We start from the raw sequence: 251,843 nt of genomic DNA on the forward strand, positions 1-251,843 counted from the left end.
TGTCTAGGAGGTGTGAGCAGAGGGCCTCTGACAGGTCGCCTTGCTCTAAGGCCAGCAGCATGGAGCCTCACTGTTCTGTCACTGATGCGGGCATTGTGTCTGCTCCAAAATGTATGCAATATTATATTTATGTCTTCTATTTCAAGTAATTTTAACTTGTTATAAATAATCCAGGTACATTGTTTTACCTGAGCTGAAATATAAATATTACATGAGGTCACTGCACAAATAAAGCTAATCATTTTTAAAATTTAGGGAACTAATGAGATCAAGTGACATTTCCTCTCTTAATTGCTCCATATAATCCCTTTCCTTAAAACTTTTATCTGATTAACTTTTTTAAAAAGGCGCTCTCACTGGATAAAGGTTAAATTAGATTATTTCCTAAAGAGTTTCAATGACAGAAGGAAAGGCCCTTATGAGGCCTTAATCCCAATCTTTTTTCTTTAAGAAGATCATAATTTGATTAATTGGTTTATGACTTTATAGTGGTATACCTTTAACAGGTCCTTTCATTCTGACAGGACAGGTGCGTGGTGAAAATGGCAGGCACAGAAGAATTTTACCTCTTTGAGAACATCTCTTCTGTGGGGCCCTGGGATGGACCCCAGTACCACATTGCCCCAAAATGGGCCTTCTACTTTCAGACTATATTCATGGGGCTTGTATTTTTTTGGGGCACCCCTTTAAATACCATTGTTCTAATAGTAACAATCAAATACAAGAAGCTGCGGCAGCCACTTAATTATATATTGGTAAATATATCCGCTGCAGGGTTGTTAGCTGTGTTTTTTTCAGTATTTCCAGTTTTCATAGCAAGTTCAAAAGGTTATTTCTTTCTTGGGAAGACAGTATGTGCTTTAGAGGGATATTCCGGAGCAATTGCAGGTAAGAATGGGAAATTTTACCTTTTGTCTTACAGATAGGTGTAGTTTGATTTCAAGGAGATTCTCTTCAGGTTTTCCTATCTTTTTCTTATCTCTGATTTTGTGGATATATGTCTAGATTAGAGGAATAAGGTGTTAAGGCATTTACTAACAGGCTTAGTTTAAAAAATAAAGTAAGATTCCATGGGAGGCAGTACCTCTTAAATTCTTACTGTTTGTAATGAGGCAAAATCATTCGAGTTTTATTTTTTTCTTTACTGACGACTTCAAAGAGATACATCTTTATTATATAGACTTTTTATGTCCATACAGAATCTTGTGTTGCTGTTAAACAGTGTTCATCTCACCTTAAATTGTAAAAGACTCAACTATAAAAAAGCAAATGTAATGTGCTGCAAGATATCAGACTTGGGGGAAACAGCAACATAGTGTTCATTATTTTAAAAAATACCATAAAGAAGGAAATTGGCGTGAATTGAAAAAAAAAACTTGCTTTGTATTCCTTTGGAATATGGAATCACCAGTGGATGTTCACTATGATTTCTCTTTACTTTCTCAAATCAAGAGACACAGTTTTAATTTCCATTGGATTCTTGGAAATCACACAAAGGCCTTTCATCTCTGAAGTCATGAAAAAGGGCAAAAACCATAACCACAAACAATATATAACAATGAACTGTTCAGAAAATTATGTCTTCTATTTAAATTTTAATGGATGACAAATTTAAAAAATATTAATGTTTCATGTCATTGATTAAATGTTCATTATACCACTGCTGTTTATTTGCATCTAAATACTTTCATCCATCACTTCTATTTTTATAAAGCATCCAACCAAAATATTAAATTTAACGATAAATTAAAGATTAAGGTTGGTTGTTTCAAAACTGCATATCATTTTATAAACATAAAAACTTTGATACCCACATAGTTCTGGAAAATGAATCAATATTGTATAAAACAAAAAACATGACCTATTATATAAAGATTAAAGCTGTATAAAATAATTAATTTCAGTCAATTTTAAATGCATAATCTCCAACAAGATTATAGTAACAATTAATGTCCATTAATTGATAACAATTATTGTGCTCGTATTAAAAACATACAGTACAGCACCAAGAAAACATTAACCTCAAACATAAATATGGACATTACATAATTTAACTATGATAGCCAACTTGAATGAAAACAAGTCTTTATGTAAATATCCAATTTGGTTTATAGTAATCAATTCCATGTTTCCTGAAATAATGTGATGTATGAATTAAACAAACAATGAGTAATCAAAGATACATGGGATGCGAAAAATAAGTTAGTTTCATTACCTCCATTTAAGAAATAATCAGAATCTTAGAGTATAGATCTTGAGGGCTAAGTTTGGCAGACCCCAAGCTATCAGACGATCAGAAACATTGTGAGTTTGGTCTTCACCTCACAGGTGTGTGGAAACAAGTCATGCCATGAGCTAAGGAAATCTCTGAGGACCTCAGAAAAAGAGTTATTGATGCTCATCAGTCCAGAAAGAGTTACAAAAACATTTCTAAGGATTTGAGGCTCCATCAATCCACCAGACAGACAGCTTAGAAATGGAGAAAATTCAAGCCCTCTACCTACAAGCAATTGTCCTACCAAAATCTCTCCAAAACAAAACCAGAAATTCAAGTTACAAAGAACCCCAGAGAGATATCCAAGGAACTGCACGCCACTTTCGCCTCATTTTATGTGATTGTTTATGATTCAACAATCAGAAAACAACTGTACAAGAATGGTGCTCATGGAAGGAAGGAGAAAAACACTGCTCTCCAAAAAGAACATTACTGCCTATCTGTTTGTTCTGGAACAATGTTTTCCGGACAGATGAGACAAAGGTATAGCTTTTTGGCCTGGCAAAAGTAAAACATTGCTTTTGAACGCAAGAACCACATCCCAGCTGTCAAGCATGGTAGTCTGAGTGTGATGTTTGGGACTGGTTTGCTGCCTCAGGACCTGGATGGCTTGCCATCATTGACACAACCATGAATTCTGGATTATATCAGAAGGATCTTGATGACTTATGTGGAGAATTTCATGTCATCTGTCTATGACTTGAAACTGAACCAAAAATGGGTCTTATAGAAAGACAATGATCCTAAACATACCTTACGAACACATCTGCAAAAGAAAGGCTGAAAAAGAAAAAATCCAATGGTATAGTCAAAGTCTGATCATAAACTCCATTGTTGTGACATTATTGCATTTTGTAAACGTGGTTAGAACAGCTTTTCTTCATAAATTCTCCTACAAATTCCTCTTGTGTCTCTTGTCCTTGTGTCATTGATAATTATTTTTTTGTTTCAAGTTCCCTGGATGAACTTGGTTCAGACTTGCTACAATTTTGAACAGAGATGAGTCTAAACATGATATTCCATACTAGAAAAACTCAGTTCCTATTAATATGTCTTAAAATAACATTACCTTCAGACCAGAAACAAAAGAAGTTTATTGTATAATTTTAACATGAATTCTTTTCAGTTAAATCCATGCTGTTAATGAAGTCCAAGTTAATCACAACACTCCGTTGGCCTGTTCTTGTTGCTTTTGTATGGCATCACCATAAGGATAATATTTAGTCAAAGATCTTTTTCATGAATTGGTCCTTATATTTAATATCACTCATTGAAAGCTAAACTGACAACCCAGCTAACAGTTTTCCTTCTTTATTATTTTAAGTGTGGATTTAACCTTTACTAGTTCCTTTGCAGTTCACATGATAACTCAGCTCCCCAAACAAATCCCATATATAACGGCTGTATAAATAAAAAGTGTACCTGTTCGGAATTATATGTGATCTTAGAAATGTTCTCAGATACTCATACTGAATACACAGTCTTTACTAAAGTGATGGAGTTGTAAGTCAAAGTGTGCTTTGTTATTGTAATCTGAAAAGATGATTATCACTTAAAGACAATGTTATTGTAACGGACATTTTTCCGAGTTAAATTAATTTAAAAATCTGTCTAACTACACTCTTAAAGATGTGAAGTAATTAAACCTTTCACCAACCCTTTCAAACTGGAGTTCAGTCGAGAACAGAGTTATGGCATCTTCAGTGTCATTTGTCTTTTGTTTCACAGGGCTTGTGACTGGGTGGTCTCTTGCCTTCCTCGCCTTTGAAAGGTATATAGTCATCTGCAAGCCCTTTGTAAACTTTCGCTTTGGTTCCAAGCAAGCTTTGATTGCTGTAGCTTCTACCTGGGCAATTGGAATTGGTGTTGCATCACCTCCATGGTTTGGCTGGAGCAGGTAAATTATTTTTTAATAAATCTTGGTTGAAATTAATATTTCCAACAATATAGTGGAACATACTTACTAGCATTTGTTCTATTCTATATATACTCTAAATATTCTATATATACTCTATAATATATATTTTAAATATTCTATATATACTCTATATTATATATGTGTAGATTGTAGAATCTAAACCAGTATGGCCTATTATAAAGGTGGATGTGTTGTCTACAAAACTAAAGTTTCTGATATTACCTCAGACCAGCATTTATGCATTTTGATGTTCTGCATCAATGAAAAGCTAAGGGTTTCAACACAAATGCTCCATTTCAGTTCGCACTGAACAGAGTTCACTTTGTGGGACTTCACAGCATGCTGGAATCATTGGTGTCATTTTGTTAGGCTCCATTCAAAAAGATATTAATGGATGTTGACTGGACAAATCAAAAGCATGTGATTGGATTTTGGCCAGAACTACTTGTTTGCAATTCATAAATGGCATCTTTAAATTGTTAAGTTTCAGTAACATTTGTCTATGAAGGAGTGTATAAAATTAACCAAGTTAATATTTAAATCAGCTATTCATAGACATAAATAACATTTTCATTTTACGTCTAAATAATAATATCTTTTCATTTTTCTCATAAATGCCATAAGGAGTGCCACCTACAGCATTCACTTTTCAGTATTTTGCTCTACGGCTCAACTTGTAGCTGCAGATTTGGATTTTGAACAATATATAGTAGATATGCTTGTTCGACCCATATTACATTTTCATGTGCACAAAAAAGCCCTTTTCCTGGGTTTTTAGCTGTGTTTAAAATTTTCAGTGTTTTAATTGTGCTGTTGGTAGATTTCATTTTTCTGTTTCAAACACCTACAATAGTCCTCAAGGATCTTTTTATTTGGCTGTAGAGAACAGGAGGACAGGTGAAGTTTTGGTTCTCAAGCACTCTATGTCCATTTATCAAATGCTTAGAGACAATTGCCTGTATTTACAGGTGACTAAATCAATTAATATATTTATTATAGCTCCCTTCACAAAACAATGCCACATAAATAAATAAATACATAAATAAATACATAAATAAATACTGTATGTAGGTACAGTAAACATTTGAAAATGGCATATTTTTGTATAATATAGATTCATCCCAGAAGGACTGCAGTGCTCTTGTGGACCCGACTGGTATACAACAGGCACAAAGTACAAGAGCGAATATTATTCCTACTTCCTCTTCATCTGCTGTTTCTGCTGTCCCTTGAGTCTTATCATCTATTCTTACTCACAGATCATCAGAGCTCTCAAAGAAGTAAGTTAATATACTGAATTAATCTTCACTCTTTCTCTTTTATAGTACGTTGTTGCTCTTAAATCGATGTCATCCATTCATTTCTGAAAGGTGCAAACATTTTTATGTCATATGAAGAAACCATTCATTCTTAAATCCACTATAAAAATAAACAAATAAATTGAAGAATTTTGATTTATTTTCTATATACAATCTTGGCTTTTTGACATCCGTGACAGTTGCATTGTTTATTCTCTGGCTCATTGCCAGGTCGCAGCCCAGCAGGCAGAGTCAGCCACTACCCAGAAGGCTGAGCGGGACGTCTCCAGGATGGTGGTGGTCATGGTGGGCTCTTTCCTCCTCTGTTATGGTCCTTATGCTATTCTTGCCATGTACATGGTCAACGTCAGAGGTGGAGTGCAAGACCTCCGATTGGTAACCATCCCTGCTATGTTCACAAAAAGCTCCTGCATTTACAACCCCTTAATCTACTCATTCATGAATAAACAGGTACAGTATGTGGTCTAAAATATACAGTACATAATGAAAAATACAGGTGTTTGAGATTTATGTTGTCGACTACTTTTTACAAATATTCAGATTTATTTCAGTAAGTTACCCGATGAAGACTGCTGTAATTTAAAGGAAGAATTTGCTATAAATAGCCTCTTGTTTCAAATTGACCTAGGTGATGCTGTTAGTACAGTGGCACATCTAGTCTAAACAGGTATTTATATACCAATACACAAACTTGTGAAGTGTGTGCTGTAGACATTTCCTTATTCACATTTTTTATAAATACCTCACTGTGCATAAAAAGTTTTCAAATGGTTTTAACTAAACGCTTAAAAGTTTAAATGAAACATTTATTTTTTTATTTAGAATGTTAAGCATTTTTTATACATCTTTCTCTTGTATAAAATTTTGCTTTTCTTTGCTCAGTTCCACGCCTGTATCATGGAGACGGTGAGTGGGAAACCCATCACAGATGAGTCCGAAGTATCCAGCGCCAGTAAAACCGAGGTGTCGTCAGTCTCCTCAAGTCAGGTCAGCCCCAGCTGAACGACAAGCGATCAGCTCTGAGTTCAGACGTCTGCAGGGATACCTCCTCACTCATAAACCAAAGGGATAATCTTTAGAAAATAGCCTTAGAGAATTCTGGGCATCATCTGTATATTCATTGTTCTCATAAACAGTAGAATAGCGGATTTCATTTATTCATTTGAAAATAAAATCATATGAGCAGCTGAGAAAAACTGACTGAGACTTTTTTTGACACAGAGGCACATTTCTAGTTTAGTTACCATGCATGAAAATACCACTTATGAGACAACTGGTCTTTTAAAAGACAAAAAAGTTAATTATATCCCCATACATACATACAGTACATTGGGGATATATGCCTCAGTGTTTTGAATAATATTTTTAAGAATATGTGAAAATAGGATTACATTTAATTCATTAAATAGATCAAAAACGTTTAATCCAAAGGAATATTTATGAAAATGATCAGCTTCATCACATATCATTTATCTAAATACCATTTCATATATATGTCTTTTGGCTTGTCTTCAGACGATATTCTTATGAAAATCAGCAAAAAATGTTATTTTGTTATTCCAAAGCTTTACTGTTATTCACAATTAGCACCATTATTATCACTTCAACATATATTTGTAAACGACATGTATGTGAACAAGTAAAGGTTTATTCCACGCTGAAAATAGAAGAAAAGAAACACAACGTTTCTGCTGTGGAGCCTTCTTTGGGTGTATGTGAACATCCTGCTGTCTGTGGTGAGATTTTCATATAATGGCAACATCTGTTTCCTTTTTGTTCAGAAAATTGTGAACCACTGACATGATTATAAGTCAGTTTACACTATGGATATTCCAGAAGAATAAATTACAGCTCTGCTGGAGTTATTAATATTAAGAATACCTTCAAGGATCAAACCAATAGTGGAGGACCACCTTAGCAAAAATTGTGGCTGCCATTGGCTGAGAACAGATGAAGAAAACTGAGACAATGACCATATAATATTATTGGTTGGAACAGACAAGCCAATCTCTTTTTGAAACCACTATCATTACCAGCTTTCGCTATATATGTCACGCCCCACACTCTCCCTCGCAAACGACATTTCATTCCCGGAACCTCTGCTTCCCAATCTCATCCCTGATTGAACCCAGCACATTCTCACATGCATCAGATTCCTCAAATTCTCACTCCCTAACCAATCATCCAATCACACCCCTTTCCTTTCAGTATTTAAACCCCCCTTCGCACACCTTCCCACGCTCACTATTGAGAAGCCTTTATAGTATTCTCCAGTGCGCGTTTCCAAACCTTTTGACTGATCTCCTGTTACGAATCTTCTGCTTCCGCCTCTTGACCTCGCCCTTTGGATTTTGTCTTTTGGATTGTCCCTTTGCTACTCTGCGTCCTGTGGGATTCCGGTCACGCATAAGGATCCTCCTATTCCACGTATAGGCTCTGCATCTGGTTTCCGCACCGTGCGAGTCCGGGACCTGGAAGCACCTGGTCCCGTTAAGGTTTTAATCTCTGTTCCCGTTCCTGTTCCCTGTCCGCCGGTTCCGACCCGGTTCATGGTTTTAATTCCCTGTTTGGATGGATCTCCTGAAACCCTACCACAGATTCCCCCTCTCCCGGGCTCGGCCACCTCCACCCCCACCACGACTCATTGACGGTCTACCTTCCTACACGGTCAATAAGATCTTGGATGCCCGCTGGCTCCGAGGCCGCCGACAATTTCTAGTCGACTTGGAAGGCTATGGTCCTGAGGAACATTCCTGGGTCTCTGAGAGAGATATTTTGGATCGCAGCCTCATCAATGATTTCGTTCGTATTCGCTCTCTGGGGTCGTCAGGAGCCGACCCTAAAGGGGGGGGTACTGTCACGCCCCACACTCTCCCTCGCAAACAACGCTACATTCCCGGAACCTCTGCTTCCCAATCTCATCCCTGATTGAACCCAGCACATTCTCACATGCATCAGATTCCTCAAATTCTCACTCCCTAACCAATCATCCAATCACACCCCTTTCCTTTCAGTATTTAAACCCCCTTCGCACACCTTCCCACGCTCACTATTGAGAAGCCTTTCTAGTATTCTCCAGTGCGCGTTTCCAAACCTTTTGACTGATCTCCCGTTACGAATCTTCTGCTTCCGCCTCTTGACCTCGCCCTTTGGATTTTGTCTTTTGGATTGTCCCTTTGCTACTCTGCGTCCTGTGGGATTCCGGTCACGCATAAGGATCCTCCTATTCCACGTATAGGCTCTGTGACAATATATATATTGCACACACCTCTCATTTTGTCACATTCTTCTCTTTTCAGCATGGAAGAAACCTTTACTTGTTCCTTTGCAGCCTACGCGTGCTGATGCAGCTCCCCACTTGTATTTCCATATTCCTTCGGTCTTATTCCGCATGGTTGGTTCTGGGGTTCACTTGTTTCTTTTGGGATTTGATTCCACATTCCACAGAATTAATTTTGGATATATGAGTAGCCAGGTGGGCATAAGCTAAAGGCTGTGTCTGAGCTTCTGAAGTTCTGGGAGAGTGTTAGGAAAAGAATGAATTAAAGGGAGTTTAGTTGATAATTGACTCTTGTGCTTTAACATACAGGATCCAGCCAGGCTGTACTGTAGTTCCAATTCGAGATTCTTGAAAGATTTAAGAGTGTTACAGAAGAAACTTGCAAGTATTTGTCTTGGAGTGGGTTTAATTAGTGAATGATACAACAAGAGTGAATTTAGTATATTTGTATCTTTGTAGTCCTGGATATAATTTGAATCCTCCATCATGTGTGAAGAGTTAGAATTTGGATGCCAATAGGGTAAAGATAAGCGTAGTGCACCAAAAGGTCTCTGAGAAGACAAGAGATATCTTCCTATTAAAGGGGAAGCCTGGCCATTTATTAAGCGAATGTGCCAAGTTTAGTGCTGGGGTGTCCCTGGGTTTGTTGGAAATAGTTACTGAAAAGAAGAGAAAGGAGTGTTTCATGAATTCAGCTGTTCCAGCTTCTCCGGTGGCTTTCGGAAGACTTGAAGAGTTGGTCCGCAGGAGATGAAGAGGAATGCAATTTCATCTAATAGCTCTGTGCTTTTTGGGACTGAGCTGGCTGCTCTCCAAGGAGACCAGCGGTACATCCTAGAAGCCTGGAGGGGTTCTGAAACCCAATAATAGTGTCAGACTGTTAAAACGCCTGTCCTAAATGAGTGATGTGCTGTCTCCGGGTTAAAAGTCGTGGCCTGGGTGTTGGCATTCAGCAAATCTTTTGATTACAATTTGGAAGTTAGAAATTGGAAGGGTATAAACAATTCACATTTCCAGATCTAAGTAATTATCATTTAAGTTAGGTGTCTGAGTGTTTAATCTGTGGTGGAGATCTTCCACTAGCCCATAGAATGTATGCTATATAATGTATACAGTAGCCAATGGGCATTTACAATGATATTATTTCATCTTAAATATAATCAATCAGTTGTATTCAGAACGTCCTAAAACTGAATAATTCAGTTCAGAAACCTCATGTATTCTTCACTATGCGCTGGAAGAATACCCCAGGTACTGTATCTAACCCATATAGTTGTCTTGTCCTATATTGTCTGAATATCTATATTAAAGAAGTTACTTTTTTTAATATTAGCAATTAATAATGCTAGGTATTATACATTTAATCTAATGTAGCTTTTAATATTCTAGTCAATGCTGAATTCTTGTGTATTTATCATTACACAGGAAAATAACTGTTCTTGTATTTTTTCTGTAACTTGCCTTTTTAAAGGGCTAGCTCTCATGTGGGGGACTAAGCACAGATGATCTTGAAGAAAAATAAAAAAACACAAAAATAGAACATAAGTAGAATGTGGAATAAAATGACATCAAATGGTTTTGTTATTTTCAAAAACCAGAAAGTAACATATGCTCCAGGATAGACAAACAGTATTATCTAGCAACAGGCTGGCCTTGCTTTATATTATTCTTATAAAGCAAGTTATAAGAATAGGAAATACAATGAATCTGGGAATGTCTTAAACAATTCTTGTCCTTTGCACGTCCTATGCTGGACATGTATTACTGTTGCACTGTCAAAGGCACAATGCAAAATGCTTTTCGCCATAAATGTATTTTTGATTTGCATATCACTCACCACACCTCTAGTTTTATAAATCCAAATTTACCCTGAGCCATAAATAAGATTGCAGACAAAAATCCAGTATGATTTGTAGAGAATGTTAAACACGTCTTAATATTACTCTGCTTTTGCGCTGTCATCTTTTCAAGACACTTGTGCATTTCAGATTTTAATCTGTCTATAAATATTGATAGAGGTCTAATCTGGTTCCCTGAAAAGTTGAACAGTAGACCTCACCTCCTGTTTTCTCCAAAAGACACTCTCATCTAGAGCAGAGAACTGGACTCCTCCTCTTGTTAGAACATATACATTGGGAAATGATTTTCCAATTGGACAGCGTGATTTAGGGTTGAAATGTCATCATAGACACATGTTTTACTACTACATACCACTTATAACTGTCCATGGTGAATTCAAGAAATGTTATGGATCTCTGAGTAGAAGAATGTCGTGGCAATGTATGGACAAATTATATAAATATTATGTTGAAAAGATGTTCTTTTAAAATACCTTTTAGTCATATTTTCACATATTTTCATATGGTGAACTATGATTTTTGTGGTGCGGCATTTTGCCATTTTACTAGACTTTCACAACATGCATTTTTATAAATGCCTCTAGTTAAATTTGAATTTGTTTCCATGTAATCACTAGAGAATTCTGTTTCTTTGACAACTTTAAAAATAGTTAACATCATGTATATCTCATTATTGTGAATGTAAGGTGATATAGTATGTGTTTTCCAAAAATTGGAATTTTTTAACGTTGCTGTGGAAACAAAAAATAATTTAATCTATATTAATTTATCCTATGTAATGTATGTTTCATAACCAAAATAAAAGCATTGAATGAAAATCAAATCAATTACGGATAGTTCTTTTTATATTGTAGAAGATTAGAAGCCAATCTATAAACATTATTAGTGTATTTTCATGTCTCAACTCACAATCATAGTATGATCCCTGCAACCTCACATGGGTAGAATAAGGAAGTGTCATTATAGATGTGCTCAACCAATATTAATTGATTTTTCAGATTGTAGTTGAAAAATATGATGGTGCACAGTATTTGGATTAATTATTAATCAATTGCTTAAAATGGCTATCAGGACAACTTCTGTGCCAGTTTGCACATCCTCATAGTTTCCACTTATGACCTCTGGTTCATGTTTCACTTTTGACACCAAAAACATCGACTGGAACAACGTTTCCATTGCCTTTGAGGGCTTTGAACACTGTGACGCAGCAAACGAGGCTGGAGGGATGAAAGTAGAACAAAAACTCTGTGAGCAGCATGTCATCACTCCAGCAAATGAAGGAGCACTGTCAGCATTCTCACAAGGAATTGAGGAAATCGGGGGAGAACTGATTTCCTAATACATTATATAAACAGTGTAAAGGCAGACCTACTTTGTTGATAACATTAGGTTGAAGACCAGTAAAGTCGTAGGTGCGAAACAAGACTTAGGAAGATAGGCTTACACATTTTCGTAGAGAAAACGTAGTAACTAAAATGTGTTTATCATGACAGATTTTCAGCAAAAAAAAATCTTCCACTTTTTCTTCCTAACCTCTGGACAAACAGTATCCACTGGATTAGCCACTATCTTAAAAATCTCAGGTTCTAACAATGTATCTCTTAAGATGGCTACCAAGTACAGGTTAAGATCTCGAGGGAGGGAAAGGGAAAACAGGACAGCTCAAATCTCAGCTGGTACTAAGCCCAGAAGTCTGGGATATCATTAACAGGTCCTAAAGTAACATGCTACACCTGAAAGAGATTTGTTACAATACGTAAGAACTTAAGAATGGTTACAAATGAGGGGCCCGTTTGGTGGTAAAGAAGTCAAAAGCGACTGCATTGCGTGGAAAGCTCAACAGCATGGAAGGTAGTTATACTAACCACTACACCACCAGTGCAGCAGTAAACTGGGATCAAGTCCCAGTTTTAGTCTATAGACCAGAGACAAGCTGAAAATGACCATTTCTGATACCACTTTTTTTCCATGGTCACCATGTAAATGGAATTAAAATCTATTGAGTAGATTTAAGTTTAAAACACATACTGTATCTGTCTGCAAAGGTCTATGGTTGCTTAATTATTAACAGGCAGGCATCTCTGTAGAGGAAAAGTATTTCAGTAATGGTTCAGCAAAGGCTGAGGCAGGGGCAATGTTTTGGAGTGGCTCCTCAGTTTTCAGAATCTTTTATTGGGAATTTAAAAGATAAAGTCTGAGGAGCACAAACAACATGTACTGTAGGTGTATAGGGAGTTAGTTCACTGGTGCAGTTAAGACTCAAAACATTCGAACCGTCATGTTTTTTTAGTTTTGGCTAAAACACAAATAGCTGAGTTCTGAACATGCTGCAACTGGTTGAGATGATGTTTGCAAAATCCAGCTAGTATTGTATTACAATAATAAGTCTGGAATAGACAAAAGTTTGTGTTGGCTTTTCTGCATCAGAAAGATGTAGAGATGATAAAGGAAAGATGTGTAGGGATACGTGCAATGTTACAAGGAGGAAAAAAACACATTTGTAAAACTATGAATGTGAGCATCACATATATGTCTCGGGCCAGAATTACACCAAGTTACTTCATTTGAGTACTTGGACTGATTCCAATAGCCAAATTAAGGATGACATGTTTGCAGAGTTGATGGGGGGGCCAATCAACGTAAATTTGGTTTAATTTGAGTTAAGATGGATTAGTATATCCATTTTTAATGTTTTAATTTTTAAGTGACTGATTGATGTCAGTTTTCATGTGCATGTAAATATGAGTGTCATCAACACAGAAATGAAAGTTAATGTCATACCTCCAAACGATCTAACCCAATTGTAACATATAGCTCAACTGTCTGGGGACTCTGGGGATAACATTTCCATGAGAACTCACATTCCAAACCAGCCTGTGAGGACCAAGTCAAGCCACAAGTCCCTCTCCCATTCGGTCAGGGATCCCATCATCCAATTAATCAATGTATTTAATCCCAAAACCCCCTTGATTCAGTGCTCTGACATTGAGATACTGGTGTATTACAATTCCCTGCCTGCTTCAGGGACCTGTTGTTGCTAATTGTCACTCCATTGCAGCATCCTGATACTCCTTGCTAGCAGTACTGAATTTAGTGGTCCAGTCCTGTGGCTTCCAGTCCTGTCAGCCATATCACAGCAGGCTCTCCTCTCTGTTTTCTATCCTTAGGCTTCTAGTAGCCTCCCTGCACCAGCTCCAGTCTGTCCAGTCATCTTTTTTCCAGGCTGTCTTGCCACTACACCATAGCAATTTTCTGTCACCAGTATGGAAAAGAAAGCATTCAAAGCCAGAAATCCTAACAGCTTGAACTCCAAAGATTGTTTGATCCAGTATCAAAGTCAATCTCTGATACTCTCTCAGCAACAAAACTCCTCTCAGCTCACTCTCAGCTCTCACTGCCAAAATTTCTCACTCACATAACATGGAGCTATAGAAGCAACAGGGTGTATAGAATACAACTTGTTTCTATTATCAGCAGTGAACATGAAGCTTCTTGTCACAGAACCAAAAGGCCCAAATGGAACATAAGAAAAAACATTTAAAAGTGAGAACAGAAGGCACTACTTTAATAATAATAATACTCCAATCCACTCAAAGTGCTTTACAGGTAATGGGGACTCCCCTCCACCACCACCAATCTGCAGCACCAAATCTGGATGATGCGACGGCAGCCGTAGTGGGCCAGTATGCTCACCACACATCAGCTCTCAGTGAGGAAAAGAACAGAGTGATGAAGCCAATTCACAGATGGGGATTATTAGGAGGCCATGATGAAGGTAAAGGCCAGTGGGAAATTTGGCCAAGATGCCAAATAATGCCCTTATTCTTTTTGAGAAACACCCTGGGATTTTTAATGACCATAGAGAGTCAGGAACTTGGTTTTACGTCAAATCTTAAGGATGGCACCTTTTTACAGTATAGTGTCCCCATCACTATACCAGGGCATTAAGACCCATACAGACTGTAGGGTGAGCGTCCCCTCCAGCAGGAATCTTAGCTTTCCCAGGAGGTCTCTCATCCAGGTTCTGGCCAGGATCACACCTGCTTAGCTTCAGTGGGTTGCCAGTTGTGGGTTGCAGGGTGATATAGCTGCTGGCTTCCTTAAGTAAAGCTTTATGGGAGTTTTGACCAAGCTGCCCAGCCAAAACGTTAAATCTGACATTCTGGTTTCTCTCAAGGAACTAATGGATGAAATCTTCAGATTAATTAACAAATGAAAAACTAAACAAGTAGGTTGGACCAAATGATTTCCGCTCATTTTTAAACTTACAATCCTAAAGGAGTAGCACTGGTCTTATTGTCTCACTGTTGACCTTCTGTCACATGTGTACCCTTTGTCCTGTAAGACAAGCAGCAAGATACAGACCTCAAATGATGAAGTGAAAAACTTTGCCTCTATATAACCTGTGTAAAACTTCAGAGCATCATCTATATCTTCTGTTTAAATGTAACTATGGAGATGCTCACCAGTATAGATACTTATCCTAATAAGTAGTTATTTTTAAAATTTGATAAAACAGTTAAAGAATCTAAGCTGCAAGCTTTCAGCTGACCTCAGTAATACCCGTTTTCACTGCTGTTAAATCCTTCTTTACTTGATACTTAAGTTTCCTGTGATGGAATCAGCTAGAACTCTGCTCTTAATGGAAGTATTGTTAGAACAATACAAGCATAATGACAATAATAATAATAATAATAATAATAATAATAATAATAATAATAATAAATAGCTTTTAAACATTTAAAGCAGGTAAATTAAAATGAAAACAAAATCATATGTATTGATATGTGAGTGTGCTTGTGCAACCTTTTCATATAAATTATGCATTTAGTGAATATTTTGATATATGTAGTTTAGAAAAATTAATTGTTTGACATTACTGTCAACAGGAATGTACACACAGTGAAAACTGGGTTAAACCACACCCACATATGGTCCACAGTGACATGACATGACTTCCACTGAACCTTTTAGTCGGTTTAAGGGTTGAAATGAAACTGATTTACTTAAAAAATAAATTTAATTACGTAACAAGGTCACAACAAGAAAATCCTGACCTAACTTACAAAACACACAAGATCAAAAGTAATTTCCTTCCTGCCTTCACATAAGCATGCCACCCAAAACGTCTGTCTGCTCAGCCACTAACAGATTTCAAATTGTTATCAAATGAGATTACTCTCTTTAAAGACTTTAAATGACAGAAGGCAGGGTTCTTACAAAACCTTAATCCCAAAGTTTGCTCTTAAGAAGATCAGGTTTTGATCCTGATCTTCCAACAGCTCTGAAGAGGCCCGGGACTTTAAAAATGGGATGCCTCAGGGCTTCCACCTACTCACACTAGACAGGTGCGTGGTGAAAATGGCAGGCACAGAAGAATTTTACCTCTTTGAGAACATCTCTTCTGTGGGGCCCTGGGATGGACCCCAGTACCACATTGCCCCAAAATGGGCCTTCCACTTTCAGACTATATTCATGGGGCTTGTATTTTTTTTGGGCACCCCTTTAAATGCCATTGTGCTCATAGTAACAATCAAATACAAGAAGCTGCGGCAGCCACTTAATTATATATTGGTAAATATATCCGCTGCAGGGTTTATATTTGTTACCTTTGCAGTTTTTACTGTCTTTGCAGCAAGTACACAAGGCTACTTCTTTTTTGGAAAGGTAATATGTGCTTTAGAAGCTTATGTGGGAGCAATTGCAGGTAAGATGTCTTTTTCATTCCTTTCTCCAGAATTTTTGACTTAAGTCGTTATGTCCACCTGGTTTACGGCACCAAAATTAAATCTAGTTTGTAGTGGTTGATGCTGAAATGTTTCTTTATTTGAACATTAATTATTGGGTGAACATAAATAACATATGGATCCCTTTAATACTGCTTTTAACCAGCAGAACAGCATCATTATTACAGTTTTTGATATACTGTATGGATGAAATGAATGGTGAGTAGTGATCTATTGTAGATGTGAAGAGAAAGCAAGTACAGGAATAGAACGTGATATTCCAGTACTTTTTCAAATGTGTGTTTTCATGCATGGCGTTCTTGACAGAACGAAATGACTTTCAGTTGGCTTGTTCAAATAAAAATGATGCAGGCAGTTTACAAATCAAAGCTAATACTATAACATTCACATAGAGCTTTGAGATGCAGATTTTTTTTAAAACTTGAATTTAACAGCGCCACCCATATATTTATAATCTTAAAACTTTAACAGAAATGGGAAATTTGACATTAAATGAGGTAGACATTTTATTGTTATTTAATAGTTCATCTTCAGATTTAACCTCAAGAAGTATTGTATTGTGGACATCAGGCCACACGTTTGTGTAGGCTGAATCATATTTAGGAACAGGTTATAGGTTTATTCCATGCTGAAAAGAGAAGAAAGAAAACACAATGTTTCGGCCGTGGGGCTGAAGAAGGCTCCGAAATGTTGTGTTTTCTTTCTTCTCTTTTCAGCTTGGAATAAATCTATAACTTGTTCCTTTGCAGCCTACGCATGGTGACGCAGCTACCCACCTGAACTGAATCATATTTATATTCTTGTTTTCGGTAAATCCACTCTGAGGCTGTCTGAAATCTTCACAAACTATTCAATTGCACAGCTTTTATTCAGTAATTTTGCTTGCTGTTTCACAGGGCTGGTGACTGGATGGTCTCTTGCCTTCCTCGCCTTTGAAAGGTATATAGTCATCTGCAAGCCCTTTGGAAACTTTCGCTTTGGTTCCAAGCATGCATTGATGGCTGTAGCCTCTACCTGGGCAATAGGAATTGCTATTGCATCACCTCCATGGTTTGGCTGGAGCAGGTAATTTGTAAGATTTCAGAAAATCCTTTTTTATTAGTTCCTTGCAGAAAACCTGTGAAATCACGCTTTTACTGTATGCAATAAGGTTTGGCAGGATGCTATTTTATTTATTTTAATTTCTTAACCCGTGAAATTTCTGAAGATGTAACCAGCCATCTTGATATGCTGATAAGGCTGGGCTAAGGTCGCATGTAGCTGTCACCAGCTTTCATTTGTAACAACTGTTTCAATTGCAAACCAGTAATCATTTACAGTAATTGATTGCTAAGAAATTATAGGAATTTATGTATTTAGAAAATGAGACTGGTATATTGACAGATCTACTGTCTACCTCAAATATGAATGTCCCTTATATAGATGATGCTTGAGTATTACTTGACAAAATCTAAAAAGAAAAATGGAAAAGCTCTGTAAAGAATACAGATTTTCTAACTACAGTTATTACACCATTCTCTATAGTTACAGTAACTACACTCATATCAATTAACCCATACCAGACATAAGTAACAGGGAATTATCATTCAAAACGTATAATACATAGCCATAAAATATAAATTATTAATATTTTAATTTATAAACCATTCATTGAGAAAACCAGTAATATCCTGAATTTTTGTGGTATGGAAAGCTGTTTACAGGTTTCTTTCTGATATCTGTCACAGCTGCACATTTGTCACAATCCTGCTGTATACTTATAATACCTATAATTTATTAACCTAAATTTTCACAGGGGAACAAGTGGAACTTGAATTTTACTGCTTCTGTTTATCTAAGATAAACCTTCCTGGTACTGAATATTTATGAAACATTGCCTAGCTTTAAAAAGGGCACAGTAATTTATTTAATTAATAAGCAGAACATTGAGGATGAAGACCCTTTTTTACATGAACACAAGATCCCTTCAGATGTGTTTATTAGAAGGCCAATAACCTAGTCTAACCACTGTGCAAAGATTAATTTGGACAGTTTTTGTTGGTCTCCTTTCAGATGTGTTTATAAAAAGGCAATAACCTAGTCTAACCACTGGGCAAACATTAATTTGGACAGCTTTTGTTGGTCTCCAGGTAATGAAATTCTCTCCCAAGCCATCACCTGAGATAGAATATATATTGAATAAAAGTAGTTACATATTTTTCCTTATACAAGTACAGTATATACTTAGAGACCAACTGGCCCTAAACTAAACTAACAGCATTAAAGGAGTTTCTAACAGACATTCTGGAGGACGGTTAGACTCTAATCTCACAAACTTCTGCCCGTCTGTATATATAAATCTTGCACCCAGGACTTCCTTTCGTGTATCTCTCTCTTGTATCCTTCACCTCTAACTCTCTATCTACATCATGGCAGCAACTTTTCTAGTTCAATATTGACAATAGCGGAGGGAGGGTTGGGCATTCCCTTATCTGTACGAGTCACGCCAGATACTTCGTACATATTTGTCTATCACATTCATCATGATCTAACTGGATTCCTGAACATCAGTGTAGGTTATGGGAGCTTTATTTGCTTACCACCTATTTTGTTCCTTGACTCAGTCTCACCTAAATGTGTTTTGCACTACAGATTCATCCCAGAAGGCATACAGTGCTCCTGTGGTCCAGACTGGTATACAACAGGCACTAAGTACAAGAGCGAATACTACACCTACTTTCTCTTTTTCTTCTGCTTCATCTGTCCCCTGAGCCTTATCATCTTCTCCTACTCACAGCTCCTTGGAGCCCTCAGAGCTGTAAGTTAAAAGAAGAAGCTAATGTCTAGGGCTTTGTACTCACAGTCCAGTCCCCAAATCAAGCAGTACCTGGGATGCCCCACACATCATTAAAAGTTTGTATATGTAGACCACGATCATTCTCAAACATTGTCTTGAGCCCTACCAAATTCCACCTTAGATTAGGGGATTCCATTATCTTAGCCTTATTAATGTGACATAGATTATTCATCCTTTCAGTTTTTTAAAGTTTTCATTCTATTTGGCTGTAATTAATTAGAAAACTTGGTGAAATTATATTACTTTTGCAAATTTTAATATTTAGCACTCTCATGTTTCTGGCTCCATAAAATAAGCATGCTACAGTTTCCAAATTCTCCATTAAATTAAAAACAATTATAATTCAAATAAATTAAGTATGCTGTTGGGGAAAAACACAAACTCTAGTATGCCTACTGATTTTATAAAGCTAGGGAAAAAAATATGACATTGTGTTTTCAATATTTAGACATTCTATATACTGTACATGTATTGTATTTGTATTTTTTCAGTTTGGCCTTATATTGGCATTTTGAAAACGCTCTTACTCTGGAACTATATAAAAACCTTAGCTGTAATACCTTGGCGAACATTTTGGAATTAGGAACCTGCCTTTTATTTTTTGTTGGAACACTGTGATCTTTTGGTACAGTGGGGTAAGTATGTGCCTATCACCCAGAAGGTCCCATGTTCAACCTTTATATTTGACTTGTTTATAAATGATAAATATTTAAAAAAAGATTTAAGGTCTTATGAATATGGAGACTACTTTCCCATCTCCTCTACAGTTAAACAGAGACTTATAATAATAATTGCTTACACTCATATGGCGCTTTTCTGGACACTCCACTCAAAGAGCTTTACAGGTAATGGAGACTCTCCTCCACCACCAATGTGCAGCATCCACCTGGATGATGCGACGGCAGCCATAGTGCTCCAGAACGCTCACCACACATCAGCGATCAGTGGGGAGGAGAGCAGAATAATGAAGCCAATTCATAGATGGGGATTATTAGGAGGCCATGATTGGTAAGGGCAATTGGGAAATTTGGCCAGGACACTGCTACTCTTTTCAAGAAGAACCCTGGGATTTTTAATGACAGAGAGTCAGGAGCTTGGTTTTACGTCTCATCCGATGGACAGCACCTGTTTAAGAACATAGTGTCCCTGTCACCATACTGGGGCATTAGGACCCACATGGACCACAGGGTGAGCGCCCCCTGCTGGTCCCACTAACACCCCTTCCAGCAGCAACCTTAGTTTTTCCAGGATTTCTCCCATCCAGGTGCTGACCAGGCTCACACCTGCTTAGCTTCAGTGGGTTGCCAGTTGTGAGTTGCAGAGTGATATGGCTGCTGGTCGTATCACATGCAGACAAATCCATAATGACAAATATTAGTTGTCTGCTACATCATCATCATAACAATATTCCTTACACTTATATAATGTTGTTCTGGACTTTACAGGTAATGGGGAATCCCCTCCCAATGTGTAGCCCCCACCTGGATGATATGATGGCAGCCATAGTGCACCACACACCAGCTATCAGTGGGGAGGAGAACAGAGTGATGAAGCCAATTCATATATGGGGATTATTAGGAGGCCATGAATGGTAAAGGCCGAGTGGGATATTTGAACAGGACAGGCATGGATGAGGCTTTACGTCTTTACGGTACCTTTGTACAGTAGTGTGTCCACACTACTATACTGGGGCATTATTGCAGGGCAGCACCCCCTACTAGTCTAAAACCTCTTCCAGGAGTAACTTAGCTTTCCCCAAAGGTCTCCCATCCAGGTACTTGCCAGGCTTATACCTGCTGAGCTTCAGGCTGCCAGTTGTGAGTTGCAGGGCGATATAGCTGCTAGCCGAAGGAACAAAACTTATTTTACAAGACCTGTGACTAGCATCTTACGCAGTGTGTAGACCTACCTTGTGCCCTGTGCTACCGGTACAGTTTTCTGATGAGAGATGGATTAGACTAGTGATTATACAGTACTTCAAAGCAACACTTTTTGTTGTGACAGTAGGGTCCTTCACATAATGAACACCCCCACAGCAAATTCAAAAGACAGCTATCTGTATGGTTGTTGAAAACAAAAGAATTTTTGCCAATGGCTCATTGTGAGTACCCTTTTGTCTACCGCTAGGTCGCAGCCCAGCAGGCAGAGTCAGCCACTACCCAGAAGGCTGAGCGGGACGTCTCCAGGATGGTGGTGGTCATGGTGGGCTCTTTCCTCCTCTGTTATGGTCCTTATGCTATTCTTGCCATGTACATGGTCAACGTCAGAGGTGGAGTGAAAGACCTCCGATTGGTCACCATCCCTGCTATGTTCTCCAAGAGCTCCTGTGTCTACAATCCGCTAATTTATGTTTTCATGAACAAACAGGTAAGATTCACAAAACATAAAGTCTTCTCCAAATTTAGTGTTTTTATGTAGATGAACCCCTTGAGCTGTATCTCGGCTGGTATAGTTCATGGTTTTGTGATGTTTTGAAAACATGTACCTTTCACTGAAATCTCACTTAACATTGTATAACCCTTAAAAACTAACCACCACGTAACACATTATTGAAATTAGGGAGGACAGCACTGGACTTTAATCTTTTTCCATTTTCTTCGATTTGAGTTTTTTCATCTGGGAACAGAAAGCAATCTAGCACATCAAATTTAAGTGGAAGACTTTCTTTCAAATGTAGCATCCTTTGTGAGCTTCTTTAAATACCTCCGCTGTTGCGCCTGGAAAAAAAAAAGGCTGAAAAGTGAAAACCTGCTCCCTTCTCCACTCAGTTCCGCGCCTGCATCATGGAGACGGTGTGTGGGAAACCCATCACGGATGAGTCCGAAGTATCCACCACCAGTAAAACTGAGGTGTCGTCGGTCTCCTCAAGTCAGGTCAGCCCCAGCTGAACGAGAAGCGACCCGCCATGACCTACGACTTCTGCACCGATGCCTCATGGCTTGTAAACAAGTGGAAGAGTTATTAGAACAAGGGCCCTCACAAATTTTGGATAACTGCTATTCCAGGACAAAGATTATTTAATAATAGTTTATTGAAAACACCATGTAAACCTTATTACAAAGTCACAGGAGTAAAACTGGTCCAGTGTAGATTGTATATTACATGTGGATTAGCATAATTTAGGTCTTTCATCAGTAGTTCTGATAAGAATGTATATATTCAGTAGCAATATTAAAAAGATGCTGTCAGAATATTAACAATGCATCAATTTTCAATTCTCTTGTTCCAGTGAGGGTCATGGGTAAGAATATCAGAAATCATGAAATAGGAATTAGTATAATAATGGTGAAGAATGCAGATCGTATCAAATAATTCAGATTTGAAAGAAATTCCATTTTTGGTTCTTTAACTCCTCTCCAACAGTCCTGGATTCTTTAAGAAGATGGAGAAGGGTAGTTTATTTCAAACTGACAGCATTAATATTTATTGCTAGGATCTGTCAAATAATTTATCTAGTATTTTAGCACTTGACAGCACTAGCTTAGATTTGATGTTTCAGCTTGTAGCCGTTTAACATGCAGGTTCTTCACTGAACATAATTATATGCATGCTAGAAAAATGAGAACCTACACAAAAACGTGTAGAAACCTCCTAAATTTCTATTCAAAACCTGGAAGAAGCCCATCCCCAAACTGTGGTTTCATCTATGCCCTACATGAAAAATGATTTGGAAAGTTATACTTTGTATTCAGTCCAATTCATGTATAGTGTAAAGTCACATTTGTTACACTTCAAACGTGCTACATTTGAGTTGTGGTACAGGGAAGCATAGCCCCAGTAATGACAATTCTGTAAGACTAAGTAAAACATTAAAAGGAGTAAGACACCACAGCTGAAGAAGCATGTGAATATGAGGAGCTTAGATATGCACATTTTGTTTATTAATATGTGGACATGACTTTTAGCGTGATGTGGTATGGCTATCGCCTATGAACTACCAAATCTCACATCTAGTATCAAAGAAAATTAACTGACCGAAGCCTTCCAGTACTTTTCTAAAATGAGTTCTGTGTGGTGTGACTTGTTTGTTTATTATAAAGTCTTCATGTCCGTATCCCATTTTAAGTTTGAGAAAGAAAAAAAGGGCTTGGTTCACGCCATTAGAGAACATTTTTTCTATTGACAATAAAAATTACTTATAAGCAAAGAAATTATTCTGCTGTGTACAAGGATATATTGTAGTACGTTTAGTCTAAATAAAGATGTCTTGTGCACTTTAAAGTGGTATAATTTGACAGAATATACATTTTTTTTTAAGAGGGGACCTGTAACAAACAGCCATATGCCATATGTGCAAAGAGACTACTGAAAAAGTTTCTGGCTATCTGCAGACTAAGAATAAAACTTTAACCAACATCAGTCAAGTAAGAACAGACTCATTTACAATAGGAGAGATGTACCTTCTAAAACCACAGTGTCCTTAAAAGAGGTTTGAAACCACAACCACCCTTTTTTGCACGCACAATCCAACTTTTCTTACCAGTTTCAACAACGCAGATCTTCATGTTCACAAAGTGATGGTCAGTTGCAGCAATTAAGCCAAAATCAAACCCCTTACAGGATTAAAACAGCAACACTAATGGGAGTGAACAAGACCAGATGATAAAGTAATTATAACCTGAACAGACATTTCTCAAGTAACACATTAAAAAAAAAATGCAATACAAAAGTACTCTTAAGAGGGAGTCTCCTGCTTGACTGTAGTTTCCCAGGAATGGGACCCTCTGCCCAAAAGCAACAGAACTTCAAAGAACAATTTACTGGTTTTATTGAGAAAGACTGTCCATTGGCATGATTAAAAACTGTTTAACATTCTGCTTTCATAGCATGTGGTATAACATTAACAGAGGCTTTTAACTTACAGTACAATAACAAGGAAATGACTGCACCATTCCACTGAAATGTACTGCATGAAATACATACACAACAATTTTTTGATCATTAACAGTGGGGAGGGGGAAACAGTAACATTTCAATGGTAGCATTGTCCTATCCTGTATATAAATGTAATTCAATACAAAATATGGACTTTGTAGTGTGAAAAATCACATTGATCTTCTATAATACAAGCATGGTTTCAAGAAATAAAATTATATTCCTGGAATTGTCTACATTAACATCTCATACACCCAAGCTAAACCACTGGGTGTCAGTATGAATATACAATACAAGTTGGTGTTTAAAAAAAAAAACATTTAAGGCAACAATACACAAACTTTAGATTTCTCTAATGTTCGACTAAATCCCAATAGTGTTGTTTCTATACCCAAATGGGAAAAAAATAAAAAAGGTAAAGAAGTTATGCTTGTTTCAAAGGCATTAAGTATTTTTGGAATGGTGGAAGTCCTTAATTCTCAGATGAGTTGGATTTCATCTGAGCAGCTTTACAAAAATGTCCAAATGTGGAAGCTTAAGTTTTATAAACTTAATCCTCAAACATGCCTCAGAAAAGACCCTAACATACATGAAGGGCTCAAAGAAAAGAAAATGGGTACTGATGTTAAAAAAAAAAGCAAAAATCCATAGTTTTCAAAATACATCCTCAGAACATCTAAAATGTGCATGTTTCCAAGCTGTCTGTTGCAAGACAAGTTCAAAAAGCTTATTCATCTGAAGCAGCTGTCATGTAATAATTAGAGTTGCTTACACTTATATAGCGCTTTTCTGGACACTCCACTCAAAGCGCTTTACAGGTAATGGGGACTCCCCTCCACCACCACAAACGTGCAGCATCCACCTGGAGATACCACCTCCTGCAAAACCTGAGGGTCCCTTGAAACTGAATTCATGCGAAACTCTAGCTGATAAAGAAGCTACTTCCCTTGACATATTGAGATCTCAAGTAAGTTTGTCAATGGTGCTCAAAGGCAATTGAGAATAAACATATATTTGAAAAGACTGGTTCATTTACGTCTTCGCAATTATCATGATTTTAAAAATCCATGTGAATGACATGTATAGTTTTTAAAGCAAAATTTTGTCCTACAATACGTCTTGTTTTAAGATGACGTAAAACATTTAGTATCCGTGCATGACTTGCACTGAATTTAATGCTTTAATAAGGAGCAAGGAGAGAGAACTGGGGATAAAAAAAGCACGTGGGCACACATTTAGTTTCAGATTATGTCCTGCTCTTGCACTTAATAGAGGACTAGGTCAACATTTTTTGCCTATACAAGTTGAGCACAGCACCGGATTATCAATCTAAAAAGGAGGTAAAATTTTCTGAGCTGAGGAACCCAGGGGTCCTGCTGTTTTAGAAGCTATTTTATCATTTCACTTTTTATACATTTAGAACATTTTCAGGTGGTCTTTTCATTAAATTATTCAGGGTAATTATGATGACTGAAAATTGGTTTCAGTTGTCTGAAGAGTTGTTTTTAAAAAAAAAGGATCCATAATCAGTGCTAATCTTTTCCACAAAAGACTCACTGCACGAAACAGACTTTTAAACGTATGTTAAGTGGATTCATTATAGTTGTACTAAATTCTGCAGTATCCAACTTATTTTTCCAATACAAATGACAATCTAATTGCTATACTGCAAATCCTGTACTTCCCCATATTTTGCAAATTAAGTAATCAAACAGCAAAACAAGCAATAATGAGTTATTTGGTATGTACTCACAGAGCAGTATCTTTAATATCCTACGAACATCAAACTTACAATTGGAGGTAGAGCTACAACTGTACCAATAAATGTTTACCTCATTTAAATTCAGAATATTTTTTAAATTGTATGGTATTTGTTTTATACAATTGTTAAAAGTACACTGGAAAAATAATTTGCACTCTTACTGTATTAAACTAGCTCCTTTTGATTATTAACCTAGGCATAAAATGGAAATGCATTCCCATTTTGAAATACAAATTTTGATAAGTGTTTATGTACTCCAACACCCAGATCACAAAGCCAAAAAGGCTTGAAAAACATGCACCTGCCCAAACTGGCTGCCAACTTGAAATACAGAAGACGCAAACTCAAGTTCAGTAGTTAATGGAAATGGCGCTCAACTACTTAGTTTAGGAAAAGCAAAACTTTGCTTAAAAAAGTCCAGTGCATTAAACAATGGGTTATATGCATAGACAGAATACTACATGCCAAAGCGGACGTGACGTCAACTTAATTTTAAAATGTGAAAGTTAACCAACAATTCACTGCAAGAGGCTCTTCAGTTCACAAAATCCGCAGGCTTGTATACACACAAAAAATAGGTAAAAGTGATATACCCAAATTTGATATAACAGTCTTGGTAGAGACTAGATGTTGGAACCGGAAGCCATATAAAATAAATTATCTAGTAAAGATTATCTACACAGGACTAAAACTCATCATGTCGTAATAAGGCTTCTCCAAAATCAGTCGCCTGGCTTCCAACAAACAAGTCATACTTATTGATTATTTCTTCTCTGGTGAGTTTGCCATCCTGAAATAAAAAAAAAAGCTGTGATTACTATATTATGAATTTCAAAGATGGGTTTTCCCTAAATGAAAGATTTTATATTTAAACACGCATTGAACAGCTGAAGCCCTGCTGCCTGACCTTGTCTGCGTCTGACTCATAGACAAGGTGTTTGGCCTCTGCTTCAGCGTGGTCATAGTCTGAAGGCAAGATCCAATCTCTGGTCTCCTCTTTGTCCATTTTTCCATCTTTGTTTTTGTCTCTGAACTCTACAAACTGCTCTCGCTCGGTCTTGACCCATTCTGGCTCCTGCGAGTCTCCGTCATGACTATACATGTCCCCTGTGAGGTAAAAAAGGAAAGCTTGAGCAATAGTAAGATCTTGGATTCCTCATAAAGATGGTGCTTAAATCGTCCACAGAAAAAGTTGAAGTTGCCCCAAACACACTTACCAATGTATTCTTCTAAATCAATAAAGCCATCACCATTTTTATCAATATCTTCCATAGATTCCTAAGACAAAAAAAGAAAAGGCACCAATATGATCTTCATCTGCTAAAAACTTAAACTAATTCAAACACCCCTTGAGTTTCTGAAAAGTTGTTCAGATTATTCTCCTGTGAACTTACCAAAACTACTATATCCTTCATGTGGTCATATTCCTCTGGGTGCAGGAAAGCAGTAAATTCCTCCTTGTTTGCTATCATGTCTCCATCTTGATCTGCTGCTTTGAACCGCCTTTCATCCCTCATCATCATCTGCTTGTAGTTGAAGCCATCTTCTGGATCAGGATCATCTGAGGCCGAAGATTTTTATAAAAATTACAACTGTTCTTGGAGTCAATTTTCCTTCACAAAAATCAAATGGAATGCACGCTCTTTCACCTCTACATATGCTTTGGATTAGCAGTGATCATTTTTATCTGCATTTTCATCACATTTTCTGTTGAAGGTCTCATGAGTCAAAGTTTATTTTTTTACAATGCAAACAGTTTAAAATTTTGGCCGATATCATATGCTACAGGGAGCCCCCTATAATTTGATTTGACAGCATTCTGAATTTCACTCCTATCCATGGACGCACCTCCATGGCTACTACATCCTGTAGAGAGTTATATTCTGCAAAACAATTCTAAAGATCCTCAGCATTTCACTCATAAAATGCAAAAAAAAATATTCCCTCATGAAGATTCCTTCTGCCTATTTCTACAATTAAAAATTAGAAGGTCGAGCAGCTAAGGCAGCAACCTAGGAAGGAACAGGTAAAGGTTTATTGCCAAAACGGTGCATTTCTTTTCTTTACCTTTTAGCGTGGAATGAATGGTCTTTTAAATTAGTTTTCAGAACTGAACATTTCAATGACATTTAATATTTTTTTCAGCCCCTCCCTCTCTCAAAGAGATCTAAGCAATTACATACTGGATTCCGTTCCTTAGTATTGTTCATATCACTGCCTGTAACCTGACAAAAAGTGGGAGCTGAATGCTTTTCTTCAGCTGAATCTCTCAACTTTCACCCTGCTGCTCTTACCAAGGAAAGTGCCATATGTAACATTTCTGTACTCTTCCCAGGAGATAACACCATCATTGTTTGCGTCAAAATCTTTCCACTGACGATCCACATTGTCATAGATGTATTTCTTTTGGGCCTTTTTAATCCATGCTTTCAGCTCATCCTCAGTAACATACCCGTCTTTATTGGCGTCGATCTGATCTACAATCATTCTATAAGAGAAAGAGAGCCGCACAGGTTGTTTCTGTGGAGTATCAAGAGAAACCTACCTAGAATGTAGCCATAAGTTGCATTTTTATACTCCTCCCAAGAAATGAGGCCATCCTCATTGAGGTCATGCCCCTTCCACTGACGGTCTACATCTTCGTAAATCCAGCGCTTTTGCGCAAATTTTATCCATTTTCTCATCTCCTCTGTTGTTACAAAACCATCTTTGTCTTCATCTATTTTATCTACAACTTTGCTGAAAGATGAAAGGCAGACAACCCCAGTTATAGTATTAGATGGGAGATGCATTCATCTGCATTTAGGGTTGGGTTAAATTCTGTATCAAGAGACCACAACAGGAAAAGTGTAAAAATCTTGACAACCCTGTGCCGAGAGAGACTTTTTATTTGCTTCTGACTTTTTTCTATAATATGTTTTAAAAGGATTTCAGAAGATTAAAAAAAACAACATTAAATAATCCTTAATATGACATTTTCTGTTATTCCACAGTCACGGTCATAAAAAGAAACCAATGACCAAAAGTAAAGTTCACCCATTTAACTAAAAAAAAAGCTTGGTTTATGATACTGCAGAAACAAAAAGCATACAGGATGTTCATGTTCATATAAATGAAAAGCAAGAGGTTAAGCTACAGTAAGCACCTCTAGGCAGTAGCATTATGAACCCAGAGTGAAAGATTCACAATTGTAGACAAAGATTAAATGGACATCACAACTGAAAGTCAAAGAAACAAGTCAAATATTTACCCACTAGCCTTCATATAAAAAACACAATAACAACTCTGGCACAAAACTTGGGAAAAGACAGCTTCCTACCCAAGCCTCTCTTTGCTTTCCTCTGGGGTGAGCTGCTCAAAGCTCTTGGCTTCGTTTGCTCCCAGGAAGGCGTCGTGATCATAATCGAAGTTCTCCGTGTCATCGTGCTCCTTGTCGCTGAGCTTCGGGTCATGGTGCACGCGCTCTTTCTTATCGGTGGGTTTGCTCACGGCACACACCACACAGAATGCCAAGTACAACACGAGCGTCCTGAGCTCCATCCTCAAACAGCTCACTGAAATGGAAAGTAAGAGCAAGTTATACTTCCCCATCTACCCCCCTCAGGCCCTCCACTCACGTTGAAACGAAAAAGCAAATGTTCTACCACCGCAGCTCGCTTCATCCACAATGCTGGAATCTCAGGCCTAGGAATTCACAAGCAAGAAATCGTGAGCTGCATTTTTATTTGTTTGAAAGAACTGCGCGGTAAAACAAAACGAACGCTTTTCCTGAAAAGAGTTTGCAAGAAAGCAAAACTATGAGCCTATGCGTTTTAAAGTGCTTCTCACTGGCGGACTTATGAATGATGTTAAAATCAGTTACATTATCTTTGCATATCTTCATAGAAGCAAAGTCTCAGTTAATGTTTTGATCTTTTGCCACCTAAACTATGCAAAAATGAAATTCAATCACATTAACTACTGGGAAAATATGTAAAGTCTCTATGCTACATGCAAATAAAAAAACACCATTAGGGTTAAACTAAACTATGACAATCAATCCCTGCTCTTTCCTAATACTCTGAAAGGTGGGGAATGACGTTCCTGATATTTTCAGAAGGTGAAGAGATGGCTAGGATTAGTTTTGTAATCATGCTTATACATGAACACAAAGTACAACTATAAACCCTGCACCTGTTCTCATCAGGATGTCACATAACTCCAACATGCTGAAAAAGCCTGACCTCAGGGTATACCAGCATGTTGTTGAACAAAGGAAGTAGATACACTACACTTAACACTCAGGCTACAACTGATCAAACAGTCTTCACCAGTGTGTGAAAAATGACAGCTTCCTCTGCTGGAAGCCGAACGTGTTACATCTTCAAAAAAAAAAACTTTCATGTTTTTACAGTTAAAAGACTTCAACATTTCAGCCCCACGTTGATTAAATCAAGCAACAGATACATGAAAGCTAGGTTTGTATTGAGACTAGATAGCACTGCAAAAAGGCGTATTCCATCTTGCTACAACTGTTCTAATTGTCGTCTAAGATTTACACTGCATTTTATTTAAAAGAAAACGCACTAAAACCTGAGCGGATGAAGTGAAAGAATGGCCGTGTACATATGTATTAATTGTAAAATCTAATAACAGCCACTTGGTATGCGGTTGATATTGTGTAATTTATACAAAGGACAGACGTGTGAGAAAATGAACACTAGTATGGTGAGGGAAAAGCTTATTGCTTGCTAATTTCACCGAACTATTGATTTTACGGATTAGGCTACAGTAGTCCACTACCATGTACCATTGTACATTATTGAAAAGGGTCAAAAACAACGAAGTATCACCCCTTTAAAAACAAAAATTGAAGTAGCGCTGTTTAACACGAATTGAAAGTATTCGAAACACACAATCTGACTATTATTTCTTGCCATTCTGACCAAGCCTGGAACCAAACTAGATTAAATACGAAGCGGGTGTTGGGCTTTTTCTTCTGAACATTCAAAAGACAGCTCTGGCAGCAAAATGCGTGTTTGTTCATAAACAAAAATACAATGGGCGCAGTCAAAAATTACTTAATATTAGAAAGGATAAAAAGAAAAGGGCACACGCAACACATCATTAAGACCGTTACCCGATAACCATTAGTACAGTCAATGCATTTATTCAACCTTAGTAACACACCATCAAATTCGCCTAATCTCCGAAAATTACAGGCTACATGACCATATAAAGTGATCACGTTAAGATGAAAATGCTTTATTTTTCAATACGACATGTAGCTAAACCGAACAATACTGACATCTCCCTAAATGTACGTAATTTAGCCTTTTGCTGATGCCTAAAGCTGCCGATCGCAAAGCTTCCCAACAAGTGTATAAAAGCCAAAAGAGGGGAAAAAACTCCAATAATACAAAAACATTTAAAAAAATTAAATATACAAACTGACTTACCACCTTCTTCTTCTCTACTAACTTACTCTAGTCTGCAGAAACACCCAGGACCGCCGGATATACACCCTCCGGCTCCTCAGTTTCCTGTGCACAAAAAAAAAATCACGAACCAATCACAGTCAAGAACCGGCTTCGAAAACCTTTGAAATGCGGACACTTCGGCGGCTTCCGATTGGTCCACTTCATTGGAAGACGGGCGATCCGATTGGTTGGGAACCGCCACGTCTCCAGGCTAGAGATAGGATTATGTGCTGAACCTTTTATAGTTCGGAATAATAGGGCGCGTACTTCAGGGGTTCGCATTGTGTCTTTTGATAAATGAGAATACAATACCTCCCTAGTAAAAGTAGTTTTGTGATTAAGGGATTTCGCTAAAACGCAGTAAAAATAATCATATTAAGAATGCATACAGTATATTTTGTTCTCTTTATTTAACTTTAAATGTTATCCCTAAAAAACGTGCCTAGCTAATGCCATTTATTATTTACTTGAACTGTTTGCATGGATTACGCCTTTACTGCGGTGAAATAATGGGTTAAGGGGTTAAATTAGCTTCTGACTATATATTTTAACAATTTGTTTGGCCTTTCATTGCTTCCCCATATTGTTTAGAAGATGTAAAGGATGTGACAACATTAACACCTGATATGAAGGTCTTAAATAAGGGTAAAATAAAAAGAAAATAACAGTTAAATAAGAATGCTCTTAGAAGAGGCAGCATTGTCACTGACTAACACTTCAAACAAAATCCAAAGCGCAAACACCAGATCCCGAACAATTCTTTCCCATCTCCTTTCTGCAGGAAATGTTGTTTGTACTTTACCTCCTCTTCATTGTCCCAGTGAAAAAGTAAAGAGAACCATTTGATATAAACTAGAAGCTATTCCTTTTATGAACAATTTGGGAGAGTTTTGGGAAAACAAAAAACGATCTTGAAAGGTGGATTATTTCATAGACTAGTTTTAAATATAACTCATTTAATACTCATATTTAAACCTGCTATGATTATATTCAATTTTCTTTATAGATTTTATCCGAATAGATAATTTAAAGAATTATACAGAGCCACGTCAAGTAGGCCCATACTAAGATTTCTTTTACATTTTTTTTTTATTTTTGATTATATATGATATATGATCTTTAAAGATTTTAAAGATATTTTGAAGATTTATTGCAGCGCAGGAGAATTGATTTACTGATTTTTAATCCGTTCTGATTGTTTGTCCCTAAAAATGGCAAGGTAGCTCCTTGTTGCTTAATATAATAAGAGTCACTAAAACCCTGGACGAGTCAGTTCAACACTCACAGAAAACTTTAAAACACACTGATTAAAGCAGCCAGCATGTCTCCAACGAGTGCACTGTGGAAAATCCCACAGGAAAACAGGGGAGCACATCAAGCTTCACACAGGTGGCACTGACCGGAGTCAAAGCCAAGTACACTGTAACGTTTTCAACTTAAAATGTAGATTTGTTTTGTCACTTAACGAAGGGCATTTATTGAGATAACGCAGAAATAACTGCACAACTGACAAACCTAACGACTTACACTACGTGCTCATATATACACACCAATAGACTGAAGTTAAACTAAGTGAGGTTGAAGAAAAGGAACTTAAATCTAACTACAATCAATGCCATCCTAATATAAGTACTCTTTTTTAACATCACTTTATGAACCCTTTACAATTTCTTGCATTAGGAATTTGTCTTTTTGCATACCCCAGCTTGCTCTCCATGAGACACACAGACAGGGAGAGAAGCTTGGGGTCAGAGCACAGGGTTGGCCATTTGTATGGCATCCCTGGAGCAGTTGGGATTTAAGGGCTTTGCTCAGGGGCCCCAACAGCATAGGATTCCTCTACCAGCTGCAGGATTTGAACCCACAACCTTCTAGCCACAGCCACAGATCCTTAGCCACAGGTTTAATATTTCTGGCTGAGAAGTACAAAGTCGTTTCCAATAAAATAAAACAGCTGCCATGTACTTAAATTTCTGTGCAAAAAAGGGCACCTCTAGGTACTAGTGTCAGATAAGAACACAGTGTTAGATTTTGGGTTTATGATATTCACCAGGGCAAATTTAACTTCCTGTGCTTCATCATTTCCACTTTTTATAAAACAAAAGTTTTTCCTAGATGCAAGAATGGTCCCAAGATTAGAATGTTAGCATTTATTAATAGTAATAAAAACTACTATTTAAAGACAAGATACTGTTTTTTACTCAGGAGCTGAAGATATTGGGCTTTCAGCAACAATTATTCACTATCAGATTTTTAACCTTATGAAATTTGCATTATAAAACTGCAGAAAAATGTGGGGACTTGCAATTACCATGATACCTTACCTAGTCGTATGTTGAAGTGAGCCCTCTTTCAAATATGATATTTTTTGTCATAGCTATAAACAGTTAAAAAGTTTTTTTTAAGTCATGTTTATGTTCTCCAAAGCCTCTGTGTATCTTGTATTTTTGTAATGAATGACTAATAGATTAGTTAACCGATATCATGATGTTCACCTCAAAGTAGCACAAATATGATCTTCACATATAGGATGACGTACTTCCTTCACCTCTGAATTGCGGCAGTGAGTTGGGTGAAACAGCATTTATTATGTGTTAGCAGCCCCACTACACAGCAGATCCAGTGGAGAAGTGAGAAATTGCTTAATCTGTTGAATTAAGGGGGGAATTTAGATAGGTCAGATTGTGCAAACCTAGAGTGAACTTTAGCCAGAGCACTGGGGTTACACTGGGTTACATGGTAAATGCCATATTTAACTGAAACAGCACAGAACACATGACAAATCACTCAATTCCCAATCCTCTGAATGCAAACTGCATAGGTGCTTTTGAACCTTCAGGTAACGAAATGCTATATACATTACATTTAAGGTGAATTTTGCTTTAAAGACATTTAAAATGAAGAGTGGGTTCAAAATGCTAGAAGACATAAAATTAGAACTTTAAACACATATAATTTCACATATAAACAAAAAAAACATAGTCAAAATCTAAACAAATATAAATATAAACACATATAAACATTTTTTTCTCTTTTAGAAACAGAGAAAGAAGAACTACAGAAATGGTTCATGTTAAATTTAGAGGAGGTGCTGGGTAGACACATTTCTGTATCTAGCCCTCACCTTAACTTACCAGAAAATGACACCAAGTCATATAACCCTTATCCATCCCAAAACATCCGTACCCTATGCCTAATTCAGCAGCCATATCACCCTGCAACTCACAACTGGCAACCCACTGAAGCTAAGCAGGTGTGAGCCTGGTCAGTACCTGGATGAGAGACCTCCTGGGAAAAAACTAAGGTTGCTACTGGAAGAGGTGTTAGTGGGGCCAGCGGGGGGCGCTCACCCTGCGGTCCATGTGGGTCCTAATGCCCCAGTATAGTGACGGGGACACTATACTGTAAACAGGCGCCGTCCTTCGGATGAGACGTAAAACCGAGGTCCTGACTCTCTGTGGTCATTAAAAATCCCAGGGCGCTTCTCGAAAAGAGTAGGGGTGTAACCCCGGTGTCCTGGCCAAATTTCCAATTGGCCCTTACTAATCATGGCCTCCTAATAATCCCCCTCTATGAATTGGCTACATTACTCTGCTCTCCTCCCCACTAATAGCTGATGTGTGGTGAGCGTTCTGGCGCACTATGGCTGCCGTCGCATCATCCAGGTGGATGCTGCACATTGGTGGTGGTGGAGGGGAGTCCCCATTACCTGTAAAGCGCTTTGAGTGGAGTGTCCAGAAAAGCGCTATATAAGTGTAAGCAATTATTATTAATTATTATTATTATTAATTCCTGTCTTTTCACCCTCTCACATTAGCCAGGCCCTAATACAAAATCACAGTCTAATGACCTGCAATTCAAATAGTTCAAATAACTATTTGAACCCTAAACATTGAGCAGTCTCATTCAAGCTCAAAACCTCAGTGAACTCCAAACCCCAAACCTTATCCAACAATTGCCCAATCCTAGCCTTAATATAACAGTACAGTAGTACCTGGGTTTTGGTCATTTTCAGTTAGGCACAGAATAAAACAGGCAGGAACGTTTGTACAGTTTTTTATTAAGACCATAAGAAAAGTTACAAATGAGAATCGGTCATTTGGTCCATCGAGCCCATTTGGTAGGGAGTCTCTAATTCGTTTGGATCTGTGACAGCTGTTTCTGGAAAGAAACCAGGGTATTAGCTTTGGCAACGTGGCTGGGTATCTTGTTCCATACTTCCATAATCCTTTATGTAAAGAAGTGCCTCCTGTTCTCCATTTAAAATGTACTTTCCACTGGTGTCCTCTGGTTTGGTTTGTGTTTCACTATTGATTCTGAAGACGTCCACCAGGTTGACTTTGTCAATGCCTTTCAGGATTTTGAATGCTTGGATCAACTGTATTGTTGGCAGTGGAAGAATACTTTTGTTTTGTTTATTCCTTGAAGGCTTATTCAAGGAATTACTTATAGTTTCTGATATCCCCTATTCTTGTAAAAAATAAAAATTCAGAAAAAATGTATAGCCTTAATTTCTATATTTACTAGCATATACAAGAACTAATAGAAGTGCTTTGACTTTCATTTGAAATGTAAGAGTTAATACACACCTCAACAATCACCAACCCATCAGGATAACAGAAAAAAAGATCACCAAGCAATAAAAGTTACAGGAAATTACAAAATTGTAATTAATCAAAAAGTGGCATTGCATTCAGGTTTAATTGTTAGAAATATCTCATGGGTAGGTGACAATTGTAAGAGAAAATATGGATGTATCTGCAAGTCCCATGCCAAAATTGAACAGTTTTGCAAATTATTTTTATAAAATTCATTCCTGATCACATATCTTATAAAAAGGTAAAACAAGAAAAATAAACTTTATTACATTCTGTCCTCTAATTTGAACTGGCCATTGAGAAGTTCACAAGATAGAGTAGCCATTTTTCTTCTTTACAGATATCACACATATCAAAATTAATTCCCCATACTTACACTATATTGTTCTTCATTCTACATGACATTTTGTCTTGAATATTCTGTTTTTTGTCAGTGCCACAATATAAAAAAAAACATTTGTGCATAGCTATCACTCACACTCTTGTTTAATGATTCTCCTTTTTACTCAGAATTGATTAAAGCAATACTGCTTCATCATGCTGATATTCCCCATTTCACTAGATGGAGTGGTTCCCAGTACAGTATGTTCGATTTTGTCATGTCGGCAGAGAGAGGGAAGCGTTCCTGTTCACGATTGAAATGGAATGCAACCTGATTTCAACTTTAAAAACACTCAGTTAAAAACTAAAACAGACAAGTATGTTCCAAAGTTTAACATTATATGGTTAGAATTTAACAAAATACGCAACGTTCTAGTTAATATAATTCCTAGCCTTAGCATGGAAATACTGTATGACAGTTTTAAAGTATTAAATGTCATTCATTACAAACCAATGGCTTTCGTTATTCTTCTTAATATTTCTCGGTGAAAAATCCTTTCTTTGCAGTGGTAGCGAGAGTTGTCCGTGAAGTTGTCCTGAAGATCTGATTTCAGAAGACAGATCAAACCGCCCAATAAATCCACTAATCCAATAACTAGAGCTGCCAAGGACACACATATTCCGTACATATATATTTTCACTAATGCTTTCATGTTTGAAATGCGATGTTAGACGTATTTCTTATCGCAGTACCCAGAATGAAATCGGATTGTGGTAACACCTGTAATAAAAAAATCGGTTAGCCCCACCAGACTTCTCACATGAGCTGTCTTAATATTCTTACGTACGTATGACGGCACTAAGAAGATACCCTAAACTTATTGAAAACAAAGCAGTTACCAAGATGAAAACACTTAAGGTGACTATTATGCTATGATTTCCGTCATGTCAAGCAGAGGGAATACAGTTTATGTTTGTCAACAGCAATTGAGATCCTTTCTTTGGGGTTTTTATAAAAATGATTATACATCTTTGAAACTTGCGTATCTTCAATGTAACTACTGTACCTCATGGTATAAGTGTATAATAACAACATAAAGATCCTTCATGCAATAGTGTTCTATCTTACCAGAAAAACTTACCAGAAGAACGTTTATGAATAAAATGAGTTTTAGACTTTATCAGGATTTTGCTGAATAGATCTCACTGTCGGTCTTCGGGGAGGTGTTCCTTCTCTCTATGGGATTTTTCAGTTTGTGGTTTTTTAAAGAAGTGGACTACGTGCAGCACTTAAGCACCTCCTCCAGTTAAACGTCTCTGTTCTTTTTGCAGTGTATAAGAGTCCGTAACTGTATTGCGAAGAAAATGCATTGCATTGCAACTGGAATTGAAATGTATACAATCTGAGATGATTGCTTTCCTTGTACTTTACAGTACTTGTGTTGCTAACCGAGACAGGAATAGGTTACCAGTGTCACAGATACAACAGAGTAGAGCTCAGGAGGCAATAAAGACCTAATAAAATAATTATATACTGGTCTAAGTATGGCTATACCACACTGATGAGCTTATTTGTACTTAATACACATATGGTAGAACTATCTTCCTAAACCTTCAGACGTCTAACGATGTGACACGGTCAAACCTAATTGCTATTCACATGTCCCAGGACAGACACAATTCTCGTTTTAAAGTTTGTAGTTTCTTTCCTACATTTAAGAAAAAGGAGATTCCAAGAAAAAATATATTCAGACATTAACTATAACACCAACCAAATTCATAATCTATTAAATAATCACCCACAATACCGTAACATAACAACAACAACAACAACAACAACAACAACAACAACAACAATAATAATAATAATAATAATAATAATAATAATAATAATAATAATAATAATAATTACTTTGAGATCATAAGTGGAATAACATGTAAGATTTCCAAGATGGGGAGACAAATCTGTTTGTCATGTGAATTTACAGTATGTTAAATATGACAGCAGTAGCTGTTGACTTATCTATCCCTGTTACGCACACACAGAGTATACTAAAGTGTACCTGAACCTTCAAGGCTCATCAGTTTGATGCTCATCTTGGTTTCCATGGCGTCAATTGAAAGTATGTGAACCCTCCTGCTGGTACCATTTGTAAAAGCTGGCACACCAGAGAAGTTGGGCTATCCTTGCCCATGGTCCACTTGACCAGCAGTGTTCATAGCTGAGACCTATTCCCAAACTCTGTAAACATTCTACAATATGAAAATATTTCCCAAATGACTGTAAACACTGTGGTAAACCAAGAATTAGAGGAAAATCTCATTAGACCCATAAAACAGACAATGATGGCCTTATATATAAAAAAATGTTTTTTCCTTCTCTGTCGTTCCAAAGCAAACAAGTGCAGTTGCTACCCACTAATTTACGAACTTGAGGTTTTTAACTCTTGCGCATTGCATTAATGAGACAATTCCTTTGCAATCTGTGCTTGTATAAAGGAGAACTGCTTACCCAAAGCTTACTCACTTCAGCAAGTCGGAACAGCTCAGCTTTGACTGGAAAACTTAACATTCTGTTCCAAAAGACAAAAATATTCCCACTAGACCATACAGTTTATCCTAGTCAATAAAGTCTCAATCCAGGAATTAGTTCCGTGTTCCTAAAATGTAATTTGTAAAAACAAATCTCATAATTTAGTAAATTATATTTTTAGTGTTTTTGAGTTGCAATGATTAATAATAAGATTCTTTCAGATGTGCAAATTACTTTCCAATGAACTTCAACTTCTATAGCTCTGAAAATCGTAGAGCATTTACTAAGCCTATGAGTCAGTGGTTGTGGAACTTGTTACTTCACGTCTCATCATTTTTTTCCTGCCATGTGGCATGCCAACACATAATATTTTAAAGGCATCTAATATCCTTAAAAGTTAGAGGTGGAACTAAAGTCATCAGTGTCTGATCTGCAAATGAAGAGATAGAGGTTCATCCCACTCTTAAAATTAGAGTGTAAAACACACAATAGAGCCAAAACATACTTATTACAGTTAAAAAGTAACAGTATATCTAATTCAGAACAGAAAACAAGTACTCCTGTACATACATTCATGATCAAGAAATATGCTTATTTCCTGAAAGGGTCTTGGCAAACCAGTACCTACCCTGATGGGAGACACTGTGGCCATGTCCCTGCCAGTCCACTGCAGAACAGTAATTCAAACTGGTTGAAAGCTCTGACTGTCAAAATGTATTTTTAATTTCATCCATCTTCTTACTACTTTATCCAGTACAGGGTTGCGGAGAAGCCAGAGCCTGTCCTGGCAGGCAACAGGCACAAGGCAGGATACACTGAGGACGGAACGCCAGTTCATTGCAGGGCACAAACTGTACAGACACAAACACCAACACACACACACTCTTACTAGGGCCAGTTTTCCCAGAAGCCATTTCACCTTCCAGTATGTTTTTGGACTGTGGAAGGAAATACGGGGAGAACATACAAACTTCACACAGATAGTGTAGCTGAGCTAGTTTGGACACGGTGACGTCATCGCCCTCCCTGCGCGTAGCAGGGACCTCAGCTGCCTGGGCTGGGGGAGGTCTCCTTTAGCTCATTGTTGCTGTATGCTGCAGATCCGGGTTCGCGCCCCATGTGTTGAGGGACGAAACGGACGGCGGAGAGCACGAGCCCGCGCGAACCGCGACGGTCACAATAGCACCCCATGTGCATAACTAAACCCAGGGTTCCAGCTGCTAAATTATTTTAGCATACATAATTTAGGGTAGTAACCGTTGTTAGTAACATCTTTACAACAAACCTTCAGATTTTTGACTGCAATGATCCAGTAAATTCTATTTCCAATTTGGACATTTATGTTTGATGAAATATCTTCATAATTGTACATGAATAGACCTCTCTTAGTTTTAACTGTAGAAATGTGCTATTACAGATGTAAATGAACCTTTTCTTTGTATTAAACAAGGCATAATTGTTAAAATTTTACACATTTTTAACAAGTTCAGAATGGGAATTCCCCATAAAAGAGGCTAGACAAAACTGTGAAAAAGCCTTTTGTGAATACCCAATATTATATCACAGTATGCAAAAACAAAATACAAGGCAAAATATAAAGTTTAATATAGCCAACAAATATCGCCAGCAGCCATATCACCCTGCAACTCACAACTGGCACCCCCCTGAAGCTAAGCAGGTGTGAGCCTGGGTGGTACCTGGCAAGGAGACCTCTTGGGAAAACCTAAGGTTGCTGCAGAAAGAGGAGCCAGTAGGGGAGACTCACCCTGTGGTCTGTGTGGGTCCTAATGCCCCAGTATAGTAATGGGGACACTATTCTGTAAAAGGGCACTGTCCTTTGGATTAGATGTAAAACCGAGGTCCTGACTCTCTGTGGCCATAAAAAATCACAGGGTATCTCTTGAAAAGAGTAGGGGTGTTATCCTGGCTAAATTTCCCATTGGCCTTTATCAACGATGGCCTCCTAATAATCCCCATTTTTAAATTGGACTCATCACTTTGTTCTCCTCCCCACTGAGAGCTGGTGTGTGGTGAGCGTTCTGGCGCACTATAACTGCCTTTACATTTTCTAGGTGGGGCTGCAAACTGGTGGTGGTGGAGGGGAGTCTCCATTACCTGTGAAGCACTTTGAGTGGAGTGTCCAGAAGAGTGCTATATGAGTGTAAGGAATTATTATTATTAAAGTTTGATCAACAGAGATAGACGGTTAATGGTAAATATGTTGGAAGTTTTAATACTTGGACTTCATACCCTAAGTTAAACATTCCCATTAGTTTAATTATTGTTCTAAATATGTGGGGTAGTGGTACATTCCTGTTGGACATCACCATGAAAACCAAAATAGTTCGAATAATTAGGGTGTTTCACAAGAGTTCAGGTTAAATACACCTGTCTCTGGGAGGTCCCACAGCTGATTAGTAGAGTTTCATGAAGACAAAAACACATTCAAAGCAAATCCAGGTTAGGGTTTTTTTAAAAACATCAATCAGGGGAAGGGTATAGGCAATCGCCATCTGCGGTCAAGTAGCTGACAGTATTGATGTAGAGAGCTATAAGATCAACAAGTTTTGGAGGTAACCACAAATTTAACAGAAGCAGCTAGATGACAGCCACTGCTGTCAACAGAGCCAAATGCCACTTTCAGTTTGACATATGTAATCCTAATGCAAGAAATTAAATTCCCTTCTGGTTTGCAACAAATTCAATGTTCTGATGCAATCAGCTGTTGACATACGTGGCACATAATCAGTCTGCTCTGAGAGGCATGTTTGAAGCAGCTCTGGTTTCATCCTTGTGAGCATTGTGATGCTATAATAAAAAAAAGGTGCCAGCCGTCAGATGAGATGTAAAACTGAGGTCCTGACTCTCTGTGGTCATTACAAATCCCAGGGTGTTTCTCAAAACGAGTAGGGGTGTAACCGCGGTGTCCTCGTCAGATTTCCCTCTGGCTTTTACCAATCATGGCTTCCTAATAATCCCCAAATATGAATTAGCTTCATCACTCTGTTCTCCTCCCGACTGCTAGCTGGTCGTGGAGAGCGTACTCGTGCACTCTGGCTGCCGTCGCTCTTCATCCAGGTTCGGTGAAGCACATTGGTGGTGGTGGAGGAGAGTATTCATTGCCTGTAAAGCTCTTTGAATGGAGTGTCTAGAAAAGCCCTATATAAGTGTCAGGACTTAGTGTCAGGGAATGATTTTTATTATTGCAAAATACCATTTTCTGAAAAGCAGGTGTCTGTGTCTGCCCAAGAGATGGCACCACTTACCTAGTGGAAGGCTCTCCCAAATTCTATAACAGTCATTGTAGCTGCCTAGACAGATTCCTGTTGCTCACACTGTTCACACAGATATGCTGCACAAATCTGGCACAACACATCATCATAGAAGTCTGTTCTCAACTGACATATCTGGTTAAAGAAAGGATTATCAGCATCATTACCGACACAGAATTGACATCAACTGAATATGATTTCCATATTGTACAGTATTAGATAATCACTAGTCTCTGATGAATTCTAACAGTCTGTGAAGATGTAGAACAGGCCATTAAAAAACAAATATGTACTGTAAATGAAGACTGATACTGTATAATCATGGTACTGTTAAAGTCGCATGGATAATCATTTTTGAAATGGTTTGTAACACTGCTAAGGTGTATGTTGAAAGTGATGTGCAAATTGAGGAATTTGGATTGGTAATATCCAAAAATTGTAGCTACCTGCAGATGTTAGCCACATATCTGGCCTGCTGATCTGCAGATTGAGAAAAGATGTTAATACCCCTTCAAATTCAGTTTTACTATGCGAGGTAAACTTAAAAATGTTTTTTGCCCTACATTAATGTCTTGTCTGGATTTTCCTAAAAATTCATAATGATGATACACGACAATGTGTGAAATTATGCATTATGTGAATTATCTGTTTGTGTTGACATAGTAACAAAAGACTTTGTGTGTGTGGCAGGAGATATACTGTAAATGTTATTCCACCAGAATCTCTAAAATAAAAAAGAAACATTCCTAAGATTGTTGAAAAGTTATCTTTACACATTTGCCTGTTAAATAAATTGAGTTATGAATAACTAAAAAACAATTGCAAAGTGTACTTTCTAATGGACTTAATACATGAAAATGAAAAATATACAAATACCTGCCTCCCTAAAAACATAAAATGGACATAAGACTGTATTTGTTTTCTCCTTTCATTGCAAAATTAAGAAACATCTTATAAGAAAACACTTACAAAACATGGGGCTACAGAAAGCAGAAACACAACAATATGCTGCATTGCAAAACATCTGCACATTTTTGCAGTTTCAGAGAATACTGTCATGCTGGTTCCACAATTGTAATTTTTTAAACGTTTTTATCATGATTTAGCTGGACTTAGCTCTAATCTGCCTTTTATCACTTCATATCAGTAATTAAACTCTTAGAGGTGTACAGTGATAAATATCAAAACAGATACAATACTATGCAAATTTGTTTCAGGAAAGAACACAATGTAATTAGTCATCCCAGTCATAGGTGGTATGAACACAAAAATAGCCATTAACTTTACTTATATACTGAGAAGCATTCAAAATGCAACAAATGAGCATAGGAACCAATGGCATATGCCACGTTTTTAACGCTTCTCAATATATATCCATATTTCAATTATGTATTTATATATAAGATGCAAAACCTTTTTAACAACCCTTACTTTTCAGGGTACATAATAATAAAGTGTATATGTGTACATACGTTTTCAGCTTCCTTTCTTTTTCGTTGCTCCGTAGTCATGGATATTTAAATTAAATCTCTGAACCATAAAGCTAGTTTTCGAACAAAGCTTGGCTCCACTCTTAGCCTAAAGCTCCTGTGTGTCGGACGCGTCTGCATCATCTTGAGTCTGCTTAAAAGCTGAACAGTCTGCAGTTGAGAAGTCAGTACTACCCAGTTCCTGGCTGTGTTCAAAGGCTTCTGTATTTTCTGAATCGGTGACCTCTGAATCCGAGCTGGGTATTCCCATGCGCTCAGCACCACCAGTTTCACTTTTTTCTTCCATCTGATCCTTGGCTGTTGACGTGAAACTACAGATTAGGTTGGACGACCGTCCCGAGAAATCCCCATCGTTCAACTTCAGCACCTCTATGCCTGTAGATAAAGACCACAGTTTGCAACTATAAAGTACTGCACAAAAATAAATACAAAACAAAAACCAAATGTTGCAAAAACGTATGCAACAAACCTGAGCTCTCCTGTCCTTCTTTCTTCTCAGACAAGAAAGTTCTTTGCATCATCAGCTTCTTCGCTGTGTGACACTTGTATTTTAGTTGGGGTTTCTCTTCCGATTCTGTGTCTATAAAATCAGAATGTGAGTGATAGCTTTGCTTTGAAAAGTGGTCACCAAGCATTTTCCTGGTTCCAGTGTTTACTGAAACATATACAGATTCAGTATCTGCCGCAAGCCTTAGAGAATGCTTTTCTGCAGACATCTAGTAAAATTCCAACACTATACAAAACACAAAATAAAAAGGTTTTAAGAACTGATGATCTTGCTTTATAATATTGTATGCATTTCATTACAACTTTTACTTGAAGTCTGTGGGAGTATGGAACAAGCTACCCAGCCGTGGGTTGACACCTAATACTTTCCTCTCCTTTCTTATGTTCATACATATGGACATACGCACACTAAGATTTTTAGATAAATTTAAAATGTAAAGTGCTAAGTTCGTACTGTCTGGCTTCCATACATATCCATTAACTTACAATAAGCAATTCAAAAACAGAAACTGCATCAGAGTACTTCTATAAATCCCCAGGAAAGTTAGGCTGCTAACAAATATTTTCCTTTGTTATTGACATACTTAGAAATAAAACGTACCTTGGCCATTTTTTTCTTCAAATATAACACAGGACCCCAAAGCATCTATTACAAATAAATGTATAGGTTAATACATGCAATATGTCACGTCCTTTAGTGTCCATAAATAGAAAACATTGTAAATTAAGAATACAATAACTTTGGCAATTATTCCTCTCTCAAAACAGTTAAAATAACATCCTGCTAAAGAAAAAACTACATTCAGTGTGACAAACACAATCATACTAAATGACAAAATGGTAATTAGATTACAATGTTGTTTTTGTCAACCTTATTTGCACCTGGTGAAGAGCTACAAAATTAAATGGCTAAGGAATAAATACAATGATTACAAGCATGCAGCACAGAGATACTCCAATACATACCAAATAAAAAAAAAAACTTACCTTCATACTTTCCAGCAAACACATATCTTCCCACTTGAATTATAGGCTGCTCACTATCGATTCCCTTAAATTTATAGAAGAAAAAATATTCTATCCATATATAAAAAAAGGCACAACTAGACTGACAAACAACACCAACAGTACATTACTGTACAGTATCTCATATAATATTCAGCCCCCATCCAATGGTTTTGTCGAATTACAAGCTATGTTACACTTGAAATATAAGCTACGTAATTGCAAGAGATTTTATTTCTAAGTATGTCAATGTATACATTTATTTTTGGGGAAAAGAAACACAGACAGGTTCACAGGCTCAGGAGATGGTGAATAGGCTCATGGGAATGTTGCCAATGAAGTATTCAATGTTAAATCCCCATGTAACTTCACAGAGAGATCTCAAACTCAATACCTCAAGGGCATAGTGTCTTCTGGTTTTTGTTCCCAGTTACACGGCTCTGAGGTGATTTCTAGGTAACTGTGCCTTTAATGAAGTGAATGTCTTGACCAAAGCAGTTAAAATAAACATGGTATTATCCTGCCTCATTCCTTTCAACATAAGGTTATCTTATTACATTCATTTATATGTCTAAAAACCCTCAGGTATTGAATAAGTCCTTGAAGAATCAATAATACACTTACCACTATTTTGCAGTTACCCTTGCATTTTGTTAAGAAGTCTGAATTAATAACTCCTGAGAGTTCAACCACAACAAGCTGGTCCTAAATACAAGAGTAGAAAACATTTTGAAAGAGTGTTAAATAATGGGCTGAAAATTAAAATTTGATCTGTAAAAATCTAAACATCAATACACTTTACAAAAAGCAAATTAACATTACCTACCAATAAAAAATACTAGATAAATGGCAGACCACTTTAGTGTAATTTAAATTTCCTCACAACTGTCTTTTACTATACACCACGATCGTAACGACTTCTTTAAAAAAATCTAATTGAACTAGATTCAACATTTAGTAAATGTGTCCTAATGAAATAATAAATAAATTCCCACAAACCTCTTCCTCCCAGTCTCCATCCATGACAGCAATATTACTACTTTTCTTTAATCTAAGAGTACCGTGGAAAAAAATTAAACGGGAGACGCCATCTTCGCTCAGTACCAATAGACATAGAAATCAACTTCAGAACAATCGTCAGCGATCGATTTAGACTGTGAAAATAAAAGGAAATTGAAAGACTCAAGCAAATGAAAACGGATTCATTGATTTCATTGGGTTAAATGAGAATGCTTAATCCCTGAAATAATTCACTTTAAAAGGGTCCGAAAAAATTAACAGCATCTGCAAAAAAGATTAAATATAAATAACTCCCATCTTAAAGTGTCTTTTTTTTACATTTTACCATGTTGTCTGGTGATTTGTTATACTTCTACTGAACCCACTAAAAATGTTTTTTTTTCTGATTTTTGAGATAATATTCTACCAGATGTTTTCGTCCTTTGCTTATAATGCAATATTTTTGTTGTTTCTGAAATGATTCCTCAAAAAAAGATAAAACAAGGTAAATAATAAAAATTCTTTGCCAACATTAAAACATTTTATTTCTTAATGATTTTATTGTTTTTACTCAAAATACAAATTCCATTCTTGATTTGTTGAGACTACATCATTTTTCTCTTAATAATAAAATAATAATTGCTTACACACTTTTCTGGACACTCCACTGAAAGCACTTTACAGATAATGGGGACTCCCCTCCACCACCACTGATGTCCAGCCCCACCTGGATGATGCGATGGCACAGTGCATCAGTACACTTAACGACACACCAGCTATCAATGGGGAGGAGAACAGAATTTGTAATGAAGATAATTCATTAATGGGGATTATTAGTCCAAGATTAGAAAAGGCCAATGGGAATTGTGGTCATGATGCTAAGGTAACACCCCTGCCCTTTTCTAGAAACACCCCGGTATTTTTAATGACCACAGAGAGTCAGGACCTTGGTTTTATGTTTCATCCTTTTAAAATATAGTGTCCCCATCACTATACTGGGGCATTAGGAACCACACAGACTGCAGGGTGAGGACTTCTCTACTGGCCCCACAAACACCTCTTCCAGCAGCAAACTTAGCTTTCCCTGGAGGTCTCCCATTAAGGTACTGGTCAGGCTCAAGCATGCTTAGCTCCAGTGGGTTGCCAGTTGTGAGATACAGGGTGATATACAGGAATGCTAATTATACCCTCCTCCTAGGAAAGCAGTGGCTAGCGACACCAATTTTATTTTTGTACCTGACCTCTTAGGCTGTTCCACAGTTCTACCTTAGCAGCTATTACTAAGCAGTTCAGAGAACACACTAAACAACATCCTAGAAAGACCTACTGTTGTGTGTGCGGTCTAGCTCCTGAAACACAGTGGAGCCACTAACCAGCTGTGAGCACTGTCCAACTGGTACTAAATGTTAAATTGATACTCCATAATTCATATAACATATTAATTCAATTCAATTAAGTTCAAAATACTTTATTCATCCCCATGGGGCAATTTAAGCAGCAAGCTTTACAATATACAACCCAAGACAGAAACAAATACAAAAAACATTGCTAAGAAAAAATATACATACATATAACAGCAAACAGACCATAGAAGTGTTTGAAAATAACAGTGTGTAGTATTTGGGAAGGTATTAGTACATGCACATTTGTATGTGGGGGAGGGGGGCTCTGTCCAATAGACATAATCTTGATAAGACTTCTTTACAGTCATTCACATCAGTTATCATGAAGTGCTTCGAGCGGTTGGTCAAAGCATACATCACCTCCTCACTGCCTGACACCCTAGACTCACTGCAATTTGCATACCGCCAGAACAGGTCGACAGAAGATGCTATTGCCACTGCCCTCCATACTGCCCTCTTACACCTGGATAAGAAAGGAACATATGTGAGAATGCTGTTTGTTGATTACAGCTCAGCATTCAATACCATAGTGCCCTCAAAGCTCCTCATCAAGCTCCAGGACCTGGGACTGAACACCTCCCTCTGTAATTGGATCCTGGACTTCTTGACGGAATGCCCGCAGGTGGTGAAGGTGGGCACCAACATATCCTCTACCCTGACTCTAAACACTGGAGCCCCCCAAGGCTGCGTGCTTAGTCCTGTCCTCTACTCCTTATTCACCCATGACTGTGTCACCAGGCATAACTCAAACTCCATCATCAAGTTTGCGGACAATACAACAGTCATTTGCCTGATCACAGATGGTGAGGAGTCTGCATACAGGGAGGAGGTTGAAACGCTGGCAGTATGGTGCCAGGAGAACAACCTCTCTCTGAACATCAGTAAGACTAAGGAGATGATTGTGGACTATAGGAAACATCAGGGTGGAGACCACACACCTATTCACATCAATGGGACTGCAGTAGAGAGGGTCAGCAGCTTTAAGTTCCTGGGAGTTAACATCTCAGAGGATTTAACCTGGACCCACCACACCAACACCGTGGTCAAGACAGCACGGCAGCGCCTGTTCTTTCTCTGCAGGCTAAAGAAGTTCGGCATGCCATCACATATCCAGGCCAACTTCTACAGGTGCACTATTGAGAGCATCCTGACTGGTTGCATCACTGCCTGGTATGGGAGCTGCTCCACACGGGATCGCAAAGTATTGCAGAGGGTGGTGAAGTCAGCGCAGCTTATCACCAGCTGTGAGCTACCAAGCATCCAGGAGATCTACTCAGCTAGATGTCTGAAGAAGGCCAGGTCCATTCTCAAGAACCCCAGTCATCCCAGTCACAAACTGTTTTCCCTCCTACCGTCCGGTAAATGGTACCAAAGCATTCGGTCCAAGTCCAACAGACTATGGAACAGCTTCTACTTCCAGGCAATAAGACTCCTAAATAGCCAACCTGTAGCTTCCTTAGCAAATCACCTGTAATGGCTACATGGACACACAATTCTCACTATATTCAGAATAACTGCACTAAATGTATATATTGCATACACCATGGACACATAACAGCTCTACTCACATTGAGTTTTATTCCATTTAAAAAATGTAACCTAAATTTTGTGATTTTTGTGTTTTTGTGAATTTTTGTGATTTTTGTGATTCTTGTAATTTTTGTGAGGTCCGAGAAAAAGACATTTCATTTCCAGCAACTACTGCTGCACGCCGTATTGTTGTGCATTTAATAAATAAACTTTGATTTGATTTGATTTGATTTTGTTCAAGCCTGATGGCCTCTGGTATGAAGCTAAATTAGAATAACTAGCCTGAGAAGTTGTAACGTTTTACAGCATTGCAGTGTGTCCCATTGAGACTTTTCACAACAACAGTGCTAGTGCTAAAAGAGTGAAAAATGCTCAGAACCTACCAAGGAGATTGTATGCAAAACACATTTGCGTATTAGACATTGCCAGCAGTCAGCAGCTACAGTATATCAACCTGCAGCTCTCAACTGGCTACCCACTGAAGCTAAGCGGGTTGGGTCCAGTCAGTACCTGGAAGGGAGACCTCCTGGGAAGATATGGTTTCTGCTGGAAGAGGTGTTAGTGGGACCAGCAGGGGGCACCCACCCCATGGTCTGTATGGGTCCAAATGCCCCAGTATAGTGGTGGGCACCCACTATCTTTCAGATGAGACATTAAACCGAGGTCCTGAGTCTCACTGGTCATTAAAGATCCCTGGGCATTAATCGATAAGAGTAGGGAGTTATCCCGGTGTCTAGGCCAAATTTCCCCCCTCGGCCTTTGCCGTGGCCTCCAAATTGTCCCCATCACGGGGCAAGTGCGATGGACTTGCGTCCGGTCCAGGGTGTACCCTGTCTTGCGCTCGTTGCTTGCTGGGTAGGCTCCAGCTTCCCATAACACCGTATGGTATAAAGTGGTTTGATTATTGACATGACATTACATTCAGGTGGGTAGCTGCGTCAGCATACATAGGCTGCAAAGGAACAAGTAATAGGTTTATTCCATGCTGAAAAAAAGACCTGAAGAAGGCTCCACGGCCTAAACGTTGTGTTTTCTTTCTTTTTTTTTTCAGCATGGAATAAATCTATTACTTGTTCCATGACATTACATTGCCAGTATCATGCTATCAACGGGCTTGATTCTCTAGTTAGGCTTCTGCCTAATAACTTTATACTTTCATTGATATTATTGGTGGCTGCTTGGTTGTTTTGAAAGCAAGCTGATTTCTCAGTAACAAATTTCGAAGCACGCTGTGCTTTGTCATATTAAGCTGTTTGTCAATATTCTGTTGAAGGCTGGTGCTGCCTTACGAGGAAAAAAGTGTCATACAATTTTTGAAAAGAAGACAATGAAGAGCTGTGGATGATCTGCTTTACATGAACATTTAACACCTACTGTACTGTATGTGTCATCCATTAAACTTTCATGCTACTTATCCGATTTCCTACTTCTGGAATTAGATGGTTGGAGTGGAAAAAGATGAGGACATTGCAGAAAACTTTGCTGAATTTGTTCTACAATTCTTTTTTCTCTGTCAGTAACTAAATGAAGGGCATGTATTTTGTCATCATTTAAGTATCGTAAAATCTCCCTCTCAAAGTCTCTGTGATACCTCTTGAATTTTCCTTCATGCAGAATGCAGCATATGAAACACTGGATCCCCAATCAATATTACATTGCGAATCATAAAAAGTAGAAATTAAGAATAAATCTGGTATCATATGACATCAGCTGTGGACGAAACAGATTATTTATACTCATGTCAATGAAGGAACAAGAATGAAAAAAGATATTTGTGAAATATAATGTTATGCACATAGTCTTTCAAATACACTGCTAATTCACACAAACTGAAGATTGTATTATTGGAGAAGTCCTGTTTTTTGTTTCTTTGTAGACATTTTGTCACTTTCCAGAGGTGATCTACAGCAATATGGTTATCAGAGCCAGTTTTAGGCTCTGTACTGAGTACTTTTATTTCCTAATATATGATATTTACAAGCAAAGGTACCTATGGTTTTAATATTACGCTGGGCAAACGTCCCGAGATCGAATTCTTCCGCGACGGGGGTACCTTTAAAGCGGAGACGACGGCACCGAAAATTTTTGGCGCGCCCTCTCTTTAAAGCCCTGGCCAAATACGAAGACAGTACGTACAGTTATAATTCAAACGGAATTAAAAACTACACATCCCAGTTACCATGGTGGTGCTTGTGATCATTGCGTTTAACCAACGAAACAGGGCGAAAAATCAGTCACATGACTTTGGGGCAGAGTTTCGAAAGCTTAACCTATCAGCAACAAAGCGAAATTTACACGATAGGCTACCTCAAACTGTCAGTTACACGACTGTGTATGTCGCTTAAGCCACTCCTATTTGGCATTTTAGTTATGGAGGCGAGAAAACGCCCCCCCCCCCCCCCCTTCTGGGTGCCTGATTTGCCGCCATGTTTAACCGTCCGTGTCCGAATCGCAGTAGCTACGCGTATGAAATAAAGTTCATCCCAGCTACAAAACATATATATTTTTGTGGTAAGAGGGCGCAAAACATCAGTATTTACTGCTATTAATTACTGTACGATTTATAGTTGAAATCTGAGCCTAGATATAAAGTTAAAATCTCGACAAAGCAATGTAGGAAATACAGAGAAAAGAAATCCTTTCTGACATCTAAAATCAGTTTCGATCAAGGTCTCTAAAACGAACAAGAAAAAGAGGATTTTCGGAGGGCAATTACGCTGTGTTTATATAGGATAAGTGATCTATGAGCAATCTAATTTCTTGTTCGTTTAAAACAGTGAAATGTCAGCAGCAAAAGATCGCACCAGAAACAGCACTCTCTCTGCCTGTCATAGACGTTCAGGAAAGGCTGAATGAAGTCATGTTAAGAACAATAATTCGGTGATCAATAATAACAGTTGTAGGACAAGAAACAAAAGATAATGAAAACTTCTTTAGGCTAAAACTCAAGTTCATTCTACAAATTAAGGCAAATGAAAATTCAGGATGTTAAAGTGCTAGAGGTGTAAAAAATACAAAAATGCACATGAGTAAAAAGTTTTAGAAATGGAGCAGGTGTTGCTTTGAAATAAGCAAACAGAAAAAAAGCCATGACTAAAGTGCAGAAGAGGGATGCAGGAACACTTGCTTAGATATACAAAAAAAATCACAAAAAGGTGTATGTTACAAAAGAACATGCAAACATGTTCATCATGTACATCAATTTCCCTTCACGATCAATAAAGTCTTATCTATAAACATGAAACAGAGTGAGGAATCAGAAAATTAGCATGCATAAAAAACAGCAATTCTGTCAATAAGCCCTAAATGAATTAATAGCAACCATGGTTTCATGGAGGGCTTCTCAGATAGTTGGGCATTCAGGTAGATTGCCAGGTGAAAGGATTTGTAAACATACTTTGTTAAAGCAAGTCAGTTTTTTCTGCAACACATAAAAGACATTTTTCCAAGAAAGTTTAGCCTTTGTCACTAATGAAACCACTAAATAAAGACATAAATATAGAAATCTTAAGATTTTGTTATTCAATGTTGGTAGCAGGATGAACTGTGCTAAGTGTATATTTTGTCGCAGCTTTGCTGCAAGATGTTAACAGTGAAAAAAGGTATTTAGAAATGAGTTATTTCAAGAAGAAAATGTTCAGAATAATTGCAAATCTAGCAGGATAGAGAAAGCACAGAAAACAGGCAGTTAGATTGATCAGATTAGTATGAAAAGTTATTTAGCAAAGGGAATGAGAAGAGTGACAAACTAGTATGCTTTAGATCTTTTTATCTGGACCAGGGAAAACTGATCATGTTTCTCTATAACAATAATAAAAAACTTTATTTGATATATCAACATTAAAGGTGGCATCTCAAAGCAATACAGTAGATGTAAAAACAGATAAAAGGACCACAGATTACAAAGTAAATACATATAAGAAAGACAAGCAGTTAGAGGTGCTACCAAAATTAGAAAATGAAGCAGATACAGACACTAAGTCTTCTGAAAAGAAAGGTTCTGAGGTTAGATTTAAATGCACTCAGGGTACGTGACTGATATCACTGGGAATACAAATTGAGAGCTCTGGGGTGCAGCTAGAGAAGACCCTGTCACCCACAGAATGTAGATGTTCTTGAGGACAGCTAGAAGACCAGAGTCAGACGGACAAAGGTGGGGAGTAGACAGATAATAAGCCATATACTGTAGGTACTGAATGAGGATGAGGATTTTGAAGTTGACTCGAAACCTGATAGGTAACCAATGCAAGGACTTGAAAACAGGTGTAATGCATCCCTGATAGGATTCTCGCTGTCATATTCTGAACATATTGAAGATTGCTCAGTGTGGATTTAATTTCCCCAGTGAACAGGATGTGCATTTATTAATTCTAGAAAAAAAAGCCTTTCTTGATTTCTCTAGTTCTTAGTTTCACTAGTTCCCTTTAAAATAAACTATTATGCCACAATGCAGAGTATTATATGGACAGTATTTACACATGATATTGTGATTTAAAGAAATGAACACAAGCAGCTTTTCGAGATTTAAGTGTTGGCTGAGTTATTGCAGGATAAAAAACTAGAGATGTTGGTAAGAAGATAATTTTGGGATAGCTGAGGAATACACTGATAACAAGAACACTTCCTAATGGGGTTAGGCATACTTTTGATGAAGATGATGAAGTTAACAGACTGTATGTTTACATAGATACTGAAATGAGGATTGTATTTTAGATTTTGTGTAGTTGCTAGCATTGAACTGTGTGTTGGATGCACATGAATTGAAGGAATGGGCAAACATCGCTGATGCGGATCCACAGAGCCAGCATATTAAGATGTTTATAATTAGAGGCAATTTGTTTAAATAACTAGGTATGGATACTGATGTGCAAGAGAGGTGGAAAGGCTGTTTACTTAAGCCAGCAATATAAAATATTTTATTCTCAGTGAGATGCTGCCATTTCATAGTGGGTTTCTAACACTGAGTATAGTTCAATCCACACAGTGCCTTTACTTCCATCCATTTCTAATCTCTTTATCCAGTACAGAGGATTAGGAGCCTATCCCAGTAAGCAACGGACACAAGGCAGAATACACCCTGGACATAGCGCCAGTCCATCACAGGACAGACAGACACAAACACACACACACCAGGGCCAGTTTTCCCATAAACCAATTAACTTACCAGTATGTTTTGGAGTGCGAGAGGGAGTCATATCACACATATGGAGAAAAACCATGTAACCCAGAGAGAACATGCAAACCCCACACACACAGGATGGCAGGAATTGAATCTAGGACCCCAGTGCTCCAAGATAGCAATGCTAACCACTTTGCCACCATTATAAATGGATGGATATCTTAGTTATCTTTCTAGTTCACAGGTTTGCATGCATAATTTAATTTTGAAAGGCGCTGAGACATCAGGTACTACTGTTGTATTTATGAAAAAGAAACAAAACAAAAAGCATACTAACAACTGTGCCATCCTACTCTTTAGTTAATACATTTTATTATTTATAAACAGTTAACATTGTTAGCAAAATATTTTGAATTATATTTAATTAGTCAGATTTAATGTATATTTGAACAATGAAAATATATTTTTACAAGATGCGGGGGAAAGTGCAACAACTTATTACAGTGCTAAATTTAATATTGATTGCTAATAGTTTATGCTAACACCTAACTTTCTTAATTAGGTGTAATTAAAACAGTGAACTAAGTGTAACATACCATTCAGAAATACAATCGAGAATAGTTTTGTGGTGTTTGTATGGATGAAACGTTTCTAAAATGTATAACGTAACAAATTTAAAGACGATTAAATTCTGTAATCTTTCCACTTGTAATGTCATTAGACAGAACAAGAAGTTTCTGCTTTGTCTAAGGATGGTATCAAAAAGTAGTCTAGGTGGTGAGAAAGCTGTGCTTAATGATAATTAAGTGACTTAAAAGTAAAAAGAGATGCTTCATATTGCTTGATTAATTTTAAAAACTAAGTTATAAATGCAGACGCGATCGCTGCCATAAGCGCTCCAGGCAGTAGAACGTTCGTTCTGTGCTGCTGCGCTCCGCGCCTCCTCCATCTCTCGGTGCCGCGCCCCTCTCTGACGGAGCGCAGTGGGCGGTACGCTATTTTCAGAGCCTCTGATTGGGAAAAAAAGACCTGCTGATGAGTTTCACACACCAGGAAGAGAAAAGAATGGGATTTTTTCTCTTCGAAACGTGTGTTGTCTTTATGAAATTCGTGTATTTTAAACGTTTAATTAAGAAGTAAAAACCTTACAGCGTACACAGAGATTCTGAGCTGATCACGAGGAAGAAAAATCACCCATTTTTCGCGCATAAAAAGTGGTTTTTAACTCTCGTAACCCATTTTTATAGGTTTTAAAGTCGTGCAATGTCTAAGTTAAGCAGGAACACATCATTATATCTCATTTTTTATTTCTTTTTAAAAAAATTTAAAAATCGTTTGCCCAGCCTATTAATATTAAGTACTGTATATATTATTGTCATAAGATAAACTGAAAGTAGTCTCATATACTGAAGTTAAAGAACAGGAAGTTTTTCTTTCTATTTGAACATCTCCCAAAAAGGTTTTGTGAAGTGTTCAATGCTTAAGCATAATCTGTAGAACAAAGGTTACTAATATTTTGATCATACAGAGCTACTAATATTATACAGCAAATCTGATTATACAGCAATTTTTTTCCCTCAGAATGTCAGTTTATATTTTTGTGAGCAGATGACTTCCTGATGTTGACACACTGAATGACTTGTAGAAATCTCCCCTCTTCTGTAAAACTCTGCTAAACCTGGCCTTGTGGCGCTGTGTGGCTCTGGCCCTGCTAGTGATCATGATCAAATCCTGGCACAGGCATATAGTAGCCGCTCTCATCACATTGGTTTTTCCCAGTTTTTCATATGTTCTCATTTCAAAGTAAATCATAAAGATGTCTATTTTGAAGACTTTGGGTGAAAATAATTTTGATGAACTAATTAAGATGGCAAATCCTTGACAAAAATAAATAAGAATGAACCAATACACAAGTGAAACAAGCTTACTTGTATGGCTTTACAGAAGCACGTATGATAATATTTTACATATGAACAGAAAGATCACAAAAACATGCAAAAAATGGATAGTTAACAGCTAACAAAAACTGTTCCTTCATAAAATGATAAAATGTCTGATTACCCGGTGTCAAGGTGCAGGCAGGCTAAGCTTTTATATCCCACCATCAGCTAGGCTACTTTTTTTAAGACAATATTGCAATTACACATTCACAAAGTTATCAAAAAATGACAATACAACAGCAAAAAAGAATAGTTCAAGACCTTCACAAGCACACATTTAAAAAAAATACATTTTGAGATTGTAAATTACTAAACAAGCATAGCTTTATACATTATACAGTAGCTATAATTGCTCTAGTTATAATTAAACTAATTCAACTCATACATACTCATACAATTCAAAGTTAATGATTATTTTTAAAACATTAGATGACTTTTATTCGATTATTTGTTTATGACTGTACTGTACAAAACTTCATCATTTTTTCTTATATGTGTCTTCTTAGTACTAATTTGTACTGTTGAATATGAAACAAAATCTTCTTCCTAGAAAAAACATTTTATTAGCATGGCAGGCATTTTTTATGTAACTACTGACATGAACATTACAGTAACTCCTGGACACAGAAGCCTGTATACATGTACTTTAATCTTAATTATTATTATAATTGTATTTTTTTTTTACCAATTTCAGCTTTTATTCACATTTTATTCTTGCTATCAAAACTAAAGTCTAGCATATTTTTCATTTTCCTTCAAGTGAGTGGCACGAGAATTTAAATATAGCTAAAATGTAAAATACCTTTTTTTAACTGGTCAGCATTTGATGTGTTTCTTAAAGACAAAACAAAGCAAAATAAAATAAATGAAAGGAAAATAAATGTATACATACCTCATTTCCATTGGTTTCTGTTGTGTTCATTTTGCCTTCAAAGTAAATAAATTATTGTAAACAAAAATGAAAAAACTGATCTTGACTGTAAATTAGAGCAGAAATGAAGTGGCGATAATAGTATAATCAGTTGATTCATTAAATTAGAATATAATTATTTTCTCCCTAGGACCAATTCTGAACATCTCAATGCCTTTTTTTATAATACTTACATCTGATCAATTGTGCAGTACTTTATACAATAATAATTCCTTACACTTATATAACGTTTGTCTGGACACTCCACTCAAAGCGCTTTACTGGTAATGGTGACTCCCTTCCACCACCACCAATGTGCAGCCCCCACCTGGATGATGTGCCAGTACTCTCACCACACACCAGTAATCAGTGGGGAGGAGAACAGAGTGATGAAGACAAGTCATAGATGGGGATTATTAGGAGGCCATGATTAGTAAAGGCCAGGGACAAATTTGGCCAGGACACCAGGGTAACACCTAGTCTTTTTGTGAAACGCCCTAGGATTTTTAAGAAAATAGAGAGTCAGGACCATGGTTTTACATCTCATCCAAAGAATAGCACCTTCTTACAGCGTAGTGGCCGCATCATTATAATGGGGCATTAGGACGCACACAGACCACAGGGTGAGCGCCCCCTGCTGGCCCCACTAACACCTCTTTCAGCAGCAACCTTGGTTTTCCCAAGAGGTCTCCCATCTAGGTATTGGCCAGGTTTACACCTGCTGAGCTTCAGTGGGTTGCCAGTTATGAGTTGCAGGGCGATATAGCTGCTGGGAAATTGGAACCATTATTTACCAAACACCTTCATTTAGCCTGCCAAGTGGCTCACTCAATAATGGTGTTTTCATGAGCTGAGATCAATGAATACATGTTCAATCCTGGCTCATGTTACTAGTGGATTATGACTGGGATTTCCCAATTGGTGTCACATACTATAGGTGACTTGGGTGGAAGTTGGATGGAAATAGTTGAGCAGAGCTCTTGGTTCCCAGTGGCCTAGCAGCCCCTGTTATCTCTCAGGCACTCACAGGCCTGTCCTGCTGTTGATCAGATAAGTAGCTGTGTTGCCTGTGATGTGTTAAAAGACTGGAGGCTTGAAGGCAGGCATATTGGAGTTGTCAGCCTGCACCTCCTCAATCACTACAGTGTGCAGTTGCAGGGTTCCCAACTGCAAGCCAAGACATGAAAAACACACATATGGCTATTTCACACTGGCTGGGCATAACAAAAAATTCTGTTTTATGTTGACATTCACACACCGAATTTGAGTAGAAATATGCTTTTTACTTTATGGAGTAATTTTATGAAATTAGCTTTGTGATTCCTTATGTTTGTTTTTAATGGAAATGCTTCAGATAAGAAAAAAAACATTCAAATGATGTGTAATTTATTTTTTTCATAAGACAAACTGGTTTAAAAATACAAAAAATATTTAAAGTATTTCACACATGTGCAGTAAATTCAGACTTTAAAAAGTATGTCAGATACTATTTTCCTTAAGAATATTTTTTCTAAAAAAACTGCTTTAGGGATTTTGTCTTGAAACATTCTATCACATGTTGGTACTGCATGCTCATTGCCTGCCTATTGCCTCCTTGACGCATACTAAGGTAATTATGTATCTGTTGTGGTGTTTATTGCTATAATAAATGTATCAATTTCCAGCTGATATTAGGAAGCTGGGGGGGGGGAGGGTAGTAAATTAAAATAAGTGGCTCATATTTTTTTTCTAAAGTATGAAAAAACAAACCAGAAAAAACCTTTGACAGAATTTTTTGTCTCCCTTTAAATTGCAGAAAACGTGTAAATAAATACTTAGACGTTATTGTGTATTTCAAACCATGATGTTCAGTTTTTCTTACCATGCCATGATAAACCATCCTTTTGCAGAGCATTCTGACTGAAATGAAATGTAAGGAAAAGCATAAAGTTAATGCTATATGTTCTGAAATACTGTCAAAAACAGAAAGAAGATTATGATGAAGGGCAACAAACAAACTGATATAATCAAACAGGAAATTGCTGCTGCATATGCATTTACTTTTGCACAGATGCACAGATGAGCCTGGGTCACGTCACTAGCCTGATGTAAATAGAATTCCCCAAGCAAGAGTGCAGAATTGCCAATGTGGCACCAAGGGTGATGATGGTTTAGTTAACTAGAGCTCTCTCTGCTCCAGGACAAACAGAAACTGTGATGTCCCCTGCCCGTTTATGTTAATGTCAGTGAGAGACATGCCACATAACAACATAATGCCCTTGAGGATTCTCAATACTCATTCTCCGTTGGATTCTATATTGTATCAGGTCCCTTCATAGACTTCTCTGTTAGAAAATAAAACTGTTCTTTCAGTCTGGCAGTGTAGGACATGCCCCTTTATCGATACTCTCTGTTTTCTATTTATTAATCAAATCTCAATCAAAACACAAACATTTTCCTGAATGCCTATCATTTATGTTCAATTTGTTTATTGTTTTTTCAGGGAAAAGAAAGCATATTACATGGTACTATATACAATAATGAATAAATGTGAACAATCATCATGAAAGAGTTGGATGAGGAGCTTTATATTAGCCTTCTGAAATATAGTATGCTCAGTGTTGTGATCCTTTACTGTTGTTGCTCTAAGAGACCTCTAAGAGATTGGTTAAGCTATCTTTTCTAAATCTGTACTGGCTATTCCCTAGGATGTTATTTCCATGTAGGTGAGCCTCTAGTTTAATTCTTACTATTGTTTCCTTTACCTTACATGTGATAGAAGTAAGAATTTTTGGTCATTAATTACTTGATTCAGTATTCTCACCTTATAATAAATGGACACTACATTAGCAATTCTCCAGTCCATTGATACTACCCCTGTCTTGAGTTGTGTCAATGGCTTTTTAGCCATCTGGATTGTATTCACTCTCCCAGTGACAGCGGCAGGAGCAGGGAGGTGTTTTTCAGAGTTCAAGCTGATTAAAACACACCTGAGGTCTCAGTGGACTCATGATGAGCATCAAACATACAGTGGGTTGACCGTTATCGCATGAAGATGTAATTAATGATTTTGCCTCCTGGAAATCTAGCCAAATCGATTTATAGAATGTTTTTTATAAAACATTCCCATATGCTCATCCTTACTGATCTCATCTCTCTTGTTATTGAGTAAACTAATTTCTTACTTAATTACATATTCATTTCTAGAATTCCTTTGGACAAAGGTTTCAATGCAGTTAGTTTAACTTATGATTTGCTATAATTTGTAAATAACAGAGATCCCATCTATCGTTATATATTGTTATTAATGCTCCTATTTATTACTTTCAGTGTTAAAATAGATGTTATCCTTGTAAAATTTGTGCTTTTTGTTCTTGATTCTTGTAACCTATTAATTCTGTGTTCTTCAAAGCTGGTTGATAGGTTTTCTAGTTATATAATTCATTTATTTAATTGTTCTAAATAGTAAAATAGTTTGGAGTGGGAGCTGATGATAGTAGTGTATGTGCTAATTACTTGCCCAGCTCAACCATACAATTTGTGTCATGTTTCTTGACTTAAATCTTTCTCTAAAAGCAAACAGGATCTGTGATGTGGTTTCACACCTTATTTTCTTGACCCTTGACCTGATTCACTGCTCATATACTTCAGGTCACTGGGTTTTGAATGACAGCTTGTAGAAGCTAGTGGCATTTTATCTCAGCATCAGCCCTGCAAGCAGTCTAGGATTTTTTTTTTTTTTGGGGGGGGGGTATTGGGCCATAGAGACACCAAATTGTGAATGTGTAATGAAAAAAATAAAACATCTACATTTAATTACATTTTTTAATTAGGAGATCTAACACTGCATAAAAATATTGTAAAAATATACTTGAAGCTTTAAAAAACAGAACAGGGCAGAGTCTCTCACATTTTGCTCTGCTGCTGATGCTATTTCTGCCAGTGTGACATCAGAAGTGTTTGTATTTCTAGCTAAATGTATCTAAATTTATAGTTCATTTTGTCTGCTACCTGCAAGTAATGCTCAGTGCTTGTCTACATTAAGTGACATCTGTCAGGTTTTTACCCAATGTTCAATACTGACTTTAATATTGTCTACACTGTTTTCCGATTCTCCTGTTTAACAATCATCTGTAGAATCATATTACTACGCCAAAACCTAGATCACTGATTTAAATTAACTGTAGTGGTACTAATTCAATTCACTCACCCTTTATTGTCACTCCATTAAACATCTCTGAACTGGAATGTACCTTTCTGATTGTACAATTAGTTTCCTTATGTTTCAAACATAATAACATAACCTCCCATCTTTCCTCTGCTTCATGTTACCCCTTTACAAGTCTTCCCTTATAAATGCCTAAAATAACATGAGATGGGTGCAGGACAAAACCTACAACATAAGGTCTTGACTGCAGCAGAGGCAGAACTGTCACAATCCCTTCACTGACTTTGTGAATACAAGCAGTAGAGAGTGCCAATAAAAATAAGATGAAGAGAGGCCAAGATCAAATAAGGTCAGGAGGGGGACTACAGTGGCTCTGATTCTAGAGTGAAAATCATATATTTCAACACCCAGATATCTGAAGTGTTTTGTCCAATGGTATGAAACACCACTCTTACAGAATAAGTAAAAAGTAAGGAACTAGTCACTAGTCATGTGCACCATTTCAATTCCTATTGATTTGAAATTTGAAATCTCTCTTGAAAAGCACTTCTTTGTTTGTAATTTTATTATACAATCTGTCATTGCAAGTAATTGTAATTGTAATTAAAAGCTGAAATGGTGGTCTGCATACTATGCCCTTTGAATGTTTCCAGAATTCTGAACCATACACAGTATATTCTGAAAAATTTAATTTTAATTCATCTAGTTTAAATGTTCCTGTGCCTGAATATTTTTTTTACCTCAGACTCTTCCATCTCTCCTGTCACTGTCGTACAGTGTTCATTCGTCAACTTTGGTCTTTGTTAGCCATATTTCTGTGATCTCATTTGCATCATAGTTGCCTACTGATGCATTCTATCTCACACATTTTTGCTTCTTATACTCTTATAATTTTGGCATAAGCGCTTATTGGTATAGTCAAATATACTTGACTGGTTTTAGACACAATTATGGCGTACAATCAAAAATCTGTGTGCTTCTTTTGGAACTGGACGGGACAGATCATTTTAATACAAGGCTGGTACAGTACCATCCGGACTGAGTCCTATGACAATAGGTTGGTGGCACTTTGCATTCATTCATGGTGCTGTCATCTAGTGTACCTCTTGGTATAGACAGCCTTGCACAATATGCTTCCTTTAACAACTGTTACCACATACCATGAATATCAAGTAACCACAACTTGCAAGAAACAGTTATTTATAAATTCTCGTAAATGCATGTGGTTATGTGTTAGCTCTGCAGATGCAGAATGTTTCGGAATTATAGTGGTCAAGGTGTCTTGTTCAATAAAATGTTTTTCCATCACTGAGGACAGTACGTAACGTATACAGTGTGGGTTTAAAAAAATAGTAAAATAGAGTACTGTAGTTAAAACAGTTCTGAACTATAAATTGTATATAAATATATACAAACAGAATATTAAATATTATAAAATAAGATTAAATCAATTGCTGAGTTTTGTTCGGGGGTCAAATAAAACTTAGCTGCTTAATCACCAACTTACGAAATCCCATTATTCAATGAGCCAATTGGAACTTTAATTCAATTACTTCTTTAGTGTTATAAGGTTCTTCAATGAATAATTTTTTTAATGCATTATTATGTTTTGTGGTGAAGGTCTTGTTATGTATCATGTCTATTATTATGCACCGTGTTTTTTTTTTTTATACCAGAGCTACTGGTAGAATAATTGTAAAATATTTTAAAATAGTCTTTAAATTGTAAAGTGTAAGTTTGGAAAATAATCATGAGATTAATTAAAACATAGTTCTGAAATATTATCTTTGGCTTATTTGAAGTTGGAATAAGCAAAATGTTTTGAATCCTAGCCACACCTGACAAGATGTCCACAACCACATAAAAAATGGAACTAGAAAAAAACAACTAATTTTAAACCAGTTTGGATTTAGAATTTAGGTAGGATTTGGTTTCAGTAGACCTTACTAAAATAACTTTTTTGAGTTTTTTATTAAGTATCCACTGTACTGAACACACATAAAATACACAATATGGTATATCTAGATATCCAGAAATCTTTTGATGAAGTTCTTCATTAAACATGAATTCACAAATTGGAGACCATAAACATTCAAGGTACTGAGCAATAGTAAATGGGTTGAAAACAGGAAGGATAAATGTAACTACTTAGTAGAGTACCATAGGGATTTATACTAGGACCACTAATCTTTCTGATTTATATTAATGAGTTAGCCCCATGTATCTAGAGCCAACACTCTAGAAGCTGCAAAGATAATCAAATGTTTAAAAGACAAAAATACCATTAAACAGAATATAGATATTTATGAAAACCATTAATGAAACTCTACAATTAGAATTAGACATATGAATAAGCCACTTTATACAAATATGTCATTATGTGATTTAAAACATCAACAGAACTTGAATCTTTAAGAGACCTAGACTTCCAAAGATCTTGGGCCAACACACTTTCACTCCATGCAGTTTTGTCCTTCAAACAATAAGGCTTTCTTTGGCAGAGTGGAAGATAAACTGTTGCACATTGTTGCACATGTTGCAACAGGATCTTGTTGCAAAATTGAGTATTTAATTGGTAACTACAGAAGTCATACTAAGATTTTTCAACCTTTAACTTGTTAAAACCCATGTCACACTATTTTGAATAGTTTGCAGCACCTGCAATGGCTTGGTTGAAACCCCAGCCAAAGATGCTTTGTAATCGTCATGTTTTGAAGAAAAGAAAGCATTAATCAGTTCTATGTGTCTGTTCTCTTGTGTCTAGGCTGAAGTAATCCGAAACACGTAATATTTCACAAAACCAGAAAAATACACTGTATTCTGCCCTGTTGATTTCTTCTACACACTAATAAGACAATACAGAAATGATAAGATGTCATGAGCGTCAATAACCAATCTAAAAGCTCGATCTATCCTGACCTGGTTTGGAAGATCCACTAAAATTATCTAAATTTTGCCATCAGAGTCAAAACTAGCAGCAATAAATATTTATTAATTTAAACGGTATACTATATACAAAAGCTATGAATGTCATATGTTTGAAAGGCTCATAAGTCCCGAAAGCTAGCCCTGTTATGTGAAGTACCATGCAACACCAGGTCAACAAGAAAAACGTGAAAGAGGCCTGCCTACTAAATAAAATAATCCTACCCAAGACTAAATCTCCCTTCCTACAACATTGATGCCCCAAATTGAATATTATTATTATAAATATCTCCCAGTTGTAAAAATGCATCACCAACCAGGAAAAAGAACATATTTTGCCTGAGGATTCCACATTAAAATGAAATTGGAATTTCCTAAAATAAATAGAACAGCAGATCCTTTATAACAAGGTTCAAATTGCTTATTCAGAATCTGGTCTCTAAGCCTGATCAGAACAAGGTACTCTCACATGGCACAAGCCTAGAGGAAGAGAAGAATGATAGTGTCTTTCTTCTCTTTGTCTCCTCTCTTTTGGTCCCTATCTATCTCCACTCTTCTCCTTTTCCTATTCTGTCCCCTTCCTGCATTCCTATCCTATGTTTCTCTGTTTGAGATGTCTAATGGTTTTAAGGCATAATGATCAAGCAGTTAATTATTTAGAGTAAACCAGAAAATTCTCTTTGATCACCTGTGTTTGCCTGTTTCTCAATCCACCTGCAGCAAGACAAACTCTTCAAATAAAACCTGTTGTTTTTAGCTTTTATGACCCTCCCAGTTGTGACAATTCTGTTAACTGGTCAATAACAAAGAATTAAGAACTATTTCTGGTGCACTGATTTTGCTGTACAACATAGCCCTGTAAAAATATCTCCAGTGTCCTAAATGGAATTTCAACTAGACATCAGACAACAAAGACTCTAATTTGTTTAAAGCCAATTATATTAAGATTCAGTTCTCATCATATGGAAAGCTGATGAATAATAAACTATAACATCAAAAGTGGAAGTAGTTCTAATAACATTTGCTTGAGTGCAACAAGACTATAATTTGATATTGACTGTAACAATAATTTCCTGTCAATGGCAGCAGTTAATAGAACAAGGAAAACACAAACATTGAAAAGAACTGAAAAAGGATGGGGGCACAGATGGCTTAACAAAGGGTTTTAAGTGCATTAAGTAAAAATGTACAGATCTAAATATGTTTTGTTTCAACTGAAATTATTAAGTGTATTTTTTATATTGGGTTTTTATATTTTTACAATATTACCTTGTAAATGACAATGTTTTTAATTCCACACATACTGTCATTTAAGGTTAGGACATTAGTGCCTTGAATACATCAAAATTATTCATCATCATCATCATCACATCACTTTTAATTACCACATATCCAATTCAGGGTCATGGTATACTCACAGTACAGGATGCCAGTCCATTGCAGGGCACACACAGACACACACCAGGGTCAACTTGTTCATATAAGCCAATTAACCTGCTAGAATATATCTTGACTACACAAAGAAATCAGAGCACCTGAGTAGTTATAGCACCCTAAGAATTGAACTCAGGGCCCCAGACCGGTGAGGCAGCAATACAAGCCTCTGTGCTACCATGCCCCACACAATAAAGTGTGATATATTTAAAATAATGACATTTTGTTACCTTTTATGTTCACAGCAGAGACATCCTGGAAAAAAAAGTTGTTAATCATATTTGCCTTAAGAAAATGTTCTTAAATTGTATTTTTCCACATTACATAATTTACAAAACATTACAGTTAAATAATTTAGAAATTTGACGGATTAAGTCTATACAAGTAAGAACAATGGTTTTGTTTCAGCACTACAGATACCTACAATACATAAGCACTAACAGTGAATCAAAACATATCCTAATACTCACTTTAAATAGAGCTGAAGCAGTATATTTCTATATTTGATAACATTAGAAATGCCAGGTCTTCTTGTATTGGCATTGACTAAGAGTAAAGGAAAGAAATGCGGTAAAGTAGAAGGAAAACAAAATGAATTACCTCTTCAAACAATTTCCTTAATTACCATGACAAATAAGTACTCAATATATGGCCCTTTCAAATCAATATCTGTTATCTTTTCCTGTCCTCTTCAATCCTGATTCAATACAACTAAGAAATTTGGCAGCAGCGCTTTCACTAAAATTTGTTGTTCATTAACAAATAGAAAACAAAACCAGTAAGATGCCATCACACCACATCTGTCAGGTTTCTTGCATACTTCATAGAGTTTTCTGTATTCCTACTATATAGTTGTTAAAAAATTATGTGAAAAACATAAAAACGAGTTATGAAAAATGGTCAAAAAAACTGCAGAGGTCCTCAGCATTTTGTGTTAGTTTTTTTCTAAGCAATGAATACTGCATCTTCACCTAGTATTCTCTTATCTACTACTGATAGCCATAGTACCGATATTGTAATTTAAGTCTCTGGTGTTTTTCTATGTAAGCTAATAATTTATTCTCCTCTAAATATCTACATTTGGTAATATATTTGTATAGTATTTCAAATTTGCTAGATAAATTAATATTTCCTGTCTGTTCCAAGGTTCTGTCTACTGCTAAGTCTAACAAATTTTGTCAAACTGCATTACATGATTAAAACAACTGATAATAGACCAATTCAGATTTTAAAATTCACATACTGTATATTAAATATCTTACCTTTTATAAAAATTGTAACAACTGCAATTATGCCAACACCAGCAGTTATCCCAGATGCCAGTAGCATAGTACTGCTGTGATAGTAACCTGCCAAAGACATAAAACCTTGTCACATATTGCATTTAGTTTTCATTAATAGTAAATGTTCAAAACGTCAACATAATTTTGGAATTTTACCTTTTTCTCTTTTAGCGGATATCCACAGAGATTTATTTAGTGTCACCCGAGATGGTGCATGATGCACTACACAGCTTATTTCTGTTCCATTGTGGCAGGCTTCAAAAGATATCACAAACTTCTCTGTGGCATTAAATGTCATATCATAGTTTTGGTCAAGTGATTCGTTTAAGGTTTGATATGTGCCACATGTACTTTGGAAATGCATCTCGATATTTTTGGGGTAGAAGCTATGTGTGCCACATGATATCACAGAATGTGAAAGAGCTCTGAATTCCATAGTCTTTGGTGGAGCTGCATTGAAAAATAAGGAATAAAGAAGGAATGAAATATATACATACATAAGACTTCACATTTTTCCTTTTAAGTTTCTACCTTTTAATTTTGAATTATTTCTTCCAAAAGATGTAGCATGTAAGATGTCCTTCAGTAAAATGATTGCGAGAGTGATAAACATAACACCAAATCAAACTTTTGCCATGAAACCTACAGTATAGGGATATCTAGAAATCAACAACAAGTAAAAATGAACTAAAGAGAGTATTGAGGAGTTACAATAATTTCAAATGAAAATACTGCATATCCATGATATACAGTATGTGCATATAAATATAATGTATTTGCAATAAGCTCCATCGCTTAGGAATTACCTTGTACACATAACTTGGTTCCATTTCCTATGCCTGATATTGCTGGTGGTGGGGTAATTTTAGTTATCTTACAAGTATAAATTCCTTTGTTTTGAACCTGGACATTTTTAACTGTTAACACGTATCTTTTATTTAACTGGTCATGTTGTGTGTGAAACTGATTTCCATAAGTAGTATCTGAAGTTATGACAATTTTGTCTTCTGTTGTATTCTCTGTCTTAAACCACCATTCTGTCTTTGCACGGGTAATCACATCTTTCCCATAGTAACAGCTGATATTAATAGTTCTCCCCAGGTCTTCACAGATATTTGGAAACTGTTCAACATGAAAAATGTTGAAAGATAAACCTGTAAATAAAATAAAACATAAGACAGTTGTTCAGAAAGCATAGCTCTTTGTTTAAAATGTCAATAAAAATAGCATTTTAATTTTTATTGTTTAGTACATTAGAGTTTTCCAATTACTGTATATTCTTATTGTCCCTAGAAACAACTTCAGTTGTATTTTAATATGTAGGTAAATATGCAACACATATATAAAGCTAAAAACATATGTCAGTTTATCATTGATATTAACATAACATATGGTTTTCATACCACATGTTCATTAACAAATTGTACAATTTGTAAAATTTCAAATACAACACTTGTATCTTTTCTGTGATTTGTCCTTTGCACTGTTTAATTCAATTCATCCCGCATCTCATCAATGAAGAAAACTTCAAGTTAGATTTAAAGCTAAGCTAAAGGAATTTAAAGCTAAGTTATAATTTTGCATACCTGTAAAACATAGTAACACAAAGAGATGTTTAAGCAGATCCATTCTGGTTACAAGCTCTAAAAAAGTTCAGAACACATTACTTTCCTATACAGGCATGGCCCTAGATATTGCACTAACCACAGACTTTAAACCCCGCCTTACTGCTAGATATGCCCAGTAAAGGTCACTATATTAAAATAACTAACATACAGAAGGACACAAATATTCAAGAGCATTATAATTTAACACATTATAACCATGTAACAGGAACATGGATGTTACATTTAATTTGTAAACTTCTTACACTGACCAGTGAGAGTCAAATGTCAGTCCAATGTTTTGGTTTATTGTTAGTTTTGTACATTTGTTTCAGGTGTTGCTCAGTGGGGCAGTAGTTAACAATGCTGCCTCAATTATTGGGGTGCTGCCTGCATTGAATTTGTATGTTCTCTCTGTGTCTGGTGCCTGGTGCTCCAGTTTGTCACTCACAGTCCTGGTAGATTAATTGGCTTCTGAGAAAACAGGCCCTGGTGTGAGGGTGCGAGTGTTTGTGTTTGTGTCTGCCCTGCAAAGGACTGGCATCCCGTCAAGAATGAACTCTGCTTTGTGTCTTTTGCTTACCAGATAGGCTCTGGCTTCCCTGAGATCCTGTCATGGATAAAGTAGTTAGAAAATGGATGGATGGAATGATATGTACTTCAGCTATAACTTTGGGACAGCAATTTCCAATGTACTCAAAACATATTTTAACAGCAAGGTGGAAACTAACATTTTAGAACACTGAGTAGTTTGAGAGTTGTTTGAGTAGTTGAAGAACCACTGCAGTCCTGATTTAACACAAATTAAAGCCACCAGAGACTACATTAAGTCAGAAAAATAATAAGACTCTGAAAACCATACAGCTTTCTGAGGTTACACTGGGGAACAATGTAGGTTTTTAAGTTTCAAAGGAATAAGGAGTGGCTTCATTTTTGCATTTCCATGTTGAAAAATAAAAAGAATAAAATAATTAATTGTTCGGTTATCAGGAAGCTGATTATTCAAGGTAACGGTAACACCAATCCAAAGCCCATCCCAGAAGCACTAGCGCAGAAAGTAACATCAAATAATAATGATGATTTGCATACTAGAAATACAGTATAGTGCTTTTCATCTCAAAATGTCACCAAACATCATGCTTTTTCCTTTATTTATCCTCAGGTTTAACAGTGGGGTTAAGCTGAGTAAATTATTGGGACTCCTTTGGATCAGTTGTGTCCTCTTCCATATTAACTTGCATCCTGGCTCAAGGACAGCTATGTAAATACAGCCAAACAAGACCCATTTTTCCAAACCTTCTGCATAAGGCCTTCAAGCTGGGATGTGCAAAAGCTGGTAAGCCCACCTGAAAATCTGTCACAATTTTATCAATGGGAATTCCCCCCAAAATTGTCTCAACACTTATACCTGCAGTCATTACCTCTTTATTAAAGAAGCGGAATTTAGACTCCAGCCTACTCAGTATTTGTCAGTATTTAATATCCCAATTATGGCAAAGGTTCTAGAGTAAGCTATTGCTTTTTAGTTAGCAGATCACTTATCTATAAATAAACCATATGAGCCTTTTATTAGTCTGCCTTAAGAACCATACAGTATGTATAGCACCAAAACAGGTCTTAATAGGGTTATTAATTGATTATATATTGATTATTAATGACTGATGATGATTTTTTAACTGTTTTTTGCCCTACTGGAAATTAGTGATGACTTTGAGACTATTAATCACACTATCTTTTTTATTGCTTCATAATGATTCAAATCTTATCTTGACAGAAAAAAATTAAATCAGTTCTTGTTTTTTCTCAACAAGGTTCATCACCTTTGGTGTCCCACAAGGCTCTGTTCATGGTCCTTTATATGTTTGCATGAAACATATGCCTTGTCACACTTCTTAGGTGTTTTTAAAATAGCCTATGAAGCAAAGGTGATTTCTGAAGTTATACTTATTGCAAGCTTTTAAAAATATATATTTTAAGTATAGGAAGTGGTTTTAAATTGAGCAGGAATGGATTTTAATTAGCGGGTATTTGGAAGATAGGATTTTTTATATTAATTTTTTATCTTTTCCATCAGGAACAGGATTCTGGCCTAGTTACTGTATATGGATGTGTGTAAGCAAGTCTGTTTGTGTCTGGGAAACAGGGCAAAAGTGCTTTCAGGTTAATAAAATAATTTAAAAGGTCTTGAATATGCTTCAGTAGTGAGTCCATGGGGATACTTACAGATTTATCACACAACAGCATAACTTAATGAATGGCTCTAAACATTTTGAGTAGTTGGAACAGATTGGAAAATAGTATGAAATGCTAAATAAAGTAATATTATTAGGAAATGGGGTGATGATGTTAAATTTAGAAACTACTGTATTTCATGGTTAACACTTTTTGTGTTATCCGTTATTGCCCATGTTGAGTAAGTGGTAATTTTATCCATTTCAGATGACCTCCCTGTGATCTTTTACTAGCATACAAAAATGTGAAATATCCTGTTTTTGCAGAGACATCACTGCTTTAAATAACAGGAAATCCTGCTGGTTAACAGATCAGAAAGTTTTGTTTTAGGACAGGAGTGTTTAACACAGCTTTAATTCAAGTAATGAGACATTGTTTAGACATAGGTTGCGTTGACTCTTTGAAACTAAATCTAAAATAAATAAAGCAGACTAAACTGCTACTCAGAATAATGACAATGATAAAATATTGTCATTATTGTCCAGAATTATGCAACACTGGTTTAAAGATGTTGTGGTCACATAGAAAAAAGGTGAATTAAACGCTATTGCTTATGAGGATTCTTTGTTGGTTTATTGTACATCTACTTTTTATAAAAATCAATAGGCCCTTTGGAGTCTTTTAAATTATTTGCTATTAACTTCTAGACTCCAGCTTTGCACTGATGATCTCCACCAATTAACATTTCTAATCTTATTATTTGCATAGCAGATAACAATGTTCATGTTGACTTACATAGGAAAAGTTCCTCTTAGTGTAAACACGAGGCAAAATAAGGTGAAAATAAATCATAACATTTCTATATGTGAGGACCAACTCAAGTTCATGTTTTACATTAAACAGTAAGACCTAAAATAGCTTACAGTGTGGATACAGAGCAGTTTATGTAAACGTCCCGTAGATATTAGTTCCATGGTTACAGTGAATAAGTACAATTAGTTTGGATACCAAGAGTGTTTGTGTGAAAAAAACAACAGCTTTAATAAAGGATGTATTTCAGAGATGAGAGATCACAGGTGATATCTAAACAGATGAGTCTTGAGCAGGTGCTGAACACTGGTCAGGAACTGAGTCATTCTGATTCCTGTGGGTAGTTCATTCCACCTAAAGAAACTGAATTGATGAACTGCAACCACAAGTGAAAAATACATTACAAAAGCCAAAAGACATTTGGTCGCTGTTTTTTTGGTGTAGCCAATACTTTAATACTCTTTTCTGTATGTTTATCAATAGTGGGTACTGGCCTTATTCAGCCCTGCACCCGTTGTTAGGTGTTTTTCTCTGCACACGGAGGATGTTTCTACAGATATCCATGTGCAGGGTTTCAGGATGCAGCCCTGTCTCACCCCATGGCCTTTGGTGAAGAATTTGGTCCTTTTGTTTCAAATTTTCACTGCAGATTGGCTCTCCGAGTACATTGATTTAATTATGTCGTACACTTTGCCCCCTATGCCACTTTAGAGAAGTTTATAAAACAATCTTTCATGCCAAATCGAGTCAAATGCCTTTATGACTTTTTGCTTTTTCTCTCTCATTCTCTCTCTCTGCAGGAGCGCGGGCGCGGAGGGTGTGCTGGCTGTGCCGAAAAATAAAACCGCCGTTTTTCAGTCAACGAGAGTCTGAGTCACTGTGTCAGTCTTCGCCGAACCCGAAAATAGTACAATACTCTTTAGCCTATTTGTTCATATTTGAAATACCCCTTCAACTCAATATATTCGGACGACAGATTCAGCAATATCAAAAACACGACCAAAGCACCGAAACTTAAAATGCCAGCTACTCCCCCAGTTCCTGTTAGGCGCTTCGTGTGCAAAGCGAACCAATACCGAAACTGAAAGTACTGTTAAAAACAAACAACTCGTCTTCACCTAACTGTGTGAACTCTGGAGCTCGGCAGCACTTCGTTGAAAAGTGCAAAATCAAGAATCTTTGCATTCCGACAGGTATCTTCACAGTTCTTTACTTAAGAGTTACTTTGGCTTATTAATCTAACATTTCAACGCGCAGTTTTAGTAAGACATTTATCTGAAAATTAACCGAAAGTACCGCGAAAATCCTTTCGCTTTCGACCCTTTTTCTCGATTTAAAATGATCTCTTCACACATACAGCTGTGTCTTTTCGAAAACATGTTGCATATGTTTACACCAAAATCCATAAAGAGAATAGGGAGTTACTTTTTTGATTTTATTTTTTCATATATAGTCCATCGTTGTGCAACCTACACACTCCAAGACCTATTCAAGATCGTTTGGAGACACTTAAGTTTCGTTCTATAAGATTTCTATTTTACAAATGCTAGAATTGTTTTTAAAATAGTTTACTTTTAAAAAATATGTAATGATTCTCATAGCATTAATGTTATATCTTTGTAATTCTATTACTAAAAATTAAGCCGCTTTCCTTAAGACTTCCTTATCGTCGTAAATACTGTAGTTCATAAAAACTAGTAAAAACATGAAGCAAGGTAGCAATAATCCATGAATGTACAGGCATATTTGAAATTTGAAATAATGATGATAAGATAAACCTATATTTTTTCAAATATTTTATATCTTAAATCAATAAATATAATCTGTTATTTTCTATGTTTTCCTGTAAAAATATTAGGTGTATTAAGATACCAGCCCATGAACAAAAAACATTTTATCTTGTCACCCTACATGTTTTACTGTGCTTCATCACACTGAAGTCTTTCCTAGCTTTCACATTCTTGTTCTTAATGGAGGCAAAAGGTTCAGGAATTGTTTGCCTTCCCATACTACTCTTTTCTATTTATTCTTTGGATTTGGCTTTCTAAAGGATCATCTTTGCTGTTTCCTTTGATACAGACAGATCTATGAAGCTAAATCTGAAAGCGGGCTGTACAGCCTAGGAAAGGGTTAATATTGTACTATCCAACTGTTTTTGATTTTTGTTGTTTTCCTTTATCAACTTTTGTTTGTATGGCTACCAGCTTTTTGGTTTTATTTTTTATTATGGTTTAATTATGCTGAACATTTTACTTTTATTTCAGTACCTCTTCTTACTATAATTTGTAATGCATGTTCAATTACAGAGTCACAATGTCATATAATGTTTCATTAAAGTATATTAATTTACTTAAAACAGCTGTTATCCTATTGCACGGCTTATGGTTGGATTTTCCCAGATGCTAAAATCCATGTCGTCGGAAGCACTCCAAAGCCTTCTGTCTGAAAACATGCTTTTAACTGAAAGAATATTCATTTCAAGGAGTAACTAAGGTAAAGCACAATTAAATCATTTGTATTTCTTTATGACTGAATTTTAAATTTGTGCATGGGGTAGCGGTTTCATTAAAATTGTCCACACTTAGTAGAATTTGAGTAAGGTTGCCAAGTATTTCTATAGCTTTGACTGCCAATCTATATTGTCATTTTACCTGAACCAATGCTGTAAACTGCAAGCAGAAGTGCATTAATTAACTTAAACATAAGAGCTGAATTAACCTAAAAGAAGATGAGAACATTAATCTTAAACTGTACATCATTCTAATTTACTATACATGTTGCCTCATTTCTTTGACAACAGATTATAAGCAAGCCATGTTCCAAGGAATAATTGAACGTTTAACTCTTCTTCTTACTCTTTCTGCAACAACAGGTAGGTAGAAATACTACTACATTTAATAGTAGTATTTTTAAACTACTAAATGTTTAATAAACATAATACTAACTTAGCTGCAAATTTAAAGATTGATTTATTAATTGACTGATTGTTTTCTTTTTTATTTTCGCAGGTGCACTTATCCTGAATGTTGTGGGAAATCAGAGTCAAAATGTTTTGCTTCCATGTACATTCAGGCCACCGATTAATTTTAGTGTTGAACATTTGGTTATTAACTGGCAAAAAGCAGAGCACAATACAATTCTACACAGTTTTTATGACATGTCAGACCATCCAGAGTTCCAGCATGACCAGTTTAAAGGAAGAACAAAATTGTTTCAGCAAGAATTTTCAAAAGGAAATGCCTCTCTTTTTCTTATGGCAATAACACCACTGGATTCCGGAACATATATTTGCTTAACAGCCGTAAATGAAAAAAATGATTTTACAATTAATGAAGTGACACTCAAAGTTCAAGGTTTGATATGGCACTTAATTCTTTGTGTGTGTATGTGTGTGTGTGTACAGAATGTTGCCACTTCTTTCTGAAGTTGGTCAGTCTGTAAGTTTATAGACATACCAGATACTTTCTACATACCAGATACATACCAGATGTGTCAATCAACTAGACAATAGCCAAGTCAATTAAGTAACCTGAACCTGAACCTGTACAGCTGTACAACAGCTATTGTACAATTCAATATTAGTTGAATTGAAATTGGAACATAATTTGGGGTTTAAATTGATAGGGACGGTCTATATGTATCCATGTGTTATTTTCTGTGTGGAGTCTGTTTGGATGTTTTTGTAAATCGACAAGTTTACACTTTCCTATATCGCTGTAATAATAATATTGATGATGATAACAGGATTATTTAATCTTGCTACTTCTGTTTTCTTTGCTGTTTTTGAATTAGTTTAATTGCCTGCCTTTCATTCAGTTAAAATACTTTAGAATAGCTAACGTTGTATGTTTTTTATCACTGTAGTTTTCATCCATGGAGGAGTTTATATTTGTTGAAACAGATTGTTCAGTATTTCTTGGATATTTAAAATGCCTTTGTGAGAAACATAATGATAGCATAATATGAACCTGATCGCTTTCACAGTAGTTTTCCACAACCTTTATGTGACTGTGGACATTTTAGTGAAAAAGAAAATGTGTTTTTTTATAAGCACAGTTGAAGGTTTAATGACTTCTGGGAAAGTTGGCCCAGGTGCGAGTGTATGCACATCTGTCTGTGTGTGCACTGCGATGATGGTGATGATATAGGGAAGTGTTAATTCATCAATTTACACAAACATACTAACTATACTAACATCATACAAAGAAAGTGATTCATGCATACTGTGATGCTGGGGCTTAGCTGTTACCACAATTGAGCTCTTTTTGGTTTATTCTCTAATATCTGGAAAACTGAGCAGGGAATAAGTGCAGGTGCCAAGTGCAGATTTATTCATTGGTGAAGGTGAGATTCAAATTGAATTCACAGCTTATAGACTGAGTATATGTATATGTAACCATTTTAAACTGAAACTAAATGGTGTTTCTTTTTAGACTCCTAGCTCTCTGGCTAGACCTTATCCCAGGCGCTAAAAACTAGGGAAAGTGAAATTTAACAATCCTGATTTCATGATCCGTATAATCACGAGTACCTCTCGCCACCAATGCTCACACACGAATTAATCAATTGTCATTCATCACACTCTTCCCTGTTTATACCCTCTCACTCCAATCAGTCCCTGACCAAGTTCTACTTTTTCGACTTTGATTTTTGCCTTTTGCCTTTGGATTTGGTTGCTTATTGGTTCCAGTCATCCTCACGCTTAGCGCCGCATAGGGTCTAACCTGGTGCTTCTAACGCCATCTTTGACATCCTGACATGCTGGGACACTTTTAACATTAGCTGGTCTTTAATAAACCCTCTTGTGGTCTCGGAAAGACTGTCTTTAGGAGACTTTCTGCTATTTGTGTTCTTTTACTCTACCTGAGTGATTTATTAGGTCAGATCTATTCTTCAGTTATCTCTCCCCACAAATCGTTGTTTTTTAGATCAGTAGGCAGGAATGGCCTTCAGGCTGTGCCTCCAGAACTCTGGGAGCTAATTGTTTGTAATTCTTCTCTGCTGGGTTTCCTTCTTTTAAGACATAATTTGTTATTATTTTCTAAATGGTACCTTTCCTTTTCGCAATATCAGTACAGATCTGGTTACACTTTGACTTACCATGGGTGGCATTTGTTTTTCAGATGTAATATTCATAATCCTATATGGTCAGTTTCTAATGTCTTTAATCACCACATACATAATATTGTGCTTTGATATCTTTTTCATTTCCTGTTACATTCCCAATGACATACTGTAATTGTACTTTGAAATACTGAATAGGGTTACTTAAATTATTATTATGGTTATTCACAGATTTGAAGGAACCAGATCAAAGTGAAACATGGGACACCAGACTTTTATTAGTCCTTTTGTTCCCAAGTTTGCTTGCTGTTGCCATTTATGTTATTCTAAGAAGACGAAAGATTCACATGCATGTGACTGAAGGTAAATTCAGCTTTCAGTTGTTTCTATATCAGATTGGCTATATGGCTAGAAAATATTTTAATTATTACAAGCTTCTATAAAAATTGATATTGTGTGATATTGTTACACAAATGTTGAACTACTACAACTACTAATGCAATTCTTAATTTTAGGCCAAAGTATTTTGAAAAGATTAAATCCCTTTACATTCAGTGGTAATGTTTTTTTATGGTTAAGCTTTTTTTAGTGTACTGGTTTTCACCTTATGCAGTTTTGCATATAATGGATTTACTGGATATACAATTATCAATATTATTATTATCAAATTATCAGATACAATACAAGCTGTTTGTTAAATTTGTTACATAGTTGAATATGTCCACATATCGGCTTGGATATTTGAGAACTTTGCCAGATGAGTTTTTCCACTCTTTATATCATTAATAGAAAATAGTATGATAGTGCAAACAAACATCATACAGTAACATTTTACAAGTAAAAATTGAAATAACCTGCAGCAATGTGGAAACACTGTTGTGAAGCATATTTTTAAACTAAACTGAAATTTATGTAATAATATCTAATAAATATGTTTAGTTATATGAAATGTAGGCCAGAGGAACAAAATCTATGATTATGGCGAAGAACTTAACAAAGTTTACTTTTTGAAGAGTATGTATTGAGGTATAAACAAATTTGCTATGTCTGACTAGTTCATGCTTCTTTTTAATGAAATTGTTTTTTCTTTGTCCTTAGAGGGTGTGCCATTAATCAGTATAAAAGAACGTAAGTGTTTTTTTTTGCTACTCCAAAATAATGTACAGTATATCACAAAACACACAATGTGAAGTATAAACATATATGAACAATGTATATTAAATACTTTATGTGAAGTAGAGAATAACTTTTTTCTTGAAAAAACACTTTCTTAAAAATTGTGGGAAATTAAACACTTTTTTTGACACTTGACCAAATATGTTAGTGTTAACATGCAGGATAAAATGAACACTGTGTTGGATTGCATTTTCTAAGATGTTTGACATAGTTCATTAAACATTCAAAATAACGTTGTTTTTTTATGCAGATTTTGAAAGTATTTTTTTTCTTTTTTTAGGAGACATTGAAATGTACAAGAAAAGTATTTTGAATGAATATAACATGATTGATACAACACGTATTATATCAAGAGACCTTGATATTGTAGATCCAAAAATGTTGGCATCTGGAACTAGTAGAGAGCTAATGAACTACAATATGACAACGGAAAAAGAACCACTTGATGATTTCTTGACTTTGAAGCAGTGTCCTGCTGGAAAGCGAATTCTGCTAATAGCAGATGCTGGAGGCGGAAAAAGCTGCATAATGAAAAAAATGGAGGTGGTCTGGGCGAAAGAGACAAATTTATCAGATACATGTATCTTGAACTTTAGCTGTACTGTGCTAAATTCGGTTAAGGCATTAAGTGTTAAAGAATTTTTAAATCTGAAAGAAATACCTTCGACCCTAGCTGATGCATTGCTCCAAAATCCTGATCGCATAATTATTACTTTGGATGGTTTGGATGAATTCATACATATGTTAAACTTACACAGCACAGCCAACACTTCGGACACAGTCAGCTTTACAGATACATTACAGATAGGTGACCTGGTATCAAAAATAATAAAGAAGGAGCTGCTACCTCAAGCTTCTGTAATTGTCACTTCCAGGAGAAATTTTGACAGTTCTCTCCCCAGATGGTTTGACCGTTGTGTCATTTTACCAGCTCTTAACATAAAAGAAATCAAAGTATTCTGTGAATCTTTTTGTGAAGATAAAAAAATGTCAAATGACATTTACAGGCAAGTTATAGAAGATGAAACATTGTCTTGTTTAGCATCAGTTCCTTTGCACAGCTATTTTATGTGCCAGCTGGAAAAGACAAACAGTAAAATGTTAAACAAGTCAAACACATGCAGTAGTGTGTTCATTGGATATATATCAAGTTTAGTTAGCTCCACCTTGAAAGACTATGCAGATACTCAGGAAGAAGTTAACCATTTAACCATTAATGAAAAGGAAGAGAAAATCATTAAATGTGTGGAGAAGCTTGGGAAATTGTGTTTGGAGACCCTCAATTCTGGACAATTGAAAGTAAATAATATTGACATGAGAAAATATGGCTTGGAGCCCAAAGTCTTGGAGTACTTCTCTAATGTGCTCCTCAAGAAGAAAAATCGAGAAGAAGAATATTTTGAATTCTCTCATGGCGTTTTCAAGGAGCTTTTTGCCGCATCATACTTTGTCCATTCCATAGAAAATGACGATGAATTAATCGCAGCTCTCAATACATTGCTGTTTCTCAAAGACGGTATGAGCGGTATCTCAAAGACAAAAAATGATTTTCAACTTTTAGAAGATATGAAAACGAAACGATATACGTTATCCAGGCTTTTCATGGGGGTTTTGGCATCACAAACAGACCTCTTCTGCCAGACAGGATCTGACATTTCTGAGAACAGAAAGAAACTCTTGATGGAATGGTTTCAGGAGCGGATTCCAAAGTACACATCAGAAGACCAGCTGAATCTCCTGCATTGTTTGTTTGAGCTACAAGATAAACATCTAACATTCCATGTTTCGACTTACATAAAGGAGGTCGATCTACTTAACACTCCCCTAAGCAGTGTGGATGTCATAGCTCTTAGTTACAGCCTTCGACAGTGTAAACTTGACAGGCTTGATTTAAGATTGTGTGAAATTGGAGATGAAGGCATACAACAACTGAAAGATGTCATCGCAAACAGCAAGGATGTCAGGTATTTTAGTGCAATAATTCAATACATTGCTTTAAAAAAATGTTTTTTGATAACTGTTTATTAAAAAATCTGTACTTTTTGTTTTCTGTTGAATAGAATCAGTGCCAACAAACTAACAGACAAATCTGCTGAAGTAATCGGCCATATCCTAAAACTGAAGGATTGCAATGTTGAAGAACTTTCGTAAGTATCTCTTTGAAATTTGTTGTTATTTTATATATTATGAGGTACTTTAATATTCATCTGTCACACTAAAATTGTGCATACTAAAGTTAAAATAAGCAACATCTGTCTTATATTTAGGATTGGAACAAATAACCTTCAGTCTTCAGGGGCTTGCAAAATATGGGAAGCTCTTGAGGTAAACAAGAGCCTGAAGACTCTTTATTTACACCATAATAACATTGCTGATGAAGGAACAGAACAGATGAAGAGGTTCTTAAGCAAAAACACGAGGCTCGTTAAGATCAAGTGAGTTCAGGAATTCATTTATCCTATCTTAGTGATATTTTTTATAAACATTCATGAATGGTTTTATAACCTTCCTTTGGATTATTGTTGCAAGTCAGAATTAATTTCTATGGAACATTAATTGGGGGTTGATTTTGTTGTTAGCTATCAATATTTCTTTTGTTTTTAATAATAATTTGAAACTATTTTGATACAAATAGTTAATGAACAAATCTTCAATAAAAATTTTCTTTGTTGCAAATATACTGTAGTTTTAGGTATTATGAAGGACTATGTCACATGTTTAATTAACAGGGTTTTTGTAAATGTAAATTCACAGGCATAAAAACACAACAAAGAGTATTGGAACCTGTAGTATTTGTTGCATTTTTAATGTTTCTCAGTATATTAATAGCTTACCATTTATTTGCATTTTGATTCAGTGTTTTAAAAACATTCTAAACCTTAGTGTAGCACATTTTCAGGCAGTTAAATAGGGCTTTCAAATGGACCTAGGAACTTAAATGATTTAATTTGTCTATTTTTATAACTACTGATTCTTTCTACTTGTTATTTTAGTTTGTGTGGAAATAATTTTTCAACACGAGGTCTGGGAAACATCACAGATACCAGAAACTGCACGAAGATTGAGATTGCAACTACAATTACTGAGGATAAGCCATTCTTTACTTTTGTCCAAGAGAAAGTGGACACGTTGCAAGCAGAAATTAAACAGTATAACCCTGGATGGGTAAAAACATGCCTTGAAGCAGTTAAGAAAGACCTTGAGGAGAACATTTCACCTGAGGCACAAGCTTTGCTGGTGAAAATCAAACATTTACTAGATGAATTCAACCAAAGTCCTGTACCTGTTGTACAGTATGAGCACAGCCCTGTCTGAACCACATCTGGGAGAGTGAGCTGCTGCTCTCAGTCACCTGACCTGTAGCTGAAAACAGTTGGTCAAGAGACTTTTAAAGTCAGGAAGCAGAAGGTTCCTGTGTCAGTCTGTTGGAGTGATGTCTACCAGCTGAAGGGCAGAAGGAAGAACCTCTCTATGTGCCATTCACCTGAGGGAGAACTAACTAACTGTACATAAACAACTTTGTCTGCTCACAAAACTATGTCAATTCTGTGGAATGAATGTGTGAGTTGAGAGATTTGAGTTCTGTGGAAGTTTGGTTTTGAAGAGTCTGAGAGCTTGATCCCGGAAAGCAGTTTAACTGCTTGACAATGCTAGAGATAGACTTCAAGAAGACCTTAATATCTTGAAAAAGAGTTTAGGTTTTTGTTTTGGTGTTTTGAGTGTAATAGATTTTCATATGTACCTAGGAACTTAAATGATTTCACTTATCTACTTTTATAACTAGTGATCTTTTCACCTGTTCTTTAAGTTTGTGTGGAAATAATTTTTCAACACAAGGTCTGGGAAACATCACTACAATGCAACTACAGTTACTGAGGATGCACTGTAATTACTGTGGATACACATTTAAGATCTAGTTACAATTTGCCCAGAGTGGTTGTTGCACTCCATAAGGCCTTTAAGGATGATTCTTATCCAATGATATTAATCTGTTTTTTCTGCATGTTAATATCACATGCTGCTCTTGAAATGTCCTGGTATATAGCATGCTGATTTGAATTAAATGAATAGCTACCCTGTAAGTCTTAAACCAGGTATAGTTTGGAAATTTAAGAAGAAACCTGCAGGTATTTGTGTGCGTTTTGGAGTGGATTTGGAGTGGTGATTGAAGGAGCCAGAGTGAATTTAGTATTTTTGTATTTAGGTATTCTTGGATATAATTTGAATCCTTTGTCGTCTCTGAAGAGCTGTTGAGTGATGCTGATTGTAGTTGGAAAAGGGAATAAAGGGGAACTGCAGTCCCAGATTTTCAGACTGGTTATTAAATCTTGGTTAAAAAAAAAACAAACCAATTCATTGATTATATAGGAAATGTTTACGAATTGGAATTATTCGCAAAATCGTGAACTTTGTGAAAGTAGTGTAAGTCACTGTGTTTTTGCAAATGGGCTCCTATGATTTGCGATGTGAAGGTTCCCTTCCTGGTCACTAGATGGATGCTTTATTGATCCCGTGAGGGAAATTGCAGAAAGTCACATTAGTCACTGACTAATGTGATGTACTAGCAAATAAGTAGAGGTTGAACAGCAGACATTTCACTGCAGAATGCTCCAGTGTGATCTGAATGTAGAGTTAACAAGTATTATAAGTTGGCAAACCTGCCTTGAAGTTGAAAGCAATAGTTCTGTTTGATTAAAATATGTATTCACAGCTTGATTTTCAGTGTAATAAGCCTGCAACGCATCACTGGAAATTGTTGCCTCGTTCTGAATCACAGGACATGGTGCTGTGCACAGCTGGAAATGTCAGCTATTTTGTGACGTAAATTAGAGATTTTACTATGTACATTTTATTGTGGTTTGAAATGCACTCATTATTTGAAATCTTCCTATTTAAGGGGAAGCCTGGCCATTTATTAAGTGGATGAGCCCAGTTTATAATAATAATAATAATTAATAATAATTGCTTACACTTCTATAGCGCTTTTCTGGACACTCCACTCAAAGCGCTTTACAGGTAATGGGGACTCCCCTCCACAAACACCAATGTGCAGCATCCACCTGGATGATGCGACGGCAGCCATAGTGCGCCAGAACGCTCACCACACATCAGCTATTAGTGGGGAGGAGAGCAGAGAGTAATGAAGCCAATTCATAGATGGGGATTATTAGGAGGCCATGATTGGTAAGGGCCAATGGGACATTTGGCCAGGACGCCGGGGTTACACCCCTACTCTTTTCGAGAAACGCCCTGGGATTTTTAATGACCACAGAGAGTCAGGACCTCGGTTTTACGTCTCATCCAAAGGACGGCACCTGTTTACAGTATAGTGTCCCCGTCACTATACTGGGGCATTAGGACCCAATTGGACTGCAGGGTGAGCGCCCCCTGCTGGCCCCACTAACACCTCTTCCAGTAGCAACCTTAGTTTTTCCCAGGAGGTCTCCCATCCAGGTACTGGCCAGGCTCACACCTGCTTAGCTTCAGTGGGTTACCAGTTGTGAGTTGCGGGGTGATATGGCTGCAGTTTAATGTAAGGAATAGTCGTTTTGAAGAAGAGGAAGGAGTGTTTCCTGAGTTTGGCTGTTCCAGCTTCTCCAGGGGATTTTGGAAGATTTAAAGAGTTGGTCCACGGAAGATGAAGAAGAAAGATATTTCATCTCATACCTCTGTGATGGAGTGGTTTTTGGGACAGCGCAGGCTTCTCTAAAAGGAGACCAGGAGTCCAGAGGGATTCCAAAAGCCAATAACGGTGACAGTCTGCCAAAACAATGACTTACTGTATAAACCCATAATATATTAGTTCAGAGTCTCATATTGCGGGTCGGGGGTCGGCATTCTCCATTAAGCTCATGTTAATAAAACACTTATTCAGCTGTGATAAACTGTATGGGGGTTATCTGTTTTGCATCTACAGTTCCCAGAGCCTTTCTTAGACAGGGGAAACAGTGAAGTTCCACACGTACCAGAACATTGGCCAAACACCTGGTTCCCTCTGAAAAAAAGCTTAAGAAGCTTTGTGTGAAATGAATATTCCAGGATGAGTGATCCAAAGTAGATATCGAAATTGACTAAGAAATAACCTGTACATAAATAGTTATCTACTGGAGATACCAATCTCCAGGCCTCTGGGGATCTCAATTTCCTAATATTGTTTTCTGTCTTTGAAAACAAATTGGTGAAAATCGATCTATACAAGTTAGAAACTGAATAGTAGCGTGGATTTGCAAGTACCTTTTAAACCACCAGGTGGCAGTACTGAACTACTTTAATTGACCAATACAGTAAATGGTGTTTCAGTGTATTGCAGCAGAAAAATGTATACTATAAACCCCAGAAGTATTCAAATATTCACACCCTGTGTCTTCAATTAGTTAATTCACTCATCTTAACTAACACTTGTTCAAAGTCAGAAGAGAACATTTTATGTAAACAGATTTTATTAAAGTTAATTGAAGCTGTATAGTTTTGATTTGTTGTGATCGCATTTCTGAAGACTAAACAACATTAATTAAGAACCAAGACAATGAATAGCAATTGCAGCTGTTATAATAGTAGAAAACACTGGTGGGGGCTATGAGAAAATCGTCGATGCCCATTCATTCATTTTTAAGAACAGATTAATCCAATACAATACAGGGTCATGGTAAGCTGGAGCCTAACTAGGCAGTGAATGAGTACCAGGCAGGATTCCACTCAGACAGACATCAGTCAATTACAGTGCACACACACTTATCTAGAGATGCCAATGGAGATAAGCAGCATGTCTATGAACTGGTAGAGGAAAGTAGTGACCAGTGAAAGGATGCCCTAGGCCATTTGAATTTGGGACACTAAAGAGGTGAGGCAGCAGTGCACTCTTGTGCTTCCACCATGCTGCTCTCTCATGTCATACATGTATTTTTGATTTTATAAAAGATTTCTAAAACTTCTGCTCAGCAGTGTGTTTCAAGAACACATAACTGATGTCTGAATTTTAGTTTGGGTGCTAATAGATGACCTAATGAAAAGCTACTGATGCCCCCTTGAAGCAGAGACTAAGAAACCAAACATAATTCATTTTCCAGGGTAATATACCATATCTTACTGGATAATTTTAAAAAGATTTAAGAAACAAATCGATTATTCTCACTTAATGATTGCACTCTAATGCTATTTGTGTGCAAGGAACGCGGCAACATCACCTGACAGCATAAAAAATCTAATGTTTCTGTAACTGATGGAGAGACCATCTCAACACACAGCTCTTTGTTCTGTTGCATGAAGTTCTTAATGAAAAGGAAGATGCTACATATGGAAAGTCAAAGGTAATCTTCCTGGCTTGGTTATGCTTTATATAGTTCTGAGCCGGAAAGCTTGTACAGCAGGCATGTGATCCTTATTACCACTTCAAAAAGCAGAGAGGGGAAGGCCAGAACACCCACTTCCCTTGTAAGTATTAAACATTTGCATGCAACGAGTAATTCTCGCATTAACATTCTGTAGGCTACTTGTAGTCTTCACAGAAGCATGAGATTTCTATAACTTAAACATTCCTACCAAATAGAATTTTCCTTTGAGCTGAGAGCTGCAGCAAAGGAACTAGAGTTAATTTCGACAGTTTGACTTTCCTTTTCAGCATGAAATTCACCTCTTCATTTCCTTTAGATCAGCCCTGCTACTCTTAGGGTATGTAGGCTAAACAGGCATTTTTATTTTTATGTCAAGTCTAATGATTTCTGCATGCACTTAGGACATGCTTTATCAGATAAAATCAGGGCTGTCTGTCAGAGGTGAACAAAAGGATTACAATTCCAATTTGTAATCAACCTCAAGTCTTATCTTAAGCATTTTTTAAATGCTGTGATAGACTTTAGATGTTTATTGTGTCTCATCCTAAATGAACTCACGAATATGTATATTTACTTTTATTAAGCAGTCACTAATACATCACATTGAATACATTAACAACATTTTGAGAACAAACATCCAGATTGTTTAGTAATTTGACTGGCATTTACCCTATATTTAGAATTGCTTAATTCAGCTCTGTTTGAATATTGCAGTCATGCAGTGTGCAGATACATTGAGGACATGCACAAGGAGACTGGCTGTTATGTGCCACCAAAAGTATCTGTATGTGTGGGTCTGTAAAAAAATAAACCATCTTGGTTTGTGTCAGCAAGTTTATATTTTGTGCCTTTGTCTACTCAACAAGCTCACAGTTAAATTCCACACACAAGCGCAAAACAGATTTCTCTTTTTAAAGGACACCTTTTTTATTTTTTGTATGTGCATTTGTTTTTATTCAGTTAGGTTGACAAAGAAATACTTATTTAAGATTAGTTAAAACTGGATTACACAAAGCTATGTTAAAATATACTGTAGATTATGTTAAGTATAGGTTTAAAACTCTACCAGGTCACTAAATACAGATGCAAGAACAGAATTTCAGACACAATAAATCATTTAGTGAGCACAGAATTGCATTACTGTAAACCTTAAAAGACAAAGATAACGTCCTACCAGGACAGTTGAGAATTGTTTTATGCATTTATAAATGATGGAAATGTTTTGAAATTATGTCAGCATGTAATTTATTGAGTATCTATCTCAGAGCTGTCTACATTAAATGCTGATACTAATAGTAAATTGTTAGTGATAACACTATAACTATTAAGGCTGTTAAAACTGTAAATCATACTGACAAGAGGTTCAGCTCCTGGGGTATCAATTCATATTTTTATTGAGTTTTATAAAGACCCACTGGGGAAAGAAAAACAGGTGCCTGTGTCATTCAGAATAAGACTAAAGGATTTAGGGAATTTGAATCCATTTGCCTCAGCTCTCAGGTGTTCACCTCAATGTAAATGTCTGTTTAACCTTGTTTTCCTTGAAAGATGGGGGACTCTGTGCCACCAGTAAGAGGCTTTTCTAATTAAATCCTTCAGCAACTGTCACAGGCAGTCAGTCACCTGCAGATGAAGTCGTCAAGAGGGACCTTAGCAACGCAGCAACCTTGGGAACACCAGAGTTTACCATCACATGCTGTTCTCAAGCAAGACCAGGAGATATTCCATACGCCTAAAGAAAAGCATCTCAGCATGGTAACGAAAGTGGAAATGGGATGCAGTTCGGCCTTTCAGGGAAAATAGTTGTGAAGCTTACTAAAGGTGACCTATGCTTCTTGCGTAATAAGGTTAAGATAAATGTCATTAGGCCTCAGACAGAACCCTGTGATACTTTTGAAGTTCATAATGCTTAAATCATCAGACTACCAAATGCAAATACCCTCAGAAGATGTTGTTCCAAAAGTCCTAGAATATATTACCTTGTTTTGAATTAGAGGAGTGTTGGAGTCATCATCCAATGCATAAAAAAGTTTCTTAAAATTGAAAAAAAACAACACAAAACCTTTTCTTGAAGTACTAATTCGTTCACTTATAGGAAATGCCCAACTTGTTATTTTACTTATTTAAACAATGATTAAATCAGGTAAACAACTGAAATTCTGATATATGTACAGTAATAGGGCTCAGAATGACTGTCACACAATGCTTCCACATGTATACTGTATATATAGTGTATATGAAATTAATTATGTTATTGAGTTGAATTGTTATGTAATTAATTTTATTCTCTATAGCATTGTTAAAAGTATTTGAACCACATTCAAAAATCCTACAATTTTCCAGAAACATGATTTGTGCTTAGTGATTTTAAAATACCACAAAGAAATTATTCTGTTCTTTTTTATACTACTTTTGTCTCAGAATGTATTATAGAGATATATTACCATATCTGATTGAATGAATCACTTTACTGTCCTATAATCCCAAAACCTCTTTTACGAACAAATTAACTTAATGATATACAGTACACAATGTCGACTTAAATATTTAGTAGGTCTCAATCTCAGGAACACATGCAAATTGCATTCAAATCTTTTGCACTGTGTAATACATGCAAAGTTCAGCAAAATAAGTACTTGTAAATAGTAACACATGGAAATATTGAAATACAAAATATTTATAAAATAACAACTGTAACTTGTCCAGGAAACATATCTTGAAAACAAGATACAACAGAGAAGACAAATGCTGCCCCAATTACATTTTTGCATTGGATGTGGTTTATTTAAAGAGATATAACTACAGTAAGCTTTCATTGCTTGTTATCATCATTCAATTTTTACTGTACAAATCTGCTTTTGTAGCATTTGTTCTCAATAGCTTGGCAACAAACCATGACTTACTGTAAATGTGCTCCTATAGAGACATGTTGACTGAAAAAACAGGAATTTAGACTTCTAAGTGAATTTATTACTCTAAACCTCACTATGATATTATGATACTACGGCTACTTAAACTCTGGCCTAAAGTTCACAACCAAATTTAGAGCTTTAAAAATATATTCTACTGTATATATTTTCATACTGTGTGTCAAGGCTTTGCATTTCATACGGCAACCTATCTCCTCCCAAAATATGTGTATTCAGAAGGTACGGGGATGTAATTTGACCTGTAACTATCCAGCAAAGGTGTGTGACAGAAACTTCAAGGCTTACCTATTTAATTAGTACCACATTTTGTGTATTGGAGATTAACAAGCCATCGTCAAGACATGGAATTTCCATGTGATCATGTTTGTGTAACGACCTCTTGGGAAGCCATCCACTTAAGGTCACATCTGGGATTTGCATTTGTTTTTCTCTTACAGTGAAAGTTATATCTCTCTGGGACATGTGCAAACACACTGTTGTGATAGCAATAGGCGGGGAATGTGTGTAGAAGTGTTTTGTCGAACGCCCCTGCCCCCTTTTTTAATACTCCAATCCTCTTTGCTAAAGTGACGTATGCTCCTGTCAAAAACAGGGTTAAGCTGGCCAAGTGGAAGGATCTCAGGACAGCAGGGAAACAAAACAATCTCCCTGCCCTTTACTGAACAATCTGCCCCAGAGGCCTGCGAACTAAGAATCTACCGTTCATTGTAGAAGGCAGCTTCATCTGGGACCAGAGTGCTCTAACCAGGTCAGAGGAAACTAGGAATACCTCTCTTCAGCTGAAACCTGTTTATTATGCTGCTTCTGTTCTTATCATCGGATCCAATATTGTTGTTCACTTTGCTCACCATTTCAAGGATATCAGCCCATTAAATCTCTGCTTTGTTTTTTCAGCCTTGCTATGATAGCCAGATAGCGAATATTGCTCTGCTTTCAAACTAGAGTCCTAGAAATTGTTCAATAAAATCTGGAGGATCTATTTGTGTATCCTTCTGTAGGAATAAGAAGGCGAGCAATCTTTTTTAGAAAACTGAAAATATTTTGAAAGTCGTGCATTCCTTTGGCATCAGGAGGACTTGAGGGTTTTTTTTTCTAAACTGAGAGCTGGTTATCCGCATTGAAGAACACGGTGAGAGTTCCAAGGTTTTTGGGGAGGAAGGGTTGGAATTAGGTAATTTGGAATCCCTCACACTGGATCTTGTGGGGATGGAAGGACACGGGTATGACTGTTTTGGAGAAGGGGAGAGAGAACCCTATCAGATTGATTACCGGCGGATCGTAGGGGACACAGAACCTGCCAAGCCTCGCCTGTCTCCCAGAGAGAATGACCATCATTTCCATGGGTCACCACTCCATGGGAACCCCCATGGGCATGGGCATGAGACAGCGGCCCAGAGGTACAGTGCCACCCGCATACAGGCTGGATATGAGCCAGAAAGGTGAGGCAAACCTTTCAAACTGCAAATCTAAAAAGATACAAACAAGCCGTGAACAAACACTGGCCATCCTACTGCTCTATAGAGAGCGGTAAACTTAATACGATCATTTTCTGTGTTTTGTAGCTGCCTCTTCAAAACAAGGATGCTTTTTGCAGAGACAAAATATTGTAAATGCTGCACTGTTTAAGATTTTGTAGTGCCCACAAGAAAGAAAAGAAAATCTCATTAAGCTTGTTATTAGTAAGGTATCAGGTGCTTACTGTACATAATGATGCCACAGTTTTACTATTTATAAATTAAAAGCAGAAATTCTAGACTATAGTAAGGGATCATCTTACAGCAGTTTTAATTAATTGTTTTTGTTAAATACTGCAACACATATTTCTGTGCAGGGTTATGTGATGTGCGGGATGATTAACTCTCCACACAGCATTGAGTTATTGTGCTATGTCTGCAGTACTGCATGTGGCTAATCATGTCCTTTAATTATGCCAAAATGGGATTAAATGAATGTGGAAATTGGTTTTGTAATCTGGATTATAACATATGTTCTAAAATAGCTATAGTAATTATAATAATTTTCATTTAATTATCATAAATGTCTACATGGAGACCTGCTATAGAAACATTTTTTGTTTACAGTGCCCCCTATGTCTGGTTTGCCAAGCATAAAATACATATTTCAGAGAAAATAAATATACTGAGAGGCATTTCAACTGCAACAAATGTTACTAGTTTCAATACTTGTTGCATTTAATGTTTCCACAGCACAGTATAATTTCTTAAGACATTCCTCTAATACTGTGCACATCATCATTATTATTACTGCTACCAGTACTGATTCTTTAGGAATTTCTTTTTTTCTTTATTCAATTTGCTGTGACCACTATTATTTGTCATATGCAATTGATGTGACCATAAAAAAACCATGCATTTCAGCAAAGCTAACTAAAATTCATTGATCTGCTTTTATGAATGAAAAAGAATGTTGCAGAGGCATTACAGTTGTACTCTGTTTCAAATATACAGTATTTTCTATGTAAATTTTAGGTTGTTAAGGACATTACAGTTCCATCCTTCTGCATGTCTGCAGATCTGATTTATGTTAACAGCATTTCATCTCTTTACTGCCTTTTAAAGATCTGAAAACTTGAGTTTTTCAGCATTGGCAGGGTGATGCATATAGGGACTGCGTCAGCACTTTCAAGGAAGCTCCTGACTGCACTGCCACAGGAATGGGGCAGAGTGTATTGATTCACTGCAGATGCGTTGTTAGAATGATATTACAGTGTTTTGAAATGTTTAAGGGAGTAGGATTATGAGACTCAAAACCTTTTTTGAAAAAAGGTTTTTTGGATCTTCTAGGACTGTAACTGTACATGAATCTGCCAACAAAAAGAATGCATTTTTCATGAAGTTGGAAGAAAAAGCTTTTGAAATCTTTTTAGCAGGAAGAATGGAACTGGAAAAAAGATGTAGCAAAGACAGATACACTCCTTTCACAGCTCTGGAAGCTGACACACACCTGCTGTTTTTTTCAAGTTAATGAATTTAATTATTTGAATGTTTCAACGTCTAAAAATGTGGAAGGTGGCCATTACACTATTGCATTTCATAAGTACCAGAACACATCATTCCAAACTTTTCAGTAGAATAAATGCAAGGAAATGCTCTATTAAAGCAACTTGTTTGTTATAGGCTTCAGTTCAGCAAAGAACTCAGCTGGAAAGAAAACCAGATGGTGTGTGTGGTCCTCCTGGACCAGGATTATAGAATCATAGTCCCCTGCAGAAGCCAATTTTTTAAAACCTTTGGAGACACCAACTCAGGAATAGAGGAAGTGGGAGAAGTGAGGGTGAGGACAATATTGTTAATTTTTCTTTCACTCATATTCCTGAATGATTAATATATTTGCATTGATTAACACATAAGCACCTATTCTTTAATAATATATAACTAAAATTGATTAGGAAGTTGTCTCTTATGTGGCTGCTCAGTGTTTGCACCCTTTTTTCTTGGAAAGCTGTACAGTTGGAGAGGTTATCTGTGTTGCCTGATAAGTCTTCATAAGGTAATACTACTAGCATATTATATATGTTGATTTCTCAGACTAGTTCAAATACATTGAATAGAAAACATATTTGTTGTAGTGATGGAAAATTGTGTTAAAATGTAATACATTAGAATATTTAAAGCATATATAAATATTTTGCTTTAATTCATCTTTAGCTCTTGGAATTAAGGAGGGAAATGAAAAATCTTTTTTTTCTTGGAGCTGATATATAATCTTTTAGAATTCTTTCTTCTCTTCTGTTTTTTTCTACAGTTTTTATAATAATTGTCACAACAAATACTGCAATGCTTTTAGTATTTATAGCATTGAAACACAACAGAGAGAAAAAAAAGAGTGAATCGTTTTGGCAGAAGTCCTAGAAAATTAAATGTTACAATGTAATGTTTTAGAAAGATAATTATTCAGGCAATAAACACACATATCCCTCTCTAATATTCCCCTTATGAAGGCGAATATATTGGACTGACATGACACTTCAGAGACTATATCTTCATCATTGCTTGTAGTATATTTTGACAGAGAATGCAGTTATATATTCACAGAAGCACACAGTGTATATGAGAAATGCCTACAGTACATCTTTGGTCCAATTTTCTGAATGCCGGTTTCAGATTTATTATGCTGAGTGCAAGGATAAAATTTCTGGCACTTGTGTTCTGACTGTCAAAAGATTTGGGAACATAAAATTCAATTATAAAATTAAATCTAGTGAAATAAATGGAAATGGAAATATGTTATTACTTTTTGTTCTTTTCATGGTTACTAATTAATCAAATAATTCTAGCACAAAAATAATGCTAAAAAAGGTGAGGACAGTTGATGTGGAGTACAAATTAGAGCTGATGCTGGTTCCTTTTCCAGATAAGCGTTTTTCTTAAAGCAGTACATTTTGAAGATCCATTGTGACCTGGGTGATCAGTGGAGCAACACATACTGTAGCAAAACCATATTGCATTAATGATTGACTATTTCAAGACATGGAGGAAATCTGTTCATCGTATGTACTGTATATACACTGTACACATTATTAATTATTCCTCTCTCTGTTTCCAGACTGTTTTTGCTTTTGAGTTTTTTTATTTGCTCTATGTTTTAACTTTATCTATCTATCTGTTATAGATCTATAGATGTTTACATGTATTTTAAGTACATTGCTATTTCTTTCTGTCAGTGGTCTTGTTCCGTTAACTGCCCATTTTGGTGTATGACATTGCTTTTTTGCTTATCGACAAGCAAGATAATGGAACTACAAAGTCTTTTTGTGCAGCCTGAACAACTTCAATCCTCAAACTTAGAACAAACATGTAGCTTTCTGTTCCCGGTGTTTCTTATGTCTTCCCAATAGAACATTTGAAAGTAAAACTGTTACATTTAAGAAACAGAAAATGTTTTGTGTTAACCCTGTACCTTCAATAGTTGTAAAAATACATTACAAAAAGACATTAATGCAAAAAGTGATTACAATGATTGAATCTGCTGAGTCATTTTTATTTTTTTAATAAGAAGTACACTGGGTTGTGGGGAGATGAGTATTAGTGAATCTAATTTATTATAATTTCTTGTCAATAAAGTTTCTGGTAATATCATTGCTAAACTACCTTTGGAGATATCTTTAATCATTTTTGTTAATATCGATATAAAGTCCTTTAAATGCAACAAACATTTACATGAAAAAATATGAATCTACTGTCATTTCCATTAATTTAGTTCATGATTAAATTTGTAAAAAATAAAAGATTTGCTTTGCACAAATATTGTTTGATTACATTTTGAGTTAATTATTTTAGTTGTTTAATTAATGGAAGATAGAGGTGATGCCCTGAAGATAATTAATTTACAATTTTATTAAAATATAGGTATAGTTTTGGGAAATTGTTAGGGAGAAATTGTATTTCTTGCCTTGCTTGAAAAATTGATATTCTAAAAACACATCATCGTTGTGGTTATTTAATTCAAGTCATTTTGATTTCTGAAAAGGCAAAGTGATTTGAAAAAACTATGCTTTAAAGGTTGTATACTGTATATCTTTTTTTGCATTTTGTACAAATTCTAAAAGATACTCATGCTATCAGGTTAAGAAAAAGAAAAAACTGAAAAGAATACAAATAGAACAAAATCATTGCTTTAAAGATCTTTCATACACTGATAAACACTGATATATATCTTGTGATCCATATTTGCTAGAACGTTTTTTTCAAATTTATGAAATCCTAGATTTATCGAGACAATTTCTGAATTATTTAAAGCACATTAAAATGTTGATCTGATCATCCATCTAAAGCATGCATTAAATGTTCTGTATTGTTGAGGTGAGGGATATACCCAGATATCCATGATGCCTGGTGCAATACTAGTGCGCATCCCAAAACAGTAGTTCTCAATCTGGGTTCAGTGGACTCATGGAAGTCATCAGGGACTGCCTACAGTTCCTCCACAAATAAATCATAAACTTTTCACCACTGAAATAGTAATGATTGACCCTGTCCAACCCTGGGTTGGATAACCCAGGTCAGTTGTATTGGGATATACAATATATAATTGATCAATATAATTTCACTTCGTTTCCCACAGCATGAGCAATCCATAATAAGCTATTCAGAGTTTCTCTCCTGGTTTTTACAATAGTCCCATCTCAAGTCAAGACTTTGAATAGTGCTCTAGTTAAGCCCTTATTGGTCTCTAAAACATGACCTGGACTAAAATTTGGTCATTAAAATATTTTAACCGCATGTGTCATTTCATCTCACTTAAAGCTATCCAAATACTAAAAATACAGTTTCATCATGACTGAAATCAGGTCTCTGTTTATGGAATGTGAAACAATAAAAGATCAAATAGAATCTATTTTGCATAAATGCTATACAAGGATGGAAGTGGTGCGAATATTGATAATTTTATCTGAGGCTTTGTTTTTTAGAAGCATGTGACTTGTTAAGCAAGCTTTCCGTGTGTGCCCTCGTGATGGTGGTCTTGTGTCATGTCCAGGGCATAGTCCTTCCTTTTGCCTTGTGCTTTTGGGTTTTCATAACCCTTAACAGGAGTCAATAATTTCTCACAGTGGATGGATTTTTAAAATCTATTATATTTTATATATTTATATATAAATTATATTATACAATTATATTTTGTACTGTATGTATATCGAGTGCTGGGAAAAATACATAAGGATTTATAACAATATTAAAAATCTGTAACAGATTCTTTTGTAACAATTTTTTATGTGTCCACAGTTGAAGTAAATGACAGCTCTCTAAGTCACACTGGAAACCAAAGTAGTTTCTATGTATCACTACACGTGTTATAGATTCTCTTTATCTATGTACTTGCAAAAACAGAAACCACAAATTATAGTAAAGAGTATTTCAGTCTTTTATTATTCATAAAAATTCAATAATATTATATTATTTTATTAAGAGTTTTTCTTAAACATGTAATGTAAGGTTAAATTACCAATCTAGACATAATATAACACTTTTTCCATGTTTGAACAAAGTGTTTTATATTTTGCTATTTTTCTAACAAGATTAAAGTAATTTCCATTTTCTTTTCAACATCTGCGGGGTGGTTCCACGAAGAAGAATGATCGATATATGCTAGTGGAAAACTTCATGCAACAGAAAGTTTCTTGTGTTAAATTTATCGAACTAGTAAGTCAGCACTTTGACAGGGTAGCTCTTTATTTCATGCACATCTCCCAGTAACTGCACAGTGCAGATAATCAGATTAGAATGGAAAAAAAACGAAGGCATTCTAGGTTCACAGGGGCCTTCATATTCTAACTGCCACTGTTCTGGCTAATTAGTCACATTTAATTGATAACAGCTGACTTTAAATTTGAGTGGTGTCCCCCAGTTCATGTGTCACCAGGTGCTTTTACAAAAGCAGTTTTGTATTACTGTGCCTTTGCAGTTCAAATAAATTACAGAGCAGGGGAAGAATTGCTGTGTTGCAATTCATATTTATTTGTGTTGGTGTTCATTCTTCTCTGATGCTGTGCTGGTTAAAAGTCTCATTTCCATATTCCGTAGCAGGGGTCTCCAACCCTGCTTCTGGAGAGCCTTGATAAAGCATGTTTAATCACCAATTTTTAAATCCCTGGAATACCTGGACAGGGATCAGCTACACTGGTGATTTGGAGATCATCGCCATCACCATCACTTTCGATAACCGTTTATCCAATGCAGGGTCTTGGTGGCCTGGAGTCTATCCCAGGAACCATTGGGCACAATGCGGGATTCCCTCTGGATGGAATGCCAGTCCATTATACACACAGACACAAACATACAGTACACACCCACACCAGGGCCAATTTCACATACTCCAATTAACCTACCAGCATGTTTTTGGTCTGCACCTGGAGGAAACCCCTACAAACATGAGGAGAACATGAAAACTCCACCCAAACAGCACCCCAGGAACTGAGTCCAGAGTCCCAGTGCTGTGCTGTGCCGTGCCGTGCCGTCATGGCAGCCATTTGGAGATCATTTGGGACAAAAATAGAAAACTCTTCAGCTCTTGCTTAATTGATCAATAACTTCCACGTAATCCTCATGTTTTGAAAACAAGTGATTCAAGGTGACCTATAAGATTAACTGCACTGCGTTCCTCCAAGCACAGGGTGCCTAATCCTGAAGATTTTTGATCCACTCATATTTGTTAATGGACTTACAGTTCTTATTTTTCTATTTGGAAATTGGGAGATTTTAAGTAATTTATGAAAAGCCGAAGATAAAAGGCAATCTCTAAATGATTCAAGATCTGAGAACAATTGAAGAGTTGTCGAATTAATCCTGTTAATCCACACCTCTTCTACAGGAAGCCTTGGCCTGATTAAGGAAAGTTGTTGTATCATATACTGTATTAGTTAAAAAAAAGGAAACATCTCCATTTTTAAATGTGCACTTAAGATAACAGCATTTCCTTTCCCTGGACCCTTGTGCAATAGCGACATGAAACATGAAAAACAGTTTGAACCTATTTTCTGTTATTTCACTTTCTGCAATTAGTATATTCTAGTGTTTCTGTCTTATTTGTGAATAGAGTTTCAGAATTTGTAAATAATTTAAATTTACCTCCTATTTCAAATGTTAGACAAGCCTGGTAATTTTGGTGATAATCTGGTAAATTTCTTCATATAACAAAATGGACAGCCATCGATTTCTGGTACTATTGCATGTACAAACGTGTACAAAGACGTTTGACTGCATTACTATTAGCAGAGGTACCAATGTGGTGAAAATATATTTGAATGCTATGTGGTATTACTGTCCATACTAGGGCTTAATGATGCCCCGTTTTGGACGATTTACACGCTTCTTTGAGGCAATTCAGCTGACGAAACTGAAAGAGTTAATAAACAACGCCTCCACCATTCTCCTCTACCACGTGTGATTTCTGTCTTGTAGTAGAGAGGATGTGACGCGTGTACAGATCCAGCCTTCATTGCGCTGAATAACGAGTTGAGAGGGAGCCACGAGCACTTATTAGAGGCATCTGGGTAGTGCTGTCTGTGTAGCGCTGAAATTGGGTCAGAAACGGGATAGGTGAACTGCTGCGTTTCGTTAATTTTACCTCCTTTTGCTTGCTGTTTGGACTCGGTTTTGGTACAGTCCGTAACATAAAGTTTGCTGCTGCTAAACCTGTGGGCATTGTGAATAGCCTTTGAATGAGAGGAAGACAGCGGTATTGAAATTTTATCATCTACAAGGTGTAGTGTCTTTTTTTTATTACGTTTAAACGAGCATGTGTTGAGGTTGTGTTTTTATGATCGCCCAGGAACGCTACACGCCGCATTATTCTTTCCTGCAGCCGATTGTAGAATATGTTCAAACTGTTTTTTTTCTTTCATTTTTGATAGCACTATTTTTATTTTCGGTTTGTTCAATGACAGGGGAATTAAAACATTTGGCCCCTTTACGATCTGCAAGGCAAGTACAAAAGAAAATAATGAAAACGCAGTCTACCTCGCATACTTAGAAATGTAGCTGCTTGTTTCATACCCACATGGGTGGCATCGGATGATGAAACATCTTCTGACATCGGATTTACTGGTTGTTGTCACTGGGTTTGTATGGCTTGTCTTTCCGTTTTATCGGATTCAGTACACGTCGACCCGTGTTTCTGTTGTCTTATAACTAGAATTAAATGAAACAAGGCGTGTCTTATTGATACATCTAGCTCATGTACGTTTTTACGTGTCTAAATCGAATTATTATAAAGGGCTTTTTGTGTGAAAGAAGGTTTGCATTTTCATTTCGTTATGTTCCTCAAGAGCTTGTTGTCTGTTTTTCTCAGTGGAGCATGAGATGGTGTGGAGTGCGCTCGTGTTTATATGTAATATAGGTCACCAGGCCAGCAGATCCGGGCTGAATCTGTGCCAGTGTGCGACAAACGCCAAGCAACCAAAAGTGTCTATTTTCTCCTTCTCTTTCCCTTCTTGACTCTTCAAGTTGTCCACGAACGATACATACCGAAAGCTTTGAAAGGTAGTCTTGCACATCGCGAGCAGTGCCCCAATAAAGAATAACTTGTGCAAATGTTCTTTATTTTTGGTCATTTCATATTAATACTTTCCCCAGTAGGTGATGCATCTGTGCATCATAATCGCATTTGGTTATTGGTTGACACGGGGTGATGATTGAATCAGTTTGGAAGCATAATTTGATTGAAATACAGTAAATTCTGTTTTGGCCGATGTTTAATTGAGGGTTAGGTTTCGATGGGATGGACTGTTATTTAAAAATGAGTAATCTAAACCACAATAAAATATTTGGTTAAATTATCTTATGTCATAATTCTATACTTGAATTTTTTTTTGTCTTTTTATCACTACCATAGCATGGCTGATTACCTGATCAGTGGCGGCACAGGCTATGTTCCTGAAGATGGACTCACTGCACAGCAGCTCTTTGCTATTGGAGATGGTCTCACTTACAAGTAAGTACTGTAGTTTCTGGTTGTTCTGATGAGTATGTCACCCATGCACCAGAGCATATAATGGGAAAAACGTTTTGAATCAGCAGATCAGCGCATCAATCTGATGCTGATGGACTCACAGCAGAACAGCTATGCTCTAAAGGGGATGGATTGACTTATGAGTGAGTAATCACCTGCTTTTTATTTCTTGGAATCCACGAATAAGCAATTTTGTAATGCTCTCATTAACATTGGATGGGCATAATTTGGTCAAATCTTTCAAGGCGATGACTTTCTAATGAGAGAGACTATGACTAATACTGATTTCAGAATGTATTTGTTCATTCAACTTTAGGGAAGTTTGATTTGGGGTTCACTCATTCACCTATTCTACATTTTGTTTTCTTTTTTTTTACCAAGGTTTTTGCTACAAATTAATGTGATATGAAGGAAAAAATGTGGGTCTGTGATTAAAAGATGTATTTATCTTTGCCATGTGAGTTCATGCATATCCGTATCTGTCATTCATATAATTTTTGTCATGTGGGATCTTAATTGTAGAAGAATTGATCTGAATTACTGTCAGAGTGTCTGTGGTTAATCTTTTAAAAAAAGGGGAGGATTTCATTTGTAACGCATGCATGCATCTAATTGGGAAATGAACTGAATTATTTGATTGAGTACCGAAGCTTGCCTTTAATCTAATCTAAGAGGATGCATTTCACATGATGAGCCAGTATCTCAGTCATGTGAGACCATCTATAAAGACTACCAAGGAGCTTATAATTTTCAGATTCTTAGTTTTTCTTGAAATTTTATGTAGTTGTACCAAATAACTCCCTTTTGCTGTAAGGTGTCAAGCATTTTGATTAAATGACATTAAATATTAGACCCCTTCCTCCCTTTTCTTGTTTGTACTTTGCCAGCACTATTACGTTTTTTTCCTATTTTGTTGTGTTTATAGTCTATATTTTGGCCTTTTGAGTAAAAAGAAAAATGTTTTAAGTCTTTTGTTCCACGTTTTATTAAATATACTGAGCATCATAAGAGATGTATCACTCTATGTATGTGTGTATGTTTTTAGAAAAAAATATTGATTTAGGATTTTAAGGTATATAAGGCACACTCAAACATTGAAAGTTTAGTCATTGATGAAGCTGAAGCAAAAATTGTTTGTATTATTGTAGGGAAGGATTAGTTTGAATCGATTGCATATTTACTTCTTGGCAAACTAATTGGTCATTTGTGACTTACTGTGATGCAGCCAAATGACTGTTACATAAGTCTTAAATCTCCTCATTAGTGAGAGTTGATTAGGCAGAGGTGATCAGGTAATTTAACCTGTTGAATGTCAAGCCAGGGGAAAAATAAAGAAACAGAAAATAATTACCCTTCTTAAGAAAACCTTACTGCATTTTGGTATGTTGGAAGTCACTTTGGTGATGAATCATGGTTTTGTATGGAACATCCTGATGCAGATGTGCAGGATAATATGACTTTTGCGTACAGCAGACCAATTAGTGGGGTTGTCAAGTGTGATGAGCTGGGCAGGAGTGTGTTGTTGCGAAGGACCTCTGCTTGTAGTGATCGATTGCAACCTGATTGCAAGGCACTGCATTGATCCTCACGTGTTGCTCATACTGACATGTCAACATGCCACCAGGACAATACATGCCCTCATGCTGCTTGTGAAACAGCATGTTTCCTATTGAAGAGAATGTGACAGTAATTCCATGGATGTCTCTTACCAGAGTTGAAGCCAATTGGATTGAATTTGTGGAATGAGTAGCTTCTAGGGCTCGGATACTAGTGTACAGACCCATGCTTGTCCAGACTCTACTAAATGAATGGGATAGAATCCCACAAGACTGTATTTGCAACACATGCAACACAGATGTACAGCATCCAGAAGTGGCAATACACTACGGGTCTGACTTTCACAGTAGCTCTCCTGTTGATCAGCAGTTTGGCTCATCTGCTACAAAAATAATTTGAATCATTTTGAAAAAATAAAGAACCATACACTTGGATTACAATGTAAACTCATTGCATGTTCTTATAACTTGACTAAGAAATCCTAAAACACACTACTGAGTTCATGGGCTATAAAGTATATGTTTGTTGAAATTTTGGATATGCATTTATTAACTGAAAAAAAATATTTCACACCTGAAGCACTGTTTGGATTTTATCAAGGTGTTTTACCTATGAAATGCTTTTGAACCAAGGTATGCAGAGGTTTGTGGAGAAATTAAATGGAAAAACTAAGGGGCATGAAATAATTTGATTTGTAAATTTCATACAAATTCCCTAAATCTGCTACACAGAACAGTTCAGCCTTCAGAAATGCCTTAAGAGCATTCAAAATGCTACCCTCTGCTACATTATATTATATAGCACGTATCATGAACGGAAGTGAGTTTTTTTTTTAAAAAAATCACAGCCCTATTTATAAAACACATTTTAATTTTAGGCACACTTTCATCCAGTTCTACAGGAATTGATTTTTAATTGGTTGTGAATTTGTAAATGATTATTTTGGATAAGGGGTAGCACAGCATAGTGATTGTTTCTAGACTCCTAATGGGTAGGTGGTTGCTGCTGACAGTGCCTTTAGCTTGAGTGAGCCGATTTTCCCCAGTTGCCTCAGTCCACCCAGCTGTATGAATGGGGATGAGAATTTCTGGGTAATCCCTACAATGGACCTGCGTCTCCTGCAGGTGAAGGAGACCCACACTCTCCTTTCTGCTTAACGTCATGGAAACCAGAATGAGCCAAACGTGGTTCTGGTATGGAAATTACTTGTGCTTTTAGGCCAGTGTATGAGACCTTGCTCAATTTTAAATATTATTGGAAGGTTTTTTTTTTTAAATTGCGATTCTTTGGCCTTAAGACACCTAGAGAACATTCTGTGCTGATTATATCTGTCTGCACACCGTATTCTAAACAATGTCTTCTGTAATCAAAAACTGCTAAAACATCTATGGTGTAGATTAGTCTGTCATTTTTCTGCCTGTGTGTGATGTTTGGTGGACAGGTGTCCCCTCCTGGGTATCTCATGCCTTCTGTCCATTGCTTGCCAAGTTATGCGCTGGCTCCCCACAATAAAATGGTTAGAAAATGCATGGATGGCCCGGATGTTCTTCGTTTCACAAATACAGGTGCAGACAACTAGAAACTAAGACCTTTATTTTTGTAGTGACATGTTTTTTTTTTCTTACATTCAAGTGTATGAGGACTTGTCTCAGGGAAAGCCACGTATGTGCATATAAACGTGATGCAAAACATGCTTATTTCCACGAATCATTTGCAATTCAACGCCAGGCAATATGCTGATTAGGGAGTCTGCTTTCAGCTGCGTGGCAACCTTCAGATGGTATCCATAGAAACCCAGAATGACTTGCTCTGCAGATTTATTTCCTTTGGTAAAATGCTGTTTAAAAGTAATGTGTGATGACGTTTTGGTTTCAGTAAGGATCTCAGCACTAGAAGCTGTACTAATAATTTAGTTTGAGTTACATTTTCATGTTCCCTTATCATGATGGAAAAAAAGTGCTTCGACAGAATATTTCATAAGTCGCCTCTTTGATATGATGATTTCATTATTCCTGTATACTGTATGCTGCCTGTAAAAGACCATTTGCAAAGAGGAACGTTTTTGAATCCCCATTATTATTGTTGTGGTTTAAGCAGCTGCAAAATAAAGTGATAAACATGTTTTTAAATGCCATTAAGGTGCCATGCACATGCTAAATTCTGCTGGGGATTGTTGCTTGTCCTTCAAAAGTCACTCTTTCCTTCCTTCAGGCCTTTTGGCTTAAGACCACAGAGTGTGCGGTGATTGGTTAATGCTTATTATATAATACTGTACTTCTTAAACTGCTGTCGGCTTTGTTTTATGTTAAGAAGTAACCAGAAGTTTTAGAATGTTAACTGGTATATGAGACACACTCTTAAATATGATGACGGACAAGTAATGAAATTTAACGTTTTTTAATGTTTCAAAAAAAAAAACTTTTAAGAATGTTAATCGTGTATTCAAAGAAATCATTTGTTCAGGTATCGCTTGATTTTTTTTTTTATTATTTACGTGTTTGGTCGGCAGGTACAAGGTATTTAAGTGGAAATATATACCACACTGTATATTTGAAAAATTTCTGATTGTGCAGTAAATGCAATGTACAATGCCGGACAAGGACTCTAAATTGGCAAAATTATTGGTCATTTTGAAAAAAACTAAACAGGCACTTAAGGATTCTCATTTTCGGTGCTGATTGTGCCCCACCTTAAAGTTATTTTGAGAACGTTTTGTCCATTAAAACCACAAACCGTTAAATGCTTATGAAACAAGGGCAGTTGCTATTATGTTTGTCTTGTCTGAAGTGCTGACATTGTAACAGTTCACAGGTGGCGATAACTTAGTGTCTCTAATCTTATTGATATGAATTTCATTCCTCCAATAACATAGTTTACATTAGCTTTTACTTTCTGTTTCTGTTGTTACTCAGGTTATATTTCCTAAAAAGGTTAGGCAACGGAGAAGTTATTTGTTGCATGACCTCTTGTCCTTTTAGGACGGTTGTTGGCTAATCACTGCAGACAACTGGATTTTTAGTTTTGAATGACTAATTCACAATGTAAAAGAGACTTCAATACTGACAACAAAAAGCATAACGCATATTGCAGACAAACAAAAACTAAAATTCCTCAGAAAAACGAAAAGTTCTGTTTTTCCAAAGAAAGTGCCGAAGAGGCTAAAATATGAGCAAATCAACTAAAGAACAGTTATCTTTCTATTGTGATGTAATTTTCTTATTTATAACCAATTAAATAAACCTAGTTATTTAATCAATGATGGCAAAAAAGAATACTATACAGTATGGCTGTGTTATTTACTATCTCTTACAGTTACAATATGTTAAAATCTACAGACAAATCTAAAATCAGAAGTAAAGTTGCCAAGTTTTTATTCACCACCAGAAGATAAATGGAGATTTTTGTTTGCAGTCATGGAAAAGTAAGGAGTCTCTCACCATGGTACAGACAAGTAGAGAAATGCCCGATCCCAGTTCATACCGCAAGATGAGAACCTGTTCCACCCAAATGTATATTGTTATGTCTGGCAAAAATTAATAAGCAAATTGTAAATTTATAACTGGAAAAAAAACACTTTTAAAATAGCCGATTTACTGGCTGTTAAGTTTATTTTGGCTTTGCAAGAGCCGTCTTATAAACGGGATGACACATTAGGCTGAGCGTTTCCACTGTGATGTTTATACTGTTATTTTGCTGTATAAATGAAATGACAGTTAGGCTGGAACATAAAGAGCTTGCCATGCCACCTGTACAGCAGGGTTGGTCTTCTGCTTTCAGTTTATTTTTTAGACTTCTAAAATGAGAAAATTTGATACACCTGTAAATGTTTTAAATGAAGTGTTACTGTATTTGGCACTCACTTTCTCGGAGTTCAGTTTGCCAATGGAGAAAGATTTGCTAGGCCAAGTAAAATACTCTAAAATTAAACTTTATGAGCCCTAGTTAAGAGATGTGTCAGGTCCTCTGGCTGGCATTTGTACAAACGGTTTGCCTGAATTTAAAATAACATACCGTGTGAATGCTCTTGTTGGGTTGCTGTCACTTTCAGTTTTTATGAAAATGATTTTTTAGTTTTAAGAATTTTAGAATTATCAACAATTATTATTTCTTGCATTCTTAATGAAAATGACATAACATTGAATGCATCTGTTTAATTACCTGTACGCTATTTAGGTTACATTTTACAGAACTGCTAACCTTAAATTAATGGTCTTTTTTTATTTTAATTCTCAAATCTATGAAAAATGAATTTTGATGTGGACATGATGCAGCATAACAACATGTGTGATCTTGTCCGTTAAGGCTTTTGGACTTTAGGTTATAGGTGGTCTTGTTGCTATATAGAGAGGTTTGAGCTCTTAATCTTTCTTTAATGGAGGATTTGTCTTTTGCAAATTGGGACAGGGGCTCTCAAGAGTCAGACTTGGAAAGGACGGAAGGAGTCTCCTTTACAAATACTAAAACTGAAATGGGATGAATGAGAGCCTTCGAAGTGCATACTTCATATTTTTTTAAAGAGCTTGCATTACCCTCAGTATATAATGTTTGATCCTATTTAAAACTATAAGTAGTTCCTTTCCTTGAGTGTCATATTCTGATTCATTGCATAATAAAGCTACTGTATTTATGAATTTTTATTGGCTCAATCAGACTTCAAGCAGAGCAGCTTATTGGGGAAATAATGCATTGCATTGCTCACTGTCCTGTTTATTTTTTACTTCTCTGTATGCAGCCTTGACATTTGTGTTGTTAGGTATGGTTACATTAGTCCTTATCTCGAATGCATTAACCAGTGTATCTTCTATTGGGCTTTGAGCCACGATCTGTAAAAGATACTGGTTGTGCTTTGAGGAAATTACTTTTTTTTTCATTGTTTTGACATTTCCTGGCCTGGATCCTAGAAAGGCAATAATCTGCATGGCATTAGGTGGCATTTTCTGCTGTGTAATGCATCAACTAATGGACTTTATGTAAACCCACTCCTTGTAGGATTGCTTTTGGTTGGTAGCATAAGATCCTTTTTCATGGGTTTTGAAAGATCAGGGTGGATTAATATTCAGTGGAGCAGATAAGCAGGATTTGTGCTTTTAAATTATAGTAACTTTGAAATGGGGAGTATTTTTAGTTGTAGGCCACATGCAACTGGACAGAATATTAGTGGACTGCTAGAATCGGTATTACAGATTTCAGAGAACTCTAGTGGTCTGTGTCCACAAATGAAGGTTATTAGTTGGTAGTTGGTTCTTAACTATTTTTTAAATGATTGAATTCATTAAAGGGGGAAGGTAATTACTTTGCAGTTTAATATAACCTATACATTTTAAGAACATCTTTTTAGGTTTTGTTTTAACTTCTGTGTACCAAACAAATTGTTTAATTTTATGGTTTAGTGAATTGTATACCACCATTACTGGACGTTGGTTCTTCTGATATCAGCTACTGGATAAAGAGCTGAGAGTTTAATGATCGTTCAGATAACGCTAGCAAATAAAGCTTTTATAAATCCTAAAAGGGATGTTCATTTTGTTAACTTGATTGTTTTTATAAGAATTCAAACACGCATTACCTCCATTTCCACAAAGAACAATAATGACAGGTTCAAGTATTAGCTGTAAACAATCAAAAGAAGATGATTTCCAGATTTAATACACTGATGTAGGCAGTGATCTCTTCAGTGATATTTAGTACAAATTTAAGGGAAAGATCAAGAAAGATTACATGCAGAGGTAAAATGACTGAATTAAAAGACTGGGTAATTTGCATATATTTTATTATATCTTGGTATAGTGTTGCCAGACTTCTGATGTAGCCCCAGACCTACATGTTAATCTGCCACGAATGTGTAAAGTAGCCTTATCAATCACATAATTTGGCCACAAGTCCTCAGGGGTTTTTCACTGTATTTGAATATCTTTTTCTTTGTATCCAATGAAAAGCACAACCCTGAAACTTGTTCATGTACATGACTGTGAGTTGTTCAGGACAAGTTTAGCTGTAGAATTGGATTTGCTTAAAAACTCTCAAATAATGCTTTCTTTGAATGCACTTGGCCAGTTGGATTCAAGATTAACATAGGTAGACTTGGTTGGGTTTACTCTCCAGATTGTTCCAGATTGACTAAAACACATAACTGTAATGAGCCAATTGAGTTTCAGGTGTGCTGAGACATAGGAACAGCAGCTATGTATGGGTTATAGTTTTTAATTTTTACATTTTAACCTATGAATGTACACCTTTGCAAACAATGTATCTGCCCAAAGAAAATCGTGAATGGTAATTTTAGTATCCTGTATGTTGTGATGTAATTTATAAAGTGAGTCAATCTCTTTGTATTCTGAGATTCTGAGGACTTTGATTTATTTTAGTTACTGTTTGGTGCTGTAATATTCAGATGTTTATGGCTCTTAAAACTTGCCAGTTATTAGTTATTTATTTTTAACTCATCATAGTCTAAACTGTCCCTGAGTTGCAGTGCTATTATCTCATTAAGAGACATGTTTTTTAACAAGTATAATAGTTCCTGGTATCCATCAGCTTCCCCATTTGGTATCCAAAAACCTTTGTACATTTACATAGTGTATCTCATATGGGGATCTTATGGGTAACACTAAAACTGTTTTTATAATATGATTTCAAACAATCTCAAGTTAAAAAGAGCTGCCTAGGTTTCTTCCGGCATGGTGAGTGACAAATGAGACTTGCTAATACATCTTTGAAGATTGAATACAATATTTTAGCTAAACAGTCATGTATAATGTCATCCTTATTCAAGTTAACCAAACTGCTATATTGAAAACAGCATGTTGAACTACTGTATCTTGGTGTTGGCGTTACAGTGAAAAGAAAGACGTTTATTTTAAGTTTAAAGAATTTATTATTGTCTTTTTAATGCAATCATTTTCTTTGTAATTTTTGAATCGGTGAATAGTTTCTTTGTACAGGTAACTGCCAAAAAACAAGTAAACACAAGTAAACGAGGGATACAAAGTATATTAAAAGCAGGTGCTTCCACACAAGTGTGCATCCCATCATGCTTAGAGTCATGTATAAAATTGCTGGACAGGCCCAGTTGCCCATTATTTTGGCTGTCTTGGCTAAAAGAAGTGATCATCGTGACTTTGAGGCAGTGGTGATTGTTGGGGCAAGCTTGGCAAGAGCTTCAGTGACAAAGACTGCTCAGCTTACTGGAATTTCACGAGGAACAATGGCCATAGAGATGTTTTTACAGACACCTGAGGAAAAGACGTCATTAACTACAGGCAACTGTGTACGGAAACGCATATTCCTCAACTGTGATGTCCATGTATTGAATTGAGGTTGAATTTTGCAAGGCAAAATGGATTAGCAATTCTGAATTGGTTGACTTCAAATGTCACATTAAGGCAGGAGCAGGCAGCTTCATCAGGTAGAGTCCATTGAGAACTTCACAGAGAGGAAGACTAGTCCAGTAGCAGTGCATGAATTCCTTATTACATCTAAAACACTGAACTGCACTTTGGTTAGTAAAGTGGTACAAAGGACACAGGCAGTAGTCTACTGAGCAATGGAAAAGAGTAATATGGTCAAATGAATCATCCTTCACACTGTTCTGAATGAGAGGGTGAGTACCTGTGTGGCACATGTGAAAAGGAAAGGCTCTACTGCTTGTTTCCCCACTGTGAATGGCTCTAGTGCCTCTGTTATGGTGTGGGGTGCATTTTCCTATTTTAGCTCTGCTCAATCCCTTAGAGAGCAAGGTGCAAGGTGCCAGTCTTCCAGGATGACAATGCCCCCATCCACAGGGCACACGTGGTCCCTGAATGGTTTGATGAACATGAAAACAGTGTAAACCTTATGTCATGACTGTCTAGGTCACCAGATCTCAACCCAATCGAACACTTATGGGAGATTCTGGAGCGGTGCCAGAGACAATGATGATGAAAATGATGGAATTTCTTGAAATGCTGTCACATTTCTCCAGTAGGGTTCAGACACTTGTAGGATCTGTCAAATTACTTTGAAGCTGTTCTGGCAGTTCATGGTGGACCAGCACCCTATTAAGGTGCTTTACGTTGGTGTTGCCTTTATTTGAGCAGTTACCTGTACATTCTCCATATGTTTCCCTTTAATGTTAAACTGAAATCTTCTCCATCAATATCTCGGTATAAAATAAAAGCTGAATGACAAATATCTGGAGCATATGATTCTAAACTGCTTATTTATCGTTATCTGTGCAGTATATCACTTTACATATAACTTTGCACCTTGCAACATTATCAGTATTCAAATTTAGTTCCCAGTAACAATTATCTATTTGTTCATATCTGTTAGGAACATGCAAATATTAGTTCCAAATCTACCCTGAGTTATTGAGATCTATGTAGACCCTTAGATCTATGTAGCCAGTACACAGTGTTCTTGCAATGTGCTTTGCAGGACTAGGTGAAATATTTTAATTGTTATTCTGCCTCAATCACCTACAGAAAGCATTTCCAGAGGCTACTGTTGCTGCCATTGGTGGCCTGATAAGTTAAAGAAGAAAAAAAACATTTGAAGGTTACAGGTGAAGGTGTAATGCATGTGTTAAACTTCAGAAGTTTTGTATTTCAAAGGATGAGACCATTGCAGGTTTCTAGAATGCTGCTTATAATAGAACTGTAGACTTCGCAATCCACCCTTGTTAAGGAGGGGTGGTGATGGGTTTAGCTAGTTACCACACTTGGTGTGGGCAGATATTGGCAAGCTCTTATGTATGGGCTGGGACAGACTGTGAGCCATCTCAAGAATAAGGCTTCTTTTATTTAGTCAGCCCCTTGGTTGTATGCATATGTCCGTCTGTCAAGCCACAGAAGTCTTGGATCTCAAAACAGCAACACATCTTTTGTTTTTCACTTTGCTTAAATTTATAAATGTAGAGAGATGTATGCAAAGTAATATAAAAAATGTTGAACAATAAAACTCATATTCCTTTGATGTATCCTTAACATGTTTTTATTTTTTGGCTAACATGTATTTAACTCTCAGACTATATCCTGAAGGGATGTCTAGAACAGATAAATATGCATCAAGAAAGGCAGTACCTTTTTCTTTAGGTAATATGTTGACGTTTTTAAGAGAGAATTTCTAACTTATGAGGAGTCAACAGTCTTTAAACCACTAGGTTATTTTAGTTTTTAATTTATGCTTCTAAGAACAGACGTAATGCTATGGAAATGAAAACCCACATGTGCTGACTGACGGATTGTATGGTGCTTTCCCTGCTTTTGAGCTCATTTAAACTTAGTTAAAATCATCAAAGCTCGAAGGTAGAGCTTTTTTTCCCCTGTTTGCAACACAGACACAACAGTTGCCTTCTCAAACCTTCACCTGGGAAAAAAGAAACTTTTACTGTATTTGAAATTGTTGAAAGTGTAATCCAACAATTATGAAAGCCAATTAAATGTGTAGTCTTTTGCGCTACATCCTTTATAATATTTCCTGTATGATTTGTACATTTTTTAGTCTGGAATGTTAATAGTTTTTTCCTAGTCTGCCCACTACATCATTATAGGGATTGAGACTATGATGCAAATATATGATGAGACTGAATAATATTTGCAAAGGAAAGGGTCCAAGTCTCCCCTGCAGGTAAAATGCTAGCAGATTTCACATTCCAAAATAAATGAAGTATTTGGGTGATCTAAACATCATGAAATTAGCGCCCTGAGTGTGGTTTAGAATACAAGGTTTTTGTTTGTCATGGTGCTCTTCTTTTTAAATAAACTGCTTAAATATAAATGAGCTTTGAGCAAACAATCCAAAGTTTTATAATACAACCTTTTCAGCAAATTAAATTGAACTCCTGTTCTTTTTGTTTATAGCGATTTCCTGATCCTTCCAGGGTTCATTGACTTCACTGCAGATGAAGTGGTGAGTAACGATCTCAGGATTAGTTACGTCCTTATGAAGTTCTCTTTATTGACAAGCAGTTGAGCTGGGTATGCAAATATTGTTAGCTGCAGTTTACTGTAGTAAGTTGTAACCTGAACTGAAAATATTTTGAATATTGCCTTGTGAATCCAGAGAATACTAAATGGGTTCAATGCTAAATATGCAAGGTATACATGCATTGAAGATGGTGACTGATGAAGAGAGATATCTAGTGCCTTGTATCATACTGCTATCCACAGAGGCCTCCAAATTAACACCTCTGATGAAAAGGGAACAGAGGATATCTAACAGATATTTAATATACACTTAGTATACAAAACATTAGGGAAACCTGCTCTTTCCTTGAATTAGACTGACCAGGTGAATCCAGCTAAAAGCTATTTGATTTCACATATTAAATCGACTTCACTCAGTATGATTAAGGGAACCAGACAGGTTAAAGAAGGATTTTAAGGATTGAGACAATTGAGACAGCATTGTGTATGTGAGGGAGAATGGGCAAGAAAAAAGTTGTAAGTGCCTTTGAACGGGGGTGTTATAGTACTGTAAGTGCCAGGTACGCTAGTTTGAGTATGTCAAGAACTACAATGCTCATGGGTTCTTCAAGGTCAACAGTGTCCCGTGTTTTTCTGGAATGATCCACCACCCAGGAGACATTCAGCCAAAGGCCAGTCAGCCGTCGAAAATAGGGTGGAAGAAGGCTGACACGAATTGTGCAGATTTAACACACAGATGGTCTACAGTTAGTCAGCTGACAGTACAACATTGGTGCTGAAAGACCCGTAAAAGAATTCACAACTTGTTGCACTATACAACACGAATGGGGTATGGCAGCCAACAACCTTACAGAGTTTCACTTTTTTCAGCAAAAAAAAGAAACTTCATTCCCTTAGTCCACTGCAACTGCAAACATTGGACACTGGAGGATTGGAAAACCTTGCCTGGCCTGAGGAATTCTGGTTCCTGCTGTATCATGCTGATGAGAGGACTAGGATATGGAGAAAACCACATTAGTCCATGCATCCATCATGCAGTGTGTTAACACTGCAGGCTGGTGGTGATGGTGTGGGGTGTGTTTTCATGACACACACTTGATAGATGTGGAGCAATGTTTGAATGACAGAGGATCTGATCATTGCCAGTCAGGCGAATCTCTTCATGGCAGCAGTGTATCCATAAGTGAATGGATTTCTTTGGCAGGATAATGCCCTACAAGGCTAAGATTGTCCATGAATGGTTCCATGATCATAACGGTGAATTTAGTTTAATGAACGTCTGTGGGTTGAGATGGAACAAGGTGTTCGGAGTAGAGATCGACTAACAGCCAACTGTGGGAGGCACTGAAGTCAGCATTGGCCAGCATCCCTTTGGAATGCTTTTGACATCTTGTTGAGTCCATGCCCCCGACGAATTCAGGCTGTTCTGAGGGCAAAGGGGGGTGCAACATTATTATTCCAATATTAGGAAGGTGTCCCTAATGTTTTGTACACTCAGTGTATTTAACGGAACACAACAGAGTTAAAGGTTAGATAATGTCTGCTTAATTCTGAAAGTTTTATACTGTGATCTTAATAGCATTGCACAGTTATTTTTTTATCATAGCTGGATTTTTTAAAACATTTATATATAAAGTATTCCTTTAAAATCCACATGAAAACAGATAGACAACACCCTTCTGCTCTTTGAGAGTGCAGTTGGTCCAAAAAGAACTTTTATCACAGCCTCTGAAGATGTGTTTCCCAGAAGTATAAAAGGAGGCAAAACGTGGAAGACATTAAGCAGTAGCATACTGCACAACATTGTGGTTATAGTTGGATTGCTCTCTGAAGCCTGTACGCAAATAGCTATTGACCTTCACAAGGTGGGAAATGGCTGTAACAATCTACAAAAATCGGGATCTTCTGTAGTGTCCAATGTTAAGAAATGTGGCTCCTTTATACTACTAGACTACGTTTATCTTTCTACTGCGAGACAAGTGGTTTTTGGAGGCAATGAGAAACCCAAAGGCTACGTAAGAGATCTCTTACACAAATTTGACATCTTCAGGATACAAAGCCTACTACTTTAATGTCCATGTGTATGCACCTGCCTCACCTGCCTTATGGTCAGATGAAATGCAATTGAACTTTTTGGACATGCTCATTAGTGTTTCTGCTTGATATAAAAAAAAGTATGAAGTACAGAAGTTTGAATAAATGTGATCCTGCTATTCTTTGGATTAAAATTATGGCTTTAATCTGTACAGTGCTATTAAGGTTACAGTATGACATTTGTTTTTCCAGAGTGACACATTATTCCATCTGTAAATCTTTATTATGTCATTTTCTATTACTATTTCATTGAGTATGTTAAGAACACAGTATATGTAAAGCCTAGGGTTGTGATATAGTCTTACCTCTAGGCACAAATGTGAATTCCGTTTTCATCTATAAAGTTAAGATGAAAATAATTCAGATTTTGTCAAAACTAAAAAAACAATGCGTCATGTTCTGATAAAGTAGTTGCTAATAAAATGTTGCATTTGACAGAATTTCTAAAATTATAAATGCAACAAATCTCAAATTAAGTTTCAGGATGATTGCTTTAGTTTAAAAGAAACAATTTAGTTTGTGACATACAAACTTTAAAGCAGACATACAGTACATCATCTCTTTTGGAACTTTTTTTTAACTATTGACGTCTTGTTGTACATGTTATATAAATTTGAAAAATGAAGTCATCCCATTTTCCAAGTGGGAGGTATTTTCATAGGATTCTGTATGTTCAAAGATGGTATATTGGCATCATTACATTTTTTTTTATGTACTGGGTTCTCCATTTCATAAACTTTTAAAGAAAATATATAATTTTACCCATAGCAATAAAATACAGATTTTTTGTGGAAGTATGCTCATCTGCAGCAGTATCTTGAGACAAACTATAGCGATAGTTTGTAGTTATACAAATTATTGTAATACAAGTGCTACATCCTCCTTACAGTAAGAGAAAAGACAATTTTTATAAGGAAAAGGGCTTGTTTTTCAGTCAGATATCTATGAACATAAGAACAGTTACAAATGCAGAGAGGCTCTCTGGCCCATCTCACCCGTTTGTTAATAACGAACAAATCCCAGGTGTTTCGTCATTTTGTTCTTTTTATAAATTCTGTAGTGTTGATCACATAAATGAAGTGCAGGCTAAACATTTTTTTTTGCTAGGGAAGCTTACGAGTTGGCCATGAGAGACCTCTATAGATGGTTGTTATAAATTGATGAAAACATCATTGTCACGTTAATCCCTCTCCTGTTAATTAACCAAGGAAACAGGTGTTAGCTGAGCCACAAACAGCAGTTAGCTGAGCTGTCCAAGATTTTGCCTTTTTGCAAAGCTTAGGGACTGGAGGTGTTGGGACATGTCAGTGTCTGTGTTTGAGAAATTTAATTGTTGATGTTTGCAGAAAGTCGTGATGTGGTTTCCTTGGAGCCCTAGTTGGATAAAATGTATAGTGGGCGAATAGAGTAGCAAAATTAAAAGACTGGAAAACATTTTTCAAAAAATAATTCATTTTATGTGCCTTTTTTCTACTTTTTGTGGCTCATAACGTTTGATGCTGCTGGCTGTTTTTGCATATTTTGCTGGCTGTTTTTGCATAGCCTAGTTCTTTAAAAGGTTTTTTTTGGCCTGACTAATCTTCCAAATTCAAAGTTGCTTTTCTTAGAAAATATTAAATTGGATTATTTAATTGCTCAAAGTATCCCATCCCTAGTTCCTTGTTCTTTTTGTAATACCGGCAAATTGACTGACATTGTTATTATTATGATTACTTCAGTTTTTAATGGAAAAGAATAATGTAAAGGGTGATTAAGATTTTTTTGTTTCATTTTGCTGACAAAACGATCATTGAATTTTTGATGCTGTAGAACGCCCTTTTAGATGAATTGCTTGCATTTCAGTACTCTCAGCCATCAAGGGTTGGACAGTACATGCTTGATTTCTTTTCATTTTTTACATTCATTTAATATTTGGCGACCTGTAAAAATAAATTCATAAGGTTTGAAGCATTGAAGAGCAAGATTTTGACATTCATCCTGCAAAGATTAGAACATTAGCATTGTGATCAATTAAGCAAGTGATTGTGAAATAAGACTAAAGGTAATTTGGGAATACAATCTTGAGAAACCTTCAACCCCCAAGATTTTCATAGCAGAATATATTGCTTATTTTTTCATTTTTCCAACTGCAAACTTTAGAACCTCGTGGTTTATGCAAGGTTATGTTAATCTTTATAGACTTATTGCTATACTGTTTCCTTTGAAGTTGTTGTACTACCTAATTTCCAGAAAAAGATTGCTTCCTTATAGGGTTATATTTAATTAACCATGCAGATTTTTCCTTGTAGTCATTAAGAGTGATACAAGTCAAAGTTAGATGTTCACTTTTCTTTTAAAAAGAGAAAACTGAACATTTCAGCTGTGTTCCAATATTCCTTATTTTCTACTTGTTCCTTGGCAGTTTGTGTGCTGAAGCAGATCCCCACTCTGTTTTTCTGTAGCAGTCTTTAAATGAGCTCTGCATCTTGTCTAGCTTGCTCTATCACATTGTTTAAAGCCTGCTAAAAATAAATGAATTTGTGACATGCCTTATCCTTTCTCTTCATAGTGAAGTCCACTTAACCGATCACTTTCTTACTCGAGTATTAGCCTTGACGTCATCCGACAGAGTTGCGCACACATAATCCTCGATGTCCAGTGACTGCTGCCAGGTCGGGGTGTCTTTCTGTCTCTCACAGAGTTCTTAATTGAAATCGCCCCCCCACCCCCTTGGGTAATGTGCTTTGCAAGGCCTAAAGAATTAAATTGCGTATACTTCTCTATACTTCATGCTATACTTCTCAGGTATGAGGAAATGCATACCATTATCAAAAAAAAATAGTCATGTACTGTATTTTAATGTTTCTTACAGATTGTTTCCCTGATCATTGAACCTTTTATGGGGCACTCTATAATTGCGTTTTTGTTAGTGTAATGTCAGGGTGGTTGGATGTTACAAGTTCATTGTTTTAGGTGACTGCGAATGTTGCAGTGTGGAAGGGAACTTTATACAGTCCCTTATTTCTGTTGAGTGCATTGAAAAGCTCTCAAATAGTCTGAATTCTCTTGAAACTTGATTTTAATAGTGCAACATTTGTCTTTTCCAAGTTCCTTTAGTTAGCATGTTACTTACAGCCCATTTTTAGATGTAATTTGAGAGTTAAAAGTTCTTGAAGCTGAGCATTCAAGAGATAAACCAAATACATTATTAATAGATACATTTTCTGTCATTAATGTACTCTAAGGAATCAAGATAAAAAGTAATAGATTTTCCCTTTATTTTCCCCTTATTTTTTTGCTCAGACCAGGTTCATAAATATTAACGTTAAAATGAGCTATGTAAATTATTAAACTTTATTTTAAAAAAGTATTCGATTTTGGAAGGCTTGTGTGCGGGTGAAACTTGACAAGTCTTGTTAGGTCTTGAAAAAGTGCAGTTTCCTTTGAAAGACAAATCACAAAGGAAGCATATCGCAGCGCAGGGTTTATATCAAACAAGTGTGATGTGTTGCACCAGATTTAAAATATCAAATACAAATGAGAAAGCTTTAATGTAGTCTTTGGTAAAAAGGTTAAATTCACTTAGATGACTTAATAGAGTTATGACTCCTTTGAACTGGAATGCAGTAGTTTTTCTTATTAATCTATTATTTCCTGTTGAATCTGCTATCGTTACTCTTCTTTAAGCAGATGACTCTGTCTCTGAGTCAGGTCAGTCAACACTGTCATAAATTACTTAATTCACAAAGTAAATTTTGTGATGATCCTGAAGAATTCAGGCCAGGTCAAAGAAACCAAGCACTCAAGAGAATTGTAACTGGCAGCTTGCTATAAAAGTCAGGCCATGAGCTGTTGATCTTTGGTTCTGCTCCAAGTGGTAAGTGTCATAAATGGTCAGTCAATTACAAGAAATTTGTACTTTCAATCCTTTCTGTGTAGGATCGATGCTGTACAGTGGGCCATTCTATTATTGAGTTATTGCTCAGTGTTATTTCTACCACCTGTGTATTGTTTTCTGAAAATGCACTTTCTTTTTAAATAGGGATCTAACCGTGTTTTATACAGACGTTTTATTGCTACATTGTCCATTCAGAAGTTTGTTTGAACATCCTATTTTTCCTATATTTCAATCACGGCTGTCATTCATTTTATTTTGGGTGTAATTTTCAGATTGCTGATTATGGTAGTAAATATATAGGTTGAGCATTATGTAAAAGATGCAGGGGTAGCTTAGAGGAGCTCAGAAATTAAGTAATATCAAAGAACTCTACAGATTATAACTTTGTCAGTCTTTATTTGATGATTTTAGCTTTATGTGCAATGGTTTGTTAGTTATTTTTTAATGTTACTGCAAGTGGTCTTAAAAGAGAAAATGACTTTCCTGTTCTGATTTGTTTCTGTTTGGAGAAACTTAGTTCAGTTCTTAAATCATTGGGCTATTTCTGCTTTACATTTAACACATTGTGCTCTTTGTTTCTTTTATTTTGCCTTTTGAATAGTCAGTTTTAAACAGATTTGATGTTTAGTTAAAATGTGTACATCCAGTACTGTTTAAATAAATCTTCATTGATAGTAGAAGTCTTATAACTGCAGTTACACTGTATTTAAAGTGTATGTTGAAAGTGAAATAACACCGGAAAAGTCTCTCTAGTCTCTTCGTGGGGCTTGGCTGTGTTGATCACGGTTTTGTTTTGGGAATTCAGTTTGAGTGAGATAGGACAGGAGGCTTGTCAAGGCCAGTTGTCTGGGTCAGGGATCTTAATCTGTTTAGGAAAGACTCTCGACCTCCATTAGAACCCTGTGAAGGTCACTAATAATAAACAGACACAAAACCTTTCCCTTTCCCCATAATATTTTGTCATACTGCATTCTCTGTGTGTTTACCATTATATTTATATATATTAAAAATCACATACTGTAAAAGCTTGAAGTAAGCTTAGTTTTATTGTTACTTAAATAGTTAATATATCAAAATGCTCTCATTGTCAAAGTGACTGCTTCACCCAAGATGACCTACAGTTCGGAGAGCCAACTATAACTACAGTATAAAGAATAAATACAAGAACCCTTAAACCACTACTACCACTACAAATTAGGTATCAAAGTGTGTCATAGCAGAAAGTGCAAGTTTACATTTAACCACCACCACTTCCACAAGGAAGTTCAGGAGTGTTGACGGACAAGACAAGCCAGTTTTACCTGGCTGGTTTAGATTGCAATCATTACCGACATTTGTTTCATGCTACATCTTGCACACATCTCTTCTGGCTTTGTCGCACTCATGCTGCCTCCACCCTGTCTCCACCATTGCAGCTACCCCTTGGTTAACTCCTTCCTCTGAGTAGAGGATCGAGCCTACGTGTCCGGTGGCCAGGAAGTTACCTCTTTATTGAACAAGTTAAATGTTTTTCGCTTAAATACTTGGACATTGTTATTCCCCATGAATTTATTTTTCTTTGTACCAGTTACAGGGGTTCCTTCACAAAATGCTCTCTTTTAGGCCTTAGAGGCAAACTGGCTGGGGTCAATTACACAATTCTCACTAAATTGCAGATTTTAGTGGTCACATTGGTGAAATTTATAGTATTGTTAGGCAGAAGTGCCCTCTGGTGGATACATTTAAAATTTTGTGCAAAGTAAATCTTATACTCTGTTTTAGTTCTTTGCATTGCAGTCATACCAAACTTCTCAAAATAAAACATTTTACACTGTAGGGGTGTAAGGTTTGGTATTTATATTGGATATTTTGAAACGTATTGCTAGTTATACCTGTGCAGAATAGTTTTAGGCACTTTAGAACTTGGCTGGATGGCTGTGGGTTCCAACTGAGGACACTGGAGCAGCTGCTGTACCATTTGAGGAAGGTACGTGGCCCAGTTTGGCCAAGTCCCAAAATTTGACTGTAAAAAATAAGTTAATTTAGGTAATCAAAAATTCTGAGGATGGTTAAAAATGGGTGCCATGTTCAAATTAACGATGCTTCTGCTATGTCGACACATTTTTTTCCCCAACATGTTTTACAGCCTGAAGCTGATGTGTTGTACGAAGTTACCCCTAAATCACAACTAAGATTAATAACCGCTGACATAATTGTCAACGGTGACAAAGACACATTAACAAAATGTCTTTAAAAAAACATGAACTTTCATTATTCATACCTGCAGAACAACTGCCACAGATTAGCATGAAAGGGGGGCTGCTTAATAAAAAATTAACTTGTTAAATTACTACTAGTCACACATGTTCAAAATGATGGCACATATATACTGATGGAAAAAAGAAATGCAACACCTCCTCCTCCACACTCTGGCCCTCTTGTCTGCGTGGAACAGGCTGAAGAGTGACTCATCTGTGAAGAGGACCTGATGGCACTGCTGACAGATATCCATCACAGCCTCTGTCTGGTCCAAGCCAGTCGGGTGTGACGTCTAGATGTGAGCGGAGGGCAGTTCCGGCAGTTTCAGCAGCAGTACGGGTGGCAGATCTGAACTGATCTCTCAGATGAATCAGACTGATGTGTTAGTCCTGCAGTGGTGTGGTCACTCAAGGGCAACCGGATCTTGGATGGTCTGCTGAAACCTTCTCTGCAGTCGGGACACAGTGGCGCGGCCTACTCCATAGTGTCTAGCAACGCTGGCACAAGACATGCCTGCCAATAGCCCTCTCCCTTGATTATGGTGACATTATGGAATGCACAGAAAACTAAGTGTCCTTTTTCTTGCAGTGACCTAAGCTTTGAGTTAAGGTCTTTTTAAAGGTGTCCTGATCAGGCATTGTTCCACCTGGACCTCATTGGGTAAAAGTGCACCTAACAAGCTTTTGTGTGATTGACAAGTTGCAATGCCTCACTCCGCAAGCTGTATTGCTGGTCAGAGGGCTTAAAACAAATTGTGAAAGTACGTAGAAAATGTTCAAGAAAATGTTGCAATTCTTTTTTTCCCATCAGTATATATAATCCAAATTGTTTTGGAGCATTACATTACTTGTTGAAGTTAAAGCTATTTGACCCACTTGCTGCTTGTTTCTTGTTGATTCATCCACAGTTTAAAACACCATGTTTATCACCGTCTGCAGCTGGATTAAAACAACAGCACAGAATTCCAGTAGGAGTAAAATGAAGGGTGATTTCTGTTTAGGTGCATTACCCCTCTGTATACTGCATTATACTAGTACATCTAAAATCTGAATCATGCATCTTTAATGTTGTGAGACATAGCATAAAAACTCTAACGTAAAAGGCTTTCATTTGCCAGCCTTTCTTGAAGACTGACAAGTGTTTAGCAAACTCATTGCTGTACTTTCTTGAGTCAGAAACTTACTTTTGCATTTGCATTACAATTAATTACAATGTCTGGTTGCCCAAAATACTAGACTGATTCAGTAATCTGTCCTCCCAGTGTATGCAGCTCTAACATCCTGCTGACTAGTTCAAGTGTATGTGGGATTGTAATCTCATTTTTTTTAATTCAAAGTTTTACCTTTCTTAAACTCCTCCCTTAACTACTGCATTGGTAGGCACAAGTATTGTCCTTATAGTGTTCACATACTCAGAATGATGTCACTGTTGTTTTCAGATAAGTTAAAAAAAAAACATTTCCTCATCGACCTTTCAGATCAATGCATGGTTTTCTTCTGATTGCCTTTCAGGACCTGACTTCTGCACTCACAAGGAAGATAACCTTGAAGACCCCTCTCATCTCCTCCCCCATGGACACTGTCACAGAATCTTCTATGGCTATTGCCATGGCAGTAAGTCTTTCTGAGCATATTGCCTTGTATTTTGCTTCTCTGCTCCTTTTTTAAGGCAGATTACACAAAACAAATTCCCTTGCAGACAAGCCCTTTGGACTAAAGTTTCACATCTCCCCACGTTATCTCCCGTTTTGAAAGTGCATGTAAAATCGAAAACAAGAAGCACTTATTTACCCCAAGGAAAGAGGAACAAGCTACCCAGCTATTTTGTTGAAGCTGATGAGCTGACTTCTCAAGAAACAGCAAGATATGATCCTTGGATTTTGGAGAATGGCCAAATCTCATATGGAACCTTGTTTTTCTTAAAGATCACAACATCAGCCAATAGTTTCAGAATTTCTGCTGCCATCTATGAAATTAAGTCCTGTGTGTCTTTCATTTTAGAGAGCAGGAATATGAGTCACAGGGGTGGGTAAGACAATCTCCTGTTCTCGCTCACTCCCTCATTCCACCACACACTGAAGGCATTTCCATACTCAAAACATTTTTTCTTTTTTTTCTTCGGTGTGATATTAGCCTGTAATTGTTTCTTTCCTCGGGTGGCACGGTGGGTCCAATTCCCGGACCTTGGGTCAAACCTGTGTGCAGTTTGTATGTTCTCTGTGTTCGTGTGGGTTTCCTCCAGCTGCTCCAGTTTCCTCCCACAGTCTAAAAACATACTGGTAGGCTACTTGGCCTCTGGGAAAATTGGCCCTGTTGTGAATGTGTGCATGTCTGTGTGTGTGCCCTCTGATAAACTGGCATGTCATCCAGAGTGTACTCTGCCTTGTGCCCATTGTTTTCAGCGTTAGGCTCTGGCTCCCCTGTTGCCCTGATTTGGAAGAAGATGGATGGGTGTTTCTTTCCCCATGCTAGTTTTATTGAAAATCAGGATCAGCTTTTTTAAAAGATCATGTGCAAAATAGCTGTGATTGCCATTAAAAATTGGACATCTCTTGACCAGATCTAGTCCATTATTGTACCATTGTAGCAACTCTTTTGCTCCCAACCCACTCTAATCCTTTGTTTTGTAGGCCATAGAATTCATACATAAGTTAATTAATTACACTTATGCACAAGTTTTATAGTGTTATTTTTGAAAAGGGATTTACCTGTGACAGAAAGTCAGCTGCATTGTGCTGTGTGGTATACATGCTTTTTCTTACTGACCAGTTAGCAATGGTGTTTTTCAGCTCATGGGAGGCATAGGTATTATCCATCATAATTGCACACCTGAGTTTCAGGCCAACGAAGTCCGTAAAGTCAAGGTAAGAGTGTCCTGTAAAAACTGTATTAATGATCAGTATTGTATTAACAACCCATTTCTTTCTCCTTCCACAGATTTCATTAATGTTGTGCGTGCTATGCATTCAAGCAGCTTTGCAATTATTTTATTATATCTTGCCGACTCAGATGTCAACTTTGATAATATTTTGTGCTGAAGCCTCAATCTGTTTATCTACAGTAATTATATACAGTAATTACTCCCTGGAATTTTATTAAGCGTCTTTATATGTCTGTCAGCTCTTTGGCTGAAAATTCCAGTTATTCTGTTTAAATAATAACAGTTCCCAATGGATTTGAGGAAGTGATTAATCTCTTATGTTGATGGATTTTTTTTTTAGAAATTTGAGCAAGGCTTTATTACTGACCCTGTGGTAATGAGCCCTCGCCACACTGTAGGTGATGTCTTTGAAGCCAAAATCCGTCACGGCTTTTCTGGGATTCCAGTCACAGAGACGGGTAAAATGGGCAGCAAGCTGGTGGGCATTGTCACGTCTCGTGACATTGACTTTTTGACGGAGAAAGACTACGACACACACCTGAATGAGGTAAGGAAAGAGTTCTCAGCGTAAGTGGCCATTATGTGATGGGTGACCACTTGAATCATCACAGTGAAGGCTAAAGGTTCATTTAGAGCAGTTTTCTCCAGACATTTTAAATACCTGATCATGTTTTGAATTTAAATGCATCGCTGTAACGTTCCCCAATAAAATACAGGATAAACAGTCTATTTTTAATTTGTTGTGTACGTCAGAAATAGATTAGATTGACAAATGTATACACATTGTCCTTTACTCGTCATGTTCCAGTGTGATGACTGCACAGATTTTTGTAGATTAAGACTGCGTGTTGGATACAGTTAATCACATCTGTGGGTATCTGTGAGGTGGAGTGATAATTGAACTTGATTATTTTTATTTAGGAGAATGCAGTATCGCAAAGGTATGTACAACCAATGGAAACCCTTTTTTGAAAAGCACAGGATAATTGAGTTTGTACTTTGAGTTTGCTGTGTTTGTGTCCCCAAAGATCACAGTCACTTAATATGACCTTCAGTTGAATATCATTTTACAATAATGATCTCTGTATCAACTCCAATGCTTTGTAAATCCAACACCTGCTGGAATTTGGTAGCCAGCCCATCAATGTCCAGTTGAAGTAAGTAATTTCATGCCAGAATGCTAATTTGTTCTACCTAATACCTGAAATTGCCTGTTGAGTTTCTCTGCTAGTTTGGCTATGTTGGCACAGAAGCTTTATTTTGTCTTAGATTTTTTCTATTATTCTCCCCCTACTTGGGAAGTACTGCAGCATTTTATTCTTGGGAGAATATATGGATATTAAAACCATAGATCTAGTGTTATTTTGAAAGCATTCACAGCTCTGCTCATAAAGTATGTGATAGGTCTCTGACCTTTCCCAGCAGTTCCTGCTTTATGTCCATAAGGAGTCCCAAGTCTAACATTCTGTCAGCAAGGCTTGTTCCATGATATTAGAAAAGTGAAGATTTCAGGGATTGATTTAAAATTCTTTACAGGAACCTCTCTTGACCTGGCCACCTCATATCATTAAGAAGAATTAGTAAATCAGAAGCAACATCAAAAGTTGTTGAGTAAAGACTTGAACAAGTGCACTGATGGGCTGTTTCATAAATTGGTTTTACAGTTTTGACTATTATTACATGAGAGATTTGACAAAAGGGGGGGAAATCGGGATCATTTCTGCTCAATGCAACAAATCCTCTGGTTTTTTGCCATGCACGACTGGAGCCGCATCGGATGTGATGGAAAATTGTTTCTTACTTCAAATGTATTTTGTGAAGCGTTTTGAATTTGCTTTTTCTTTAAGTGACCAAAGGGTGAGAAGATCCTCTTTAGTTGTCAGTTGTGTTGTGTCTGTCATCGTCAGATTCATCAGATGTGGTTATCTCTAACCTTGAGGCATGTTCTCATTTTGTCATGCAAGCATAATCGCTAATCCCATGTTATTTTTACATTGGTTAAAAATTGCAATCCTAGTGATAATTGTATGCATATACAAGTAGTTGAGGATGGCCATAAATATTGATGTAACTGACAATTTTGCTTTCAGTAGACAGTTTTTGCAACCTTATGTGCAAGCACTTTTTAGCCTTTTCAATCTTCTGCTGGAATATGTATGTATTCATTGATTGAAAACTCATTCATGTTTAAACGTAATTGCATGTGCTTTTAATTCCAAATAATCAATATTAAAGAAGGCCATTATTTTCCAGGTGATGACAAAGAGGGAAGATTTAGTTGTTGCTCCTGCTGGAGTCACCCTGAAGGAAGCGAATGAGATATTGCAACGCAGCAAAAAGGGTAAGAAGATGTAGGCCAGATAATGGTTCATAGTACAAGGTACAATCTCTAAACATTATTCTTAGTCCTTGTTCTGTAAAGGTCTGTAACATTAATGGTGTCACACACAATCCTTAAGCTGAGTCATTAAACCAAGGTCCTAACTTCTTGGTTGTTAAAGATTGCAAGGTGCTTTTCAAAAGTGTTAACTTCTACATGGTTTGCCCAGTCTGGTCTTGCTGAAGTTCTTCTCCTTAATCCAGTTGGTGAGGTTTGCCACTTTTCTACATAACGTGCTGCATCATGGGTTTGCTGGCACATAATAGTGGTCGATCAAGATTACCTCATATATATGTGCTTTGGAATTGTTTATAAATTGAATTCTCCTTATTAAATGCAAGGTTTTACATTCATGATAATAGCATGACCTAAAATCTATCCATCCTCATCTCTGTCATGATGCTGCAACTATGCTGGATACATTACAGTTTGATTATGTAATCTTTGATATAATGGCTCGACATCCTAACAATTTGCTTTATACTCTTACTTCAGATTAGGGTTTGTATATGCTATGTAATTCATAACATTTTAGGCACTGACCACTACACTTGCTTTGTCCTCTTTCCTGGATTTCGTACATTTTTGTGTAGTTATTTATTATACTTTATGTATCCTTTACATTGCATATGCATTTGTGTTTGTGTTCTTTGTAAGGTGCTTCAAGTTATTAAACATCGAACAGCATCTGTGCAGTTTGTCTTATAAAAAAATTCAGTGAACTACCCCAAATAAAATGAGATGAGTAACATAAGCACCAAGAATGTTAGGAAGGAAAGGGTGGTGTACATTCAAATGAATCTGAATTGTATAAAGAGGATTACATTATTTAAATTCAAACAGGCTATGCTTTTAAATTGTAGATTTAGTCTTTCTCTCAAGCATTTCTAATTGAAAGTTAAATTTGTTTTATAATTTGTCATTTTAAAATTATAACCAGGAGTGTTCTACCTAAAACTGGTTTTACTGAATACTTTGAAATTTGTATTAGGATATGTCCTAAGAGCCAGGAGAGCATTGCAAGAGTGCTACACTACTATAGGAAATATATTTAAAAGGTTAGTGCTGTATTCACCAATGGCAGCATTTTATTCACATAATGCCTTTAACAAGTGGTACTTCACAATTTAAAATGAAAAAATATCAAGTTTAAAAAAATGCAGAATCATACACATTATTTATAACTTTAAGGGAAGGTTAAGCCAAAATGTAAATTCAAACATTAGAGCTTTAAACAAAAGTTCTTAATCTCCACATGAAGAAGTCAAAAGTCTTAGCCGAAGGCTGTGTTAGATTAACAAAGCTGTCCTAGTAACACTGCATATATGAGCCTCAAGTTCAAGTACAGAAACATGGTAACATTCTAATGTCTAATTTACAACTGGTTTTGATTTTTGAGCCACCTAAAAGCAATGACTAGAGCTTTGCTCTGCTGAGTTATTTCCCAAGATGCTAATAACAGAACTTCATACAATTAAATTCTGATATTGTGTAACCAGATGTTTGTCAATGATATAATGAGTACCCAACAGTACTAACAAAACTGACTGCTGTCAGTTCATTTTAAGGGAAAAGTAAATCACAGTATTTTTAAATTGAAAACAAACAGAACAAGATTGAATACCCTGGCCTGTAGGCAGCATATAAATGTTAAATAATAAGGGCCCGGAACTGCGTCTTGTGGTGTACCAGAATCAAATTCACAGAAGGAGAGTTACCTAGAAAGACTGCAAAGTGTCTTTTGGTATGAATAATCTAAGCCAGTCCAGAGCAGTGCCTGAGGTACTAATGGCCAGTCTTTTGGGAAAAAAATGCTGTGATAGATATTCTATGATAAAGTAACAGAAAGATTAAGAGGCATTCAGAACCAGCTACCATTGAATGATCATTCACTCTTCGAATGATCGTCCAAGAGTTATATCTGTACTCTTCTCTAAAACTGTACTGTAAGGGCTCAAAAATGTTAAGTATATCTAAATCAGTGGTTCTTAACCTGGGGTGCATGCACTCCCTAGGGCTGCGAGAATTAATTTCTTAAGGGATGCAAGACATGGTAAATTTGAAAACACAAATTACTTCAACAGTTTTAATAAGAAGCATGTGAATATATTTTCACAACCAAAGGGGTGCAGGCTAAAGTAAAGATTTAAGAACCAGTGATGTAAATGGTCCTGTGATCTAATGGGTCTGTAGTTACTTAGCTGATTGGGATCAAGAAAGGACATCTTCAACAGGATTTTAAGTGCCGTTTTAAAAATGAAAGAACCACTACTTTATGAGAGGGATTTATAATATTGAGTCAAGCCTAATTGATAAAAATAGAGCATGAATACTTGAGTTACTACAGAAGAGACCAAACACATTTAATCTCCTACATAAAAAAACTCTTGAAACTCTCTTACAAAGGCAGAATTAGGTTTTAATTTAGAAACTGCAGATGGGGCTATGGAAATAAAAGGTCAAATGTTTTTTGTCAGTATTTAAAAAATGCTTGTATTCACAAGATAATTAAATTTTTAGCGGGGCAAATTACAATCGAAGGCACAGATATTCCAGTAGAAAATCTAAAAGTAAATGTTAGTAGCATAGGAATCTTTAAACTAGTTAAAACATAATTGACAAGGCAATAATGGAAGAGTGGCATTCCATACCCTAGTGTTTGCTCCACCTACTGTATGTCCAGTCATACAGAAGAACATTTTCAACTTAATAGGATTTTTTTCAATTATCACTTCAATAGGAAGTTCTGTATATGATTTTAAACATATTGTTAGTTTCATTAGCATTTGAAAAAATAACATTTTATTCTTTCTTTTTGAGCACTTCATTTTCTCAATATCTGAGTGTACTCACGATAAAGTGTCATTCTTTAACTTTTGCTCTTCAGTTAACTCTGTTTCTGTCCAGTCCTTCAAATAAAAAAGGCCTTTTTAAAAAAAAAAGGGGGGCTTTTCTGTGACCAGAGCCCATGCTTGTGAAGTGTTACAAACCTTTGGGTATGTTTTTTTGCATAAACCTTGCATTCATTTGGGATTTACTCTTCTCTTGCCTTCACTCTCTGGCTTTCGGTCACGGAAAGCATCCTTCTCTTTTTTTAAGTTATGTGTACACTGCTGACTCTGTTCACCTTTGTAGGAAGTGGAAGCAGTTGGAGCAATGATCCCAATGCCTGTCCTAGCCAGGTGCTTAGCAACAGGACTTCAGGCATTAGAGGTATTTTAGTAGTAACATAAGGCATTGATTAACGCTGACTGGCTTTACTTGCTGGCTGATCGCTGGTCGACACGTGAGTGAGGGTTTTTATTTGCAGCTTGTGTGTGAAATGTTCAAACCCAACCAAAGACTTATCATTTGAATAAATACAAAAAATGTGTTTTAACAGCACAAAACCAATCATATACAGTACATATTTGAAGGAATGTCTAGCAGCTTAAATACCATAAAGTTTATACAGTACTTGGATTTTTTTTTGTCAATTTTGATGGACTTCTTCATATAATGTTTTGGATTTGATTAATGTGTAAATCAAACTAAACCTGTTCATATGATGTATCCCATGATTATAATATCTTCATTGTTCCCAAGAATCCAACTCCATTATTTTTTTTTTAATTAGTTTTTTACATGCTTTTGCTGTACTCTGAAATACATTCCTTGTGCTGGTGAAGCAGATTTTATGTTGCAGTTCAAATGAGTTTGCAGTCAAAAGAAAAAGTTTCAACAGTTTTCTCTGGTTTCGATTAGGAAAGCTGCCGATCGTCAATGATAGCGATGAACTTATTGCCATCATCGCACGGACGGACCTGAAGAAAAACCGGGATTACCCGCTGGCATCTAAAGATTCGCGGAAACAGCTGCTGTGCGGAGCAGCCATTGGGACCCGGGAGGATGACAAGTACCGACTGGACCTGCTGATGCAGGCTGGGGTGGATGTTGTTGTTCTGGTGAGTTAAAGCAGAATGGCTCTCCGCATGAACGGACTTGGGAGTTTAAAGTGAATTGACAATATGTCTGCTTTTTCCAATGCTGTGCTCACAGTGAATGTTTTCCCATTACAGGGGAACTTTTGAAAATTTTCATTTTGTTTGTATGTACATAACATTGTAGTTCAGTTATTGTAAAGCTAGGAACTATTTTTTAACAATACAGATAAGTGATGTTTGCTCCATATCTGGAAGGGACGCAGAATGCCAGGTTATCTTTGATCGTCTTTGAGGAAAGAACTAAAACTGTCACTGAAAGAACAATTGAATGAACAGTCGATTCAAATCAATTCTTTAAGAGTCCTGGGTGGAATGAAAGTCGGAAAACCCTCCAGGACCAGGGGTGAATACAGGTAGTGGACAAAAAATGGAAACTCCAATATGAAGTATTTTAATAGGGTGTTGGGCCACCATGTGCAGCTCTACAGTCCCACAGTGATGTCCTGGTCTGTGAAGCTCTCAGTAGACCAGTTTTTGATTACACTGGTAGCTCGTGCTTTGGGTTGAAATTGCAACCACTTGATCTGCAGTTGCTCACCCGTTACACTTTATACTTTATATTTAATCAGTCTGTCACAATCTTAGAGAATGTGTTTTTGCCTGCTGTTGCCCTTTGCTGATGTCTTTTCCTCAGACATCCATGCTGACATCACCTTAGACTCTGTTGTCAAAGTCAGCAGGTCTAGCTGTCTTGTTTGCTGAAGCACCTGCCAAATGAGCTCCAGCCATCAACTCCCATTCCTCAAGTCTCTGAGGTCTGCTCTTGCAAATAGTCTGAACTATAGGCACCCAGGCCTATCTAGTTTTTTATACCTCGCCCTAAGGGTGCTGGGATATTACTTGCTTGATTAATCCTTGAGCCACACCTGTGTGGAAGCCTTTGCTATCAGTACACGTAATATCCCTTATTTGCCCGGGTCTTTCCACTACCTGTAAAAAAGGTGCAGAAATAGAACTAATGTCATATAATATTTATAATAAGGTCACTAATAATTTCCTGGTTGTTCCCTGTATTTTAAAATTGTCTTTCTTTTTTAGGACTCATCACAGGGTAATTCAGTTTATCAGATAAATATGATAAATTACATCAAGCAAAAATACCCAGACCTTCAGGTGGTAGGAGGAAATGGTAAGTTACAAACATTAATTTTCAGACAATACATTTTGCTTGTGCTGATAAGTAGATGTTTTTTAAAGTTTGTTTGCTTTAATTCTGCTCACATGGAAGACTAGCATCTTTCTGCTGTTCATCTAACATGGCAGTAAGCTTTTAAATTATGTAGTACTATGCTTAGGAGAACCTGCAAATGCTGTCAAGAGAAAAATGATTTCCAAAACTCCTCAATTTCTTCAGTCATGTGGAGATGCAGTTAAATTTTAAATGTATTAAAAAAAACTAAATATTCATGCTGTCAAATAGAATTAGATGCCTGTACATTACATTGCTGTGAATTAGAAAACAATATTAGTCCTTTGAACAGCTCTTGCAGTGTAGTACAAAATAACCCACATTGTTCAATATGGTAGAGTCCATGTATACGAGTAAGATTACAGTACTACTTTTGGGGAAAAAACCTTGAAGTTATTTTAGAAAAAAATAAGCTTTAAGTTTAAGGTGGCATTATTTGGATATAAACCCTTGAGTTTTTGCAATTAGTGAGAATTAATTGTCTAAAATATATTGGTTGTTTACCATACTAACAAAAAATTGTGGTCCTTTTTGTGAAATTCTATTCAATAAATTGTTGGGCAGTTCACACACTTCATACACCGAACACATTTATGATTTAAAGAACCTATATTGTCCTTATACTTGAATAGAGAGGTAAAATTCATGCACACTTAATGACAAAACCTTTGGAAGACATAGTGTTTTTCATGTAAAAGTGTTTCTCCGAGTCTGATTCATCACATTGAAACATTTTTAACAAATTTGAGAAATCTGGCATCATAATAAAATCATGATGCCTTGTTAAACAGTTCTCATAATTGGAATGCTTTTACAGTTTCAACACAGGAGATGGTGGAAATTCTTTCCCATAAATACAAAAGGCATCAATAACTGCTTGAGGTGTCAACTGATGAGTAGAAATCGATGCTGATACATAAAGGTGTCGACAAACTGTTAAGATCACATGCAGACAGGTTGTTGAATAGACAAGGCATAAACCAGCTACTTGGTTTGGGAATCGGTTTACATTGGATTTTAAGCACTTTTGCATAAATATGAAGCTTACACTGTTTCACCATTGTTTTTCCACATGTGAGCTTTTTAAACTTTTACTTCCTTACTGCATGTTATATCAACAATTACACCTTCCCAATAGTTTTCTGTCATGTTAATTTATTGATGTGTAATTAGTGTGTTTTGTTTTGGGTGTGTGACCAATTTATTCTCAGTTATAGACAATTAGATTTAGATTTTTTTCTTAGTTTGTTTTAATCTGTGACACCAGTAGAATACAATCCTGTAGATTCTGGTGTTTCTTTCTACATGAATGCAGAACTGAAATCGAGGAAAATATTAGGAAATGGTAATTCAGCAACTGGGCTGGAGGATGATAAGCAGTTGTAATATTCTGTTGCATCTAAAGACTGATTTTTTGGATTTTTCACTTGTCTCCAGTGGTGACTGCTGCCCAGGCTAAAAATCTCATAGATGCAGGTGTGGATGCACTCCGAGTTGGAATGGGCTGTGGATCAATTTGTATCACACAAGAAGGTGATGAGTTTTCCCAATTTGCCTTCTTGTGGATTAATGATATGGCATGCCAGAAGTTTTAAAAAAAGCACATGACAGTAAATATAGCCTTTCAAATCTTTGTTGTGCTTCTAAAATGTAGGTTTAAAAATGCACATTTTTTTCTTTCAAAATGCATAGGAATTTCAGTTTTGTTTTTGCCCCCCAAATTGTTGCAAAGGAAATAAAACGTCAGAAGAATTTTTTATTGGATTGTTTTGTATTGAATCCTAAAACCACAAATATCTTCAGAATTGAATCCCTTTATTAAAAGTGTTTCTACTTTTTGTTTGAAGTTATGGCCTGTGGTCGGCCCCAAGGCACAGCGGTGTATAAAGTCGCCGAATATGCACGTCGCTTTGGTGTCCCAGTGATCGCCGATGGTGGAATTCAGACAGTTGGACATGTGGTGAAAGCTCTTGCTTTAGGAGCATCAACGGGTGTGTATTTGTCTGTCAACTAAGTCTTTGCTTTTGACATCCGCTCCTGGCTTTTCGCAAGAACTGGCCTGTTGGTTTTGCCTGTGTCAGCTGCCGTGTTTGCCGCCATTTAACAACACGGAGCCAGAAATGTTCGAAGCTGCAAAACCAAATTGATTTTCTTTTCCACCCACAGTCATGATGGGCTCCCTGCTGGCAGCCACCACAGAGGCCCCAGGCGAGTACTTCTTTTCCGACGGTGTGAGGTTGAAGAAGTACCGTGGGATGGGTTCTCTCGATGCCATGGAGAAGAACAGCAGCAGCCAGAAAAGATACTTCAGGTCAGCGAGCAGTAACAGCTGCTTGTGTTGTCGTTTTCATTTTGCTTACCCTCTTTGTGCACGATTTCTACTTTTTTTTTTGAGATTGCATTATAAGGTGAGAATTTCTGTATTGATAACAGTGAAGGGGACAAGGTGAAAGTGGCCCAGGGCGTGTCAGGGTCTGTCCAGGACAAGGGCTCTATTCACAAGTTTGTTCCTTACTTGATCGCCGGGATCCAGCACGGCTGTCAAGACATCGGTGCTAAGAGCCTGTCAATTCTACGGTAAGAGGTTTTGCTTTTACCCAAAAGAATTGATGCAGCAATGATTTTGCAGGTTCTTTGAGTTGCGTTTCCTTCTTTAAAAAATGCACATTTATCTAAATCCAAATGAAACAAAAAAACATTTCGACTTCGATAAAATGTTGTTTTATTTAGAAATATTACGTGTGACTTGGTTCTTTACTTGAAGATGAATACATCTGAGTTTGTCAGCTTTGGCCGTTACATTGTGCAAGATAGTTTGAAAGTAAGTCTGTGAACAGTAAGCATGGATCTATGTGAATGGTGTCTATACCAGTTATGCAGGGGTGGTGTATGTATGGAGTAAAACAGAACTGTTTTACTTTATTTTTAACAGTGCAGCGTTGCAATAGCCCAAAGGTTTTGAAGAATCTAGAGGTTATGAAACATGCTGGTATCTACAGAAAAAAAGTTAGTTTTCCTTAAGAAATTGTACAAGCTGTTTTCCCCCTGTTGTTTGTAGTTCAATGATGTACTCGGGGGAATTGAAGTTTGAAAAGCGAACCATGTCTGCTCAAGTGGAAGGGGGTGTCCATGGGCTCCATTCGTAAGTATCCATGTTGCAACAAGAACAGGTTTTGATTGAGTTGCTGCTGTAATTTTGATGGTAAGGTGATCTTGTTTCTTATACATATTGCTAGTCTATGAGCAGACATTCTGAATGAGAATCACTAGTTAAACTAAACATTTTTCATTAATGCACCGCAATGGGCTGGTATTTTTTACAATTTATTCTGCCCACAAGACTATAGAATGTGACTCAGGAATGTCATTTCCTAGACTTTAATGCTGTAGAGTTATAGAGCAGTATACTGGGATGAGGATATGACCATAAAATTTTGATTTGTGAACATTTGTTCTTACATATGAACAATATGAAATCAAGCATCTCTAATTCTATCCAGTTTCAACTTCTTAATTGGAGTATGTGACAGTGCATTAAAATTTACGTGTCTCAGACCTCTGTGGTCTAATAGTAAAAAAAAATGTGCAACACATCTGTTATTACTGGAAATCCTCCTCAAGCAGTATTTAACAGGGAAAGTGTGCTTGAAGTTGAGCTGGTGAAGGGGCTTAGTCTTTGTTCATGCTTTGCAATTTTAATTTCTTCATTTTGCTTGTCTAAATTTGATTAGAAATATGATATAAGTTACACAGACTTTACAATTGCCTTTTTTAATGCAAAGAGATTCGTTATTGCCAATTTAATTATGCAGTTTCCAAGAATAGCATGTTATATGCAGTATTTTATCAGACTTTTCTGATAAAAAAATCTAAAAAAATAATATATATTTTTTTTACATTTTTATAATCATTGTTATCATTTAATTGTATTATCAGGTTACAGGTACACCGTATTAGAAACACAACCCTCTTTTAATGGGTAGAATTGATAGTGTGATAAAAGGAATAACATGTTTCAAATCGGGTTATTTTTTTGCAATCTGTACTTTAACTTTCATTCAAGAATTGAAGCTTAGTAAAAGAATCAGAACAAAATAAACATGCCACTTCTGTTTGCATCTTATAGCAGGACAGTAAAATCTTAACCCTAGTTTTTTTAAGTTACTGTTAAAACCAAAAGTTAATAAAATACTCATTCAAGTCCAGGGTATGTTATTAGCTGACTTTTACTAGGATTCCTCAGGTGACGGCAAACAGTGAGCCTCAAGTCACTGTTATTTGGTGGGTCTGATTCTGCCTGGGCTTCTTCAGCTTGCTGTGTGACAGACACTGCCGGGACATGCAAGGCTCCTGGGAACTTGCAGCGCTGAGCAGTACTTTCTTCACTGACCCCTCATTTGAGCAAACTCTTTTCTTTGGCATCCTGTGATGCCGAAAGTGAAATGGCTCTGACAGAGGGGCATGTTGGTCCTCATTCTTCCCTATGTAGAAGAGGGGGAGTGGCCAAGTCACTGTTAATTGTCAGCATATTGCCAGTCATTCATATGGACACAGTGTGAATAAAAAAAAAACTTTGTCAATGTTGGGAGTTAGAATGAAACTCAACCCTGCTTGGTACCTGCTTCAATTGACGGTGAAGGCCGCTAGCATCTAAATCATTAAAGCCCTTGTTCGAATTTAGAAATGTGAATGTATGCACAGAGCTTTTCCCATAATGCTAGGTTTATTGTATTTTTTAACCTTCTCAAACTGAAAGACCTGCAAATCCTATTTTTCTCTGATGTGTTAAGATTGTGATAAATTTATAAAAACTAAGCAATTTAAAGAGTGCTAAATGCTTTCTGAATGAGTCCTGTTGTGAAGTGCTCTCACTATTTCTCAGATTGCTTGTGAACAGTAGCTTTTGACAATATTGAAATGTATATTAACTTATGTTAATGGTTGTAAACCATCTATGAACATGCTAATTTTACATATTGTTACATAGAATGGTACTTATGTAAATGAAACTGGTGATTAGACATCAAATTTCTTCTTTTTCTTTTTTTTTTACTCATGCATTCATCATAGATATTCTTTTGTGCCATGTAAGTAATCCAGTCCTGTGTTAATAATGTAGAAATATTAGGCCAAAAAAGAGAACAATGCAGTTTCTGGTACAGGTTTTATTGTGCAATGACAATTTTTCCTCTTTGAGGAAGTAAATGACCTGTCCCCATTATCTGTAAAGAGCTTTGAGTGGAGTGTCCAGAAAAGCGCTATTTAAGTGTAAGGAATTATTATTTATGCCACATGTTATGATTAAAGATTGACATTTTTCACTGTACTTATTTTAGAATCTTATTATCCCACGAACACCCTCAAATATGTTGAGAAATATGAAAGTTGTATTTTAAATTGGTAATTATGCCAGTGCGTTCTACATCATTACTGCAAATCAGATATGTGTTACAATTGTCCTTTTTTGCTGGCCTTTCACCCTTTTACACAAGGATTCAAAGTCAATTGCACACAGACCAGAAGCTGACTTGTTTTATTACTATATTTGAAGTAAACAATACAAAGAGAGCCATGGAGTTATTCTTTTAACAACTTACCTAAAACAAGTCATTCATATACCAAACATATCACAGAAAAAGAAAGATATATTAGTACTTCTACCTTCATGGAAAAAGCAAGAAATATTGAAACAATAAAGAGCATTGCTTCTGAACTGCCAATACATTACCTTACAAATACATTTGGTTAGTCCAGCTTTTTCCTCATTTTCTAATCAATTTAAATTTGGAAATTATAGGTGATTATAGTGCTGATTCGGACTGTTGTTCATCATGTACTGTAAATGAATATTCTCTTTTGACTCGCTGGGGTAGTTGTAATTTTTAAGAGCCTTAGAAAACAATCATTCTAAGAAAAGTGGTTTCTCTACCTTTTTTTTTAGCCTTCTTGTTAAGAAGCAGTTATTCAGAGTTTGCAATCGAAGTATGAGGCACTGGCAGGTGGAAGCAGGGGGTGAATTTACAGCTGTTGCTAATGCACTTCCACAGAAAATTTGCAGTTTTGGCCATCGCTGTTGGGGGAATTCTGATTGGATGGGTTGTTAAAATAAATTGGAGGCAGTTTTAAAAGAAACCGTCCAGGATTCATCCCCTGTACTATTTGTTTTAATTGTTTCCACAGTTATGAGAAGCGGCTATACTGATGCACGGGGCAGAGCACAGCTGCGGGTTGCTCCTAGTGTCCCAGCTCCAATGGCGACCAAACATAATGGACACATCTGAAAGCCAACCTTGCATTCTTGCTACAGGGAGTTCAGCCAAGAACATGTACCAATTCCTGACCTGAACGAATTTGCACTACCACCTGCCAATGAAGTATCAGGGCTTGAAATAACTCAACCAATTTTTCAAGCATTAGAGAAATACATATAGCAGAATAACTGTGGAAGGGAACAGGTGCTTAGAAACAACATCATAGCTGTTTACAAAAATGACACTTTAATAGGATGTGAATAGTATTTGTACACAGCAATGCAGATAATCCCAGTTGAGTTCATTCAGGACTTACATGGAATGGAAGAATCAAAGACCATCAGAAATCACCAGTGATGTAGGAAATATGTATCTTGCTAGTTCAAGTGTTGTGTGGCAAATTTAGTTGTCAACTTGTTTTAAGCTATTACAGATATACTGAGTAAATGTATACACCGCAGTTTCTTTATAAATTAAAAAGGAACAAATGGTGTCTTGGTTGGTGACTTTAAGCCCCAAACCACAAAGCAACCATAGGAGATCTACAGTGGGTATTGCTGCAGTTTCAGGGTGGTGTGCAATAGGGTTCTTTTCATAGAGCAAACAGTTAAGTCTGCGGAACTTGAAAAGTAAGATCAATATTTTTTCAAAGAATAAAAATAACTGCAAACCTGTTATGAATTTGAGGTTATCCACAGAAACTTTTAAATAACACAAAAACTTTGTACAGTACATCCTGTTACTAAATGCACGGTTCTTTGTTCCTTTGTACAAGTGTGACATATTGATCATACTTGCATATGACATGACATTTGAAGTAAATGAAAGGTTAGTTCAGAAGATGGCAGGGCTAAGTAGTTTAGTACTAATTACTGTATTGTTAGTAGTTTAGTATTAATTGCTCATATTTAGTTATTTGGTGCATAAATAGTACAACTACAGAAAGTTTTCAAGCAGCTTTATTTTTTCATTTGAATGATTAAATTGCTTAACCTTATGATATTTGTCTGAAGGCCTACTATTCAAAAGGCATCTTGCAATATCCACTGAGCAGTTGTAATTAACAGGTAATGCAGTTGGGACCAAAAGCTAAACAGTAGCCTTATATCAGGGATATGTTATACCAGAGAGCCTTATAACTGACTGGAATTCCATTCATATCTAACAATGAATTACCCAAATCATTTATGTTTCATTCTCTAGATAAAAAAATAAGCATGAAGAGTTTACAGTATATCGCATTTTATAATGCACCTCTGAACTTAATTTATACCTGGCAAGTAGCAATGTATGGTTGTTTTTTCATTTTATTGGCAGATTTTCATTGTTGAGTGAGATTCTGACTGAAATGAATGAAACTCCCAAATGAAATGACCTAAATTGAAATTTTGCAAAATGTAATACTTGTTCACGATCCATATGGAATGACAAATGGTTATTAAAGCTTTACTTTTTAGGAGAATGCCAACAACATGCCTTGGAAGCACTTTCAGAAGAAATAATTCCTATTCCTCTATGGCAGGAGTCTTATTCCTCCAAGTTTACATTTTAGCAGGAATGACCAGCCTTAGTCTTTCTCCTTGTGTCTGCTATAGCTTTGTTGTTTTTCTTATTTTTTACAGAAAAGAAGTTTACTTTTTGCTGATAAATGAGTAATGGATGATCTATATACAAATTAAATTTCAGCAGTGCTCGCATAGTTTTTAGTATATTTTGATAATGTACAGTTGGCTTTCTCCTGGAAGTTTTAGTATTATATATCAAAATGTTGAAGACCTTATGTGAATACTGCATAGAATGACATAACTACTGTGAAGTCTTCTGAGTTTCTTGTCTAAGATGGATCGATTTAGATAAAAATACTTTATCTCACTATCCAGGGAGCCATATTTCTGTTGAACTCACTTCCTTGAGTACTGGAGGAAAAACTGCTTGTCTGTAAGTGTCCATCTCTAGATTCCAAGATTATGGCTATAAACAGGCTCTTGTTGAAACTATTTTTACTTATCCTTTATATTAACTTTTTCATTTATTCTAACTTTATTTTATTTGCTTTAATTTGCAAAAAATAACAGCATTGACCCAAGAAATTTATATATGCTACTCCACTCATTCTGGGGGTCATGATTTGTAAAAAATAATTTATTTTTGTCATTTATTGAAGAGCAGACTGTGTTAATATACAGTGCATCTCAATCTCTAGAAACGTTTGATAAAAATAATGTTTGTGAGCTCTTAAGTAACCCTTCTCAACAGAATTGTAGTAAAAATTGAAACTGTGAAAAAGTTTAAAACCTTTCTTGTGAATTTCCACAAGAGTACCATGTACTGTATGTACATTAATATGAATCAATTTTTTCTGTTCTTAAAAATACTACATCTTTCAGAATTTAAAACTATGTATCAGCACAATCAACTGTTCAATAAATACCCCAGCATCTGTGATCTTTGTCAAAACTGTTGATTCCTTGCAAAAGATAAATTTAATATTTAAGTTCCTTTGCAAGTTAACCTTATTACAATGCATTGTATAAAGAAGTAGTTATTTACGAAGTATGATTTGTTTACACTTATCATAGTTATACAAGTTAAGCAGAAACTGGGTTTTAATTGGAAGCGTTTGTCTTGTTTTTTTTTTTACTTATTACCCAGGTTAAGTTCAGAAGTTTACGTGCAAGAGAAATTTCACTAGGACTCTGGTAACTTGAGGATAAGATCTCCATTTTACCTGGTTATTTGCCACAAACTAGATCTTTTAAATACACTACTTCTCTCTGTTATTTATACTTTGAAACTGCCCGATTGTACTTTGGATGAAGTGCACAATCATAAATTACAAAGGAACTTGTTACGTTTTTTTCTTTAAAAATATTCAGTATTATTTTTAAAAAGCCATCTTCCGATGTTAACACTGCATTAAAAATGAAGTAATTTTGAAAATAAAAAGGATTTCTGTGCATAAATAGGGAATAAGACTTGTTTCTTTGCAGATGACATCTGTATTTTTCGATGAAAACATCTGTTCTGTCTTGTGTTCAGGAAGTGGCTGCTGTCCGATGAAAGATAACAATCATTTTGGTTTAAGCAATTCCCAGCTTCTCTCTTGGTGTACCAGTTTTATTTTTTTTCTATTCTAATAGCACAGAACAGTTGAGTATAGCAAAATCTCAAAGGTGTGTTCACTGCAGGATATTCACCTAAAGCTTTAAAATTGCTAATGCTGTTCAATATTGTAAAAGAAATAAAATGAAATAAAAATGGATTTGCATCTTTATTTTAATACACACTTTTCACTGGGAACCAGATCACTACTCTTTCCTTAGCACCACTGTTTCTATCATACGGAAATGTCCAACTTTGGATGCATTTTCTTGTGGTTCCTTTGTATTTGTGAAGGAATTCCAAATGTTTTTCTTTCCGAAGGAGGGCATAACCAATTCCAAAAGGACAAATATCCAAAAATATTTTATGCTGTCCTAACGTTTCATTTTCTGGCAAAGTCTTTATAATGGAACTGAAAGGACTGTGGTTCAAAAGCAACTTTTCATGGCCCCTAAACTCGTAAGTGTTTCTTCCATGATGGTGACAATAGAAATTAAAAAGGGAAATCTTAAAGGGGAAAAGCAGTGGATTTTAGAAGGAAAAAATGGAGATGATCTAGGAGAAGAGACCAACAGTAATTTATGCCAATGTAACTGCTCTGCCTTTAACTTTTTTCCCCAGGAAAGTGAACTCAAAACCTGTTTGATGCTTTTCCTAGTGGGAACTGGAGTCTCTTAAAAAATAACTTACAAAATGACATTTTCATTTTCCATTCTTCAGTTTGGAGTAAATGTCAAAAAGTGATAGCTTTTTATGACCCACTTTATTTCCTGGTTGGTCAGGATACATGTGATTTAGACAAGTGGGGTCATTAATCACCTCTGCTTTCTTTGTAAATTGAAAGTACAAGTCATGCATGCATCAGTCATTGCCTAAACGAAGTGTAATTGTTTATTGAGCCAAAGTCCTGAAGTAAGCCCTAAGACCTGTTCATTGATTGTTTTGGGAAAGAATTAATCTTCTTAACTTACGGTAACACAATAGTTCTATAAAGTTGCATATCGCATTTTGCTATAAAACAGCTATGCACAATCTCTTTTCACAGTCATGATCTTGCATGTAGTCAAGCTGTCTTATCTAGTTCATGTCTTAATACTTGAGAACCCTTCACACAACATGCAGCCGTTTAGGAATTAGCTAGTGTTTATGACCACTGATGAAGACAGTTACATTGGAAAAAGTAGTCCTTTACAGTTATAAGTTACTTGTAAGTTTGTTTAGATTAAGAAACTGGTGGAAATTACTGTTAAGAAGTAATGTTTTACTGTACATAGTATATACATACTGTAGACTGAATAACTATAATTGATGACTTTCCCCACAATTTCTTAATTAATCCCTGTGCTGCAGCAGTTAGGAAATACATGCACTCCGCACAGGGGCACAAATATTACCTCCCTAGTACCGGGGTTTGATCGCCTCTTTTCCTGTGCCTGATCATAAATTTATTATTGAGTTGTTTAGTCAGAAAAAAAACAAGTTAAGGAGAGGCTGCTTAACGATCAGTATACTTAAATTTGTTGGAAATGATCAAATGGAAATAACGTGTCAAGCTCGGAACTGAGTGCAGAAACACGCAAGTCAAATGTCAAAACAAGCCGATCCATTAAAGATATCAATTGGCATAAGAGATGTGGAGCTCAGCTGGAATGGAAAATGACTGTTGGGCTTAATTGGATGCATGGCTTTCTCATGTGTAAAGTTTCCATTTTAAAATCCAGCAGACAAGGGTTGGTGGAGTTATTGTGGAACATTTAAACGAGGGGCAGGGATCTTTCAACAGACAAAATCTAGTGTCTAGATGTAAAATGTACAAAATGGGATGAAGAAAGGTCAGGAAAATTGTAAAACTTACATAACACATTAAATAACTGCATTATTACTTAAGAAATTCTAAATGCCATAAACATGAGGCATAAAATACAAGAACTTGAAGCTACTGCATTAGCATGTGCTTATGACATAAGTTTAACATAACTAAGAGCTAATGATGGATGCAAATGTAATAGAATGAATATGTAATAGTATGAATATGGGGACTAGACAATATTACAAGCAAGAGGAGGAAATTCATCCTATTTGGCCGGTTTCACATCTGATTTATTTAAAAGCTTAAGGATTTCATCAAGCCATTTATTTAAACAAGCCAAAATATTGGCTTCAACGATAATAATAATTGCTTATACTTATATAGCGCTTTTTCTGGACACTCCACTCAAAGCGCTTTACAGGTAATGGGGACTCCCCTCCACCACCACCAATGTGCAGCATCCACCTGGATGATGTGATGGCAGCCATAGTGCGCCAGAACGCTCACTGCACATCAGCTATCAGTGGGGAAGAGAGCAGAGTAATGAAGCTAATTCATAGAGGGGGATTGTTAGGAGGCCATGATTGATAAAGGCCGATGGGAAATTTGGCCTGGACCCCACGGTACACCCCTACTCTTTTCGAGAGTGGCTATAACCCAGCCACGATGTGGTTGGGTAGCTTGCTCCATTCTCCCACAACCCTTTTAATGACCACAGAGAGTCAAGACCTCGGTTTTACGTCTCATCCGAAGGACGGCGCCTGTTTACAGTATAGTGTCCCTCTCACTACGCTGGGGCATTAGGACCCACATGAGTCGCAGGGTGAGCGCCCCCTGCTGGCCCCACTAACACCTCTTCCAGCAGCAACCTCCCATCCAGGTACTGACCAGGCTCACACCTGCTTAGCTTCAGTGGGTTGCCAGTTGTGAGTTGCAGGGTGATATGGCTGCTGGCTATAACCCAGCCACGATGCTTGGGTAGCTTGCTCCATTCTCCCACAACCCTTTTTGAAAAGTTCTGCCTTGTCTTCCATGCAGACTAAATGAACTGATGTAACAGTTTATATATGACCACCTAATTCTCAACATGCAGACGTACAGTAGCTTACTCAGAAATCAATATATCAAAGGTGATGTGGTAATAATAGTGGATTTCAACTTCTCACACACACATAAATTGGGATATCAGATGCGAAATTCATATTGATAAAATAATGATGCTTCATAGACCCATTTATAACAGGACCTAGAAGGGGAAATTCTAGTGTTCTGAGGATCCATCTCATGAAAGAAGTCAGAGTATTAGCTTTTTTTCAGCATTTATGGGTAGTTTGAGATTTCCACAAATTAGTGTAAAAGTCTAAAATTAGGGTTTATAATTTTGAAAAAACCATGGTGAAGTGGGACAGAGCTTGCAAACTGTGGACAGATCAATAAAGTCAATAGGATGGTTATACTTCAAAAACACTGCTCAAGCTTAATTTATACTTTATTTAAATTTTATTAAGTACAAATTAATTTATATTTATGACCACATCTAGGAAAATATGGTGAAAATACTTTAATCGCGATATAAGTCCATTGTCAGAATGCTGCTTAACCCTCATAAGGGTCATACCAGGAGCCTATCCTGGAAGCATAGAGTACTAGGCAAGACCCAAATCCATCTCAGGGTACACATACAATTTAAGGATGCTAATTAACCAAGCCAGTATGGTCAGCATATTTTTGAATGGCAGGAGGAAACCAAGTACCCTGTAAAAACAGGAAGAACACGCAGTCTCCACACTAAATCTTGGATTCACCCAGGAGCTGGGAGGCAGTTCAGCAAACTGCCAGAGCCACAGAGCTTCCCATCTCCTGTTCTGCCCTGATGAGTTCAGTTTCCATTAGGTCAGTATTTATTTTTCCAGAAACTACAAATGTGGTTTCTTGGTGTCTAGATTATGTTTAAATCTTTACGCAGAGTATATTTAAAACACATTTTATTGAAACGACAGGAAGCATGTAAGATTCAATAAAGATTTAATAGTCTATCTGGAACATATTTAAACATATACTGTAGCAGTTTGTCTAATTGAACAAACTAGGCTTTCATTTACAATATTACAATAAACATTGTGTCAAACGTCTCTTTTCACACATGCACATCCACAATAAATTGACTTATTAAGGTAAAAAATGTACACCTTTTCAAACAAAGCTGAAAGCAAATAAATGCTATTATTTAATCCTAAAACAATAAAATTAGTATGTTTTTTCATATAAAAATCAAGAAACAATATACAAAAAGTATCACACGTCTTCAAAATGCACAAGTGCAATGGTGCAGATGCTACAGTCCTTGACTACAGACTTTTAGCCTTCAGAACTTACCAGTAGATGGAGCTGCTACAAAACTCTTATTTTCAGTGTGTTCTTTTCCATATCATATATAAATATATTTAAGAAAATGTTTTAACAAAACCATGTAGGAATAAAGGCTGTTAATATAAAATGCCATTGGATGTTTATATTCACTGACCGCAATGAGGTACTTCGACACTATGGATATTGCAGCAACACCAAAACGTCTTAACAATAATCAATATTATTTGCTTCTATGTTTTTATATTCCAGCTAAAGCTGTACATAATATATGCATGAGACTCATCAATAAGTGCTTGATTAAAATCACAGTATGATTAATTTATATAGGTAAATAAGAGGAGGACTGCAACATTTAATTTTTTAATAAATGTTAAAAATTTGAACATTTCAGAAAGGTAAATCAGCCCAAATGCTAATTTCTATACATTAAGGAAATTATTGAATGAAGTCTTTATTGATTTCTGCCATTCGATGGGCTCATTCCCCAGAAATAAAGCCTAAAATATCTCCATAAATTCCAGGCCTAGATTAAAACTAAACCATCTTCTAAGTCCTTTCTGAGTAAAGCCCCCTGTAACTTTTGGGGATGCTAATTCTTCCAGGCCTTGAAAAGGAGGAACCAAGATTTAAAGAAAAAATCTAAGCCTTTTCATTTGGCAATATTTTATTGTCAAGAAAATTAGCTGGTATGCTCTTAAAAGCAAATGTTAGCACCTTTTTAACACTATGATTTCTTCTGTATTCTAACTTCTTCATTTTACTGCCTTTACAGTGCTTGGTCAGAGTGAATTTGATCACAGTGTCTTACAAGTCTATGGTATCACTACAGACACTCAGTGCATCAATTTGCCTGCAGACATTGATGAATTCTGCTTGAATGGCTAAATCAGGTTCTCCAGGCTTGTCCAATGATTCCCGGGAAGAACATTCTAAGGCTTGATAACGTCTCTGAAATTGAGAGACCTGATTTAGGTTTGTCTGGGACAGGTTGCTTAGCGCGATTTGATTACTACTCAGGGAGGAGTAACCCATCCTTTCTGGACTGGAGCAGAGCACCAAGGAAGATCCATCTAAGGAGACTTTGTAAAGAGAACTGGAATTGCTTCCTCTCCACTGTTCTGTGGAAGATGTTGCATTTAATGTATTGGAACTAGAGACAGACCTCTTCAAGGGTGGGACTGCCTCCATCTCTAAGCAAGAAGAAGTTCTGTACAGACCTCGATCTGCTGCGTTTTCCTTAAAAACTCTTTTATCTGTTGTGTTTTTCAGGTTGAGGGAAAGGTTACTTGAACTGTAGAGCTTAGTGTTCTGGAAGAGGCTTTGAGGAAAAAGGGCTTCGCTAAAGAGGGCTTCATCTATGCTGCGTCTCAGATTTATTGGTGAAGGGGGTCGGAGGTCAGCTGTGGAGTCACTGTCAATATGTACACTAGTGAAAGAGGATTTCTGTGAATTAGTTTTGGGCTTCATATTTAGGTCCATGTCTTTTGCTGTCAAGACCCTGTTGCTGTGATATAAAAGATCAAGCCCATCAATACTGCTGAGGTGATTTTCCACTAATGTATAAAGTGGAAGGCATTCTGATTCACTGCGAGCAATGGCATCACAGATCACCAGTTTTTCCTGCTGAGCTGAAGACCACTGGTAGTTATTAGGAAGGATAGGTGACTTCATCGTAACATGGCGGTGGGACAGGCAAAAGATGTTTGACCAGCAGGTGCGTTGAGGTCCATCATTTGAACAAAAGATGGGATGCATGACAATAAGGACCAAAGTAAGGCACATGCCAACCTCACAAATCCTGCAGCTCAAGTGAAAGGCCCACCAGGGCCAGGGGTGGAATACTTCCATGCCTCCAAATCCCAAAGCATGGAGCATGGCATATAGCTGAAGACCCGCACAACATAGTGCAAACATGGCAGAGAAAACAGCTGTCACTGCTGCACGGTCCCAGTCCTTTGAGTCTGCGAAAGGGCATCTATTATATCTCTCTGTTGGTGGTGAAGTGTTATTCAGATGATAAATGTGCTTGGCATCGGCCCTCACATAACAGTAAAAGATAAAAAAGGATGCTGACATGAGAGTAGTCAAGATCACAAAGGTTCCTTGAGATACGAAAAAAAGGCAAGGGAGCCGAGTGAAGATCTGCAGCATTAGTATGGACCCAAATGTTGCTGAGAAATGCAGAATTACGAGGATGGTTAAGAAACAGGGATGCTGAAAAATGGAGTACGACAACTGCATCCTTGATCTCATGGAAAGGAGCAAAAAAACTATGCCGAAGGCTGAGGTGAGACATGGAAATGGCACTTCATAAAGGAGTAGAGTTCCAGTGTCAGGCAACTTGTCCTGGTGGCTGTAGGCATCATAAAATAGTGAGAATGCTCTACAGCACCCTGTTATTAAAAGGAAAACATTGACCATTGTGAAATAGCTGCATCCTGAAGGGCACCGAAAAGGGAGGCACAGCAGGTTTAGAACAGAGAGGAAGGCCACCAGAGAAAATAAGGATCCTAGTCCATAGATGTGGGCTTCCCATGCTATCCCCCAAGTTGCCATCGCCGTGTTCCAGTCTGCATGAAGAGGGACAAACAGCTGGGGAGGCAAAAGCAGAAGGGGGTTGTAGGACTCATTAGCTGCACCATCGCTGCTTGGAAATGCAGGGCTCCACCCGTCAGAAGAATTGCAGATCCCAGTCATATCCTGGTTGCAGTCAGGCAAGGTGGACGATTCGTTAACGGCCATCTCTGAAGGCCAGGCCTCGTTAGAAAGTGCATCTGTGAAAAAATAAAAAGGATCAATCAATCGAGGTTTATTTATCAGTGCTCGAACAGAACAGCATACAGCGGTGTTAAGAGGGATTCAGAGTTAAAGGACGGAAATTTAGGGATTAGGTGAGGATTACGATACAATAAATGATACAATTGCTATTTACAATACAATTACAGATTGTGCGGAAGTAACACAAGGATAGGAGGTATTTAGCTTTCATACGTGTGCAAAGTGACAGGAGGGTGCCGGTGCACCCTATCAGTTCAAGTAGGTTGCCTATTCGCCAGCAAATATTTGGGTAATTGCAGGTGTCTGCTGTGGTTGGCTGTCTAGGCAGTTGGCTGGATGCAGAATAATGAGACACCACCTATGCATGAGATCAAATCTAAGGAATAAATAGTATCTGAGCAAAGAAAGACAAAGGCAACAAAGACAAACTGTATTATTGTTCTGCGTCTTATACTGTATGCATTGTGTTATTTCAATTTTATAAGAAGTAAATGTGTTCATGTAATGTGCTAATGCTGTTGTTCACTCTTCATTGTCCACAGAGGAATTGCAGCATGGAGGAGGGGTCAGAAATTCCTCCTGAGTCGAGTCAAAGCCTATAATGAGGCTACAGGAAGCACCTTCTCAAATAAGAGTTGGATAGTTTATTACAGAAACGTAATTGCTATACAAGTTTGGTCCCAAAATAGCAGCAAAGCACATTCATAGGCTTAAATGAGTGCCCTACACTACTTAATGGTATCTGATTATAATTTTTTTAATGCAAGTTTTGAAAATACAGATTCTTACTGACTTTTTTTCCAAATTAAAAAGTGGTATTTTCAAGACAAAGGTTATGGAAATAAATTTCTAATTTATTTAGTAGAAGCACATTCTGGCATATTCCGGTGTTAACAGTGAAAAGACAGACTGCAGCTGTATTTGAATAGCAAATAATTATTGCAGATATTCAAAGATGTAACAGCTTTTCCATGGATTTATATTAAACTGTGATATTAGAAAGTGTAGACAAAAATGTTTCAAACTAAATCAAGTTTGCATTTGGACAAAGCAGGTGCTTTTAAATGTCCAATTGTTTCATTTTATTATTCATTTTAATGGTTTTTCAAATGCTTTTACACAATTGTTATCTGTGCCAGAAATGGTGATTATATATTACAGTACATCAAGCAATTTGGCATTTGGAATATAAAGTATAGTTTTTGAGAATACACACCAAGGTTAGAGATAGAGCAATATTAGTATTTTACTTTGCAGTGAGTTTCCCTTATTTTATAAATGAACTAGATTAATTTTCTTTGTAAATAGATACAAAACAAAGTTTTAATCAAAAATAGGAAAAGGGTACAATATTGGCCACTGATGGAGCTCTTTGAGCTCTTTTGCGCAGGGAATAATACCAAAACTACAGTACAGAAACATGAATTTAGCTTATTGCCAAATTTTGCAGAACAGAATTATCAGATTAATTGCTTGCTGGTCATTTTAAAAAATGGATTTGGATAATACCACGTTTAATAAGTACCTAAATACAATCCATCAATTAAATAGATTTGATGTTTAATGCCAAATATCTTTTTAACAAATTTATAAGTTTTAATTTAGCTTGATTTTTTAAATTCCAGTTTGCAAGATAACTCTATGTTCTGCAAACACTCCAACTGTACATTGTTTATTAATTAAAGTTTAAATTCTTAATCTGCACTGCATAGATTTATAGAGATGAAACAGCCATTAAAACACTCTAAATATGTACCTTGTGCAAAAACCTTCAAATCACCTTCCAAATCCAGGCCAGTTATTATCATTTTGTTACTCTCTAGTGAGTTTATTTTTAATTAAAATAAACAAGGTGGAGCTTTTCAAGACACTTCTCCTCCTGGAGCTCCCCACTGCTCCAGTTAATCTGAATTGCTGAGGAGGTGGAAGAGAAAGTAGAATAAGCGCCCTAGAGCTGTAGAGCATTTACAGAATTTTCACTTGAAATACCAAAAACAAACATACTCACTCTTCCTGGAGTAATTTATTAAAACAAGCCTAATTTATTGAATTAACATGTTATAAAAATGGAAGGAATATTTATTAAATTTATAATTGCTGAAGCTCTACTGTGTAAGATGCAACCTGCATACTAATCTATGCCCCATTTATAGTAAAGAAAAAGAAAGTGACAGTTGATTAATCTTCTAATTAATGTCTAAATAAAGGAGTTTAGGACATGTATGCTCAAAAACCTTTACAAGAGAATGAAGAGATATTTAATTGTACAATGTAATAAAAAGTATGATCTGTAACTTTGTTTACTGATTACGGGCTGATCCTAAATTTATCCTTTGATGGAAAAAGCCCTATAATGGTCTTTGGCTTTTCAGCTATAACCCATCAATTTGCGAATAAGGTTTACAACCATTTCAGTCTATTTTCAAATTTATTACTGAGGACAGAAAGAGTTCTTTGAACGGCAGTCAATAATTTATCGATGTGTTCCTGTTTTGGCTCTCTGTCTGTCCTTGTTGTTTTGGAACTTAGGTCAACCTTTAATACTATTGTCTGTTCTAGTCTGCTAACCAGATGAGAACACACTGTCTCAATCTCTACAGGTTTTGTTTGAAGAAATACAGTTTGTACAAATTTGTTGTCAAATTCCATTCATAATCTGGTTTTATTCTTCTTGATTCTGGTCACAATTTACTTGGTGATTCTGAGAATATTCTAAGAATATTGGTGAGATTCATCATAGGCTTGGTCTATGCCTTCGTTGCTGTGCTAATGATACCCAAAGCAGTGCATTCATAAAGCCTTGGAACCAACTGTCTTTGTACTGTCTCAATGTTCTAGAGATATTATTAAATGGGCAAAAATAAATATCTGCAGTCTTCCTTGAAGTTTCCTGAAAGTACGTCTCTCAAAAAAAAAACATGGTTACGTATGATGACTAACATTCCACATAAATTGTACAAATATGAAAATTGTAACTTGATTATCAAAGTTAAAATTATTATTAAATTTAAAGAGAAAATAAGGATTTTTAAAATTGAAATCAAACATTGCTTAGGTGGAAAGATGCTGACAAATTTACATAAAAATCTAACTTATTCTTTAACCTCAACTTCTGTTATCTGGAAATTTTAAATGACTACAGTCTAGCTGTCTAATTCTTGATGCGACATTGACCATTTTATTAATTAAAAACAACAACAAAAGACCATTTTGTAGCTAGATTGAAATAATAATATTAAAAGGACATAAGTTTAAAATCTATAAAAACAATACATATATATTATTAGCAATGATTGATGACCAAAGTGGAGTTTAAGGCTGGAAGTGAGTATGATATGAGTCGAAGCTGTTGTACATGTGAAAACTATTTTAAATGTCAGTTTAGTCCCAGCAGAAGAGATGCATCTCTTCAGCCTTTGGAAAAAAAAAGTTATTAAATCTTGATGCATAACAGTGGTATTATTGGGTTTAAAAGGTGGATACATTTGTAAAAATTGCTTAGTACTAACATGTTTTATATACAGTAGCTAAACTGGTTAAATTAAGGGTGGGCCTGGGTTCAGCTCCTGGAGTGGTATCTCCATGGAGGTTGCATGATCTTCCCCTGTTTGCATGGGTTTTCTCCAGGTACTCCGGTTTCTTCCCACACTCCAAAGATATGCTGGCAGGTTAATTGGTTTCTGTGCAATTGGCCCTGGTGTGAGTGTGTGCATGTCTGTGTCAGTGTGTGCTTTGTGATGGACTGGCATCCATTCAGGGTGAATCCCACCTTGTGCACAAGGCTCTGGCTCCACTGTGTCCCTAAGTTGGATAAGCGGTAATTGAAAGTGATAATGTAGTGATAATAGTTCAGGTGGGTAGCTGGAGACCTTTGCTGACATTCAATAGAAAATTTACATTAAGTGTAGAAGACAACAATAGAGTTTTAGCTAAATAAATAAATTGACAATAACAGCACAAACTGGAAGGATAATCATTCTTGTTCATTTCATCTGGAAAGTTTTTATATATGAAAAATGTGATATAAAATAGAGATTACTATTCTTGTTAACAACACTCACACACTCCAATAACCCCTAAGCTTATCAAAGTATCAAAGTGCAAATTTAAAGTTAATACCTATTATGAAAATATTCTCAATATTACAGATTTGTTAGGAAATTCATTGATATAATAATCACTACATTTGTACAAGTTTGAATGACAAACTTCATGCCCACAGTCTTCAAATGTATCTGAAACAATTAGCTATTTGCAGTTCTAACCAATCCCTTATTTAGATGTTTAGTATTTCTTTTCATCACACAAATGTTAATTTTTTGTAGTTCCACCCTGTCTCCTTGTGTACAAATGCAATGTATTATTTATTGTTCTTTAGAGACAACTCCCATAGGTGTGTTTATTATTTCTGCACGAGATAATTTCCTCCTAAAGAAAATGTGTTCTAAAAATATGCTGACCGAGGCCATGAAATGATCATTGTGATACTGGAAACTACATAGTTGCATTATTAGGAAACAACCCTCCGCTTTGCTAATTAAAATAAAATTATTTTCCTGGGCAAATGGAAGTGTGCTGGATTCAAAATCCAAAGGTCAACACCAGTATTGTTCTAAGAAATTTGATAGTTATTGTTTTGGATCAAAAGTGACCTAAAATACGGTATTGAATTTTAAAATGAGAAAAACTTTGTTATGCTAGTGAAGATCTTCAGCTCAATATGATTCATATTAAACAAAGTGAAAATGGCTTTATATTTAGTTTTATTCTAATATCAGAGGCCAAATGTATACGAATTCTATATTTTACTTAAATTGAACTCCAAATCACCCATTGAAGAACTGTTTTTGATTGCATATTGCTAGACACAGGAATATGGAGAATAATAAAGCTGAAAACATTATACAAATTTATAAACATTTTCCTAGACTACAACTATGAGTTCCTTCATTTTTTATTTTAATTGCTTTGGACCTGTTTCATCTTCTATATGTTTATTTTTTCATTCTGATTTTCATGAAAAATTTGGTCATTTTTAAAATAACAGTGACATAGTTTAATTGTTCGGGCGGACACAAATTGGGGAATATATGCTAATATGCTAATAACAGGAAAAGACAAATTTCTAATGCAAGAAATTGTATGTGGCTAATAAAGTGATTTTATCTTACCTACTGTATATCATCCCAGAAATGTTCATGGAATCACAACCTGTGCATCTTAGACCTACTTGTGTTGTTACAGAAGAGTGAGAGCATTTATACACCTCAGAGCACAGTTGTCATTTTACAGTTTAAAAATGATGAGATATAAAAATAGGAACTAACCAGGAACAACATTACAGCAGATAACGAAAAAAAAAAAATTACACTTGTTAATATTTTTATAGGTGTTGTCCCTTTATATGAGTACAGATACTGTTAGCTCTTCCTGTAGTATCAATTCCATGACTAGGAACTGTTATGTTAACTTGCAGTAGTTTTTCATGACAATTCTGTGTGTGACATCTGTTCTGGTCACCTTCCAAGTGCTTTTAGAATACAAGTAAATGGTAAATACATTTGGACAATTGTTAGATTTGCTTGAATATTTCTTATATAGAATATTGTAAAGAGAAAACTGAATTACTGAGGATACAAACAAGATTTAACTAGAACAGATAAACTAAAAATGTGTGAGGGTTCTATTGTTCTCTTGTAAAATAAATATTGAAACATTAGCTTTGAAAAATATTGATAACGGTAGCTTCGATCTTTTCACAGAGCAAAGAAAATGTAACTGATTTCCATTCCACCATAGTATAAATCTTCCAGATTACCCAAAGAAAACCTTAGAAAATGTCTACAATCAGAAATAGAGATTAGTGTGCTCTTCACAAAACCAATGGTAATGCTGCTGAATGTTTGCTCTGAGTCTACACGGTAAATGGGCACTATTTAAAATAATCAGTAGCGTGCACAGCATTTACAGCAGGGCTGATGTATTTCTAAAATGTCCCAATGTGACCTTCACAGCAGCTGCAAAGCAGTGGAACAAGGGTTATTTTCTTAATTGTCTAGCTTGACAAACTGTAGCAAGTTCTTTAGGTGTTTTTTACATTTCTTCATGCTTTGTTCCTGTTTGCCATATGTCCAGTACATACAGTACTGTATATGAAAAATGTACATATTTACAGTATAAACATCATGGAAAGCCAAAACAAGTTAGACTCTTTGTGTTAGAAACTGAAAACAGAGCTTATCAAAAAACACAGACACATTTGTTTTTTAAATCAAAGCCGAAGTGACCTTCAGTGTGCTCATGGTTTTTCAATCCTACAGCTGGGACTGTTAAAACATGGGGCAACTTAGCAGTGTAGATATTTCTCTGTTAACTTCTTAAAAAGATAATATACTTTTCCCAAAGCAAAACACCAAAATATTAATCTCTCATTTGTTTATATATTGCAAAAATTAATAATTCAAAACCATGAAAATAAAAATGAGAAACCATGTGTAATACAGTGTTTCCCCTTTCCCTGAAAGTGAAAGTTTGCAGATCTAAGAGCCTGAATGAGATTTCTGTCCTTAGTACATCCTGTATTGATTTGATTTTTCATTTCACACTTCAACTTCATAACAATTGATAAAATTATTATCTTTAAATAACATATATCTGCTTAATGTTTAATTCTCCTGTCAGAACAATGGCTCAAGAAATTAATAACACCTTAGCTGTTCACCACAGTGAGCCGACAGAACATTCTGTGGCGGTGGAGACCTTTGCTGATGACATCACTAAGTCTAAACTTCAGGCAGTGGTACAGTTTGCTTTCTTTAATGCTAGTGAGTGTGTTTCCTCTTTTTGCCTTTTGCAAGAAAGCAATGTGCAAAAATTGTGCACTTCGTGGATGACCTTAAGCAATCATCAGCTGTGTGATTGCAGCACATTCCTGTTGCTGAAGGTGTCTGCAGGATTCCTGGAAAGTAGGTCACTGGCACACTTTCTCTGAAATAGGTATACCCATGCTGGGTTCGTTTCTTGTGACCATCTTGTACATCCATCCGTTTTCTAATGCTTCATCCAGTACAGGGTCACGGAGGAGCCAGAGCCTATCCTGGCAAGCGGCAGGGGGGACACCAGTCCATCGCAGGGCACACACGGACACAAACACTCACACCAGAGCCAGTTTTAGAGAAGCCAATTAACCTACCAGCATGCTCCGGCCTTTGGGAAGGGGATTGGGAGGACCCAGAGGAAACCCACACAAAAACGGGAAGAACATACAAGCTCCACACAGACATTACCCCAGGTCCAATTACCCCAGTGCCTAAGCACTGCTCCACTATCTTGCATTGCAATTGAGATTCACTGGCTCTCAATTTGAGTGTGTTCAAAGAGATTGAGGGCCTTTGAATTTTTTTATACCCATATACCCTTCTCCTGATTTGTGCCTTTATACAACTTTATCTATAATTTGTTTTGAAAGCTTTTTCATCTCCGTGGTTTAATCATTGCTTGAAATTCTCTTACTGAGGAACCTTACAGAGATATGTGTATTGATTCTGAAATTATGTGAACCATTCACATTCATTGCACGCAGATAGAGGCCACTCAGCTAATTGTGTGCCTCATTAATGTAATGTTGTGTACTTACATTTATTTTGGTTTGGCAATACTTACGAATTCTTAAATACTTATGCAATTATGACTTTTCTATTTTGCTTTCATATTAATCTATTTTCTTCATTTTGTGTTTTCTTTGAATGTTTGGAATAGGTGGTGTATATAAAAAAATTAATTGCTTCTTCAAAGTATCATAGCTTGATACTTGAAGCAACAAAATGTGAAAACTATGCAAGGGTCTGAAAGTTTTGCTTGGTAGGTTATATACTTATTAAGATACAGGACTCCACATTGTATCTCCTTATACGTTGATGACATTTAGCTCTATTTTGCCAATGTGTTTAGCTCTCTTCCTAATCTCTTAAAGTTTTTTGGTTCTTTCTTTAGTTACAAGACTAGCTGGACTAAGTTAGTTTTTATGCCTTTGACATCACCTATAATGGACACAACCTTTGTTACAGCTTTTCTATTTTTGCCATTGCTGAGGCTTTCATGTATAAAGTAATTATAATTTGTAACATTGCTGAAGAGTGGAATGGGAACCCTTGATAGAATATTGACAAAGTTGCCACTTCACATTACTCTGCATGGTAGAATATCACTATATGAGAAATTGGCGTTCTTTCAAGGGTTAAATTCCTGTTTGCTGTGGTAACAGTCACTTTCTCTTAAATTAAGTGTGAATCTTAAAGGGGAACTGCAGTCCCAATTTTTCAGACCGGTTATTAAATCTTGGTAACAAAAAAATTACAAATTTCAAATTAAGCACAAAATTTGTGAACTTTGTCAACTTATTGTTGCCATGTTGACGCAACTTACATTCAAGTTCCCATGAATTGCCATGTAATGTGGCCCTTCCTGCTCACTAGTCCCAGTAATGAATAATGTAATGGGATGTATGAGCATGTTGTGGAGCAGACATTTCACAGCCGGAATTTTCCAAATGTGATCTGCATGCAGAGTTAACAAGCAAGTAGTATTTGTTGGCAAAACCATCTTGAAAGCCTGCTTGTTTACAATGTCATAGGGTGCACACATCACCGGAAGTTTTGTTGCCTTGTTCTGAATTGCAGGTGCTGTGCATACCTGGAAATTTTGTCTGTCTTCTGGTGTAAATTGGAGGCTTTATCAAGTTGATGTGTATATTTTACCATTACTGCAGCTTGAAACGCACTCATCAATGCTGATGCTTTCTAACCCTGAAATATGAAACTAGCGTTGCAGTTCCCCTTTAACTCACTATGTTCTAAATTTGTTTTGCAGCAGCAGGAACCTCTGAATCTGATTAACTACTCTTGGCACCAAAATAGGCTAGGGGTTCGCCTTGACAAGTATTCATTTTTTTTTACTGGCCCTTCCCACTCAGTGCTCTTTAACTGTAGTTCAATACAGTTACTCACTTCTGCTGGAAACCATAGAAAATAATACTATGCATCCTTATCGGGGATCTACAGAAGGTACAAAGAGCTACAAGATCTTCCCATCTTACCTAAAGCACAAAAATCTATTGATGAGAATTGGCAGTGTAATTGCTAACACCAGGTTAATTTAGAAGCAAACCTTTATTTACTCAATCACCAATATAGTATAATTATGTTTTATGACTGATTCTCATCCTTTTGTCTGTTCCCTTTGGTGGACTTGTGGTGTTTTAATTCTGAAGGACACGTTTGGTGATTCTGGCCTGTGTTCTTTCCAGGACTTACAAAGTCGATATTCTCTTCCACGTTCTTCTAAATTTTATACAGTACCTCTGGCTTCTTTCATAGTTTCATGCTTCTGGTGTTCCCAGTGATTCACCTCTCCTCTCTCGCCTACTATTGGATCTATTTAATAAATCTCAAACTGTTAAAAAAGGGTTTGCTTCAGCAATGTACAGTACATTTGTTTCTCACAGTATCTCAACAGTAAGAGTTGATTATGTGGAACGTTATATCAGACTGGGAGGTGATCAGTGATAATAGTTTTTGCATCATCCAAAGGCTTAGTGCCTCAGCTCATCCATATTAATTTTTACCATAGGTCCTCACTCCACGTAGGAGAGTTCATATAAGGTTATTAGCACATGCTACCTGTCAGCTCTGTATATCTGGGGTATTGAACACTTATTTACGTGTTTGGGAGGTTTGGAAATATGAGGGATCTTTATTGGGCTATATATTCTTTCCCCATCCTCACTAATTCTGTTAGTCTCTGGTATGTCAATGATGTTATTAATGCTCAACAAGTGAGTTTTATTAATAGGGATGACTGCAGTAAAAAAGGACTATTCATAGGACATGGATAGAGTCCGCAGTTAATTTTTCTTGTGTTTGGTTAGGATATTTACGTGATATTTTACTTATATACAGGTCCATAGTTCAGCCACACTCAGCCTCTCTCTTTATATTGGGGGTTTGAGACACTGCTATTGATTAAGTAGCTCGGATGATGTGATGTTTTGTGCCTCCTGTATTTCCTGCAATGTTTTATTTCATTAATTATCACAAACAATACAAATGTTTAAATTTTTGCAGTATGAAGTCTATCACAAAGGAAAGTCTGAGACTGGGGAGTATTTCACTTGATTATCCACACATTGTCAATATTATTAAAAGTCAAAATATAAACACATTTTAAGCTAATTATGGATATTTTATTGCTTTTTACTACATATGACTCAATTCATAGCTTTATGTCTACAGAATTATTAATAAGAAATTATTTTAGAATATATTTTAAAAATAAATACTTTAGAAAAAAAGAATCTTATTAAAACGACTTTTCAACTTCTATCCTTGATATTTTTGACGAATGCAGAATTCAAGATGCCTTAGAAATCACGTATTACAGAAATAAAGTTAACCATTTTTACCACTGTTGACACCTTCATACAACAAGGTATTTAAATGTACAACACATTGCTGAACAGTGGAAAGGACAATGCACTCAAAACGTTCTTTTTATGTGTTGGCGTATAAGTAATTCTTGATGAGTCACTTTATACTTCCTTATGAAAAGGGGGGTATATTATAATTTATTAAAACAACAGTTATTTGGTAAGACCGATAACTAAACATTTTCTATGATTTTTGAATATGTGAATATTTCTTTAGTAAAATTCAAACAGAACTTGTTTTCTGAGACCGTAACAATATATAGTATGCAAAGGATGAGGGGAGAAAAAAAACTAAAAGACAATTTCCACAAGTTGTTAAGGATGTGGTTATTAGTGAGTTAGGTTGTGGGATGATATGGACTTTTGCTTTCTCAGGAACTGATAATCTTTATGTTGTAGAATAATAGGTGAATGCTGTGAAATACTAATAAATATGTATGTTTACTTTCACATTACTAAGTGCTAGAAGGCTTATTGAATAAGCATGTTTTACATACGTATAGTGACCTAAAAAAGTCTTCAAAGCCAACACAGGGGTTTTTGAAGAAATGGAAGATTACAGTTATAGACTGTAAAAGTTTCCCAGACATGAATGTCATTGAGACTCTGTGGCTTTATTTCAAAATTGCTATTGCAATGAGGAAACAATGTTCAAAACTCTTATACTGTATGTTGAATGTATACGTGTTTACATATGTTGAATTTTGTAGAATGTGCAAAGCTATAAAGCAGGTAAAGGCTCAGCACATAAAATAAAGAATAGTCCACTTTCTGGAACTCTGAAGTAGGAAATATGAAGTTATTTTTATTTCTTATGTTATGTAAAATTCTGATGTTTTATAATGAAGCAGAATACCATCTTTAATTTCTTTTACTAGCAAAAAGAGAATACTGCATACAGAAATTGCTTTCTTTGATTTTGTTAGTTTTTCTCAACTGCCAAAACATTTTGGTTGCAACTACAGTAAATAGGGAATCCAAATGAATCGGGAATTATTCATCTGAAACCTTTTTTTATTATATACCTTTTATAAAATAAGTTAAAAGTTGATTGATCCCGAAGGGAAATTAAGGATAATAAGTATAACATATGATATCAAAATAAGTATGATAAGTATGATAACCTTTTTGTAATGTTTGATTGGCTATGAAAAGAATTCCAAAAACGTGATAATTGTTAAACCCTTGATTTTATTGATGGTCAACTCTTACTACTTTCTCTGCCAGGGGAAGCTTGCAATGAGACACAACTGAGATCACTGTACCTGAAAACTGTGGATCCAGAGCCGTGAAAAGGGAAAAGGTAGGTACTGAAGATCCAAGCCGATTCTCCTTCTCAGAGCTGTTGTCTGGTTGGTTTTCAGATTCAGGGTCAGACTCAGATAAGATTGCTAGAAATTATTTTAAAAAGTAGAAAAAAAATAATTAATGAAAGTATGAAAGTAATCCATCATGCTTTGCACAACAAACGGGCATTGAAAATGGAGATTTAACCTAGTTGTGTCAAACAAATCCCCATCATCTGCTTAATCAGCTCCATCCATCTGTATCTGTACTTTAAATAGTTTATTAGCTAGTATTATGTTGTGCTGAGAAATCAGTACAACTAAAATTATCTTATAAAACATCATTATAAGAGTCAATTATTTTCTCTAATAAAAAATATAGCGAAAAACCATTGTGAATATACTGTATGCTTTGTTTGATATACACACAAACCAAAAGCCAAGCAATCCTGTTTCTTAAGGCTCAACACTAGTAGTGTACTAAATGACTTGACTAAAATGAAATGGATAAATTGTTGATTTCTGCCCTCAACACTGTAGTGTCTGGGTTGTTTGAATTGACAAAAAACAATTAGATACTGAGACAGTGAACACAAGTAATACTTTAGGGCAGCTAGTATTCAGGGAGTCAGATCAATGTCAATATGCAATCTTATTAACACAATAATAAAAAGTGCAAAATTAACCAAGAGTGAAGATGCATATGAATCAAACAGGTATGATACACAAAAACGGATGATCAATAATCCAGTGATTTCAAAGATACTAATAACAGGGTTAAATACATTGACTATAAAAATAGTTATTGCAGCCAAACTTGTAAATTAGCCAGTCTTATACAATTTCTGCAATATCCGTACACTAGAAAGATAAGTAAATATTCAAGTACTTTTGCTTTATTAAGATGAAATGGATGAATTGTCTGCGATTTCGGCCTTCTACACTGTAGTTTTTGGATTGTTTTGAATAATAACTGAATTTGCAGGTGTTATTATGTTACCACTGGTGAAAGCATACTCATCCAAAGTAAAAGACTTAGTCAGGCTATCCAGATAAGGTTTAAAAAAAATAACAGGGGGAATAGCTGGATCTGGATGCAGCCTGTCCAGTCCTTGACCGCCAGCTCTGTCCTGCAAGGAAGTCCTGCTCTGGGCCAAAGGATGACCAGCAGGTGCAGGAGAAGAGAGAAAACCGTTCCTCTTAGCCTCCTGCTAAAAACAGCTTCTCACATGACAAGGATTCTGTGTTTAGCTTTGCACAAAAGTCAGTGTTCCTGGAACATGCACAAATCCCAGGACTTGGAAACATTATACTCCAGAACAATTTGAAGCTTTACAGTATATTACAGTATATGCCAATATTCAGTGGTGTTGACAAAACCAATACTGAGAGCTTGTCACAAAATTTCTAATGTGGTGGAGGACGTCTTGAGTAAACTTCTTGTTTATGTATGGTCTCTCGATCTGGCAGTTACTTTCAGCTCAGTTAGTTCTAGCTGATGATCAGACAAAAGCAGTCACAGCCAGGTGATTTGTCTTGCTGTCAAGTTGCCAGGGGATTCCAAAAGAGCATCCCAAACTATTTTGCTTTTAAGTTGCGTTGTCACAGGGGCCGACTGGTAGAGATGTCATCAGATAGCGTATCCATCCCAATGTGGCACAATTCTCAGTGGATTTATGACAGCTACCTCCATCTGGGATACAAGTACAGAGGTGTCTCCCTCTTGGAGAGGTAGACAAAGAAGTGTCAAAGTGGAAACTTCATAATTGGAAGAGTCATGATGTGTCCAACTTCTGATATCCTGGTTTATGTTAGCAAGCCAGCGCAATCTGACTTATTGTGTCCCACTGCATTCCTAAGAAAATGACTCCAAGGGTGCCATGGTGATTTTACATTTAAGGCAATAGAAACCTTATGAAACTGTTGCTGAACACTTACAACACTATTAATTATAATAGCCTTACTGTTTTGACACCAAAATATAATATTACTCTCACGAGGGAACCAGTCCCTAAAAGGTTACTTCACTGTACTCTGAATCACAATTGTTAAATCTTCTCCTTCTGTTACCTCTGTAGTCTGATCAGTTCTGCTGCTGAAAATAACTCCTCGACTGCTGAACTGCAGTTAATTGGTCTCTGTTGTCCACTGTCTCATCTTCTCTGCTGCATTTCAGAAATGTTCAGAATATTTTCTATTCAAAATGAAAACAAGATGAACCCTTGCACAGATTGCATAGGAGAAAGACCTAGGAAGGAGAATAGGGAATGAAGCTCACTTCAATACTGTTTAAGGGCAAAATTGTTTCAACCTTGCTTGCAATATTCAAAGTCATATTGTTGACTACTATGAGTTCTGAGCATGGAGCTGTGACAGCGTGTGAGCTGCAAAAGAATATGTAAAGGTTAATGAAAAGTAGAAAGATGATGAAACAAGAATGTATTGTATATAACATATTCTTTAGGTATGTGGGTGCATGGGGGAAGTGTGTTACTGTGGTGGTTTGTAGCCAACGGATAAATCAATTTCTATTCTCTTGGCAATGTGCTGATTTGCATATTTTTATTGTCAGTTGTCAACAGGTTTCTCTCTGTATGATGATTCTGTTTCTGTTTCATCATGAAGAAATTGGAATGCATTTTTCTAACATTTAGCAACACGCTTACAGACAGTCTACTACAGTATATATGCTCTGAAGAACTAAATCTGCTTGACATTTGGACATCTTTTAAATTTGAATAACTGAAACACAATATGTTTATTATTTCAATTGAAACTAGGGCCCAAGCGCTGTGAGGCATTTTTATTGTTTTATAATTATAAACTCTAAATGGTGTTTCTTCAGGCTCTGTAAGAGCAAAATATAAAGTCATACACACATGGAATTGAAAATGTATACCTAAAAGGTAAATATTTTTGGGTCTTAATTTAAATCACTCCTCCAGCAATTAATGACTAATGTGAGCAGATAACCCTATAGTGCATCTACTGGAATTATAATAATAACTAAGAAGCACCAAGGCACATGCATCTCATTTTCAATTGCTGTCTGTGATCTTTGAGTCAGTGCTGATAGATAAGGAATTCAATGAGATTAGATCAGTATACAATCTCTCCTCTCTTCATTGCAAGAATAGCTCTTCAGTAAACCTTTACAAAACATTATCGTCATTATTTTCACTGATATCGTTATGTGTCTATTTTGGCAAAAACACTGTATGTAACGTATATAAATTATATGTGTAATTTATTTTTTTTAATATGTCATGCAATTAAATAATATTTCACATTATTATTATTTTTTTACCTCTTTCTAGCCCATGTTCAAGGGAGTGGAACTGCTGTCACGTAGTAGGACTGCATACAGTACTATGCCAAGCACCAATTAAGGTTTCCTTGACTACACCACTGCACTGTATGGTAGCCAATTACTTTTACATTTCCACTGGGTTGTATCTGAAGGTAGGGGTAGTAATAAAGGCTGTAGAAAATAGCACAATTAAATCTCCACATAATGGTCTTAAAATATAATTGCTGATAGAGTATTTTTACAGGTTCGTTTCCAATGTTTATGGTTGCTTTTTTCTGATATATTAATGAATTCTATAAAGCGAAGTATTTTAAGAATTCTTTACTTTTATGTAACTGTTTTCATCCCTTAGGATTCCAACATGCTTTAGATTTAGGAGAGGATCCACCTGGGAGATGGGAGATACATACAGTAGCAGCCATTATGCACCAGCACCCCCATAACAGCTATTCCAGCAGACAAGTGAGGAATTGCTTCACCAATTAAGGGGACTAGAGTGGCTGTACTGTGAAAGACCAGAGTGGAATTACAGATGGAACAGTAAAAAGCTGGAGTTGGAGAGATTATTCATATTTGAAATAGCATCCTATCTATGTGGACCTCACTAGAGAACAACTGTCATCGAATCTTATTTAATGTACAAATATGATTGGATGATATACATTATGCTTGCAGATTTTTTTGTATTTTAATGAAAACGCAGCAAACTATTTGATCATGCTTCACTGTACAAATAAATTCTGATAGGAATTCATGTCTAATGCATTTATGTCTCATGAAACCATATATTTAAAAATGCCCTGCAAAGAAGAACTCCCAAAATAAATTACTGTATAAATATTTCATATGACAACTAGTGTAGTGCAAGTAGGCTTGCATGAGCTGAAATTGAGATTGATCATTTAATCTTGTAAACCTATGGTGTTAACTATCCAGTACAAAATGCTGAAATAATGTGATGTAACTCAACAAACCTTTGAAATTACAATAAAGATATGTAAAAATTGATACCCCCCGCCCCGTCTTGATTTGCAAGAATACCAGAGAATGTACAATGTCTTGGTAACAGGGAAAGAAATGAAGGTAGACAGTATTTCTACATTTTCATTCTCTGTTGCATGTACAACCTTTATAGGAGACGAAATGTCCTTCCTTTGGTGCCTCACAATGTCATTTTCTTGTGTAGAGACTATTTTCATTTCTTAAGAAAAATGTAAATCTTGTCTTTTATCTACAAAAGAAGAAAGGGACAGAGAATAGGGAAGAGGGTGGAGGGTGTACTGCAGATGCTGTGTAACATGCTCAGCATCCATGAAGAGGTAAGGAGTTTCCCAGAGGATTTGGCATATAAATGATTCCGAGTGCTTGTGGAATACTGATACACACTGCAGCTTGCATGTCAGGATTTTTTTTTTATCATGTTCCACCCCACAGTTATGGCAGGGTCAGTCATAACCTGACTTCAAACAGGTGCTTTGCTTATTAAGAATACTAATTAGACACGACAGTCATGAAGGAAGGGAACTGCTGCCATTTGCTGCGAAAGCATTGATTTTAGGACTTTTTCTGAATTCCTGGTTTCCAGTCTGGCAAAGAACAGAAAAGCTTGACAAAACATCTTTTGGTTTAATGTTAAATTAGGATAATTTCACATTTTGGGGTGAAAAGAAACCAGAACTCAGTGCTCTGCAAATCAGGGCCCAAGTGTCGATTCTGACTACTAATTAGAAGATTTTCTGAATAGTTATCTTGCCCATGAGATCAATATAGGATAGCTAAAAAAGCTAATTCTTCTGTGCTGACTTGATTTTTTTGTCAGACAATGAAAAATACAAAGATTGTTCTTCTCCACATCATTTACAGATCTAAGAGGCTACATTTTATACTACAAAACACAGATCTATCAGATTAAATCAAAATCATCATAGAATTGTTTCTACTTAGAAAGTGAAGAAGTAGAAAACCTGCACTGTGTCTTGAAATCATGTACAGCGGAGTATTGCATGTATATGAACCTGTAGAGGTTAATTCCATGCTGAAAAAAAGCAGCACACGATTTCAGCTGTTTGCCCTCCTTGAGGTGTGTGGAAAAATGGAGGAGAGAATGGTAAAATGAATATAAGAGGTGTGTGAGGAGGACATGAGAATGTGAAAATGAGCATGGGGATTTGGGAAAGAGACCCAAAGAGATGGGTATGTGAGCAACACCTTCTGGCGGAATTGTGAAAGAGTGAAATCTGTAAAAACAAATGTATAGGTTAAATAAATTTGTTTTTTAATTAGACGTTGGCTTCTGCTGTCATTCTGGAATAAGTATCCTTGAATCTCCGTGAAAGGAAGCATACAGAAGGATCAGCGCAATCGTGGCAGAGTGTTACAATGGGGAAATGTCAGCATAGCTTTCTATGAGACCACATATTCTATATGTATTTGAAATATATACATATCTACAGTTCAAGATATATGCAATACAGTACATTCACATACACCTACCCGGCATGTTGTTATACACGTACATAACCCCTTTCAAGATCAAAAGGAGGGCATGTTTGTCCAGAAATCACTTACAGAAAGTGCCCTGCCACTTACATTGGTGAAACGTATGGTGAAATGGTCTCTCATTGGTGAGACGGAGAGACCATTACAGTGATCATCAGAACAGTGAGGAAGAGGTATGATGGAGTCACACATCTATACAAGTACGGTGTATGTCTAATTGAAGTGTGCCTTTAAAACAGAATTTAAATAAAATCTTGTTTTTATAAGTATTATTTAAGTTATAGTACTTAAAGTTCAGATGATGCAGATGAGTAACTTGATCTGTTTTTTTGAGTAGAAGCAACTTGGCAACAGTTTTCTAAGCATGCTCAGGTCTTTACACTATTGGTGATGGACAGATACAGAAGCGAAAGAGCTCACTAAAATCATTTTAGAATAAATATTTTTTAAATGGAAGATATATTCTAAACTGTCTTAAAATTACATATCACATCTTTGGTACATAACTGACAGTGGAGATTGGCAACAGTTATAGGAGGAACATTTTGGATCTTTTTTTCTACTACTAATGTTTCCATCAGTAGACAAAATTATTTACATTTGATGTCTCTTGATAAGTCCCCAGTTATTTATCAGAGATCCAAAGAGATGATTTTACTTACTTTCAGTTGTATTTGTGGTTAACACTGAGGATCGTGTTGATTTTTGTACAACATCTTCATGCATCATCTTCTCACTGATGGTTGTTGTGGCCCATCTCATGTTTTCCTCCACTGGACTCGGGATTATAGCATTTTTAGATTGATCAAAATCTGTTTTCGGTTCGGTCTCCTTAATTTTCTCATCTTGGATAACTGCTAGAGTAGCTGTTGTTGGCAACACAATGCCAGCTAGACCAGCCCCTGTAGATGACTCATTTAATGAAAGTAAAGGTTTGCTTGTTGTTATATTCACCATACTAGAGGCTGGCTCACTAGAGTTTTTATTTTGAGTAGTATAGACTGTTGATCCCAGCATTTCTCTCTTAGGTGTTGGCGGCGTTATTTCATTAGTAGTAGCAAAAGTGTGCACAGGCAGAGTGGTTAGATAAGGAGTAGGTTTACTGTTATTACTGAGAAGACTGCTTACAGTTCCACTGTTAGTAAATTTAGTTATAGATGTTTCCTTTCTGTAAGGAAAAGTCTCTGTGCTAGATCTTGTGAATTCAGCATTCTTCAGTGTAGACTTGATTATAGCAGGTTTGAGTGATTGATATCTTTCAGATAATCTATCAAATAATGAATTAGTTACTGAAATCCCTTCTGTACTCTTTGGAGTTGTTTCAGATTTTGTGCTGTACCTTTGAAGATCAAGAGGAAAACTGAAAGGTAATAGAAGCAAGAAAGGGGTTTTGGTTTCCACTGTTAGATCTGTGGGTGTCCAGGATGGCTGAGACAAGACACCCTGGTTTTCAGATAAAGACTGGTGATGATCATTAGAATCAGTCTTTGGTTGTGGCTGAGGTGAAGTGTCTTCCAGTACATTCTTGGCCAAAGTTCCAGCAACAAGTGTGCCAGATAATGAATGCCAAAGAAAGAATATCACCTTCCAGACTTGAACAAGCATAGTGCTTTTGCTAAAACATGAAACTCTAATCAGAAGTTGATTTCCAACATCTCTCAGCGCTCATGGGGCTTTAACATTTGGCAGTTGATTCACCTACAAAAGAGAGAGATATACAGGTGAAAATGAATTCCATTTAACAGTTCTGTTCTTTCATGACAAAGTATTTCAGTGTTAAATGTGAGTTCGCTGCATTGTCTTCTGTGTACAATATGTATAAATATAATGTAAATGTATCTAAAAAATTAATTCTTACAGTTCTATAATTCTATTATTAAACACTTTTCTGATAAACTCCTCAAGATGTCATTTCACTTTAGAAAGCTAGAATAAAACAGTGTGCACTCACAACTAAAATTAGATCATTTCCAACTTTTTCAAATAAAAACATAGTAAAAAGAAGGTACCACAGATTAAAGCTCCATATAAGTCAGCGTGGGTATATAGTGATTTGGTTTATATATTCTAAATCCTGAAAAGTTGACTAAATCAGTTCAGGGGTCACTCGAAGGAATCAGCTTTGATACAAGTATCTATGGATACAGGTTTAGAATCACTTAGATCAGAAAACAGAAGGTACGTTTTGTTCCACTGAAAATTGTGGATGTCTGCAACATAGCATGTCTATAGCCATGTTGTTGGATTTGAGTCTGTGGATCCTTCTAGAAAGCAAGAGATTATTTCTTACAGGATGCCACATACAAATAGATTACTTTGTAAAGACAAACTCATTATGCAATTAGCACCCACAGCAAGATGATCAAGTATCGAGTAAGATGGGTCAGAACGTAATTGTTGGGTTCATTTTTGTACTTACGATTGATTTGATATTTTGTCAGCCATTTACAGATTTTGTTTCCACTGGGAAAAGCATAAGCCCTTAAGTCATCTGTAAATAAAAGCCCTCTGGAGCACTTCGCAAGTAGTTACTGTCCACAGAGCAACAACTAATTGCAAACACGTCTGAGTCAATAATTAATTGCTTGTCATTAATTACCAATACTGTCAGGCCTGGCATTTATTTGATTTTTAATGTTTTTACCTCAAAATTAGTTTAACAAAGTTCATTGCTAGACAACTGTTTGAAACCCTGTAAGGATAACATGTAAATCATAGTATTAAAAGTTGACTTCATAATACTGTAATCAAGTTTACCCGGTTTATTCCTGTGATCCTGTGGGTGTACAAGGGTTTAGATATACAGTTAAAGAGTCATGCGGACCTATGAAGCAAGCTCCCCAGCCATGTTCTTCAAGCTGATATTCTAGCTTCTATTAAGAAATGAAAAATGATTGGATTGTAACAACCAGATAGGATAAATACTGTATGCCAAATGGCCGATCATTTGTACTGTATCTGTTCTTATGTTCACTCTTAAACTGCTATTAGTTGTAGCACAACAGATTTTAGATCCTTTCAGAGAAATTAAAACACAATAATATTTATTATATATCTTTGTACATTGCTTTTGCAGATTAATAAAAGACACATTTGCACATTAGTATATTAGTGTACTTGATGGAAACTGATTGTCTACATATACCATTTGGGGGCCTTTAAACAAATAATAAACTATAAAGATAGACAAAAGAGTCTAGACCTACAGTAATTTCATGAAAATACCAACAATCTTTTGAAACCACAAACTACAATGTTCCATAGGCGGTGTTCCTTCATTTGTATGTGAAGATATGCATCTCCAATAAGATGTTTAAAATATCATTAGTGGATGTAACACACTTATTTACTCTTATTACTACTCTTATTTACAGATTGGTGTTCATCTGTGATAGCATTTCACAGTTTAACATCATTTTCAAACAGAAGGACACCATACTTTTCAAAGACAACTGTCCTGTTAAATCATGTTTAAGTAATTCATATTTTTCACTTTTCTTCCAATGCAAGCTTAGCCAAAAGCACTTACATCTCTTCCAGCAAGACAGATTAGGCCTCACAGAATTCAGTGAGTTCTCTACATTTCTGTGGCTTGATTTTTGTTGTTGAAGGTAAATACCAGTATGCACCACAAATGAAAACATTCTGAATAATAGTACATATGTAGAGCATTCAACAGAGAGGCCTTTGTCCAAAAATACATAATTCACAGCATGTTAAATTAAGGGAATATGATTTTAATGTATAATAATGTATATTATTCAAAAATACATTCTTATTAATTGATGTACAGAATGTTGAAAGCCTGTATTATGTTTTCTTTAATATTTTCTTTATACTGTGTAAGGACATTATTATCAAAACTCTTATTTTTTAAAGCTTCTAACAGTTACATTTAAAATATTTCATTGAATATGTACAAATCACAAACTCTTAAAAACCTGTTAAAAAACATTCACAATATGAAACATTAGTTGCAGAGACTCATCTCCAATATTACAAAAAAAGTGTTTACAACAGAAAGATTGAATTCAAAGCACTACTATGCCTTTGGAATTTTATTATAAAGTAACTAAAACTATATTTTCTGTCTGGCCTGTAGTAGATATTCCCTTTGCATAAATGGAGCAGTTTTGCTAAATAGCTACATGTCTAACAAAAGTAGATTATTTGTGTTAACAGTTACTTTGTAGTGACAGCATTGGAGCATCTTTGTTGTGGAAAATACATTTGCATATTTTGCATGATACTAGGTATTCACAGATTACAAAACAAAATGGTTGAATGGACACAGCAAACAGACAGTGTGGGCCCTACAGTGATTGTTTTGTTTTTCTGTCACTGTGTCAATTACCTCTTCTCTCTTTTCCATTGTGAAAGAGAACCATCAAAACACCCCTTCAGTTTGGAAGCTTTATTTCTCTTCCAGATTTGGGTTACAGTTAAGGATTATCATCATTTTTGCATGCAAATTTATAATCTTGAATACTAAACACATTCATCTTTTTGGCAAATGCAGGAACACATACAGTTATCCATGAATGCCAAATATTGTAGTCATTTTGTGACAATATATCCTGTAATCTTTGCTTTATGAAGCACCACTTTCTTTATACTCTTAATTAATTTTTATGTAAAAGCAAATTAATGGTTGTTCATATTAAGTAAACCTTTCTACAACTGCATTTCTTCAGAAAAAAAAACCCTTTCACTACCTTTAGGTAGAAGTAAAGTTTACGTGCATGATTGTTAAAGTTGATAAAGTGAAAATGACTAAACAATATTGGTATTTGTTCAAAATGTTCTGCATCCTTCTCAGACACAAATGTGCATTAGACAATAAATATAATATATGAGTCACTTATTTATTGTGATTAATGTGGATATGTCATGAATATATAAAAATAACTCTTGTCCTAATCTTTGGTAATGTAATGATAGCATTGCTTCTCTGTAATGTGTAATTCAGTTTAGGTACATTATGACCCATACTCCACTGAGACAGAAACAGGTTAGGAAAACATAAAAAGAAATTAAAATCCGTGTCACCAGCTGACATATTAATGACAGTCATAAGGAAACATTTCAGTCAGTGCATCAACAGTTAAATGATTCATTACATGTGTAGAATTAACCTCATTCATTCACAACATTCTTCCCAGTTCTACTTTGCTACCTGACATTTGAGACAGAAAGTGTGCTCTACAGTGTGCATTCCACAAAGTATTGTATTGCATTTATTGAATTAATTTCAAAATTAGCTAAACCTAGGATTGGTGTTTTATTTTACTTAGGAGTCTTGGGACTTCAAACAATGAATAGAAACAGCTATTTTGGACATGCTATTATTCAGACTCAAAATGCATTTTCTGCATGAAGTATCTTTGTTTCATCTTGTAACAAGCAGTGTCCATGTAAAATTGTTTTAAACATTTTATTAACAACATGCATCAGACACAACATCACCTGTGAGTAGAGGCAGGCACATACTATCCTCAATTAATAATTGCCTCTTAATTTAGCTGGGAATCGATTACTTCTAATCCTGCTTAGATGACCACAGATATCTAATGAAAGACTTTAGAAAACAAATATAAATCAATTGTCCCCACCAGCTATTGCCCTATATTCCATGCCCTTCTTCCTGCCTCTCCTTCCTGTCATCCAAATTATTTTATTCATTTGTTATTGTGTTGAACAGTTCTATGGAACTGTTTTAGTACTTAAAGGACATTCTAGTATTTCTTTTTTTAAAGAATGAAAAATATCACTAGCGGGTGTTAGTTTTCGGCATCATGTTTTTCATTGATATTTTCAGACAAACATTTGTTAAGGAATCAATATGTATACACAATTTTACTGGGATCTTATGTGACTATTTACAATATGATAGCATATGTTATGAGAACTCTCACTTATCTGGGCATACACAGTACAATTGAAAATTCTCAATGAAAACTCCCACGATCAGATGTGTGCCATTAAAAAGAAATGCTTCTCCAAATGCTTTAACTTGCTATTGCCTTTTATTCAGATCAGTGTGTAGTTTTTGTCATCTTTTGGGAACCCATATGGAAGAACCGAGAGTATTTTTGACAGTGTTTATCTGATTTAATGATTTGCCAAAGAGGGCATTTGCTTCTATCAGGTTAACATTTTTAAAAATAGAACAAAATGCTGTTCATCGGAACACCCACACAGCAGACGCAGACAGCCACAGACATACTACGTAAATTATGAGTGCATCGTCCTTTCCATTTTTCCTACAGCATGTTTTCTGAGACCTAACTTGTCTACAGATGAGCCAGCACTGGTTAAGACTGCAGCACAAATGACTCATTTTCATTTCAAGTCATGAACCAGCAAGGTTCATATTTCATGAAGCAAGCAAGAAAAGCCAGGAGGCTCCCTGATCTTTTCCAGAGTTGTTATCTTTTCTTTATGAAGAACAGGAACGGGTTCTGTTTATTCTAATGCACTGCTTTGTAAATTATCCCTCTCACCTAAGGCAGTTACAAGGAAGCAAAAGAAATACTTACTGTGTAAAAAATGGTATTAAAAACCTGAAATTCCCTGTGCCCTCTGCTGCGATGCTGTACAAATCCTTTTTCATGTGTGAGAAATTGAGTTTCAGCTTCCCTGCTCTCTCTCTCTCTCTCTCTCTCGCTCCCTCTCTTCCTCTGTCTCCCCCTCTTCTTCCCCCTGCATCAATCCGCCAGTGTGAAATTCAAATACACAATGCCTGTGGTCACACCTCACTAAGCAAATTATTCATTAGCAGTGGCTGCCAGTGCTGTGGACGCTGGGAAAGGGAGCCTCAGGAAAAAGGATGGGCTTCAAACACACCACTACTCTCTCCCCTGTTTCTCTCCACAGCAACAACAGCAGCATAAGCAGATGAGCCGTCCTAAGACGTGCTTTCAATAGTAGGTCACCATGCGCTTGTGACCCCATAGGCTTCCAGTGCTTGAAAGTGGCTTTTGCTTCGGGCAATGAGAACACTAAGCAGTCTGCAAGTTTTTTAAGGGACACACACAAAAAATGATCATTTAAATCCCAAGGGTGGTCCTTATGATCGAATATGTTATGAGAACTCTCACTTATCTGGGCATACACAATGGAAATTCTCAATGAAAACTCCCACGATCAGATGTGTACCGTTAAAAATAAATGCTTCTCCAAATGCTTTAAGTTGCTATTGCCTTTTATTCAGATCAGTGCATAGTTTTTGTCATATTTTGGCTCATCTGGAAGAGCCCAGGGTATTTTTGACAGTGCCTGCTTAGGTGATGGAGTCTAAATTTTTGTAAAACAAATTTCCACTGCCTGTTGCTAAATCTTGCATCTTCTTTTGTGACTATATACTATATGTGGCCACATATTTTTGCCTAATACAAAGACGTTCTTGCAGGTTCTGTCTTAAACATTTGCTTTCTATTGAATCGTTAATATACTTTTCCTAGTAATTCTTAATCAAAAAATGTTTTTTCTGGCTATATCACATGATTGCAAACAAGGCTAAATACAAAAACAAAATGTTTCAGTAGCTCAATGAAATAATCTGTAATCTAATATTTAGAGTTTATCCTGGACACGGAGTTTGTTTTTGTGAAACGAACTGATAATCTTGTGTTTTGGAAATTGGGTGAAAGGGAGCATAAAAGCAACATGGAGAAAACAAAGTAAAAAAGCAGACAACGTGCTTTAAGCTTTGGGAAATATGGTCTCCCAAGGTAATTAATGAATAGCAAATATAAAAAAGAGAAATATAACCAGAATGCAGTCCCCCTGTTGGTTTAGAAGATGAATATGTGGTTCCTGACTGAAATAGAGGCTCATCTGAAATGAACCTTATAGTATGTTAATTGGCACAATAAGAATTATTGGCGTAATATTATCAGAACAAATACCAATAAATAATGGTATATAAATAAATAATAATACATTTCTGAAGATTTATCACGTGGACTCCAAAGCAGGATTTCTCATACTAGTCCTCAAGAGCCCACTGTTTCCTAGCTTGGTATTCCAACTGAATTAATTATTTAATGGGGCCCTTAAATCTTATTGATTTCTGGAACAAATTCTTGCATAGTAGCCAAACATCATTTGCAGACCATACCGGTAGAATTTATAATGTGTCTTCTGTTCATCTTTTAATAAATCAGGTGCATTAAAAGATGAACAGAAAAGGTGGATATGTGCCAGCTCCCCCATGACACTATATTGGATAAAGCAATTAGAAAATGGATGGAAAGAATCAGGTTAATACTTCATACTGTACCTTAAAAGTAAGCTTTGAAGTAAACACTTGGAGTTTCGGGGACTTGATATAGATGTCTTTTCTACTCACGTAATTGAGGCAGATGACTTGTCCAGTATAAGCTATGCAAAAAAGTTAGTTAATAATTGCAACAGAAGAGCTGATCTTTACCACCCACCTGCTCTTAATTTGTTGATAACAGATGTTTCAAGTAGCCATGGAGGGATTATTAGTATTAAAATTACCTAACCTACAGTAAGAATCATTATGGTTCATCATCTGTTCCAATGAATATGCAGTCTGTACGATTTGAAACTCTATCAAACCAATTTATAGCTTGTCTTCACATAATTGTGCTGAAAGAACCCTTTCCTCACAACGTTACAAATGGTTAAAAAAAATTTGTGTATGCATGTTTAACTTACAAGTCTGAAATATGACTAAGATTCTTGTTTCTTTTTAATTTACCTCTTAATATTATTCTGATTTCACATTATGTTTTCCAGTTTGTGTGCGTCATATTGTGATTGTGTTAATGTGTTCTATCTTACTGTTCTTGTATTTATACTCTCTATAAAAGTTCTATCTTGTAAGTCATCATGGACAAGGATAATTGGTATGCACATTGATTATGTATATTCATTTATATTTTGTGGACTGTTCCTTGCATTAATTACATATATTTTATTTAACCTCCACTTCATAAATGGGGATGTGTAATGTCCATTTAAAGTGTAATTATAATAACACACTTCATTTTTTGGGGATATCACCTTAGTGTAATGGATTTGTGGTTCGATGCTGCATGGATATGTACTGAGAATCAATGAATCAATAAAACTGCAACAAACAGTTTTCAGGAAAAATACAAAAACCTTTTCAGTAGCAGTATATGCACTGACATTTTTTTTAACAGATATAACGTTAAAATCACCATGAAAGTCAAAGGATTCTAGCATGTGTGGCCACTCCTAGATGCAATGAACATCTGTGATGTACACTCTACACCAGGTGACAGATGCTGTTTTGCAGGATTTAGTTCCATTCTTGTAGAACTTAAAGGTGTATCTGTTGACCGCTGTTGAAGCTCTAGACACTCCACATTGTGCCATTTTACCCCACCTCAATGTAGGTAAGGAAAGGACCATTCACAGCATAGGCATCACATTCTCATTTCGCAAGAAAGTTGTTACACAAGCAGCATGTTCCTGCTGGAATAATGTCAAGCAAGAGGGAAAAGAAGCAAGTGAGGTCATTTCAACATTCCTATTCTATACTTTCTTAATTGTACTTCAGGTTTGTCAACAGTTAACACAAAACTTTGATTCATCAGTGAAGCAGGCTTAGTTTCAATGCAGATAAGCCCACCTATGGTGAGTCCAGTTTTCAACAAACCAATATTTGTTCTGTTGAGTTTCTGCAGGGCATCTCTTTTAATCCAATAGAAATATTGCTTTTGACTTCAGGAATTTAAAAGTAAAAGGAATTTACTTGTTAACCGATCACATTGGAAACTTTCTGTAGAGAAATTTCTGCTTCACAGCAGGTTTCTGTGCACAAACTACTTATTCGCTTGTACATTGCATTACATTAATCATTACAGTGACTAGTGAGCAGGAAGGGCCACATCACAATTTGCGTAAACTCTTGCTCTCGCCCGTGGGGAGACAAATTGTTTGTTACAACATGTTGACTTGCAGTACTTTCACGACATTTGGCATTTTGAACTTAATTTGAAATTTGTCAAATTTTTCAATGGTTGTCAATGAATTAATGTTGTTAGCAAGATTTAATAACCGGTCTGAGATATTGTGAGTTTCCCTTTAATTGTTGACCTAAATAGAACAATACTAAATATACGTTTTCATTTGTGAACTGTCTTTCAGTGCACAAACTGAATCCACAGGACAGGTTATGAATCAGCTGAACTGCATGCGCTTAACATCTGTACAGCAAAGAAACACATTTAGGAACTGGGCTTCACAAATATGAAAATGCAGTGACAGAACAGCGTTACTATTTACAATGTTCTAGGATTAGGAAGACAGCACAATGCCTAGCTTGTGGGATTCATAAGAATGCTTTGTTTTATAGCAACAATGAATTGTTTTATTGTCTACAGCTACAAAACAAGGGCTGCTTAGACAAAGAACAGGCCTTTTGTATTGCACAGATGGATTTAGATGGAGGATGACTATGTTAGACTTTCGAAACCATCCTGAGACCCCTTTTCTGCATGCCATGACTCACTTATTACTGCATTATTTTTTAAAGTTATAATAATTTAACTTAGGCTTCCATAAAAACAACCATACCATTTTGACAGCCAGTGATTTTTGTTGTTGCTTGGTTTCTAATATGCATGCCATTGTTTAACTGAAACTAGTAAATATCAAATGAGTGACTTCATAGTGTAGTGGTGGTTAATATTGACATTGCCACAATAAATAATCAGAAATTATGGCAAACAGAAAGAAATAGAAAGAATGGACAAAAGCTTAAGAATGGTTATGCTTAAATATTTGAATGAGAACTTACGATTTTTTTAAATTACATGTATAACTGGGACACAGCACCTTAATCACCACATTTATATACAAACTGGAATTACTAATACTACATTAGGAAGACTTAAAAACAAGATCAGTATGCAAGTGAAATCTGTGTAATTAGTTCAGATATAATGAATAGACTTCACTGAGAAGGGTGAAGCACACTGTCTAAGCATTGGTATTCTATTTTTGTTGTACTTCATTCCATTTAGGTATCACGTCTTAAATAAAAAAATGTATCTGATACATAAATATAATTCATGGTCCAGCTTAGTTCCATTTGTTTCTCAAAGAAAACAAAAAAATCTGTTGTTCTACCTTCTCCAGTATTATCTTTTACCAAAGCTCCATGTAGATTAATAGCCCATGGTATTAATATTTAACATGAAAGTTATTTAAAATGGAATGAGATTTTTAATTACATCATTAAGCCGACTCTCAGAGAGAGGGCTAAATCTTCTGTCTCTGATCAGAGCAGCAGTACATTTTATACCTTGAGTGTTACATGTATAATAATAATAATAATAATAATAATAATAATAATAATAATAATAATAATAATACTAATAATAATAATAATAATAATAATAATTCCTTACACTTATATAGCACTTTTCTGGACACTCCCCTCAAAGCACTTTATAGGTAATGGGAACCCCCTCCACCAGGACTACAAATGTGCAGCATCCACCCGGATGATGTGACAGCAGCCATAGTGTAATAGTACACACACCACAGATCTAGTGTCCCTGTCATTATCCTGGACCGCAGACCGTAGGGTGAGCACCCCCTACTGGCCCCACTAACACCTCTTCTAGAAGCAACCTTTGTTTTTCCCCAGGAGGTCTCCCATCCAGGTGCTGGCTAGGTTACCGCCTCTTGAGCTTCAGTGGGTTGACAGTTGTGAATTCTATTCATACTTCACCTGCTTTGCTTCAATAATTTGCACATCTTTTATGTTCAAGGTTTCATGGAAGTAATAGCAAAATGAGTCTCTCAAGGGCAATAAAAAGACCACGGATGCCCTGTTTTTATTAACTGGGCCAATTTATTATACTCATTGCCTTTAGCGCCTGTCCTGACGAACTCAACTCGGGCGCAATACTTTACCCTGCACCGCGGAACAAGGCAGGGTTGTCCACTTTCGACACTTCTTTCTGCCTTGGCTATTGAGCCGCTCGCTATCTCTTTATGTGATTCATGTGAGGTGCACAGTGTAGTGAGTACAGTAGGATTTATTTATATATCTAATCTAACTCTATTCTGCATACCGTGTTGATTTTAAAGCATTTTGATCATTTATGGGTAGTGTAAGATGACCAGGAGAAGGGCCATCCAGGACAGGTATTTCAAGAACGATCAGCTCAATATACTCGACTTAGACCTGAGCAAGATGGCCGCCAAGAGAAACCAGCTGACCCGCAGATGGAAAGGGCTTAGTCCGAAAAAAAAATGAGACACAGGTGTGACTCGTCAGGAAACAAAATATATATGCCCCGGAAAGAGCGAACTAGCGCCGAAGTTAGTAGGTGAATATATGTTGGAGGAGATAGAGGAATCGGGTTGGCGTTTGTACTGATTAACGGAAGGAAAAAAGGATAACGATTTGTGATTTAGACACGACGCGGATTTGTGGCACTTGATGGATTTTGGAACAGAGAAAAACTCCGCGGAAATTAAAGAAGAGTAGTGTAGTGTGAGTACTTTGTCTCATTTACATAAACTTATGCCCCGGAGACACTACAGTAGAAATTAAATTGATGAGTGATTTCCCCCCCCCCCCCCCATTAAAAAGGCTGCCACCCAATATCCACTCCCCATCTTACCCTTTAAAATGGAAAGCTCCAACCTTTCCTATCAAATAGTCATAGGAACAAGATTCTAGTCTCCTCTCTTGAAAGTCAACTTCACCGCCCATCTAGAATACACAAAACAAGATCTCATCTGGTGGTTCACCATCCCCCCATCAGTACCTGGTAAAATTGATTCAGTTACAATGGTTGTGCTTCCTATATATTTATATACAGTATTATTTGAACCATTACAATATTTTAAAATACTTTTTTAATGAGATCAATCAAAATACTTCCACATTTCACTCAGAATAACCCCCCCAAACATCTGCAATTTGTTATAGAAAAGAGGGTGGCATGGTAGTTCATTTTCAGTTTTATTACTGTGCAGGAAATATGAAAGACCTTTTATAGTGGCATCTGATTTGGCTTGGCTGTAAACTGAAATTAAATCTTACAAACCTTCAACCTTTTCCATCTTGTGGTGCTCCTTTTTACCCCTATTTCTGTTTATTCAGAACATAATACAACAGTCTTCCTATCTGAAACCAGTGGTTTGCTTCACAGTATGTCTCTCTCCCTGCATTCCCTTGTTAATACCAATCATGTATCCCCATTTCCTCAATTACCAGATATTCCTTAATTGGCATAGAAATGGGGTGGTGACAAATTGAGATCTCTTTGAAAACAGCATTTTTATCATTCAAGCAATTTAGAAATAATCTACCCCACTCCTACTTTTTTCAATATATGCAAATCAGGTTCTCCCCCAGAACTGATGGATTATCTTCTTGAACTCTCACCTTATGACATACACCAGGTTTAATGTCTAAGGCTTACACATTGCTTTCATACAGTTTCATACAGTTCACAATTTATACATTGCTTACATATGTCAAAATCTAAACTTGCTCAGATTTTTCCTAATTTAAACCCAACATGTACCAGATGTGGGCAGGCCCTTGCCACTCGTGTATACTGTATGTTTGGTTTTTGTGCTAGGCAGGTTCATATCTGGTCTTCCAGTTTTGATACTTTATTGGCTATTGCTCATTTTATTGCTTTCTTGGTGTGTCTCCTAATAATCTGACAGCCTTTGCAACTCTCCTTGTAAGGTGCCTTATGCTCTTTAATTGGAAGCAGGCTGCCCCACCCACATTTGTTCAAAGAATCAGAGATATAATGCAGTTTCTTCAGTTGGAGAAAATCACATACAGTGATGCAAAAAAGAAAGAGCACCCTCTTAATATTCCATAGTTTTCCATATCGGACCTTCACACATTCTTAACAGTAGATAAATCTAACCTCATATGACAGCTAACAATTTTTTTTTCACATCACTGTATATACTTAACAGGTCCACCATTACTTTTGTAAAGCCTGACAACCATGTCTGAACTATTTTGAGTCTGTGAGCATCCTTTCTACTCCCTAGACCTCCATCGGTTACCAGTTGGATATTCAGATTAATCTTGACAGGACTTGCTTCCCACCTTTTTTTATTCCTAGAGACTGTTTAGTATATTGAGTATTTTGCTATGCTCTCTTTTTGTCTGTCTCTTTCCTTTAGCTTTATCATTTTTGTAAGGGACGAATTGAGTGGGAAATGGGAAGGGAACTGGAAATTTTGTATTTTCTCCTCCCGTTAATTACTCTCAGTTGAAACACTGTACTAACAATTAACATTTTTTTACAGTTTAAGATGCATCATGTATTTTTTCTTATGTAAAATGCAATAAAAATACTTTTAAAAAGACCATGTATGAATGTTAATAAAACCTTAGCATGTACCAGCAATAAAAGCTTTCCAGACAATAAAAGTCCAGACAGCATACCAGGAATCTTTGACTTGAGGTCATCAATGAACAGTGTGTGTGTGTGTGTGTGTGTGTGTGTGTGTGTGTGTGTGTGTGTGTGTGTGTGTATATATATATAACTGGTCACATTAAATCTAATCTGTGCGTAGCTAAACAAAATGGATCCACACAATGGGGACACACAGGAACAATAGATGAGATGGGGCAGTTAAACATATGACATCAGCATAGAGGCCTGGTAAATCTCTCAGCCTCCGATGGTTTTCCACACACAAATTTATCTGCCTGGCTGCTTTTGAAAGTGATCCTGCTGAGCAAGGCCTCTGAGGTTTTAGTTAATCTAAACACTAGCTGAGCTCCTAGAGAAAACACTGCATTGATAATGATAATACTGATGTGGAGAAGTGAGGAAGGGAAAAGTGAACTAATCTGGCACCTCTACTCTCTTCTTATGAGCTCACAAAAGAAATGAATAGTTTTTAAAATTAAGAAACAAATGCCACTTTAAAAAAATCCCCTTTGGGTCTTCAACTGCCCAGTTTTACAAAGATACCCAGCTCACATAAGGCATACGCAAAATCCACATTTTTTAACTGCAATGCACAATTTTTTCATAATTCTTTATCAATTCAGCAGTGCTATACCATAAATTAAATAAAGACATTGAAAACCAACTGCAGGGGAAAAATATTGAAGGAATCTATTTAGAGTCATATGATGGTCTTATTCTTCTTTTAAACTTCAAAGAACTACTTAACACTTCTGTATTTCCATTTGTTTTTTTCCCTTGGTACTGATGACCTCTACAGGCTTGTCACAGTTTCCAGCAGTGAAGAGACAATATATTTAACTGACCTGCTTTGCCAGTCTTGAGGTTCTCTGTGGAGTATGCAATGAATTTAATTAACCAAATGCCAAACAAATGAAGTCAGTCTCCTTGAGTTTCACTTGGAAAGTTATTGGTATTTAGAGATGCGTATTATTTGATGAGATGTACTGTACATAAACAGTGCTGAATTGCCTAACATGTTGGCAGATCCGAAGTCTAAGCAGTCTCCCCTGCTTCCCAATTTGTGATTGTGGGGTTCAGTGTAGTGTGCCAAAATATGATACTTCACTAGCAATTGTAAATGTATAGAAACACATTGCAATATTTCTGAACTGGTGATTCTCTTGATCTTGGTGTGGAATAGCAGAATTCCTAACCTCCTAACAGAGGCATTGCACAAATAGAAGCAACAGACAAAGATATTGTCCTCATTGTGACAACTAAGAAAATAGCAGATCAACGTTAACATGCATGTAGACCAATTAGTTGGACTTGGTGACGAGCTTGATAATCAATACTATCTGTAAAACTATCCAGGTAGTATTGGGGACTTGTGCGAATCAAGGAGCAAATCCACAGATGTTATGTTGTGAGAGCAGGAGCTCATCCCCACAGCCCCTGTAATATATCAGAATGTTTTTGGGGGAAAAAAAAAACAGCAATGTCTCATGTCAACCTGGTCTTACTGTTTTGTGAATTTGTATGGTCTGGAGTAAAATTCTTTGGGAGCCACCTTCATTAGTTTGTGTGTGTGTGTATGCACTCAGATGCGGCTTTTAGTAAGGCTGCTGCCAAAGCCATAGCACGAAGTAGGGTCTGTGATGACACAAGTCATTTGTTTATTATCAGAGTTCTGTTTACTTTTACAGTACAGTATGTCTTGTCCGTGATGTCTGGAGCATGTGAGTACCAAGTACAATGTTCTAAGTTGTGAAACCATTTTAAAAAATTATGCTGTGGATCCATAGCCCTGCTATATGGGGAATATATTAGTATTGATCACCTTTGAAATTGGAGATATAAACCCTTTCGTTTTTGGTTCAGAGGGAATTGTATTTAGGAGGATTAATACTGTTTGTAGTGTCTCAGTAATCCCCTGGCTAAGAAAGATCTCAGGGTTACAACAAGGAGACTTTTCTAACTTGTAGAAGGTTAAGCCATGTTTTTGTTTCTTTGTTCCAAAAAGGTATGGAATGTGTTCCCTATCCTGTTAAGTTTAGACTCTCATCTGTGCACAATAAATGGTGTTATTTGATTTGTAGACACTGGTGCTCTGTCTTAATAGTGGGAAAATCCATCTCTCTAGGGACAAGGGAGTCACACAGTACCATTTTGGGGGGAAAGATAGACTACATTTATGGTGTAAGGAGTATGCTATAAGGGATATAGTAATGAAATTCCCTTGTACACCCAGCAACATCCTCATAATTCCTGGGCATTGAGCCACAGCACTTGTACTGAAAACTAATTGCACATTTTTTTGTGCCCTAAAGCACACTCCAATATAGTCGGTCTCTATAATATAGGTCAGCTCCTCGGTTGCACCCGTCGCAGATGAGGAGCTACCCCAAGGAGCCTCGGAGAAAGCTGTGAGGATTAGATTCTTGCCACCACAATTTATTCATTCAAATGTGCTTCAGGTTACTCTGAAGTGCGGTTCAGCCACTGCTTGAGCCATATTGAGCCGTGACGTAGGGGTACACCTAAGGACAAGCAGTTTTGTGTCCATTTAAATGCTAGTCTTTTCTCTGTTTTATGCACTCTCCTCCCCATATTTGCGCGGTTACGTTTGTCCTCGAGACAAGTTTTGAAGTTGTTGCTACGGACCAATAGCCCCACCGTGTGGGATACTATAAGATCTTCCTCATAAGGGAGAAAGGATTTAAACCTCTTTACTCCAATCATCTGGGAGAATGTCATGAGAGAGGGAGCTTGTATTTCAACTTCACCTTAAAATTCACAATATAGACATAAGGATCAGCCCTCACAGCCTGTATTAAATCAACTGAATTAGCTTTAAAGGCTAAACCAGCATTTATGTGTTTTGAGTCATCCATTCTTTTCTTTTTGAGATAGAATGTTAAACCCATGTTATGTTTTTATTCCATCTTAATGTTTTGTTCAATATTTTGATTTTTTTTTAATGCTGCAGAAGGCTGGAAACGGTTCTGCAGCAGGAGATATGGTCGAAGCCCAGGCGCACGACTCGGGGCGGTTTCAGATGTTATCGCAATGATCAGGGAGAGTTATTAACGGGTCAAATGCAGGCCGATGTTAGGGGACGGAGCGAAGTAAAAAGGTGTGCAAAGGAAAGAAAAGATAAAATTCAAAGGAGCGCACGGCTCTCAGCCGAAATAAAAAGAAGCTGGCGACACGGCGCAGAAAAGGAAAAAATTTTTTTTCTGGATCGAAGTATCGTACGTTTAAAGATAAAATAGAGTTATAGTCTAGATTGAAGGAAGGGGTTGCGATCGCTAGGTTCGCGAGTTTAGCTCTCATGACGGAGCAGAGATGGGGCTTTCTGAACAGACCCGGTGTAACACGATGGACAGACGAGCATCGACAGAAAATCGGGCTCTTCTTAACGGAGAACACAGCACATTATTAATCGGACGTGTGTCCGGCGCAGCAACCACAACAGAGGGAGAGAGAGAGGCTATCAGGGTTCAACACACTGGGGTCAACTTTTGTTTCCAAATTTGGAAGTTTAATAAAGATGAGTCAAGAAAGAAGTTGACATTTACTTGTCCTTCAAGCATTTCTGAATGTTTGAGATTGACTAATCGCATTTATTGCGGTCCCAGAGTGATTTGTCAGCTTTTCTGCACATTAGGGCACATAGCTATATTCCCTTATATTGGTTTATTTGCAGATTTTACCATCGTAAATAAAATTGTATTTTTTGAATGTGTGTACATCGCTGTTTGTTCTGACTGATTCCAAGTTGCCATAAGGTACTCTGAATTAACTGTCCTCTTTCTAAGTAAATTAAAACCACCAGATCTGTACATCGATTAGTTCACATCTCTTGGTGGCAGATCCTTTAGCTACAGGGCCCATAAATTGTGCAATGACTTTCCAAAAAAACAAAATACAAGAGATGCCCCTGTTCTTAAGTTGAGGCTGAAGGCTTATCTCTTTAGTCTGTTTTTCTTAACCTGTAATCTAATGATTGCTCCCAGTGTTATATAATTTGCATTGGGATCCAACACTGAACATGCATTTCCTGAAGGCCTGGCATTAGCACCTGAAACTAGACTCAAGATGGAAAGCATCCAGAAAACACCAGCTACTTTATTCAAATTTTGACAGGGCAGGATTCCAATTTGACAAGTACTGCAAGACTTTCTTTTAGAAGGAAGGCAACGTATAGGCCTGTCAGCTATCTCTAGACTGTATAAGGTATGATACTTTGACTGTATATCTCATATATACAGTGTATATATATAGACTGTATATATGATACTTTATGAATGATCTGTCCTGTTTGATTTATAATGGAGACAGACCAAACTGATTAGGTCTCAAGAATACAACTCACCCCACATTCCGTGAGGATGTCAAGATCAAAATGTGGCTAATTCCAAAAATGTCCCCAGATCCCAATTGTGGCAGGTTTGATTAGTGAACTCAAAAGGTGAATTATCAAACCATGCAGACACTAAATAGACAGCTCACGCTCACTGATTAAGTGGTTTCTATTGAGTCAAGCACACACATCAAAACTGTCACTGCCTAAATCAAGAAAATAGTATAAAGAAGTTTGTTTGAACAGAGTTAAGACCCCTGCTGAATCTAAAGGTTGCACTGCTGCCATCTTGCTACCACTTACTCTCCTGCTGTTACAACAAAGATTCAGAGAAGATTTGAGCCACTCCTTTGGCTTTGCACAACTTGGGTAAGCAGTTCAAATAAACTTTGACAATTTTATTAGGACTTTGTAAAAGAGTTAAATTTCTACATGATCAGAATCATTTCCATAATTTTTAGCTTAAGGCTCTTCGATCACATAACTTGTAAATAAAGCGAGAGGGGGATCATATGCATTGGTTAAACGAAAGCATTAGGTTTTTACGTACAATGGCCTTTTAGAATCGGCTTCTTTCGTGTTTCTGTATCACAGCTACGCGAGGGGCTTAACAAAAGGGCAAGTGAGGCATAGAAAACTGTAGAAATTCTGTAAATTACAAAGATGCAAATGTACACAGAGCGAAACTGCGTTAGTATCCACTAATGAGCATTACAAAAAAGAAAAGTATTGAAAACTGCGTCCATCTTAAAAAGTCACAGCTTCCACGATTGTAAATCCCTGGAATACGAAGAGCTCAGGTTTGTGATAGGAGTTGTGGCCCACTATACTGTATGTTGCGAACTGTAACACCCCGAGAGGCCAGCTCGAGGCACTGACCCCACAGGTCAAAGGCGAAGGGGAAAGTTCGTCACATTTGATCGAATTGGTCTGTTCATCTAGTTGCTTACCAACCTTGTAAATATTTAATTGTGATGGTAACTGTTCTTTAAATTCTGTCCAGTGTCTTTTGATTTCCTTTAAGAATATTCAACACAGAAACATGTGTTATGTTTTATCCTGCATATATTTGTCGATTAACGTTGTAATGTTGACAATTTAGCATACGTCTTGTTTCTTACGAGGCTGAAGTTGGCTTCTCATTTTTTGCGTTTTGCGTTCCACCTTAAATGCTGCTGCAGTGATGTTATGTCGCCTCTACAGTTTTACTTAATGTTCGGCGGATTATTGTCCTATACAATTTTAAGGTACACTGTACATAATTTCTTATCGCAGTTGTAGTTAGTTAATGGTTGTCTGTATTGCTTTGGTGCTATGGTAATGCATAGTTCATGCTGATAAAGTCACTTGAATTGATCATAAACTAAACTCCAACTCGCACATCACTGTCACGTGAAGTTACAAAACCACACCAAGCCCGGGACTGGTAGGGTTTGCATCAGAACAAGCGAATGGTTAACAGCGAGGGACTATCTACAATTTATTGTCCTCTGTAGCAAATGATATAGTTGTCCAGAGATACTGTACGTTGCATCATTCTAACAAGTGCTCAAAACTGATGAACGCGCCATTGCACAAACAGCGTGTCGTTTTCTGCTGTTTATCATGCAAGTCTTTTTTTAGATTACAAATCAATTGGCTTGGATGATTAGCTGCAATTCGAGCAATTAAGCTTCCTTGAACTTGCTATTTTAATGCAGGGCAGGGCAGGGCAGGGGAGGAGTTACAGTGTTCCACTACAACTGGCAAATAGCAACTGGCGGAGGCAGTGGTAGGTTATGTTATAGTTGATAAAATACGTTTTTTCCACCACTCTTTGCGTATAAAATACTTTCCTGTTAGCTGCGTTTTACGTTTGAAAATGACTCGATGAATTGTTGTTTTCCGTCCATAAATGATCAGTCGGTAACCTGGGGAATCTGCATCGTGTTTCGTAAGAGAAAAGGAGGGGAAGATCACTAAAATCGATTGCACGATAAATTGTCTAACGAAAAAAAAACGAACATTTACTTCGTAATTGCAAGCATTGTACTGTACGTAGGAAGCATGCCGACTTGAATGACCTCTGTGATGCGAACGTCAGGCACTTCTCATCTTCGACTTCTGTAAACGGGGGGCGAAGGGTTTTGTAAAAACCGAACCGCTTTGGCGATTGTTTTTCACTGGATCGCAGTTTTGCAAAACGTATTCATTGCTCTCCGAGTATAAATGCGTTATTATATTTTTAAATATTGTACACCAACTACAACCTGCGAGACACGCATTTCTGTTTCTCTTGAAAAATGTCGTACGTCTGGTTCAACAAGTTGTACAGTGAAGTTTATAGTTTGCAAATGGAGTTTCTTAAATGAGAGTTAAGTTTGCTCTGGAATCAGTTGATAAGTATTAAAAGAGGCACCGTGACATCATTAAGTGGTAGCTTACATTGATAAAGAGTCTTTAAAAGTAACCAACTGTGGGTTTTTACTTTTCCTCCATTATGTAAGGCGTACACAAGTCGGGTATAGTTTTAAAACCATTTCCTTAGTTACAGCATACATAATGATGCCCACAAGTTTTGAATAAGCGATTTCCAGTTCTTGGCAATTCTAAGAATGAACTTTTGTACCTTTTACTATCACTGTATTATTATGTACTAGGATAGTAATGAGTGGTAGAGCAAGGGAAATATCATTTAATATTGTAACGCTTACGGCCGACAAGCAGTGTGTGTAAGAGCCGGCGTACCAGAGCGGGTGACGTCACCGCCCTTCCCTGTGATAGCAGGACCACAGCTACTGGGCTGTGGAGAGATCTCTCTTTGGCTAAGGGGCTAGGTCGCTGCAGAGAGACGCGGGAGTCCCGGGTTCGAGCCTCCAGTCGGGATGGGGCCGACCAGATGCGGCAAGGGCGCCCGCCTGAGCCCCCGTTGCGTTACATTGGTGTCAGAGCGGGGTGGGATAGCCCTTCGCCGGGGACGGCGATTTAAGCGGGGGAGAGTGTAACGCTTACGGCCGACAAGCAGTGTGTGTAAGAGCCGGCGTACCAGGAAAACTACACCCAAAAGGGCTCAGGACGTTTCATAATTGAAACTCTTGAGCGACACGTTTTTGCATTTTATCAATTGCATTTCACCAGCCTACAACAATTTTTGGTTTCCAGGTTTTCGGCTGAAAAAATGCTGTCCAGAATCCCTATTTCTACGGGAATCACTGCCCAGAGGATAAGCAAACTCATCACGTTTTATAAGAACGAGTCCAAGGTGGCCTCTTCGCTCTCACAGGCTGGCCCCAAGCCTGTTATGTTGCTGCTCCCCTGGCTGGGCTCCCGGCCTCAGGCAGTGGCCAAGTACTGCGAGATCTACTTCAGGACAGGCTTGGACGTCCTGGTTGTGGAAAGTGATGTCACCCAGTTTCTCTGGCCACGACGGGGGCTGGACCACGGTGCAAAGGTACTGGAGCTGCTACAGACGGACACGTTTAACTCCCGTCCACTGCTGGTTCACGGCTTTTCCATCGGAGGCTATACTTTTGCTCAGATAATGGTCCACGTCACCAGGAATGCGCAGCAGCACCAGAGCTTGACGAATAGGATCAGAGGTCAGATCTTCGACAGCCTAGTGGTGGGTTCTGTGGAGCACATGGCATCAGGTAAGCATGCTGCAAAGAAAATCACACTGTGAAGGGCACCTCTGCACATAGGTGTCGGAGGATCGGTTGCGGTTGTAGTTTCATTTTGTGTAATAAATATTCTAACAGAATCAATTATTATGCTTCTAATTATGAGCGGGAGGGGGTTCTAAGAGTGACTCATTTTGTGAATGAAGTGACCAAGTATCATATTCTAGAGAGGTGACAGTCCAGAGATTCCTCATTTAAACAGCGTGTGTGATCATAAGCTGTAAATTTCTTGAAGAAAAATCTTCAGCTTTCAACTGTTTGGTATAGGTCCAAAAGAGGCATATACTGTGGTTTTGGGTTGGTCATGCTGCAAAAATATAAAATTACTTTAGGCAGGACAGCAAGCTTCCAAGCCACACGAGTACAAGCTGAAGCTGGGCAACTGAGCAAGATCCACATATCGGTTAGCTATTAAAAACTAAAGGGACAGGACACACCGAATGGCTTCCTCTGAGTTGTTCTTATGGTCTTAGATGATTCACTAGAATGTTGTACTGTTGCACTGGTGATTGTGTCTCCACATGCCATGAAATGGATTGGTCTCTGAAACTACAGTGATTCTGAACCTCTGCTATGCTCTCCCTATGACCTGCATCTTTCCTCCACCGATTTTAATGTCTTGTGGCCCCAGAAGTTGGCCACTGACTTCAAACGATAAACAATCTTTGAAATGTTGCAAAAACATTTTAATGGATTCAGAACGTTGGAAGCTTGTCATAGTAAATATAACAAGGTAAAGATATTAAAACTTTGCTATTTTACCTCAATACAGTTAAACCAAAGCTAGGGTAAGTTAGCCCTATTTAAGTGAATTTAAAAGGGCATTTGTGTTAGTACTGAATTTTTTTTTTTTTAGGAGTTGGAAGGAGCATGTTTCCACGATTTGAAGGGCTGGTGCAGAAAGTCAGTCTTCTTTATTTTAGTCTCTTTAAGAAGTATACAGTTGATTACTACAATCGTGCCATAGACGTCTTCTGGAACAATCCAGTAAGAGCTCCAGCTTTATTTTTCTACTGTGACAATGATCCGCTCAGTGACTGTGAAGAAGTAGAGAGAGTCACTCGGCATTGGGAGAAACTTGGCATTCCTGTCAGGACGATGCGCTGGAAAGAGTCAGTACACGCTGGGCACCTGAAACAGCACCCACAGGATTACCTGATGGCCCTCGACAGCTTTCTACAGTCTCTTAGTGTGATCCCTTTGAAAGCTAAAATCTGAAAATGCAAAGCAGCTTCAAATTCTTTGTAAACACGTTTCTAATAAATCATTGTAATCTATATCAAATTTAGAAGTTTCGTGAATCTATTTAATTTTTATATCAAAACTATTTTCACCATGTGATAACTTTGTGAATAAATTAATTGGAATAAAGATCTAGTTGCACGGTTGTTTTTGCCTACCTGGAAAACAAAGTGAAAGAGGAGTGGCCCTAACAAGAGAAAAGAACAGGTTTTTAAGGACTCAACTTGTCAAAAACTCAAGAGAACTTGATCTTGTAGTTCTCTTTTCAGATGCATGGACCGGTGATTGTTCAGAGTAATGTGCTGTGTAGTTTTCAGTTTTACCATGTTTAATGAAATTAATAGAGGGAAAAAAATAAAAGATGCTTTTGTAGAGAAAAACAATTTTCTTTTTGTGCCACCTCCACTGCAAAATGGAGCAGCAAAAACTGTTTATTTTTTAGATGTTGTCTCAAACCTTATCCAAAGATCTTTAAAGTTTTAGGGCCCCTACCAAATTGATGGTCTTAAGGTGGTAAAAATAAAGCAACACTCTAAACTTCTGTGCTCTCCATATGACCTGCACATTGCCACTTCTTATGGGCCCAGAGAGATGGCCACCGACTTCAAATCTCTGCAATATTTCAAAGAATGTTTGGAATAAATCCGATTCTAACTAATACAGTGTAATAAATGGCTATCAGGGTAAAGGAGAAGTGTTAAAATATATTGAATAATGACGAGCGTGTTAAAGAGCCTCAAAAGACACCTGTTACTTCAGTGAATTCAGACAGTTAGAAGCTTCCCATGCAACATGTTTAAGAATCAAGGATATCAATTCTAAGTTATAAAAACTTTGCTTTTAAAATTTTGCTCCATACAGTTGAACCAACTCTTGGATAAGTTACCACTGTTTAAGTGAACTTAAATTGTGATTTGTGTAAGTACTGAACAATTGGGGTTTATTTTTTCTTAGGAGTTGGAAGGAGCTTGTTTCCATGATTTGCAGGAGGTCACTACACACTGGGCACCTGAAACCGCACCCACAGGATGATCTGATGGCCCTTAACAGCTTTCTACAGTCTCTCAATGCAATTCCTTTGAAAGCGAAAATGTAAAGCAGCTTCTTAGTTTCAAGTGCATCTCCATCTCCATTTCTCCCAGGTCTGTCTGTCACCCAGTTTCTTTGGCTGCGATTGTGGTCACTGAGCCTGTACTTCACCAGGGTCCGTTTCTCTTTGCTGTTTTTTTTCCCCTCAGATATTCGGCTACTGTAGTGTCTATTGTCTGTTCAGGGTTCTGTAGCATATCAGTTTGTTGTTTGCAAGCGTGCGTCCAAGTGCATGAGATTTGGCCGATTCTGATTTGGGATGTTCAAGTGCGGCACCGTCCTGTGGCAGGCTGGTGTTGGTGGAGTGAGCTTCTGGACCACCTGGCTCAGAAGACTCTGGAGATCAGCAGGACCTCGTGGTGGTAGGAAGTTTTCACTGCTTTTTGCATGTAACCAATACTCTATTGCTGGCCTTTCTTTCTCAGTCTTTGTCTGGCACCCCTGACAGCCACTCAAATTCCTTTCCTATCAGTCTAAATATAGACTGAAGATCTTTTCTCCAAGAGACTCCTTTAAATACTCAGCGGAATACAGTGCACATGCCGAGTAATGTCTTCCAAGGTAAGTATTTAGCTCTTGGAATTCTAATGTGGAAACCCACAGAAAACGATTCCAGATAGTAGGATTATTCCAGGTACTATTTCTTATTCTGTGAATGGCATAGGTGCCCTTGTCTGGCCTAAAGCAGGGACAAGACCTTTCATAGGAATAGGTAAAACCCCAATCCTTTTACCCATCCCCTGTATATATATACACTGAAGGGGAAAAAAGAAACGCAACACCTCCTCCTCCACACTCTGGCCCTGAATGGAACAGGCGGAAGAGTGACTCATCTGTGAAGAGGACCTGATGCCACTGCTGACGAGTCCATGGCAGCCTCTGTCTGGCCCAAGCCAGTCAGGTGTGACATCTAGGAGGTGTGAGCAGAGCACCTCTGACAGGTTGCCTTACTCTAAGGCCAGCAGCATGGAGCCTTACTGTCCTGTCACTGATGCAGGTATTGTCTGCAGTACAGGTGGCAGTTCTGAAACGATGGACCACTCTGATGTGTCGGTCCTGCTTTGGTGTGGTCACTTGAGGGCGACCAGATCTTGGACATTCATCTGTCCTGTCGGTCTGCTGAAAACTCTGTAGTCGGGACACAGTGGAGCGGCTTACTCCATAGTGTCTGGCAATGCTGGCACATTACATACCAGCCTGCAGCATGCCAATGGCCCTCTCCCTTGTGTCTGGTGACATTTGAAGCATTATGGAATGAACAGAAAACTGACTAAGTGTGGCCTTTTTCTTGCAGTGACCTAAGCTTTGAATTAAGGCCTTTTTAAAGGTGACCTGATCAGGCATTGTTCCACCTGGACCTCGTTGGGTAAAACTGCACCTAACGAGCTTTCGTGTGATTGGCAAGTTGCAATGCCTCACTGCACAAGCTGTATTGCTGGTCAGAGGGCTTAAAACTAATTGACAACTTTTTGTGAAAGTACAAAATACAACTATAGTATTCTCATTCCAGAAAATGTTGCTTTTATTCCCCCCCCCCCCCCCTCCCCATCAGTATACATTTCTTACCATTTCCTTAACAACAATAACAAAAGTTAAAGAGGAAAAGAAACACCACAATAGATTTTAAAGTTCTGAGGGTTTTGCCCAGTATTTACAATCACTACTACAGAATGATTAGGTACAGGTGTACTTAATTGAATTAGTTTTGTTTTGGGAGACAACTGCCGATCAAAGGAATGCCCTCTCAAAGTGCCCTACCCCTATCATTTGTGCTATATAATAAGAGTTTTACTCCTGCATTGCATTGATGATCCCTGCCTGTAGACCTCCCACATGAAAAATGTATTTAGTTCATCTACAGCATTATCTAGGTGTCTTCCCATCACTTATTTTGGGATTGCCCAATCTAAAATGATCCTAACACGCACACCAGCATGGAGGAGGGTATTGCAGGCTAGAAGGCACCAGAAAAAAAAGGTCAGTTCTTAAAAAATAAGCAGAAGCAAAAAAAAGATAATGATTTTAGTGTAATATGTATATAGTGAAAGCCCAAATAATAGAATTGGCATCACATTCTTTTATATTTTTGTTAAACTTTTTTCTTCCTCTCATCTAAGATCCCTGATGAAACTGGCCATTTTGTAATTTCTTTAAAGAATACTTATGTGGGAGGTTTCTAAAAATGACTCTTAATGGATGAAGTGACCATGTATCCTTTATTGTAGAGATCTAACAGTCCAGAGTCCCTTATTTCTCAAGGCATGTGGTCAGAAGGATTATGTTTCTGGAAAACAACTCTTCAGCTGCTCTTCATTTGGCAGAAGTCCAAAGAGGTGAAAGTTGAATGAGATGTACTGTTAACAGGGTATTTTGGGGTTTGCTGTGCTGTACAAATAACTTCAGGTTAAATTAAGTTCTTAGATTATGAACCTTGCTAAACCTGTTACCCTACCTTATTTCAAGAAACAGCTGAATAAGATCCACAGATCAACTAGCTATTAACCACCTAAGTGACAGGATGGTCTGAATGGCCACCCTGTTTTTACCTTACACGAGATGAGTCTCTCAGTGACATTACACTGGTGATTGTGACTGCACTAACCATGGAATGGATTGTTAACTGTTGTCTGAGAGACCACTCTGAATTTCTACCATGTCCTACCTGGGTTCACATCTTGTGATCCCAGAAAGATGGCTATTGACCTCAAACAATCTTTAAAATGTTGCAAGAACTGCAAGAAATCAGAGTAACATGTGCAGTGCAGGTTAGGCTAAAAAGGGCATTAGGATAAAAGTTACTGAAATACATAATTAGTACTGTTCAGTACCCTCAAAAGACACCTTTCAATTTAAAGGATTTCAAAGCCTAGGTAATTTGGACTTAACTTAAAGGGGAACTGCAACACTATTTTTATATTTTGGGGTTAGAAAGAATCAGCATTGAATGCATTTCAACTAACTTGTAAAGCTTCCCAATTTGCATTTAACACAACAGAAGCAAAATGTAAATTGGGAGGAAAAAATATCGCAGTATATGGGCTAGCTCCGCCAGACTCCCCCCCAACCTTCCTGCATGCTTGAGACATTAACGCCATCCTGTTACGGAAACACATACTAAAACTGGAACGGTACAGAGAGCGTTTCAGGTCACACTCGACTGTTGCCTCTTCCGTGTAATCCAGCATCTTCTCCCCGCTCGCCCGAGTTCAATGGTCTCTTCCAACTTGAGCCGTTTTAAGAATTTGTATCTTCACCCTCCCCACTACAGCACTGACTATGAGACCGTTTGATGACTCGTTTTCTTTTTTCCTCCGTACAGCGAAATAGTACCGTGAACAGAGCCCCCAATCTAGCATGACTGATACCGTTAGACCAAGGACGCCGAGCCATAAAGATAAGCCGAAGCCGGCCTTGGTAGCACGTCCTGGTTTCTCTAGCGCCCCTTATAAAGGAAACAACCACACAAACTCCTTTCCTCTCTAAGTCTAAATATAAACTGAGAGCCCATTCTCTGGGGCCCTCCTTTAAATATTATCGGTGGAATGCGGCGCACCTGTCGGCAATGGCTTCCACGCCAGGTATTTAGCTCTCGGCATGCTAGTGCCGTAATCCACGCAGAGCTCTCCAGGTATTAGTGTTATTCTTGGTATAAATTCTTATTCTACGGACAACGCCCTCGTTAATGACGCCCTCTTCTGGCGTAAAGCCGGTACAAAGATCTTGTGGTGATTTTTGTCATGCTGTAAAAAGTTACAGAAAAAGAGAAAAGGCTATTCTTATCATCTCTGTCAAGGTCAGTATTATCACTGACATTTGTTAAATTTCTGTGTTGATTTTTTTCACCGCCTACTTGCTTTCAAACATGAAATGTAATCGAACAGTGTTTTCAATAAATTAATATAAGAACTTTCAGTTGTACGGTGCTTTTAACCCTCAAAACCCTTTACACAACTTCATTCACCATTTAGCTTTTGAGATCTAGTAAAATGCCAGATTAGACTACTTGTGGTAAAGATTTGTTCCATATGAAAACGCAAGGAAAGGCTGTGCTGGGATTGCATTATATTATAAAAGCGAGCAGTCAGTAGTATGCAGTGTCAAACCTGTCACCTGCCCCTGTTATGTGAAGTACAGTGTTGACGTGATTTAGATTAAGTGATGATGCAGAAATGGGTTTTAAAGACAGTAAGAGACGTACCAAACGATTTCTAACATACCTGTAAAGTACATTTTAATCTCATAACTCCTAACTGAAGTAAGAATGAAATCACGGAATATCTTTAAAGGTAAAACTTAAGTTTAATGACTCTGTCATGAGGGGAGATAAATGTAAAAATACATAACATAATCAGGACAAACGATTATTTATTAGGTTTTCGTTAGGAACGAAATGTAAGTCACTGTGGCACATCGGAGGTGTTTTGCGACGACAACTTCCTGTTTTATTTTAAAGATGGCGGCGCAGGTATCCCAACGTGGGGTATATAGAAAAATGTGTAAATAGTTACATAACCGTTTTAATTCTAATAGGGTTGTTTAAGTTTCGAATACTGAAGATTCTTAATGTTGAACATCCTTTAGTTTGCGTTCACTGAGTTTGAAATTTAAAGAAAATATTTTTTTAATATATTTGTTGGTCAGTGAACTCCAGTGTTTTTTTATTTTATTTTTTAAGTCGTAATGGCTAATTCAACTTTGTTCGTCAGAAATCTACCGACCTCAGCGTGTAGTGATCGTCTGGAGGAGATATTCTCTGAAGTAGGACCAGTGAAACATTGTTTCGTGGTTAAAGAGAAAGGTAAAATGCATTCGATATATATACATATCTTTTTCCTAACAGGAAAGTTCGAATTTATCTTAATCTTTATTCTAACATGGTTAAATACAGTATTTTAAGAAGATAATGTACGTAATATTTGAAAGTAGTCTGTCATCTAGAACTGGGTGGAAGGAATAACTGAGCGGTGCAGCTGTTAGATTTATTTAAAAAAACATAGCTAACAACTCAAGAATTACAGAAAATGCGTTGCTAATGAGCCACGTTTACAGACCACCTATTTCTGAAGAGAGATTTAGTGATTCTTGGGAATTCCAGATCTGTGAATGAACATACTACCTGCTGATACTGAAAAAAAAAATGCCTCACGTTATTTCATCTATGACACCACAAAAAAAAAAATCCACACAAGAATCCTCACACAATCCATTATATTACTAACCAGCGACATACTACGATTGAGCACATCATCCTTGTGTGAAGGGCATGCATGAGCTCCCATAGAAAGAGTCAGGCACTGCAAGTTGTTGTGAGTGGTAGTAGTTTAGGTGGGTAGCTGCGTCAGCATGCGTAGGCTGCAAAGGAACAAGTAATAGGTTTATTCCATGCTGAAAAAAAGAAGAAAGAGAACACAACGTTTCGGCCGTGGAGCCTTCTTCAGGTGTGAGCCTTCTTCAGTTGTTGTGATGCACTGCTCGTGAGCATCTTGTGTTGTGTGATCTACCAAACACCATTGTTCACTGCACGATCTGCCTCTCCTTCAGTGAATTCAAGTACAAAGCTGTCCCCTTAAATCTGTCTTTCTCAGGGGTTGCTGACTACATGTGATGCTAGCTGGATAGTCAACTGGATAAATAATATAAAGGACACTTAACACTTTTCATCCTACCATTCCTCTGCCCTGGAAATATCCAAAGCACTTGTTTATTTGCTGTAGGTGGAGAAACATGTCGTGGATTCGGATATGTTACATTTTCCATGGAAGAGGATGCGCAGAAGGCCATGAAAGAAATCAAACAGTACGATGGACAACAAATTGTTCTAATGCTGGCAAAGAAGAAACAACACAACAAAAAGAAGAGTGGTATGTCAATGTACATTATATTTTGTAAATTAGTTTTTATATGATTATACATTATTTGTGTGAATAATTAAAGTCGACACAAGTAGTAGTAAAGTAAAGTTGAAAAGTAGTGGTCAGTAATAATAAAGGATTGCTTTTAGAGATCTACTAGACATGTTAAATGGCAGATAGAGTAAATGGAGATCAGATCAGACTTTTAGACTGTTCAAAATAGACTTCTAACATCACTAAATGTTGATTGAGTACAGTGTTAAGTTTATGCGGTAATAATTTAAAAATAAATTCCGTCTAATTTTTTTAGCTTCCACAGAGCCAGCTCCAAAAAAGCAGAAACCGAAAAGTACGAAGAAGTCCAAAAAGAAAGCAAGGTTGATTATAAGAAATCTCAGCTTTAAGGTAAAGGCCCCTGTAGGATTAACATGCTTTTGTGCAGTTCTTAAACTGACTAGCATAATGTTGCTTAGAGGACATCATAATGTTATTTGCGCTTGCAGTGCACTGAAGATGATCTGAAGCAATTTTTCTCTAAGTATGGAGCAGTCCTGGAAGTGAACATTCCCAGAAAAGCAGGTAATTAAAGAACTGCATAATTAACATTGCAAGAAGTGATAGCCTGGCATTCATCACAGAACCATATTGTTTAGACTTTACTTACCACAGTTTTCTGGTAAACAAACAAGAAAACAGTCTAATAGCAAAAAAGGTACTAAAGGTATTAAACAAGGTACTAGCAACCAAAGAAGCTAGGTTATCCAAATGACCTCTCTTTTATGTAAACTTGTTTATGTTCTTATAAATTATTACACTATTACACTGACATTTTTGGTTTTGAACTCCTTTGTGTTCAGTTTTTCACATTTGGGATCAATGAAGAATTTATGCAGTCTGTTAAACTAAACATCATGATCACATTTACCCAGTTTATCCAACTCCTTTGTTAAAATCAGGTGAATATTGCTTTATTTCCTGGTAATTTATATGATTAAATTACTTATAATAAAGCAATTAAAATAATTGAATTGAGAGGAAAAGTCCTTTACCAGAATTTCACACCTAGTTCATATACTGTAATGCAGATGGGAAGATGCGTGGGTTTGCCTTTGTGCAGTTCAAGAACGTCTTGGAGGCTGGAAAAGCACTGAAGGCCACAAATTTGAAGGAGATCAAAGGTATTGAGCAATTTTCTAATATATTTCTTCTAGAAGTCAAATTTCTGCCTTCATTTTAAGAGACAAGCAGAGTAAATATTTAAAGTAGTAGAGATCTGAGCCTCCCCTGTAATTTTAACCACTTTATTGTCACAATGTCAATCTTTAGAATGTTTTCATCTCTATTACCTTCACTATTATCATCATACTTTACTAATATTTCTGACTGGCCCATCTTTACTACTGTATTATTATTAGAGAAACCTGCTTCCTTGCTAGTGCCAGTGAGTTAAAGCTGATAAAGTGTAGCAGATGTTTGTGTTTTAGTAATCCTTTGAAGTTTTGGTATTACATCTATAATTATAATAATAGGAGCTTGAGTGGGGAGTTGTCAGCTCATGGGCTCCAAAGGAACGGGTTGATCTTAATTCTGTGCTAAAATCTGAAATTAGAACAACAAAAAACAAGACAAAAGGAAAGCTCATAACAAGAAGAAAGAGAAACCAAGATATCATGAATGCAAGGGCAGTTAAAATAGAAAGTAATTAACCTCTTTTATATACTAAATCCATTTAAAGACATCTATTCTCTATTGTAATGAAAAGGATTTATTTGCATCGGGACAAGACAATGTTTATGAAGATATTCATCTTCCAGAAAGGAAAATTAAAGGACCATTTATGGAGATCATGTATAATATAAGAAACATGAAATATGTTATTGAAGAAGTGTGTGGGTATAGTGTTCAACATTAGAAAATGTGCTATATGACTGTGTTGCATTGGTGGATAATGAAAAACACCCAAACAATGTGTTTTAGCAAATTTCACATTACAATTAATATAATTTTAAAAATAATAAGGATCCTTATTTAGGATCATGTGCAGTATGAAGTGTTCAGTGTTTAATATGGTTTCTAGCTTTAAACCAGTACCTACAGAACAAGACAAACAGATTCAAAATTGAAGAATACGTAAAGCGTACTGGTGACTTAAAACATATCCGAACCCGACTGGACAAAAGTCAAGTGGTCTTAAGGAACAGATTACCTTAATCCCAAACAGTAAAGATGATTCACTAATGCTAGGTTTGTAATTCATGCTCAAGAAGTGAGTACTTCTTATGACTTCAGGGTTTGAACTGGTCAGTGTGCTGAATGTGTAGTGACTCAGTGTCACAGCAGGTACTGGGATTTTTTGGCAACTAATTTTAAGCACCATCTTATATTACAATTGGTATGTGACAAACCACTCTCAAGCAACAAAAATGCAGGTGAAAATATAAAGGAAAGTTGTTCAGTTATAAAAATTAATAGAGCTTCTGTTATGCATGTCTGTACAAGGCAGTCATTCTTCAAGGCTAAAGATGTTCCTTAATCTCCCTAAACAGTATGTGTTTCTGGCTAGATAATGAAGTGTTTTTATTTTTGTCAAGACCTTTTTGTAAAATTTTAATTTTTGATGTATCATTGTCTGATTTGCATGTTACCAGTCCAAATCCTGAAATTGTCTGTTTTACAGGAAGGCAAGTGGCTGTAGACTGGGCAGTGGCAAAGGATAAATTTATTGCTACGCAGCAATCATCCTCTTCAGGTAAACTTATCTGGTTAAAATCTTACGTCTGTGTGTTTATTGGTGAGATGTTTAAACCTCTGTTGTATAATCTTTTACTTTATTGTAATAAAACTGCTTCAATATATTTTTTTTTACAGAATGCATATCATTGCATGATAATTTTTCATTACTTTCAAATCTTTTTTAAGAGATCAGTTGTTCTTTTTTTAAAAAAAAGTTTAAAATATATTTTTAACTTGAACTTTTATAGATGGAGGAAAGGTGACAGTCTTGCTTTTATTGTTGTACAGAATCTAAGAAGGAAGAAGAGAATGAAGAGTCAAGCGAGGATTCTGACATAGAGGATAATTCAGAAGAGGAAGAAGAAAATACTGAAACACCACAAAAAAACAAGTATAAGGATTTTCTTGACCAAGAATCATATCATTTTCTTTTTATTTATTTGAATTGTAGAAGTAAAGCCCTATTCAAAATGGGAAGGGAAATTCACATTTGAGTGATGTTGCATTATGCAACAAATTGCAGAGATGAGAAATTAACAGCAGAAACATTAAATAACAAAAGTGTATTTTTAGGGCACTCTCTTTCTTTCTTATTAAGGAAAAATAATCCTACCATTAGTCTAAGCTAAATTCCCTGTTCTTAAAAGAATAACTGTGTTAATATCTGTAATTAAATGAGCATTCATAGTTTGCTCCAATTCAATTGTAATAAAAACATTAATAATTGTAAATTTATTTTTCCAATTGTTTGGTTTGAAAGATTATTAGCTTCTTTAGCCAGTACAATCAAGTGCATATTATTGCTAAAGGCATGCCAATTATTTGTGGGGCTCAGAACTGAGAAACAATGAAGATGCTAGTAATGTAGCTCATTTGGCACATGCATGGCTGTTTACATTTTGCACCAAGCAGAAAGTTCTGTTGATCAAGAGCTGTTGTTCCTAAGAGAGAGAACTCAAGCCATATGATTTCATAAACATGTCTGGTTCTGTTTGCTGTCTGAGTTGTTCTGATTTTTAAAATGAGATGATTAAGAATTTGAATGAATGGCTGTTTGGCAAACGTGGTTTTAATTTATAAAAGAAGTGAACAATACAACCAAATATCAAGTAGCATAACATCTGTGACTAACTTGCTAGTGCCATCTGCAGGAGATGGCTATGACAAAACTTACTCTAGAATTAGCTGCACAGGAAGATTGGCATAGATCAGTAGGATAGCTCAATACTGTATTAATAATTAGGGTGTTAATAATCAGTTCTAGCTCATTTTGACAGTGTAATGTTTTGTACTGAAAATATCTGGTTCTTTTAATGTGCAAGTTTTGTGAAGAATTTCTGTGGTTACTGTATGCCTTATATTTCATTAAGTCCGCTACATCTAAGACTTTTAATTTTTTGTGCATAGGCCTATATGTCTATTGATATTTTCAATCGAAAAGCACAAAATGCTTCTTATACATGGAAATGTCCTGTGGCTTGATAATACATTATTGCATGTGCTGCACAGTCCTTGTAAAATATTTACTCAATGTTTCTGGCATGTCCTACTGCTCAAATCTAGGTTGACATGAGCAAATGAATTGTTATAATGCATCATATTGCTAAACTTCGTTCTGACTGTGAATAAGACAAATGCAGCAACAATGTAACAGCAACTTTGGGGGCATAACTTTTATTCCTGTCAGTTGGACTCTAGAAGTACTTGATGTAATTTTGTTGATCATTAACTACATTGCTACCACCATAATTTGTTCTAAGACGACTTAGTTGCATCCTATTTAACACTTTGTAGTACTTATGCAAGTAGTAATGTATGGCACTTTACTACTGTGTTTCAGACCTGGGAAAAAAGCACCTGTTGAGAAGGAAGAGTGTGAGATCGATGATGACACAGAGAGCTCTGATGAGCATAGCACAGCTGAAGATCACGAAGAGGAAAATGATGCAGAATCTGAGGAGGCTGACTCGGATGGCAGTGACTTAGGATCTGAGGATGAGGAGGATAATGGTAAATCAAGAAAGAACACTGACTTAATCAGACTTAAGTTAATAAATCATTAGAATAATAATTGCTTACACTTATATAGCACTTTTCTGGACACTCCACTGAAAGCGCTTTATAGGTAATGGGGACTCCCATCCACCACCACCAATGTGCAGCATCCACCTGGCCATAGTGCACCAGAACGCTCCCCACACATCAGCTCTCAGTGGAAAGGAGAGCAGAGTAATGAAGCCAATACATAGATGGAGATTATAAGAAGGCCATGATTGGTAAGGGCCAATGGGAAATTTGGCCAGGAGGCCGGGGTTACACAGCATTGTTATATGCAACCCTGTATGTTACACGGGGTTACATATTCCAAGTTAATGGAGTTTCAATAGTTTTTGCTACAGTGTGCCCTGTGCCTTTTTTTTAAGTTGAGAGTTATTAATAAGATAAAATTAATGGTTTCATAAAGGATTTGAATAAGAGTGAACTTCATTCATAATTTTCATTAATATATTATACATATTTGAGGTATTTGAGTTTGTGTTTTTTAGTGAAATCTAAATATATTAATATAAATCAGTACATATTTAAGCAAATGAAATGTCATTTGTATTTCTATATACTTGTTTTTTGTTGTCTTGTTAAGAAATTCCTGCTCAAAAGAAGCATCATACCTCAGATGTCAACGAAGGAAAAACCGTCTTTATCAGGTGAGCGAGCCAAACCTTTCAACACTCTGAATACAAGGACTGATAATTTCCTGTAATTACCTAAATGAAGTTCTTCCTTTTTACCCCCCCACTTAAAATTACAACAGCAAATATATCAGACATTTGATCTATTCAGAAACAAACATCATGCAACTATATTACCAAGTCATGGAGGTAGAATTACATTCAGATGCTAATTGTTTATTTTATGCTTCCTGCAGAAATCTTTCCTTTGATACCGAAGAAGATGGACTGGAAGAACTACTGCTGCAGTATGGAGAACTCAAATATGTTCGAATAGTTCTTCATCCGGATACTGAACACTCAAAAGGTCAGTTTGCTGCAACTAACATCCTGTTGCAGGTATTTTAAACCTCAAGGAGATAAACCTCTGATGTTTATCTTTAACAACCTTTTGTTCATCATAGTATTCTTAGTCTCTAGTCTTGACTAGAGATCATATTACATAATTGCTTCGATTGTTATGTTCTTTGTTCCAAAATAATGAAATGCCAACTTAGTTGTAAATTGAATTTTATTCACTCTAGTTGGACAAAGTCATCACATTTACTAGAACATTGTTCTGATAGTGTCAGACTTAACTTTACAGGTATAAGACATTCAGGAAAATTAATATATTTTGAGATTTTCTTAATGAATAGAGAACAGAACAAATAAGGGATGAATATCTAAATTGATATGATATAATTAACCACATATGTGTACTAGGACGACTTCTCTTCCTAATTTCTATGCGTTAACACAATTCTGGTGTAGTTAAGGTTTAAGATTTTACCAAATTAGGAGGATTAGCAAACACTGTAGAAGCTGCAAAAGAAATGCAAAGCTATTTGGAACAAATCCAGGATTGGACAAATATGTTGAGTTCTGCATGCAAGAAGCACAAGCATAAGTTATATCAATAAAATTTGAAACAATGCACTTGAAGAGGAGAGAAACCTAAGTGATTGTGATGACACCTCATTTAATGAAGAAGAGAAAAAGTAATGATGGAATATATAGTTAAAACTGTAGAATTGTAAACAAGTAAGGTTATGTAAAATTATACAATCCACTAGTAAGACAATATTACATTTTGTAATTAATGCTTTTGCATTTAGTCATACTTTTACTAATACTAAAAGCAAATGGTTTAAGAATGCTTCAGAATGAAAAACATGATAGCATTTTTCCCAAAACTGGTAGAAAATTGCTTATGCAGTTTAGTTTTGGTGTTCATATGAATTCAAATTTCTTTGAAAATTCTGGAAAGCTATCACAATAAGCAAATGTTCTTAAAGCCTTTATTAAGCTGCATGCAAATAGCTTCCAAATGGGAAGTTACTTTTTTATCAAAATGGATTAATTGACAAGTTTTAATAAGTTTTGTATTTTGCTATCTCACGAATATCATGAATAAACTTTAAAATTGCAGTATTTTGTTTGCCATGATGCTCCGCCTCTAAAGCTGGTTTAGGTAGAATTTAATATTTCAGTGTGATAATTATTCTAGTTCTTCTTCTTGATTTTAATTATGGACTAACTTAATGTTATGCGAGTTTTCAGTAATTAACTGATGGTATATTGAATCAATATTGAATATCTCTAATCACCAGGTGTGCAATTAACGCTGTATAAAGCTGCCAATTTTGACAAAGTTGTCCTTATTTTAGGCTGCATGTCCCTAGATCTTGCAGTGCTTTTGAACATGAGATTTTGTCTCAGTTTTGTAAATTTTATCTGTGGAAATCCTCTGTCCTCCTGCCTCAAACCTCAGTTTAAAGAATGATTTACAGTTTAAGAGTTCCACTACCTGGATTAGGGCTTAATCCAGATCTTATTTTTTGCTATGATGTGAATTATATAACACCACACTCCTGAGTTAAAGCACTAGAAACTGGTCTCAAGCCATGAATTTTGCGGTACTTTCGACTTCCGGTTAAAATGCGGACGGGAAAGGCAGCATAATACGGATCACCGCCCGGCAACTTTGTAATAAAGCCCTGAAAAAGTGTTTTTTTTCTACATTATGTTTGGAAAAAATAATAACTATGGCTGAAGGGGCTGTCAGGAGAAGCAGGAGAAAACTAACGACCATGGAAAATGTCGAAATTGCAACTTCGGACCGTAGTCGAAGTAGCTCAACGGACTCTGAACAAGATGGCGCAGACACCAGTCTTCAGAAAATATTATACGAACTTAGAGACTTCAGACGGGATAATAAAGAGCAGTTTACAGATATTAAACAGGAGCTGAGCAAGGTTAATAAGAGACTGGATAAAGCAGAAGGACGGATCGAAGAAGTGGAAACAAGTGTCTTAACAACAGAAACTGCGATAAAGAAACTCTTGCAATGACAAATTACTTTAGAAACTAAATTAACAGACCAGGAAGATCGCGCAGAGAAAACATTCGGATTTATGGAGTCCCCGAAGAATCGGAGGGTCGCTGCATGGTCACCTTCCTTGAAAGTCTGTTAAGGGGGGAACTTGATTTACCGAGGGACGTGGAATTGGGAATTGAAAGGGCGCATACAGTGTTAGCGCCGAGACCTAAAGGCCCGGATGCTAAACCGCGCTCCATTGTCGCCGAGTTTTTAAGCTACAAGATGAAAGAGGAAGTGTTGCGTAAAGCTTGGCAAAAGAAAACTCTTCCACAATAATAAACTATTTTATGTGGATCATGATTACCCCCCGACTGTACTAAAAAAACGTATGGAATATTCTGAAGTAAAAAAGGTGCTGAAATCACAGAAAATACAATTTCAGACTCCATTTCCAGCGGGTTGCGGGTGTTTTACGAAGACGGCACCTGCCTATACCATTCGGCAGCAGAAGCCACAAAGGACATGGCAGAGCGGGGACTTAAAGTTCAAGTAATACCGCCAGCGCCTACACTGGAAGAAGAAATCGAGCGACTGTTTACTTGGCAGAAGGCTGGAAGACGGGGTGGTCCTGGGAAAGACCAGTCCTCGAAACAGCAATATCAGGAGAAATTACAGAGTTTCAGGAGAAGACCCCCCTCCCAAGATTGAAGAAATTTGATACAGTGCGTTGTTAAAAGTTGGTCGTGATTTCATAGTTAAGGTTTTTTTAAAAAAATAAGTTTCCTGCTATGTTTTAAGAGAATTTGTAAATGTCGGTACAGATACTTGGTGATTACGACCAGAGTGACTTTTTATTTTTCTGGTTACACTCCCTTATTTTTTCTCTTTTTATAATATAAGTTTGGATTTGCCACCGCGCCGCCTGCTTAAGGGCCCTCCTCCAGAGGAGAAGGAGGATTTCCCTAACGGACTTTCCCCCTTTTTTTTGTTTAAGAAAAAAAGGAGAGAAGCCCACATAGGGTTCGTTTGAAAAGAACCCCACAGTTGGAAGAAAGTACTGTGAAAGAGACGGAGATGGATACAGTTTTGTTTAAGATTGTTAAACATGTTAATGTTTTTGTTTATTGTGTTTTTTGATTGTGGTGCATTATTAGAAAAAAATGATAGGTAGAGGATGTTTAACAATATGAAACATATGTTGTATGGGAGAGATTTTGAAAGTTTTACCATTTACATAAAATATGTTCAAGCAAGACCTTAAAATAGTTACATTTAATGTTAATGGAGTACTTAACCCTATTAAGAGAAGTAAGATTTTGTCTAAAATGAAGAAAGAAGGGGCTCATATTGCTTTTTTACAAGAAACACATTTGAGTGTATTGGAACATGAGAAATTAAGGAGGGTTTCTCAAAAATCAATTTCTCCTCATATAAATCTGGCCATAGGAGAGGAGTGGCTATACTGATATCTCAAAAGGTTCAATTTGAGTTGCTTACAGAAGTTAAAGATAAGGAGTGGAGGTATGTATTAGTATTGGGGAAAAATTGAAGGGGAATTACTAACATTACTTAATGTATATGCTCCACCTGGTAGTGATTTTAATTTTTATTAAAAAAAGGTCAATTTGATGGGTAATGCACAAGGGATCCTAATTTGTGGTGGTGATTGGAATGTGCGTCTTAACCCCAGGCTTAATTCTACAAATTTATCTTCTCAGAGAGATAAGTCACTGTATAAAAAGATTAATGTACTGATGGGGGAAATGGGAATAATAGAACTTTGGAGAGATTTCTATCCAAGTGGGCGGGATTATACTCACTATTCCTTCCCTCATTTGGTATATTCAAGGTTTGATTATTTTTTTATACACAAGAGAGATAGACATAGGATCCAAGATTGTGATATTGGTAGAATTGATTTTTCAGACCATGCTCTTATGTCTTTGTCCATACGATTAAGTAATAATCGGGGAGATACAACATGGAGGATGAACTCAAGTCTGTTGAACGATCCACAATGTAAAGAACAGATAAAACAAGACATAAAACTATTTTTGGAGGAGAATTATAATGGGGAAGTGAGACCAGAGATTATATGGGATACATTAAAGGCAGTTATAAGGGGGAAAATTATTGCTCTGAGCAGTCATAAGAAGAAGGTAAAGCAACTGCAATTATCTAATCTGAATATAAAGTTAAAAGAGTTGGAGAAAAAACATAAAGAAAAACAGGATTAAAAAATCATGCAAGAAAATTGAAAAATAATATATATTTACTAGACAAAAATATTATGAATCAGGGTCAAAATCACTAAAGCTGTTGGCAAGAAAATTAAAAAAACAACAGACCGATAATACAATATATAAAATAAGGGACCAGAACTGTAATGGTGTATTATATAAATGGGAAGAAATTCAAAACACTTTTACAAATTATTACAGAAAAGTATATACACAGCCCCATTCAGATAGTGAAGAAAAGATGGATACTTTTCTGGAATCTTTCAGTTTACCAACTCTTACAGAAGATCAAAATAATATATTAAAAACGACTATAACACTAGAAGAATTGAATTCAGCGATTATGAGCCTCAGAGCTAATAAATCACCTGGAACTGTTTTAATTCAGAATGTTATAAAACCTTCCGAGCTGAATTAATACCAAATCTTCTTTCTGCTTGTAATTCGGCATTAATTGTTGGGAAAATGCCCCCATCATGGAGAGAGGCTATCATCTCAGTTATCCCTAAGGAGGGGAAAGATAGATTAGATTGTGGATTGTTCAGACCAACCTCAGTCCTTAATGTGGATTATAAAATTTATACAGCAATACTGGCTAAACGAATTGAAAAGATTCTCCCTCATTTGATACACTATGATGAAACAGGGTTTATTCAAAATAGACAAACCCATGATAACATTCGACACACATTGCATATCATGAACCATATTCAGCAACATAATTTAGAAGCTTCTTTGATGAGCCTAGATGCTGAGAAAGCTTTTGACTCTGTTTGTTGGAAATACCTCTGTAGGGTTTTAGGTAGGTTTGGGTTTTGTGAAAATATTATTAAAGGTATTCAAACTTTATATGATAGACCAACAGCACAAATTAAAATAAATGGTTATTTATCTGATAGAATAACTTTAGAACGAGGGACTAGACAAGGCTGCCCTTTATCTCCATTGCTTTTTGCTCTATATATAGAGCCACTAGTCCAGTGGATACGACAAAATAACAAAATAAAAGGTATTTCTATACAAGGTAATGAGCACAAGATAGCATTGTACGCAGATGACGTTTTATTATATCTGGAGGATCCCACTAGTTCATTTCTAGAAGTAATGAAACTCTTGGATAGCTTTGGCTTGCTGGCAGGCTATAAGTTAAATGTTCAAAAAACACAAATTCTAACTTTTAATTACAACCCTCCTGATTTATTAAAAGGCAAATACCACCTGGTTTGAAGTGGGACCAAAGTTCTATTTACCAAAAGATATTTCGGTATTAGCAACAATTATTAATTAATTAATTCAACAATTAATTATGGACCCCTTATAACTAAAATGAAAGCAGATATATCGAAATGGAGCCTAATCCCCTTTATGAGTTTCAGTTCTAGAATTGAATCTGTAAAAATGAATCTACTGCCTCGATTACTCTGTCTATTTCAAGCTCTCCCTGTAGAAGTCTCTGCAAAACAATTTTCAGAATGGGATAAGATGATTTCTAGGTTTATTTGGCAGGGGAGAAAACCTATAATTAGATTCAAAGCATTGCAACTTTCAAAAGATAAAGGGGGTATGGCTTTACCACATTTGAAAGATTATTATTATGGATCTCAGGTTAAACCTCTCATTAATTCCTGTAATCCAGAATATCAAGCCAGATGGAAAGATATTGAATTGTCCCTGGTAAATAGCCCCCCAATTCAGGCACTATTAGGTAATAGAAATTTAGACAAAATTACTGAAAAAATATTCAATCCATGGATAAAGTTTCAATTAAGGACATGGAATATGATCACAAAAGAGTATAATTTAGGTGAGGCAGTAAAGATACTCAGATGGTGCGCCTATGATACAGAGTTTAAACCAAATAAGTTGGATAATAGATTTAAATTTTGGATTACAAAAGGAATAACTGCATTTTGTAATATAATGGATAAGAATCAGCTACAAAGTTTTCAGTATTTGAAGGAGAAACATAATTTGGAGAATACAGATTTTTATAGATATCTTCAAATGCGCCATTATTTTAATAAGAAGATTATAAGGGGAGATTTAGATATTGTTAATGATGGAGTAGTGAAAATAGTTATAGAAGCCTACAAATCAGAATTAGGTAAGGTTATTATATCTAGATTATATAAAAGTTTTATGGAAAAGAAATCATATTCTACAGAGTATATAAAAGATAAATGGGTGAAAGAAAGTGAAGTTAGAATTTCAAATGAAGAGCTTAAAAGGCTTAAAATTTGTGAATTTCAATGGAGATGTACTAACTCGCATTTATGGAGAGAGTTTTGCTGGAAAAACATTGTTCGATTTTTCATTACTCCGGGTCAGAAGGCGCACCATACTGAGGAAAACTAAGTGTTGGAGACAGTGCGGAAACCAAGGTAATCGTTGGCATATATTCTGGAACTGCCCTAAAATAAGGCTTTTCTGGAAAGAATTACATGAGGCCCTGGAAACTATATTTGAAAGGAATGTACCCTTTACATTTGAGGCTTTATATTTTGGTAAACTGGATTTTGATTGGAGGGGAACGGATGAATATTTGTTTGGAGTCCTTATATCAGCAGGGAAGAAAGCTATAACAAGAATGTGGCTTCTCACAGATCTACCAACAATGAATGATTGGATTGAATTAATAAAATAAATATATATAATGGAAAAAATAACATTTTCACTAAAATTACAAGTGAAAACATTTGTCAAATATTGGTCTAGATTGGTTCAGTACATTAAACCTTTAAGGTCAGATTTTGTTGAGATACAGAATAACTGAAATTTAATAAGATACATATATGTAGTCTACTCCCTTTTCATATTCATAAATGTATACATCTTCCTTCTTTTGAATGTATATAGTTTTGTTAAAAAATTATATAATTGTAAAAAACTAGGGGAACAAACAGGAATTTGTGCCTGCAATGTAAGGCTGAATAATGGATGTTCATATGTAAAATGGTTTTGTTTTGTTCTTTAAAAAACAAAAAATAATTTTGCGGTACTTTCGCAGCATCACTTGGAAATTTCTCAAAGTTTCTGGATTATTCTAATAAAAGTTCTTAGGTTCTTAAGTGGCTCTTCCACAAGAGGTGCTTGTGTGGAGCATCAGGTGAATTCTACAGATCAGACATTTACCAGTTCAAACCAGTCTTGAAAAATAATAAGTAGCACAATCCACTTAAAGCACTTAAATTAGGGGTCAATAAATGGTAGTAACATCTATATTATTGTCAATAGTCTGTCAGTGAGTCATGACCCTAACATGTTTATTTAGTGCATGTATTAGCATTATTATAAACTACACACAGTTTTGATAATTTGGGGTTTTCAGGTGTGGAAACGAATAACAATACCAAGCTTTTAAAGTAAGCAGGTATCATGTGTAGATGCTAGCTAGCCCTGCTTGATTAATTCTATAATGGTACCTGCAGTATGAATGCATTTCCTTTTTGCTTAACCATTGTCAGTTTACAAACATTGTGGGCTACTAGTTTGTATAAAATAGTATTTAAATATTTTAAATCTTGCATTTGAATTAGAGAAGGTTAATTATGTTCTACATTAGAATTTATTGTAATAGTTCCTTTGTATTACCTACTTTCAGGTTGTGCCTTTGCCCAATTTAAGACCAAGGAAGGTGCAGAAAAGTGCATTGCAGCAGCTGAGGAAGGATCTGAGGTAAGACAGTCATTCCTAAAAAGATTTCTGGCTTTGGGTAGATTTTGTAAGATCTCTAGTTCTACTACTGTTCACATAATTAATCTAGAAGGAATGAATATATATTGATGTGTTAGACTAAATATGGTTACATAAGTACGCAAGGGTACAAATGAGAGGAAGCCATTTGACATGTCTAGTTAGTTTGCTTGATAACTAAGTGATCCAAGAAACTCATGCAGACACTTCAAAACCTACAGGTCCATCTCCAGAAGCATGGTTAGGTATCTTAAATTTTTGGAAAACGTTTGAGAAAGGGCTTCGTTTTTAAATAATAATGGAATATTTGCCTGCATGGAAACAACAGATTATCAGGTACTGTGTTCTCCACTGCATTTGCTTATGTTTTGAAAGTTAAATATATACTTACTTTTTTATTAGGTATATGAAGTGTGAAATATATTTGCAGAAGTACAACATGTGAAATATTTAGTTTCCTCTTTTAACTTTTATTTAAGGTGTGTGTGTACATATTTCTTGCTGCTTTGACTGGAAAGAACAGATCTCAGTTATGTTTGAAATGGGTGAATTGTTACATTTAACATTATATTATGCTTTAGTTTAATACTCTCGATATCAGTATCAGGGAGCATTTCACTATATAAGCTTTTGATGTTTGATTTGTTACCAGTTGCTGAGTATTCCTACAAGCTACAGATGCTTTTTGCTGCAGTTAGGCTCTATTTTACTGTGAAAGGGTTCTACCTGTTTTTTTTTAAGTGTAATATAAGCGTGCAATGCAGTATTGTTTCACAGTGGTCAGCATTGCTACTTCGCAGTGCTGGGGCTCTGGGTTCAGTTCTGGACCTGGGCTGCTGTCTGTGTGGAGTTTGAATGTTCTCCCCATGTTCATGTAGGTTTCCTCCCCGAGTCCAAAGGCAAAGGTTAATTGGCTTCTGGGAAATTGGCCCTAGGTGTGACTGTGTGCATGTCTGTGTATTTTCTGTGTGGACTGGCGTCCCATCCAGGGAGTACCTTTTCTTGCGCAGTTGCTTGTCCGAATAGGCTCAGGCCTCCTGGCGACCCTTAATTGGAAGAAGTGGTTAGAAAGTGGAGGGGTGTAACTGGACTACTTACAGGATCCCTTGAAGTTAAACTTCTCAGATGTAGTGTTATTGAGCAGCATGAGTGATTCAGATAGGAATGAGTGCTCATTGCGTGCTTTTTATAGCTGGAAGCATTTTTGCAAAACACCCACTCACTTTATATTTCATATGCAGTGTAAGCTGACTGCCATTATTGAAATGAAATAATATTCCAATGTAAAACCTTGCAAGCACAATACCTGCAGGTCATAAAACAATTTTTAAAGGACTTATTTATTTTTTAAAGGACAAACTTTTTCTGTTGAGTGGTTACAGGTTTTATTGCATCGTACATTAATATATATGTAAAAGATAGCTTTCCTTTTCTGTGCTGTGTTGTGGCTCTTGAATAAATGCAGGATTTCAGCTTTGGGGTGTAGCGGCAATAAATTAAAAACATTCGTTATTGCTACATCCCAAAGCTGTGTGTTTTGAAAGGGATATCCTAGAACTGCCTGTTTGGATCCAGTAATGTTACTTTATGAGCCTTCCTGAAAATTAGTTGCGCCTTAAATGGGGACAAGGTGACAATGAAATATAGCTTAACTGGAGCAAGAAGCATTTGAAATTTATTGTCGTACCTTTTTAATGAACATGTTTTGTGTTTTAGAGTGGTGGGCTGAGACTAGACGGGCGGAAGTTAAACATTGTCCTCGCGATAAGTCGTGAGGAGGCTATGAAAGTGAAGACCCAAAAAGTGAAGACGCACACGGGAACCCGGAATTTGTTTCTTGCAAGAGAAGGCTGTGAGTGTGTGCTTGCCAGATAAATCTGCTATAAGAGTTTCCTGTAAATTAATTTAAACTTAGAAGGACCAAATCTTTAAAGACGTTAAGAGGCCAATTTGATAGTTTCTAAAGCAAAGCAATCAGAAATGTTAATGGGAATATGAAAAAAAAAGTTGCGGGGGTGCAGTGCACCTGTAAATGGTCTCATTACTGCAAGATGCTCTTGTTGTGACCAATTCTACATGAAGGCAGATTGAGTTGCAAAGGAAATTAAAATGTCCAGCTCTGTTAAAATCTTTTAAGACCTTTGTGTGCGGGGCAGCTTCTCTATGTGAAAATATGAATCTTCATTTGCAGTGATTCGGGCGGGAACGGCAGCAGCTGAAGGGCTTTCGGCTGCAGATCTCGCGAAGAGGGCAAGGGTAGGTACTTGCAAAGGAAGTGTTTCACTAAGGGACAACAGAGTAAATTACCATGACTTATTTAGCCATCCATCAACTTTCTTTTCTGGCTTTATCCAATTCAGGATCATGGAGGGGAGAGCCAGAGCCTTTTCCAGTGGTTCCTAATCCTGGTCCTCGTGACCCACACACCTGCCGGTTTAATTAGATAATGGAAGGCTTACTTGATCTAAGAAGTATCTTCAATTACCACTAGTTTGGGAGTTTATTTCACTTACCAATACAACGGCTAAAACTCCAGCATGTTTAAGAGCTGGGAACAAATAGTTCAAATTCAACTTAGTATAAAGTCAATGAAGGGGTTGATTGTATAAATGGCTGACCCTGCACTCTGACCCAAAGCTCCTCTCCCTGTCTGTGTGTCTCATGGAGAGCAAGCTGGGGTATGCAAAAAGACAAATTCCTAACGCAAGAAATTGTATATGGCTAATAAAGTGATCTTATCATATCTGTATTCTGTCAGTCCATTGCAGGGCACGCACAGGCGCAAACATACACACTCATTCCAGGGGTAATTTTTGGACAGAAATCAATTAACCTACCAGCTTGTCTTCGAACCCTGGGACAAAACCAGGAAAATCTACTGGAAACCTACATGAACATGGGGAGACCATATAAATCCAACATACCACTCCAAGTAATGAACCCAGGGCCCATGAAGTATTGCCCAATATTATTATTTTTATTATTATTTCGAAAAGTAACTCCTGGAGTACAGCACATTGGTGCAGTGGTCCCCAAGCTCTGCAAGGCAGCGGTGCTAGCCTGGATGCGATTCCTGGGATGGAAATTGGCGATGGACTGGGGACCTATCCAGGATGTACCCTGCCTTGTGTCCATTGCTAGCTAGGATAGGGTCTGGCTCTCCCTTGACCCTGAATTGGATAAAATAGCTAGAAATTGGATGGATAGAAGTAACACCTACCGAAGTTAAATTTCTCTAATGTATGATTTGTAAGATCTGGTATTATGCCATATTCTGTACAAAATACATCATTAAAGATCAAGACGACCCTTCAACTTATATATTCTTCTCATTTTAAATATTATGTGGCTTTTACATTTCACTGAAGCTCTCCTTCTTACTCCACAATTTTGAAAGTTTAATGCATAACCATTCTTTTTCACATTGCATCATTATTTGCTAATATTAACTGCCGTGATGTACTTTTCAGTTTGAAGAACTTAAACGACTGAAGTTGAGAGATATTAACGTGTTTGTCTCGAAAACCCGTCTGTGTGTCCACAACCTGCCGAAGTCAGTGGACCAAAAACATTTAAGAAAACTGTGTTTAAAAGCAGCAGGGGGTGGCAAGGATGTTAGGATAAATGAGGTAAGAACCGCCATTTCTGAATTCATTAAGGCAGATTTAGCTCTTTAACTATAAATTAAACATACATTGCTTCTTTTCTCCCAGTGTAAAAAATGCCAGTGCTCATTTACATACAGAAGAACTGGATTTACTGTTTTTCGTTCCATAAATTTATCATGCATATGTGTTTGAAACCAATGTACAGTTACTGTTCTTATGTTGTTACTCTTCCAAATGCATTTTGACATGCATGCTTAATTAACGGATTTGTTTTATGTGTCAATCTTGGTATCCATGGGAGAAGTATCTTAGTTGACCATCTGTAGTGACACTTTTGTCCATTAGAGGGAGTATTGCACTGTTTATTATATTCATATTTCATCTCCAGACATGCAGGGCACAGAAATGTTAGACAACATTGCTGTAATTTTGAAAATAAACATCTTCTCATGTGATTGCTTTAAAATTTTCTGGGATGTGCTGTATAAGTCTTGGAAGTTATTTTAAAACGTAAGAAAGCCATAGGAATGTAATATTGTAGGATTTTCAATAAGATGGCGTCACTGATAGAGATTTGCAGGTGAGCTGAGGTTTTTAAATTTTCACCATTTGGTACAGCTAAGACCGAGGGGCCAGTTCCTCTGCAGTCAACATGGTGACATGTGTTGTCCTACAGAACATGTTATTTCAGAGTGCCCAGAATAACATGAAAGATTTTGTCATTGAAAACATAGGAGTGTGAAGGCCATTTTGTTTGTTCCCCTCCAGTGTCGTGTGATGTACGACAGGAAGCCCCAGTTGGGAAAGACTGTGGGGCGTTCTCTGGGGTATGGTTTTGTTCAATTCCAGGAACATGATCATGCCCTGAAGGCTCTCCGTCACTTGAACAACAATCCTGACATATTTGGTCCACAGAAGGTCTGTAAACCTAACTTCATATGGTACATTTGTTTTCCAGATATGAAATTGTGGTTTTAATCATTTAAAGATTCCTGATGAATTGTGTAATACCCTCCCTCTTGGAAGATTTGTGGTTTTGGAAATGAGAGTAACCACACTGGAAGTTAACATTGTACAGTGCATTTAAAATGTCTAAGATTATTTTCTGTAGAATGAAATCATGCTGATGTACACATGTTAAATATTACTACTGTAGTTCCATATTGGGATAAATTACCTTGTTTTTGTAAGTGTTATGGTGACATATTGTGAGGCAGGCTTCATGATTAAAAGAACCTACAATTCAATTAACTTCTTTTTATATTTAATATAATGCAGATTATTTGAAACCTTAAATTTGTATTGGGCTTTGTGTGGTAATGAAGTTTGAATTAAAATAACATTTTCACTAGATAATGTCACTTATAATTGAAACATTTGGCATTCGTTTTTTTGTTTGTATTACACCCTTTCTGTTTTATATAGCTTTTTCTATATGTATAGGTGTATTTGTGCAATATGTAGTTTGATTACATTGATTTTTTACATTGGATTATAATATGTGTATCTTAAGCATGATTAAATACATTATTTTTTAATTGCAAGAGCAGACTTAGAGAAGACTTTGTGTGTATAAAATGGGAAGGAATTTCTTAAGAAACAATGGTTCCCAAGGCCAGCAGTTTTATAAGCTCACTATGTTATCGATACAGATTTATTGACAGTTAGTTATACTTTAAATGTAAGTGAAGAAATTTTAATATATTGCTTTTTTTATGTAGAGACCAATTGTGGAGTTTTCTCTTGAAGATAGTAGGAAGTTAAAAATAAAAGAAAACAGAGCACAGAAAAGCAAGGTAAGATATTTTTTTCTTCATTAATATAATAAAGTTATCAGAAGTTAAAAATGTTAAATTTGGACAATAGTATTAATGTTTGCCGGCATATTACCTTTTGTTTTATTGAGCCTTCTTAGTGCTTTTACTGTCACAATTAAAGGCTAACTGCCCTCTTTTTCCCTTTTGTGTTGGCACGAACAATTTCAGACATCCAAAAATCATATAGGAACATACGAAAGGTTGCAAACAAGAAGAGATCATTCACTTATGTAGCGTGCTTAGTCCTTATTGATCCATGGATCTCCTCTATCCCTTTCTTGAAAGAAGCCAGGTTATTGGTTTCAACACGCTGGCTGGGCAACCTATTCCATATTCCCTTAAGCCAATTGGTAAAGAAGTGTTTCCTGTTCATGGTTTTAAACATTCCCCCACATAGTTTCCACTTCCTCTGATTTGTGTATTGATGTGCATTATGAAGAAGTCCATTGTGTTGACTTTGTCATTGCCATTGAGGATTTTGAAAACTTGAATCGGGCCCACTTGTAGTCTCTGTTCAAGACTAAACAGGTTTGTTTCCTTCAGCTTGTCAGTATAGGACATTTCCTTAAGCCTCAGAATGTGTCTTAGTTGCTCTTCTTTGGGTTGATTTCAGAGCAGCAGTATCTTTATTGTACTGAATCATTTTAAATATGTTATCACTAGGTTTTTGTTTACCTGTTTATTGCTTCCCCACATTGTCTAAAAGATGTAACAGGGATATAATGTCAGCATAAACACCTTTTCATAATTCGCCTCTTCAGGCTTAATTTTCCATTTAGTATTTATAATTCGTGCTAATGCTCCAGTAATGACAATAATGAGAATCACCGAGAATGAGATTCAGTGACATGTTTCTTTTTTATTCTCATAGCAAAATGTGGCAAAAGCAGGAGAAAATAAAAGCAAGAAGAGCTCGGAGATTCTAGAGTGTGGTCAGAAACGAGAGCAAGATCACTCTGAGAGCACAAGTTCTCGTCTGTCGGACATTGTAGATGTTGGTGAGAAAAAGAGTGGACATTGGTCAGGATTCCAGACCAAGCCAGAAGTAGAAAAAGTGGAACTTGAAGATGGAAAGAAGCGGAGAAAGATTCTGGACCTTCCCTCGCACAGAGGTCCTAAAATTAGGTAATGTATGATCCAAATATTTTGAAAATCTAGTGCTATTTTAGCACTGTTGTCCACACTTGGTCCTGGTTATTGCCCAAACCAATAAGTGAGCCTAACCGGCCTGTTTGTCTAAATTTAGATCATCTTTTTTATAAATCCTAGGTACAGTTGTACAGTTGTTGATCAAATAATGTTCTCATTTAAAGGGACAGTGGTTCTTGAGGGTTAGATTTCTTTCTGACTGATTTCTTAATTTAACATAAAACTCCTATACATGATGTACCTCTGAACAAAATGTGCTATACAAATGCATGCAGCTGTTTATTATATTAGCAAGAAAAGTAAGTAAGATCCTAAATTAATATTGGCTTTTGATCAATTGTAAGCAATATACATGCATCTTAGCTCCACACTTTTGAACTCTCTTTGGAAAAATCAAATTGTCAAAATATTTGGAAGCAGTACCCCAGATTATGTAATCGGGCATTTCTAGGAAATCAAGTCTTCCCAAAGCAGTAATTTCAGACTTTGTTTATCACTTAGCCACTCTGGTTCTTAAGGGATCTTCTTTTAACCCATTAGGGTGAGAACTTTTAAGATACAATTTGTTTTTTTAATTTCAGGTAAAGTAAAAATGTTCTCAAGTCACAAATGAAGTAATTTTTCATTTTGTACAATTTTAATTTTTTATTTATTTTAAAATCCAAATATTTTCAATATTTCTGCATGTTAGGCTCTGTGTAAAAATTATGATTCTCAATGACCATTTTAAAATTGTAACAAATGGGTATAGAATAATAAGATTTCCTTTTGTACAGGATGTCTGACTCCCATTGGGAAAACATTTTTCAAAGTTCTAATACAATACAGGTTAAAAAATGTATAATTCAGGTTAAAAAAAACTAAAGTCAGTTATTTGGCCTCCAGGAAAAGAAGAGCAGGAGGCTGGAGTATGTTTTGTTTCAGTATTTCAGTGAAATACAGAGCTGTTACTAGCCTGTGATCAGTATTCTTGTTTCCTGTTAATTAATAGTTACAGTGAGTGGTCCAGTCGTTTTGATCCCTGAGGGGGAAGAGGGGATCTTCTTAACATATTTTTGTGTTTTTAATATTGTAGGTTAATTCTCAAATATAATGTAAAAAAGAATAAAGTATGACCGAAGTGATATCTGGATAATGGCTTTGATTTTAGAAAATACTTCAGGTTTTTAGTTTCTTCTTTTTTTACCTGTTTAAAGGAATTAAGATGTACTGTTCAATTAAAAAGAGTGAAATTGCAGAATTTGTTATTAAAGGAATATGTTTTTCATCTTCATTATTTTTTTCTGTATGCTCAGAAAAAGAGATAAAGGAAAACAGCAGCAAGTCCAGCCAAAGAAGGTCAGGGACCAACCCAGTAGGAAGGAACGCATCAAATCAGCCTTCATAGAAAAACAGAGCCAGCAAAGAAATCAGGTCAGTAAATTTACATGTTGCCGTATTAAATCCTAATTTGTTGCAGTAAGCCAATAGTAAAAATATACAGATGTTAATTAAAATTTTCTTCTCAAAAAGTGTTTGCTGTAAAAAATAGATTATTTTGGAGTTTTAATCAATTCAGACATGTTCTTTAGAAAGAACATAACTGGGACATAGGGAACAAGATTTTATGATGAACAGCAAAATCGCAGACCTTGAAGTAGCTGGCATTTTCTATGTGATGATCTCTTTCTTATATGAGCCAAAGTAGTTTACCAGTGGTAAAAGTTTTCACTGTGATTTTTTCTCGGTGTGGTTTAGTGACTAATTCTGTTGCAGCGCAGTTCTGAAGTTATTACTGTAGTTAATGTATGCTTATGTACTTGAGACATCATCATAATGTAGCAGTTAATTTTTAAGTAGTATTAACATACCTTTATTATTACTGCATTACTACATATTAAACTAAAAAGATTAGTTTCGTCTTATGGTCATTGACCCCTGGACTAGAATGTCCAAACAAATGTCCCAGTATTTTGACTTTATTGAAGAAGAAGCTGTGACCTCAGAAAGTGAGATATTCTATTATTAAGATGTCTGTGTGCATATATATATTTTCTGGTTGTGAACGTATTCACAAAAGACCTGAGGAGATGTTTACTGAGGTAATAGATGGGGACAGCAAATAGTGTCAGACCCTTTATTTCATACAATGCCAAAATGTCTTTTACGGATAATCTACAAAACATTTCTGGTTTCAAAGATAATACTCTAGCAGTTGCAGAGTTTCTTGTCTCCAAAATAGCACTCAGCTGGAGTTTGTTTTGTAGAAGGTCATTCCAAGGAAAATCAGGCCACCTTGAATGTGCTGTTTCCTGTGGTGATCTTATTAGAAAACTTTAAGGGTTCAATCTTAAGGTTCATAGTAGGATCATTGTCTTCCCACTTACTGTCAGGTTCTTTCTGAGCTGGATGTATGGTTTTTGTGTCATTGTGGTGCAAACGGCTTGGTCATGTAAGGTCTGGAATTAAGGTGTCATCTTTTGAACGTTAAAAATGTGTGAACTCTTTATTCTGAGAGTTCAGGTTAATCTTAAAGTAGTTTTCAAGGACATGCTTTTTATGTTTTCACCTATCAGCAGCTTTATACATGTTAACATAATCATTTATTTTTTGCTTTAGTAATTTTGTTTTTCCTAGTAGGTAATGATCATATTGGGAATGTGAGTTTCCTCACATTCCTCAGTTCAACTGTTAGAAGGAGTACAGTATTTAAACTTACCTGTCAATTGATTTAGGATGGTGTTCTGTTTGGATCCTCTGTTTCGATAAAGAAAAGTACAATCTCAGCCACTTAAAATACAGAGCAGGAATAAAAAAATTTTTTCAAATCATTAAAACATGTCCTCCAGCTTTTGCATTCAAAGTAACATCATTGGTAGATGCAACCATGGACATGCTTGTCTTTTGACTGATGTGTACCGCAGTACCACAAAATTGTGTGTACAATATATGAACATTCCTCTCAGGATCTGTACATTTCATGAGTGCTATTTAAATATATCTCTATTTGAATTTGAAGCCTTTGATTATTGACTACATTTTTATTATTTAGTATCCTAAATTTATTCTTCCTTTTCAACTCAGTTATGAAGCTCTCTTCCCAATTTTTCACTTGTTTGTAATGGTTGTGCTGCTCAATATAAAGACTGCTCTAGCATCCTGAATGTATTCTGTGCCAAGATGTTGCCATACCTTGTGGACAGGACCTCTTTTCAGCTAACCATGGGAAAATCCCCTGTGATAAAATAATTGGCAGCTTAATGGATGACCACCAACTCCTGTCTTATGGAACCTCTTGTTGACCATATTCTTACTCCCAGTGCTCATATTCAGTGCTAGAAGAGCATTCCAAAAATACATTTCTTTTTTTGTCTATTAAACTGAGTTACAAAAGACATTTAGGAATGTTATTGCCATCATGGGAACATGAATTAGACCATTTCATTCCAGTTTCTCAGTCTAAATTGAGTCTGACATTCAAAATTCTCATACTCTACTAAAGTGCTAAAGCTGTTCTTGGGATCAAGAGAATGTAGTCTGTAAATTAGGATAATTAACATCCTGTGTGTACTGACATCGTAATGCACATTTAGATGTTGTAATGCACATTTTGTTGTATTAAGTTACCTCATAGGACATACTGTATATTCCAATATCTTTAGAGATTGACATAGACCCGTTTCTTTCCAGTATTTATTTGTGAAACATCCATGTATAAAATGCAACGTTGCAAAGGAGCAAGTAAAGGTTTATGCCATGCTGAAAAGAAAGGAGACATAAGGTGTCTCTTATTATGAAATAAACCTTTACTTGTTCCTTTGCAGCCTACGCATACTGATGCAGCGACCTTGGAACTTGAAACTTGAACTTGTTAAACAGTGTTGGTGAAAATAGGTTTTTCAAAGTCCATAACCTTGGAATTGTATTAAAGGTACCTTTTCAATGATGTATGAGGCAGTACTGTGATACAACAACTTGAGTTACTTTTATATTTAAATTGAATGGCATCCTTTATGATGAAAGTTTAAAACTAATGTGAAATTCAACTAGCAGCTTATTTCTGAAAATCACTTTTTTGGTTTTGTGTATGTTATAAAAAAATGGTATATTAAATAGTACAAAAAATAATATTTTTTTTCGGTTTGTTTTACAGACATCGAAGAAGATGAAGAATACATTCAGGCGTAAAGAGGATGATCGGTTTGACAGTCTTGTTGAAAAGTATAAGAAGACAATTCTTGGAAATCCCAAGTCATCCATTGTGAAAAAGGGCAAATGGTTCATCAGTTAAAACCAGCTGCAAAAGGCTGTTCGTTTCTAAAAAAGCCAGGTATTCTTCCACAGCTCAAACCAATTAGCTGGTGACTTAAAAATCTGTAATGCAGACATCTGTTGTTAAAATGGGTATTTTTGGTCTACTTCTCCCAATCAGTCACAAATACACAAAACTGTAGACTTGCTGACCCATGAAGACTTCAGAATGAAGTTGCCTCTCATGTATACAGAGAGAAGGCTGAGGACTTTTAGCAGCTTATCTTTTGGGATTTTTTCTAAGACCATGTAAAATGCAGTAAATACCTGAAGCAAAAATTGCAGCTTTTTTTTCCAGTTTTATAGGTTACGCAACCAATACCACAAGGCACTGTCATTTCCAAGTGTCCTGAGACAGATGAGCAATGTGTTTACTAAATTAACACACTTTTTTTCAGAAGAGTAGGGTGGTAATTTTGTCTCCTTCACATGTCACATAGACATGAGTAATATTTTCCTTGCTACACTTGGTGTATGTCTCGCTTGTTAAATAAACATTGTCTGTTGGTACCCATTTAAACAGTTTTAAGTATTTGTTCCTCTTATATAAGAAATGAGAATTTTTGTCTTTTAAAATCTAGAGACAATAATGCTTCTGTAACAAAAATGAACAGTTTAATGTCTAGAAGTAATTTGAAACTACCAGTTCTAACAACTACATGAACTAGACAGTTTTACTGAAATAATTTGAATAACATCTCTCAAACTCAAGCTTGAGTTTGAGAAGTGCCCTAAAAATAATTTTAAAAGGTACTTGAGTGACAATTGTCATAATACTATTTTAGATTAAAGGTAAACTGGTCAAGACATTTGTATTCAGTATTTATCTAAGTTTAATTTTTTTTTTATTTGGATGTACGGACAACACAGTGGCACAGTGGTTAGCATTGCTGTCTCACAGTTTTGGGGTCCTGGGTTCAGTTTTGTGACCTCGGGTGCTGTCTGTGTTGAGTTTGTATGTTTTCCCCATGTTCCTTGATAGGGATGTTCCCCATGGGTTTCCTCTGGGCACTCTGGTTTCCTCCCACAGTCCAAAAAACTGTGTGTCTGCCCTGTGGTGGACTGGCAACCCTGCTTTGTGCCTGTTGCTTGCCTGGATAGGCTCTGGTTTCCCATGGTCCTGAACTGGATAAGTCACAGTTTTTCTTTTAAATATGAATAAATTCCAAAATTACAGGCATTTTTTGTGGAGAAATAATCATCTTGCATGTGAAAACAACATAGAAGATTACGGACTTAGAACATTCCACAGTTGTATGATTTCCTGTAATTACAGAAAGGTGAACAAATTTAAAGAATCTTAAAGTTCAATTTCACAAAAGGTCTGGTCACAAACAAGAATTCATTATCAGGATGGTATTGCAGGTGTTTCAGTGTTGGGCTGAAGGCACAGCTTGTCAGTCCTGGTCAACAGGAGCTTGTCTCGTTTGTCATTCCTATTGCACTTTGTGCATTGGCTAATTCTAATCTGATCAGCCCCCATTTCTTAGTATGAACTATAAACAACTCTTTGAAAGTTGGAATGGTTCAGACGTTGGATTTAACCCTTTACCAATAAAATGATTTGGGACTCTCCTAATGCAGATGAGTGGGACCCAGATTATAACAAATCTTTGAAAACTGACCTGGTGCCCAGTTGTTATGGCTTTCCCATTAGATATTATTAGTTCATCTGATGTCATTATCCAAGGGCACTAATAACGTAATGTAAAAAATTGCAGTACAAAATACTTAATGTAGAGTGGAATAAATAAATATTCCCATAATGATCAGGAACTGATTCTCATATTACTAGATTCTCAAACTAGTTTACTGTAATCGAAACATAAGCAATGGGCACGTAAAAACAGGGATAAACCATATGACGGCACATTCAGAAAGTGAGTCTTAAGGAGGAACAAGATTATCAACGAAGATGCATACTTCATTTATGAGAAAAATCGGCACAGGATGCAGGATAATTACTGAGTGATCAGCATGTGGATTAGAGAGGATATAAGGATAAGTGGGGGCTGAAAATAGGCAAACAGAGTGCTGAAAGGAGCAGTAGGTAAGAATAAGGAACTTGAATTAGATCTGAGCAGAAAGGGTGAGCAGGTAGGATCCTGTCAGGAGTGGTAGGTAACCTGGACCCTATCGTAGAAGCGTTGTGCACAAAGTGGGATTACACCCTGGATGTACCCATACACGGATGTGCAAATATTCTCTATACACATAGAAATAGTTTAGAGACACCAATAAAGCTAATTAGCAAGTCTTTGAAAGATTGGAATAAAGGAACACTAGGAAAAGCCTATGCAAGCGCTACCCAGAAGGTGACCTGGTCTGGAGCTGAACCCAGGATCCAAGAGCTTTGAGTCTATAATACTGCCCACCTACCACACTGAATTCTGATTGGAGCAGTTGAACATTTTTCAAGCTCTTCAGGCTCATAAGATATGTAAATTCTACAGGAAGGTTATCCTCTAGGGCTGGAGCTGGAAACCCTAACTTAACATGTAATGAAGACAAACTTTCCAGTTTTCTAGAAAGAAAGAAGTGATGCTCATATTATTTCCATTCGGTGTTATTACATACTGTTTTCTATAAATTTCACATATCTTCATTGTGCAATTGCTTACTGACTGCCAAAAGTGTGACAAAATTAAAGGCGCTAGTTATACATTTGCATTGTTTGTAAAATACTTTCTATGTAAATGTACTCAACAAAAGAAACCAAAGTTATTTCTTTTTCTTTGATTCTATCCACTTTGGATTAAACAAAAATGTGTTTGATTTTTTTCCTCATGCCTTCCAGAGTAATATCTGGCTGCCATAATTTGAATACCTGATGTGATCTTGCTAAATATATTTGACAGACTGTCACATTTAGAATACAGTAACTCAGAATGAAATCCTTTGCACCTAGTAGCTATAAATCCTACAAAATGATCGCTTCAGGGAATTTTATTAGCTTGAATTTCATGGCATATATATATGAACAGCCATGTTGACTCCCCAGTTTCTCTTATTTGTCTTGCTCAGCAACTTATTTTGTTTGCTGAATTTCAATAGCCTATCTTCTAGATTTTCTCATTCCCCTCTCTGGATTTCTAAGTAGAGGTGCTTGTAAACTATAACCTTCCAAGCTCAGGATTATGAAGCATTTAAGTGAAGAGTATTTTAAAAGGAATATTAACCTTTATATACACTGTGCAGTTGGTTATGGCACCTTCATGGCATACAGGCATATAAGGAAATTATACACATTTAAAAAAAAAATTATTGATGTGACAAAATTACTTAATAAGTGTGGTCTACAGTGAAATGCTTATCTTAGTCAAGTCTAGAGATTTTAAATGTTGTAACCTAGCAATGGGGTACATGACACCCTTGCACAAAAAAAAATTAAATGGAGAGGCACCACATGTATTGAGACGTTTTATGAGTTTATGAGTTATTTTATTGTTACATTTATGCTATAACTGTAGTGAATTTCAGAGCATTTTTCATCCAAATGAGATAATTCGATCTGACACAATCTAGTTAACAGCTGAAAGAGAATACATTCTTCTATAGCAGATAAACTTTTCTTTACATGAACCACCAACCACCACATAGTGGCAGTCTGAGCTCAAAAGATGTCTTATGACTAAGCAGAATGTGAATTCACTTGTCCAATGGATGAGCCTGTCTTATAATTTAATCTAATTAGGAGTACTGCAAAAGGAATCATAATGCTTCCTGCAAAAACTGTGGTTTAAAAAATGTGTTTAAGGCATTTTTTAACTCCATCTGTTAATTTTAATTGTAATTCTATTCATTCGCTAATTAAAACTGATGCTTAACATTACCTACAGCAAAATTATCATGTTCTTTATTCTCAAAGGGCATTGACATTGGCTATGTCTGATTACACTACGGTCAGACATGGTGTTTTCTATGGAATTGTATGAGATGTTAAAGGTAAATTATAAAACTTTTTTTATGATATGTAGATTACTGGTTAAAAATGTATTTTAATGTAGGTATTATGTTCTATTCTATTACTATTTAGATTACATCACATTCTAATTATCTATGTTCTGCTACAGAAAAAATCTGTTACTAAAATTACCCAGAAAAGTGCCAGGAGTTTGGGGGCAGGGGACCACCTGAATAGTTCACTTAATTTGTACAAGCCATAATTATACTTGCCTGAGTGCAGGCTGAGCTCTTTGAACATGGGTTCGGGTGTTAAGGACATTATAACAGAATATAACATGGTATGAGGGTATAAGAATATATTTAAATGCTGAAAGACAGAATATATATTCACATTTAAATCCATTTGTCCGATAATGTCAAACACTCTTTCTGGTCATCTAAAGAACTTATCACTGCTGCAGTCTAACAGATGTGCTGTGTGCTTTATCTCCCTGCTTTCTCAACATAACAGAACTATGCCTAGCTGTATCTTACAATGAAAAAATTGTTATTAAAATGAACACATTCATGCTTGGAAATGGTTGACCTTTTTGTATTTTTTCCTCCCAACCCTCAGCTGAAAGGCACACTTTGCCTTTTTACAAAAATATTCAATGTTATTGTTGCTGAAATAATATTATAGTCAACAGAAACTGGACCTAGGAGTGGCATAGTTTAAAGGCACATGGTGCTCTTTGGGCTCTTAGGGATTCACCATTTTACAATAACCGTTTCAGATTTGCACCTGCTATGGTGTTTTAAATAAATACTACTGACATCATTCCATTTGCTTGCTAAGAAAGGAAAGTAGCTTTGAAATACGTGGCATTGTGGTTAGTGGTTTTATTTAACAGAAATTTGGGAGGTCAAATTCTAGTGTTGCACTTCTGCTCCCTTATGCTTACTCCATTACTGCACATAATTCTACATGCATCTTTTCAAGCACTCAGCTTTTTTGGTCTCATCGGAGATAAATATGTTTAATCTCTTTAACCTCAGAGTCTCCATGGAAAACTAGCACTCTGAACAACCATGGCCAAATTCCTTTTTTCCCTTCCCTTTTTCTCTGTGTCCTACTGTAAATGGGTCTGCTCTCCCTCTTTCCCATTTTTCTGTTTCTGGTTGAGTGTCTAACTCTATACACCAATGGCCCTTGCCTATATTCTTTGTTTCATCTCTGCCTTTTCCCCAATCTCCTTTCTTGCTGATTTAATGGAAAGATCCTGGTTGCTGATACTCACTCCAACCCGTGGGTGCGTAGGAAACTGCATTAGTGTGTACTGGGCTTGGGCGTCCACGTTCATTGTCCTTGCTATTCATGGTGTCCGGGTTTTCCCCACCCCTTTACCCATTCTCTTGTTTGGTGTCCTACTGGTGCAGTGTTGGCCATTGACTCATCCCCCTCTCAAACTCCACCTGCTAATATAGCTAAGTATGTCTTCTTCTTTTAGGGGTTATACTTGTGATATCCTGTATCATCATCTATCTGTTTCTAGCAAAAAAAGTAAGCATTTGCTCTCTACCTGCTCCTTCCTATTTTTGCGTCAGACTACTCTTCTGGGTCGCTGCAGTATCCTTCTACTACCCACCACAGGTTTCCAATCTCAAGCTAGTTGCTGCTGCTAGTGCTGCCACATGTTCAAGACTTGCATTCCTTTACTGCAAATCTAAATCTACTTGATCAAACATGCTCAAGTCTGCATCATACTGTACGCGCTTCTCATTCATTCCAAGCTCTTTGCATGTTCTGTTCGGTTCCAACTCATTCTTTACTTTGTGTTCAAATTCTGCATTGGTCTTTTGGGGATCTTTTTGGGGGGGATTTTCATTGTAATCTCCTCTGCTAGGCGAGGTAATGCTAACGTATTAAGTATGCTATTCTTTATATAGATAAGCTCATTTCATAGTTATTACAATTTGACCAAATTATCAAAATTGTGCTATTTGACAGGAGTGTGGGGGGACATCAAAATTCTAATAACTTCCCCTCTCTCCACCTCAACTTCACCTCTGTGGAACCTCCCTGGTTCATTCCTCTTAAGTAAAAGGGGCGAGGCGAGTAAACACTAAAGTACTCTGTCCCTTCATATGTGTTGGCTCATTTCATCATTATTAGAATTTGATCGAACTACTGAAATGTACTGTAGGTTTTGGAATGTCAGTTTCATAAGCCAGTAATTCACAGCTTCAGGCTTAAAATTGTTTTAAAAAATTATGATTTAAGATTATTGTACTAAAAATGCTATTTGTTTGAATAAATTGTTGAATTGTAGAATTTATTGATTTGCACTTTTTCTTCAGTATTCATACTAGTTTAATGGTACTCGAAGTGGAGCAATATGTCGTAGTATGAATGTTGTATTTCACTTTATGATTACATTCAGTATTAAAACAGTGGAAAGGACTTAGGGTATCATCTTAAAAAAATAATACTGGGTAGTTTGTTCAATATTACCCAATCCATTGTATAAATGTTGTCAGTTTTCAATGTACAGTACGTCCCATAGTTTCCATGTTCAGGTTTCTGTGTCCATCATGAAGAATTCCACGGAGTTGGCTTTGTCAACGTGATTATTTTTACTACTTTAATCAATCCCTCTCATTTTCTTCTCTGTTCAAGATAAGTTCAGTTTTGTGTCAATCAGTAAAGAATAGAGAATAAATATTTTCACAATATGCTTAATAAATGTTCCTCACAGTTACAGTTCTGTTTATTATATAGAGCTGACTAACATCAGGCAATGTTCAGCTAGATAAGAGCATCCATACATCATGATGCATTCATAATTTAGCAGTGGCAGAACAAGCAGGAGCTTGGTGAAAAAATATTAAATAATATTCGCCTTACACTGCATATATTTGCACTTGTGTATCCACTGGCCAGTTAGAAGGCACACTTCACTGTATATGGTATAAACATCCTATTTGTCTATTTGTCAACTATGTGCAAAATATTGTTTGTTAGTTGTTTGTCACAGCATAGAAATATAATCCTTTATTCTGTGCTGGAGCTTGATCACCATGGCAAAGAAACCTTACCAGCTCTGCTGTGTTCATCATATACTGTATATTGGTGATTTAATTTATATGATGTGCTACGTCACAATAAAAGGTTTTCTGACAGATATTTTTGTGATGAGAAATAAGGGGATTTGAGAAGTGTTAAAATTTATTGAATGTTTGTTATCCTTAATCATCTTAAATTGCTCAAATAGGAATATAGTTAGACCTGAAAATGTCAAGGTTTAAACTATATTACTCCTATTAATACTATTATTCAGTTATCAGATGCCTTTATTTGGGGTCACTATATACAGTAGATAAAAATATACATTATGTGTAAGTACAAGGATGTACATATAGGTTAACACAATGACAATAAATATAGCACAAACTGAAAAAGCAACACAAGTGCTATGCAATCAAAATTATATTAAATAGTAAATCCTGTAGAGCAGTAATACAAATACTCTGTACACATGTATTCCATTTTTACAGTCAAGAATTGCAATTATTGAGTTACAGTACATTACTGGTTTGAAAAGTAGGAATACTAGTGCAATAGAGTGTGTTATCGAAGAATGTAGTGTACTTGAGAACAGAAAGACTACCAGTGCTGAACGGTGTAACAAATAGTTACAAATATGGAGTTATGAAAATGGAAAAATATCAGGAACTGACCATGCATGTACATCAATTAGTCAAATAATCTTAACCCCCAATTTGTAAATTTGTGACAATACACACAATAAACTATACACAAAATAAACATACAACACACAAGTCACTCCATGTACAAATTTACAATAAGGCATACCAGAGGACTACATTCTAACCACCCAGAAAAAATTCCAGGCTGCTACCAAGTATTTGACACCTAAATAATGCTGTACAAAGGACAAAAGAAGAAATAAGCTACCTTCTGAACTAAATAGAATACAATCTGCAGTTCAATCTCTCTCTGCAATCCCAGATGCCACCAAATGAATAGGAATGTATCTCTCTATTCTAAAACCAATGTCCAGCAATCTCTAACCAGGAGAGGCCATTTTTAACTTAAGAGATTTTTCACAAGGGAAATCAGGGTTCACTAAAAACCACAGAATAGCAATCTCTCTTAACAAGATTCAAATACAGTACTTAGCTGCAATCTGATCTTTCTCTGTGATCTGGAACAAGGAGCTTTCGCCTTTGAACTCTTCCTCTGTTCTACTCTACCTTCAGACTAACCTCTTATATAGTGTCTTTCTGGACTGTTGATTGACACTTAAACATTTACCTAGAACTTAATTAACTAAGGTAAGGTAAACCAAGGTAAAGTTTACAATTGCTTTGATAACTGAATCAGGACACCTTATGCTGAATTTTAGCCAAACATCCCTTTGCTTTGAATCAGGAAATGCTGATTCTAGCCAGGTGTTACCTATTGTATCTAAATCCTTAGAGACAGTTCCATAGTTACCTATAGATTTAACAATAGTTTTGTCTTTTAATGTATTTACGAATACAAAATAAAAAATAAATATTTTAAAATTATCCCGAGAGAGTATTTCTCTCTATTTCATTCCTGAGGGAACCCAGGTATTTATTTAAAGAACTGTAACAGTCGAGCACCAAAGTTGTTTATGTGTACTTTCCTGAGGTTTGGAACTCTTTTGATGAAAGGTTTTGATAACGGACAAGTTGACCTAAAATGTATTCTGAAAGACATTAATGCTTATGTTATCATCTGCATAACTGAAACTTTGGAGTAAATTGTGTTTAACTGCAGTAGTAAGTTTGAGTAATAGCCATGGAAAAAATATTTACTTCAGCTATGGACATACCGTATGACCTTGCTATGTTGTAACCATTTTTAGAATTCTTGTCAAGCTCTGCTTTTATGTAATAAAATATTTCCTTTGAAAATTATATCTTCTGAGCAATGAGCTGCACATTTTATTTTCAAAACTGAAACCACTTTGAAAGCTCAAAACATGTAAAATACTGAATAAAAGAAATACATCAGACATGAAAAGCTGCAGTAAATCTTTTTAACCCATGCAAATTCCCTGGCTCACTGTTGAGACAATTGGAATTAAATGAGGTATTTACAAAGCATTTATTCAGTGTTTTTACATGTTATATTTATTTCAATATGTCAATTTGAAACAATTGAACAATAAAAACAATATTAGGCAGTTTCCTTCATGTTTATTGTAACAGCTTTTTAAAATAGGGCAATGGAAAATATTTTATGCCCTACTTAATATATTTAAAACTATACAAAGAAACATTTTAGAAAAGGACCTCTTTTAAAAACATTCAATAACAATTAATAGAAACACATGTAATAAATAATTTTGTAAAAAAAAGTTTACAATGCAGCAGAAAATTGTGTAAACACTACAATAACTTAGAATACTGTAACAGTACAATCGTATTAACTATTTACTTTTCCTGCCTTCTAGATAAAACTTTTCTAGATAAAACAAATATAATTTAAAAATGTGTTTTTGTGGTGCAAGTGATGGAAAATGCAAACATTTCTTAACAAACCATTACAAATAGTTTGTCTAACAGGAAGACAGTATGATGTACCAAAAGTAATGAAAAATCTAAAATTATAAAAATAATATCTACATTTTTGCATTGTTTATATTCTGACAAAAATGGATATACTACTGAATAAGGCAGTACAGAAAATTGTATTCAGTAAATAAATTAAGTGCTGTATGTGGATAGCAGTATAATTTGGTTTTCTGAGTAAGCAAAATAAGTACCAAGAACAACAAAGACAGACAACGGAAGAACTAACTCTACCCTTGATATTTTCTCCTAAATTAGCATTTTTTTCAATGTTTGATCATATTTCAAAGTCCCAAATATAAAATCTTTTTCCAAAACCTCCAAGTCATTGAGAACTGTCATCACTTCAGTAAAACAGTCATTACTGAACAGGAAAAAAAGAAACAGGCAGAAGAAACACTCATTTACATTTGGGTTTGTTCAGTGCTAGAATATAAAAGTTCCTCATTCAAATAGTGTGAAATACAGTACAGCAAACAATTTATAAATATAAAAAACGATAATAATTCTTAAAAAATAGTTGGTACTTAAATAATTAAATAATTTAAATAGACATTCTCTATTATTGGAGTTCGTGATCAGCAGTTCTTAAGTTGATCGAGATTTCTTATCAATTTGAGTAGATATTTCTGAAGTCTCTCCAAGGCAACATTTCCAATGGTGACATGGAAAGCAGCATTAGTCTTCAAAAAGCTCTCCAGGTGGCTCATGTTGCTGGATTTTAATGGACCACAGTTGACTGACGTTGCTAATGACTTAATGATCATGCGGAGGTTGAAAATATCAGCTAAGATTTGATCCATTTCCTCCATGGGAAGACTGGATAAAATCTCTTGAAATGTGTGCAAATTATCTTCCACTGTTGATAAGCCTTCCAGCGTTTTATCATTGAGTGCATCTGGTATTAGCTCTAACCCGCTGAAAACCAGGTTCGGTGACATCTTAGACTAATGAAGAACAAAACAAAGAGAGAAAAACCAATCAGGTACAGACATTAGTAATGGGAATAGTTTCATACCTCCTGGAATCTAGGAAAAAATAATGAAAATTTGAAATGATAACATTTTAATTAACTTAAATTGTACGAAATCGAAAGCTATAATTCATAATATATTGTAATTAACATTTAATAGTTGTATTATACAATAAAAATGAGAAAATGTCCATATTAATCTAACTGTAATGCACAATACTTAGAACACAATGATGGAAAATATGAAAAGTGTGATTTTTTTGTTTCTTTGCATACCATTTTAAAATGAAAAATAAAAAACACCATAAACAAAACATTTAAAAATCACCCTATGAATTATGCAAGATGAGATTTTATATATTTCTTTTACAGTTGGGAATTTAGTCTAAAGTTTAAAAAGAAACTAACACACTGTATCAGAACAGCAGGAAATGCATCATGCAATATATTGCCTAAAATGCTCTGAAAAAGTATTTGCTCTCTATTTTATATACATACTATTTAGCTACAAAACAGAAAAATAGAAATAAAATGTATCATTTAATAATAAAATAAATCATTTTTAGACATTTTTATTAATCTTAAACATTGTGCTGTCAATACGGATGTGTTCATATCCATTTTTGTAGACCTCCTTCAGTTTTCTTGTTTGCTTCTATGGGAACGTCTAATATGGTTGAATTTCTTATGATATAACCTCTACCTTACATGTTGGGCCCTCTTTCTTACAAGAGGTCCACAAGAGATCTACATTTAGAAATCACACTCAAATGTGTTTGTGTAATGCATTGCAAATTGGACTGTAAATATGTTAACAGCTTTTTAGCTGCCTATTTTGTAGGTCCTGTCAAGCTATAGAAGAATGTTTTTACATACATAATCAATGTCTAAGATGCCACTGGGTGTAAATCATGCAGCTAATATCTCATGTGTCCCATGTACCTGTATATTAAATACCATAATGGTATAATTCCAGTTGATATCCCCAGTGCTAGTTAAATATTTAATTGATCTGCTAACTTGTTTAGACTTTTATTTAATTTGTTTCTTCTGTCTGTCCTGAGTGTAAAAAATACCTGAATTCAAGGGTACTGTTTCCAGCACCTTCTGAATACAGAGGTTAACACACTCCTCTTCTCACCTTGCTTAGTGTTATTCCTGACCAAACAGCTTTTACTAGTTAATCACTTTATGAAGAACAGACACAGATGGGAATGACACAGTATCAGACGTTCTCACAATGAGTGCTTCTTTCCATCTGCAGAGGTCCAATTGGACAAAGTTCAGGCAGGAAACCTGAACAATGGCAGTTGTGTCTAAGCGTACAGTATGTTGTGAAACTCAGAAATGGGTACAGGGTTCATAACAATTATGAATCCTATTTGACTTCTTAGAGCTGAAAGCAAATCTACAAAATGTCCCAAAGAGAAAGCTGAAATAAACTCAGCTGAAGCAAAATCAGAAGCCATTCTGCTCTTCAAGGAAGAGTATTGGGAACTCCTGCTGCAATGAAACTGTTACCTAACTTTCTGCTAGAAATAATTCCGATTTTCTTTGCATTCCTCTACTTTTTGTTATCATACATAAATTGTCCAATGAGATCCACTGTAAAAAAGGATTGGTGACTTTTGACTGTACCACAGAACCATAGAAGTCAACAACCTTTCATTGGTAGAGCTGGGCCCTTTGGCAATCTTCTTTATTAGCTAATTAGTGTAAGCTTATTTTGTAGCTGAGCATCCGTTAAGATAATTGTGTGCTCTGTGGAATCAGGCATTTATGTTTGTTTTTGTTGCTGAGCAACAAGCTTTAGGTGCATTTCATCTTCTAGCTGTATTTACTAAGATGCTTATTGAGCCGCTCATGGGTCTGAGATGTTCGCTTCATCTGTTTAGGAACGTGATGCTCTGTACATCTAAATAAAACTCTGAACTTAAGCGTTCGACACAGTATCAGAATAATCTTTGATTATTTTTTGTTTTCCAACTGTTTGTTTAACACTTTGGCAAGAGTTTTTTCCTTGAGTTTTTTAGTCTTCTGTTCTTATTATTCAAACCAACCGATCTAAGGCAATTGATGCACCCTTTTAACACTGTGGATGACAAAAAAGCCTTTCATCTGATTAACTACACGGATTCATCAGGTCAAGATTATTTTAGCGCATCAAAACAGAAAGAACTGGAAAATAATTATAACATTTTAAAATTCTGTATAAAATGTTTAACACAGACAATTGCTTTCCTTAATTACATGTATTTTGATATCACCGAATTGTTCACTTATTTTTAAATTAAATGGATTTGATAAAAACAACTTCATTCAGGAATGTACATCTTTATTTTTTAGTTAATGAATATCGCCAACATACTTGTGATAACCAAAGAGTTCATGTTTGTAACTGATTAACGTAATTGAAATAATAGCTTATTATTCTACATCCATTTCTATGTGTTTGCAAGGACCCTGTTATATTGCCTTCGTGACAATGGTTGTGATTTGCTTATGTCCTTAAAAAGTACAATTTCTTTAAATATTAAGTGCTTGACCTACTTCTGCTGTATGTAAGGTCAAAAGACTTGGTAAATAATGTGATAAATACTGTTATGTATTTTTGTTTCTTTTTAATAAAAATGCTTATTCCATCCCAACAAATCAGCTTAGATAAAGCAATAAAATGTATTGACATACCTCATTAGTATGCTTCTGAATTCTAATAACTGTTGTTTGGGCCAATAGCCTGGCATCATTCTTAACTCTGTCTTCTGCAAGTGGTCTACTGTAACTCAGGGTTAGGAACATCCAGGAAGACAAACAGAAGGGTATCACAGGATATTTCATTCTTCAAGGTTTTTCCCCTTACAAAACAGAATGAAAACGAAATTAATTATTGTTTAATAATGATACAATAAAGCAGGAAAAACTGATGACATTATTATTGAGACTTGTACATTCATAGATTTACATACAGTATGTTGAAGTGAAACACTAAAACAAAATTAATCTAGATTCAAAAAGTTTGCATTTTATGTTTAAAGTCACTATTATATTATGAAGTGTTGATCCATTGGAAAAAAACTGCTATGAAATGTGAACAGTTTTCTGAAATATTTGTCCAAAAATAAATGTTTGCTTAAAAAATGTTTGCTTATTTTATACTAAAATATAAAAGTATTAATATATTTATTACTTGTATAATTAGATAATTTATTCTAATGATGTCAATCTTAGAAATCTTTAAACTATATTCTTGATTTCTTTTTATTAGTCATAGGACATTGAAATTAGACATTACTATATTAAACATATTGAAATGTGTTTAAAAAGTGTTTAAACACTTAAAATATTAAACACTCAGAAAGAGAAATGGATATAAAAAGTACATTAAACATAAAAAAACAAATATTTGCTAAAGCTGATTGTAATATACTTGCAATGTTTTATGTCTCAGAATTTAAACGGTACTTATCATTTTAACACTGTGACCTACTCTAGAACTTTAATTTAGGACTGATGTCTAGTTTTCCATTCCAACATTCTTCTGCCAAAAAACAAACATGTTTTTCTTTTTTCTAAGCTGTCCTTGCCAAAAGTCACATTTCATCTGAAGGCAAAAATTGGACTTTTTGCATTTTAAAACAAAATTAGTTAGAGTTATTAAACAACAGAGAAAAAAGAAGACGATTGATGGTATTTTGGCTACTCCATCGTCTGGTATGGACTAGGACTGTATATGATTTAGGAAAATATGTTTTCATTTATTACACATGTCAATTTGTAACTAAATTAAAAACAGTATTCCTTCAATGGTTAAAAAACCTTATAGAATCAAATACCTAAATGCTAGATCATAAAACTAATGCCTCAGGCAGAAAACTTAAAGGAGACCTTCCACATAAAAAGTGTAAGAGGAATTAACTATATGAGTTCCAGAGCATTAATGAGTTCTATATAGAAATTGCAGATAGAAAAAGTAAAGCTGAGAGTGAACCTTACCTCTCTGTGCCCAGGGTCTGTGTGTCAACCCTTAGAAACCATCAGCTTTCCTCTTTTATAGGACTGAGCACAAAAGATTGAATCACCAACCCAATGAATCATTACCTTTTACCAAAAAAGTCTTTCACAGGATACTCCACTGTCCCTTTTAAAAAAACAAAAACAGTTCAGGATACTTTACTTTCAGTTTCTTCAAAACTGAGACTTACAGAGGATACAGTATATGATTTGCCGATGGAAAATGGCCAGATTTGTCAGAATGGAGCTTCATTATTAATGAATTTATGACATAAACTTTTATTTTTTGTTTCACATCCAGCACTACTTTTTTGACAACTTCAATTACATCCACCATCTGGATTTGCTGTTAAATGATTTACTAATTGCCAATACATTATATAAATGATATATATTAATTATAATAATTTAAAATTAACTTTAGGTAGTTTTTTAGGCAATGATTTGAGCTGATCTCCACAGGTACTGTATGTAAAACTCTAAGCCAAACAGATTTTCTCATACAAATGTTAATAAATACAAAACAATATTTCTGCACATTAAGTTTTTTAGTTTTTGTAGTGCCTAGATGTTACTGAAGTGTTGTGCTGATGTCAGCATTCTGTCATTCCCTATTTTCTGCTGCACCAACGATTCACACAGGATCAACATTATCTAGAGCATCTGTAGATATCCGGACAGTAGCGTCTTGAATGAGTCGTTCCAGGAATTATGTCATACGGATAGGCTTGTGTCTTCTGTTAAACTTGTTTTTTTAAATTTATGAGTTCACATGAAGTTATATTACAGTAAAAACTTGGACTGCATAATTTATAAGCTTAAGATTTCTAGTATTTTTATTGAGACTGGGGATGATCTTATATCTTATTTAATTCTTTATGAACAGGTGACATTTGCTATTTTATTTACTGTACTAGACACATTGAGTGATCTCTTCAGTTCTCTCTTTGTGTTTTTAAGAAACTGGTATTCTGTACCACACATTAGACTTTTCTGGGAGAACTGTAACCTTTCTGCATTCATACATGTGGTCGATGGCCTGTGGTGGACTGCTGTGATATAATATCCTTTTATTCAATGTGGATGCTTCCAGAGACACCTGTGCAATTTTTGATCTGCTAGGCTTTTAGAGCAGACAGTCAAGTTGTCTTTAGAACCCATTTCAGTATCTGTCATGCTAACTAAATGCTATGTCTAACCTACTTGGGATGAGTTGCTATATGATATATCAGACAGTCTACTGCAATTATAACCTTATAATTTCTTTTATGATTTCTGAATTTCTCCAACATTATACATGCAGTATGGTTGTCAAGTACCCTCTTATATTAATACCTTGCACTTGACCAAGCACTAATCTGTGTGCAATGCAGGCAGGAAGTGTTAGTAAGATGTTCCAGATATGTACCTTTTCATACAGTACCTTCATAGAACCAGATGTATTCTAATGAAAGAAAACTGAATTAACCTCGTCACTCTTCCAGAGTAAAAACATTTATCTCCTAACATGGTGACCATAATTTCTACAATATTCTAAAAGACCTCTTACCAGTGTTTTGAATAATTTCAACAGAATGTGATATGAATTGACATACTCTAACACATCATTAGCCTTTGTAACATTCTTCATATATGGCAGTAGAAGATACTGACAAGTTTACATACAAATCTAACTCATTTTTTATCCCCCACTTTTGTTATCTGGAAATTTTAAATGACTACAGTCTAGCTGTCTAATTCTTGATGCGACACTGACCATTTTATTAATTAAAAACAACAACAAAAGTCTGTTTTGTAGCTAGATTGAAAAAATAATATTAAAAGGACAAACATTTAAAATCTATATAAAAATACACATATATTATTAGCAATGATTGATGACCAAAGTGGAGTTTCAGGCTGGAAATGAGTATGATATGAGTCGAAGCTGTTGTACATGTGAAAACTATTTTAAATGCCAGTTTAGTCTGTGCAGAAGAGATGTATCTCTTCAGCCTTTGGCTTTATACTCACATGTTTTATATACAGTAGCTAAACTGGTTGGAGGTTGTATGTTCACCCCATGTTTGTGTAGGCTTTCTCCAGGTGCTCTGTTTCCTCTCACAGTTCAACAACATACTTGTACTGTACATTAATTGACTTTTGGGAAAACTGGCCCATGTGTTTGTGTCTGTGTGTGCGCTGTGATGGACTGGTGTCTTGTCCAGGGTTATACCCTGCTTTGCACTTGCTGCTTGCTGAGATGGGCTTCGGCTCTCCTGTGACACTGAATTGGATGAAGCCCTTAAAAAACGGTTGGATAGTTAAATAAGCAAATTAACACAACCCCTTCTGATTAAAAGTTTTTTGTTTGTAGCCAAAATATGAAGGTCACCTAGTATCATACCTAAATGTATTACTCTACTAAAAAATGGGTTTTGAAGCATTCTATAAGAAAATGCAAACCATTAACATTCAAGAAGATGCAGGACTAAGGAATTACACTTTTATCAATGTGAATAATAAGAGAAGTATAAATTCAAGGATTTTAATTTATTTCCAATTTACCTGACAACAAGTGTGTTTCCTCCCTGATTACAGGCAGTCTGGTTAAGATGAAGAGGTTGGTTCTACCGAACTTAAAGATAGGTGTTTTCTTTACAGCTTTAATTCAGACATCATAGACAAAATGTCATACCCTCACTCGTCACACACAAATACTCAATACACACACAATACACAAGTCATACTCACTGCTAACAATCCTAATCCTATTATTCAATCAATAGCCTTGACAATATGCTATGGAAGGCAATCAGTACTGCCCACTAGACACCAAATCCTTCTAGTATTTAAAACCCACCTTCTCACCCTCCCATGCTTAGTCTTGGTATTCTCTACATGTCTTAGCATTTTCCAGTCTATTTCTGTACCTTCTCATTTTCCAACCATACCTAATCTCCAGGATTGCCCCTGTACTGTGCTTGACTTCTGTGTTTTTGGCCCTGGACTGCCATCTCTATGCTACTTTGTATTTTCCCAGCTGGTACTTCACTCCGAGCGTGTCTGAACTTTTGACCTACACCTGTCCCTTGATATGACATGGTTTACATTTTGGCTTGTTTCCTTCTTCTCTCTCCTGAACCTCTACCTGAATCAAGATTCCTACCTCAGACTGCTTCACCATCCTTGTGAGTGTAGTACTCTACTAATTAACTCTCCCTAATCAGGGCTTTCTTCCCTTATTATTGAGTATTATTACAGTGTTTTCTGTTCATTATTATTTAAACCATGAATACACATTATTAAAACTCTTACAGATTTTGAGAGAAGAATTTTATATTAGTGTGGAACCTTATTTAAGGTTTTCTAGAATCCTAATATATCATAGGTTGGTTCATGGTTTACTTTTATGCATTCCTACTGTTGCTTGTTCAAATAAATCAAGCAGGTCAGGTAACAAGACCTACCATTTCCAAATCCATGCCAGTTATTTACAGGTTAGTCTCAATGCAGGCAATAGAAATAGACAGAATGTAAAACTGATCGGGTCCCTGCAAGTGGAGTGAGGAACAGTGGAGTCAGGAAGAGATGTACTACACATGGTGTAAGTCTATGGAACAACCGTGAAGGTACAGTAAAAATAAGTTCATTAAATAAAGAAAATGCGAATGAGACTATCTCCAACCTGACAATCAATGTGACAGCCATGCAAATAAATGAAGTACTAACAATTAAAATTTCAAATTACAGATAGGTGGTGCTATACAATTGGTGCTAGCTCTCCCATAAGGCATAGTAGAGCTTACTCTCTGTCACAAGTTAAATGGTTCTGACAGGAGAGCATGTTGGAAAAGCATGTTCACAGGTCCTTACTTTCCTCATGCCGGAGCTGGAATCATTGCTAGAGAGACAAAGACTTAAACAGTTTGCAATTCTAAACTGGGTAGAAATGTAATAAAAATTAATTGTCCATTACAAATTAAAAAAATACTGCTTTGTACTTATGGTTATACCAGTATATAGTTTCCGCTTAATATGATTAAAGAAGTAAATCATATCATTTTTGTTGGGATAATTGATTATTATGGGAAATTATAATCTATAAACCACAACCTAGGATGTACATAACAATCCAAGCACGTAAAAGAATGGTAAAAGGTTTTGACATTTGTGCATTCAAAATCAGTTTAATCAGAAATACCTTTGTGTAGATAAATTATTAGTTTAGGTTCTGGGAGTTGATCCCAGAATATTATCCACTTTTTTGAAACACGTCCAGCCAATTTTTGAAAGCTCGCAGAGAGGGTAAGTAGCAGAGAGGCCATCCAGGACAGCACTCATTTAAACAGAGCAGAAGTGACAATTGCACAAAGACAGTGCTTTCTATAATATCTTAGTAATTATTATTCTATTGAAAAATAAATTATGGAGATATTCAGTCTTTTCATAAAATATCAAATTAGTATGCCACATTCAACATAAATATGCAACATTCAATGAATGATGCAACTTTTATATTTTGAATTTAAAATCTTTATCTAGTTTTATGTTTTGACAAGTCATACACAGACCACAGTACTTTGCATAGCTACAATGTGGAAGCTACTGTAAGTAAACATGATTATTGTATTTCCACAGGGAACCTTCCAGTATTTCTTAATAAACCTTTAACCACTGCAGGAAATGACAAAATACCTAAAATAAGTTCAAGCATAAACCATTCTGAAATTTTTTTTATGAATTGACATCATTAGTACCACCCTGTGGATTATGTGTCATTAAATATACCTTTACTCCTTTTACTCATGCACCGAAACTTACATAAAATCACTCAAGAAGACTTTACATAAAATCACCTACTCTGTATATGCCTTCTGTAAGATGTCTACCAGGTATCATAAGGTATGAAGTAAACTTTTCCTTTGACTATTTTCCTGAAGTTCCTTAATAATATTTTTTAGATTTCTAAAACCAACAATATATGAAAATATTTTAAATAGAAGACGTCCCTCGCCCCATCTAGCTCATTTAATTTTTTAACAGGTAATTGATCCAGAGATCTCATCCTGTCACTTCCTGAAAGAAGTCAGAATATCAGCTTCCACAACATGCCTGGGCAGAATGTCCCAGAATCCCACAGTCCTTTGTGTAAAGAAGTGCACTTCATCTTTGAATCTGACATCCATATGGTTAACTCTGTTAACCTGTCGTTTCTGTAACCACGTCTTTAAAACATAAAAAAGTAAATATAAAAAAAAATACTACAATACAATACAAAAATGGCTATTTTATGATGTGGTTGCCTATAAGATACGGATATTTTACTGACCCATCCAACGATAGATGATGCTGCCTTCCCTGCTGTCTCTGTCCTGGAGGAAGTGGTTTGTCACTGTGCCCAGCATGACCTGCACAGAACCTCTAGAAGTCAAGGGTGGACAAATCTCAGACCCCTGTGTGACTGTCGCAGTTCCACTCGGGCTTGTGCCCTCGCCGCTCCACCCTGCCACTTCATCCCGCAACACCTGGGCGCGAACCCGGGTCTTCATCTTAACGCAACAGGGAACCAGCCGAGTGAGCTAAAGGAGACCTCCCTCAGCCCAGCCGGCTGAGGTCCCTGCTACACTAGGGAGTGCGATGACGTCAACTAGCTCTGCTACACCTGTAAAGGAAAACAGGGAGGCTGTATGGTATTGATTTTTTGGAGGGGATCTTAATGGGATGCAGCCTGCCATTGGTTGCGGAGGGCTGAATTTTCCCCCTTAGGTTCCAGCTGAGGGGGGAGGAAATGTGGTTTCAGTCAACCTGCGACTAGGCCTCAATTTATGCTTCTATTGCTTGTAAATGGTCACTGTGTTAAGTAATTAGTTAATTAATACGCTAATTGGTTTAAAGTTAGCAAACAATCTTACATGGGTGGAATAAGGTTTGTTTGGTATATAAAGAACTCTATGTTGGTGGTTGGGTGCTTTGTAGAGCAAGTAAATGAGAAGAGTTTGTGACAATGAAGGTTCCTTTAACCATTTACACAAATTCTGGTAATGAGCAAAAATAAAAAAACATAGCAAGCCAGTTATTTGATTTCCTATGTGTTACATATAGCACTGGAAGTTTCAGAATAGGCACTGCAGAAAACTCTGATGTGAGGTATGATACTGTATATGATTTCACCTCAATATTCAGAATTCAATTCATTAACATAAGAAAAACTGGGCATTTTCTTTTATGACTCATGGGTGAGCACTGGGTGTAGTATGGAAACAGGTCTAGGTCTGAGCCCCTGAGAGGCAAATGTCTGCATGTCACGAGAATCCCCCTGCTAACTTTTAATTTTAAAAAGCATAATCTCACCTAGGGGTTTGCAGATTGAAACGAAGACTGCTTTTTATGGCAAGAATTAGTCTGTGACTGCCACAAACTAAAGCAATAACACTGATTCAGGTGGATTTGGAATTTCAAGTTATTTTGAAATTGCTAATAGAAAATGCAGTAAATGAAAGGATAATCTTTATTTACCTAAACTGAAGCATTGACCCCATGATTTCACACTTAACAGTAATATTTTTAATGAAAACGCTACTTGATATCTATCTTGATTTATGATGAAAGCTGATGGAAAATGCCATACTGAACTTTCACAAAACAGAACATTCTTAGACTTTTTGTACATTTTACTAACTGGTTCTACCTACTGTACTAAGGTAAATATTGTAATGATCATAACCAAGCAATAGTGTTCTTACTTTGAGGATTCAATGCTCTCTTGAGGAAAAAAAAAAAATCGATTCATGAATGCGTTTTTGCTATAACAAAGCATGCATTTTCATACCTGTTTTTTTGTAATTACAAAGAGATTTTCACTAAAACACAAATGTGTCCGCCATAGCTGAATGGAAGATGCCATCCTCACAGCATGACCTCCCACGACACAGGTCTTCTGTGCATCTACCTTCCTAGAATATGTATACATTTTGTCTATTTATCTTGTTAACTAGTGTCTAGGGTATATAGGGATATTAAACATCATAAGCAAGCAATAATGTTCTTACTTTCAAAATTCAGTTCTTAATTTTAATGTTAAGGTAAAAACAATTAATTCTGGGTGATTTGTTTTAAACTTCAAGATTCAATTGAAAGGTTTAACATTTAAAGTCATTTGAATTTGAATTTCCCATCTGTTTTTGTGGAATGAATTATGTTTGTAAATAGGGTAAGGATAGACACTAAAAAGGACACTACATTCCTTTCAACCGAAGGAATAAATCCACTCAGGAATGGATTCAGCACCATGGACACCCTAAAAATATAAAGAATAGCGTTAAAGAGAGTTAGTATAAAACCACAAAGCCAGAATGCAACCATTATAAGACGACATTCTAAGTGTTTTACAGAAACAAGATATTGATACCTATTTTAAATAGGCCAACAATATATACAGCAATGCACCATGCAAAATAAGACTATATGAAAGCACTGAGAAGAAACAGACACTAAGAAAACAGTTATGCGGATACAATTTCCCCAATCTGTTCAGAGCACCTTTGGAAAAAGACTTTTAGTTACAGTTACCTGTGAAAAAGAAGCTGGAATAAAGATGAATGGAACCTAATTGTATCACTTTTGATTCTTCTGATGACATCATCCCTTTTGCAACAAGTCCAAAAGAATTACAAATGGCAAGCTGGCAATAAACTGTAACTAAACAGGTACAGAAACAAAACCCTAAATTTTAATGTGTATGCTTATTTCCTGGAGATTCAAGTCAATGGATTTATACTAGAATAAAATAACAACAAAGACCAAGGAAGCTGGTTCTCAAAAGACAAGAGGAGATTATCAGACCTAATGGAATATACTGTACATAGGTACAATTAAAATGTTTGCAAGAACAATAGTGATTTAAAGAGCAAAATAAAGGCATCTGTGTCACGATTGTAATCCCTCCCCCTTAGGGGCACTCCAGCTCTTTCACATTTTACCTGATCTCCTGCACCTGCCTCCTGTTCCAGTCTCCCCTGAAGCCAGACACTCCCACTATTCTGGACTCAGCTTTGTAAGATGGACGCCACAAGGCTTACCTATTTTCCGGGTTGTCCGAAGGGCACCTTCGTCAAGCCCCCCTGCTCGTCTACCAGCCCAGTTCCTCATCTCTTCCCCATGTCTGTTCACTCCCTTCCGGATTGTGCTGTCTGCACAGGGTCCTGAAAGACGCTTTGTGACAATCTGAGCATGTACCGTATCTGTGCATGATAAATACTGTAGCTATAATCATTTTTGTTATTATAAATGAGATCTTTTTAGACTCAAACAGAGAAAATTGAATTAGGTAAATGGAGTTACAAGGTAGCCAAGCAGAGAAGTAGGTTCAGCAAGCAAAGGCAGCTACCTAACAAAAGCTTAATGTCCAGTTAAAGGAAATAGGTTTGAAACAGTTGAAATAGGTCCAAAGAGAGTCATGGTGATGTTCAGGACTGAACTCCCTGCTTCTGTAGCTGTTGGAAAGCAGCTAAACAATTCTGCAACAACAGCTTTCCAGAAGCCCACCACCTTTGAAAATCAAGTGTGTCAGAAGGATTACCAAAGCCCAGTTTGAAACAGTGGCCCATATCAATGTCAAAGCGGGTCATGTAAAAGTTGACTTTGATACATCTCTTCAAGACAACCTGCAGAATTCCACGAAGACAAACCCTCTCTGATTGCTGCTTTGGCTGGGAGGCTTTGGCATACCGCACTGAGCTGAGCTGGGATGAAGAACTTTGAAGTTGGAGATTTTGCAAGACACTGAGCATCTTGTTAAGCTGTCTTACAGATGTTTAACAGTAAAGCACTGGTTATGTTGTGAGATGGGTATCAGCTCATACATATATTAGACTACTGATACGATAGGAGTGCCTCTTAAACTGTTCATGCAGCCTTGCAGCTTCTCCTGGAAAGTGATTCTTTCCAGGTGGTAAACATGTAAAGGAACTCAGGACATAATGTTTGTATGATATGCCATCAAAACCACCTCACTTATAGGGTGTCAATGACCAGTAGTTACCATGGCCCCTTTACCAAATGGATATCCTCAATCAATCCAACCACACCACAGCAATACTCATGGGGAACCACATTCAACCCCTGTAAGTCAAAGGGGGTGTGGAGTGGGGGTAGACAGCATTTCTCACTGCTGTCTATTAAGGCTAATGTCTGTTAAGGCTATCCAAAATTCCCAACTCCAAATGCTTCTTAAATAATTGACACAAAACAGGTCATGCGAATATGTTAAACCACTTTAAAAAATGTTACACTTCACTTCACACAAAAACCCAAATCCACCAGAAAACTTACATATTTTACATATACTCTTTGAAAAAGAGGTGGGTCATGAAAGTGCACATCTTTATTATGAAGCAAAAAAAAACCCCACAAAAATGACAAAAGGAAAGAAAAAAAATGAAATAAGGTAAGAGTGCTGTGGTTAAAAATGCAATTGATTTCTTTTAGTAAAATTAAACATGACAGTAATGAATAGAAAATCACCCAGTTAGTGAGGTTCCGACAGGATTCCAGCTGAATTCAATAAAGAAAAGCTTATACCAGGGTATGTCTCGCATTCTTTGCTCCACATGTTTATAGTTTCTTGAATCAGCATTTTCTCACCAAAATAACAGTCAATTCAATAAACTATAAAAAATGGAGCAAAGACTGCAGGACATACTTTAAAACAGAGTCGAACCGAAAATGCAGTTGGAAATTACAATTAGACTTCTTTTCCACAATAACAGAAGATACGTTTTTTAAATTGTAGAAGTGAGACATAAAATTACATAAAAATAAATGTTTTCTATTTTTTTGTTCTGAAACTATGACAATTTTTTAAACCCATAAACTCTATACAGTAGAAGAGTGTATTCATAGTTAAAAATCTTTTATCTGTACTTAATAATTCTGTAGTCCTTCTATAGCCTACGTGATAGTGTTTTCATGTAATTGTCCCAAATACACGTTTTGCCACGGAAGCACAGTAACACTAAGGGACTTGATATTTTTGGCACTGTAGAAGTGAAACCATCTGCAGTTTCCATTTCCCATTTTTTTCCCAATGGCATTGTCCCAGTGGCAGCCTCTTTTTGCGTAAGTAATAATTCCTCTAACCCACTAGATAATTTAAAAATTATTAACTCAAATGCAGCCTTATATCACGTACGCTATGAAGTACAGCCACACTCTCCCCCCATTAAAATGACATAAGACATTTCAGGAGATGGACATTTATTCCATAATGCTGCATGAATACTACTTTTTCTAAATGTCTTTGAAAGTGACTTTTTAAATAGGGCAAGTCATAGAGAAGTGTTTATGGCTTTTAATGAAACTGCCAGATTTTGATGTCTCTGAAGCAGTCTTTAATGATTAAAAGGAAGATTATCTCTGTGATCTCTAATGCTTATCTGTAACAAAGATTATTAAATAAATAATACAAAACTTCTAATAATGAATATATTAACAGATAACAACAGGTAAAGGCACAGCCCCTAAATTAATGAGTTCTAATATTTATGCAGCAGTAAATATTCACTTTTCATTCTTATATATTTAATCACGCATATACTCAAGTGATCAATAATACTTTAATTTTGAATTAGAAATGTGAGATCCTCTTTTTAAAACATTCAGGCACTTAAGATTCCAAAGCTTTCTCTGGGGATTTAATCAGCTATGTGTTCTGAATACAGGGCTCCAAATAGTAAAACGTATGGAAAACACAAGTAATGGATAACTTAATAAAACAGTATCACACCATAATAATTTGGCTGCCACCATAATGATTTTTTATGTGAAAAAAGACACAAAAACAATAGTTTGGGTTTTAACACTTGATATGATCATTTCTTACTTTTTGCACAGCTTCAGTTCAACATTAAATACTGTATCAAGCTCTGTAACTGTATTAAATACGGTGTCCTCCAATGGCACTGGGTCAGTGAAATCTAAAACTGGATTTTCTCCATAAACTCTGATACTAGTCATTTCTCATGAAAGTATATGACTGATCAAAATAAATGTTAATACTTTCATTTTAAATAAAGTCAATGAATTTCTTTCCTCTCGGATTCAGTGAAAACAAATTAATAGTACAGAATTTCATTTTGAAGGAGCAAAAATACCGGAACAATTGGCAGCCGAGTTGTTGGTTCGGTGTTTGCTGTTGAGTAAGATGTCATTCATTAAAGAACTGAGAACTTCCTCTCAGCCTGTTTTGCCTAGACTTCAGAGCTTGGAGTCTCTTGCTGGAAGTCAAAATTAAAACCAAATAACATTCTGTTAATTTTCTCAAAAATGCCTCAATAATGGACAGGCTAAGGTGTAAGTTAAGAAAGGATCTGCAGATGCTCAAAAGAACACTACCTCATTTGTGAAGCGCTGTGAAGGTTATCTCATGACCTGGATATGCATGGTCATCTCTGGAACTGGATCATTAACCTCTATTGATCAGGTAGCTAATGACAGCAGCAACATAATGAATTTAGCTAATTACAGAAACATTGTGTCTGCTTGTGTTGCTTGAAAATGCTTCCATACATATTGGGGGTGCTTCACCATGCAGCATAACAATAACCAAAATACCCTGGGTATGTAATTAGGATGTTTTTTGTGATTAAAAAAGTGGAAAATCTTATGCTGGCTGGAAGTAATTCCAGCTGAGCATTCATTTTAGATGCTGAAATAAAAACTGAAGTCAGAACACCCCAAGAACAGGCAAGAACTCAAAGTGGCTGCATCAAGGAATCTCAAAGTTTACACAAAGTGTTTGATGAACTTGATGAGACAGGCTTCAGGCTGTTATTGCCTAAAAGGGTACGCAACCAAATACTAACTTTTACATTCTGAAATTTATTTGAAGTAATTGTGTCCTTATACTTACAGTACGGTAACTTGAAATCTCTGTGTAGAACACAAAGTATGTTTTGTTCTAGTATGATCAAATGTGTAAGATACAGTATATATGTATGGAATATATATATATGGATAGAAGTACCCCAAAATGAATACTATACAGTACTGTACTTCAGCAGTATAATATATTGCACTATAACAATACTATATTGTTATTTATATTAATTTCATATTAATTTCATAAATATTAATTTTATGATCTTGAATATTAATTGCTTCACTGTAAAGCAAAAATACTTTTTTTCATTGCTCTTCAAATACCTCCGTAGGTGACTGTATTTATTTGATTTCCAACACATGTGTGGGTTTTAAAGGTAAAGCTCAGCTGAAGATATTGTGCTCTTACTGGCTCTGGGTATGATTAATTTCTGAGCTTTGGGGCGCACTCAAGCAAGAAGCTGAGTAGCTTGGGATGCCTTGGTTCTTCTTGAACACTGACCATGATCTCACAGGAAGCTTAGCATTAAGCAACATGCCAAGAGTATGGACTGCAAATATCAGCATATCGTTGTTGCCACAGAAATTAATTAATTCATATCCAAAAGTAACAACAATTAACTTAGGTCATCGAAATGTCCGGCTGACTGTGCTAAACCTTACAGTTGCAAAATATTTGTTAATAGCTTGCATGCATTTTTAAATGGACATAAATATGCATATGTGAGGATTGTGACAATTCAACAACATAGTCTAAAAGTTCATGAATGAGACAGAGAGGAGGAAGAGAAGAAAATATTCCATCAAAATTAAAACTAGTCTAAGAAAAGAATCTGAAATAACATTAATGAGATTGCAGTAAAGAACTCTGTCTCTCACTGTTTGTACATTTTTCTTAATCATACACATTTCTGTACAATTTTTCTGAAATCACATTTTTTGTAATACATCAAAATCAGGAAAAGCAATTCTTCAAGCATTTTCTCCCTCTGCTACATGACATTAACCATTGAAGTGCATACATGCCTCTTTGCTTGCTTTACTCCATGCATCATCAAACAGATGAATAACTAGCACTGATTTGTTACTACACAAAAAACATTCAATGAACACTAAGGAAGAGATTTTAAATGCTAACCCAAGCAATCCATCACCCTGCATGCCTTGAAATGCCCCGGTTCTCCTCCATCTTCGCCTGCTTCCTTGGCTCTACTTAACAAAGTGGAATGACAGCACACTTGCCTGGGGTTTGCCACTGGTGAGGAAAGTGAAGTATTGTGCTGCTTGTGTTAATTAGAGGGACCTGCTACCTGAATGGATGGAGTTGAAGGCCAGTGATGCAGCTATAATACATTAAAAATGTACTGTTTAACAGCCATGTATTTACATGAGCTCTCTTGAGTTCCAATTGACAATGCAAATGCGAAAACAGATTTAAAGAGAGGATAAAGATAAATTAAATAATAATAATAATTGCTTACACTTATATAGCACTTTTCTGGACACTCCACTCAAAGCCCTTTACAGGTAATGAGGACTTCCCTCCACCGCCACCAATGTGCAGCATCCACCTGGATGATGCAACAGCATCCATAGTGTGCCAGAACGCTCCCCACACATCAGCTGTCAGTGGGGAGGAGAGCAGAGTAATGAAGTCAATTCATAGATGGGGATTATTAGGAGGCCATGATTGGTAAGGGCCAATGGGAAATTTGGCCAGGACGCCAGGGTTACACCCCTACTCTTTTCAAGAAACACCCTGGGATTTTTAATGACCACAGAGTGCCCCCTGTTGGCCCCACTTACACCTCTTCCAGCAGCATAATAATAGTTCCTTACACTTTAATATATAATTCCTTCTTTCCCAGGAGTCTCCCATCCAGGTACTGACCAGGCTCATACCTGCTGAGCTTCAGTGGGTTGTCAGTTATGAGTTGCAGGGTTATACAAAATATTATTATTATAGTTTAACTACAAATGATGGAATTCTACAATGTTCTGCTTTTAATTCTACTTTTTCAATAAAACGTCTTTAAAAAAAACTAATCGTGTTTTATTGAACAGAAGTTAAGGTGGAGATCAAATTCTCATTTCTTTCACTTCCCTATGTATAAAAGCTCCCCGTGTGCAGATGACAAAGCTTGTTTCTTTCCCATCATCCCACCCTCCTCCCCACTTCACTTCACAGCACTTCCTCCTTGGCTCGACCTTCATAAGGGAGGGGAGATTTGACACTGCTGATTTCCTCAGCCATGTGAGCTAAAGCCAATGTATCAGCTACACTATCTGTTTGCATTCATCGATTAAAAAAAATATTTACATTGATGTTACATTCGTCGTCTGGTTTTGTCATTATTTGAATTTTAACTGAACAACTGAATCGATAATGCAGTGGTCCGGACCCCCCCACCCAGGATTGGACTTTCCCCATGACCTTTTCCCTCTTACCCCATCTTCACCTCTTTTCCGCCCTTCCCGTATATAAAAACGGGAGGGATTCCCACTCTTTCTCCTTCCCACCCCTGCGTTTAGCGGGTGCCTGTTCTTTTTGCTCCGTCTTCCCAGTTCTTTCTCCCTCCGTGACTAGCGCTGCCCCCTACAATGAAAAATAAAACTGTCAGTGAGCCTGTGAAAGTCGTCTGGAGCCTTTTGTTGTCCACGTTGCCGACACACAGCCGAGGGTTCTTGTCATTTATTTTCATCAGGTTACTTTAATAGAAGACTACGGAATTGGTCCCTTGCGATTATATTTTCTGTTTTCACATATAAGCATATATTGTTAAAAATAATTAGAAGCTACTTCAAACCACTGTTTTTCTGTTCATATGTTTTGTTTTTGAGTTGGCGAACTTAAGTGTATCCAGTAGCTTGCGGAATAAGGGTGTAAACATTATCCATGGACGTGTACAAATCCCATTTTTCAACCCACGATGAAAAATGTGTTTACAAATTGCACTAGCAAAGAACGGAAGAACCGGAAGCATGTATTTTGTTATTAATGATGTAAACTGATGTCTGTGTTTACTTGTCTTGCACAATAATATTGAGTAACAACTACTAATGTTATTGTAAACAGAAAAAATATATAAACCCAGAGGTAAATATTGTTCTAAATATTTTTTTACTACTTAATTTGCATATGTTAGTTTTAAGATATTTTTTGTGTGTGATATTGTTTGTTTCACATTTCTGTCCTTTCAGACAATATTTTTAATGTGATGCAATCCTGTTTTCTAGTGAATGTCCTGGATGAGTTTTATAAACCTGTATTGTATATACTGCACATCACAATATTAAGACATTTTGTAATCAGTGCCTTGTGATGGACTGGTGTCCTGTCCAGGGTGTCTCTTTTGCACATTGATTCTCTGGATAGGCTCCAGCTTCCCCACTACTCTGTATTGCATAAAAAGGAGAGAAAATTGATGGATTTTGTAATCATCGTAATTTTACTGGCATTCTATTACTGAAATAGATCTACGTACTTGAAGAAAGAACATAACATAACAGAAAGAACATAAACTACTAAGCCATGTGAAATTCACACAACCTTCCCTGAGCACTTTCTGTTGGTATAGTCCTTTCTATTTCTCTGTATCAAAATATACCTCTTGTTAGGAATGACATAGTGTCACCTGGATTACACTGTTTATCATGTTTTCGTGACTTTTTACTATTCCTGCAGTGTGTAACTCATTACAATTTTCTGTTCACTATAATATCAGATTTCTTAAGATCTTAAAAGGGCTAAGAGATGACAAGTGCATCAATCTGAAACTGTTGATCTTCTTTTTGTTTAAAGCAGTATAAAATGTGTTTTAAGAATCATTATCAGGATAGAAAATAAATTCTTCTTCCATCCATCTTCTTTGACAGACTATCAGATTTTGACATGACTATTAAGTAGTTCAGTTTAGTTTCTGTGTTGTATGGCACCTAGCCCATTAATGACTAAAGTGTGCAGACTCATCAGAGGCACGTGATGACAATAATTGTGTTTTCATGCCATAAGATGCCAAAAGATATTTGTCCTTTTGGTTTGTTGTAAAGTGTGTTGTATGCTTTATAACCACTGTATATAGGGCCTTGCAAAAAAGATTAACTCCTGTCCAATGATTTCCCATTTTGTTTCCTTTATAAAAAGCAACATGTGGTTTTATGTTAATTAATTATAAACTATGATCTCATCACAATTAGGACACATGAAGTATTCTAATCTAGCATGTTTCAGAGGATTAAGTCACCTGAGGTAAGCTTGACAGTCCTTCAGTATTTTAGGTTTCCGTGGTCTGGCAGTGCCTTATTTCAAATATTACCTTTGGGTTCTTCATATGAGACTGTTTAGGAATTGTTTGAATTCTGGAGAATCAGACTTATGGAGTTTGAGGCCTTTATCTCAAACCCAGTTAACAGATCCAATAGACCCACTCTTTAGACCCATCTTGGTCTAAAGAAATGTTCAAATGTTCATGACATCAGCCTGTGGACATTTCAGGATCTTGGTAAAACCTACAGTGTCAAGAAAAAGTTTGAGAATCTCCATTGTAATCATGGGAATTAAAATTTCTTACCACAATAACATTGTTTAATAAAAAAAACTAGTCTTTTCCTAATTAATTAGAATCCCACAGTACAAAGAATTACTTATACTTTTTTGTCTGTGTTTGCCCTGTGATAGGCTGGCTTTCCATCCAGGATGTATCCTGCCTTATGTCCATTGCTTGCTGGGATAGGCTCCGGATGTCCTGTATTGGAAAAAGCAGTTAGAAGATGGATAGATGGTGTTTGGATGGGAGAGGTTTTTTTTTTGCCTTTTTAAAGCCGTTTAGTAATGGAATTTAGGTTCTTCAGGCAATCCTGATATTGTGGGCAGAATTAAGTATTGACTTCCTCACAAGCTTTGATTTCTGTAGTTTAGTCAAACCCTAATTCATAAGAAATAACAACACCCAAGAATTTGAGTGTATCGAAAACGTTTATTTAGTCATAATAGATTTGGCTTATCCTGCTTGACAGAGGGCCCACCTGGCCATAGAGTGAGGCTGGGACCCCGATGCAGAGTGAGGAGTGAACGTTAGGGCAGCGGCAAAGATGGACATGGAGAAGGAATGTAAAAGATGAGGAAGAGAAGAGGCTGGGATACAGTATTTATAGTTTTTTAACTTGAGGAAATTGTGTCAAGAATTTTTATGATTTAGGACAGCTGAGGCCAGTTGACGTGGTTGCTGTTATCGCTCCAGAACTTTCGTTGTAAACCCCATTTAAGGTGGAGAAGTGGTATGATCAGAGTTGCAAGCATTACTGGGGTAAAACACCAGACGGAGGAGTACGACAGCCTGCCAGTAAGGGTGGGGCTGTTGGTACTTCCTCTTTAGTGAAGGATGAGCAGCTGCAAGAGTGAAGATAAGATAAGATCACTTCATTGATACCTAACCCGCTGCCTAAAAAAACAAACAGGAGATTAAATATTTCCAGTACATACTGAAGTGCTTCATTTACAATAGAAACAGAATACTCAAAGATGCCATACTCTCACAACTCTTTATGCAAACAAATGCCTCCTTTTCTCGGTTTTAAATGCACTTTCTTGTGGTTTCCACTTGTATCCACTTACAGTTCATGATGCTAGGTCCATCCAAAAGTTACAAAAGCAGTTTAGTAATTTTGTAACTTTTCATATAGAGATAAGAGATAAGATTACTTTATATGCCCTATAAAATTTCCTGTATTAGGAATTTGTCTTTTTTGCATACCCCAACTTGCTCTCCATGAGACACACAGACAGGGAGAGAAGCTGGGGTTCAGAGCCCAGGGTCAGCCATTTATACAGCACCCCTGGAGCAGTTGGGGTTAAGGGCCTTGCTCAGGGGCCCAATGGAGTAGGATTCTTCTGCTGTCCGCGGGATACAAACCGGCAACCTTCCAGCCACAGATCCTTAGCCACAGAGCCACCGCACCACCCTGGGGCAGAGGGAGGGATATAAAATAGAAATAACCAGATGAATAGGCTAGAATAATCAAATTAATATGTAGGCAGAAGTAGACAAGATTAGGGATGACTGCCTCCTCAACTTTTGTTATAAATTTCATTTACAATTCCATTGTTCTATTTCACAGTTTCTTATTGTTGTCTTCTTGGGTTTCCAATACTTAATAATAATAATTCCTTACACTAATATAGAGGTTTTCTGGACATTCCACTCAAAGCGCTTTACACATAGTGGGGACTCCCCTCCACCACCACCAGCGTGCAGATCCCACCTGGATGATGTGATGGCAGCCATAGTGCGTCAGTAAGCTCAAACATCAGTTATCAGTGGAGAGGAGAATAGAGTGATGGAGCCAGTTCATAGATGGGGATTATTAAGAGGTCATGATTGGTAAGGGATACCAGGATAACAACCCTACTCTTTTCGAGAAACACCCTGGGATTTTTAATGACCTCAGAGAGTCAGGATGTCTTGACATGCTGGTTGGAGTATTCTCGATCGCATTTAATGGCAACGTCAGCTCAAAGATTTGGTTCAAACCACCAAATGGAGATGAGCATGCCGACAAGCAGACCCTGCTGATGTGGGATTAACGCTAGGATGAGAGAGAGAGGGTCAGGATGTCTTATCCAGTAGACGGTGCTCTCTTACAGTATAGTGTCCCCATCAATATACTTGGGTATTAGGACCCCCACAAACAGTGGTGTGAGCACCCCCTACTGGCCCCTTTAATCCCTCTTCCAGCAGCAACCTTGGTATTTCCCAGGAGGTCTCCCATCCAGGTAACAACCAGGCTCACACCCACTTAGCTTCAGTAGCCTGCCAGTTGCGAGCTGCAGGGTGATATGGCTGCAAATCTTTAAAAAAGATAAAAGAGAAATTGCTGTCTTTGTGTTGTTTTTACTATCCTTTTTTCAACTACATGTATGTGTGTGTCTCTATATCTGTAGTTTTACACGTAGCTCATGACTGAGATTAAATCTGTGGAAGCACATTTCTTTAAGCTTGATCTCTGGAATTGAATCGTGCATTTATTTCATGACATGTTTCCACTGTTGTCAAGTAAATATTGTGTGGGAAAAGCAAAGACAGTATCACAGCAACACTGCTTAAGGATAACAGCTGAAAGAAAATCTGTCATTACTTACAATTTGCTTCACCTACCACATGCTGTTTTAAGGATATTGAGAGTAAAAGCCCTGAATAAGGAAGTTAAAAAAAATAAAAAGAGGTTAATCTTTCCCTTGATTCCCAGGGTTTTGAAGTGTGCTACTGTATAATATAGTCATCATAAGTTTTGGAAAGTGATAAGGAAGGTGAGTCATCTGACATATATCTTATATTTTAATCCATGTTATACGTTGTTAACAATAGAATACCGTTATATGCTCATGTTTATATCATGTGTAAAATTAGCACATAGCATGTTACATATAAACTTTTGTAAATGTAATTTGAAAGAGATTTTATTACCCTTTGCATTGAAAAGGTTTCTTTTTATTTGTTCCTGTTCACTCATTGAAAACAACACTTCTTGCTGGCACACTCTATAACCATGAATACCCTTACAGATACAGTAACAGACTTTTGCTATCAAAGTGCTATCCTTTTCAACCCAAGGGCAAAATTTGTTATAATACCAGCCTAATGTTTTTCTAATTGTTTTTGAAAGCAAAACCTATTTTTTACTTTCTCAAAATGTTTGAGTGCTGACAGAGAAATTAATACCCTTTTTACTGTGCGTTTGCTAATAACAACACTAACCAGAACCAGTTTTACTGGTCAAAACTGTACCCCAGTGATTCATGAATGAGCCTTATTTTCATGTCCAAAATACTACTGTACAGGATGTATTCACATGCATACTCATGGTCAGCTATTTTGAAATGGTCATAGTCATTAGCTGTTTCATAACAAGTTTGAGAACAAGAACAAATTTATTGTTTACTTTTTTTTCTTCGAGCCAAATGACTAAGCCAGTGAAAGTGCAGAGACGACATGTATGTTGTAATGATCTTA

General features: G+C 36.3%; 11 protein-coding genes and 1 long non-coding RNA gene across 29 annotated transcripts; 6 read left to right on the top strand and 6 right to left on the bottom strand.

The window, feature by feature from the left end:
- Window positions 1-534: 534 nt before the first annotated feature.
- LOC148655197 (ultraviolet-sensitive opsin-like) lies at window positions 535-6,708 on the top strand. Its single transcript, XM_088645491.1, has 5 exons — window positions 535-888; window positions 4,004-4,172; window positions 5,308-5,473; window positions 5,723-5,962; window positions 6,395-6,708. Exons 1-5 carry the CDS (start codon window positions 543-545, stop codon window positions 6,512-6,514), a joined length of 1,041 nt encoding a protein of 346 aa, XP_088501617.1. The 5' UTR covers window positions 535-542; the 3' UTR covers window positions 6,515-6,708.
- A 9,262-nt stretch (window positions 6,709-15,970) lies between these two features.
- Window positions 15,971-23,455, top strand: LOC148655198 (short-wave-sensitive opsin 1-like). The gene is made up of 5 exons (XM_088645492.1): window positions 15,971-16,358; window positions 17,295-17,463; window positions 19,030-19,195; window positions 21,362-21,601; window positions 22,003-23,455. The coding sequence occupies exons 1-5, from the start codon at window positions 16,013-16,015 to the stop codon at window positions 22,120-22,122; spliced, it is 1,041 nt and encodes a 346-aa protein (XP_088501618.1). The 5' UTR covers window positions 15,971-16,012; the 3' UTR covers window positions 22,123-23,455.
- A 530-nt stretch (window positions 23,456-23,985) lies between these two features.
- Window positions 23,986-31,416, bottom strand: calua (calumenin a). Of its 4 annotated transcripts, none has more exons than XM_088645496.1 (7): window positions 31,310-31,416; window positions 29,191-29,425; window positions 28,166-28,359; window positions 27,266-27,432; window positions 27,089-27,149; window positions 26,779-26,978; window positions 23,986-26,661 (listed from the first exon to the last, which is right to left on the bottom strand). In XM_088645496.1, exons 2-7 carry the CDS (start codon window positions 29,409-29,411, stop codon window positions 26,557-26,559), a joined length of 948 nt encoding a protein of 315 aa, XP_088501622.1. In that variant the 5' UTR covers window positions 29,412-29,425; window positions 31,310-31,416; the 3' UTR covers window positions 23,986-26,556. The 4 variants fall into 4 exon arrangements, with proteins under 4 accessions (XP_088501622.1, XP_088501623.1, XP_088501621.1 ...); XM_088645497.1 differs by having other exon boundaries at window positions 31,313-31,391; XM_088645495.1 differs by lacking the exon at window positions 28,166-28,359 and adding an exon at window positions 28,417-28,610 and having other exon boundaries at window positions 31,336-31,358.
- A 3,955-nt stretch (window positions 31,417-35,371) lies between these two features.
- Window positions 35,372-39,421, bottom strand: LOC148655200 (uncharacterized). Its single transcript, XR_015941213.1, has 2 exons — window positions 37,392-39,421; window positions 35,372-37,030 (listed from the first exon to the last, which is right to left on the bottom strand). It is a non-coding gene; the product is annotated as an uncharacterized LOC148655200 (long non-coding RNA).
- A 3,547-nt stretch (window positions 39,422-42,968) lies between these two features.
- gtf3c6 (general transcription factor IIIC, polypeptide 6, alpha) lies at window positions 42,969-46,198 on the bottom strand. The gene is made up of 6 exons (XM_088645498.1): window positions 46,056-46,198; window positions 45,681-45,761; window positions 45,039-45,102; window positions 44,653-44,697; window positions 44,014-44,124; window positions 42,969-43,919 (listed from the first exon to the last, which is right to left on the bottom strand). Exons 1-6 carry the CDS (start codon window positions 46,077-46,079, stop codon window positions 43,633-43,635), a joined length of 612 nt encoding a protein of 203 aa, XP_088501624.1. The 5' UTR covers window positions 46,080-46,198; the 3' UTR covers window positions 42,969-43,632.
- A 9,262-nt stretch (window positions 46,199-55,460) lies between these two features.
- Window positions 55,461-68,455, bottom strand: LOC148655202 (uncharacterized). Its single transcript, XM_088645499.1, has 8 exons — window positions 68,333-68,455; window positions 67,553-67,900; window positions 66,903-67,196; window positions 66,726-66,812; window positions 65,694-65,718; window positions 58,819-58,856; window positions 56,940-56,974; window positions 55,461-56,593 (listed from the first exon to the last, which is right to left on the bottom strand). Exons 1-8 carry the CDS (start codon window positions 68,373-68,375, stop codon window positions 56,492-56,494), a joined length of 972 nt encoding a protein of 323 aa, XP_088501625.1. The 5' UTR covers window positions 68,376-68,455; the 3' UTR covers window positions 55,461-56,491.
- Window positions 68,456-72,240: 3,785 nt separating this feature from the next.
- Window positions 72,241-87,249, top strand: LOC148655203 (NACHT, LRR and PYD domains-containing protein 1 homolog). Of its 4 annotated transcripts, none has more exons than XM_088645504.1 (10): window positions 72,241-72,525; window positions 73,692-73,825; window positions 74,133-74,204; window positions 74,341-74,685; window positions 76,628-76,759; window positions 77,495-77,524; window positions 77,853-79,536; window positions 79,633-79,719; window positions 79,840-80,007; window positions 86,503-87,249. In XM_088645504.1, the coding sequence occupies exons 3-10, from the start codon at window positions 74,147-74,149 to the stop codon at window positions 86,534-86,536; spliced, it is 2,538 nt and encodes an 845-aa protein (XP_088501630.1). In that variant the 5' UTR covers window positions 72,241-72,525; window positions 73,692-73,825; window positions 74,133-74,146; the 3' UTR covers window positions 86,537-87,249. The 4 variants fall into 4 exon arrangements, with proteins under 4 accessions (XP_088501630.1, XP_088501629.1, XP_088501627.1 ...); XM_088645501.1 differs by lacking the exon at window positions 86,503-87,249 and adding an exon at window positions 80,566-81,876 and having other exon boundaries at window positions 72,246-72,525; XM_088645502.1 differs by lacking the exon at window positions 86,503-87,249 and adding an exon at window positions 80,566-81,876 and having other exon boundaries at window positions 72,246-72,525; window positions 73,732-73,825.
- Window positions 86,586-160,801, top strand: LOC148655204 (inosine-5'-monophosphate dehydrogenase 1b). 10 transcript variants are annotated; one of them, XR_015941215.1, is made up of 18 exons: window positions 86,586-86,724; window positions 88,426-89,272; window positions 98,184-98,282; window positions 98,369-98,443; window positions 109,697-109,745; window positions 119,483-119,584; window positions 120,760-120,834; window positions 121,192-121,398; window positions 123,105-123,192; window positions 126,976-127,175; window positions 128,253-128,343; window positions 129,841-129,936; window positions 130,251-130,394; window positions 130,570-130,714; window positions 130,837-130,980; window positions 131,462-131,545; window positions 156,425-156,500; window positions 160,146-160,801. XR_015941215.1 is itself a non-coding variant. In XM_088645505.1 (18 exons), exons 2-18 carry the CDS (start codon window positions 89,040-89,042, stop codon window positions 134,682-134,684), a joined length of 1,950 nt encoding a protein of 649 aa, XP_088501631.1. In that variant the 5' UTR covers window positions 86,586-86,724; window positions 88,426-89,039; the 3' UTR covers window positions 134,685-137,916. The 10 variants fall into 10 exon arrangements, 9 of the variants coding, with proteins under 9 accessions (XP_088501631.1, XP_088501633.1, XP_088501632.1 ...); XM_088645505.1 differs by lacking the exons at window positions 156,425-156,500; window positions 160,146-160,801 and adding exons at window positions 133,474-133,490; window positions 134,584-137,916; XM_088645507.1 differs by lacking the exons at window positions 156,425-156,500; window positions 160,146-160,801 and adding an exon at window positions 134,584-137,916.
- On the bottom strand, window positions 141,575-169,146 carry prrt4b (proline rich transmembrane protein 4b). Its single transcript, XM_088645500.1, has 4 exons — window positions 168,832-169,146; window positions 162,955-163,990; window positions 156,463-156,588; window positions 141,575-144,710 (listed from the first exon to the last, which is right to left on the bottom strand). The coding sequence occupies exons 2-4, from the start codon at window positions 163,895-163,897 to the stop codon at window positions 142,741-142,743; spliced, it is 3,039 nt and encodes a 1,012-aa protein (XP_088501626.1). The 5' UTR covers window positions 163,898-163,990; window positions 168,832-169,146; the 3' UTR covers window positions 141,575-142,740.
- Window positions 169,147-181,312: 12,166 nt separating this feature from the next.
- On the top strand, window positions 181,313-186,105 carry LOC148655206 (transmembrane protein 53-A). 3 transcript variants are annotated; one of them, XM_088645519.1, is made up of 3 exons: window positions 181,313-181,444; window positions 184,217-184,704; window positions 185,591-186,105. In XM_088645519.1, exons 2-3 carry the CDS (start codon window positions 184,233-184,235, stop codon window positions 185,950-185,952), a joined length of 834 nt encoding a protein of 277 aa, XP_088501645.1. In that variant the 5' UTR covers window positions 181,313-181,444; window positions 184,217-184,232; the 3' UTR covers window positions 185,953-186,105. The 3 variants fall into 3 exon arrangements, with proteins under 3 accessions (XP_088501645.1, XP_088501644.1, XP_088501643.1); XM_088645518.1 differs by lacking the exon at window positions 181,313-181,444 and adding an exon at window positions 181,604-181,875; XM_088645517.1 differs by lacking the exon at window positions 181,313-181,444 and adding an exon at window positions 182,417-182,846.
- A 5,387-nt stretch (window positions 186,106-191,492) lies between these two features.
- Window positions 191,493-217,998, top strand: rbm28 (RNA binding motif protein 28). The gene is made up of 19 exons (XM_088645515.1): window positions 191,493-191,863; window positions 192,780-192,926; window positions 193,228-193,322; window positions 193,421-193,496; window positions 194,003-194,095; window positions 195,595-195,666; window positions 195,939-196,041; window positions 197,491-197,660; window positions 198,292-198,355; window positions 198,577-198,686; window positions 206,523-206,596; window positions 208,331-208,466; window positions 208,806-208,870; window positions 210,085-210,243; window positions 210,991-211,140; window positions 211,944-212,018; window positions 212,911-213,164; window positions 214,484-214,601; window positions 217,321-217,998. The coding sequence occupies exons 1-19, from the start codon at window positions 191,746-191,748 to the stop codon at window positions 217,456-217,458; spliced, it is 2,217 nt and encodes a 738-aa protein (XP_088501641.1). The 5' UTR covers window positions 191,493-191,745; the 3' UTR covers window positions 217,459-217,998.
- Window positions 217,999-226,606: 8,608 nt separating this feature from the next.
- Window positions 226,607-239,790, bottom strand: lepa (leptin a). The gene is made up of 4 exons (XM_088645520.1): window positions 237,287-239,790; window positions 231,958-232,102; window positions 230,653-230,819; window positions 226,607-227,938 (listed from the first exon to the last, which is right to left on the bottom strand). Exons 3-4 carry the CDS (start codon window positions 230,800-230,802, stop codon window positions 227,570-227,572), a joined length of 519 nt encoding a protein of 172 aa, XP_088501646.1. The 5' UTR covers window positions 230,803-230,819; window positions 231,958-232,102; window positions 237,287-239,790; the 3' UTR covers window positions 226,607-227,569.
- Between the last annotated feature and the right edge of the window lie 12,053 nt (window positions 239,791-251,843).

This window comes from Lepisosteus platostomus, chromosome 9 (genome assembly GCF_059453375.1).
Source record: "Lepisosteus platostomus isolate fLepPlt1 chromosome 9, fLepPlt1.hap1, whole genome shotgun sequence".
Taxonomy (NCBI): domain Eukaryota; kingdom Metazoa; phylum Chordata; class Actinopteri; order Semionotiformes; family Lepisosteidae; genus Lepisosteus; species Lepisosteus platostomus.

Bases quoted from the DNA above. Each gene is read 5' to 3' on its own strand.
- LOC148655197 (XM_088645491.1), top strand. From the start codon at position 543: ATGGCAGGCACAGAAGAATTTTACCTCTTTGAGAACATCTCTTCTGTG. The intron at 889-4,003 runs GTAAGAATGGGA...TTTGTTTCACAG, and splicing joins ATATTCCGGAGCAATTGCAG to GGCTTGTGACTGGGTGGTCT. The intron at 5,963-6,394 runs GTACAGTATGTG...TTCTTTGCTCAG, and splicing joins ACTCATTCATGAATAAACAG to TTCCACGCCTGTATCATGGA.
- calua (XM_088645495.1), bottom strand. The intron at 28,611-29,190 runs GTAGGAAGCTGT...TTCATCTTTCAG, and splicing joins GAAAGCAAAGAGAGGCTTGG to CAAAGTTGTAGATAAAATAG. The intron at 26,979-27,088 runs GTAAGTGTGTTT...TTTACCTCACAG, and splicing joins TGATTTAGAAGAATACATTG to GGGACATGTATAGTCATGAC.
- LOC148655204 (XM_088645505.1), top strand. From the start codon at position 89,040: ATGGAAGGACACGGGTATGACTGTTTTGGAGAAGGGGAGAGAGAACCC. The intron at 121,399-123,104 runs GTAAGGAAAGAG...ATTATTTTCCAG, and splicing joins ACGACACACACCTGAATGAG to GTGATGACAAAGAGGGAAGA. The intron at 130,395-130,569 runs GTGTGTATTTGT...TTCCACCCACAG, and splicing joins TGCTTTAGGAGCATCAACGG to TCATGATGGGCTCCCTGCTG.
- prrt4b (XM_088645500.1), bottom strand. From the start codon at position 163,897: ATGCTTGTTCAAGTCTGGAAGGTGATATTCTTTCTTTGGCATTCATTA. The intron at 156,589-162,954 runs GTAAGTAAAATC...AATAATTTCTAG, and splicing joins AACCACAAATACAACTGAAA to CAATCTTATCTGAGTCTGAC. The intron at 144,711-156,462 runs GTACAGTGATCT...ATTTTTTCACAG, and splicing joins TCTGGATCCACAGTTTTCAG to ATGCACTTTCTAACGAGGCC.
- LOC148655198 (XM_088645492.1), top strand. From the start codon at position 16,013: ATGGCAGGCACAGAAGAATTTTACCTCTTTGAGAACATCTCTTCTGTG. The intron at 16,359-17,294 runs GTAAGATGTCTT...GCTGTTTCACAG, and splicing joins TTATGTGGGAGCAATTGCAG to GGCTGGTGACTGGATGGTCT. The intron at 21,602-22,002 runs GTAAGATTCACA...TTCTCCACTCAG, and splicing joins ATGTTTTCATGAACAAACAG to TTCCGCGCCTGCATCATGGA.
- lepa (XM_088645520.1), bottom strand. From the start codon at position 230,802: ATGAAATATCCTGTGATACCCTTCTGTTTGTCTTCCTGGATGTTCCTA. The intron at 227,939-230,652 runs GTATGTCAATAC...GTTCTTCATTAG, and splicing joins TTCAGAAGCATACTAATGAG to TCTAAGATGTCACCGAACCT.
- LOC148655203 (XM_088645501.1), top strand. From the start codon at position 74,147: ATGTTCCAAGGAATAATTGAACGTTTAACTCTTCTTCTTACTCTTTCT. The intron at 77,525-77,852 runs GTAAGTGTTTTT...TTCTTTTTTTAG, and splicing joins ATTAATCAGTATAAAAGAAC to GAGACATTGAAATGTACAAG. The intron at 79,720-79,839 runs GTAAGTATCTCT...TCTTATATTTAG, and splicing joins TGCAATGTTGAAGAACTTTC to GATTGGAACAAATAACCTTC.
- LOC148655202 (XM_088645499.1), bottom strand. From the start codon at position 68,375: ATGGATCTGCTTAAACATCTCTTTGTGTTACTATGTTTTACAG. The intron at 66,813-66,902 runs GTAAAATTCCAA...TGTCTTTGGCAG, and splicing joins ATCCGCTAAAAGAGAAAAAG to GTTACTATCACAGCAGTACT. The intron at 65,719-66,725 runs GTAAGATATTTA...TTTTTTTTCCAG, and splicing joins TGTTACAATTTTTATAAAAG to GATGTCTCTGCTGTGAACAT.
- rbm28 (XM_088645515.1), top strand. From the start codon at position 191,746: ATGGCTAATTCAACTTTGTTCGTCAGAAATCTACCGACCTCAGCGTGT. The intron at 194,096-195,594 runs GTATTGAGCAAT...TCTGTTTTACAG, and splicing joins AAATTTGAAGGAGATCAAAG to GAAGGCAAGTGGCTGTAGAC. The intron at 195,667-195,938 runs GTAAACTTATCT...ATTGTTGTACAG, and splicing joins GCAGCAATCATCCTCTTCAG to AATCTAAGAAGGAAGAAGAG.
- gtf3c6 (XM_088645498.1), bottom strand. From the start codon at position 46,079: ATGGATGGAGACTGGGAGGAAGAG. The intron at 45,103-45,680 runs GTAAGTGTATTA...TATAAATTTAAG, and splicing joins AGGGTAACTGCAAAATAGTG to GGAATCGATAGTGAGCAGCC. The intron at 43,920-44,013 runs GTTTGTTGCATA...CTTTATCTACAG, and splicing joins AGAAGGACAGGAGAGCTCAG to GCATAGAGGTGCTGAAGTTG.
- LOC148655206 (XM_088645517.1), top strand. From the start codon at position 182,770: ATGCAGGGCAGGGCAGGGCAGGGGAGGAGTTACAGTGTTCCACTACAA. The intron at 182,847-184,216 runs GTAGGTTATGTT...TTTGGTTTCCAG, and splicing joins AGCAACTGGCGGAGGCAGTG to GTTTTCGGCTGAAAAAATGC. The intron at 184,705-185,590 runs GTAAGCATGCTG...TTTTTTTTTTAG, and splicing joins TGTGGAGCACATGGCATCAG to GAGTTGGAAGGAGCATGTTT.